At 32.4% G+C, this 288358-nt stretch overlaps 4 protein-coding genes, 1 long non-coding RNA gene and 3 pseudogenes across 5 annotated transcripts; 6 read left to right on the plus strand and 2 right to left on the minus strand.

The window, feature by feature from the left end:
- Positions 1-6465: 6465 nt before the first annotated feature.
- LOC128160989 (uncharacterized) lies at positions 6466-11701 on the minus strand (annotated as a pseudogene).
- Positions 11702-20826: 9125 nt separating this feature from the next.
- LOC128159017 (uncharacterized) lies at positions 20827-22713 on the plus strand. Its single transcript, XM_052822048.1, has one exon. It carries the CDS (start codon positions 20827-20829, stop codon positions 22426-22428), a length of 1602 nt encoding a protein of 533 aa, XP_052678008.1. The 3' UTR covers positions 22429-22713.
- A 10076-nt stretch (positions 22714-32789) lies between these two features.
- Positions 32790-34974, plus strand: LOC128159023 (coadhesin-like). The gene is made up of 5 exons (XM_052822055.1): positions 32790-33198; positions 33299-33345; positions 33455-33646; positions 34111-34302; positions 34695-34974. Exons 1-5 carry the CDS (start codon positions 33050-33052, stop codon positions 34955-34957), a joined length of 843 nt encoding a protein of 280 aa, XP_052678015.1. The 5' UTR covers positions 32790-33049; the 3' UTR covers positions 34958-34974.
- A 3140-nt stretch (positions 34975-38114) lies between these two features.
- On the plus strand, positions 38115-171840 carry LOC128160990 (coadhesin-like; annotated as a pseudogene).
- LOC128159015 (uncharacterized) lies at positions 160584-162549 on the plus strand. Its single transcript, XM_052822045.1, has one exon. The coding sequence runs from the start codon at positions 160584-160586 to the stop codon at positions 162306-162308; it is 1725 nt and encodes a 574-aa protein (XP_052678005.1). The 3' UTR covers positions 162309-162549.
- A 9341-nt stretch (positions 171841-181181) lies between the features above and the next one.
- On the plus strand, positions 181182-183557 carry LOC128160991 (coadhesin-like; the record flags this gene model as incomplete). Its single annotated transcript, XM_052824265.1, has 3 exons — positions 181182-181380; positions 181835-182026; positions 182640-183557. Coding segments are annotated over 3 exons (654 nt in total), but the record flags the coding sequence as incomplete, so codon positions are not given.
- A 20666-nt stretch (positions 183558-204223) lies between these two features.
- LOC128159031 (uncharacterized) lies at positions 204224-205487 on the minus strand. The gene is made up of 3 exons (XR_008240083.1): positions 205372-205487; positions 204582-204651; positions 204224-204316 (listed from the first exon to the last, which is right to left on the minus strand). It is a non-coding gene; the product is annotated as an uncharacterized LOC128159031 (long non-coding RNA).
- A 67989-nt stretch (positions 205488-273476) lies between these two features.
- LOC128160992 (ephrin type-B receptor 5-like) lies at positions 273477-286455 on the plus strand (annotated as a pseudogene).
- Positions 286456-288358: the final 1903 nt, after the last annotated feature.

Genomic DNA, 288358 nt, shown 5'->3' on the forward strand with positions numbered 1-288358 from the left:
TGTCCGTGACGTCAAATAATGAGGATTCCTCAAGAACCATCTTGAAATATTGAATAATTATAAGATTCAATGGATAAACACGGCGTGGTTCTTAGTGTGTATCGTATATTACTTGCGCATTATCAATTAATCTCCTGCGGAGATATATCTTTCTATGTATAGCTACACTCTCGCCCCCGGCATCGATCCAATAAAATGAATATTCAACAAGTTGAACCACTGCTATGTGAACTTGAGTATTCCCCCAATTAAGTACAGACAACCGTGATCGTAGCATGGCACATTTTAGTTTAGCTTTACTTGGCATGCATATTAAACCTACTATAAGGATAGTGAAACAAATAAATTAAACTTAAATTATCCAGATTACACCCTTTAATGCAACCCCCCCCCCCCCCCCACACACACACACTTTCAGTGTGTGCATAGGTAGAGTACCCAGGCCACGTGCTGTGAAGCTTGATTAATCCTGCATAGTCTGGCCAGCCCTGTCGATTTCAAAGTAAGTTTGGAAGTCAGTGTGTTTTTGCAAGCTGATAAGAGAATTTCGCGTGAAAAAAGTGTAAAAACATTTTACAAAATGTACATATTTTCTTTTAAAAGTGAAATACGGGGTATTACAAGACCTACCGCGGTATATTATTTTAAATTTAGCTTTAAAGAGATATTACAGCGAATTCTCTTCATCTTGGATGTTTCCCTTTTTAAACATAGTTAGATAAAAGAATAGAAGTCGTGCATATACTGAAAGATTGAATCTTTTTACAGCAAAAAAAAAGCTCGCAATTGCGTGTTAAATATTTTCCGAAATTCTGAATTTATATCTCTAAAATTTTGTTTACATCACAAGTAAAAACTGTATAAATTCGTAATATTTTCATCCCTTGCAGAAAGTCACGATGAAATGTTTACAGTTAATGCGCTTAGCTGTTGATCAAAAGGCTGAGCTAGCAATATTTACTTTTTGACTGCCTGAAATGATGAAATCAACGGTAATTTTGAGCAAAATTGAGCAAAATGAGCTGTAGCGTCTCTTATATATAAATATTTCATCTCCATAACTTTTTGAAACGCTTAGAAATATATCACTCTACAATCGAATCGTACATTCTGCAAAAGAAAAAGAACAACTATGCGAGATTGAGATCATGCATGTATTACCTACATGTAACATTAGGGGTTTTTAAGCATGAACGATTCAGAAGTTTTTATTGATTATATAACATAAATTTTAGTATATATTGTGAATCATTAGGTATAGTACTAACCAACAAAATATTTTTTGTTTGTAATTTGTTTTTGCATATTCTATAAAAGAGCATGAATATATTAGCAAAGTAGTTTCTGTACTGTAGTATTTAATATTGCAAACTCTTAATTGATACTCTAATATGGAGGGTAATCGTGTTCAAAAATCCAGACATGTAAACTTGTAAATTCGAATATGCAATCGTGTCGATGTGTGAGCCTGAGTATGAATATGTGTAATTCTGATCGTGTAACCTATAAAACTCGGGTAAAACACGTGTAAGATTTGACTCAGTTCCTTCGCATGATGCACATTTTGCAACTTTATTGTTTACATTAGTTAATTAAACCTTCAACTTTGCACACTTTCAATCCGTAGTTTCTGCATTTGTAACTTCAGGCTCGGCAATAGCACATCTAACATGATACAAATAGACAAATGTAAAGTCTACAAGTTTGTCGAATTTTGACATGACCTTCTATGGCAACTGCCTTGCTGCGGGAAAAGGCATGCCGTAATCGCCGGAACGGACGAAAAATAAACATAATATTCAGCTAAACTGTTGCAATAAGCTTATAATGAACGACACCTTTTCCGTCGAAAATACCGGTATTTTTTTTCTTTTAAATTGAAGTATGATTGAAACTGGACCAAACAGGAAGAGGTTCATGTATAAAAAAAACCGTTGCTGATGTGACGAATGCGCTAATTTCCGTAATATAATTCTCATGGTATTATAAAAGGAAATGCCTAATATCTTATTTCTTAAAAAAAAATTGATATGTTATTTGAACTAGAATATAAATTAATGCGTACTCTTTTCTAGAAATGAGACGGATCAAGAAATTTTCTAAAGGGGTAAATTTTATTATTCTGAGCGGCATGGGGTTCGAAGACCGCCGTGAGGTCCCGTGTAACTCCATTGCTTCTGAATTCTAAGAATTTTGAGAGAGAATTTTTAACCGGGTTTCCGATTATTGATAAAATAAAAATGGCGGGCGGGCGAGTGGCTGCCAAAAAGGTACCGTTATTGTACGGATAACTCCTCGAACAGTTTTCAAGATAGGAAGTTGTTCTTTTGCAAATCAATTATACATATATCAGAGGTATGCAAATTACTAGGGTTTTGATTTTTGATGATTTATGAAAAAATATCAGCTTTTGAACTTAGTCATTTTTTGGCAAAAACATTGCTTATAGAGTACCCCATTTCTTTGGATAGGTAGTATTTATCAATTCAGGATTGACAAATGGATTAAGGACTGTTCACACAAAAAAAAAGCGGTTTGCTGTCACATTGACAGCTTTACTCTTGTTATTTTTATGAATTAGTAAAGTAATAAATTAATAAACGACCTGCAAAGATCTGGTAATTTGTCGCGGAAAAATTTATGTTACTTTACATGTATTTATACTTTTATTTTGTTGTGCAAGTGAAAGATAAACAATAACACAGTCTTCAATAATAATGAAAATAAAAACAGCGCATATTTTTGAATTGAATTTTTAAATTGAAGTTTTTTATAATGGGAGGCACTGTAGCTCCCAGGTCGTCCATCCGAATTTTTCAGACCGGGAGCTATAGACCTGCAGCTAGTTCACAAGTGGCTGTAAAGCTGTATTATAATATCTCTATAGAAAATTTTTATCAACCAACTTCACAAAGTGAGTCTGTATTGAACCGACATTCAGGACGTCATACTCATATCCCGTAATAATTGCTTGAAATAAAAAAATGCCAATTTTTACCTGCGTGATAGGCTTTTTTCCCTATATATTGCCGACAATGCAATGAAACATTTCTTTAAAATAATTTATACACATTTTAATTTCACGACAGTTAACCTTATTTTTGGAATTTTTTTTTTTAAAGAGGGTGTCGCTTCTTATGTGTCATATTAATCACAATCTAAAAACCAATGCCTTTAAGGTGCTTACTACACCTTGAAATAGTTTCTCAAATCAGCAGAAAATTACTTGATTATGATAGAAAGCATGATGGATAAGAAGTACATATATCAAATAGGCGAAAAAATGAGCAATTTTAGATAAAAAATGATATTTTCAAAAATTTCATTCAGTAAACAAACAAAAGCCCCAGGTGGATTCGAACTCATGACCTGCGGTTCACAAGCCCGATACTTTAACCACTGAGCTATGCATCTGAATCGATTGATACAAACAGTTTAACAAACATTTATTAAATCGCCATCTTGTGACGTAGTGTCTTAAAAAGTATACGTATCGGTGTATTGAAGTACCTTAAATAGTTTGATTTTCTTATCGATAACTTTGCAACTCAGCTGACCGACCCCCAGTAATTTTTCGTGGGGGGGGGGGGGGGGGGGTCTTATCCCCACTTTATGGTTGCGATAAGGATGCTTTTGGAGATATTTTCTTAATTCAGCCGAGGCCTATACTTTAACAATTTGTTTCATGTACTCTAATAAAAATGCGTATATATATCTTTATACATGTGTATTCAAACATAGTCATTAAATGTATTTTTTTTCAGTTCTAAAAAGATATCTGAAGCCGATCAAATTCTTCACTCGCATCTTTTACACATTCTCTTGATAAAATGTACACCAATCTCATAATTTAATTTTCCGAAAAATAATTCTTTCTAAGAAATGTTGTTATTCAGAGATAATATGATTATATGCCTACCTAATATTTTTTTTTAATTTACTCCGTCCCTATTCCGGCGATTACGGCATGCCTTTACCTGCAGTTAGCCTTTTTCTAACAGTGACGTCACTGTTTCCATATATGGTCATGTCAAAATTCGACAAACTTGTAGGCTTTACATTTGTCAATTTGTAACATGTCAGCCGTGATATTTCAGAAAACGGAAATACAAATGCAGGGATTACAGATGGAAAGTGTGTATTATAGTAGCATGTTAAATGTAAATAACAAACAGCATTTTACAGCTGCAATTAAGCATCTGTAGGAAAAATTAGATTGACGGCCTGTGGGGTCAACTCTAAAGTGTTTATCCCTGAGTTTTTTAGGTTATACGATCAAAATTACACTCATTCATACCCAGGCTCACACATCAACACGATTGCAAATTCGGATATACAAGTTTACATGTTTCGATTTTTGAACACGATTACCCTCCATACTCTAAACCTTCTATACCTTAAAATTTGAAGAAGAAAAAACCATTACTATTTTTGGTAGTTGATTTTTATCAACTCTCCTATGCATTTACTCTGGCAAACCGGAAGTAAAATTATTTTTAAATGTGTTTGGACCTAACCACAGATCATCGCCGCTGACAAGACCTTGTTCTCGAAAATAATCGATAGATTCAATGTAATGCATTCTGAAGCATTAAATATTATTATAGTTAAATATTGCTTGGATCCATATAATTTTCCAGAAATATTTATATTACTGAAACATAGTTTGATGAATTTCATTCTATCTTAAAATATTACGCAACATGATTCATATGATTTTTTTCTTGGAATTCTAAAAATTGTCGGAAAAGCCCAAAAATTCATATTATGAAAATATGCGTTATTCAGTTACGGATAAGAAACTACTTGGTATGCGAAATTACATATCGGTGATTTTAAGATAAGTATCAATCGATGAAATCAACTCCCGTCGGTACTTCAATACTTGGAATTATTAGATTAATCTCCTCCGCAATGATGCCTCCGTCTTTCAGTACTTTCAGTACTTTGATTTGTGACGCCTATTACTTAAACACTTTGACAATTACAAATTCCTGAAACAATAAAGTCTTTTTTTAATGTTTTAAATACAGGATATAAGACTGAATCATGAAACATGAGTTCTATACAAATAAACAAAAAGAAACGATTGTTTAATCATTTATTCATTTCTTCAAGAAATTTCTCATTTCTCTTCATCTGTCACAAACCTGAAATTATATATTATAAAAAGTTTTAAAACTGCAACCTTTAATAAACAGATGAATTTTCATAACGTATTAGTCAATTTACTTACCATTAAACACGTAATAAATCCTTGACCCACGAACTCTAATGTCAGGTGGGTCAATTGTCCCTTTGACATCACTCTCCAGCACTGTGTGCGCAATGTCTCCTTCGGCCCACAATTTTCCCTTTTTGGTAAAAAAAAAGGACAAATGGCCACTCTTGAACCTGAAATATCATCCATTCCAACATTACGTGTTAATATAATACATCAAAAATTAAATAAAAAGCATCTCTGTAGATCTCTGTAGATTGATACATAAAAATAGCAAAATTATTTAGTATTAGTTTTTCTATATTTTACATCTGTTAAGCATTATTTTCCTGTGGAATTGAGATACACCTTATGGGAATTTTTGCAAAGCAACAAAAAAAAAACAAGTGAAGAAAAAAAAATGTCTGAAACAGCAAAGAAATTGTTAATAAATAAAGTTTAAGAGAATGTTAATTCTAACAAGTTTTAGAACAGGACTCCATTTACCACAGCAGGAAACAAACTTAAACCATGCTCAACCAGAATATATTGCCCAGGATGATAACTAGAATAAATGGATTAATATTAATTTGCATTGCAGGTGATATATTTTATTTCTGAGCAAGGTCTATTAATACCAAACAAGTTATATAATTACCTTCTCTTTGATTCAAAGAGCATATGACGTGTTGATTTTTCTACCAAAGGGAGGACAGGTTCCTCTACCATATGACGTGTTGGTTTTTCTACCAAAGGGAGGACAGGTTCCTCTACCATATGACGTGTTGGTTTTTCTACCAAAGGGAGGACAGGTTCCTCTACCATATGACATATTAGTTTTTCTACCAAAGGGAGGACAGGTTCCTCTACCATATGACGTGTTGGTTTTTCTACCAAAGGGAGGACAGGTTCCTCTACAATATGACGTGTTGGTTTTTCTACCAAAGGGAGGACAGGTTCCTCTACCATATGACGTGTTGGTTTTTCTACCAAAGGGAGGACAGGTTCCTCTACCATATGACGTGTTAGTTTTTCTACCAACGGGAGGACAGGTTCCTCTACCATATGACGTGTTGGTTTTTCTACCAAAGGGAATACAGGTTCCTCTACCATATGACGTGTTGGTTTTTCTACCAAAGGGAATACAGGTTCCTCTACCATATGACATGTTGGTTTTTCTACCAAAGGGAGGACAGGTTCCTCTACCATATGACATGTGGGTTTTTCTACCAAAGGGAATACAGGTTCCTCTACCATATGACGTGTTAGTTTTTCTATCAAAGGGAGGACAGGTTCCTCTACCATATGACATGTTGGTTTTTCTACCAAAGGGAATACAGGTTCCTCTACCATATGACATGTTGGTTTTTCTACCAAAGGGAGGACAGGTTCCTCTATGAAAGGGAGGACAGGTTCCTCTACCACAATTTCATGGAAGAAGACAGGGGATAAAGAGCCATCATCCTGAAAACAAAACAAAAGGTTTTATATCATCACAAAATATAAATCTATGGTTTGACTGATTTGGCATAAATGGAACTATTGGTCTTAATATAAATTTGCAATATTTAATTAGTTAGTCAACACACTTCTGTGTACCTTGTCAAGAGAAGCAATTATGGCAGAGAGTCCCGAGATGTTCGGTAAAATATCATCACTCTCATCACTATAAAACAGAAAAAAAATTATAGTCAACATGTATATATAAATATATATATATATATATATATTATTGTCAAGCAAGAGCTGAGAAATATTCAAAAAATATTAATATAAGGTCAGAAAAAAGTCAGAGGCTGCTAAAAAATTTAACTATACCTGTCTTGTTGCACAGACGCACTTTCGCTGAAAGGACTTGACTGCATGGAATAATGATCTGAAACCTCAGAATCTATAATAAATATAGAATGCAATTATTAAAGACAATTCTCAGTTAAGCTCTATGTTTGCATTTGTTTTTAAAACACACACACTCATATATATATGTTAACAATTAACATATTAACTCACCTTCTACAAAGGACTCTTCACTTTCTGAACTGTATCTTGTCTCTGGTCTAGTTCTCACTCCTCTACTTTTTCCTCCTCTAGTCCTTACTCCTCTCTCTACTCCTCTAGTCCTTACTCCTCTTCCTCCTCTAGTCCTTATTCCTCTTCCTTCTCCAATTCTTACATCTCTTCCTTCCCCTCTTGTCCCTGCTCCTCTTTCTTCTCCTCTAGTCCTTACTCCTCTTCCTCCTTCTCCAATTCTTAGATCTCTATCTTCCCCTCTTGTCCTTGCTCCTCTTTCTTCTCCTCTAGTCCTTACTCCTCTTCCTCCTTCTCCAATTCTTAGATCTCTATCTTCCCCTCTTGTCCTTGCTCCTCTTTCTTCTCCTCTAGTCCTTACTCCTCTTCCTCCTTCTCCAATTCTTAGATCTCTATCTTCCCCTCTTGTCCTTGCTCCTCTTTCTTCTCCTCTAGTTCTTACTCCTCTTCCTCCTTCTCCAATTCTTAGATCTCTATCTTTCTCTCTTGTCCTTCCTCCTCCTCTATTTCTTAAACCTCTATCACCCCTTCTAGCCCTTGCTCCTCTTGTTCCTGCATTTCTACCCCTCCCTCTGGTTTGACGAACATCATTTCCCACAGCAGTATGGTGTAATTCCTGAGAAGTCCACTGATCCACAAGATCAGAATTTTCACACTGAATTTCATCTGCTGTGTTATCTACACATACTTGACAAAAACAAGACAGGTTTCTTGTCAGGAGAGAATACTTTTCTTCTGTCGACTTAATACATTGCAATTTTCGAGTCCAGGAACAGTCTTTGTTTTGCTTCTGTCTGGGCGGTTTCTGTCGATATTTTCAATGAGGAAGAAAGTCCTTTTGTGATGTAAATGGTCAGTTTTCTCTTCTGTGCTTTCAAGCTTTTCCTTCCCAAAGTTATAAAGATCCTCTGCATTGTTAATAACAACATTCATGCCCATTACTGCTCTTCTTGCTCCTGACTTTACAACTGCTCCGGCACCATCCGAGGGCCCTTTCCCATGGCGTGAACCGTAGAAGTGTCTTTCAACCACAAACCCATAGTCCTCTTTGCTGTATGAAATATCTGTAAAGGGAGTTTTGGATTTATACTGCGCAGAACATCCATCAGTAAACTGAATTTGTTTTTCAATTATCAATCCTCTTTTGTTCTGCAAATGTTCATTTGCTTTAGCAACAAATGTTGCTACTGCATGCGCATCATGTACTAGATCGTCTGACACAAATAACAGAGACTCCTGTATTGTGTCGTTACAGTTTTCATTTGGACATCTATAATAAGATACAGCTGGGTGTATCGTTATATTGTTATGGCCCCAGTGGGCACTCTGGACCTCGTTTTGGTTCACACATGAATAATTCTCGGAGAAGTCCATGTTAAGAATGACCCAGTGGGAAGGCACACTCTTTAGAAGCTGCGAGAACTGATTTTGTTGCCAAGCAGCAACAAATAAATGGGCTGCTAGTTTGTCCAGCTCTTTAGCAAGATCCAAAACAACCTCAGTGGCACTTTTTTCGTAAGTTTTTGGCATGATCTGTGTTACTTGTTTTCCATTCTTTTCTTTGGTCATTCGTTCCCACTTAATGTATTTAATTTTTTGGTTTGATGTTTCTCGCATGAGTGGAGTAAAGAAAGATACAACCCCATCAGTACCACAAGCAACATATTCCCTCTGGATGCAATTTTTTTTTTGTGCCACTTCTCATTGCCCCTTTCACACAGGGTCTTTTCTACTGCTTCATATTTGCTATCAATTTTTACATTACTTTTAAATTTTGCTGCCAGCTGTGATAAGGCATAGATTTTCAGGTCAACATTAGTACACATCTCGCACAAACATGCATTCCATTTTCTCTTACAAGTGGTCTCTACATTGCAGGGTTTCAACCGGGCAAATGTGGAAAAACCTACCACATCTAAGTTACTTTCTCTATATTCTCTATAGGTTTCTTTCAAAGTCTTGTTGAGCACCCTTCTTTCCTCAAGATTGGATTTAATTCTTTTTGAATCTGGTAGGTTTGTTGAAATATCTCCTTGTCTAAAGAAGTTAACTATGGTTCCTGTAGTCTCAGCTGAGGTTTTGTCTTTTCTTGTTTTTCTTTTGGGGCTATCTTCCTGCGAGTGTCTTGAGAGTTTGCTCATGTACGACTGGCTTATTCCTAGAAATGTTGTTGCATATTTGTTTAAGCGCATTTTTTTCAAAGAGGCAAGTTTTTTAGCAGCTATTTTTCTCGCTTTTGCATTATCTTTAATGCTGTTGATAATTGCTTGTTTAATTTTGATTTTACATGTATTTGGGGTAGTCTTCTCAATTTTTTTCTCCATGGCTTTAAGTTTGATGTTAAATCTTTTTTTCCTTTGCCTCTCTCTGTCTTTTTCTTTCTTTCTTCTAATTTTTTGTGGATGCCTTCTTTCCCGTGATTCTTTTTGTTTAACTCTCCAATACTGTCTTTGCTTTTCTCTTTCATTTCTTGTCAGTACCTTAGAACATTTCTGTTTCGATTCAATCCCCTTCTCCCTCTTTCGTTCACGGTATCTACAATTTTCAAAATAACCCAAAATACCATTATAAACCATTTAAATACTCAAAAATCAATATTTAATCCTACACCAGTTGTAGATGCAGTCAAAACGCTGAATTTACAGAATAATTTACCATTAAGTTGGCTTTTTTAAAATTTACCTTTGCTGATTCTCTCTATTCTGTTTTCTATTTCTTTCCTTTTGCTCGTCCGTCCTCTGGGCCCAAGCAATTTTTTTTCTAAGTTTTTCTTTTTCTTTGAAGTATGGATCATTTTTTTTCTGATCTCGATACCTAATGATTTTATTTTAGATTTATAATTTATGTACCGGTAATGTAGATTTAATAAATTCAGATGAAATATAATAGTCAAAATTTAGAGATAAATTATAATTACCATCTTAATTCTTAAAGAGATTAGAGATGTAGATTATCCACATTATCATTATCACACATATTACATTGTAAATTATCAATCAATTAAATGTTAAAGTCTAAGCAATTCTTTGAAAATACCTTTTAGCTCTCTCAGCTGCAGTGAGTGCAGTCAGTCGACTTGTTGATGGTGATATGATCGGTTCTTTTGCTTTGCGCTTTCGGAGGCAATGAGACTATAAAATAAACCAAATTTATTACTGTTCAGTCACTAATTGTTCTATCTATCTATCTATCTATCTATCTATCTATCTATCTATATATATATATATATATATATATATATATATATATATATATATATATATATATATATATATTTAAAAATTTTCCAAAACGATTTAGTTGCAATGAAGTATATTGTGTTAAATGTCAAACATAATTTCCAGCATGAAAAAGTTGTCAATTTTTTTTATTTTTTATACTTTGTATCCAAATGTTTACTTCTCATGATTCAAAACATTTCAATTTTAAAAAAAAATCAAAATTTTATGCATAAAAAATAACATTCAATTAAACTCCTTCATGAATTTGGAAATTACATTTGACGTGTCAAAATAATTTCCAAACAAAAAAGATTTACTCTGGCTGAATTAACAATTATTTTTAAAAAATAGTTGTATGTACACATACATATTTTTATTTCTAAAAACTCTGTAAATTTGGCTTAATTCTGTTAGCAAAAATTTTAAAGAAAAAATACAGTATGCATGACGGTAATTATGATTGACTATTTCACTCGGGAAGGAAATTATCTTTGACATTAAAGTAGAATAATTTTTGTCAATATAACAACCGAACATTATATCATATAATTTTATAATTGTTTACAGAAACATAATATGATTTGACAATTTGTATTCAGCAAGTAAACAACTGTAAATCTAAAATATAGTTTTTAATCGTAACATAACTTATATCTGTTATAAAGTATTAACGTTTGCCCATTATATTTGATGCACTTTTGCTGCCATTCTTTCTTCGTCAAAACATAACTTCCGAAATTTATTTTACCGTGCATATTTTGGGTTCTTGCTGCACATGAAATAACATAACAAACTAGATTCCATTGATAAAATAACTTGTTTCACTGAGAACATTACATCTTAAATCTTTCGAATATAAAGGTAGAAATAAATCATAAACGGACATTACGTTCTGGAGTATTTCGTGTCAACAACTAATTGCCATAAACATCTTTTTTGTCAAACCGTAATTGCCGATTTGATCGCAATGGCCATACACGGAACTGTGACAAGGAAAGTGTGTTTAATTTTCCCCATTTCATTTCATCAATCAATCCATTCGTTATCTGTACTTCAAAAGTAGCACACATAAATTCTATTAACTTAAATAGATAAAGTTTTATTTCCTGTGACGGAAGTCACTTCAATGAAAAATTGACCGACATCAAACTTACCTCCATAACCGCATGGTGTTCCCAATATAAACAAGTTTCGATGACGTAGCACGCATAAAACTGGACTCGGGTAAATATGACAGGGGATAAAAACGTTCTCCGGATAGTTTTTGAATAGTTATGATCATATATACGCCTATTACGGAATTGACCGACATTGGAGTTTATCATTAAAAAATATTTTTTTTTAAATTCAGTGTACATTCTTCGTCATTTTAGTACTGGTAATTGTTTTATATATTGATATCCTCAATTTTGGTCACAGAATTTTGTTAGTTCAATGATCATTTTAACAGATATATTTCATGCATGTAAGATAGTCATTTTGACAGACTTTGTAATAGGCGTATGCATCATATTTGATCAAAATTTGTATAGTATCTGTAATAGATTTGTTTATATTTTTACCACACAAATTTCAAGAAACTAATGATAAATCAAATTTTCATAACTTAAATCTTTCAAAAAGCCTAAAGTCTTAATAACCATGTCTAGATATTAAGTGTGTTTACTTGCAACCCAAAATGGCTGCACATTTTTCTTGACAATTGACTTTTCAATTGTATCAGTTTGATACTTTTTTTTATGTATAAAGTGAAAAACTGTGTTTTCTGTCTGAATTAATAGGAGTAAACATGTTGAAATAATTTATTACATTTCATATGCATTCTTAAAAAAAAAAAATAATTAAAAAGTGATGGTAATTATTATTTACATATATCTGAGAAGGACCCATATACATGCAAATTATGGTACAAAATGTAAATAATGTTATGCTGACTATGTACTTGTTATGTTTATTCCATGTTTTTATTCATTTTAAAATATTCATTCATGGTATCTTTTGTACTGAGTACAACCTTTTATTATATAATCCGCAATGTGCCTGTTTTTTTTAATTTATTAATAAATTTAAGAAAATTAAATTATGAGAGAAAAAATTGATTGTAAGAACATTAGAACAAAAAAGTGTAAACTGCCCTAACCCAGTTTTAATTCCCATGAATGCGATAACTATATTATATTCCATTTAGCCTCTTTATCTTTAATTCTCAAATATCTTGAAGCTTTTCACTGTCATGACAAATTTGAGATAACAAGCTTTGACTGTAAATGTATAATTGTTTATAATGTTGCATGTGTTATGACATAAAATGTATTTGGAATCAGATACTCATTGCTATTGTTATATATATACATGTAGTTGGGGTCAATTCAAAGAGAGATATTAATTAACATATAGTTTAAGTGAAAATATCACTGACATCTTCTTGCCTTTTTCATCACGTTTAGAAGTTACCGTTTTCCACACAAAGCAGCTGATAATCAATGTCAGTCAAAAGCTTCATATACGAATATAATTGTGACATATTTTCAAGCGTTTAGTGATTTAAAGGGGCATGGTCATGATTTTGGTCAAATTTTATTTTTCCTTTTTTATTATTTACAATGCTTTAGGAATGCATTTCTAATGATCAAATGAATTTTGAGAGTCATTTGTAGAGTTGTAGGCAAGATACAGGACTCACAATTCTATTTCATGTAAATAGCCCGAGGGATCGTCCATCTTTTTGTTTACATAGGTCCAATATACCAGTAAAAATCATTTTCAAACTGAGTCGTTTATCTTCTTATTCATTTTAAGAAAAAATAAACAGTTCCTAACGTTTAACAAATTATTTTTGGTCACGGTCTGAAGTTGGAATTTACTTTTTAACATTCAAAATGTAAACAAAAGCTTTGCTTACATAGCAAAGAACTGTCAGCTCTGTAACTCGCTTTAAACTCAACGCATGTCTCCAAAAAATTTGCTGCTTATTAAAAATACCCCACTGAAGCATTGTAAAAATTAAAATAAGAAAAATAATTGTTGACCATTATCGTGACCATGCCCCTTTAATTCATATCCCATCTCCTCAGTCAAGCATTTTTTAGCTACTTTGAATCACAACAAAATGTTATCAATCCGAAACAAAATGTCGTCTCAAACGGATGTCCGACATGTTGTGACGATGCATGTAGCAATCCACTTAAAAACGAGGACCAGATTTTCTTAACTTTGCTGTAATATGCGAAATGAATTTGAATTGACGTCATAATGCATATATATATACATCTTTGTACTTTTATGCATATTTATCAAGGATCTTCTTTTTATGCCACCCTTCTTCGAAGAAAGGAGGGCATATTGCTTTGCTGCTGTCCGTCTATCTGTCTGTCTGTCGGTCGGTCCACCAATAGTTTCCGTTCAATTTCTTCGCAGAGGTTGCTCGTATTGAAATGAAATTTGGTATACAGATTTATCATATTGATATAATGTCTAGGTCAAGTTCGAATTTAGGTACGATCGTGCAATTTTCGACAAGAGTTATGCCCCTTGGACTTAAAAATGCAGTTCCCGATCATTTTCTTCGCAGAAGTTTCCAAGGGAGGGGACAGAAGTGTTTCACAAGCATCTCTTGTTTTGAATTGAGATATGGTGTTTTGCCAGACACCAACTCTTTTAAAATGTGTTTCAGCAAAACGATTTGTATAATTCGATACTGATCGAATACCTGTCAAATTTAGACATTTGCGAAGGTATGTAACGATGTCAGATAAATGTGATTTACGATAGTTTTATAGAACCAGTTTTTTAAAAATTTGATCCATTTATGAAATATATTTTTAAATAAAATTGCAATGTAAAGAATTAATTTCAAACAACACAGTTTTACAATTTTACAGTTAATTATACATGTACCTATCGTAAAATTTCTGAGTAATGAAGATACATTATAAAAATGTCAAGGATAACTCCATAAAATACACTGACAAAGCAATCAAGCATAAAGTGGTGCATATTAAAATATGGAACATATTCAAATTCACACAATCTACTTTAACAACCGTACGAAAATGTACACTGTATTAAGATATTAGGTAAACGTAATATAAATTAACATGTATGTGTGTGTGTGCAAGGTAATCTAGACAACAACATGCTCACGAAAGAATGTACATTTTGCAATGTGCTTAATTTACATATACGAAAATGAAAGAAATAAAAATAGAAAAGATGAAAAAAATAGAATAAAGAGAAGATGAAAAAGCTCCGATACTTTTAAGTCACGGAAAAATTTGTCTAAAGAAAAAAGTACAAGTCATTGATTTTTGCTTCGTCTCTGTGTAAAATCTTTGAAACATGCATTCCGAAAACTGCCCCCAAGTCCATAGTATTCCCACGTAACGTCGCACTATAGTCTCCTAATGATTATACAAGTCATTGATTTTTGCTTAGTCTGTAGGTATAAATCTTGGAATGCCGCATTCCGAAAACTACCCCTTAAATCCACAGTATCTCCACGTACCTTCGTACTATAGCCTCCTAATGATTGCTCAGTGTGTGCTCTTAAAGACGACGTCCCAACATGTGATATAAAAATGCAAGAGCTTTACAACAGACGTGGAAAATTTTTGATGTAAATCCAATTAGAGTAAAAACACGCTATCAGACATTAACAGTAACGATCTTGTCTTACTGATCAAAAGAACACCTGCATATGTGTATACGTAATGAAAAATACACCGAAATATAAGGATATTTGCTCGTGAAATTCGGCAGCACAATTTCACGGGATTTTCTTTGAGTTGGTATTTTTGGATATTGAAAAGGAGGGACTATAATTTTTCTTGCTCCATAGCGAAACAAAGTTATATGCTAAATAACAAAGGACAGCTTTTCATATGGCCACTCTTTATCAAGGGTGATCAGAATCTTACATATGTGTGGTAGATGGGTAGTAAGTGCAGTGGCAGTGGTATAATAAAACAACTGGTTCATCATCATCGCAGCTCCCGCTAGGAGAGGGTTGTATAATTATATACATGACAAAACTACAGCAAGAGTTACTAAACGAGGTTCGGATTCAAATAGTTTAGGAATCATTTTTCTTTAAAAATAGCTTTTCTATTGAATACCAAACAGAAAAGAGCAATAAATGCAACAAAAATTGCGCAATTTTAATTCGTCACCAATGAGTGTACATTGTTATTGACTAAAATGTCAAATATTACTAAATTAACTTTTTTTTTTCAAATTTGTAAAAATATTATTCATGTGTCCTAAAAGAAACTTAATATTATGCCCAAATAATATCCCCTTTATATCCGAATGGTCGCTGATGCTATTTAAAACCTTTTTATTGATACTCATATGAACCCCACCCATATTGTGGTATTCCCAAATACACTCTTGTTCCTTGTTATAAATTTCAAAATTAATTTTAGTTTGGAAATTGATAAATCACAATGCTAAATAGTAAAAAAATACTAAATTACAGCATAATGAGCCCCACTCTTTAGCATGATTTACTAATAAAATAGAAATAGAAAAGGAATCATCTATCTGTAAGTTTCAAATGGAAAAAAAAAATTATGTGAGCCTCAGGCAAATTATATTTTACTTTTTGTCTCAATGGTAATAAAAGTTAATATCATTGTCTTTTTGTGATAAAAAAAAAAATTACGATAAGTTTCTGATTAAATAAATAAATAAAAAAATACCAGTGCCAAATCAATTCATCAATAAAAAAATAAATCTCTACAGGGATCTGTTATTGTGATAAGTCACCCCCCCCCCAACACACTTTCAAAACGATGCTACGTGCCTACTTGTCACGTTATGTCTCTGAGGTGCATGTCCTTTGCAAATTTGAAGGTCAGATCTATAATATATAAGATTCAAATATATCTCCTGAATTCACACAGGAATATGTTGAAAGGCAACGACGAAGAGCAAAGACCAGCAGTCGTCATGACAAAGTAATAGAAGGTCGGTTATTTTTTTATCTCTTTAGTTGCAACAATTTTTTTTTTAAAATTTCAATACATAGTATGAATAATATATTGTTTTATTTAATGTTTATTTGACTCCCTATGCAAAAGATGTATATCTTTTTTAAAGCCGTGCTTACAATCAACGTTTTAAAGATACAGACTAGGGCGTGAAATTAATTTGCGCTAGTGTCAATGTAACGAATAATTTTGAGTGGGTTTGAAAATTTACACCATTGTCAGTTTTCAACGTTGAATTTTGAGACTAAAGGTGTTGAATTTAGAACATTGTCATTTTAGAATTGAACAGCGTTGTGGAAGTCGATCATAAAATCGGCTCAAAATTTTACAGCGAATAAACACAAATTAATGATTTGATATACATTCTAAATTAAGTAAAGGACCACGCGTAAGGGGCCCTCGCTGTAGGATTTTTTTTAGCGTCCATGAAATTGTCAATTCCAAACAAAAGACGGAATCATTGTAATCTTTCATAATTGGCTGATGTTTTGAAATTATTAGCTAACCCCTATAAACTCGTTCCTTCTATTGCTGGCATAGTTCATGTGTTTTGTAAACTGTGATTTGATATTTTTCTGAGTTTTTTTCTTTTTTGTTGTTATGATTTTGCTACTGGTCATTAGTTATATACTATTGCTGAGGGATATACAGACTGTATATTCTGACTTCTCTGAAAAATTATTTTATTGTTGGATTGATGTCGGCTTATCAGATTTTGTTAGAAGTTTAAATCGGTGAAGTCACAATCATTTATTGTATTCAGATTCTGATCGGAGAAAGAAGTGCAGCTTTTGACATTGTACTTCTTGATCCAAACATTAAAAATATAAACAATCTAATATGAAGTATTCATTGAAGATACAGACTGTATATTCTGACTTCTCTGAAAAATTATTTTATTGTTGGATTGATGTCGGCTTATCAGATTTTGTTAGAAGTTTAAATCGGTGAAGTCACAATCATTTATTGTATTCAGATTCTGATCGGAGAAAGAAGTGCAGCTTTTGACATTGTACTTCTTGATCCAAACATTAAAAATATAAACAATCTAATATGAAGTATTCATTGAAGATACACCATCATCTTATAATACAAAGTAACCTTAATGGTCTGAAATAATAACCATTGGTTTTAAAATTTTGAAACTGTACTATTAAAAGACGGCCACATAGTTTGTTAATGATAAAATCATCCTTTTTATTATCAGATTCTAACCGGTAATGCACTAAAGTTTATTGTTAATGGATACTTTATCATTATTTAAGGATTCTGTCACAACACAGGACCTTATAATGTGTTTTCTTTCTTTCTTTCTTATTAATTTTCAACGTAGGGATGCCAAGGATGCATATGGAATCCAAGTTACATATTATAATTCCGCCAAATAACAAATCTAAGTTTTATGTTCTTATTTAAATATTAAAACAGCGAAATGTTGACCCAGAAACTAATTTAAAAAGTACAAAAGTGTTGTCATAAATTATATTGTTTTACGTTTATTCACATTCCGTCGTGACTAAAAAATTAAATTTCATGATATTTGATCGGAAAGCACTGTTAACAAACTAAACAATCAAGAAATCTAAAAACCCTGATAAAATATTTTGGGGTTATTTGCTGAGAATTAAACAAGAAAATAATGGAAAAGATGTCAGCTTCATCAAAATATTCGCTATAAAAGGTACATACATGTATGTACTTAGGCTCAATTCCTCGGCCAGTCTTTCCACTGTCCTTGTAAACGATTCATTTATAAAATCCGACTAGTACAGCACTACACAATATACTTTAACCTCTACATTTAGGACTTATTAATAGTTTTATCAATGCTGCCAGAATCATGTATTGTGAGTTTTATTTTATGCAACATGCTGTTTTCCGTGCAAACATTTTCAAAATATTTTTGAAATAAGGAGAATTTAGGATTCTAACAGTATTTTATATAAAACTGAGATGTTTTGCCTTTACATAATATGCTTATTAAAATTGTTTTGTGAAAAGCACAGGTTAGTTTACGTTGTTCTATGTCATTTTTGTGTTAAGGAGCAGACGTATTTTAAGTTCCTTAAAGCTATGACGTGATAATGCACTAATGTGGTAGTTACACACTACCCAATATTTCATTGCATATACATCTTTTAAAATGGAAGGGTTTTGGTTTAATTCTAAACAGTTATTTAATATTAATATTTTGTATATTGCAGTCAAAATAGGATGCTAAATGCACGTGAATGCTTTCTTAACCTACACGCATCATTTATGATCTGGAGAAGCATCAAAGATAGCTGATATATTTTCTTGAAATTTTCAGAAATGATATTGAATTAAGTTAATGACTTTGTCTAAAAGAGATCCTATTACCAGAAAAGACTTGAATATCCAAACATTGTGAGATGTTAGACCTATGTATGTAGTTGTATGTAAATTGTTTTGTATGAATCGGCGTTACTCCAAAATTTAAATTTTTCACCAGTGGCATTATACATATTAAACTAATATTTCTTTATAAAGTATACATATGTCATCTTGGTAATTAAAACAAATAAATTCCTTTAAATATCTCAGATTTCTAAGCTAGTTGTTCTTTTCAAATTTTGTCATGGCGAAATCTGAGAAACTGTAAGTGATAAAGAACCCTATCTTTATGGATGATAGAAATTAGCTTGAAAATGGGTTTAACGGGTGTCAATTTGTCAATTGGCATTTCCGGTTATCACTAGAATGATTTTAATGACTGTCAAAACACATTAATTTTACTGTTAACTAAGCTTGATAAACAATAATATACAGTAGGTAAACTAATTGATATCCCACGCAAGCGCAGAAGAAAAAAACCTTCTTAATTTTTTTTTTGTGTAAAATGTGTAAAAAAAAAAATTCTTAACCTTTTTTTGAAATGATTTTAAAAAAGCAACTGCCTTGACATTTAGAAGAGCGGGCAAAGATAAAAATCAACACTGACATTGAACATACAATCCTGTTTGTGACCAGCATCCGCGTGGAAAAAAGTTTCGGCTTTTTAACAGTTGTTCCTAATGCAGTATATTGTTGCAACTGGAAAAAATTGATATTCAGTTATATAAATGTCAATAGGATATACATAGAGTTTGTTTTTCAAAACAAGGAAGGGGTGAATAGCGAATCGTATCTCTTTTCTGAATGTTGTTTTTAATGTTAACTTTCACTAAAGTTTGATTCTTTGTTCTAAATAAGAATTTCAGAAAATAGCTTGCTTTGAAAAAATAAATAGAAGGTGGTTCACCCCTTTTTCAAATGCAGAATCTCCGTTTAATGCGTGCATCATTTATTCATGAAACAGGGACGTTGCATTGGGGAATGGTTAACCCCTCCCTCATACTAGTTTTTTTTTAAACAAGCTTTTATATCAAGAACACATTTAATACAGTGTATCAAACTATAGTGAAATCATTGAAATAAACACAGGCCAGAACCGTCCCCTATTCAGTAAAAAAGTTGTCGTTCTCTCTTCCTTATTTACAGATAAGAAATAGACATTTTAAACTGACATTGATCAACATATTAAATATACATGTACACGTACATTGCACACAGAGCAGATATCAGTTCAAAGACGGTTCAGAACTCTGTAATTTAAATCAATTTTCAAAAGGTCAATTTTAGCGTGTTAAGGTAATCCAGGATTTAAAAAACCGTATCAACTGTAGAAAAATTACCTTTGAAAAAAATGTCACCACTTTTGATGTCACTTTTAACAAGCAAATACGATAAGTTTTTTTTCCTTCATAAAATGGAAGGCAAAATTTCCTTTAATCTATAAGATTTGCGTTATGTTTCTTTGCAGGTCTTTGTAAAAATTTAAATTTACTTTATCCTAGAAATAGATGTTTGGCCATTAATGTGACTCCAAGAAGCTGAGAATTTTTAAAGATATGTTAATCAATTAATAAAAAAAGGTTAATCAATTTAAAGTCTATATAAATTTCGTTACCCAATCCTTCTTATCCTGGAGCTAGGTTCAAAGAATGTTCAAGGCGAAGGCATACACACAGTTGTGGAATATTAGATAGATAATAACTTGTAACAATAAGTTGACATTGATGCACAAAACAAATAATGCTGTTTATTGTCGTCTTGAGATGCACACTTTTCAATTTGTTTCTTTTTAACGGGATACCATTAATGTATTTCATGAAAATAATACAGTATTTTTGGATTTTGTGTGTCTATAACTTAAAAACAATTAAAAATCTAGAATGTGATTTTTTCCTTAACTACGAAGACTGGTGTCTAGTAATAGGATTGAAGCCACAGTGATCAATAATCAATTACGTATGTCTATGTCAATCTCTCTTTTAGGAGGTATGGAAAACCTATAATCTGTAGAAAAGCGTCAAAGCGACCAACCATGAACCGGTCTGCAGCAGGACGTCACAACAGTGAAGGGGAACAACGGTTACTATATCAACGTGAAGTCCCAATTGAGCAATTGATACCGGGTTCGTCTCTAATTTATCCACAATGTATTAAGCATTCATTAAAATATTGTGAGCTTCATTGTGAACAGTGTGATACTCAAATATGCTCGGAATGCTGTACTTCTGCAGAACATGATACCCATAAACGAGTCAATATTTTGGATTGGCTTCAAAACAAAAAAGAAATTATAAAAAATGACATGCAAGAACTAGAAGATTCTATTATACTTAAACACCAAACGATCATAGCTAAAATCCCATATCAAAGAGATGTCATAAGTCAAAACGCTGTACAAATTGCCACAGCTCTCCATACACAGGAGGAACACTTACACAGAGAAATAGTCAATGTGAGTTTGCACCTTAAAGCTGTTCTTTATGAGATGGACTCCAAACACCTGGCATTTCTTCAAAATCAGGAAGAAAAACATAGGCAATGTATTTCGGAAATCCAACAACTCATTTCTGATTTAAATGACTTGCTTCTTTCAGATGATATTTGTCGTTTTACTAAATACAAATCCAAGAATGCCAATTTCCGAAACCCCATTCAACCAACAGTGTCTTTTCCAAACTTTCTGCCTACAAAGTTTAAACGAAAGCATATTTATCAGCAATTGGGTTGTCTGTCAAAGTTATCAATCAAAAAAGAAGAAGAGTACGTTTTAAATTTCCCAGATGCTGAGTCCTCTCTTGATGGCATATCTGTTTCCGAGGAGCCAAAGGTTGTAACATATATTCATACTAATTATGGAGACGCTAATAAATTACGAAGCGTTACGGCTCTAACAGACACCGAAATATGGACCTGTGGGGAAGACAAAACGATGAAACTCTACAATCTACAAGGAGAGCTGATAAAATCTATCCAAACGAAGTCAAAGAAAACGCCATCAGATATTGAGGTTACCAGAAGTGGCGATATTGTATATGCTGATTACAATGACCTTTCTATCAACATAGTTAGAAATTCTCAGATAAGTGAAGTTATCAAATTAGAGGGATGGCGACCTCGTAATGTCTGTAGTGCTCTTTACGATGATTTTTTGGTATTTATGGACAGTGACACCGACAGGCAATCAAAAATTGTGCGTTATTGTGGCAACATCCCAAAACAAAGCATCAGCTTAAATGACGAAGGACAGCCTCTCTATTCATATGGCCCCTCTTTCAAATACATGAGCGAGAACAGAAACTTGGACATATGTGTGGCAGACTGGGGAGCCAGTGCAGTAGTAGTAGTCAATCACGCTGGAAAACACCGATTTACTTACATGGGTCCTCCTTCTTCTTCCTCTTCTACAAAGGCTTTTGATCCGTACGGCATCACCACAGATAGTCAAAGTCGAATCCTTATAGCAGATTGTTTTAACCACCGTATTCATATCTTACACCAGGATGGACAGTTTCTTTGCTTCATTTGTAGCTGTGGTCTAGAACGACCAGTTGATTTATGCGTTGACTCTAAGGACAACCTTTTTGTTGCCGAGAGGTTCACTGGTAATGTGAAGAAAATCCGATATAAGAGATAAATGTTCACCAAGCACATAATGTATTTGAATGACAATTTTCTAAGGAGGAGCTTTGTTGATCCGGGAATCTTTAGGATAATTTTAAGACTAAAATGTTACATGGTAGCCAGACATAGCCAGATGTTGATATAAAAACTGTTTGAATCGCGAATTCCTATTCATATTTCATAATAGTTTGGTTTCTTTTGTTGCCGAGTTGTTCAATCGTATTGTGAAGAAACGTAAACGTCACGTTTTAACCGGGTTTTCCAACGAAACAATCTGGTTATTGAAATGGTGACAATGGCGGACAGGCGGCTACAAAAAGGGTACCCTCTTTGTACGGATAACTCCTACAGTTTTGAAGATAGGAAGTTGTTCTTTTGTAGATTAATTGTACATATATCAGAGGTGTGCATATTGTTAAGATTTTGATTTCTGATTATTTATGAAAAAAATACCAGCGTTTAAACTTAGTCATTTTTGGCAAAATATTGGATATAGGGTACCCTAAAGTTGTTCTTTTGCAGATCAATTGTACATATATTAGAGATGTGCATATTGCCAGGATTTCGATTTCTAGTAACTAATGAAAAAAATACCATCTTTTGAACATAGTCATTTTTTGGCAAATATTGCATATAGGGTACTCCATTTCACTTGATACGGTAGGTAGTGATTATCAATTCAGGGTTGACATGGATTATTGATACAGTTCACATAAAAGAAAACCTGGTTTGTTGTCATATTGACAGCTTTTCATTTGCTATAAATATTACATATTTAATATATAAGGTGTCGAAACATTATACGTTTCAAGCGATTATTCATACAGTTATGATACAATTAACATATTTATAGGTGTTTCTGATGTCACGAAAACCTTCTCTTGAACCAAATTGTCCGCATCAATAAGTACATGTAGCGATTAACAAGAATCCCGCTAATGGATTATAATGTCCGATGTAAAGCACCTAATTTTTTGAAATGGCGAGGTCTGAAAGTGTGTAGGAATGCATATGTTTTGTAATACGTGTTTATAATTTTAATATATAGCTATACATGCTTTACATATTTTATATATTTTAATATTTTATTTTTTACAAGCTTTCTTAATTGTATCATGTTGGTTTTCTTTTTGAAAATCTGTAGATTGTTTTTTATCTGAACCTAGTGTTTGGATTTAATATTTAAATGTTATCGATCTACCAATAGTTTGAAACCTGTAAAAATGTTTTCTTCTAAAACGATGGTTTTTTTTATTTATCTATTTTTTTTTATTTTTTTTTATTTATTTATTTATTTTTTTTTTCATTCTAAAACGATGTTAACTGTTAATCATAATGCTTTATACTAATATGTCACTTTTTCTTCCCGATAATCGACGTCTTCTGAAACGATACCGAAAGATATGATGATTGCACTTGTATAAGAATTATTCAAAGTAATGATATGTACAAGGGGCGAATTGTTCGATTTCTACTGGTACACCCCTGTGAATGTTATTGTCTTCTAATTTTAGACCATGTAGTTTTATTTGACTCTTTCAGTTTTGCAGTAAAAATCGCATTTCGTGTTTATAGGCTATTTCCTAGAATCTAAGTCCTTGTAGTCAAATAAAAAATCTAGACGTTTATTGATTTTAAACTGTATCTCAATTAATTGATGTATGGATATAATGAGTTATGGAGATAGAGACAGTAGAAAATATGTTTTTTTCTGTTCTTGCAACAATTAACATGCTATGTAGCGACCCCCCCCACCCCCACCCCAAATGATTTTCGATCCGCGCCTGACCTAGCAATAGCATCAATAGTGAAACAGACTGTACTATTTTATGCAGAATGTTCCTTGAAAATGGCTCGATAAACGAAGTTTTAATACAAAACAGACACCATTCTCCTTTTAAAAAGCATGGTATTTTAAAACAAAAGCATCAAACATGGCTATGATTTTATTAAGCAACCCAATGTTTATATTTTCAACCACGTGTAGAGTGGTTGAACACGAACGATAATCATCGTACAACTTTCGGGGAAGTCTCATTTACTTTCATTCGAGCACCTCTGAATTTATTACATACTTAGCAACCAGAAAGGAAACATTCCGAACACATTCACAGTGATGTAGTTATGAAATACTACCTTACAGGCACAAATATTGCTAGTTTTCATTTGGCCCATTTTTTCATGTACAAATTAGTATCATAGAATGCCATTAACAATGATTTATTTCGAAATAAGGTATGTGCATCTTGTTTTGAACATAAACTTATGCATCAAAAACGTCTACTTCACAAGTGTGAAGATTTCCTTTTGCTATAGACTAATATGATAAGTTTACTATGAATAGCAATTTAATTATCTATGTTGTGTTAGCTTTTTGCTTTTTTCCAATTCAATCAAAATGTCGAAATAAATCACGTCACGTGTTGAAGTTTAATTAAAGTTATCGGAAGGTCGTTAAATTACAATTGCATGTTAACAGGACACACGAATTTGTCAGGATGCCATAGCACACATTAATTGCTTTCAATGCGTCTGCAACCCAAAGGCGGAAGTGATGATTAATCAAATTCTTCGGGTTTGAAAAATGAGTGCAATATTCTTACATAATACATGTATATTGTTTTCTCAATGAATAGAAGAAAGAGAGGGATTTTTTTTTTTTACCAACAATTAAGACTTAAGTTTTGAAGACTTTTAACAATATTTTAAACGCAAACACACCCTGGTGATTTGTTTAGAAACCTACATAGTTTCTATGATTATGATAATATATACTGTTGCTTTCAGTGTGCTTAGTTAGTCTGTTAAGATGCTTGAATTTAGTTCAGATGAAATTTGTTATGTGAAAAGATAAATATATTCTACAAAACTCCTCTCTGTTTATTTTATTTTAAAACACTAACTTCATAATATTTGTTACTTGTACAAAACATAGTTAACATGTGCTGTTAAAAAGACAAAATAACGATGTGCCTGGAAAATTTTGCATTTTATTCTCGTTTTGTGTTATCTATACGGTTTCCTTTTTAATAGCCAAATAAGAAAGATACAGAGTCCACAAGTCTGAATAGAAAATGCAATCAAGGTTTCAGACAAATTTTATTCTTGTAAACACTGGAAATTGTTTATTTGTGTTCCAAATGAACTAGCAAAGACAAACGTAAGGTGTGATAGATTTTTTTTAAAGAAACGCAAACAAGAACATGACACGATCCTTAGCAGGTAATTGTGAACTCTGTACTTTGCATAAGCTCTTCACGACATACATTCAAATTATGACTTTACATTTTATTGAAATAATTATCAAATTCAAAGTGAGTACAATCTGTAATAGATACAAGACAGACACCAGTATTCCAACGGCTCGGTCTGGTTTCTGAATGATCATTTTGGCCATGTTAAGTGTTTGTCTTTTTAAACTATTATCAAAAACTACTATCAGTCACAAAGTTGCCAATAATTGAGAACGCACAGAAAATGCAAATTTACTTGTTAAGGCACTTACTTTACTGAACGTATAAACATATGAATGTGATACAAAGGAACAAAGTAGATGAAAATGTAATTGCTTATTCAAGTATATTTATGATGGGCATTCACAATACCGTTTTGATATCTATATAGCTGGAATTTCGTAAGATTTCATTTCACATGATATTTTGTTGATATTTTATTTTTTTGAGAAAGAAAAGAGTCAATATAAGATTTTTAAAGTTAAGTTATGTCTCAGATAGCTTTGGTTTACAACTTAAAATATATCTAAAAGGGCTTATGATATATCCTAGGATATGTCTTAAGATGGATCTTAAGATAATTTCATCAACAGGATCCCTTGAAATAAGAAATCATTTAACAAGACGTTTCCTTTTCAAATCGTGATTTATTGTCACAAAATTCCCAGTTGTCAAATCCTCAAGTGAAGAAAACTGTTTAAATAATTAACTAATTATTGATTAACTTTAACAAACAGTTAAGATAGTATTTGGGTCTATTACCTTTTCACCCCACCCACCCCCAAAAGAAAATAAAACAAAACAAAACATGATGGCTTTGGAATATCATTATGATACTTTTTCAGACGGGTGGGACAGGTACATGTAGCGACCTGTTTCGATCCGTTGTTCATTATATCGGCGATCTGGACTCTATCCAGATGACGTCAGCGGTCAGCGACGAGACACCAGCACAGGTCACGCTCCAGATACAAATACATGTATAGTGTGCGTAAACCAAGGATGGGGTGATCATAATCAGTAATCGTAATCAGCTGTAATCGATTACAGGTTGCTGAGTAATCATGAGTAATCAGTAATCATCCATTTTTCTGATTACAAGTAATCGTAATTTAATCGATTACTCTGTGAAAAAGTCCTGTAATCATGATTAATTTTTGATTACTTTTATGATTACAACGGCAATATTCAATAGGTTGACATCATTATTCATTGGATCTTATATTTAGTGAATACCGGTAAGGTTCAGTCTTAAAGTTGGCCAGTATTCCTTTATTGCCCTTGGGCATGTTTATATTCATCTCCAGTCACGATACAATGAGTTTGCTATTCAACAGTCCTTGCTTTTAGACGCATTAGAAAACAGTTCACATACTGTGCTTATTTAATTTGGAAAATTATTTAAAGGGTCGGACTTTGTTTAGAGAAAAATGTCTGCTGTACACGGTTTGAGTTTTCTGATGATCAACCATAATCAGGTATTGTGAAAGCCAAATGTATATACTGTTCTGCATGCATATCAGGGAATGCAAAAACTACTTCAAATAGTAAATAATGCAACAAATTACATTAATACCAGAATAAAGAGTCCTGTCAAAAATGTTTTTTTTTAAATGAAACATTTAAACTATGAAAAAACTGAAAAACAAATAATGTAATCTAAAGTAATCAGAAGTAATCATTATTACAATGAGGAAAAGTAATCTAATGTAATCGATTACTTTTAAAAATGGATGTAATTAGCCTGTAATCGATTACTTTTAAAACTCAAAGTAATTGTAATTTAATCGATTACTTTTGAAAGTAATCGACCCCATCCCTGGCGTAAACAAACACATACAACGAAGAAACAAATTAACTCAGCAAAACCAACACCAAATAAACATACGAACAAATGACAAACAAACTGTATTGTAGAATAAAGTTAATTTAAAAAAATATATATCAAACAACTTACCGCATCTCATCACAATATAAGTGGATGAAAAGTATTTATTGTAGGCAGAGACAAAATATAATATGTTAACGTTCAAAAGTTCTCATTATGTGAACTATTGATGAAATAAATGTGTTGTTTTGTGTCAATTGGAGCTAGTATATATCGATGAATAGCTATGCCAACGGGATATCTTAGTACCGACAAAATCTTTTGCTACAACAGGTCGAATCTAAAGTTCTCATTTTTGATTGCAAACAAAGGAAAAGGCACTAAATGTAGCTAAGTCCAATAATTATTGCTTAAAACATGATCTTTTTTTGGATATATTTTTTTTGACATTCTATTGGAGGTACAATATCATTAAGGATTTTATAAAAACTTCCTTTGCTATTATATGCACGTTATACCCACGATTATGTTAACTATTAATTCCGGAAAAATTTGACAAATCATTATAATAAGACATGTAATAGAAATGAAGGTGATCTAACGAGCATGGAAAAAGTCAATCAAATTAACATTAAATTATTTCATTATGAACGATTTAATCATAAATAAACTGACATATGTCAAATAAGCGAACAATTTCCAGCTTGGGGATAAAAATGAAAATGTAAAAAATTCAAATCAGTAAGTAACAACAAAAGCCTCTTCGGGATTCGAACTCGGAATGTACGGATCATAAGCCTGACACTTTATCCACTCGGCTATGGAGTAAGTGACATGTTATCGTCGATAAAATCCTTTTAATAAAACGAAATGTCGCTTTCATCAGCAATTTGGTGATGATGTGTTATTCAACCTTAAGTATTTTTTTCTTTTTAATAGATAGAGAGTTTAAAATGATATGTTTATCAAATTAATGTCATATGTAGAGTAAGTTTGCTTATACATGTGCGTATATTCAGGTACCGAAATTTGTTCTTCATTCCGACGGACGGTTTTAACCCTAAGCCATATTCACCGTCTGATGATCATTCGCCTCGGCCCTAATCCGCAGAAGATATCCTTAAAGGGGATAATCCAGTTTCACACATCCACAACTAAATCTTCATCATTTTCACTTTCATATCATATGTTGCTTATCAGAACATAGAAAACTTTACTCTGGCTTCCCTATTTTTATTTATTTCGTATATCCTTTTGGTTCAGATTGAAGATTAAATCTGAACAAAAAATGTCACCCACTTTCACCAAGTCTACAACCAAATCGATAAAATGATTAATGCCAACATTGTTGTTTGGTGGTGCAGTGGTTTTTTTATGTTTCATAAGTAATGTATCGAATACAGTGGTGATATATTAGTAATCGCCTACTTGATATATGTGACCATTTAGCTTTAAATAAAGTAGCTGCACATATATTATACCACATATGTCAATTCGAAGTAGATGCACGTATACCCCCTCATCGGTTACAATCGAATAAGAAGCATATATCTGAAAGTGATTTTTTTTTTTACATTTGAGCTACATGTAAATGACAATATCAATAACAATAACCCTCCAACCATTTATAAACATTTTAAAAGGCATAACATATGTTAAACTTCACAATACAAACCAGACAAACAACTCGGGTAAATTTTTAGTTTTTCTCTTTATCAAACATATATTTAAATGTAAGATTCCTCGTGATCCTGCAACCTCATGGTTTATGTATGCGAGATGGGGGATGATGTATTCCCTTAAATTTACAACAGAGTGTTTCCCATAGAGAGTCTGGATTTCTCTTAGTATGTACATACATGACGACGTGACACCCGCATCCACCGAAATTATTTAGCATGAGAGTCGAAGACGGTTCGAAATATAAAAATGTAAAGGGATTATAATAACGTCGCATCTCTATATGCACAACCTGTAAACACGATAGTACAAGACTTGAGACATCATAGGACAAATCATTCACATGATTAATAACACAATCATGGATCGATGAAATATCGAAACCCTTTTGGCACTTGGAGGCTCCGCCCCTCGTGCCAAAAGTTTTTGCGATACATTTTCTCTATACTTTCGAATCATCATGACTGTATAAATAGATTTATTAAATGATTTTAGTGATTATTTGTGAAGTCGCATCATGATTGTTTCGATCATTATGTTGAAGAAACATTGCAGCCTCTTGCTGACCTTTCTTCAGTATCATATTATTACATGTAGATTAATCATTGATTTTAACTGGAGTTGTGCAAGCATGAACAACATAAAATATCAATGTACAGCAAAAATGCACAAATACCATAAAAAACTGCACATTGTTTTTGTGTAAATAATATTTATTTTTCTAAAAAAAAAATGAACAAAATTGATGACTTTGCTTAAATAATTCAGAGCACCATGTGTATTACCTAGTTTGATATAGGATGATAAATCCGTCAAGTAAATTTAAATCAATAATTGCTAATAAACATTGCAAAAAAGAAAAGAAAACAAGAATGCAAATACAATTCCAACAGGTAGAAAATACAAATACTCGTACAAAGATAGAAGAAAACTAGACATGATCTCGTTGCGAGCAACGAGGAGGTCTTCCGTGCGATCTTTTGAAGGTTATATGACCTTGACTTTGACATTTGACCCTTTATCTCCTTATCGGGGCAACAAAAAAAATTATGGTTGAATTTTGTTAGGAACATCATTCTTAGCATTTTATTTAATATTGATTTTCATACTTTTTAAAATATTTGTTCTGTTTGAGGTATGTTATCAACGTTTTGTACTTCTGGCCCCTTAGAACCCATTAAAAATCCCTTAATACGGAACACATGATAAAATATTTATAATATATTGTTAAATAAATGTGAGATGAACATTATTGCTTCCTAAACATATTACAAAATAATTTTCAGTAAATTGCTATGGAAGAAAGACTTTAGAGCCCTTTTGGTCCCTAAATTGAAGGGCCAGCCCCTTTTTCTTGGCATCATACAAAAGTTCTTTTGATATTAAACATATTTTGTTCAACAAGTGTTTAGAAATTCTTTGCCGTTTTTGAGCTATCTGGGATATGACGTTTTAGGGGCCGACCCCTAATCTCCTTATCGGGGCCAGATAACAAATTTTTTATGATTGAATATTGTTTAAAACATTATTCTAAGCATCTTTTGTTCTATATTGCTTTTCAAAATATTTGTCCTTTTTGAGATATATTCGATCAAAGTTTTGGACTTCTGGCCCCTTGAAACCCCTAATTACGTAACGCATTATAAAAATTTTATAATGTATAGTTTTATTAGTGAAAGATGAACATGTTTGCTTCTTAAACATATTACAAAATATTTCTCAGTAAAGTGCTATAGAAGAAAGACTTTAGAGCCTTTTTGGCCCCTAAATTGAAGGCCCAGCCCCATTTTCTTGGCATCATACGAAAGTTCTTTTGATATTAAACATATTTTGTTCAACAAGTGTTTAGAAATTCTTTGCCGTTTTTGAGCTATCTGGGATATGACGTTTTAGGGGCCGACCCCTAATCTCCTTATTGGGGCCAGATAACAAATCTTTTATGATTGAATATTGTTTAAAACATTATTCTTAGTATCTTTTACTCTATATTGCTTTTCAAAATATTTGTCCTTTTTGAGATATATTCGATCGAAGTTTTGGACTTCTGGCCCCTTGAAACCCCTAATTACGTAACGCATAATAACATTTTTATAATGTATAGTTTTATTAGTGAAAGATGAACATTTTTGCTTCTTAAACATATTACAAAATATTTCTCAGTAAAGTGCTATGGAAAAAAGACTTTAGAGCCCTTTTAGCCCTTAATTTGAGGGACCAGCCCCTTTTTCTTGTTATCAAACGAAAGCTCTTGTAAATATTAATTTTATTTGCTCTACATGTTATGGTAAAATATTTTCAGGAAAGGAGATAAAGAACGAAAACACTTAAAAATTACGTTGTTTTTTAAACTCGATTTTCGGGTCCAGGCGAGCTTCAACGCCTTTGAAGTCAGACAACCATAAATGCCTATAAACACATCTACAATCTTTTGTCTACAATCCCTGAAAATTTAAATTCAATATCTTTTTTCGTTTAGGAGGAGATAGCCGGACAAAATGACCCTCTAAAAATCACTAAAACGTCGATATCTCCCGAACGGAAATGACGTCATTAAAATAAAAAAAATATATATAAGGTTTTTATCAATATCTACAAGATCTGAAATTTTCACGAAAATCGGTCGAGTCGTTTTCAAGAAATCGCTTGTACAAAAAAGCGTAAGAAAAAAAAAATAAAAGGGAAAAAGAAACAAAGCAATAACAATAAGGTCTTCCGTTGGAAACGGAAGACCTTAATAACTTAATACCTCAATGATATCAATAGAAAAATGTTTAGCATACCAATGACATTGATAAGAATGCTTAACATTCTACATATAAATGAATCACTTACCAAAATGACAAGTACATTAAAACGGAGATACTGACCAAAACTATTTACAGAGGAAATATCAATTATTATCAAAAATCATTATCAACAATACTTACGCTGGATTGTTTAGAAAGTAAACAACTAATAATTTAAGTAGCAAATATTTGAATAGAGCATTTTATCTTCAGGTGAAAAATTATATTTCATATTAGACTGTGAAATTACGCATGCTGAACATTGGCAGTTTATATTATTCTTAGGTCACTTGCATCTGATCATATCGTATTCTTACATGTACATCTGATATTGCAAATTGCACTACTGACATAATGTCTTATGAATGAAAAAGGAATACATATGATCAATAAACAAAATAAGAAGGAGCGAATGACATGTGCCAAGAAAAAAAATGCTTGGCAACATGCATCAGTCTTATTTTTAAACTGTTAAGACAGGTCTAGCAACACATAGAACTACCAATTACTATATAAGGAAAACAAAAGTTATCAATATTTTAAACCTGTTTTTAGAAATTTGCTAGTTTTGCAATAGTTCAAACTAAAAAAACAAACACCAGCTGCGACAATCACTCAGAATTGAAAAAGACGTATAAATTTGACGGCAGTTGTTGATAAGAGTAACACAGAACGAAAATATTTGATAGTATTAGCATTACACAATATTTTATAAGCATTCAATGAACAGGTTTCTACATCAGTTTTGGACAGGTAAAAAATTTATGCAGGTTGAATTGCAAATACAGAGAAAGTTAACAATGTCAACATTGATTATTATTCGTGACGTTTTTATAATTACAAGTCTCACGGGGTATATATTAAGACCTTCCATGTTATCAAATCAAACGTTTTCGCAGGATGGCTGATGTAAGGCTGAATCTATTGGTGGTTACTCTGTGCTTTGTAGGGCTCTGCAGCGTTGGTGCAGGGTAGGATTTTTTTCAATAATACCCAAACACATCTCTCTTTGGTCATTATTCATTTATTTTCCTGTCGGGGAAAATCTATTAAAAATAATAAAACTATTATTTTTAGTTTTAAGTTTGTCATTTCTTCCTGCGTTCGATGGTGTCTGTAATAATCTTTTACTACTTTAGCACATGCAATGTCCACAGTGGAATCCAGCACTATACGTGCACCAAATATTCCCAAGTGAAATACAGCCAAGCTTACCAATGCGGATTCTGGCATTGGAATCGATGCTACAGAACAAAGTATATATCGATACTTAATGGTAAATTTCTGTTATAATTGGTGAATCTAAAACAAAATACAAAAAAAAATATTTTCTTTAAAAACCTTCGTTTTCTACAGGTACTCACATACAGCACATCAGTCCACTTGTACAAGAAAATGTAAAGGTACATGTAACATTCCTTCCTTTCTTTGTGTTAGTCCATAATGTTCTCTCTCCCCTTCCTTCTCTCTCTTTCTCTCTCTCTTTTACACAGTTTTACAATTGACATCCAGTCAATGGTGCCTGGACGTCATGGCAAGCTTGGGGAGGATGGTCGACTTGTGACAAGACCTGTGGGGATGGGCAAAGAATCCGGTACAGTGTACGACAGTGTAGTAACCCAACGCCTAAAAATGGTGGCGAATACTGCAACGGAACTAACGTGCAAAAGGAGACAGAAGAGTGTTTGTTAAAGGTTTGCATTGGTAAGTAAAATGTTTACAATGATGTTTATTAATAAATTTTTTCAGTTCTTATATGTAACCATTTTAATCGTTTTTAAGCTTATATTGATTTTCATCCGTAATTTTTTTTTAAATTTTCATGGCATTCTATTGTAATAATAGATAACAGAGCTTTTCGATTTGTACATACCAGTGTATACTGATTTCACATACCAGTGATTTTAACTGTGTAATACACCTTTAATAAGGCTAAACGCGCTCACATAACTAATAACACGTTAAATAGTATTAATTTAACATGTATCAAAAGAGTGGGTCAGATATGCTGAAAGTGTACATGTGTGTTTTTTTCAAGCCTTAACATTAGCATGTAGGGTTTGGTTGATGGAGGGTTTTTCCATTCATAAACAGAATATCATATTAATATATTAACATGGAATTATGACTTTAGTGTGTAAATACCAACGTTCTCTCCTTGCAATCAGTTGATGGCGGTTGGAGTGAGTTTGGTCCTTGGAGTAAGTTCTCACAGTGTGCCAAAACGTGCGGAGGGGGAGCAAAAACTAGATACAGATACAGAAAATGCAACAACCCCAAACCGCAAAATGGTGGGCGCTTCTGTCCGGGAGATTCAATCCACTCAGAAACAGCTCCCTGCAACACCAATTCGTGTGAAGGTATGCCATATTTTTTAATCCACCTATCAATAAGTAGATAATATCGAAAGCTCGCGATTTAAATGTACGCTTAGCTGAATGGGTTGTATTCACACACAATTTTTCGAAGAAAGTCATTTTGGGCTTTAAAGTATGATTAAATATTTTACTTTACTGCCTTTCTTGCCATGCATCATTTGCTTGTGTTTATACTCAATGATTTATACAAAATATGGAACTACTTTTGTTTGTGAAAAAGGGTTTTTGAACGTATACGTATTTTCCTTTTATTGTATATATTTACCTTGCATGATTCATGCACTCTGAATCAAAATCATGTCCAGCTATGTACATCTCTTAAAGTGGTCAATCTCATGCTGTTTATATTAATTAAACCACCATAATTTTCACAGATTACGGTTTGAATTATCCTAACCAAATAGCAGATACTGGAAACAACTCCGAGAATACAACCAATGACACACCTCCGGAAGTAAATGGGTTTGATAACTCGTCTATGGAGGGAAAAAATAGTTCCGATTATCTTCATGATGGAATTCAATCACCCATTAAATCTGTAAAGGACTTTTCCATTAATGGTACGGCAACACCAAATCATAACAAAGTCGCCACTACAGCAAGTTCGTCTATAACGACATCCCAAAATAAGACATGAAACCTTATTAACACGCAATCATGTATCATCTGCACAAAATACCGAATAAAAAAGTGCATAGTAGCATGGTCACCTTTTTTTTTTTTTTTTTTTTTTTAATTATGCTTGATTATTTCATAACTAATTTCCAATATCGTATTTATATACAAGAAGCGATCACCACATTTATTAAACATTTGATTTTTTTCTTGCAACTGAAAACCTGGTTTAAACCATTAGTCATAAATAAGATAACAAAAAGATTTGTTTCTGAATTATAATATTTATCATTTTAGGCATTGCTTCAATTTCTGATCTTGTAATTTAAAATTGTCAGATAAAAGTACAACGTATGAAGATAATTGATAAATATAATGTGCATCTTTAAAGTTTACAAAACTTCAAGTGTAATATGTAGAAGAAAACAGCTTCATGTGCATGTATATAAAGGGTTACAAAACATATTGCTGGAATGATATGGCCAGTGTAAACAACTTAAACATGTTTTCAAAGATACGTAAACTTAGTGTGTATAATAATTAAGATTAGCTCAAACGATTTTTTTTTCATCCTCTGTGCAGAGATTTGCAAGCAGTTTGATTACAAGGTAAAACGCATTTTAAATGAACCAGAGTTTTGATACCGGTATAGCTCAGTTAGCAAAATACAACCGCTGCGGTAATTTGTTATCGCTTTTAAAACAAAGCAACAGTGAATGACACAGATTAACGGTGGAGGGAACATATGTAAACGGTTTTAATAAATTATATAGATTACACGTATATAGAGTCTGTTGCTTGTTAATTTTTTCTTGTAAAATATGAAAAAACATATTACGTTGGGAAATAATTGCACTCTTGTATACTCTCTAAAAATTACCATAACATGCGCATGCATTCCTGATTAAAGCTGCTTGTTCCAATTTTTTTTGGCTAATTCAGTATGACATTATTTACCTTACACACCAATGGTCTTATATCAGTTAAAAGCGTTCATTTATTTACACCAGCAGCATCAGTCTTTTTCAAAACAATAAATATTTGACGTGAATTAAAAAAATAGATATATGGGAACAGAAACTATCTTAACAACCAACAAAGCTGAAACGTCATGAGTCTGGAAACAAAAAGTAACCGTTTGATATAATTTGGTTCCCGATTGCATTTAGTTTGTGGTGATTGTAAACAAAACAATATTTAGCTAGATTATGCATACAGGTATGGTTTTGATTTGCCAATTTTTTTTGTTTTTTCGAGAACTTATTTACTTAATTCTAAGCTAATGCCAAAGTCGGAATGAAATCATATCCGCCTCGACTTTGTGAGTAAATCTTTATCATAATTTGACACTTGGAGCGTTAGCCTTTTATGTAAAGTTTTACAGTGCTAGTGGAATTCAATTTGTTAATATTCAAGAAATTATTGTTAATATATGACACTAAGTTTTCTATGTTGTTTTCATATACTATTTTCATAATTCATTGCAGTGTCAAATTTGTTGATACACTCTGCATAAATTGATAATAATGCGGAAGTTTCAATTGTACCACTAACGAAGCATAAAATGCCTCCTTTTTATCGTCAATCCATCGTCAATTACCAGTAATCCAAAACGAACCTGAATATTTGAAAGCAACTTTGTTATATCCATACATGTATAAACTCCAGTGATACATCAATGAACTCAAAAGTACACAATGATTACCTTGATCTACAAGTGGCTTTTTTCTGTCGTTGTTTACTTTATAAATAACTGGCTAGATTAACACAACCCCGTATATTTTGAAGTTCACATTAATCAATGCTTAATTACTTTAAAACGCAATACAAAATCCCCGTTGACATTACGTTTTGTAGCCGTGTTTTGAAACTTAACAAGCTAGAGGGGACTCACCTAGTTTGATAAAGGATGATAAATCCGTCAAGTAAATTTAAATCAATAAGTGCTAATAAACACTGGAAAAACGAAAACAAGAATTCAATACAAATACAAGGTAGAAAATACAAATACTCACACAAAGATAGAAGAAAATAACTTAATACCTCAATGCTATAAAAAAAAATGTTTAATTTAGCATACCAATGACACTGATAAGAATGCTTAACATTCCACATATAAATGAATCACTTACCAAAATGACAAGTACATTAAAACAGAGATACTGACCAAAACTATTTACAGAGGAAATATCAATTATTATCAAAATTCATTTTCAACAATACTTACGCTGGATTGTTTAGAAAGTAAACAACTAATAATTTAAGTAGCAAGTATTTGAATAGAGCATTTTATCTTCAGGTGAAAAATTATATTTCATATTAGACTGTGAAATTACGCTGAATATTAGCAGTTTATATTATTCTTAGTTCACTTGCGTCTGATCATATCGTATGCAATACAATATTGCAAATTGTACTACCGGCATAATGTCTTATGAATGAAAAAGATATACATATGATCAATAAACAAAACAAGCATTATAAGAGTATTGCATAAGCAGTACACGTCTCCTACCGGTTTGTGGAAATTGTGAAAACAATGCACTGAATTGCAGAATATCGAACCCGAACATTAAAAAATTGGAATATAAAAAATTAATTTTCTCGAAAATATGTCAACCAGACGCTAGAAAATTGTAAATTTGATCTGTAGTTTGACATTTTGAAGCTGTTCAGCAAATTTCATATTATTCCTCAAACGCATCAAGAAAAAAAGTGTGGAAAACTGAAGTGGGACAGACAGACGGCCGGCCGGACGGACGGACAGACAGACAGACGGACAGACGGACGCAGAGGAAAGCTATAGTCCCCTCCGGTGAAAACCGGTAGGGGACTAATAAGAAGGAGTGATTATTTAGAATGACCTGTGCAAACTAAAAATTGCTTGGCAACACGCATCAGTCTTATTTGTAAACTGTTAAGACAGGTCTAGCAACAGATAGAACTACCAATTACTATATAAGGGGAAAAAGGTTATCGATATTTTAAACCTGTTTTTAGAAATTTGCTAGTTTTGCAATATTTCAAACTAAAAAAACAAACACCAGCTGCGACAATCACTCAGAATTGAAAAAGACTCGTAAATTTGACGGCAGTCACTGATAAGAGGAACACAGAACGAAAATGTTTGATACACAATATTTAATCAGCATTTCAACGAACAGGTTTCTACATCAATTTTTGACAGATAAAAAATTTATGCAGGTTGAATTGCAAATACAGAGAAAGTGAACAATGTTTAAGCCTGACTGTGATGTGCATGGGATTAATAATCGTGACGTTTTTATAATTACAAATCAAAGTCTCACCGGATATATATTAAGACCTTCCATGTTTTCAAATTAAGCGTTTTCGCACGATGGCTGATGTAAGGCTGAATCTATTGGTGGTTGCTCTGTGCTTTGTAGAGCTCTACAGCGTTGATGCAAGGTATGTTTTATATCCAAACATCTCCCGTTGGTTATTTTTCAAGTTCTGTTCATCTCGGTGAAAATCTATTTATAATAATGATAATAACAACCAGACACGATTTCGTTGCGAGCAACGAGCAGGTCTTCCGGCTGAGTTTTAGAAGGAAATATGACATCATCGAATTTGATTGTCGACAGCAAAACATTGTTGTGGAAAAAAGGAGTGAAGTACTACTGCTTAATTGTATCGCTGTTTATAAGTTCTCTGACATTGGTTTTTTAAATACTTGTATTTCTTCCAATTAAGATTGAAAAGATTAAAGTTGTTTACCTCTGGTCCCTAAAAACCCTAATTGGGTAACGCAAGAGAAAATCATTATATTGTTACGATATATAAACGTATTATACCTAATTTAGCTTTAATAACCTTTGAAAAAATGGCTCTCATTCAAGGGCTATAAATAAATTATATTTGAGCTCTTTGATCCCCTAATTTAAGGGGCCAGCCCCTTTTTCTTGATATCAAATGAAAGGACATTTAATTCTTAACACATTTTGTCAACAAGTGTTTAGAAATGCATTTCCGTTCTAAAGATATATGAGAAAGATGGTTTTAGGGGCCGATCCCTTATCTCCTTATAGGGGCTGTTTGACAAAATTTTGAAGGTTGCATATTGCTAAGAACATTATTTTGAACAACTGTTCTTCTGTACTGCATTTTAAATTTTTTTTCTTGTCTGATATATGGGTGATCAAAATTTTGGACTTTTGGCCCCTAAAAACTCCTAATTACAAAACACATCATAAAATCATAACATTGGTTGAATAGATAACTGTAAGATAAACACATATGCTTCTATAACCTTTCACAAAATATCTCTCAGTAAAGAGTTATAGATAAAAGATTTTAGAGCCATTTGGTCCCCTCATTTGAGGGGCCAGCCCCTTTTTCTTGATATCAAATGAAAGGTCATTTATTTGTAAACAAATTTTCTTCAGCACGTGTTTAAAAATTTGTTACCGTTCTGGAGATATATGAGAAAGAAGGTTAAGGGGCCGATCCCTTATCTGCCTATAGGGGCCGTTTGACAAAATTTTGAAGATTGCATTTTGTTGAGAACATCATTTTAAACAATTTTTCTTCTGTACTGCATTACAAAAAAGATTTCCTTTCTGAGATATGGGTGATCAAAATTTTGGACTTTTGGCCCCTAAAAACCCTTAATTACGTAACACATGATAAAATCATTATGTAACTTGGATACGTAACTGCAAGATAAACATGTTTGCTTCTATAACATTTCACAAAAATCTCTCAGTAAAGGGCTACAGATTGAAGACTTAAGAGCCCTTTGGTCCCCTTATTTGAGGGGCCAGCCCCTTTTTCCTGATATCAAATGAAAGGTCATTTATTTCTAAACAAATTTTGTTCAACAAGTGTTTAAAAATTCGTTACCGTTCTGGAGATACATGAGAAAGAAGGTTTTAGGGGCCAATCCCTTATCTCCTTATAGGAGCCGTTTGACAAAAATTAAAAGGTTACATTTTGTTAAAGCTGCTTGGTCCGATTTTTTTGTAATTACAGTATCAAAATATTCTTCATACAAATCATTTATCTTAGAAAGTTATGGACTTTCTCCTATTTAAACCAGCAGAATCAGTCTTCTTTCAAAGTTAGAAATATTCAAAGTAAATAAAAATAATTTCTCTTTGGGCAAACGAAAAAACAAACCAAAATGCATCACGGGAATGTTTAGAAAAGGAAACCGCTTGGTTTCGTCCCCCGAATGATTGGGGTTATTCAATCCGCATGCTATGCATCGATTGTAAAGAAAACAGACTTTAGAAATATTAGCGAACAAAACGTACACATGTTTATTTGTAATTTGTCTGATCATTTCGACCTTTATTTAAAGCGATGTCAAATTCGTAATACAACTATACCCGTCTCGTCGTCAGGGGTGAAATTTAACATGAGGCGAAATAACGAGGTACCTTTTAATGACGTTTGTTTTGTTAGCAAATTTTGGACGTATTTTTCTTCATTGAAATTTGGCATATTTGACGGGTAAAACTACTGCAATGTCTATTATTATACATATACTAAGCATAGCCATCGTTTAAAAGTGTGCATAAAATTTGATATAAAATCGGACCAGGCAGCTTTAAGAACATCATTTTGATCAACTTTTCTTCTATACTGCATTACAAAATATTTTTCCTTTCTGAGATATGGGTGATCAAGTTTTGGACTTTTGGCCCCTAAAAACCCTTAATTACGTAACACATGATAAAATCATTACATAGCTTGGATACATAACTGCAAGATAAACATATTTATTTCTATAACCTTTCACAAAATATCTCTCAGTAAAGAGTTATAGATAAACGAATTTAGAGCCCTTTTGTCCCCTTATTTGAGGGGCCAGCCCCTTTTTCTTGATATCAAATGAAAGGTCCTGTAAATATAAACATTTTTTACATTACATGTCTTCACAAAATATTTTTCAGAAAAGAAATAAACAAAGAAAACCAGAAAAAAATACGACATTTTTTAAAACTAAATTTTCGGGTCAGGCGAGCTTCGGCGCCTTTCAAGCCAGATCAAACTGAAAATAAAATTGCAAATCTACAATCTTTTATCTACTATCCCTGAAAGTTTGAACTCAATATCTTTTATAGTTTAGGAGAAGTTAGAGTAACAAGCCACCTCTCTAAAAATCGTTAAAACGTCAAGATCTCAAAAACGGAAGTGACGTCATCAATATTATAAAAAACCTATAAGGTTTGGATCATTATCTATCAGATCTGAAAGTTTCATGAAAATCGGTCGAGCCGTTTCTGAGAAATCGCGTGCACAAAATTTGTAAGAAAAAAAAATAATAACTAGAGATATATGAGAAAGAAGGTTTTAGGGGCCGATCCCTTATCTATTTATAGGGGCCGTTTGACGAAATGTTGAAGGTTGTATATTGTTAAGAACATCATTTTAAACAATTTTTCTTCTGTACTGCATTACAAAATATTTTTCCTTTCTGAGATATAGGTGATCAAAATTTGGGTTTTTTGGTCCCTAAAAACCCCTAATTACAAAACACATGACAAAACCATTACATTGCTTGGATACAAAACTGTAGGATAAACACATTTGCTTCTATAGCATTTCACAAAATATCCCTCAATAAAGGGTTATAGATAAAACACTTTAGAGCCTTTGATCCCCTAATTAAAGGGGCCAGCCCCTTTTTCTTGATTTCAAATGAAATGTTATTTAATTCTAAACAATTATGTTCAACAAGTGTTTAGAAATTCAATTCGTTACCGTTCTGGAGATATATGACAAAGAAGATTTTAGGGGCCGATCCTTTGCCTCCTTATAGGGGTCGTTTAACGAAATTTTGAAGGTTACATATTGTTACATGTAGGAACATCATTTTAAACAACTTTTCTTCTGTTCTGCATTACAAAATATTTTTCCTTTCTGAGATATAGATGATCAAAATTTTGGACTTTCGGCCCCTAAAAACCCTTAATTACGTAACACATGATAAAATCATTACATTGCTTGAATACATAACTGTAAGATAAACACATTTGCTTCTATAACATTTCACAAAATATCTCTCAGTAAAGGGCTACAGATTAAAGATTTCAGAGCCCTTTGGTCCCCTATATTGAGGATTCAGCCCCTTTTTCTTGATATCAAATAAAAGGTTATTTAATTATGAACACATTTTGTTCAACAAGTGTTTAGAAATTCGTTGCCGTTCTGGAGATATATGAGAAAGAAGGTTTTAGGGGCCGGTCCATTATCTCCCTCCTTTTAGGGGCCGTTTAACGAAATTTTGACGGTTGCATTTTGTTGAGAACATCATTTTAAACAACTTTTCTTCCGTACTGCATTACAAAATATTATTCCTTTCAGAGATATGGGTGATCAAAATTTTGGACTTTTGGCCCCTAAAAACCCTCAATTACGTAACACATGATAAAATCATTACATTGCTTGAATACATAACTGTAAGATAAACACATTTGCTTCTATAACATTTCACAAAATATCTCTCAGTAAAGGGCTACAGATTAGACTTTTGAGCCCTTTGGTTCCCTAATTTGAGGGGCCAGCCCCTTTTTCTTGATATCAAATAAAAGGTCATTTAATTATGAACACATTTTGTTCAACAAGTGTTTAGAAATTCGTTACCGTTTTGGAGATATATGAGAAAGTAGGTTTTAGAGGCCGCTCCCTTATCTTCATTTAGGGGCCGTTTACCGAAATTTTGTCGGTTGCATATTGTTAAGAACATCATTTTGAACAGCTTTTCGTCTGTACTGCATTACAAAATGTTTTCCTTTCTGAGATATGGGTGATCGAAATTTTGGACTTTTGGCCCCTAAAAACCCTTAAGTACGTAATACATAACAACATCAATACATTGCCTTGATACATAACTGTGAGATAAACATATTTGCTTCTATAACATTTCACAAAATATCTCTCAGTAAAGAGCTACAGATTAAAGACTTTAGAGCCTTTTTTTCCCCTTATTTGAGGGGCCAGCCCCTTTTTCTTGATTTTAAACAAAAGGTCCTGTAAATAGAAACTTTTTTTACATTACATGTCTTAACAAAATATTTTTCAGAAAAAAAATAATCAAAGAAAACAAGAAAAAATTACGACGTTTTTTCCATCTCAATTTTCGGGTCCAGGCGAGCTTCGGCGCCTTTCAAGCCAGATCAAAATGAAAATAAAATTACAAATCTACAATCTTTCGTCTACTATCCCTGAAAGTTTGAACTCAATATCTTTTATAGTTTAGGAGAACATAGAGGGACAAGCCACCCTTATGAAAATCGCTAAAACGTCAATTTCTCAAAAACGTAAGTGACGTCATCAATATTATAAAAAACCTATAAGGTTTAGATCATTATCTATTAGATCTGAAAGTTTCATGAAAGTCGGTCGAGCCAGTTCTGAGAAATCGCGTGCACAAAATTTGTAAGAAAAAAAAGAAAAATAATAATAATAACTAGAGCAAAGCTCGTTGCAAAGCAACGAGTGGGTCTTCCGTTAATGTCGAAGGTAAAGCTTGAAGTTCCTGTAAGAAGCAGAGCTCTTAAACCAATAACAAGAGTAACTAAAATAAAAAGATGAAAAAAATCGAATATTCCTGGTACGACTTGACAAAATACGAATGATTTTAAGTACGACTTAACAAAAACCTTTCCGATTTTAAGAACGACTGAACAAAAAAAATCCGAATGTGTTCAGGTACGACTTAACAATTATTTTTGGTACGAGTTAATTTTACTTTCAACATTACGCTATTTTTCAAACCAAAGACGCGGAATCAAAATTTCCGGAAAAATCAATTTTTAAACCCCGATATCTCTGTAATGCATCGTCCGATTTTCAAACGGATTTCAGTTTTGTATTCAGCAAGACCAACTCTACAAACCTCATAAACATTAGAAATTAAAACGAAAAATTCGAAAATTCGAAAATTTTAAAACACTTCCGGTTTGGACCGGAAGTGACGGAAACTAAATTCCAGCCTTATGTCCAAATAAAAACGATCAATGCTTCAACACAGAAAATTCCAAGTCTCTATCTTAAAGCGTTTTTGAAAAACGCCCTGGACAAAATCACTTTTTTAAAATTTAAAAATTGACGTAACGTAAAAACGGAAGTGACGTTGTAGTTAAAAATTTAACATCATTGAGGGACGATGATGCTACATAATCCCTGAAAGTTTCATGTAAATCCGTTGAAAACTTTTTGAGATATTAAGCTTTAAAAAAGTCAGAAAAATAAAGAAAAAGAATAATAATAATAACTAGAGCAAAGCTCGTTGCAAAGCAACGAGTGGGTCTTCCGTTAATGTCGAAAGTAAAGCTTGAACTTCCTGTAAGAAGCAGAGCTCTTAAACCAATAACAAGAGTAACAAAAATTAAAAAAAATGAAAAAAATCGAATTATTCCTGGTACGACTTGACAAAATACGAATGATTTTAAGTTCGACTTAACAAAAACCTTTCCGATTTTAAGAACGACTGAACAAATAAAATCCGAATGTGTTCAGGTACGACTTAGCAATTATTTTTGGTACGAGTTAAATTTACTTTGAACATTACACTATTTTTTAAACCCAGGACGCGGAATCAAAATTTCCGGACATGCCTGCTTTTCCGTTATTAGAATATTTTTTTTTAAAATCAGAATACAACGTATATTCGGACGAAAGATTTAACAGAGAATATGACAAAATGTTTGAAAAACATGAACTGTTTTCATTAAAATTTGTGATATACAAAATGTACAGAATTTGCTAAACATTATGCATACCTTGTTTCTTCGATTGCGAAAAACCATGGTTATAATCTTTTCAATAATAATCGTTGTTCAGTTTTTTTTAGCTAAATCTTATTGTACAGTCTCAGCTTTGAAATATTAAAAAATACTACGTTTTTAATTTCGTATTTAGCTAGATATGTTGTACAAATATTTCTTATTTATTTGGAAAATCTACATTGACTTTTTCTTTAATATTGGTTATAAAACCGCTGTTTTACAGAGTCCATTAAATATATTACATTAATCAAAACCGCATTTTTAGGACATATTGATTTATAGACTGTGTTTTTTCAAAGCGTCTTGTTTGAATTGGTTGTACCTTATTTGAATAATAACAAATGGTAATTTCTAGTATATAAACATTCACGAAACTTGAGCTTAATATTGCTGTACTGGCTACCATCAATGAAGAGGCAACTTGTTGCTAATGCACATCTTTATTCAGTCATTGAAAAACTAGTATGATGATTTGTGACAATGGCATGATGGGACAACACGTTATGTGACTAGATGTGATTAACTGGAAAAACAAAGAAAAGTTTTGATGCTATGAATAAACAAACAAAACACACTCAACATATGGCAAATATCACTCTAGTAAATATATATGCCCCGTGTTCTTGAAATGAATACTTTCACTTATGCTCTAGCAAATTAGCAAATATAACGAAACTCGTACTACTAGCAAATTACACAATTCAAAATGAATGACTATATATGTACGCCTATGGTAGAGTGCACAAAACATTGCATGCAAACAATGAAACCTTAAATTCCGATATATCATATAATAAAAACATGCTATGATACTTTAGCTTTAAATTTATATACACATTCTAGATATATCCCTTGTGCCAACATTCGAACATGTTATTTAAAATGCATCTTCACAGTTGAACACTTTTGTTTACACATTTATACCTATCGTTTATACATAACTTTTTGCACAACACTATACACAAGCAGATTCATGTAAAACTTACCAACTTAGAAGTTTTATCTCGTAGAAACAAACATAGTAAACATTGTAAATCTAAATGGTATTGAGCACAGGAACTAGAGAGAATCTAAACTGCTCGTGTCCCGCGAAAAATCCTAATAACAAAACAGAATCCATAATTCCGGAATATTCTAAAATTCAAACTCAATCCGGAAAGATGTATATAATGTTAATGCTATAACAATTGCCTTGACAAAAATTGAAAATTGTCCAAATTTGACAAGAATCTTAAGAATATGGTAAAAGTTTGTAAAATCGTGTTTTTATCAAAGTATTCTACTGTAATCATGCCAACTCATGCCAGTATGGATTTTCAAAGAAATAGAAATACACCCTCATGATAACTATAAAAGGTAGAAAATCTTTTTGTGTGCGCTTCAATTGAATCAGAGATATAAACATGGTCTAAAGTTGTTCCACCCTCTGTTGTGAAAAAATTCACTATCTGCTTAAACCCGTTGTGCTCCATAAAAGTTTGTATAGGGCCAGAAAACTTTGTATCTTCGTTGAAATCTCCTACGAAAATGCACATTTCGCATTGTAATCTTACGGTGTCTATTAAAGATTTCAGAGATTGTAAAAATATGGTAACGTTCAATGTAGGTGGCCGATAAACATTCACTATGGCTATGTTTTTTTTCAACAACTTGACAGCAATGCCTTCAATGTTTTCGATTGAATGATGAATTATCTGACTCTCATTGTTTTCTTTGATATAGAAAGCGACCCCACCTCCTTTTGAATTACGTAATGACCTCGTGTGTTCATCGTTGTTGCTATAAGCTTCTATTCTTGCAAGATGGCGAAATTGAAACCCATTCAAATGTAGATGAGCAGTTTCTTGATCAGATCTTAACCATGTTTCAGTTAAACAAACAATGTCCGCATGTGTGAATCTCCTGTCACATTTCATGTGGCAAAAGTTTTTATTCAGGCTTTGAATGTTATGAAGTACAACTATGGTGCTGTTGGAGTGAACTTCAAATGGTCTGTCAAGTTCCAGTTTTTTCATGTCTTTCATGGCTGATTTCACATCTGGATCAGCGTACAACTTTTTGGCTAACTTTGCTCTGTCGTTTGTTTCTATGAATAATCCATCTTTTGAAGTTACTCTCGTTAATGCAACATAGGCTTGGCCAGGAGCAAATGTTTTGTCAAGGTTGACAACAACTTTTTCAACAGTCATCCCTTGAACCTTGTGAGCTGTACAGGCCCATGATAGCTTTAATGGAAACTGCTGTCTAACAATAGCATTTGATTTCCTTACAAGAATTTCTTCTTGAATTCTTTCAATCAATACCATGTTTCCATTTTTAGTTCGCTTTCCCGTTTTTATACCGACGTTTTGACTGTCAAATATAACAGCTATAGCTGTAACGTTTGTTTTTTCTGCATCTCCGTATTGAAAGTGGGAAATGTATCCCATAACTCCATTGACTAAACCATCTTTGACATCGCAATTTCTCGTCAACATGACACGAGCATTAACTGCGAAGAGTAACGAGCTTGATAAACTGTCAGTTTTGGTTATACACGGTTTATCTCTAAGGCAGAGTTTTCCTGAGGTTTTATCTTTTTGATAATCTTTTGCATCAATCTGTTTGAAATCTTTGCATTTCTTTTCTAGCATATTCAAATTGTAATTGTTTACCTCATCGTTAGTGGAGTATACGTGAAGAACATCTTCCGGACCATCTCTGATACAATCATTCACTGTGTCAAGTGTTTCATTTGCTAAAGGATCTTCTAAGGTTCTTGTGCGCAGCAAATTCAAAGCTCTTGCAAATGGAACATCATTGCGTTGACGCATAATTTCAGTCAATTCAACTTCTTGAAATAAATCTTGCCAATGGTCAATTGGATATGATGCATTGTCTTTATATAGTCTCTCATCTTTTCTTTGTTTTACTGGTGGTAGTTGGAAGAAATCACCGACTGCAAGCACACTAACGCCTCCAAATGGGTCTTTGCATTTTTTGATTTGCACTAGTCTTTCATGGATGTAGTATAAAAGTCTTTTGTACACCATCGATACTTCATCTATTACAAGAATTTGCAAGTCTGAGAGCTTCATTCTGATTTCACTTAAAGTTTGTTCTTTTAATGGTTCATATGGCAGTGGCAAGAACTTTGTCAAAGAAAAAACACTGTGAATTGTACTGCCACCAATGTTAAATGCAGCTGTGCCGGTAAAAGCTGTCAGCAACACTGATAAAGCCTCTGGTGACGACAATCTTTTAGAGAAAAGGCGTGATGCTTCGAAATTGATAGCTTTCACAATTTGGCTTTTTCCTGTTCCTGCACCTCCTGTTAAAAATATATGGAACGGAGCTGGGTTTTCATTTACTATTTTTCTGACACACCAGTCTCGCACAAAGTAGAACACGTTTTGTTGGATTTGATTCAAGTTTTGTACAATATTCAACATTTCTTCATTAGAGACGCAAAGTTGTTGTACTTGATACAACACATCAGCTTTGTTGAAATCACTGTCAATATCTGGTATATTTTCTACAAGATCTTCGGGGGTTTTCTGTGTTGACTTCATCATGGCACATTCATTTCTATTTTTTTCTGTCTCGGGGCATAGATTTGCCCATGCATCTTCCGGTTCTCCTATGTTTTCATACAACTCTTGAGCTTCATCTATAACACTTTCATTCTGAGCAAAGCGAGCATGATTTGTTTCCACAATTATTTTTACTGCTGTTACAGATCTCGAGCCATGTAACTTCACAAATCCTTTTTCATAAAATGTTTCGTACAAATCAAAAGTTTCCGGTTTTAATTGTGTTTCATGCCGATAGGGAAGAAACAGCTGTAGTCGAGATTGATAAAATTTTTCAGATGTTTTTTCAGCGCTAAATCTTGGATACCTAACAACTGCCTGTTTTGTTCTCGTTCTCTTTTGAACATATCCCTTAGAATTTTGAAGTTCAAAGACATTTTCATTAACCCCTTTTGGAACTTGGGATTTGGCAAGGACGCGATAATCAGAGCAGAACTCGGCTAGACACATGTTGTTAAATATCTTGTTGTCTGGTCGGTTTTCGTACCTTTCGACAATGTTTGTCATGAAAATTTCGTCATCCTCGTCATTTTCGTCGTGTAAATCATCGTTAGCATCCTTTTGTTTTCGCTTCATTTGTGAAAGGGGTTTTGTCATTCGAGTAGGGTTTTCTCCAACTGGTATGAAGATCACTTTCCTTGAAGCTTCTTTCATTCTTAGATTGCAAACTCTGTAGACGGCTTCTTGCGCAGTAACTTCTCTGTGCGTCAAATATGCAGATCCTATTTTTTTTAATGTTTGTTTGGCATCCAGATTTCCTTCTTGGGCTTCAACGTTTGTTTGTTTTAATAACATTCCCATTTCCCTTTCAGATTTAGAGATGTACGAGACGATGTATACGATGCAACTAAAAGGATCCAAAACATATTGTATATCCATATTTGCATCCCAACATTTAAGAAGACATGGGTTGTACTGATTTGTCCACAATTCATTTGGATGCCTTTTGAGGACAACTGTCAATTTTTCTGACAAAACATTCATTGCATTTTGGTATGTGTCTTGATTCAGAGAAAGATCCTCGAATATATCTTCTGTTGTCTCATACCCATCACAATCAGTTTGAATCTTATTCCAAACACTCAATAAAATTTCTTTTGCTTGAGACTTGGTAAGATTTGAAGTAGAATTACGTTGGTGCACATCTTGAATTTCTGCAGTTTCATCTTCATCGTCATCATCATGCTTTTCTGTTATGAATGTACGCTGTGAGGGAGGTCTCGGGAAGTTAAATCTACATTCTTTTCCATTTTTCTTGCACGACTTTGAGTGCTTCTTACTGTGTTGTTGAACATCCAGTACAATTTTTCTTAGTTCAGAGTCTTCATTTTCAGTTGGCACAGCACATGTCACGTATCTGTCGATAAATTCTGTCACAGCTTCCTTACCATCAACATCTATTTTTGGTGCGTTTTCCACCCAAAATAAACAATGCATGTGTGGCGAACCTCTTTGTTGAAATTCAACTCTTTGAAAGAAATCGGCTATTTTCCCAATAGGTTCTGACGGTGAATGAATAACATCCCGCTGAAAGATACGAAATCTATGTTCAAACATTCTTGCCACTGTAACGGGATTGCTCCGCAAAATTTCATTTTTTTCTGTCCAGTCTAACAAATCCGGATTTCTTTCATCATTGAGTTGTTTGAGTAAAGAACTGATGGCATCATTCCATCTATATTCTGCTGAAGAAAACGAGCAAAACCATGTTGGAATTCCAAGCTGTCTAAGCATAGCAAATAGATCTTTCTGAGTTGCTGACCAGTATGCTGGTGTACCTCTTATCGGTTGCATAAATCTAATTGCTTCATCGTTCCTCAACAGTTTTGACAGAGTTTCTGGATTTCTAAGCATATCTGAATTGATAACGCTCCCCTTTTCATTTTTGGTGACCGTCTTCCGAACAGAAATCTGCGTTTTTTCAATTACTTGATTTAGTTCTGACATATACTGACTAAAGAAGATGTAGTTTGTATCTTTTGCAAATCTGTTATCTGCATTCATCAGCCTGTTATTGAAATATCGAGCAAGTGTCAATCTTTTATCTCTTTGTTGATCAAATGAGAATTGTCCTGATGGAAAATGGCAAGGGAATGTCTTTGCTTCGTTTCCTTGTTCTTGAAGCATCCGTACTGGATTATTTCCTTCTGCAGGGGCAATATTGAAGACATCATCAAAATAATGGTCCAAAACTTCTTGTGCAATATCTACAGGTTGGAGACAGCTGTCTACAGCTATTTGTATCTGTTCGGAATCTTCATTCGGTGTTTCTCCTTGAACTTGTTCAGTATCTTCATTTGATGTTTGAATTTCATCTCGTTCAGAATTTTCATTTGAAGTTTGAACTTCATCTTGTTCAGAACCTTCTACATTTTCATTACTCTCAATGTCTCTATTGATAGAGATTCCAGCATACCATTTGTTGTTTTGTTTTAAGTAGTCTAGTGCAGTGAGAACATGAGTTGGGTTTATGAATTGATATTCATAATAACTTTTGTAGCTCAGTTTCCTCTTTAATTTTACTCGAAGCAAAAGGTTTTCATCCTCTTTTAGAGGTAAACATGTTGCTTTCTTCAAATTAGATGGTACACAAACAACAGGACCATGAATATTCTTCTGCCCACCCTTTGGAAGAGCCATGACTTTCATGAAAGGTATATGTAACGAAATCAAATGCTGTTCCAAATTGTTTAAGCGAGAAAGTTCCTCAGGGACTGGCTCAAGGAACATGTTATTAGCTGATGCTTCTGGAGGGATTTCACCACTCATTATCTTTCGGTGACATGTATAACATATCCACATTGATGAGTTCGCACAATTTTCTGAGCACGACGTTTTACATTGATGCAAAAACGTATCTTTGATACAAGCACCAGCCACTCCTCTCGATTTTTCACTCTTGGAATACACGTCTCTATTGCACATTTGTACTTGATTTTGGAACAACAATCGATGACAACAACAGCATGCAAAATCTGGACCCCGAGCAGTATTTTTTTTGAACAGATTTATAACTTCTTCAAAGTTTTCAAGTTTGATTTTTTTGTTCAACCTACTTTGCTTGGACTTTTGTATCTTCTTTTTCTGAATACCTGGACTAGAGTGATAATAACGCTTGCTGTTTTCTAGGGACTTCGATCTGAAAGTTTCATCCGTTTCGTATTTCAATGAACTACTGCGAAGGAGTTTTTCTCTGAATTTTTCATCGCATCTATATTTCTGAATACTCGCTTTTTTAACCCTCTCTTTGTGAGCATCATCCAAACGATACTTATTGATACTTCTTTGTTTCACATTTTCTTTGTGTTTTTCATTCAATTCATACTTTTTTGAGCTTCTCATTTTCATTTGTTGTCTATGTTTATCATCGGTATTGTATTTCTGAGTACTTCTAGTTTTGACGTTTTGTCTATGTTCGTCATCAGTTTTGTACTTCAGCCTACTTTTTGTTTTGACATTCTGCCTATGAACACTGTCAATTTTGTACTTTTGCTTGCTCTTCTCCACACAGGTCGATCTATATACACTATCTTTCTTGTACTTTAAAACCGCCTTTTGCTTAATTTTCTCTCTGTATGTCGGATCAGTTCGATAGTTAGAGTTTGCTTTGTTCAATACCTTTTTTCTGTGATCAGGGTCATTGTATTGTGCTCGACTTTTGTTCTTACTCATGAGCCTAGCTTTGTCCCGAAATGTCTGATCATTCTGATATTTTGTTTTATTGCTTTCTTTTAATGAGATTCTGAATTTTTCATTCTCTTTGTATTTCAGTGAGGCTTTCCAAAGCTTTTGATTTTTGAAGTCTAAATTTTCGTTGTACTTTTTTCGATACATTTCCCTTTTGTATTGATTTTTTTTATTTCCTTTTTCAATTCTTGATTTTCGACAACTTTTATCTACGTACATGGAGTCAAGTTTGCTTTCGCTTATAACATCAACCATTAACTCACCAACATCAAGGACAACTTCATAATGGTTTTGATTTTGGTGGTTTAAATATAAACCATTTCGTTTTGTTCTAAGAGATGCACAGACATTTTGTCCTGAGAACTTGAGCCAATTGCCATTTGAAAATGTGAAAATATCGACCGATAGCATATGAGCTAATGCAAAAATTTCGATTTCCGTTGCCCAATTCCCTTCTTTCTCCATTGAAGACACGTGGTTTTTGACTGACGCTTCATTAGATCTCAAAAATGATTGAAATTTGTTTTCATTCTTTAGAATGTGATTGCATATTGCGCTGCGAACAACATGATGGTGATTTTCTGTACTCGTTAGACAATATGAGACTGCTCTGAAAAAACAGTTTCCATCTCCAGTGATAGGTATGGTTAAATTAGGGATTCCTAATTCTTTATTTGGTGTTTCAACTGAGGTAACTTCTATCTGAGCATATTGTATTCCTAGCTCAATGCAGAACTCTTCCTTTAAAGCATTTGATAGGGGACAAAATCGAAATCGGTTTTCTTCATTACGAATAAATACAATTGCATCATCATCACTATCACCATCGCAATCTGTTGTATTCTCACATTCATTTTCACCACTTTGCTCTGTAGAAGTACAACAAACTTTCTTTTCTTCTTCCAACTTTTTTGCACGGCATATTGCCCCCGTTATATTGCATTCAACAATGCTCGAAAACCCCATGGAAATGGCAAGCTTCTGAATATGTTCTAATAATTGCTCTACATTTTGGAACAAAAGTCTTGTACTTTTCCCACTACAACTAAATAAGCCTTGTGGTGATCTTGAATGGGAGTCAAATGTAAAATAAAATCCATTTGTTTTTCCAATAAGAAATGTATTTTCCCCAAAGCACACAAAACACCCATTTGATTCTAGCAAAGCAATTTGTAACGCCTCATATAGATGGTATGCATTGAAGTCAGCATAGCATGGTTCATGACCCGACAAATTTATAATACTTGCTAACGTTGAATTCGTTGTGAATTCAAATGCCCTGTTGAAACACTCAAAGTACTGGGGTAATTCATCTACCAATAAATATCTACTATGCATCGAAGAACTTCTCTGCAAAAATGTGTACAACTCATCACCTGTTGCTAGTATCTTGTTCATATCCTGTGTAGTCCAAAGTTTGCTGCTTTTAAATTGTTCAAAAGCTAGACCAGCTAAACTGTTTGCAACACATTGAGTACCTGCATTGTCACCAAACATGGGATGTGCCTGATGGAATGAACCTTGAACAGATGTCTGAAAATTTGTGTCATTTACATTACAGTCAATTTCCTGCATTTGAGTACATTCACTATTTTGAACAAAGTATCTCTGATGATTGTCAACATTCTCATATACAGTTTCATGTGCATGTCTCATAACGTTTTCATTCATGTAACTATTTTCAGCTATGTCAATCTCATTCTCATTCAAAATTTCATCTGCATGTTTTAGTTCCTTTTTTTCCATGTCACAAGACAAGTTTACATTGACCAAGTCAGTACTATTTTTACGTTCAGAAGCCGTTTTTAACACTGTCTTTATTTCCTCATCTTTTGATATACTGCTAGACCCTCTTAGCACAGAAGAGTCCAGCTGCGCCTGACCTGCTGGGCAAGGCTTAAAGCCTTCATCATGCCCAGGTACCCTCGTTGGAGTACAAACCCACGCTGGGGAGTCAGTGGACGGTGCCTTTGTCACGTTTTTGACAAACAGACGACTTCCCCGAGGAGATGGCAACCTCGGGGCAGGTGGATGCATTTTCACTCGAGGCGAGGCCTGCATCCTGGCCAGGGGTTTTTCCTCTTTAGGTGGAAACCCCATCAAACCAAACCCTGGAAGATTACCAGGGGGAGCTGACACAGCTCCGTCCATTGACCAGCAAGGGACAACAGACTCTGTGGTCTCATTTGGTGGTGTGACGGCAGAGGAGCAAGCATTCTGTTGTCTTTTCAGTCTCTTTCTCAGCTTGTCTTTCTGGCGACTACGCTTATCATCAATCCTTGCTCTCTTTGGCATCTAAAATTATATTTAAAAAAAATCAAAATTTCTATTATTGTCTCCCCTTATGAGATGATTGGAAAATGGAATAAATTTAATTAAAGCTAGAGCAATTACCATAAGAGAATATCTCAACATTTGGGATTGCCATTTGTTTCATATTGAAATACAGTTAAACCTCATTATCTTGACCTAGATAGGATTGGTTAATATCTTCGAGATATCTGAGTATTCGAGATATTAAGGGTAAAATACTTAAAGTTTAAGTGTTTGGGACTAAAACATCACTTCGAAATATCCATTGTATTGGAGATATTGGTGTTCGAGATACCGAAGTTCGACTTAATGCCTTGTACGTAATGTCCACAGGTTTTTGCTTTTTTCTTCTTTCTCATGTACTTAACATATAGGGCCTACATATGAATATCAATTTCAACAAGAGACATCACTTGATAATCATTAAAAACAAGATATGTGTGAGCAAATGCTCACTAGTGATAACCCCACTCTGATGTGAATATGCAAAATAAGCAAAGTTGACATTTAACAGTGGTTGTCATCCGATTTGTACTTAAATACCGATATATCCTATGATATAAACAAATGGTGTGCTAAAATTTATCTTAAACATCAACAATAAATAGTTGCTGAGAAATCTTTGATGAAAAAATACATCTCACAATATGGCATGCCTAAACAAATAGTGTGTTAAAATTTCAAACACCTGCAATAAATAATAGCCAAGATATCTTTGATAAAAATTTACACGGTAGACTAAAATTAACAGTGGTTATTTAACAGGATGTTGACGTCCAATTGCAACAAATATATATCCCACCGTATGGCATGCCTAAACAAATAGTGTATTCAAATTTCAAGCATCTGCGATAATTGCTGAGAAAAATGCGACATAAATTTTTGTTACGGATGGACAGACACAGACAGAAACAGAAGGGTATAACAGTATACCCTCTTCTCTGTTGGAGAGAGGGTATAATTATTTCATGAATTTTAACAATAACAACCTTCAAGTACAGCAACTCTCAATTTTACAAAAATATTGACAGGTACTTTATCTCAAACTGCCCCTTGCTACCTTTATATTACAGTAACATTCTCTGAAAAGTCATCTTGTCTTAAATTTAAAAAGCTTATGCTATTCTGAGAAAAAGTGTACCCCATTTTGCCTATTCCATTGATATTTAAGAAAAATATGGTTATTTATGTGAACCCACTATTTCCAATTCTACATACATATACATGATATTATCATGATAAAAGCATCACATCACTTTGAAATAACCTTACAATTTTACCCACCTCCATCTTTTGATTTTCATAAGCATTAGTTTGAACACTTAAATCTAATTAAGGTAGCTCCATACTCGTAAAATTCTCTGAGGAAAGTTGAAAAACTGAACTGATTTCGACTTAACAGACTTAAATGTCATCAATTGTTAGAAAAAATTTACATGTCATCACACTTTTTGAGATGCCACATAAACATAAACTAATAAAAGCATATTTTAGCATCAGAAAACTGTAAAAATTTTTTGTTAAAAGTAAAATCTTGTAGGCAGAAATTTGTTTTTCTTGTTTAATTTTAATATCAACGTTATCAGAAAACAAAAATTACAAAAATATTTTAAAATTAATCATTGGAATAAGAAAAACTATAGCATTTAGACATACAACTGAGAGAAAAGTCAGAAAAGGAGTTATTTCCCCTTTGCATAGATAAAATATATAAAAATTTGGAAATTTAGTATAAAATTAAGTGCGAAAATATCTTGAACCTACCAATAATTCTAATTACATCCATGTGATTATATTCACATAAAATAAATAAAACTATTACTAGTTAATTTTAAACAAACTTCTAAGGAAATCTACCTTTACAACTTTTAAAACAATAATTCTTGAACAATTTAGCAGCAAATAAACACTAACTTTATGGCACGAGAGTGAAAATCGAGTACAGGCATTTCCACCTCCGTGGAAGTACGTAATTTGGCAAAAGAAAATCAAGTTACCTCGTATTTTTACAAAAGTGGAAAAATAATGCGTTTTACACGGTTTTTTTAATCTCATTAAAAATAGAGCTCCTGTCACTGGCGGAAAACCCCTAAAAAGGAGAAATCTTAAATTATTTTGCCTCAACCATGTTAAACTTACAGAAAATAGTGTTGTGAGACCCAATGACAATTAGCTGTTAAAACGAATAAATTATTTTTTACCACATTTAATATCTGTTGTTTTATTTTAATCCCTTTCAATATTTGACATCATTTTTGTCACTTTGTAATCTTAAAAAATGTATTGAAAGTTCATGATTATGACAATCTTAGCGGGCTTCTAAAAGAGGGTTTATAATTATACACAAACAGATGAACAGTTATATTTTTTAAGCATGTTAAACTTAATGATAAGCATTATTTGTGTTATATTTAGATATGGTTTCAAATACTCGTAAAAGCTAAAGATTTTGAGAGAGAGGCCTGTGTTGCAGATGTAAATATTCAGCTTTATGTATAGTTCATTCATAATAATAAACATTTTTATCAGGACTGGCAGATTTTGGGCAGGGCTGGTAACTTTTAAAAGTAGCCAGCCCTGTGGCTGGCTGCTATTTTTGGCGAATTTCCAACCCTGAAACTATCTTGCACAATATTTAAAGAATTCAAAGTTTTACAAAAAAGTGTGACATCACAGAACACTTGATCTACTTTAATACAATGAAACTAGCGTTGCAATTTCCTTGAGTCATGTCTCATATATATTTGAAAACAACCATCACTGATATTGAAAATTGATCTTTTTTGGTAAATGGATAATTTGTTGCATTTTTATTTACAAAAAAACATGCTGCCCTACATGCGATTTCTTGTTTTCATGAAAAAGTAAGCTTATGATCATATTTAGTGGATATCTTATCTATTTTGGTTTCTAGTTTGCTTTTAACTTTGCTAAAATAGTAAGACCTACAAGTGTGACATCAAAACTCCTGTCCCAGTGGCCATGAAATTCATAATTTTGGAGAGGGCTTTAGTGAAAAGATAATTTTAGATAATAAGTGTGCATGACCAGATACATTGAAAAACTAGAAGACTCTTATGATACAAAACAAAATATTTGTGAGCCAATGCTCACTAGTAATACCTGTGCTTTGATGTTATTATACAAATAAGCAAAGAAGACATTTTTAAAACAAGAAGTTAATCAATTTGTTGAATCCCACCATATGGCATGCCTAAACAAACTAGATGTGTCGAAACTCCACAAATGCCACCGTAAACAACCAAAATTTCAACTGCCAAATTTAGTATAACGTTTGATTACAGAAAAACTAAAAAAATCCCTTAAAATTACTCATTCTGTTTTAAGTTCACTAAGCATAAATCTTTCATAAATCATTGGCCTGAAAGTAAATTAGAACTAGACCTGTAATTTCTATAAAAAAAAAAATTAACCTTTAACATATAAATATCAACTGTAAAAGTTGCATCACTTCAAAAGTTAGAGAGCACACACTAAGAATATTCCATATACCGGTAGTTCAAGAGGCATAAATCTATCAAAAATCAACGGACCAAAACAAAATCTACTCAAGCTGTGTTTTTGCCAATCATAAATCTACATATATATATATATATTAACTTTACATGTGCATTCCTTCAAAAGTTTGAGAGCGGAAACTGGGAATTTCTCTTTTTTTTCAAAGAGGCACAACTCTGTTTAAAAATCATCCAAGCACCCAAATTTGAACTGAACCTGTAAATTCAATCACATATTAAAAATTTCAATTATTCACGATGTGTAATAGAACAGGTGGCATGAGCTGGCTCCAACCTAGGACCTTTCAATTTTAAAACCGACATTCCAGCAACTGAGCTAAAGGGTTAACCCACTAGATAATAATAGTAGTGAGCCTATTATATATACTTAATTTAATTTTAAACACTTTAACATTCTTCCCCCTTTTCTTAATAAAAATCTATCATTTAGAAATGTCACACAAGAAACTCTCAACAACTCTACATCAGTTTTTTTGTTGAGTGCTACAAATGTAATAGAAAAAAGGCTCAAAACCAGAACCCTTCAGTTTAAAAACCAATGTAGCAGAAGGCTAAACCTCTAGCTCAAGTGCTAATAGGAGTGTAGAAGTTCTGAGCCAATTATATGAAAATATACAGACTAGTACAGATGAATTAATGCTAAGAAATTTATCTAAGAATTATATTTTGGGGGGTAAATTTAGGTGTATAATAATATAAAACAAAAGAAAAGGTGTCAATGTGACAGGAAACCTTTCTTTTGTGTGATCAATATCCATAATAATCAATTACTCAACCCTTAATTAATTAACACCACAGAACCCACAATTTTATTTATTACAATTCAATCCTTTCCCTTTGTGTATTATTCCTTTTGTATTGTGCGAGTACGCTGTTCTATCTCTGCCTCAGAGCTATCCAATTGAGTGTGAATCCTATCAGGTTTATCATTCTATTTATCAGATTTTTCCATTTATCCTATCGTGTTTATTGTATCATGCCTTTTCATTGAATATAATTTTATTTTGAAGTTACAAGAGACTCATTGTGCTGTTTAGTATAATTTATAGAACACATAATGTACATTTCGATCACAGTTTTATTCAAATCTATACACCATAATATATAAAAAAAATTACATGTAAATCATATCTATAAGCAATGTAAATGACAATGAATGTAAACTATTGTATTCTTAGGGACAAGTATTTACCTGAATGTTGAATGTATTAAATCGTACATCGAGTGTACTGCGTAAGGTATTCGATGTATAACGACCACATTTTGTACCTAATAAATGAATGGTCCGATATTCTTAATCATGATATCATTTTGAAGGTGTTATCAAATATAAATACTCCACCAAAGGAATTTTCAAAATTTTTATTATGGCCCAACAAATTACACCTTGAATTCTGCATTGAAGTCTATAGGCAATGTATGTTTTATTAAGATATTGTAAAAAGTAACTTAAAATTAGTAAAATTCTTTTGGTTAATACATGCATAAACTTTCTCTTTATTTAAATATGAAATAAAATGAATCATTTACCGCAGATATTTTGACGAAACAAAATTTTTCTTTTTTTCATCAAAGGGAAATAACTCTTTAAAAAAATTCAAAGTGCAAAATGACCGGCTCCTTATATGTTGTCTGTCATGTGAATTTGGTTCATTTCACTTTCATAGTTATCAAGCAACACATATCTAACTAGTTTAAAATGCTTCAAAATTGTTTAATATTCCTTCATTATACATTGAATACCTTAAGCATTAACTTGCATGTAATTCAAATTGTTAATTTATGAATTTGTTTTTGATAGAAAGAAAATTACTTAAGCCAAATAAAAAAATATCACTCGACCGTCCCTATTTTTCTGTTAGAAAGTGAAGTCTCCTTAAAACAGACAAAATGGTCATTGAAAACAGGCACGTTGAGTGCACAAGACCTAAAAACACTGGTTGCTGGCCACCTTAGAAAGGTGGCCTCTTAACTGAGTTAAAAATATTCATAATAGTGAAAAACGAAACGAACAACATTGAAACTTCCCAATTATGGGCAGTGGCTGCTGATTAAAGGTGGCTGTAACAGCAAGTGCCACTGATGTAGAACATTAGAACAAATGCATTGAAAAAAATGAATTTCTTTAATTTCTCTACCCAGTAAGGGTGCAACAATAAACCGTGAGAGGGTATATCACTGTAAAAGTATGTCATGATACAGTAGGCTATACCGCGGTTCTGTAATTCGATCCGGAATATATTTATCCGTCCGATTCGGTTTGAAAATTATATTTTTAAAATGATTTCGGTGTTGAAAAACGTGCTTCGCATTATTTAATTTTGCCCCCAGCTACAGTGCATCCCATAAATCTTTGATATAGTTACATTTAGGGTTTTGTAGAATAAACGAAATTGGTTAACGAAGTTCCCAAATTGAGTGTTTCTACATGCAAGAACTATTTTGCAGACCTTTTCCTAAAAACAAACGACATGTGTATTGCACCTCGTATAAAACGGCAATTATCCATGCATTTGTCTGTTGTCGCAAGAAATTAATGCCACATTCCTAGATGTGCAAAAATGTAATCAAAATTAAAGGTTACCATAGTCATTAAATATTTTGCCTTCAGAAAATTCATTACAACTATAATAAGAGCATAAGTAATTTAATGTTGTCAGTGTTAAAATAACGATATTGATGCCAACATTACATTTTTACCTTATGCAAATCATGTTTACATTCTAATATTTACATAGCTGATTAAGAAAAATATGTGGAAAAAATTATGTAACAAAGAGTTGGAGATTAAACAATATGCGTAATTGTTCAAATGTTGATTTGTTATTCTTAAAAGCACATCAAAAGTATCAGAATATGTATCATGTCACATTGTCTGTATCGTGATATGTATCGTAACGTGAGGCAAGTGTATCATTGCACCTGTACTACCCAGTCATAAATTTATTTAATTAACAAACAATAATTTAAAATAACAACTAAAACCTCAAGTAATGATAAAGGTTTGGCTATTCCAGTGTATTCATATCAAATAGTATTAGGGTTGGTCGGGAAATACCAGTGCTGGGTAAATACCGGTATTTCCCGTTCTGGTAAATACTATTGATTTTCACTAAACTGGTAAAATACTGAGAAATACAAATTTGTATTCCTTATTTCTTTAATTTGCTCAATGTCAATTGTATGTTTGAGATATAAGATATTAACTATCAATAAGCATCAAAACACAATTTAGCATACTTTGCCATTTCACTGTCAGTTTATGAATCTTAAATTCACCAGATCACCTATTCCCAAAGACTTCAATAGTTGCTAGAGTACAAATTTTAGTCCAGCTTTTTGAACCCCTAGTTTAGTGATTTACATATTGATAATTCAAAGCACAAAATAAACTGTTATAATTACTGCAGGTGTTAAAAGAAACAATTTAATAATCACACATGTTGTTTTAATAAATAATTGACTCTTGACAGTTTAGAGCTCCTGTTTTGGGGAGATATATACTATGAGTGGGGTTAATTGGCTTCTCAAATGTGTTGCATACTAAGGTAGATTTGCAAATGTTTCCTTATATGAACCTATAGAATATACAGTGAAAACATTTAATTCTGAGTAAAATGATTACCCACAGGCTCATCATTAAAAGTTGCATCAATATTGTAAACATAAAAGCATGGTTATATTTATAATTTTGAACAATCTAACCATTCTTAGCTGTAAATATAAGTAACAAACAGCAATGTTAAAAAGTTCACCAAGACATGAAATTGGTTGGTAAATGAAAAAATGTTCTGACAGGATGTAGTCAGGTGACCAATGAAGTTCAGACAAGTGATATTTGTAATGTGTTGTTTATCTTTTAAATTGTTTTCAAAGAATCATTGTTTGGCATTAATCAAAATGAAGTAAGATGGTATGTTGACGGCAACATTTTCTACTTGAACTTCAATGTGGATACTCACTAATATCCATTTCAATTGGACATTAATTTGAGAGAAAAATATGTACCTGCATGTTGTGGAACAGCGGTTTTCAAATATTGACTTAGGTTAACCCTTAATTAACATATGCACAATGTAAAAGTGACCTTCGTGTCTTTTATGCACATCAACTATGGTGTATCTGACAATATACTTTGACGTGACATGTTGGCTTTTGGTATATACAACCGATATTAACTTTGGATAATAGGAGGCCTATCATTTGATATATCACTAGTCCTATAGGACTGTATGTCTCCCTTACTAACCTGAGTTTAATGTAGAGGCAAGAGTTTATATGGATTTATTATGAGTCTTGGTAAAATGGGTAGGCAAACCCCGCCTGGGGCAAAAGAAAAGCCGGGGCAGACCGAGATTTATTATTTATCTTCATTATTAATCTGTGAATCTCATTGAAATTTTCAGGGTAGGTTACTGACCGGTATATTTGTATTCGCTGAAAATAGTGCTGCACAACAATGTGTATTTAAAAAAAAATAGAATTAATCTACGATTGTTGATTTCCAAGTTGGTAAAATGGGTAGTCAAACCCAGGTCGATATTTTACAAGTTTGTTGACTTATTTAAGAAGAAACTTGTTTGTTGACTTATTTAAGAAGAAACTTAATAATTCATGGTTAATTCCTTTAGAACATATGAAATACTTTTGAAAAATAATAATTTCTTTAATGGAAATTGCGATTTCTGCGATTAATAACATGTTTTAAGAAAAACCAGGTCATTACAACCAGATCCGATCACCCGGGACAAAATCCAAATTTCCGTAATAGTTGCGTGTCTGTGTTATCCCACATGGATATTTATTTTTTGTTATATGAAATGGTATCAGAAATGTGCATGTGTAACAAATTCAGGTGACATTTTCCTATTCAACTTTCATTATATATATAATATATCAGCCTCTTAATAACTCCTATGGATAATCAATATGTTTAATATAATTTCACAATTATTTTATTTCTATCAGTTGATTGTAAGATACTGGCTTTTTTAATGGGCAAACTGAAAATCAACAATCGTCGATAAATTCCAAAATACGCATTGTTGTGAAACAATATTTGCAGCGAATACAAATATACCGCTCCGTAACATATCCTGAAAATTTAATTCACATTAGTTAATTATTATCGACGGAAATTGAAAAATCTCGATCTGCCGCGGCTTTTATTTTGCCCTGACCCGCGTTTGCCTACCCATTTTACCATGAACAGGAACGATAACTCTTGTTTTTAAAACTAAAAAATTATTAAAGCTAAATTGCGACCGATTCTATAGATTTCGTAGGCTTAACGCCTGCCTTAAAAATTCCTGTTTTACAAACAAAGCACGACAATCTTAGGGAAACAATAATTTTGGTCTTACAAAACAATGGCCGTTGTACGACGAACACGTGACCTGTTACAAAACAAAAACAAAACTTACGACTTTCAAGTAAACTGCGCTGGTAAACAACAAAGCGGCATCCAAATGTTATGGTGCAAAATTTTACTTTCTGTTTTTTAACTTCTCTCCCCGTCACATTACATTCTTTCGTAAATGGTGGATCAGCTACATAAGTACATTCGATCTAACAAGTAAACAACAGCAAGAAAACTTCTCTTTTGACCTTCCCCTTTGCATCATTTGTTAACTCGTACGATAAACATGTCGATTTAATGTTCAGTCTCCCAGATTTTCAAAAGTAACGTTTGTACAGACACGTATATGTAGCATCGTTGTTTTTTTAAAATGTGTAGTTGTGTGTGTGTGTGTGTGGGGGGGGGGGGGCAGACTAATAAAAAAAAAGAGGGGGGAGGGGGGTACAACTACAACTTTTCATAAAACGTGAAAATTCTAATTTCCATTTTTTTTAAATTTAGACAATTATAGAAAAATGTTTGCTGAGAGAAAAAAAGGGGGCACCCCCCCCCCATGATGTTACGTGCCTGGGTTTTAATTCAACAATTAAATATAGTTCTAATTTTCAATACCATTTAAAAATTCTGTATGTTAATATTTACAATAACAATAAAATCAATTTTAATTATCGACAACTGTCAATTTGTATGCGAGATAACATAATAGTACACTGTAAAAAACATTTCTTTGTAATGTGGCTAACGTACATGCAGCAATTTTGAAAGTTTCATTGAAATCTGTCTCGTAAATATAAACACATTTTGTTCTACAAGTGTTCAAGACCATTGTTCACTGTTCTAGACATATCTGAACAACTGTGTATTAGGGACTGACTCATAAACTCATTAACGTGGCCACTAACAAAAAAAGGTAGCATTTAGTTTAAAATATTATTTTGAGCAACTTTTCCTCTACACTAGCTGCTTTTTAAAGTGTTCAGACCTTCTGTACTGTGTGCTTGTTGCACAGGCATCACATGTCTGAGACTTACTGACCCCCTCCCCCCTCGAACCGTTCATGCCACTAACTAATGTTAATCATTAAAATTCATTTCATGAATCTTAGCAACACTCATAAGCCTTCAAGTACAACAACTCTCAATTTTACAAAAATATTCACAGGTAGTTTATCTGAAACTGTTCCTTGCTACCTTTAACTTAGTACATTTTGTACAACAACATTATATAAAAATATGTTTTGGCTTACAATAAGAAAGCTAATGCAATTCTTAGAAAAAGTATACCACATATTGCAAATTCCATTGAGGTTTAAGAAAAATATGGCCATTTAAGTGAACCCGTGCACCATTTTCGCTTTCCTCATTTTATAACACAGACTCATTGGGTTCTCCATAGTAAAAAATCTTTACCCAACATTTTAGAGGTCAGTTGTTGTTCAACCTATTTTAATAAGTAATCTATTCAGTACTACATACATCTACAAGATATTATCATGAAAAAAGCATTATATCACTTAGAAATGCCCTTACATGTATACCCTCCCCCATCTTTTGATTTTAATAAAAAATCATGGTTTGAAATCTTTTACCTAATTTTATAAAACTTGTGGCAATTTCTTTGAGTTATTTCTCACACATATTTGAAAACAATCAATTGCAATGATACTAAGAATTGATCTTTTTTTGTTTACTGGATGATTATTGTGCTGCATGTCATTTCTTGTTTCCATGAAAAAAAGTAAGCTAACAGTCATATTTTGAGAATATCTAATCAATTCTGGTTTCTAGTCTCCTTTTAATCATGCTGAACAGTAAGACCTTAGGTATACAAGTTTGACAATTTCTTACATTAAAATTAAATTTAAACAAACCTGGGTAGCTGGAGACGGATGAAAACTCCATGATAAATGTTCAAATTTGACATGTTTTTCTGCATTTGCATAATTATATACATTTAAAATGTAAAAATATGCTATTTCTTGTTCATTTCAAAAGTAATTATCATAGCAGATATTATATCCTGGTCAAATGTACATTTACATATCCTACATGTAATCTTAAAGGAGAAAATTAGAAACAGAGATGATATTTGAATTAAACACATCTAAATATCATTATAAAATACAAAATAAAGGAAACATAATTGCATACTTTTATTGAGAAACCAATTTTCACAACTAACAAATACAAATTGTAAATTTCTTTAAACAGCCTTAATCTTGTTTGTCATAATTTCTTTTCAAACACAACAAGCATGATGCTATCTTAAAGTTCCATTATTGTTCACGCTTTATCGTATTGAATTTGAATTACCGGTAAAAAGTCTGTAAAACACAAGGAATCATGCATGTGGGTAAAGTTGAACGGGTAACCTCATGAGCTGAATCCACAAGAATGAACAAGTAAAAGCCATGTAGTCGCCATGTGGGAACAAGAGTCTGTTTTGGGCTGAAATTTTAAAAAATCAATTAGCTGTGTTAACATACTAATAAAAGCTGTGTTTACATTAACATATGCAGAGACAGAGAGAGAAGTGAGGAGACAGACAGAGACACAAAGAGAGAGAGATTTACTCATTGTACGACTGCGACAGTCAATATTTCAATTCGAAAACTACAAATAAATATCACCCATCCAAACAGCATCAGATTATAAGCTTCTGCTCTACCAAGTTTTGTCAATTCTACTGTTTTTTGGGGGGAATGAATTTAGCGAGAAATCAATTCTATGCATAATGCACATAAAATTTCATGAACTTTTTTACAAAGCTTTGTTATTCCGCTGAACATAGGGGGAAAAAATGAGCAATTGATATTATACGCTTATTTCAAAATTCAATGAACTGTTCATTTTTTTTCTACCTGACAGAGATATTTCTGTTACAAAATTAAATTGCTCTCTGACACTTTGCCAAGATTCAAAGCACAAGAGAGAGAGAGAGAGAGAGAGAGAGAGAGAGAGAGAGAGAGAGAGAGAGATCTGGGCACAGTATCAATTATATCTGTCTTAATTTAAATTGTTTACATACAATGTAGATGTAATATGCATTAAAAATTACTCAAGAATGAAACAATATGTATAAGAGATAAACTACACTAATTACAGCATTCTTCGTTTGTGTACCTTGGGGCCCCTAACCCTTTCAAAAGCACTGTTTTACAGGTTATGGTATGTAATTCAATACACATAGACATACCGGTATACATATATATAGTGAAATAACAAATAAAAATTCCAATCAGCGATGTGTAAAACAAAAACGTGCAAGTACACTTAACTAGATGAGATTTCACTGACTCTAATCCCCGCTTTTATATCGTGACGCACGTCACAACATAAAAGCAGAGGTTACGAGACTGGCAGTCAGAGGAATCTCGGGTTAGACTAAAAAGTGCAATTATTTTGAAAAGAAAAAGTCAACAGGACATAACCAATATTAAAACATACCTTTATAATCTCCCAAAGGAAAGTTGAGATGCATTTTCCACTATCGAAGTTTTGCAAGCCATGTTTCATATGAAAATGTGGACACTTTACTGTCAGCTGTTCGCAATCAAAACAAGGCGCGTGGACGTGGTGATCGTACGATATTTATTTCGATCAAAACAAACATGTTTGTGTTTGATATGCAGAGAACAAATTAACTTGTATAACTTGCATTTATGCAATTATTTTGTGAGTAAAATTATAATAAATAGGTGAATTGAAATATTTACAAACTCTTCATTCAATTATACATGTGTACGTGTTGTTCTCAACAACTGTCTGACGAGCATGGCTTATATTGCACTTACGCTTATTTCAAGTCTCAGCAAAGTCTTTCTTAACTACCGTAATGACTTTCAATAGCTTTTCGCTGTTTAAATCGGGAACAGTGTGTTACTCCTGCTTCTTTTTTATTATGATTCAGATAAAAAAAAAGTCGCTATTTTCTAAACTGGTATCACATATTCAACGTACTTATCAATCAAATTAACGATATCATTTCAATGCCCACGCTGATTAACTTTAATTTTTTTCAAATTAGATTTCTGTTTTATGACCAGCAGGCAATTTTCGAATTCGTTTGGAACGAGTTATTTTGACGTTGAGCTTAAGACTATTTTCTGAACCAAAAAACGCGGAATCAAAATTTCCGGAAAAATCAATTTTTGAACCCTGATATCTCTGCAATGCGTCATCCGAGTTTAAAACGGATTTCAGTTTAGTATTAAGCATGAAAAACACTATAAATAGCATCAACTTTTTAAGTTAACACAAAAAATTGAAAATTTCGAAAATTTTGAAATACTCCCAGTTTGGACCGGAAGTGACGGAAGGTGAATTCCAGCCTTATGTCCCAATAAAAATGATCAATGTATGAACACAGAAAATTTTAAGTCTCTATCTTAAAGCGTTTTTGAAAAACGCCCTGGACAAAATCACTTTTTAAAAGTTTTAAAATTGACGTAACGTAAAAACGGAAGTGAGGCTGTAATGGAAACTTACACATCTTTAAGGGACGATCATGTCACGTAACCTCTGAAAGTTTCATTGAAATCGGTTGAAAACTTTTTAAGATATGAAGCTTCAAAAAAGTCAGAAAAATAAAGAAAAAGAATAATAATAATAATAATAAAAAGAAACAATAGAATAACAAGAGGGTCTTCCGTTGGAAACGGAAGACCCTAATAATAAAAAGAAACAATAGAATAACAAGAGGGTCTTCCGTTGGAAACGGAAGACCCTAACTAGACACGCGAGCAACGAGGAGGTCTTCCGTACGATTATTATAAGGAAATGTGACGTCATTGACTTTGATTTTCGACAACAAATCATGATATGAAAAAAGGAGTGGAGTACTAATGTTTTTTTTTGTATCTCTTTTTATAAGTTCTCTGACATTGCTTTTTTAAATACTTGCACTCTTCCAATTAAGATAGAAAAGATGAGAAAATCATTATGTTGTTAGAATATAATAACGTATTATACCTAATCTAGCTTTAATAACCTTTAACAAAATGGCTCTGAGTAAAAGGATATAGGTAAAAGACTTTAGAGCCCGTTGGTTCCTTAATTTAAGGGACCAGCCCCTTTTTCTTGATATCATATGAAAGGTCATCTAATTCTAAACACATTTTGTTCAACAAGTGTTTAGAAATTCATTATTGTTCTGGAGATATATGAGAAAGAAGTTTTTAGGGGCCGATCCCTTATCCCCTTATAGGAGCCGTTTGACGAAATTTTGAAGGTTGCATTTCGTTAAGAACATTATTTTGAACAACTTTTCTTCTATACTGCATCTCAAAATATTTTTCGTTTCTGAGATATGTGGGTTCAAATTTTCGGCTTTTTGGCCCCTAAAAACCCCTAATTACATAACACATGATAAAATCGTTACATTACTTAGATACATAACTGTAAGATAAACATATTTGCTTCTATAACATTTAACAAAATATCCCCGAGTAAAAGGATATATGTAAAAGACTTTAGAGCCCTTTGGTTCCCTTATTTACGGGGCCAGCCCCTTTTTCTTGATATCATATCAAAGGTCATCTAATTCTAAACACATTTTGTTCAACAAGTGTTTAGAAATTCGTTATCGTTCTGGAGATATATGAGAAAGAAGGTTTAAGGGGCCGACACTCATCCCCTTATAGGAGCTGTTTGACGAAATTTTGAAGGTTGCAATTCGTTAAGAACATTATTTTGAACAACTTTTCTTCTATACTGCATTTCAAAATATTTTTCGTTTCTGAGATATGTGTGATCAAATTTTCGGACTTTTGGCCCCTTAAAACCCCTAATTACATAACACATGATAAAATCCTTACATTGCTTAGATACGTAACTGTAAGATAAACATATTTGCTTCTATAACATTTAACAAAATATCCTGAGTAAAAGGATATATGTAAAAGACTTTAGAGCCCCTTAATTACGTAACACATGGAAAAATCATTACATTGTTTGGATACATATCTGTAAGATGAACATATTTGCTTCTATAACATTTCACAAAATATCGTTCAGTAAAGGGCTACGGATTAAAGACTTTCGAGCCCTTTGGTCCCCTTATTTGAGGGGCCACCCTCTTTTTCTTGATTTTAAAAGAAAGGTCATGTAAGTAGAAACTATTTTTACATGACATGTCTTAACAAAATATTTTTCAGAAAAGAGATAATTAAAAAAAACCACGAAAAATTACGACGTTTTTTCCATCTCAATTTTTGGGTCCAGGCGAGCTTCGGCGCCTTTAAAGCAAGATCAAAATGAAAATAAAATTGCAAATCTACAATCTTTCGTCTACTATCCCTGAAAGTTTGAACTCAATATCTTTTATAGTTTAGGAGAACTTAGAGGGACAAGCCACCCCTCTGAAAATCGCTAAAACGTCAGTTTCTCAAAAACGGAAGTGACGTCATCAATAAAATCAAAAACCTATAAGGTTCAGATCAGTATCTATCAGATCGGAATGTTTCATGAAAATCGGTCAAGCTGTTTCTGAGAAATCGCATGCACAAAATTTGTAAGAAAAAAAAAGAAAAATAATAATAACTAGAGCAAAGCTCGTTGCAAAGCAACGAGTGGGTCTTCCGTTAATGTCGGAAGTAAAGCTAGAAGTTCCTGTAAGAAGCAGAGCTCTTAAATCAATAACAATAGTAACTAAAATAAAAATAAATATGAAAAAATCGAATCATTATTGGTACAACTTAAGAAAATCCGAATTATTTTTAGTACGAATTAACAAAAACCTTTCCGATTATAAGAACGACTTAACAAAAAAAATCCGAATGTGTGTTCAAGTACGACTTAAAAATTATTTTTGGTACGAGTTCATTTACTTTGAACATTTTGCTATTTTTTAACCAAGGACGCGGAAACAAAATTTCCGGAAAAATTTAATTTTTAAAATTGAAAAACATGAATATTAAGAAAATTGGTTTAGCTTCCGGTTTTGACAGGAAATGTCCGAATTTATCCTAGCCTTATGTCACAAGCTACATGCTAGATTTCTTGTTTACATCTCATTCTGGATTTCATTCACCATTGCAATAGCTATCAAGGTATATTCAATGAAAGACATAACAAATCAGGCTGAAACTAGGCACACATATAATTTTTGCTGTCCTTAATCAGGTCGGGTACACTACCTTACATTGAAAGCAAATTAAATGTGACAATATTTACATAAAAGAGGCTCTCTAATCTATTGAATGAGTCGCAAAGCATGACGTTCTACAATGTGTTTACTTTTCAACACATTCACTTGGTTTGTGGCTGTTTTATACACAATATTTAATAGCTTGCCTGAAAATTCGTACAAGTTGATTTTTACTTTAAAAGGTAAAAAGGGAAATATTACGTACTGTAGACTTTTCCCATGCATCCCATTAAAAAATAATGTTTTAATTTCTCAATTTTTGCTTCAAAAATCGATAAGTATCAATACACTGGCATACAAACGAATACAAGTACAAGCAATTTTTAATAAGAAAAATTGCATAATTGTTTATTGATGACTTAATTATTATTAATAAATGAATCACGTGAAAAACGTACCCGCTTTTTATTATATAATGGGTCGTACCTGTCTTTTAAATTTTGACAATGGGGTATCTAAATGGGTTGACATTTTTCAAATGTAAGCATAGAAATGAAAAGTCAGACATGATTTTCTATATTGATTTCTTAATTCTGATAAAAAATTGAGAATGAGTTTCCAAAGACCAATTCAATTGGTATATATTTCAATACGTTTTGTATACACCGAAACTGGTAGTGGCCGACAATGCCTTGCAACTCATTCATTCGATTGGTTTGTCAATAAAAGTAAACAGATAGCTAATTTTGTATGCAAATTTATGCCAACGTCACAGAATCTAGTGGTCTCGACCTGTACATGTGTGGATGACGTTTCTGTGTGTTTAGCTTATGTTATTGTGATGCTTAGAGTATTTCACTCCTCACGTTTTTATTTCATTGCGCAGATGATCACTATATTTCAAATGAATATGATTTTATTTGTTTGATCATCAAAGAAAGATCATCATCTCATAATTACACAACATTTCTATAGGAAAATCATTTGATTTCAAGAGACAAACAAGTTTTTGGGGGAATTATTATTTTGTGCGGAAGGTTTTTTAAACGAAAATGAAAGAAACAAGCAATTTTTTGATTTTTCACTTACTTTTCTTTTATTTGAGTTTTCCAATTATTATTGACAAACCATTAGCTATTTTTACTATATTATGGAATTAGGCTCAAACAAAGTTTGACTTTTAACAAAACAGAGGAAAGTCGGACCAACATTTTCAGTTTTTTGTTTTTCACTTAAATATATTTGGTGATACTGTTTTCATCAGATTTAAAATTTCATTATTAAGTCAACATGATTCTGTATATTGTCTGTTGGTTTTATCTAACTTTTTCGTTTACATATTCGAATGGCACACACTACAAAAATTTTGGAAAATGCTTAAAAACGATAAAAGACACCATATCTCAAAATTTTGATCATTGACCTCATAAAACTGTTATGCCTGCAGAGTAAGGTCAATACACCTAGTTTAATACTATAAATGTTAAGCATAATCATCAATCAGTTTTTTTGTAAAATTGAATCAAAAAAGGGTTGGAATTTGAAAACTGAAAAATTCGGACTGGATTGTTCATAAAAATTTTGAATGAAAACTTAATGTTTTGTGTCTGTTTAGTGTCACTGTCATTTATAAACTGTATTTCATTTTTAAAAAGTGTTCAGCAATTTGTCTTATTTTCACAATTAAGAAAACGTCAAACATACGGTAAATAATTTTGGGATTTTTTTTAAAATTTTCAAAAAATATTCATTAACCATTATCTCACAAAGTAATCATTGATCTTATTTTTTTGAAAGTGAAAAATAGACTACCATGATAGGTCTTCAACACACAATGCATGGTTTTTCATTATCATCAGTGGATTTTTTTTATTCTGAGTAAATGTATACCTTAATCATAAACTGTTGTAGATCTTGCGATCAGAGCATATCATTAAGATGTAGACTTGATTGCGTTTAAAATACGTTGGATATATTTCCGGGATCCACAATATAATGCAGACATTTTGAACTCTGTATAAACGACAGGCGTGTTTTTATATACACTCTATACATATATAAGTATGGTATACCTATCTGTGCAAAATGATTCCGATATTATTATATTATTCCACACACAAGTGTATTTCCATATCATATGGTGATTATAGACTTTGATTTTTCAATTCAGTTATAAGTTATGCACATGCCTGCTTTTCCGATATTAAAAAAAAATTTTTTTTAAAAACACATGCTATTGAAAAAAAAAATCAAAAGAACATACAATACATCGTATATTCGGACGAAAGATATTACAGAGAATATGACGAAATGTTTGAGAAACATGAACTGTTTTCATTAAAATTTGTTATATACAAAATATACAGATTTTGCAAAAAATTATGCATGACTTGTTTCAAATTTGATTGTGTAACAACCTTTAATATAAGCTTTTTGATAATAAATACTCTTCAGTATTTCCGCTAAATCTTATTGTACAGTCTCTGCATTAGAATATTAAAAATACTATATTTTTAATTTCGTATTTAGCTACATATGTTGTACAAATATTTCTTATTCCTTTGGAAAATCTATAGCATTGACTTTTTCCTTTATAACCGCTGTTTTACAGCGTCCATATATTACAAAAAATCAAAACCGCATTTTGATGACATATTGATTTATAGACTGTGTTCTTTCAAAGCGTCTTGTTTGAATTGTCTGTACTTCCTTTAAATAAGTACAAGTAGTAATTACTATTATATAAACATCCACGAGACTTGAGCTTATTATTGCTAACAAGCATCGTAAGAATATGGTGCAAGTTTGAAAAATTGTGGTTTAAATAAAGTATTTTACTATAATCATGGCAACTCTTATCAGAACGGTGGGTATACAACCGCTGATTTTACAGCGTCCTTAAAAAATATTACATAAAATCAAAACTGCATTTTTATGACATATTGATTTATAAACTATGTTTTTTCAAACCGTCTTGTTTGAATTGGTTGCACTCTTTTGAATAATAACAAGTGAAAATTATCCAAATTTGACAAGCATCATAAGAATATGGTGCAAGTTTGAAAAATTGTGTTTTAAATAAAAGTATTCTACTATGATCATGGCAACTCATACCAGTATGGATTTTCAAAGAAATAGAAATACACCCTCATGATAACTGTAAAAGGTTGAAAATCTTTTTGTGTGCGCTTCTATGGAATCAGAGATATAAACATGGTCTAAAGTTGTTCCACCCTCTGTTGTGAAAAAATTCACTATCTGCTTAAACCCGTTGTACTCCATAAAAGTTTGTATAGGGCCGGATAACTTTGTATCTTCGTTGAAATCTCCTACGAAAATGCACGTATCGCATTGTAATCTTACGGTGTCTATGAGTGATTTAAGAGATCGCAAGAACATGGTAACGTTCAATGTAGGTGGCCGATAAACATTCACTACGGCTATGTTTTTTTTCAACAACTTGACAGCAATGCCTTCAATGTTTTTGATTGAATGATGAATAATCTGACTTTCATTGTTTTCTTTGATATACAAAGCGACCCCACCTCCTTTTGAATTGCGTAATGACATCGTGTGTTCATCGTTGTTGCTATAAGATTCTATTCTTGCAAGATGGCAAAATTGAAACCCATCTAAATGTAGATGAGCAGTTTCTTGATCAGATCTTAACCATGTTTCTGTTAAACAAACAACGTCCGCATTTGTGAATCTCCTGTCACATTTCATGTGGCAAAAGTTTTTATTCAAGCTTTGAATGTTATGAAGTACAACTATGGTGCTGTTGGGGTGAACTTCAAATGGTCTGTCAAGTTCTAGTTTTTGCATGTCTTTCATGGCTGATTTCACATCTGGATCAGCGTACAACTTTTTGACTAACTTTGCTCTGTCGTTTGTTTCTATGAATAATCCCTCTTTCGAAGTTACTCTCGTTAATGCAACATAGGCTTGGCCGGGAGCAAATGTTCTGTCAAGGTTGACAACAACTTTTTCTACAGTCATCCCTTGAACCTTGTGAGCTGTACAGGCCCATGATAGCTTTAATGGAAACTGTTGTCTAACAATAGCATTTGATTTCCTTACAAGAATTTCTTCTTGAATTCTTTCAATCAATACCATGTTTCCATTTTTAGTTCGCTTTCCTGTTTTTATTCCGACGTTTTGACTGTCAAATATAACGGCTATAGCAGTAACATTTGTTTTTTCTGCATTTCCGTATTCAAAGTGGGAAATGTATCCCATAACTCCATTGACTAAACCATCTTTGACATCGCAATTTCTTGTCAACATGACACGAGCATTAACTGCAAATAGTAACGAGCTTGATAAACTGTCAGTTTTGGTTAGGCATGGTTTATCTCTAAGGCAGAGTTTTCCTGAGGTTTTATCTTTTTGATAGTCTTTTGCATCAATCTGTTTGAAATCTTTGCATTTCTTTTCTAACATATTCAAATTGTAATCATTTACCTCATCGTTAGTGGAGTATACGTGAAGAACATCTTCGGGACCATCTCTGATACAATCATTCACTGTGTCAAGTGTTTCATTTGCTAAGGGTTCTTCTAAGGTTCTTGTACGCAGCAAATTCAAAGCTCTTGCAAATGGAACATCATTGCGTTGACGCATAATTTCAGTCAATTCAACTTCGTGAAATAAATCTTGCCAATGGTCAATTGGATATGATGCATTGTCTTTGTATAGCCTCTCATCTTTTCTTTGTTTCACTGGTGGTAGTTGGAAGAAATCACCGACTGCAAGCACACTAACGCCTCCAAATGGGTCTTTGCATTTTTTTATTTGCACTAGTCTTTCATGGATGTAGTATAAAAGTCTTTTGTACACCATCGATACTTCGTCTATTACAAGAATCTGCAAGTCTGAGAGTTTCACTCTGATTTCACTTAAAGTTTGTTCTTTTAATGGTACGTATGGCAGTGGCAAGAACTTTGTCAAAGAAAAAACACTGTGAATTGTACTGCCACCAATGTTAAATGCAGCTGTTCCTGTAAAAGCTGTCAGCAACACTGATAAAGCCTCTGGTGACGACAACCTTTTAGAGAAAAGGCGTGATGCTTCGAAATTGATAGCTTTAACAATTTGGCTTTTTCCTGTTCCTGCACCTCCTGTTAGAAATATGTGAAAGGGAGCTGGATTTTCATTTATTATTTTTCTGACACACCAGTCTCTCACAAAGTAGAACACGTTTTGTTGGATTTCATTCAAGTTTTGCACAATATTCAACATTTCTTCATTAGAGACGCAAAGTTGTTGTACTTGGTACAGAACATCAGCTTTGTTAAAATTACTGTCAATATCTGGTATATTTTCTACAAGACCTTCGGAATTTTTCTGTGTTGTCTTCATCATGGCACATTCATCTCTATTTTTTTCCGTCTCGGGGCATAGGTTTGCCCATGCATCTTCTGGTTCTCCGATGTTTTCATACATCTCTTGGGCTTCATCTATGTTATTTTCATTCTGAGCAAAGCGAGCATGATTTGTTTCCACAATTACTTTTACTGCTTTTACAGATCTCGAGCCATGTAATTTCACAAATCCTTTCTCATGAAATGCCTCGTACAAATCAAAAGTTTCCGGTTTTAATTGTGTTTCATGCCGATAGGGAAGAAACAACTGTAGTCGAGATTGATAAAATTTCTCAGATGCTTTTTCTAGGCTAAATCTTGGATATCTAACAACTGCCTGTTTTGTTCTCGTTCTCTTTTGAACATATCCCTTGGAATTTTGAAGTTCAAAGACATTTTCATTACCTCCTTTGGGAACTTGGGATTTGGCAAGGACGCGATAATCAGAGCAAAACTCGGCTAGGCACATGTTGTTAAACATTTTGTTGTCTGGTCGGTTTTCGTACCTTTCGACGATGTTTGTCATGAAAATTTCGTCATCCTCGTCATTTTCGTCGTGTAAATCATCGTTATCATCCGTTTGTTTTCGCCTCATTTGTGAAAGGGGTTTTGTCATACGAGTAGGGTTTTCTCCAACTGGTATAAAGATTACTTTCCTTGAAGCTTCTTTCATTCTTAGATTGCAAACTCTGTAGACTGCTTCTTGCGCAGTAACTTCTCTGTGCGTCAAATATGCAGATCCTATTTTTTTTAATGTTTGTTTGGCATCCAGATTTCCTTCTTGGGCTTCAACGTTTGTTTGCTTCAATAACATTCCCATTTCCCTTTCTGATTTAGAGATGTACGAGACGATGTATACGATGCAACTAAAAGGATCCAAAACATATTGTATATCCATATTTGCATCCCAACATTTAAGAAGACATGGGTTGTACTGATTTGTCCATAATTCATTTGGATGCCTTTTGAGGACAACTGTCAATTTTTTTGACAAAACATTCATTGCATTTTGGTATATGTCTTGATTCAGAGAAAGATCCTCGAAAATATCTTCTGTTGTCTCATATCCATCACAATCACTTTGAATCTTATTCCAAACACTCAATAAAGTTTCTTTTGCTTGGGACTTGGTAAGGTTTGATGTAGAATTACGTTGGTGTACATCTTGAGTTTCTGAAGTTTCATCGTCATCGTCGTCATCATGCTTTTCTGTTATGAATGTACGCTGTGATGGGGGTCTGGGGAAGTTAAATCTACATTCTGTTCCATTTTTCTTGCACGACTTTGAGTGCTTCTTACTGTGTTGTTGAACATCCAGTACAATTTTTCTTAGTTCAGAATCTTCATTTTCAGTTGGCACAGCACATGTCACATATCTATCGATAAATTCAGCCACAGCTTCTTTACCATCAACATCTATTTTTGGTGCGTTTTCCACCCAAAATAAACAGTGCATATGTGGCGAACCTCTTTGTTGAAATTCAACCCTTTGAAAGAAATCGGCTATTTTCCCAATAGGTTCTGACGGTGAATGGATAACATCCCGCTGAAAGATACGAAATCTATGTTCAAACATTCTGGCCACTGTAACGGGATTGCTCCGCAAAATTTCATTTTTTTCTGTCCAGTCTAACAAATCCGGATTTCTTTCATCATTGAGTTGTTTTAGTAAAGAACTGATGGCATCATTCCATCTATATTCTGCTGAAGAGAACGAGCAAAACCATGTTGGAATTCCAAGCTGTCTAAGCATAGCAAAAAGATCTTTCTGAGTTGCTGACCAGTATGCTGGTGTACCTCTTATCGGTTGCATAAATCTAATTGCTTCATCGTTCCTCAACAATTTAGACAGAGTTTCGGGATTTCTTAGCATATCTGAATTGATTAATCTCCCTTTTTCATTTTTGGTGACCGTCTTCCGAACAGAAATCTGCGTTTTTTCAATTACTTGATTTAGTTCAGACATATACTGACTAAAGAAGATGTAGTTTGTATCTTTTGCAAATCTGTTATCTGCATTCATCAGCCTGTTATTGAAATATCTAGCAAGTGTCAATCTTTTATCTCTTTGTTGATCAAATGAGAACTGTCCTGAAGGAAAATGGCAAGGAAATGTCTTTGCTTCGTTCCCTTGTTCTTGAAGCATCCGTACTGGATTATTTCCTTCTGCAGGAGCAATATTGAAGACATCATCGAAAAAATGGTCCAAAACTTCTTGTGCAATATCTACAGGTTGGAGACAGCTGTCTACAGCTATTTGTATCTGTTCGGAGTCTTCATTCGGTGTTTGATCTTCAACTTGTTCAGTATCTTCATTTGATGTTTGAATTGCATCTCGTTCAGAATCTTCTACAGTTTCATTACTCTCGATGTCTCTATTGATAGAGATTCCGGCATACCATTTGTTGTTTTGTTTCAAGTAGTCAAGTGCAGTGAGAACATGAGTTGGGTTTATGAATTGATATTCATAATAACTTTTGTAGCTCAGTTTCCTCTTTAATTTTACTCGAAGCAAAAGGTTTTCATCCTCTTTTAGAGGTAAAAATGTTGCTTTCTTCAAATTAGATGGTACACAAACAACTGGACCATGAATATTCTTCTGCCCACCCTTTGGAAGAGCCATGACTTTCATGAAAGGTATATGTAAGGAAATCAAATGTTGTTCCAAATTGTTTAAGCGGGAAAGTTCCTCAGGGACTGGCTCAAGAAACATGTTATTAGCTGCTGCTTCGGGAGGGATTTCACCGCTCATTATCTTTCGGTGACATGTGTAACATATCCAAAGCGATGAGTTTGCACAATTTTCTGAGCACGACGTTTTACATTGATGCAAAAACGTATCTTTGATACAAGCACCAGCCACTTCTCTCGATTTTTCACCCTTGGAATACACGTCTCTATTGCAAATTTGTACTTGATTTTGAAACAACAATCGATGACAACAACAGCATGCAAAATCTGGACCCCGAGCTGTATTTTTTTTGAACAGATTTAAAACCTCTTTAAAGTTTTCAAGTTTGATTTTTTTGTTCAACCTACTTTGCTTGGACTTTTGTATTTTCTTTTTCTGAATACCTGGACTAGAGTGGTAATAACGCTTGCTGTTTTCTAGGGACTTTGATCTGAAAGTTTCATCCGTTTCGTATTTTAATGAACTACTGCAAAGGATTTTTTCTCTGAATTGTTCATCGCATCTATATTTCTGAATACTAGCTTTTTTAACCCTCTCTTTGTGAGCATCATCCAAACGATACTTATTGATACTTCTTTGTTTCACATTTTCTTTGTGTTTTTCATTCAATTGATATTTTTTTGAGCTTCTCATTTTCATTTGTTCTCTATGTTTATGATCGGTATTGTATTTCCGAGAACTTCTAGTTTTGACGTTTTGTCTATGAACATTGTCAGTTTTGTACTTTTGCTTGTTCTTCTCCACACAGGTCGATCTATATACACTATCTTTCTTGTACTTTAAAACCGCCTTTTGCTTAATTTTCTCTCTGTATGTCGTATCATTTCGATACTTAGAGTTTGCTTTGTTCAATACATTTTTCCTGTGATCAGGGTCATTGTATTGTACTCGACTTTTGTTCTTACTCATGAGCCTAGCTTTGTCCCGAAATGTCTGATCATTCTGATATTTAGTTTTATTGCTTTCTTTTATTGAGATTCTGAATTTTTCATTCTCTTTGTACTTCAGTGAGGCATTCCAAAGCTTTTTATTTTTGAAGTCCAAATTTTCGTTGTACTTTTTTCGATACATTTCCCTTTTGTATTGATTTTTTTCTTTTCCTTTGTCAATTCTTGATCTTCGACAACAATTGTTATCAGTTTCTACGTACATGGAGCCAAGTTTGCTTTTGCTTATAACATCAACCGATAACTCACCAACATCAAGGACAACTTCATAATGGTTTTGATTTTGGTGGTTTAAATATAAACCATTCTGTTTTGTTCTGAGAGATGCACAGATATTTTGTCCTGAGAATTTGAGCCAATTGCCATTTGAAAATGTGAAAATATCGACCGATAGCATATGAGCTAATGCTAAAATTTCGATTTCCGTTGCCCAATTCCCGTCTTTCTCCATTGAAGACACGTGATTTTTGACTGATGCTTCATTAGATCTCAAACATGATTGAAATTTGTTTTCATTCTTTAGAATGTGATTGCATATTGCGCTGCGAACAACATGATGGTGATTTTCTGTCTCGATAGACAATATGAAACTGCTCTGAAAAAACAGTTTCCATCTCCCGTGATAGGTTTGGTTAAATTAGGTATTCCTAATTCTTTATTTGGCGTTCCAACTGAGTTACCTTCTTTCTGAGCATAGTGTATTCCGAGCTCATTGCAAAACTCTTCCTTCAAAGCATTTGATAGGGGAGAAAATCGAAATCGGTTTTCTTCATTACGAATAAATACAATTGCATCATCGTCATCATCTACATCATCACTATCGTAATCTGTTGATTTCTCACATTCAATTTTTCCACTTTGTTCTGTAGAAGTACAACAATATTTGCTTTGTTCTTCCAACTTTTTTGCATGGCATTTTGCCCCCGTTATATTGCATTCAACAATGCCCGAGAACCCCATGGAAATGGCAAGCTTCTGAATATGTTCTAATAATTGCTCTACGTTTTGGAACAAAAGTCTTGTACTTTTCCCACTACAACTAAATAAGCCTTGTGGTGATCTTGAATGGGAATCAAATGTAAAATAAAATCCATTTGTTTTTCCAATAAGAAATGTATTTCCCCCAAAGCACACAAAACACCCATTTGATTCTAGCAAAGCTAATTGTAACGCCTCATACAAATGGTATGCGTTGAAGTCAGCATAGCATGGTTCATGACCAGACAAATTTATAATACTTGCTAACGTTGAATTTGTTGTGAATTCAAAAGCCCTGTTGAAACACTCAAAGAACTGGGGTAATTCATCTACCAGTAAATATCTACTATGCATTGAAGAACTTCTCTGCAAAAATGTGTACAACTCATCACCTGTTGCTAGTATCTTGTTCATATCCTGTGTAGTCCAAAGTTTGCTGCTTTTAAATTGTTCAAAAGCTAGACTTGCTAAACAGTTAGCAACACATTGAGTACCTGCATTGTCACCAAACATGGGATGTGCCTGATGAAATGAACCTTGAACAGATGTCTGAAAATTTGTGTCACTTACATTACACTCAATCTCATGCATTTGAGTACGTTCACTATTTTGGACAAGGTATCTCTGATTATTGTCAATATTCTCATATACAGTTTCATGTGCATGTCTCACAACGTTTTCATTAATGTGACTATTTTCAGCTATGTCAATCTCAATCTCATTCAAAATTTCATCTGCATATTTTACTTCATTTTTTTCCATGTAACTATACTTTCTTTGTTCACAAGACAAGTTTACATTGACCAAGTCAGTACTGTTTTTACGTTCAGAAGCTGTTTTTGATACTGTCTTTATTTCCTCATCTTTTGATAAACTGCTGGACTCTCTTAGCACAGAGGAGTCCAGCTGCGCCTGACCTGCTGGACAAGGCTTAAAGCCTTCATCATGCCCAGGTACCCTCGCTGGAGTACAAACCCACGCTGGGGAGTCAGTGGACGGTGCCTTTGTCACGTTTTTGACAAACAGACGACTTCCCCGAGGAGATGGCAACCTCGGGGCAGGTGGATGCATTTTCACTCGAGGCAAGGCCTGCATCCTGGCCAGGGGTTTTTCCTCTTTAGGTGGCAACCCCATCAAACCAAACCCTGGAAGATTACCAGGGGGAGCTGACACAGCTCCGTCCATTGACCCGCAAGGGACAACAGACTCTGTGGTCTCATCTGGTGGTGTGACGGCAGAGGAGCAAGTCTTCTGTTGTCTTTTCTGTCTCTTTCTCAACTTGTCTTTCTGGCGACTACGCTTATCATCAATCCTAGCTCTCTTTGGCATCTAAAATTATAAAAAGGAGAATCACAATTTTACACTTGTAGATTCTGTTGTTTTTTCCCCTTTTGAGATGGTTGGAAAATGGAACAAATTTAATTAAAGCTGAAGCAATTACCAAAGAAAATATTTGAATATTTGGGATTGCTAATTGTTTCATATTGAAATGTAATGTGGACATTATGCCTGTTTACTAACTTAAAGTCTTTAGATTGTTTCATGACATCATCAGTGGGATTTTGGACTATATCTCTGTAATGAGCTTTTTTCTCTTATTTTCTTATTATCTCTTAAATATATCTTCCTTTAAGTTCATTTCAAGATATCTGAAGTTATTGAAAGTGAAATGACAATTACATAACTATTCAGATTAAACGCCACTCCAATTAAAAAAACTGATGTGGCAGTCGTATACATTAACCAAATTTCATAAAAAAATTTTACCCACATGGCAATCACATGTATTTTTTGGGGCATATTTTGATAGGATATATAATGATTTACAAAAGTAATAATATACAGTAAGGTTGAAGAATTATTTACTACAATTTTAGAAATATAAAGATTCTAAACAGTATTAAGTGAAGTTGAAAATTTTATCAAAGTGCACTGTAATTTTCATTATATATACATATTTGCAAGTTTGAATTGACATAAGTGGCACGGGACAGTTGGTGTTATACAATTCATTGTAGCCAGGGGATAAATGTCTTCGCAACTCTGTAACTAGAATTTCCTTAGTTCCCATTTTGCACAAATAGATTTAATTCACTCTTTATTGGGTCAATCACCAATTATTGAAGAATTTACTAGTCAAAACCTGTAAAATTTTCTACATACTGGTTTTTATGATATTTTGACCCTTTCATACTTTGCTAATTTTTCATGATTTTTCAGCTTTTCAGACCTTCCCCAACTATTACCCTGCAAAGGGTTGACCTTTCGTTCTGTGTGCATGTTGTACCATCACATCAGAAACTCGTCGGTGTATGTTTACAATGTCCCATCCACCTACTTTTCGTTTTATTTTAACACCCCTCTGTAACTATCAATTTCACTGTGTAAAGTCAACACAACAGTCATAGTCACAGGTTAAGCATTTTCCTTCTTTCTCATGTACTTAACATATGGGGCCTACATATTGCATATTAATTTCAACAAGAGACATCACTCGAACTTATGATAATCATTAAGAACAAGATATATGGGAGCAAATGCTCACTAATGATACCCCCACTCTGATGTGAATATGCAAATTAAGCAAAGTTGACATTTAACAGAGGTTGGCATCTGATTTGTACATAAATACATCTCAAGAGATAAACAAATAGTGTGTTAAAATTAATTTCAAGCATCAACGATAAATAGTTGCTGAGAAATCTTTTATGAAAATTTGTTTGAAAATTTAGGCTAAAAATAAACAAAGTCCTCATTTAACAGGAAGTTGACGTCCGTTTGGTACAGAAATATATTGCACAATATGGCATGCCTAAACAAATAGTGTGTTAAAATTTCAATCACCTGCGATAAATAATTGCTGAGATATCTTTGATAAAAATTTACCTGGTAGGCTAAAATTAACAGTAGTTATTTAACAGGAAGTTGTCAGCTGATTTCAACAAATATATATCCCACTATGTGGCATGCCTAAACAAATAGTTAAAATGTCAAGCATCTGCAATAAATAGTTGCTGAGAAAAATGTGACATAAATTTTTGCTATGGATGGACAGAAAGACACAGAGGGGTAAAATAGTATACCCCCTTCTCTGTCAGAGCAAGGGTATAATTATTTCATGAAATTTAACAATACTAATAAACCTTCAAGTATAGCAACTCTCATTTTTACAGAAATATTGACGGGTACTTTATGCCAAACTGTCCCTTGCTACCTTTAAGTAACATTCTCTGAAAAGTCATCTGGTCTTAAAATTAAAAAGCTAGTGCTATTGTGAGAAAAAGTGTACGACATTTTGCCAATTCCATTGAAATTTAAGAAAAATATGGCCATTTAAGTGAACCCACCATTTCCACTTCCCTCTATTTAAAACAGATTCATAGGGTTCTCCATAAATTTAATTAAAGCATCTATTTCCAATCTTTAAGAGGTTAATTGTTCAACCTCCTTAAATAAAAAATCTTATTCGTTTTTCAATTCTACATACTTCTACATGATATTATCATGATAAAATCATCACATCACTTTAAAATAACCTTACATTTATACCCTCCCTCATCTTTTGATTTTCATATGAATCATTAGTTTGAACACTTAAATCTAATATAATGAAACTAACATTGCAATTTCCTGAGTCAGGTCTCACACATATTTGAAAACAACCATCATTGATATTGAAAATTGATCATTTTTGGTAAATGGATGATATGTAGCATTTTTATTCACAAAAAGACATGCCGTCCAACATGTGATTTCTTGTTTTCATTAAAACGTAAGCTTATACTCATATTTAGTGAATATCTTATCTATTTTGGTTTGTAGTTTTCTTTTAACTTTGCTAAAATAGTAAGACCTACATGTGTGACTCCAAAACCCTTGTCCAATTGGCCATGAAATTCATAATTTTGGAGAGGGCTTTAGTGAAAAGATAATGTAAGGTAATAAGTGTGCATGACCAGATATATTGAAAAATAAGAAGACTCTAATGATAAAAAATAAAATATTTGTGAGCCAATGCTCACTAGTAATGCCTGTGCTTTGACGTAAATATACAAAATAAGCAAAGAAGACATTTTTAAAACAGGATGTTAATCAATTTGTTGAATCCCCCCATATGGCATGCCTAAATAAACTTGATGTGTCGAAACTCCACAAATGCCACCGTAAATAATCAAAATTTCAAACGCCAAATCTAGAAAAACATTTGTTTGATTACAGAAAAAGTAATCAAAGGTTGAAACAGCCACAAAGGCGTCGAGCTGACATTTTTTTATAATATAGAATGAGTATCAATAATTTGAATTTGTGTACTAATAGTTCACCAGTTCATCTTGTATATCAAATAATATTAGAATAAAAAAGTAAATGAATTATGTTTTGTGTTGCTTTAAAAACAAAAATCAGTATATTTCCTTACAAAATAGGTAGTGATGCGTTTATAATATAATAACTCATCATGGTTACAAAAATTCAAGAAATTTCAAAGTTCAAAAATAAATCATTTTCTTTCTGCTTTAAACAGTCTTTGAACAATTTTCACAAGTTCATAATTTGAATATATCAACAGTGTGTTCCTAATAATAATAATAAAACATACTTTAATTTAATTCAATTCCCGCTTGAAACAAGATTACCTATGGTATGGTTGTTTTCAAAGAAATCCACAACACGTGCTATCCAAAATGCTCGACCAAACTAACTGCATTATCGTGATTATTTATTGCAACGAAATCAGTTGATACGTTAATCCCTTACATTTATTTTGGAGACCATGCCAAATAACAAATAAATTTACATATCAAATTTTATTTCTATCCGGTGCGGTCTCCAATTAAAATGTAAGCGATAAACTCAAATAATATTTAGTGAATTTTTACACCTTATTTTATTCATTCGCCATTGCTTGATTAAGCAAATTTATACTCATGCAATGAGTTGTCAATAACCAGGGAGGCAAAGTTGAATTTCTGTACACAATTTAGTTGCATTAATGCATTAATTAACTTAGCATTCACTCTTTTCAAAAATCATTGGACTGGAAGTAAATTAAATTAGATCTTGACCAGTATTTTCTAAAAAAAAAAAATGAACCTTTAATATATAAATATCAACTTTAAAAGTTGCATCACTTCAAAAGTTAGAGAGCACAAACTAAGAATATCCTGTATAGTTTAAGAGGCATAAATCTATCAAAAATCATTAGACCAAAACCAAATTTAATCAACCTGTATTTTTTTGTCAATCATAAATCTACATACATGTATATATCAACTTTACATGTGCATTCCTTCAAAAGTTGGAGAGCGGAAACTGGGAAATTCTCATTTTTTTTTTTCAAAGTAAAGGAGGCACAATTCTGTTTAAAAATCATCAGAGCAGCCAAATTTGAACTTAACCTGTACCGGTATATTCAAATGACACATCTACCAGTACTCATCAAATTTGAGTTGAATGTGTGCAACAATTTTTTGGATTATAATTGGAAAGTGATGATTTATCATTTTCATCTAATTTCAAGAGGAATAACACTGTCAAATCCATTTGAATGATGACAAAATGACAGAATGACAGAGGTAACAAAATGACGAAACAAGATAACACTATATGTCCCAGCCATTTTATCTGAGGAAGGTAGGGGGGAGAAAATTTTTAAATTTCAACCATTAACGATGTGTAATAGAACAGGTGGAATGAGCTTGGCTTCAACCCAGGACCTTTCAATTTTAAAAACCAACATTCCACCAACTTAGCTAAAGGGTTAATCCACTAGCTAATGATAGTAGTGAGCTATTATATACCTAATTTAATTTTAAACATTCTTCCTCCTTTTCTTGATTAATATCTATCATTTAGAAATGTCACACAAGACACTCTCAACAACTCCATCTCAGTTATTTTGTTGAGCGCTACAAATGTAATAGAAGAGAAGGCTCAAAACCAGAACCCTTCAGTTTAAAAACCAATGGAGCAAAAGGTTAAATCTCTAGCTCAAGTGCTAATGGGAGTGCAGCTGTTCTGAGCCTATTAAATATGAAAATATACAGACTAACACAGACTAATTAATGCTAAGAATTTAATTTTAGAGTTATTTTTCTTTTCTTTTCTTTTTTTGAAATTTAGGTGTATAAATAATATAAAACAAAAGGTGTCAATTTGACAGCAAATTTTTCTTTTGTGTGATCAATATCCATAATAATCAGTCAACTCTGAATTAATGTTTGTGAAACATTTATGCCCCCCTCCCTTGGAAACATCCACAAAGAAAATGAACGTAAACTGCAAATAACTGGTATTTTCCTAAGTTAAAGGGCCATAACTCTGTCGAAAATTGCTCTATCATACCCGAAATCAAACTTGACCGAGATATTATTTAGACAGATAAATCTGTTTATCAAATTTCATATCCATATGTGCACCCTCTGCGAAGAAAATGAGCAGAAACTGCAAATAACTGGAGTTTTTCTATGTCGAAGAGGCATAACTCTGTCGAAAATTGCTCGATCGTACCCAATATCAAACTTGACCTAGATATTATCTCATAAACCTGTATACCAAATTTAATTTCTATATGTTCATCCTCTGCTAAGAACATGAGCGGAAACTGCAAATAACTGGAATTTTTCTACATCCAAACGCCATAACTCTGTCGAAAATTGCTCGATCGTACCCAATATCAAACTTGACCTAGATATTATCATGATAAACCTGTATACCAAATTTCATTTCAATATGTTCATCCTCTGCGCAGAAAATGAGCGGAAACTGCAAAAAACTAGAATTTTTGCTAAGTCCAAGGGCCATAACTCTGTTGAAAATTGCTCGATTGTACCCAATATCGAACTTGACTTAGACATAATCATGATAAACCTGTATACCAAATTTCATTTCAATATGTTCATCCTCAGCGAAGAAAATGAACGGAAACTGTTGGTGGACTGACCGACCGACAGTCCGACTGACCGATAGACCGACCGACCGACAGAAGCAGCAAAGCAATATGCTCTCCCTTCTTCGAAGGCGGGCATAATAAACACTACATAACCCACAATTTTACTTAATATTACAATTCAATCCTTTCCCCTTGTGTACTAATCCTATCGTATTATGCGTGTACGCTGTTCTATCGTGCCTCAGAACTAGCCTATTGAGTGTTGATCCTATCAGGTTTATCCTTCTATTTATCACATTTTCCGTTTATCCTATCGTGTTTATTGTATCGTGCCTTTTCACTGAATAATAATCTTATTTTGAAGTTACAAGACACTCATTGTGCTGTATAGTATAATTTATATAGTACTACCGGTATTTATTGAACACATAATCATACATGTTAACCTCCAGTGATAAACAATGGGTAGATTTTGAACTCAAAAGCAGTAGCATTGCGCGCGACGGTTTCAATTTTCATGTGAAGCTAATGGCTACAATAAGGAATATGAAAGAATGTAATAAATGAAACAATAACACTATTATCACATGCATAAAAAGATTTATTTGTGTTCATTGGTGTAGGATTTTGTAGCTTGCTTTGCTTTTCTTAGAGTGGTCTTTTCTGGAATTGATTCAAAACAACTTTTGTTATTATTTAACTTGGTGGCCAAAATTGAAGAAATAGTGTCATTTGATAGTTCAGATCTGAAACTTGTCTGTATTTTTTTCAAATGCTTGTATGAGTCCCTGTGTTTCTCTGTGTCTCTGTGTTTTTCAATGTCGTCCCCCCTCCCCATGGCTTATTGAGAAATCGTTATGACAAAACGCATACTGTTCCCCTTTTTTGATCTATGAAGAAAAATCAAATACTTTCAGCCAGTCAGCGTTAAACTTTGAATAATATCTTTTCCTTTTTCGAGAAGGTAATGTCGATGACATTTTTGTAACTATAAATGTAATCAATGAGAAGTGTTCACAACTCATTGTCAAATGCATGCTTGAAACCCACATTATTATCGCTATGTAAAAAACGCCTGAATGTTCCTGACTCAAGTAACGCGATATCTAAAGAACTAACGAGATTTTATAGCTAGAATGGCTTCCAAGCGAGACAAAATTGAATTTTTGAAAAATCGGTAGATTTTCTATTAAAAGCGTAGACACGAAATGGGATCAAAAAGCAGTAGACTTACGCGAAAATCGGTAGAGTTAACATGTATGACATAATGTACAATTCTATTACATTTTATTCAAATCTATAGACCAAAATCAAAAAATAAACTACATGTAAATCATATCTATAAGCAATGTAAATGACAATGAATGTAAACTATTGTAAATCAAAAAGTTTGTATTTTGTGTACATTACATTGAAATAGAGCAATAAACAAGGAGCAACCTAGGGGGTGACATGGGCGAAAAACCTGCTTATTGATCAGTAACTTTGCTGGATTTTCCTTAGAAAGAGATGTTATATAAAGTCGCTCTGTATTCCAAGTTCACAATTTTGTAAATTAAACCCAAAGGCAATAGAATGATAATTATCAATTTCAAAAGACATTTTCACAGCCACAGTTAAACCCTTTTATGATTAATAACTTGCAGCTTTCTAATCTTTATTTGTTATAAATATGGGCAATGCAACTAGATACTTGTGCAATGAAAATTACAACTGCTGTTTATTTCTAGTGTTTATATTATAATTAATTAGTAACTTGAAATTAGTTAATGACACTGTCAAATGAATGGTGAAATAATCATAAAACAGTTTGCTTACAGTTTCTTTAAAAAATGAAAGATCCTCTGCATAATGGTTGTAATTGGGTCCAAAAATTGGACTTCTACCATCAAAATACACCAAAGTACAAAGACTTTATTTGTTATTATTGAAGGTTGAATCTGTGTATATCATCATTAGTGTTATGCCATTGTCAAGTAATGGAAGTCTCCCTGATTTCTCAAACTTCTCTCTATTTTTCTGTTAGAGAGAATTGAAGTCTCCCAAAAATTTTGCTCTAGGTTGGTCCCTGCATTGAAATTACACTTACAAACCAATTCATCCAATGCAAAACAAGAGACCCTCAGACTTAGTGTCTGCATGCAATGCGCACGATTGGAGTCCTCACAATTGGAGGTGGTAGTGATATATGGCAGCAAGAGTTGCCTCAAAGTACCCGGGCCAGCAGCTGACATGCCTTTTTTTTTTTTTTTTTTTTTTTTTGTCCTCCGACTTGACTTTTCTTGGAAAAAAATCCGTAAAACTAAAAATCAAATTATGATCGCCTAAGCTTACATAGTTGCATAACAGCTAGTTCATATATAAAATGTATGAATACCATAAATAAATTAAATTCAACAAATTAGAATTTTTTTTTTTTAAATTTGAGAAGTTGTTTTAATTTTTATTGACTTGTTTCTAATCCGATCTAAATTCTTTAAGACTGTATATAATCATTAGCATTATACTATTGTCAAGAAATGAATGTCTCCCTGATTTCTAAAGCTTCTCCCTATTTTTCTGTTAGGAAGTGAAGTCTCCTTAAAACAGACAAGATGGTCATTGAAAACAGGCATGTTGAATGCACAAGACCTTAAAAACACTGGTTGCTGGCCACGTTAGAAAGGTGGCCTCTTAACTGAGTTAAAAATATTCATAATAGTGAAAAACTAAACGAACAACATTGAAACTTGGAAATTATGGGCAGTGGCTGCTGATTAAAGGTGGCTGTAACAGCAAGTGCCACTGATGTAGAACAATAGTACAAATACATTGATAAAAATCAATTTCTTTCATTTCTCTACCCAGTCATAAATTTATTTAATTAACAATTGATAACTTTAAAAACAAGCATTCTGAGAGTATTGCATAAGCAATACACGTCCTCTACCGGTTTGTAGAAATTTGTGAAAACAATGCACTGTTATGCAGAATATCTTTCTTTCCGTCTCAACAGACCAACCCGATAGCAAACCTGATTGTAATAATACATAAAACCTTGTAAATTAAATTTACAACACAATGCTTGACACTATTTTACAGAACTTATTTGTTTGTTAGAAACAATAAAAGGAATGGTCCAAAAAATGAATGATATTATTACTGACAACATACTTTCCTCGTTTATTTGATAAACACCGAGCCATATAACGAACTCGAAGATTAAAAATTTAGAATATAAAAAATTGATCTTCTCGAAAATATGTCAACCAGACGCTACAAAAGTGTAAACTTAATCTGTAGTTTGACATTTTAAAGCTGTTCAGCAAATTTCATGTTATTCCTCAAACGCATGAAGAAAAAAAGTGTGGAAAACTGAAGTGGGACAGACAATACAATTGCAAATATGTTTCCTTATATTAACCAATACAGGGGTTTCCTTGCTTAATTTTGGGTCTGTTTAGTATAGAATAGTGAAAACATTTAATTCTGAGTAAAAATGATTCCCACCAGGCTCATCATTTATTGTAAACATAAAAAAATAGTTATATTAATAATTTTGAACAATTTATCCCTTTTTAACCGTAAATATAAGTACCGTAATGAACAGCGCTGTTAAAAAGTTCACAAGACATGAAACTGGTTGGTAAATGGAAAAATATCCTGACAGGATGTAGTCAATGAAGTTAAGATCCAAGTGATATTTGTAATTTGTTGTTTATTCTTTAAATTGTTCTCATTAAGAAAGAATCTGTTTCACATTCACCAAAATGAAGTTAGATGGTATGTTGACAGCAACATTTTCTACCTGAACTTCAATGTGGGTACTCACTAAAATCTAATTTGGACATTAATTTGCGAGATAACTATGCCTGCATGTTGTGGAACAGCGGTGTTCAAATATTGAATAAGGTTAACCCTTAATTAACATATATACACCTAAAAAATGACCTTTGGTCTTTTATGCCAATTAACATTGGTGTACCAACAGGTTGGGACCAATCGCCCAAATGGTATATAATAACTTGTTTGGGATATAATAGCCCATTTTTAATTGCAAAAAATAAAAAAAAATGATTTTGAATTTTTTTTATATAAATCCGCATTATAATAGATGAAATGCAACAACTTTTGCTAAACAACTTTTTCTGGAACCGTGATGTTACGGAGATTGATCCCTAGGGCTGGGACGATACTGTACTGAGCCGATTCGGTACATATCACGATACATGAGATGCGATACGATACATATCACGATACATTGCAACTAAATGAAAACATGAATAAAGGTTTAAAATTTATTCAATCTGACGATGTATTACCGCATGTCCAAAGTTATTGTGTTATATTTATAATGAGCCTTGCACAATTTACAAATTACTTTAGTCTCATATACACTACTTTTTCATAAATTAGTAATCCAAAAGTTTTACACACTTGATATTTAGCTTCCTAACTGTTTTGACAACTTTACGAGGTTTTCCGCCATCTTTGTACTTTCATATTAGAGGCGCGGACTAAAAATAGCCGATATAAGAAGCTCGGATATTTTTGAAAAATAAAAAAAAGTTCGGTAAGGTATCGTTGTATTAATGGTAAATGTATCGATCCAAATATCGTCAAAATAAATACCGCGATGCACCGGTGCATCGGTGGATCGTCCCATCCCTATTGATCCCTCAGTATATCCAAAACTTCTTTGGGATCAATCTTACAAACCATTGACATATAGACTTCTTAACCAAAAGTTTTTGCATTTGATACACATTAATGTGGATTTATATCAAAAACTTCAAAATCAATTTTTTTTAAATTTTTTGCACTTAAAACTTATATCCCATTTGGGCTATTATATCCCATACGGGTTATTATATCCCATTTTTGCGATTGGTCCCAACCAGATCAATATACTATATATACTTTGACGTGACATGTTGGCTATAGGTATATATCGCATAGCCCCCTAACTCCGTCACTACCCTAACTCCGTCACTTTCGGGAAACTCCTCGCCGTTTGAAATCAAGTACGATTATGACGTCATTTTTTACATGTCAAAAATCTTTAATCAAATGTCAACAATTTGCAACGGTTAAATTTAAGAATATGTCAAAAAATAACAGAATTAAACCTTGTTCATTTTATGCACCATTAATTGTGTGAAATCAGCTAAAACTTTTTCACAGGTGCACTAAAATATCGATATTTCTGACATGCGGACCCATTCGATCATTTACGGTGGTCAGCCATTTTTAGAGAGGTCAAGATGAAACATTTCACATGTAATACATTTTTGATTAAGGTAATTAATACATTTTTTTCAGACCGCAATAGCCTTTATGCACTACTCTTGATGATAACGTCAAATCGCTCATGCCGATACTTTTGCCTTATACAGGGTATAGACATATCCGGTATATCGCTATTTAGAATATGCTACATTTCTAAAAATGTAATAAATAAATAATTTAATAAGTAATATATTAATTAATGATATAAGATATTTGAAATATATAAGGACATAAATCAAACGGCATCCATAAATTCTGAAAGGCCATTGTGATTGTTGTTACATGGACCCATTTTATATTCTGGCGATCATTTCATTTCGATGAAATTAAATACAATTTAAATTGTATGCACCATTTTTACTTATTATAACTTGGCCTAGATACAAATTGAGTTTTAACTAAATTGTTAATGTGTCTTCATTCCCTGCCATATCATAGAGCATGTGGGTGACGGAGTTAGGTTCATAAGTTATGATAGCACGTGTGATAAACGTCGTATTCAGAGGGCTTATTTGAATAAAAATAAAAATATTTTTGTTAATAATTTTATAATTTATATTGTTTCAGATTATATTTAGTGATTGCAAATGATAAAAACCACAAAAACAATTTACAGAGAAACGCGGGAGGTTTTCTGCTTATGGTGACGGAGTTTGGGTACTCGGGGATATATATACAACTGATGGTAATTTTGGATAATGGGAGGCATATCATTTGATACATCGCAGACACTAGTCCTACAGGACTGTATGTCTCCCTGACTAACCTGAGGTTAATGTTAAGACAAGAGATTATATCGATTTATTATTACAAGAACGATTCCTCGTTTTTAAAAATAGAAAATTTCTAAAAAAAAAAAAAAAAACCAAAACAAATAAAACAACAAAAATGCGACCGATTCTATAGAATTCATAGCCTTAACGATTGCCTTATAGAATTCCTGTTTTACAAAGAAAGCAGAACAACCTAAGGGAAATAATCATTTCGGTCTTACAAAAACGATGGCCGTTATTCAACGAACACGTGACCTGTTACAAAACAAAAACAAAACTTACGACTTTGAAGTAAATTGCGCTGGTAAACAACAACGCATCCAAATGTTATGGTGCAAAATATACTTTCTGTTTTTTATCTTTTCTCTCCGTCACATTACATTCTTTCTTAAATGTTGGATCAGCTATATTAGTACATTCAATCCGACAACATCCAGAAAACTTTTCTAATGACCTTCACCTTTGCATCAGTTGTTAAGTCGTACGATAAACATGTCGATTTCATGTTCAGTGTCCCAGAATTTCAAAACACGTTGCATCGTTCTTTTAAATGTGTATTTGTCGACGAGGGACAGACTAATCCTAAAAAAGAATAATGACAAGCAAAAAAAAAAAAAAAAGGAGGGGGGGGGGATAGTTTACAACTACAACTTTCCATAAAACGTGAAAATTCTAATTCGTGTCGGGGAGGGGGGGGGGGGGGTACTGCACCTGTACATATATCTTCCATTTACAATTTCACTATAGATTTTACATGCTCACCAAAATGTGCGAGTCCAACTCCATTTTCATTCACTTTTTTATATAGTCAATAATATAGAAAAATTTGCTGCGTAAAAAAACGAGGGGCAGCACGTAACAAGGGGGGGGGGGGAGCACCAACCCCCCCCCCCCCCACCCCAACCCCCCGATGTTACGTGTCTGGTTTAAATTGGACAATTAAATGTAGTTCTAAATTTCAATATCAAATTGTCATTTAAAGATTCTGTATATTTGTTAATATTAACAATAACAACAAGTGAAAATTAAGCTGCCGATGTGACGTTCCCATCTTGAAAACTGTAGGAGGAGTTATCCGTACAATGAGGGTACCTTATTTACAATATTTTGCCCCCAAGAAGACTAAGTTCAAAAGCAGGTATTTTTTTCATATATTGTCAGAAATAAAAAAAAAACTAGCATTATGCACACCTCTGATATATGTACAATTGATTTGCAAAAGAACAACTTCCTATCTTGAAAACTGTAGGAGCACTTATCTGTACAATGAGGGTGCCTTTTTGGCAGCCGCCCACCCACCCGCCATTTAAATAACTGGATTTTTCCGTTGGAAAACCCGGTTAATAATTAAAATAAATTTTAATTATCGACAACTGTTCAAAAGCCACCCAGAAAACGATAAGATACTAGTACACTGTAGAACACATTTCTTTGTTATGTGACTAACGTGCAACAATCTTTGAAAGCTAGTTTCATTGAAATCGGTCTCGTAAATATAAACACATTTTGTTCAAGAAATGTTCAAGAATTGTTGACCGTTCTAGATATATCTGAACTGTGTTTCAGGGGGCCGACCCTTAAACTCCTTAATGGGGCCACCAACAAAAAACTTTAAGGTAGCATTTTGTTTAAAATATTATTCTGAGCAACTTTTCCTCTACACTGCTTTTGAAAGGGTTGACCCTCCATACTGTGTACTTGTTGAACCATCAACATGTCTGAAACTTACTGAACCCCGACTCCCCTCCCCCCCTCCCCCTAGATCTTTTCATGCCACTAACTAATGTCTATCATTAAAATTTATTTCATGAATCTTATCAACACTCATAAGCCTTCAAGTACAGCAACTCTTAATTTTACAAAAATATTAACGGGTACTTTATCCAAAACTGTTCCTTGCTACCTTTAACTTAGTACACCAACATTTCATAAAAATATGTTTTGTCTTAGAATAAGAAAGGTAATGCAATTCTGAGAAAAAGTATACCACATATAGCCAATTCCATTGAGGTTTAAGAAAAATATGGCAATTTAAGTGAACCCACCATTTTTGCTTTCCTCATTTAACACAGATTCATAGGGTTCTACATAGTAAAACATCTTTACCCAACAATTTAGAGGTCAATTGTTGTTTAACCTATTTTAATAAGAAACCTTATTCAGTACTACATACATCTACATGATATAATCATTATAAAAGCATTACATCACTTAGAAATGCCCTAGCTTACATGTATACCCTCCCCCATCTTTTGATTTTAATAAAAAGTCATGGTTTGAAATCTATTAGCTAATTTTATGAAACTTGTGGCAATTTCTTTGAGTTATTTCTCACACATATTTGAAAACAATCATCAATGATACTAAGAATTGATCTTTGTTTGTTTATTGGATGATTTGCAGCAATTTCCTTAACAAATAGACATGCTGTCTTGCATGTCATTTCTTATTTCCATGAAAAAAAGTAAGCTAACAATCATATTTAGTGAATATCTAATCTATTCTGGTTTCTAGTCTCCTTTTAACCATACTTAACAGTAAGACCTTAGGTATACAAGTTTGACAACTGTGTTAAATTAAAATTAAATTTAAACACACCCGGGTAGCTGGAGACAGATGAGAACTCCATGAAAAATGTTCAAATTTAATTTGACATGTTTTTCTGCATTTGCACATAGACATTTAAAATGTAAAAATATGTTATTTCATGTTCATTTCAAAAGTAATTATCATAGTAGATGTTATATGATGGTCAAATGTACATTTACATATCCTACATGTAATATCTTAATCAAGAAAATTGGAAAGAGAGATGATTTTTGAATTATGTATCTAAATATCTAAATGTATCTAAATATCATTATAAAGTACAAAATAAAGGAAACATAATTGCATACTTTTATTGAAAAACAAATTTTCACAACTAACAAATAAACAATTGTAAACTTCTTTAAACAGCCTTAATTTTGTTTGTCATAATTCCTTATCAAACACAAACCACAACAAGGCATGATGCTTTCTTAAAGCTCCATCACAGTAACTGTTCATGAATTATCCGATTTAATTTGAATTACCAGTAAATAGTCTGTAGAACACAAGGAATATGCGTGTGGGTAGAGGTGACAGGTTAACCTCAAAATGCTGAAACCACAAGGATAAACAGGTAAAAACCATGTGGCCGCCATTAGCTGAAATAAAAAAAAATCACTAAGCTGTGTTAACATACATGCATGTACTAATAATAGCTGTGTTTACATTAAAATATGCATAGTATTTCTGGAAAAAAATAAACTGACCATGCAGTGTAATTAGTATCACATATCCCAATACATGACATTAACATTTAGTCACTACAAAAACAAAAATGTTCATATTAAGTCATAATATATATAGCATTTAAAATTTTTCTTAGGCAGACACATATCAAATTGAGAGAGAGAGAGAGAGAGAGAGATTTTGTTTTACTCATAGTGCAACAGTCAATATTTCAATTTGTAAACTACAAAGGAATATTAGCCATTTGAACAGCGTCAAAGTAAAATCTTCTGCAATACCATTTCTTATCAAATGAATTTTACTGGATATGTTTGCAAATAAATTTAGTAAGGTTTTTTTTCTTTTCTTATGAATAACATGTTTTAAAAACAATACTCTTGATAGTGTGCATAAAATTCTATGAAAAAGAAAGTGAGTGCACAAGATTGTAAGTTTGCCGGAATCCTCGACACGAATCAATTGGGATTTAAATGTCTTTAACCTTGAAAGGCTATGTACAGGTTTCAACAAAAATATATTATGTTGAGAGTCGAAGTACATGGCTATTCAGGTTATTAAAAAACTCACAAAGCTTTAAAAAAAATGGCAATGAGAGGTAAACCGATAACTAGTTGGAAATGTTAATGCAAACATATTTTAATGAAGTTATATTGTGTATATCATAAAAACTAGTTCTTGTAATAAGAAAAGAATTTTGTTTATAGTGTTCATACAGCAGATCTAGAAATCAATAACAATAAATTAAAATATACTGGTATATTATAATTCAACATCATGTTATAATAACAAACATTTAAAACAAAAAAGTTAATTTTTTTTTTAAAAGACCACCAGTTGGATTTGAACCCCAAACACTGAATGTATGTATTCACTAATCCAGGACGAAACCACTGAGCCATGCGAGACTTGTCAATATATGCTCTATAAAGTACTGTTTGAAACAACACTATCATATCAATGGACTTAGCTTTTCATCCTTCAAAAAATAATTTGAAAAAGTACATAATTAGTCATCTTTGGGTCATCTCTCCATCTTTTTTTAAAAAGCGACATTTTTAATGTTGAAATATGTTATCTTTACACGTTTCAAATTTGTGGAGAGAAGACCCAGAGACAAAAAAATCATTTTAAAAAAGCTGTAAATAAGTAGGATTTTGAATGAATTGCATCATGCTGCTATATTTAGACCCATATTATAATAAAACCTTTTGCATTTCAAATACTTTTCCACTCATTCCACATCAACCAGAAACCAAATAACGGTTATAATTCGAAAAATATTCAAAATTAATTTATAAAACTTTCCCTCTCCTTGTGCGCCCAGATTCCTGCCGAATCTACATCTGAAGCGCCGACATTCTTTGACAAAGCTTTGGATTTTGGTTGCACATTGAAAAAATGAGGGATTGATAATACATGCTCATTTTGAAATTGAATATATTGTTGCATTTGTTGGTTTCTTTTACTAGACAGTGATTATTACAAAATGACGTTGCTCTGTGACGCTTTTTCAAGATTAAAAGCATATGAGAGAGAAAGAGAGAGAGAGAGAGAGAGAGAGAGAGATCTGAGGCACATGCAGTAAAAATTATTACATACATTTGTCTTACTGTAAAAATTGTTTACAATGTAGATATGATTTGCGTGTAAAGTTTATCTAAAATGAATCAATATATATAAAAGATAAACTAATCTCAAAAACATAACAACGTTTCTGTGAAATAATTAAATCTTGAGAAGAATGTTTTATAGATATCAGGGAACATTAACCTAAAATCTGAGCTTGATTTAATATAAAGTTCGTCTCATCTCGCACTCTGTTTTACATGCTCTTTCACGGACGATAACCATATATAACAGAGAACCAAACGAAATGTCTACTTTTAACTATAGATTGAATATTTACAATGTCAAATATATTTATTTTATTAAGGACAAGCCTGTCTGAGTTTTTTACTTATAAATTAAGTGAAGGCGATATGGTAATGATCTGCTATATTCAAATAATTAAGGTAATGTTATCATCATGCAAACATGCACTGTAATTAAAACATTCTAATGTACTGTACCTTAGGACCCCCACCCCTTTTTAATTGCACTGTTTTACCTTGTTCAATACAAAATAAGACATAATGTTACAGATGCATAATAATAAATAGAAATTCAAAAGACTGATGTGCAAAACATACACGTGAAAATACACCGGACAGATAATATTCCGAGATTCCTCTGACTATAACGCCCGCTTTTATATTGTGACGCACGTCAAAAGCGGAGGTCCGAGTCAGAGGAATCTCGGATTAGAATGAAATGTGCAAATACTTTGAAAAGAAAAAGTCAATACGACATATCCTTTATTGAAACATACCTTTATAATCTGTCATACGTTAGTTGAGCTGAATTTTCCACTATCGACGTCTTGCATGCCATGCTTCTTTTAAAAATGTTGATCGACACACCGCTATCAGCTGTTGTTCGCAGTCAAAACATGGCGAGTTGACATGGTGAATCTTACGATAAATATTTCGGTAAAATATTAATAAGTTTGTGTTTAATATGCAGAACACATATTCACATGCATTACATTATGCATTTCTTTTCAAGTAAATAATCACAATCAATATTTGTAATCTTTACAAACTCCAATTTACACTGTACGGGTTGTTCTATTATTCAACAACTGAAAGATCCGCGACAATTAGGTTAGGCTTATATATATATCGCGATTAACCAAATTTCAGAAAGGACTTTCGATCGCTTTTCGATGATCATGATGATCGGGATCTGTGTCTTCAATTCCAGTGAGTGAAACGGTCGCCAGCTGCTTTGTTTTTTGTTATGATTCCTGTTGACAAAATTTTCTCTTTTTTTCAAACGAAGTATACATATTCAAATTAATTATCAATCGAATTAACGAAATCCTTCAATAAACACTCTGATTAACTATTTAAAAAACAAAGATCGGTTTTAGGACCTGTACGAATTGTTTTCAGCAGGAGTTATACTTTCTGTGTGAAATTTGCACTATTTTTTAAACCAAGAACACGGAGTCAAAAGTTCCGGAAAAATCAATTTTTAAACCCCGATATCTCTGTAATGCATCGTCCGATTTTCAAACGGATTTCAGTTTCATATTGAACATGACCAACTCTACAAACCTCGTAAACATTTGAAATTGAAACGAAAAATTCGAAAATTCGAAAATTTTAAAACACTTCCGGTTTAGACCGGTAGTGACGGAAACTAATTTCCAGTCTTATGTCCAAATAAAAACGATCAATGCTTCAACATAGAAAATTCCAAGTCTCTATCTTGAAGCGTTTTTGAAAAACGCCCTGGACAAAATCACTTTTTTAAAATTTAAAAATTGACGTAACGTAAAAACGGAAGTGACGTTGTAGTTTAAAATTTAACATCTTTGAGGCACAATAATGCTACATAATCCCTGAAAGTTTCATGTAAATCTGTTGAAAACTTTTTGAGATATTAAGCTTTGAAAAAGTCAGAAAAATAAAGAAAAAGAAAAATAATAACTAGAGCAAAGCTCGTTGCAAAGCAACGAGTGGGTCTCCCGTTAATGTCGGAAGTAAAGCTGGAAGTTCCTGTAAGAAGCATAGCTCTTAAACCAATAACAAGAGAAAATAAAATAAAAAGATGAAAAAATCGAATTATTCCTGGTACGACTTAACAAAATCCGAATGATTTTAAGTACGACTTAACAAAAACCTTCTTGATTTTAAGAACAACTTAACCAAAAAAATCCAAATGTGTTTAAGTACGACTTAACAAATATTTTTGGTACGAGTTAATTTTACTATTAACATTACGCTATTTTTTAAACCAAGGACGCGGAATCAAAATTTCCGGAAAAATCAATTTTTAAACCCCGATATCTCTGTAATGCATCGTCCGATTTTCAAACGGATTTCAGTTTCGTATTCAGCATGACCAATTCTACAAACCTCGTAAACATTTGAAATTAAAACGAAAAATTCGAAAAATCGAAAATTTTAAAACACTTCCGGTTTGGATCGGAAGTGACGGAAACTAAATTCCAGCCTTATGTCCAAATAAAAACGATCAATGCTTCAACACAGAAAATTCCAAGTCTCTATCTTGAAGCGTTTTTGTAAAACGCCCTGGACAAAATCACTTTTTTAAAATTTAAAAATTGACGTAACGTTGAAAAGGAAGTGACGTTGTAGTTGAAAATTTAACATCCTTTAGGGACGATGATGCTTCATAATCCCTGAAAGTTTCATGTAAATCTGTTGAAAACTTTTTGAGATATTAAGCTTTAAAAAAGTCAGAAAAATAAAGAAAAAGAATAATAATAATAATAATAATAAAAAGAAACAATAGAATAACAAGAGGGTCTTCCGTTGGAAACGGAAGACCCTAATAACTAGAGCAAAGCTCGTTGCAAAGCAACGAGTGGGTTTTCCGCTAATGTCGAAAGCAACGCTAGAAGTACGTCTAAGAAGCAGAGTTCTTAATCTAGTAACAAAGAAACGTAAGAACAAAAAGATAAAAAAAATCGAATGATTCTTGGTACAACTTAACATGGTCCGAATTTTTTTAAGTACGACTTAACCAAAAACCTTTAACCATTTAAAGAACGACTTAACAAAAAAAAACAATGTGTTTAAGTACGACTTAACACATTTGACTTCATTTTAGGTACAAGTTTACTTTACCTTGAACTAACATCTTTTTTCTTAACCCAGAATGCAAAATTAAAATTTATGTAAAAAATCAATTTTGTTTAAAACATAATTCTGAGCAAATTTTCCTCTTCACTGCTTTTCAAAAGGTTGACCTTTCGTACTTTGTGCTCGTTGCGTTATTAATTGTCAGAAACTTATCGATGTAAAGTTTACTTTACTGTACTTCTGTGAATATTTTCTATGTAAAATTACTATGAACCAGACAACATTGAAATGGTGAACATTTCAAAGGGCCCCGCTTATGTTATTTCAGAGAATTCTGCTTTGACCTAACCTATAACTTGAAATTTTTCCAGCTGGCATAGAACTTTTAATTCAATTTCATTCCCCCTAACATACATGCATTTTTGTTCAATCTGACCAAGATTAAGAATATTTGGAAAATAATCTACTATCTAAAACTAATTTTAAAAAGATCTGCTATGACCTTCACATTGACAGACTTGGTTCAAGGTCACTGCACGCCATTAAGCGATAAACTCTGTAAAGGTAAAATATTAGCCAAATAAGGGCTAAAAGGAGAGTATATCTATGCTCTTAAAATATGGATTTTTGTGTGATCTGATATGACCTTGACTCTTCATCTACAAATATCATTCGAGGTCATTGCATATATTTTGATCAAAGGCATCATGTGGGTGAAGTATGAGGCTGAATGGAGCAAAGGGAGAGAAGATATACTCCGGACAAGGATTTTTAAAAATATAATTCTGGTATGACCTTCACAGTTTCTTTTCACTGAAAATAGGTTCAAGGTCACTACACACCCTTTCACCCTTTACTCAAAAGCTCTGCTTATGTGCAGTCTGAGCCAAATAGGGGTTAGTAGAAATTATATATGCTCTCAAAAAAGGATTTTTGCATGATCCGATATGATCTTCACCCGTTACCTAGAAATTTCATGCAAGGTCACTGCACATCGTTTAACCATAGAGACACTCTGTGAGTATTAGCCAGATTGGACCAAAGGGAAAAAAGATATGCCCCAGACAAGGATTTTATATATATAATTCTGCTATGACCTTAACCTTATACCTAAAAACATGGTTCAAGGTCACTGCACATCCTTCAACCAAAGGAACCCTGTGGATGAGGTATGAGCCAGATTGGGCCAAGGGGAGAGAAGCTATGCTCCTGTCAAGCCATCTCGGATGGACAGACGGACAAATTGATCACTAGAAGGCGCCCGCATAAACATGCCTTTTTATCTAATTTAAAATAGTATCCATGCTATCTGCCCATGGTGAATAGTCATCAATATTTACAATATTTAACCAAAAAATAGCTTTTAAAAATATTTAAAAAGGTAAAAATTGTAAAAACCCCAGCGGGATTCGAACTCATGACTTACAGGTTCCTAGTAACCCTCTAACCCACTGTGCTAAGGAGTTATGTGACCATTTTTGAAAAGAAACTACATGTACTTATATAATTACACTTTATTTTATTGTTTATTTCGATAAACAATACGTCACAACATGGAAGTGTCCCATATCACCTTAAACTCGGAACACCTCTGACCTAATAAGATCGCATCATTAAATACAAAGTTTGATTTAACTCTAATTTGTTTATCATCAAGAAATTGTGCATCGCTGACAAATAAAGTTTTCTTCTGTATAATGAAATACCAATTAACTGACTATTCGGACAATAGCAAGTTTATTGTCCCACTCCACAGCAACTATTTCCCTTGGCTTTGCCTCATTAAATAGTTGCTGTCTTTGGGGACAATAAACTTGCTATTGTCCTCATACCCAGTAAATACTAAATAGGCATATAATATCCCATCCACCTACATTTCATGTTATATAACCTCCCGTTTGTAACCTTCAATTTCACTGTAAAGTCAACATATCTGTCATAGCCGCAAGTTTCACAATTTATTTCTGCTTCTCATGTACTTAAAATCAGGGGCCTTAATATTGCTTACCAATTCCAACAAGAGACATCCCTCTAACTATTGATAATCATTAAAATTCATTTCATGAATCTACGCAACAATGATAAACCTCCAAGTACAGTCACTCTCAATTTTACAAAAATATTGACGGTACTTTATCCGAAACTGTTCCTTGTACCTTTAACATTTAAGTGAACCCACCATTTCCAATTTCCTTTAGTAAACACAGATTTACAGGGTTCTCCATAGTAAAACATCTTTACCTGACCTTTTAGAGGTCAACTTTTGTTCAACCACCTTTAAAAAGAAACCTTATTCAATACAACATACCCCTACATGATATAATCATGATAAAAGCTTCACATCACTTAGAAATACCCTTACATGTATACCCCCCACCCCCCAATCTTTTGATTTTCATAAAAAGTCATGGTTTGAAATGTTTTACCTAATTTTATGAGACGTGTGGCAATTTCCTTGAGTAATTTCTCACATATATGAAAACAATCATCAATGATTCTAAAATTTGATCTTTATTTGTTTATTGTATGATTTGTACCATTTTAATTAACAAATAGACAGCTGTCCTGCTTGTGATTTCTTGTTTTCATGAAAAAAGTAAGCTAACAATCATATTTAGTGAATATCTAATCTATTCTGATTTCTAGTCTCCTTCTAACCATGCTAAAACAGTAAGTTACAACCTACAAGTTAGACATCTGCCTTAAATTAAAATTAAATTCAAACACACCCAGGTAGCTGGAGACAGATCGAGTTGATTTCAATGAAAAATTTTCAAATTTGACATGTTTTTCTACTTTTTTTTATGCATATATACCTTAGAAAGGTAGAAATAGGTTGTTTCTTGTTCATTTCAAAAGTAATTATCATAGCAGATGTTATTTCAAAGTCAAATGTACATTTACATATCCTACATGTAATCTTAATGCAGACAATTAAATAGAGAGGGGGGGGGGATTTTTCAATTATGTAAACACATCTAAATATCTTTATGAAATAAAAAATAAAGGAAACATAATTGCATACTTTTATTGAAAAACAAATTTTCACAGCAATTATGAATTTCTTTATAAACAGCCTTAATTTTGTTTTCATAATTTCTTATCAAACACAAACCACAACATGGCATGATGCTTTCTTCAAGTTCCATTATTGTTTATGCATTATCGGATTTAATTTGCATTACCGGTAAATAGTCTGTAGAACACAAGGAATATGCATGTGGATAGAGGTGACAGGTTAATCTCAGGAGCTGACCCACAAGAATCAACAGGTACCGGTAAAAGCCATGTGGTAACAAGAGTCTGTTTTGAGCTGAAATAAAAAAAAAAAATAATTAGCTGTGTTTACATACATGTACTAGTAATAGCTGTGTTTACATTAACATATGCATAGTATTTCTGGAAAAAATACACTGACCATGCAGTGTAATAGGTATGACATATCCCAATACATGACATAACATTTAGGCAGTACAAGATCAAAAATTTGCATATCAAGTCATAATATAATATTAAAAAATTTTCATAGGTATAAACACTTATCAAATTGAGAGAGAGAGAGTTTGAGAGAGAGAGAGAGAGAGTTTATTACCGTACTTGTAGTGCAACAGTCAATATTTCAATTCGTAAATTACAAATGAATATTACCCACCGAACAGCGTCAAAGTACATGTACTGGTATTAGCTTCTGGTATACCATTTCTTATCAATTCTACTGTGTTTTTTCTTTTTTGCAAATAAATTTAGCAAGGGTTTTTGCTTATTTTCTTATAAATTACATGTTTTAAAAACAATACTATGTGTAATAAGCATAAAACATGTATGAGTAAACTTAATGAAGAATTTTTAATAAATTTTTTTTCACAGAATGTGGTACATTACATGTATGTCAATCTTTATAAAACTAGCGTATATTTCGTGCGCCATAAATTGCAAGTTTTTTGTAAATATCATTTACTTGCATGATAGGTATATATGGTCTAACCAAAATTTTCTTCACAAAGCTACAGCTGTATGTACCACATATATGTTTTGTCACAAGTATACATTTAAAAAAAAACAACCCCAAATTCCAACAGTTTAAATAAACTCAACTCATTCTCTGATAAGTTCATTGTGTTTTGTGCGTGCATATCTTATTTGTCTGCTGCAACAGCAGCCAATCAGCGGTAAGCTGAATCCACAAAAAGAAAGTTTGTGTTTTAGGAGCGGGTAAATTGTTTATGCGACACTGTCAAGAAAACCACACCAAATAATAACAGGAAACATAAATATTCACTTATATGTATTGTGTTGTAAAGTAAAGGTTTTTAACACTTATTGCATCTTGCAAAACATGTGATGACCCTTAATCATCTGTCATATATCTGATATACATGTATATGTAAAAGATGGGAGAAATAACGACGGAACAAACTGGGATTCGAACCTGGCCCTCTGAATCTCTAGTCAAGTGCTCTACCAACTGAGCTATCTGGCACTGGTATTCAAACCGGTCTGATCATCACATATATAAAGAATTATTTTAAACAATGTTGTTCAATAAAAAATAACACGCGCAACCTTCAGTTTTTGTCTGTAATTAATCAATATTGGCGTTCGATCAGTTCTCGCTGAGTACCATTTCTCACCAGTGCATTGTTACGTCATTTTATCAACACATAAAATTATATACGAAAATATGATGTTACAGTGCACCAGCGAGAAATGGTCCTCGAAGAGAACTGCTCGCAGGCCAGTACTGCCAGTAGTCAGATTAAAAAAAGAGAATAAAAAATTACATTTAAAACATTAACAAGGACAATTTAAGTACACATCATAACTGCTAAACAAGAAAAATTATGTGAACTGGTAGAATGGTAGGCATAGTTCTAACTTGTAACCTACATGTACAAGTACATGTACCGGGTACCCGTTGGTCTGCTATACCTCTTTAATGATACAATGATTGGCATCATAAAGATATTAAAGTCATGTTTTAACTCTGAAGTCTGAAGTATACAATTTTATTTACTTGAAGTTATGTCTACAGGATATTCATGACTACATTTGGAGTCTTCTGCACAAGAATATATGATATGTTTCTAATTAGACCGCATAGTTCTAACTTGTAACCTACATGTACAAGTACATGTACCGGGTACCCGTTGGTCTGCTAAACCTTTCTAATGATACAATGATTGGCATCATAAAGATATTAAAGTCATGTTTTAACTCTGAAGTCTGAAGTATACAATTTTATTTACTTGAAGTTATGTCTACAGGATATTCATGACTACATTTGGAGTCTTCTGCACAAGAATATATGATATGTTTCTAATTAGACCCTGCTTTGAATTTTGAGTTGAAAATTTACAATCTGTTAATTTTTTAAATAGATAAATTCAGTTACCCTTTCCAGTCCCCCATGAACCTCGAGCGAGTCTAAACATCCATGAAACATGTAAAAATTACACGTTAGCCTAGTAAACAAACACCCACACCATAACAAAAACAAACAGTGTGCACGTACTTACATGTACATCTATACTATATACTAAATTTTAACTTTAACTTTTTTAAACTTTAAAAGGAGTAAAAGCCTCACCTTCTTCAGTAACATCCACATAAATCACACACTTTAATGTCCATCTTTTCCCCTTTATTACTCGTAGCTTATCAACGGCTGATCGTCGACAGAAGTGTGGCTGTCAGAATTTCCTCGTAAACGATTCACACGAGAAAAATATCCTCCTTAAACAAATATGTAGTATTGTTCCCTGTGCATGTTCATATGTTTCACAGTAAATTGAAAATGCATTTGTACGTCGAAAGAATACACAACTTCTCTTCTGCATTACGGCTCTCTCGTTTCTACAATGCCGTTCGTTACTGTTTACATTCGGCGCGCGCGCGGGGGTTACAAACAGGGGCGCCCCGACAAATAGTTGCACATAGAACGTTAAAATAATGTGTGTTCATTGAATTCATAAATGATATAAATGAAAAAAATGAAATTGAATCACAACTATTTATCTAAGACGCAACACAACGTAATGCAGTATATGCCTGGGCCTTATAGTGGCATTTGTTCGCTTGTGTGTCTATATAGACAAATTAACTCGTTCATGTAACGTTACGATTCACACATATTTGTTTTATGAAATTTGAAAAAAATAGGGCACAGAACTTTTTAAATTTGATACCAAATGACATTATTTAATATATTAACAATAACTGAATTAATTTTTTTTCATAAAATGATAACGATTTTTGCTATCAGAAAAATACGTGTATGAGCTGCTGACCCCTAATTATAGGGGCCAGCCCTTTTTTCTTAATTTTAAATGAAAGCTATCGTTATTCTAAACAACTTTTGTTCTATATGTATTAACAAAATATTTTTAGTTTAAAGGTTATAATACAAAAAGCAACAAAATTTCAGCCCCGAAAAAACCTTAAACTTTGGCGACAAATAGCTCAAAAACTAACAAAGATATGACCAAAATTTTCATGCCAGCAAAACTATAAAATGTTACCAACAATTTCGCCAAATTTCATGCATCTACCATCTGTAGTTCCCGAGATCAACTCTGGACAAAAGACCCCCAAATTTTCAATTAAAGGGCAATAACTCATAACCGGAAGTAAATTTTAAAAATTTGAAAAAAACGTCTAGAGATATTAATATCATCTACATACCCTGAAAGTTTCATAGCAATCAGACAAAAAATGTTCGAGAAATCTCGTGCACAAAATTTGCGGGAAAAAAAAAAAATAATAATAAGAAACAGTAGAATAACAGAAGGGTTTTCCGTTGAAAAACGGAAAACCCTAATGAAAAAGAAACAATAGAATAACAAGAGGGTCTTCCGTTGAAAACGGAAGACCCTAATAATAGGGAAAAAGAAACCGAACGAAAACAATAAGGTCTTCCGTTGGAAACGGAAGACCTTAACTAGACACGATCTCGTTGCGAGCAACGAGGAGGTCTTCCGTCTGATTTTTAGAAGGAAATATGACATCATCGACTTTGATTTTTGACAACAAAACATGATATGGAAAAAGGAGTGAAGTACTAATGCTTTATTGTATCGCTTTTTATAAGTTCTCTTACATTGCTGTTTTAAATACTTGCATTTCTACCAATTAAGATGAAAAAGATTAATCATGTTCACCTCTGGTCCCTAAAAACCCTTATTGGGTAACACAAGAGGATATCATTATATTGTTAGGATATATAAACGTATTATACCTAATCTAGCTTTAATAGCCATTCACAAAATGACTCCCATTAAAGGGCTATAGATAAAAGATTTTAAAGCCCTTTGATCCCCTAATTTAAGGGGCCAGCCCCTTTTTCTTGATATCAAATGAAAGGTCATTTAATTCTGAACACATTTTGTAAACAAGTATTTAAAAATGTGCTACTGTTCTAGAGATATATGAGAAAGAAGGTTTTAGGAGCCGATCCCTTATCTCCTTATATGGGCCGTTTGACGAAATTTTGAAGGTTGCATAGTGTTAAAAACATCATTTTGTACAACTTATCATCCGTAATGCATTTCAAAATATTTTTCCTTTCTGAGATATGGGTAATTAAATTTTTGGACTTTTGGCCCCTAAAAACCCTTAATTACGAAACACATGATAAAACCATTACATTGCTTAGATACATAACTGTGAGATAAACACATTTGCTTTTATAACATTTCACAAAATATCTCTCAGTAAAGGGCTACAGATTAAGGATTTTAGAGCCCTTTGGTTCCCTTATTTGAGAGGCCAGCCCCTTTTTCTTGATATCAAATGAAAGGCCATTTAATTCTAAACAAATTTTGTTCAACAAGTGTTTAGAAATTCGTTACCGTTCTAGAGATATATGAGAAAGAAGGTTTTAGGGGCCGATCCCTTATCCCCTTATAGGGGCCGTTTAACGAAATTTTCAAGGTTGCATAGTGTTAAAAACATCATTTTGAACAACTTTTCTTCTGTACTGCATTACAAAATATTTTTCCTTTCTAAGATATGGGTGATTAAAAGTTTGGACTTTTGGCCCCTAAAAACCCCTAATTACATAACACATGATAAAATCATTGCAATGCTTAGATACATAACTGTGAGATAAACACATTTGCTTCTATAACATTTCACAAAATATCTCTCAGTAAAGGGCTACAGATTAAAGACTTTAGAGCCCTTTGGTCCCCTTATTTGAGGGGCCAGCCCCTTTTTATTGATATTAAATGAAAGGTAACTTAATTCTTAGCAAATTTTGTTCAACAAGTGTTTAGAAATGCGTTACCGTTCTGGAGATATATGAGAATGAAGATTTTAGGGGCCGTTCCCTAATCTCCTTATAGGGGCCGTTTAACGAAATTTTGAAGGTTCCATTTTGTTGAGAACATCTTTTAGAACAACTTTTCGTCTGTACTGCATTTCAAAATATTTTTCCTTTCTGAGATATGGGTGATCGAAATTTTTAACTTTTGGCCCCTAAAAAACCCTAATTACATAACACATGATAAAATCATTGCAATGCTTAGATACATAACTGTGAGATAAAAATATTTGCTTCTATAACATTTCACAAAATATCCCTCAGTAAAGGGCTATATATAGAATACTTTAGAGCCCTTTGGTTCCCTAATTTAAGGGGCCAGCCCCTTTTTCATGGTATCAAATAAAAGGTCACTTAATTCTAAACACATTTTGTTCAACAACTTTTTAGAAATTTGTTACCGTTCTGGAGATATATGAGAAAGAATATTTAAGGGGCCGATCCCTTATCTCCTTATAGGGGCCGTTTAACGAAATTGTGAAGGTTGCATATCGTTGAGAACATCATTTTGAACAACTTTTCTTCTGTACTGCATTTCAAAATATTTTTCCTTTCTGAGATATGGGTGATCAAAATTTTGGACTTTCGGCCCCTAAAAACCCTTAATTACGTAACACATGGAAAAATCATTACATTGCTTGGATACATAACTGTAGGATGAACATATTTGCTTCTGTAACATTTCACAAAATATCGTTCAGTAAAGGGCTACAGATTAAAGACTTTAGAGCCCTTTGGTCCCCTTATTTGAGGGGCCAGCCCCTTTTTCTTGATTTTAAAAGAAAGGTCTGGTAAATAGAAACTATTTTTACGTTACATGTCTTAACAAAATATTTTTCAGAAAAGAGATAATTAAAGAAAACCACAAAAAATTACGACGTTTTTTTAATACCAATTTTCAGGTCCAGGCGAGCTTCGGCGCCTTTAAAGCTAGATCAAAATGAAAATAAAATTGCAAATCTACAATCTTTTGTCTACAATCCCTGAAAGTTTGAACTCAATATCTCAAATAGTTTAGGAGTTAATCCCCGGACAATCCGACCCTCTGAAAATCGTTAAATTGTAAATATCTCAAAATCGGAAGTGACGTCATCATTAAAAAAAAATTCCAACAATGTTCAGATCAATACCTATCAGATCTGTAAGTTTGACGCAAATCAGTTCAGTCGTTTCTGAGAAATTCGTTGGAAACGGAAGACCTTAACAAGATATTAAGGATCAAAATTTTGGACTTCTGGCCCCCTAAAATCCCTAATTACGTAATAAAGGAGCAATTGATTGCCATGTATAGGTAAATAACCTTATAGTGAACATAATTGCTTCTATTATGTATTGCAAAATATTTCACAGTAAAAAGTTTTCTTTAAATTTTTTTAAAGCCCCCTCAGCCCCTTTTTTGAAGGGTCAGCCCCTTTTTTTTGGTATCATTAGAATGTTCTTGTCATTTCAAACACCTTTTGTTCAACAAGTGTTTAGAAACTCTGTACCTTTCTCGAGATATCTGGAGAAAGTCTTTTTAGGGGCCGACCCTGTAACTCCTTTTAGGGACCACAAAACAAAGAAATGATGGTTGCAAATTGTTAAGCTCAAATTTTTGAGCATCTTCTGTTCAATATTGCTTTTCAGAATTTTCCTCCATTTTGAGATATTGAGGATCAAAGTTTTGAACTTCTGACCCCTTGAAATCCCTAATTAGGTAATATAGGCGTAAACGATTGTCATGTATAGGTGAACAACCTTATAATGAACATAATTGTTTCTATAATATATCACAAAATATTTCACCGTAAAAAGATATAATTAAAAGACTTTAGAGCCCTTTCAGCCCCTTATTTGAAGGGCCAGCCCCTTTTCCTTGATGTCATAATAATGTTCTTGTCATTTAAAACACATTTTGTTCAACAAGTGTTTAGAAATTCTGTACCGTTCTCGAGATATCTGGAGAAGGTCGTTTTAGGGGCCGACCCTTTAACTCCTTTTAGGGACCGCATAACAAAGAAATAAAGGTGGCATATTGTTGAGCTCAATATTTTGAGCATCTTCTGTTCAATATTGCTTTCCAGAATTTTCCTCCATTTTGAGATATTGAAGAACAAAGTTTTGAACTTATGGCCCCTTGAAATCCCTAATTAGGTAAAATAGGAGTAAACAATTGTCATGTATAGGTAAATAACCTTATAATAAACATTATTGTTTCTATAATATATCACAAAATATTTCACCGTAAAAAGATATAATTAAAAGACTTTAGAGCCCTTTCAGCCCCTTATTTGAAGGGCCAGCCCCTTTTCCTTGATGTCATAATAATGTTCTTGTCATTTAAAACACATTTTGTTCAACAAGTGTTTAGAAATTCTGTACCGTTCTCGAGATATCTGGAGAAGGTCGTTTTAGGGGCCGACCCTTTAACTCCTTTTAGGGACCGCATAACAAAGAAATAAAGGTGGCATATTGTTGAGCTCAATATTTTGAGCATCTTCTGTTCAATATTGCTTTCCAGAATTTTCCTCCATTTTGAGATATTGAAGAACAAAGTTTTGAACTTATGGCCCCTTGAAATCCCTAATTAGGTAAAATAGGAGTAAACAATTGTCATGTATAGGTAAATAACCTTATAATAAACATTATTGTTTCTATAATATATCACAAAATATTTCACCGTAAAAAGATATAATTAAAAGACTTTAGAGCCCTTTCAGCCCCTTATTTGAAGGACCAGCCCCTTTTCCTTGATGTCATAATAATGTTCTTGTCATTTAAAACACATTTTGTTCAACAAGTGTTTAGAAATTCTGTACCGTTCTCGAGATATCTGGAGAAGGTCGTTTTAGGGGCCGACCCTTTAACTCCTTTTAGGGACCGCATAACAAAGAAATAAAGGTGGCATATTGTTGAGCTCAATATTTTGAGCATCTTCTGTTCAATATTGCTTTCCAGAATTTTCCTCCATTTTGAGATATTGAAGAACAAAGTTTTGAACTTATGGCCCCTTGAAATCCCTAATTAGGTAAAATAGGAGTAAACAATTGTCATGTATAGGTAAATAACCTTATAATAAACATTATTGTTTCTATAATATATCACAAAATATTTCACCGTAAAAAGATATAATTAAAAGACTTTAGAGCCCTTTCAGCCCCTTATTTGAAGGACCAGCCCCATTTTATTGATGTCAAATGAAAGCTCTTGACGTTATAAAGTTTTTTTGTTCTACATGCATAATCAAAATACTAAGGAGAAAAGAGATATTGAAAGAAAATCACGAAAAATCATGACGCTTTTTCAACCGTAATTTTCGAGCTCGGGCGAGCTTTGGCGCTCTTGGTCACAAAAAATATATGTACCATATTTCAGATCTACAACCTTTTGTCTACAATCCCTGAAAGTTTGAACTCAATATCTTAAATAGTTTAGGAGTTTATCCCCGGACAAGCCGACCCTCTGAAAATCGTTAAATTGTAAATATCTCAAAACCGGAAGTTACGTCATCATTCAAAAAAATTTCCAACAAGGTTCAGATCAATACCTATCAGATCTGAATGTTTGACGTAAATCGGTTTAGCCGTTTCTGAGAAATCGCGTGCACAAAATCGGTAAGAAAAAAAAGAATAATAACTAGAGCAAAGCTCGTTGCAAAGTAACGAGTGGGTCTTCTGTTAATGTCGGAAGTAAAGCCGGAAGTTCCTGTAAGAAGCAGAGCTCTTAAACCAACCAACAACAAGAGTGACTTTAATTAAAAGATGAAAAATCGAATTATTCCTGGTTCGACTTAACAAAATCCGAATGATTTTAAGTACGACTTAACAAAAACCTTTCCGATTTTAAGAACGATTGAACAAAAAAAAATCCGAATGTGTTCAGGTACGACTTAGCAATTATTTTTGGTACGAGTTAATTTTACTTTGAACATTACGCTATTTTTTAAACCAAGGCCGCGGAATCAAAATTTCCGGAAAAATCAATTTTTTAAACCCCGATATCTCTGTAATGCATCGTCTGATTTGAAAACGGCTTTCAGTGTTAGATTCAGCTTAATAAGCTCTACAAAACACATATTCTTTTTCGATTTGATCAGAAAATTCATTTTTTCGAAAAATTTGTTTCACTTCCGGTTTCGACCGGAAGTGACAAAATACATTTTTTTGGTCAAATGCCATAAGTAAATCCGCAAATTTACAATCACAGAAAATTTCAAGTCCTTATAAACAACCGTTTACTAGAAAAGTCCTGGACAAAATCACTTTTTGAAAACTTTTAAAATGACGTAACTAGAAAACGGAAGTGATTTAATGACTGAAACTGTAAAAGCTTCAAGGGACAAGAATTTAACATAATCTCTGAAAATTTCTTGCAAATCGGTTGAATAGTTTTTGAGATATAAAGCAAAAAAGAAGTCAGAAGGAAAAACAAGAAGATTAATAATAATAAAAACTAGAGCAAAGCTCGTTGCAAAGCAACGAGTGGGTCTTCCTTTAATGTCGGAAGTAAAGCTGGAAGTTCCTGTAAGATGCAGAGCTCTTAAACCAATTACAAGAGTAACTAAAATAAAAAAATTAAAAAAATCGAATATTCCTGGTACGACTTAACAAAATACGAATGATTTTAAGTACGACTTAACAACAACCTTTCCGATTTTAAGAACGACTTAACAAAAAAATCCGAATGTGTTCAAGTACGACTTAGCAATTATTGTTGGTACGAGTTAATTTTACTTTGAACATTACGCTATTTTTTAAACCAAGGACGCGGAATCAAATTTTCCGGAAAAATCAATTTTTAAACCCCGATATCTCTGTAATGCATCGTCTGATTTTCAAACGGATTTCAGTTTCGTATTCAGCATGACCAACTTTACAAACCTCGTAATTATTTGAAATTCAAATGAAAAATTCGAAAATTCAAAATTTTTAAAACACTTTCGGTTTGGACCGGAAGTAACGGAAACTAAATTCCAGCCTTATGTCCAAATAAAAACGATCAATGCTTCAACACAGAAAATTTCAAGTCTCTATCTTTAAGCGTTTTTGAAAAACGCCCTGGACAAAATCACTTTTTTAAAATTTAAAAATTGACGTAACGTAAAAACGGAAGTGACGTTGTAATTCAAAATTTAACATCTTTAAGGGACAGTGACGTTCCATAATCCCTGAAAGTTTCATGTAAATCCGTTGAAAACTTTTTGAGATATTAAGCTTTAAAAAAGTCAGAAAAATAAAGAAAAAGAATAATAACTAGAGCAAAGCTCGTTGCAAAGCAACGAGTGGGTCTTCCGTTAATGTCGGAAGTAAAGCTGGAAGTTCCTGTTAGAAGCAGAGCTCTTAAACCAACAACAAGACTACGCAAATAAAAAGATGAAAAAATCGAATTATTCTTGGTACGACTTAACAAAATACGAATGATTTTAAGTACGACTTAACAAAAACATTTCCGATTTCAAGAACGACTTAACAAAAAAATCCGAATGTGTTCAAGTACGACTTAACAATTATTTTTGGTACGAGTTAATTTTACTTTGAACATTACGCTATTTTTTAAACCAAGGAAGCGGAATCAAAATTTCCGGAAAAATCAATTTTTAAACCCCAATATCTCTGTTATGCATTGTCCGATTTTAAAACGGATTTCAGTGTTAGATTCAGCTTAATAAGCTCTACAAAACGCATATTCGTTTTTGATTTGATCAGAAAATTCATTTTTTCGAAAAATTTGTTTCACTTCCGGTTTCGACCGGAAGTGACAGATTTTCATTTCGAGCCTTATTACAGAGGTAAATCGACCAAATCATAACCATTGAAAATTTCAAGCCTCTATCTTAAAGCGTTTTTGAGAAAAGTCCGGGACAAAATGACTTTTTGAAATTTTCAAAATTGACGTCACGTCAAAACGGAGGTGACGTTCTCTTTAAAACTTTTACATTTTTGAGGGACGCCAATTTGCAAAACTCTCTGAAAATTACATCAAAATCGGTAAAAAACCTTTTGAGTTATGAAGCAAAAAAGGAGTCAGAAGAAAAGAAAAAAAATAATAATAATAATAATAAAAAGAAACAATAGAATAACAAGAGGGTCTTCCGTTGGAAACGGAAGACCCTAATAATAACTAGAGCAAAGCTCGTTGCAAAGCAATGAGTGGGTCTTCCGTTAATGTCGAAAGTAAAGCTTGAAGTTCCTGTAAGAAGCAGAGCTCTTAAAACAATAACAAGAGTAACTAAAATGAAAAGATGAAAAAAATCGAATATTCCTGGTACGACTTGACAAAATACGAATGATTTTAAGTTCGACTTAACAAAAACCTTTCCGTTTTTAAGAACGACTGAACAAAAAAAATCCGAATGTGTTCAGGTACGACTTAACAATTATTTTTGGTACGAGTTAATTTTACTTTGAACATTACGCTATTTTTCAAACCAAGGACGCGGAATCAAAATTTCCGGAAAAATCAATTTTTAAACCCCGATATCTCTGTAATGCATCGTCCGATTTTCAAACTGATTTCAGTTTCGTATTCAGCATGACCAACTCTACAAACCTCATAAACATTTAAAATTGAAACGAAAAATTCGAAAATTCGAAAATTTTAAAATACTTCTGGTTCGGACCGGAAGTGACGGAAACTAAATTCCAGCCTTATGTCCAAATAAAAACGATCAATGCTTCAACACAGAAAATTCCAAGTCTCTATCTTAAAGCGTTTTTGAAAAACGCCCTGGACAAAATCACTTTTTTTTAATTTAAAAATTGACGTAACGTAAAAACGGAAGTGACGTTGTAGTTAAAAATTTAAAATCTTTAAGGGACGATGGTGTTTCATAATCCCTGAAAGTTTCATGTAAATCCGTTGAAAACTTTTTGAGATATTAAGCTTTAAAAAAGTCAGAAAAATAAAGAAAAAGAATAATAATAATAACTAGAGCAAAGCTCGTTGCAAAGCAACGAGTGGGTCTTCCGTTAATGTCGGAAGTAAAGCTGGAAGTTCCTGTAAGAAGCACAGCTCTTAAACTAATAACAAGAGTAACTAAAATAAAAAGATGAAAAAATCGAATATTCTTGGTACGACTTAACAAAATACGAATGATTTTAAGTACGACTTAACAAAAACCTTTGCGATTTTAAGAACGACTTAACAAAAAAAATTCGAATGTGTTCAAGTACGACTTAACAATTATTTTTGGTACGAGTTAATTTTACATTGAACATTACGCTATTTTTTAAACCAAGGACGCGGAATTAAAATTTCCGGAAAAATCAATTTTTAAACCCCGATATCTCAGTAATGCATCAACCGATTTTTAATCGGATTTCAGTTTCGTATTTAGCGTAACCAACTCTACAAAACTCGTGAACATTTGAAATTAAAACGAAAAATTCGAAAAATCGAAAATTTTAAAACGCTTCCGGTTTGGTCCGGAAGTGACGGAAACTAAATTCCAGCCTTATGTCCAAATAAAAACGATCAATGCTTCAACACAGAAAATTCCCAGTCTTTATCTTAAAGCGTTTTTGAAAAACGCCCTGGACAATATCACTTTTTTAAAATTTAAAATTTGACGTAACGTAAAAACGGATGTGACGTTGTGAATAAAAATTTAACATCTTTAAGGCACAATAATGCTACATCATCCCTGAAAGTTTCATGTAAATCCGTTGAAAACTGTTGGAGATATTAAGGTTTAAAAAAGTCAGAAAAATAAAGAAAAAGAAAAAAAACTAGAGCAAAGCTCGTTGCAAAGCAACGAGTGGGTCTCCCGTTAATGTCGGAAGTAAAGCTGGAAGTTCCTGTAAGAAGCAGAGCTCTTAAACCAATAACAAGAGAAAATAAAATAAAAAGATGAAAAAATCGAATTATTCCTGGTACGACTTAACAAAATCCGAATGATTTTTAGTACGACTTAACAAAAACCTTCTTGATTTTAAGAACAACTTAACAAAAAAATCCGAATGTGTTTAAGTACGACTTAACAATTATTTTTGGTACGAGTTAATTTTACTATTAACATTACGCTATTTTTTAAACCAAGGACGCGGAAACAAAATTTCCGGAAAAATCAATTTTTAAACCCCGATATCTGTGTAATGCATCGTCCGATTTTCAAACGGATTTCAGTTTCGTATTCAGCATGACCAACTCTACAAACCTCGTAATCATTTTAAATTAAAACGAAAAATTCGAAAAATCGAAAATTTTAAAACACTTCCGGTTTGGACCGGAAGTGACGGAAACTAAATTCCAGCCTTATGTCCAAATGAAAACGATCAATGCTTCAACACAGAAAATTCCAAGTCTCTATCTTGAACCGTTTTTGAAAAACGCCCTGGACAAAATTACTTTTTTAAAATTTAAAAATTGACGTAACGTAAAAACGGAAGTGACGTTGTAGTTGAAAATTTTAAAACTTTGAGGCACAATAATGCTTCATAATCCCTGAAAGTTTCATGTAAATCTGTTGAAAACTTTTTGAGATATTAAGCTTTGAAAAAGTCAGAAAAATAAAGAAAAAGAAAAATAATAATAACTAGAGCAAAGCTCGTTGCAAAGCAACGAGTGGGTCTTCCGTTAATGTCGGAAGTAAAGCTAGAAGTTCCTGTAAGAAGCAGAGCTCTTAAATCAATAACAATAGTAACTAAAATAAAAATAAATATGAAAAAATCGAATCATTATTGGTACAACTTAAGAAAATCCGAATTATTTTTAGTACGAATTAACAAAAACCTTTCCGATTATAAGAACGACTTAACAAAAAAAATCCGAATGTGTGTTCAAGTACGACTTAAAAATTATTTTTGGTACGAGTTCATTTACTTTGAACATTTTGCTATATTTTAATCAAGGACGCGGAAACAAAATTTCCGGAAAAATTTAATTTTTAAAATTGAAAAACATGAATATTAAGAAAATTGGTTTAGCTTCCGGTTTTGACAGGAAATGTCCGAATTTATCCTAGCCTTATGTCACAAGCTACATGCTAGATTTCTTGTTTACATCTCATTCTGGATTTCATTCACCATTGCAATAGCTATCAAGGTATATTCAATGAAAGACATAACAAATCAGGCTGAAACTAGGCACACATATAATTTTTGCTGTCCTTAATCAGGTCGGGTACACTACCTTACATTGAAAGCAAATTAAATGTGACAATATTTACATAAAAGAGGCTCTCTAATCTATTGAATGAGTCGCAAAGCATGACGTTCTACAATGTGTTTACTTTTCAACACATTCACTTGGTTTGTGGCTGTTTTATACACAATATTTAATAGCTTGCCTGAAAATTCGTACAAGTTGATTTTTACTTTAAAAGGTAAAAAGGGAAATATTACGTACTGTAGACTTTTCCCATGCATCCCATTAAAAGATAATGTTTTAATTTCTCAATTTTTGCTTCAAAAATCGATAAGTATCAATACACTGGCATACAAACGAATACAAGTACAAGCAATTTTTAATAAGAAAAATTGCATAATTGTTTATTGATGACTTAATTTTTATTAATAAATGAATCACGTGAAAAACGTACCCGCTTTTTATTATATAATGGGTCGTACCTGTCTTTTAAATTTTGACAATGGGGTATCTAAATGGGTTGACATTTTTCAAATGTAAGCATAGAAATGAAAAGTCAGACATGATTTTCTATATTGATTTCTTAATTCTGATAAAAAATTGAAAATCAGTTTCCAAAGACCAATTCAATTGGTATATATTTCAATACGTTTTGTATACACCGAAACTGGTAGTGGCCGACAATGCCTTGCAACTCATTCATTCGATTGGTTTGTCAATAAAAGTAAACAGATAGCTAATTTTGTATGCAAATTTATGCCAACGTCACAGAATCTAGTGGTCTCGACCTGTACATGTGTGGATGACGTTTCTGTGTGTTTAGCTTATGTTATTGTGATGCTTAGAGTATTTCACTCCTCACGTTTTTATTTCATTGCGCAGATGATCACTATATTTCAAATGAATATGATTTTATTTATTTGATCATCAAAGAAAGATCATCATCTCATAATTACACAACATTTCTATTGGAAAATCATTTGATTTCAAGAGACAAACAAGTTTTTGGGGGAATTATTATTTTGTGCGGAAGGTTTTTTAAACGAAAATGAAAGAAACAAGCAATTTTTTTATTTTTCACTTACTTTTCTTTTATTTGAGTTTTCCAATTATTATTGACAAACCATTAGCTATTTTTACTATATTATGGAATTAGGCTCAAACAAAGTTTGACTTTTAACAAAACAGAGGAAAGTCGGACCAACATTTTCAGTTTTTTGTTTTTCACTTAAATATATTTGGTGATACTGTTTTCATCAGATTTAAAATTTCATTATTAAGTCAACATGATTCTGTATATTGTCTGTTGGTTTTATCTAACTTTTTCGATAAAAGACACCATATCTCAAAATTTTGATCATTGACCTCATAAAACTGTTATGCCTGCAGAGTAAGGTCAATACACCTAGTTTAATACTATAAATGTTAAGCATAATCATCAATCAGTTTTTTTGTAAAATTGAATCAAAAAAGGGTTGGAATTTGAAAACTGAAAAATTCGGACTGGATTGTTCATAAAAATTTTGAATGAAAACTTAATGTTTTGTGTCTGTTTAGTGTCACTGTCATTTATAAACTGTATTTCATTTTTAAAAAGTGTTCAGCAATTTGTCTTATTTTCACAATTAAGAAAACGTCAAACATACGGTAAATAATTTTGGGATTTTTTTTAAAATTTTCAAAAAATATTCATTAACCATTATCTCAAAAAGTAATCATTGACCTTTTTTTTTTTGAAAGTGAAAAATAGACTACCATGATAGGTCTTCAACACACAATGCATGGTTTTTCATTATCATCAGTGGATTTTTTTTATTCTGAGTAAATGTATACCTTAATCATAAACTGTTGTAGATCTTGCGATCAGAGCATATCATTAAGATGTTGACTTGATTGCGTTTAAAATACGTTGGATATATTTCCGGGATCCACAATATAATGCAGACATTTTGAACTCTGTATAAACGACAGGCGTGTTTTTATATACACTCTATACATATATAAGTATGGTATACCTATCTGTGCAAAATGATTCCGATATTATTATATTATTCCACACACAAGTGTATTTCCATATCATATGGTGATTATAGACTTTGATTTTTCAATTCAGTTATAAGTTATGCACATGCCTGCTTTTCCGATATTAAAATATTTTTTTTTTTAAAAACACATGCTATTGAAAAAAAAAATCAAAAGAACATACAATACATCGTATATTCGGACGAAAGATATTACAGAGAATATGACGAAATGTTTGAGAAACATGAACTGTTTTCATTAAAATTTGTTATATACAAAATATACAGATTTTGCAAAAAATTATGCATGACTTGTTTCAAATTTGATTGTGTAACAACCTTTAATATAAGCTTTTTGATAATAAATACTCTTCAGTATTTCCGCTAAATCTTATTGTACAGTCTCTGCATTAGAATATTAAAAATACTATATTTTTAATTTCGTATTTAGCTACATATGTTGTACAAATATTTCTTATTCCTTTGGAAAATCTATAGCATTGACTTTTTCCTTTATAACCGCTGTTTTACAGCGTCCATATATTACAAAAAATCAAAACCGCATTTTGATGACATATTGATTTATAGACTGTGTTCTTTCAAAGCGTCTTGTTTGAATTGTCTGTACTTCCTTTAAATAAGTACAAGTAGTAATTACTATTATATAAACATCCACGAGACTTGAGCTTATTATTGCTAACAAGCATCGTAAGAATATGGTGCAAGTTTGAAAAATTGTGGTTTAAATAAAGTATTTTACTATAATCATGGCAACTCTTATCAGAACGGTGGGTATACAACCGCTGATTTTACAGCGTCCTTAAAAATATTACATAAAATCAAAACTGCATTTTTATGACATATTGATTTATAAACTATGTTTTTTCAAACCGTCTTGTTTGAATTGGTTGCACTCTTTTGAATAATAACAAGTGAAAATTATCCAAATTTGACAAGCATCATAAGAATATGGTGCAAGTTTGAAAAATTGTGTTTTAAATAAAAGTATTCTACTATAATCATGGCAACTCATACCAGTATGGATTTTCAAAGAAATAGAAATACACCCTCATGATAACTGTAAAAGGTTGAAAATCTTTTTGTGTGCGCTTCTATGGAATCAGAGATATAAACATGGTCTAAAGTTGTTCCACCCTCTGTTGTGAAAAAATTCACTATCTGCTTAAACCCGTTGTACTCCATAAAAGTTTGTATAGGGCCGGATAACTTTGTATCTTCGTTGAAATCTCCTACGAAAATGCACGTATCGCATTGTAATCTTACGGTGTCTATGAGTGATTTAAGAGATCGCAAGAACATGGTAACGTTCAATGTAGGTGGCCGATAAACATTCACTACGGCTATGTTTTTTTTCAACAACTTGACAGCAATGCCTTCAATGTTTTTGATTGAATGATGAATAATCTGACTTTCATTGTTTTCTTTGATATACAAAGCGACCCCACCTCCTTTTGAATTGCGTAATGACATCGTGTGTTCATCGTTGTTGCTATAAGATTCTATTCTTGCAAGATGGCAAAATTGAAACCCATCTAAATGTAGATGAGCAGTTTCTTGATCAGATCTTAACCATGTTTCTGTTAAACAAACAACGTCCGCATTTGTGAATCTCCTGTCACATTTCATGTGGCAAAAGTTTTTATTCAAGCTTTGAATGTTATGAAGTACAACTATGGTGCTGTTGGGGTGAACTTCAAATGGTCTGTCAAGTTCTAGTTTTTGCATGTCTTTCATGGCTGATTTCACATCTGGATCAGCGTACAACTTTTTGACTAACTTTGCTATGTCGTTTGTTTCTATGAATAATCCCTCTTTCGAAGTTACTCTCGTTAATGCAACATAGGCTTGGCCGGGAGCAAATGTTCTGTCAAGGTTGACAACAACTTTTTCTACAGTCATCCCTTGAACCTTGTGAGCTGTACAGGCCCATGAAAGCTTTAATGGAAACTGTTGTCTAACAATAGCATTTGATTTCCTTACAAGAATTTCTTCTTGAATTCTTTCAATCAATACCATGTTTCCATTTTTAGTTCGCTTTCCTGTTTTTATTCCGACGTTTTGACTGTCAAATATAACGGCTATAGCAGTAACATTTGTTTTTTCTGCATTTCCGTATTCAAAGTGGGAAATGTATCCCATAACTCCATTGACTAAACCATCTTTGACATCGCAATTTCTTGTCAACATGACACGAGCATTAACTGCAAATAGTAACGAGCTTGATAAACTGTCAGTTTTGGTTAGGCATGGTTTATCTCTAAGGCAGAGTTTTCCTGAGGTTTTATCTTTTTGATAGTCTTTTGCATCAATCTGTTTGAAATCTTTGCATTTCTTTTCTAACATATTCAAATTGTAATCATTTACCTCATCGTTAGTGGAGTATACGTGAAGAACATCTTCGGGACCATCTCTGATACAATCATTCACTGTGTCAAGTGTTTCATTTGCTAAGGGTTCTTCTAAGGTTCTTGTACGCAGCAAATTCAAAGCTCTTGCAAATGGAACATCATTGCGTTGACGCATAATTTCAGTCAATTCAACTTCGTGAAATAAATCTTGCCAATGGTCAATTGGATATGATGCATTGTCTTTGTATAGCCTCTCATCTTTTCTTTGTTTCACTGGTGGTAGTTGGAAGAAATCACCGACTGCAAGCACACTAACGCCTCCAAATGGGTCTTTGCATTTTTTTATTTGCACTAGTCTTTCATGGATGTAGTATAAAAGTCTTTTGTACACCATCGATACTTCGTCTATTACAAGAATCTGCAAGTCTGAGAGTTTCACTCTGATTTCACTTAAAGTTTGTTCTTTTAATGGTACGTATGGCAGTGGCAAGAACTTTGTCAAAGAAAAAACACTGTGAATTGTACTGCCACCAATGTTAAATGCAGCTGTTCCTGTAAAAGCTGTCAGCAACACTGATAAAGCCTCTGGTGACGACAACCTTTTAGAGAAAAGGCGTGATGCTTCGAAATTGATAGCTTTAACAATTTGGCTTTTTCCTGTTCCTGCACCTCCTGTTAGAAATATGTGAAAGGGAGCTGGATTTTCATTTATTATTTTTCTGACACACCAGTCTCTCACAAAGTAGAACACGTTTTGTTGGATTTCATTCAAGTTTTGCACAATATTCAACATTTCTTCATTAGAGACGCAAAGTTGTTGTACTTGGTACAGAACATCAGCTTTGTTAAAATTACTGTCAATATCTGGTATATTTTCTACAAGACCTTCGGAATTTTTCTGTGTTGTCTTCATCATGGCACATTCATCTCTATTTTTTTCCGTCTCGGGGCATAGGTTTGCCCATGCATCTTCTGGTTCTCCGATGTTTTCATACATCTCTTGGGCTTCATCTATGTTATTTTCATTCTGAGCAAAGCGAGCATGATTTGTTTCCACAATTACTTTTACTGCTTTTACAGATCTCGAGCCATGTAATTTCACAAATCCTTTCTCATGAAATGCCTCGTACAAATCAAAAGTTTCCGGTTTTAATTGTGTTTCATGCCGATAGGGAAGAAACAACTGTAGTCGAGATTGATAAAATTTCTCAGATGCTTTTTCTAGGCTAAATCTTGGATATCTAACAACTGCCTGTTTTGTTCTCGTTCTCTTTTGAACATATCCCTTGGAATTTTGAAGTTCAAAGACATTTTCATTATCTCCTTTGGGAACTTGGGATTTGGCAAGGACGCGATAATCAGAGCAAAACTCGGCTAGGCACATGTTGTTAAACATTTTGTTGTCTGGTCGGTTTTCGTACCTTTCGACGATGTTTGTCATGAAAATTTCGTCATCCTCGTCATTTTCGTCGTGTAAATCATCGTTATCATCCGTTTGTTTTCGCCTCATTTGTGAAAGGGGTTTTGTCATACGAGTAGGGTTTTCTCCAACTGGTATAAAGATTACTTTCCTTGAAGCTTCTTTCATTCTTAGATTGCAAACTCTGTAGACTGCTTCTTGCGCAGTAACTTCTCTGTGCGTCAAATATGCAGATCCTATTTTTTTTAATGTTTGTTTGGCATCCAGATTTCCTTCTTGGGCTTCAACGTTTGTTTGCTTCAATAACATTCCCATTTCCCTTTCTGATTTAGAGATGTACGAGACGATGTATACGATGCAACTAAAAGGATCCAAAACATATTGTATATCCATATTTGCATCCCAACATTTAAGAAGACATGGGTTGTACTGATTTGTCCATAATTCATTTGGATGCCTTTTGAGGACAACTGTCAATTTTTTTGACAAAACATTCATTGCATTTTGGTATATGTCTTGATTCAGAGAAAGATCCTCGAAAATATCTTCTGTTGTCTCATATCCATCACAATCACTTTGAATCTTATTCCAAACACTCAATAAAGTTTCTTTTGCTTGGGACTTGGTAAGGTTTGATGTAGAATTACGTTGGTGTACATCTTGAGTTTCTGAAGTTTCATCGTCATCGTCGTCATCATGCTTTTCTGTTATGAATGTACGCTGTGATGGGGGTCTGGGGAAGTTAAATCTACATTCTGTTCCATTTTTCTTGCACGACTTTGAGTGCTTCTTACTGTGTTGTTGAACATCCAGTACAATTTTTCTTAGTTCAGAATCTTGATTTTCAGTTGGCACAGCACATGTCACATATCTATCGATAAATTCAGCCACAGCTTCTTTACCATCAACATCTATTTTTGGTGCGTTTTCCACCCAAAATAAACAGTGCATATGTGGCGAACCTCTTTGTTGAAATTCAACCCTTTGAAAGAAATCGGCTATTTTCCCAATAGGTTCTGACGGTGAATGGATAACATCCCGCTGAAAGATACGAAATCTATGTTCAAACATTCTGGCCACTGTAACGGGATTGCTCCGCAAAATTTCATTTTTTTCTGTCCAGTCTAACAAATCCGGATTTCTTTCATCATTGAGTTGTTTTAGTAAAGAACTGATGGCATCATTCCATCTATATTCTGCTGAAGAGAACGAGCAAAACCATGTTGGAATTCCAAGCTGTCTAAGCATAGCAAAAAGATCTTTCTGAGTTGCTGACCAGTATGCTGGTGTACCTCTTATCGGTTGCATAAATCTAATTGCTTCATCGTTCCTCAACAATTTAGACAGAGTTTCGGGATTTCTTAGCATATCTGAATTGATTAATCTCCCTTTTTCATTTTTGGTGACCGTCTTCCGCACAGAAATCTGCGTTTTTTCAATTACTTGATTTAGTTCAGACATATACTGACTAAAGAAGATGTAGTTTGTATCTTTTGCAAATCTGTTATCTGCATTCATCAGCCTGTTATTGAAATATCTAGCAAGTGTCAATCTTTTATCTCTTTGTTGATCAAATGAGAACTGTCCTGAAGGAAAATGGCAAGGAAATGTCTTTGCTTCGTTCCCTTGTTCTTGAAGCATCCGTACTGGATTATTTCCTTCTGCAGGAGCAATATTGAAGACATCATCGAAAAAATGGTCCAAAACTTCTTGTGCAATATCTACAGGTTGGAGACAGCTGTCTACAGCTATTTGTATCTGTTCGGAGTCTTCATTCGGTGTTTGATCTTCAACTTGTTCAGTATCTTCATTTGATGTTTGAATTGCATCTCGTTCAGAATCTTCTACAGTTTCATTACTCTCGATGTCTCTATTGATAGAAATTCCGGCATACCATTTGTTGTTTTGTTTCAAGTAGTCAAGTGCAGTGAGAACATGAGTTGGGTTTATGAATTGATATTCATAATAACTTTTGTAGCTCAGTTTCCTCTTTAATTTTACTCGAAGCAAAAGGTTTTCATCCTCTTTTAGAGGTAAAAATGTTGCTTTCTTCAAATTAGATGGTACACAAACAACTGGACCATGAATATTCTTCTGCCCACCCTTTGGAAGAGCCATGACTTTCATGAAAGGTATATGTAAGGAAATCAAATGTTGTTCCAAATTGTTTAAGCGGGAAAGTTCCTCAGGGACTGGCTCAAGAAACATGTTATTAGCTGCTGCTTCGGGAGGGATTTCACCGCTCATTATCTTTCGGTGACATGTGTAACATATCCAAAGCGATGAGTTTGCACAATTTTCTGAGCACGACGTTTTACATTGATGCAAAAACGTATCTTTGATACAAGCACCAGCCACTTCTCTCGATTTTTCACCCTTGGAATACACGTCTCTATTGCAAATTTGTACTTGATTTTGAAACAACAATCGATGACAACAACAGCATGCAAAATCTGGACCCCGAGCTGTATTTTTTTTGAACAGATTTAAAACCTCTTTAAAGTTTTCAAGTTTGATTTTTTTGTTCAACCTACTTTGCTTGGACTTTTGTATTTTCTTTTTCTGAATACCTGGACTAGAGTGGTAATAACGCTTGCTGTTTTCTAGGGACTTTGATCTGAAAGTTTCATCCGTTTCGTATTTTAATGAACTACTGCAAAGGATTTTTTCTCTGAATTGTTCATCGCATCTATATTTCTGAATACTAGCTTTTTTAACCCTCTCTTTGTGAGCATCATCCAAACGATACTTATTGATACTTCTTTGTTTCACATTTTCTTTGTGTTTTTCATTCAATTGATATTTTTTTGAGCTTCTCATTTTCATTTGTTCTCTATGTTTATGATCGGTATTGTATTTCCGAGAACTTCTAGTTTTGACGTTTTGTCTATGAACATTGTCAGTTTTGTACTTTTGCTTGTTCTTCTCCACACAGGTCGATCTATATACACTATCTTTCTTGTACTTTAAAACCGCCTTTTGCTTAATTTTCTCTCTGTATGTCGTATCATTTCGATACTTAGAGTTTGCTTTGTTCAATACATTTTTTCTGTGATCAGGGTCATTGTATTGTACTCGACTTTTGTTCTTACTCATGAGCTTAGCTTTGTCCCGAAATGTCTGATCATTCTGATATTTAGTTTTATTGCTTTCTTTTATTGAGATTCTGAATTTTTCATTCTCTTTGTACTTCAGTGAGGCATTCCAAAGCTTTTTATTTTTGAAGTCCAAATTTTCGTTGTACTTTTTTCGATACATTTCCCTTTTGTATTGATTTTTTTCTTTTCCTTTGTCAATTCTTGATCTTCGACAACAATTGTTATCAGTTTCTACGTACATGGAGCCAAGTTTGCTTTTGCTTATAACATCAACCGATAACTCACCAACATCAAGGACAACTTCATAATGGTTTTGATTTTGGTGGTTTAAATATAAACCATTCTGTTTTGTTCTGAGAGATGCACAGATATTTTGTCCTGAGAATTTGAGCCAATTGCCATTTGAAAATGTGAAAATATCGACCGATAGCATATGAGCTAATGCTAAAATTTCGATTTCCGTTGCCCAATTCCCGTCTTTCTCCATTGAAGACACGTGATTTTTGACTGATGCTTCATTAGATCTCAAACATGATTGAAATTTGTTTTCATTCTTTAGAATGTGATTGCATATTGCGCTGCGAACAACATGATGGTGATTTTCTGTACTCGATAGACAATATGAAACTGCTCTGAAAAAACAGTTTCCATCTCCCGTGATAGGTTTGGTTAAATTAGGTATTCCTAATTCTTTATTTGGCGTTCCAACTGAGTTACCTTCTTTCTGAGCATAGTGTATTCCGAGCTCATTGCAAAACTCTTCCTTCAAAGCATTTGATAGGGGAGAAAATCGAAATCGGTTTTCTTCATTACGAATAAATACAATTGCATCATCGTCATCATCTACATCATCACTATCGTAATCTGTTGATTTCTCACATTCAATTTTTCCACTTTGTTCTGTAGAAGTACAACAATATTTGCTTTGTTCTTCCAACTTTTTGGCATGGCATTTTGCCCCCGTTATATTGCATTCAACAATGCCCGAGAACCCCATGGAAATGGCAAGCTTCTGAATATGTTCTAATAATTGCTCTACGTTTTGGAACAAAAGTCTTGTACTTTTCCCACTACAACTAAATAAGCCTTGTGGTGATCTTGAATGGGAATCAAATGTAAAATAAAATCCATTTGTTTTTCCAATAAGAAATGTATTTCCCCCAAAGCACACAAAACACCCATTTGATTCTAGCAAAGCTAATTGTAACGCCTCATACAAATGGTATGCGTTGAAGTCAGCATAGCATGGTTCATGACCAGACAAATTTATAATACTTGCTAACGTTGAATTTGTTGTGAATTCAAAAGCCCTGTTGAAACACTCAAAGAACTGGGGTAATTCATCTACCAGTAAATATCTACTATGCATTGAAGAACTTCTCTGCAAAAATGTGTACAACTCATCACCTGTTGCTAGTATCTTGTTCATATCCTGTGTAGTCCAAAGTTTGCTGCTTTTAAATTGTTCAAAAGCTAGACTTGCTAAACAGTTAGCAACACATTGAGTACCTGCATTGTCACCAAACATGGGATGTGCCTGATGAAATGAACCTTGAACAGATGTCTGAAAATTTGTGTCACTTACATTACACTCAATCTCATGCATTTGAGTACGTTCACTATTTTGGACAAGGTATCTCTGATGATTGTCAATATTCTCATATACAGTTTCATGTGCATGTCTCACAACGTTTTCATTAATGTGACTATTTTCAGCTATGTCAATCTCAATCTCATTCAAAATTTCATCTGCATATTTTACTTCATTTTTTTCCATGTAACTATACTTTCTTTGTTCACAAGACAAGTTTACATTGACCAAGTCAGTACTGTTTTTACGTTCAGAAGCTGTTTTTGATACTGTCTTTATTTCCTCATCTTTTGATAAACTGCTGGACTCTCTTAGCACAGAGGAGTCCAGCTGCGCCTGACCTGCTGGACAAGGCTTAAAGCCTTCATCATGCCCAGGTACCCTCGCTGGAGTACAAACCCACGCTGGGGAGTCAGTGGACGGTGCCTTTGTCACGTTTTTGACAAACAGACGACTTCCCCGAGGAGATGGCAACCTCGGGGCAGGTGGATGCATTTTCACTCGAGGCGAGGCCTGCATCCTGGCCAGGGGTTTTTCCTCTTTAGGTGGCAACCCCATCAAACCAAACCCTGGAAGATTACCAGGGGGAGCTGACACAGCTCCGTCCATTGACCCGCAAGGGACAACAGACTCTGTGGTCTCATCTGGTGGTGTGACGGCAGAGGAGCAAGCCTTCTGTTGTCTTTTCTGTCTCTTTCTCAACTTGTCTTTCTGGCGACTACGCTTATCATCAATCCTAGCTCTCTTTGGCATCTAAAATTATAAAAAGGAGAATCACAATTTTACACTTGTAGATTCTATTGTTTTTCCCCTTTTGAGATGGTTGGAAAATGGAACAAATTTAATTAAAGCTGAAGCAATTACCAAAGAAAATATTTGAATATTTGGGATTGCTAATTGTTTCATATTGAAATGTAATGTGGACATTATGCCTGTTTACTAACTTAAAGTCTTTAGATTGTTTCATGACATCATCAGTGGGATTTTGGACTATATCTCTGTAATGAGCTTTATTCTCTTATTTTCTTATTATCTCTTAAATATATCTTCCTTTAAGTTCATTTCAAGATATCTGAAGTTATTGAAAGTGAAATGACAATTACATAACTATTCAGATTAAACGCCACTCCAATTAAAAAAACTGATGTGGCAGTCGTATACATTAACCAAATTTCATAAAAAATTTTTACCCACATGGCAATCACATGTATTTTTTGGGGCATATTTTGATAGGATATATAATGATTTACAAAAGTAATAATATACAGTAAGGTTGAAGAATTATTTACTACAATTTTAGAAATATAAAGATTCTAAACAGTATTAAGTGAAGTTGAAAATTTTATCAAAGTGCACTGTAATTTTCATTATATATACATATTTGCAAGTTTGAATTGACATAAGTGGCACGGGACAGTTGGTGTTATACAATTCATTGTAGCCAGGGGATAAATGTCTTCGCAACTCTGTAACTAGAATTTCCTTAGTTCCCATTTTGCACAAATAGATTTAATTCACTCTTTATTGGGTCAATCACCAATTATTGAAGAATTTACTAGTCAAAACCTGTAAAATTTTCTACATACTGGTTTTTATGATATTTTGACCCTTTCATACTTTGCTAATTTTTCATGATTTTTCAGCTTTTCAGACCTTCCCCAACTATTACCCTGCAAAGGGTTGACCTTTCGTTCTGTGTGCATGTTGTACCATCACATCAGAAACTCGTCGGTGTATGTTTACAATGTCCCATCCACCTACTTTTCGTTTTATTTTAACACCCCTCTGTAACTATCAATTTCACTGTGTAAAGTCAACACAACAGTCATAGTCACAGGTTAAGCATTTTCCTTCTTTCTCATGTACTTAACATATGGGGCTTACATATTGCATATTAATTTCAACAAGAGACATCACTCGAACTTATGATAATCATTAAGAACAAGATATATGGGAGCAAATGCTCACTAATGATACCCCCACTCTGATGTGAATATGCAAATTAAGCAAAGTTGACATTTAACAGAGGTTGGCATCTGATTTGTACATAAATACATCTCAAGAGATAAACAAATAGTGTGTTAAAATTAATTTCAAGCATCAACGATAAATAGTTGCTGAGAAATCTTTTATGAAAATTTGTTTGAAAATTTAGGCTAAAAATAAACAAAGTCCTCATTTAACAGGAAGTTGACGTCCGTTTGGTACAGAAATATATTGCACAATATGGCATGCCTAAACAAATAGTGTGTTAAAATTTCAATCACCTGCGATAAATAATTGCTGAGATATCTTTGATAAAAATTTACCTGGTAGGCTAAAATTAACAGTAGTTATTTAACAGGAAGTTGTCAGCTGATTTCAACAAATATATATCCCACTATGTGGCATGCCTAAACAAATAGTGTGTTAAAATGTCAAGCATCTGCAATAAATAGTTGCTGAGAAAAATGTGACATAAATTTTTGCTATGGATGGACAGAAAGACACAGAGGGGTAAAATAGTATACCCCCTTCTCTGTCAGAGCAAGGGTATAATTATTTCATGAAATTTAACAATACTAATAAACCTTCAAGTATAGCAACTCTCATTTTTACAGAAATATTGACGGGTACTTTATGCCAAACTGTCCCTTGCTACCTTTAAGTAACATTCTCTGAAAAGTCATCTGGTCTTAAAATTAAAAAGCTAGTGCTATTGTGAGAAAAAGTGTACGACATTTTGCCAATTCCATTGAAATTTAAGAAAAATATGGCCATTTAAGTGAACCCACCATTTCCACTTCCCTCTATTTAAAACAGATTCATAGGGTTCTCCATAAATTTAATTAAAGCATCTATTTCCAATCTTTAAGAGGTTAATTGTTCAACCTCCTTAAATAAAAAATCTTATTCGTTTTTCAATTCTACATACTTCTACATGATATTATCATGATAAAATCATCACATCACTTTAAAATAACCTTACATTTATACCCTCCCTCATCTTTTGATTTTCATATGAATCATTAGTTTGAACACTTAAATCTAATATAATGAAACTAACATTGCAATTTCCTGAGTCAGGTCTCACACATATTTGAAAACAACCATCATTGATATTGAAAATTGATCATTTTTGGTAAATGGATGATATGTAGCATTTTTATTCACAAAAAGACATGCCGTCCAACATGTGATTTCTTGTTTTCATTAAAACGTAAGCTTATACTCATATTTAGTGAATATCTTATCTATTTTGGTTTGTAGTTTTCTTTTAACTTTGCTAAAATAGTAAGACCTACATGTGTGACTCCAAAACCCTTGTCCAATTGGCCATGAAATTCATAATTTTGGAGAGGGCTTTAGTGAAAAGATAATGTAAGGTAATAAGTGTGCATGACCAGATATATTGAAAAATAAGAAGACTCTAATGATAAAAAATAAAATATTTGTGAGCCAATGCTCACTAGTAATGCCTGTGCTTTGACGTAAATATACAAAATAAGCAAAGAAGACATTTTTAAAACAGGATGTTAATCAATTTGTTGAATCTCCCCATATGGCATGCCTAAATAAACTTGATGTGTCGAAACTCCACAAATGCCACCGTAAATAATCAAAATTTCAAACGCCAAATCTAGAAAAACATTTGTTTGATTACAGAAAAAGTAATCAAAGGTTGGAACAGCCACAAAGGCGTCGAGCTGACATTTTTTTATAATATAGAATGAGTATCAATAATTTGAATTTGTGTACTAATAGTTCACTAGTTCATCTTGTATATCAAATAATATTAGAATAAAAAAGTAAATGAATTATGTTTTGTGTTGCTTTAAAAACAAAAATCAGTATATTTCCTTACAAAATAGGTAGTGATGCGTTTATAATATAATAACTCATCATGGTTACAAAAATTCAAGAAATTTCAAAGTTCAAAAATAAATCATTTTCTTTCTGCTTTAAACAGTCTTTGAACAATTTTCACAAGTTCATAATTTGAATATATCAACAGTGTGTTCCTAATAATAATAATAAAACATACTTTAATTTAATTCAATTCTCGCTTGAAACAAGATTACCTATGGTATGGTTGTTTTCAAAGAAATCCACAACACGTGCTATCCAAAATGCTCGACCAAACTAACTGCATTATCGTGATTATTTATTGCAACGAAATCAGTTGATACGTTAATCCCTTACATTTATTTTGGAGACCATGCCAAATAACAAATAAATTTACATATCAAATTTTATTTCTATCCGGTGCGGTCTCCAATTAAAATGTAAGCGATAAACTCAAATAATATTTAGTGAATTTTTACACCTTATTTTATTCATTCGCCATTGCTTGATTAAGCAAATTTATACTCATGCAATGAGTTGTCAATAACCAGGGAGGCAAAGTTGAATTTCTGTACACAATTTAGTTGCATTAATGCATTAATTAACTTAGCATTCACTCTTTTCAAAAATCATTGGACTGGAAGTAAATTAAATTAGATCTTGACCAGTATTTTCTAAAAAAAAAAAATGAACCTTTAATATATAAATATCAACTTTAAAAGTTGCATCACTTCAAAAGTTAGAGAGCACAAACTAAGAATATCCTGTATAGTTTAAGAGGCATAAATCTATCAAAAATCATTAGACCAAAACCAAATTTAATCAACCTGTATTTTTTTGTCAATCATAAATCTACATACATGTATATATCAACTTTACATGTGCATTCCTTCAAAAGTTGGAGAGCGGAAACTGGGAAATTCTCATTTTTTTTTTTCAAAGTAAAGGAGGCACAATTCTGTTTAAAAATCATCAGAGCAGCCAAATTTGAACTTAACCTGTACCGGTATATTCAAATGACACATCTACCAGTACTCATCAAATTTGAGTTGAATGTGTGCAACAATTTTTTGGATTATAATTGGAAAGTGATGATTTATCATTTTCATCTAATTTCAAGAGGAATAACACTGTCAAATCCATTTGAATGATGACAAAATGACAGAATGACAGAGGTAACAAAATGACGAAACAAGATAACACTATATGTCCCAGCCATTTTATCTGAGGAAGGTAGGGGGGAGAAAATTTTTAAATTTCAACCATTAACGATGTGTAATAGAACAGGTGGAATGAGCTTGGCTTCAACCCAGGACCTTTCAATTTTAAAAACCAACATTCCACCAACTTAGCTAAAGGGTTAATCCACTAGCTAATGATAGTAGTGAGCTATTATATCAATGTGTCAATTTGACAGCAAATTTTTCTTTTGTGTGATCAATATCCATAATAATCAGTCAACTCTGAATTAATGTTTGTGAAACATTTATGCCCCCCTCCCTTGGAAACATCCACAAAGAAAATGAACGTAAACTGCAAATAACTGGTATTTTCCTAAGTTAAAGGGCCATAACTCTGTCGAAAATTGCTCTATCATACCCGAAATCAAACTTGACCGAGATATTATTTAGACAGATAAATCTGTTTATCAAATTTCATATCCATATGTGCACCCTCTGCGAAGAAAATGAGCAGAAACTGCAAATAACTGGAGTTTTTCTATGTCGAAGAGGCATAACTCTGTCGAAAATTGCTCGATCGTACCCAATATCAAACTTGACCTAGATATTATCTCATAAACCTGTATACCAAATTTAATTTCTATATGTTCATCCTCTGCTAAGAACATGAGCGGAAACTGCAAATAACTGGAATTTTTCTACGTCCAAACGCCATAACTCTGTCGAAAATTGCTCGATCGTACCCAATATCAAACTTGACCTAGATATTATCATGATAAACCTGTATACCAAATTTCATTTCAATATGTTCATCCTCTGCGCAGAAAATGAGCGGAAACTGCAAAAAACTAGAATTTTTGCTAAGTCCAAGGGCCATAACTCTGTTGAAAATTGCTCGATTGTACCCAATATCGAACTTGACTTAGACATAATCATGATAAACCTGTATACCAAATTTCATTTCAATATGTTCATCCTCAGCGAAGAAAATGAACGGAAACTGTTGGTGGACTGACCGACCGACAGTCCGACCGACCGATAGACCGACCGACCGACAGAAGCAGCAAAGCAATATGCTCTCCCTTCTTCGAAGGCGGGCATAATAAACACTACATAACCCACAATTTTACTTAATATTACAATTCAATCCTTTCCCCTTGTGTACTAATCCTATCGTATTATGCGTGTACGCTGTTCTATCGTGCCTCAGAACTAGCCTATTGAGTGTTGATCCTATCAGGTTTATCCTTCTATTTATCACATTTTCCGTTTATCTTATCGTGTTTATTGTATCGTGCCTTTTCACTGAATAATAATCTTATTTTGAATTTACAAGACACTCATTGTGCTGTATAGTATAATTTATATAGTACTACCGGTATTTATTGAACACATAATCATACATGTTAACCTCCAGTGATAAACAATGGGTAGATTTTGAACTCAAAAGCAGTAGCATTGCGCGCGACGGTTTCAATTTTCATGTGAAGCTAATGGCTACAATAAGGAATATGAAAGAATGTAATAAATGAAACAATAACACTATTATCACATGCATAAAAAGATTTATTTGTGTTCATTGGTGTAGGATTTTGTAGCTTGCTTTGCTTTTCTTAGAGTGGTCTTTTCTGGAATTGATTCAAAACAACTTTTGTTATTATTTAACTTGGTGGCCAAAATTGAAGAAATAGTGTCATTTGATAGTTCAGATCTGAAACTTGTCTATTTTTTTCAAATGCTTGTATGAGTCCCTGTGTTTCTCTGTGTCTCTGTGTTTTTCAATGTCGTCCCCCCTCCCCATGGCTTATTGAGAAATCGTTATGACAAAACGCATACTGTTCCCCTTTTTTGATCTATGAAGAAAAATCAAATACTTTCAGCCAGTCAGCGTTAAACTTTGAATAATATCTTTTCCTTTTTCGAGAAGGTAATGTCGATGACATTTTTGTAACTATAAATGTAATCAATGAGAAGTGTTCACAACTCATTGTCAAATGCATGCTTGAAACCCACATTATTATCGCTATGTAAAAAACGCCTGAATGTTCCTGACTCAAGTAACGCGATATCTAAAGAACTAACGAGATTTTATAGCTAGAATGGCTTCCAAGCGAGACAAAATTGAATTTTTGAAAAATCGGTAGATTTTCTATTAAAAGCGTAGACACGAAATGGGATCAAAAAGCAGTAGACTTACGCGAAAATCGGTAGAGTTAACATGTATGACATAATGTACAATTCTATTACATTTTATTCAAATCTATAGACCAAAATCAAAAAATAAACTACATGTAAATCATATCTATAAGCAATGTAAATGACAATGAATGTAAACTATTGTAAATCAAAAAGTTTGTATTTTGTGTACATTACATTGAAATAGAGCAATAAACAAGGAGCAACCTAGGGGGTGACATGGGCGAAAAACCTGCTTATTGATCAGTAACTTCGCTGGATTTTCCTTAGAAAGAGATGTTATATAAAGTCGCCCTGTATTCCAAGTTCACAATTTTGTAAATTAAACCCAAAGGCAATAGAATGATAATTATCAATTTCAAAAGACATTTTCACAGCCACAGTTAAACCCTTTTATGATTAATAACTTGCAGCTTTCTAATCTTTATTTGTTATAAATATGGGCAATGCAACTAGATACTTGTGCAATGAAAATTACAACTGCTGTTTATTTCTAGTGTTTATATTATAATTAATTAGTAACTTGAAATTAGTTAATGACACTGTCAAATGAATGGTGAAATAATCATAAAACAGTTTGCTTACAGTTTCTTTAAAAAATGAAAGATCCTCTGCATAATGGTTGTAATTGGGTCCAAAAATTGGACTTCTACCATCAAAATACACCCAAGTACAAAGACTTTATTTGTCATTATTGAAGGTTGAATCTGTGTATATCATCATTAGTGTTATGCCATTGTCAAGTAATGGAAGTCTCCCTGATTTCTCAAACTTCTCTCTATTTTTCTGTTAGAGAGAATTGAAGTCTCCCAAAAATTTTGCTCTAGGTTGGTCCCTGCATTGAAATTACACTTACAAACCAATTCATCCAATGCAAAACAAGAGACCCTCAGACCTAGTGTCTGCATGCAATGCGCACGGTTGGAGTCCTCACAATCGGAGGTGGTAGTGATATATGGCAGCAAGAGTTGCCTCAAAGTACCCGGGCCAGCAGCTGACATGCCTTTTTTTTTTTTTTTTTTTTTTTTTGTCCTCCGACTTGACTTTTCTTGGAAAAAAATCCGTAAAACTAAAAATCAAATTATGATCGCCTAAGCTTACATAGTTGCATAACAGCTAGTTCATATATAAAATGTATGAATACCATAAATAAATTAAATTCAACAAATTAGAATTTTTTTTTTTTAAATTTGAGAAGTTGTTTTAATTTTTATTGACTTGTTTCTAATCCGATCTAAATTCTTTAAGACTGTATATAATCATTAGCATTATACTATTGTCAAGAAATGAATGTCTCCCTGATTTCTAAAGCTTCTCCCTATTTTTCTGTTAGGAAGTGAAGTCTCCTTAAAACAGACAAGATGGTCATTGAAAACAGGCATGTTGAATGCACAAGACCTTAAAAACACTGGTTGCTGGCCACGTTAGAAAGGTGGCCTCTTAACTGAGTTAAAAATATTCATAATAGTGAAAAACTAAACGAACAACATTGAAACTTGCAAATTATGGGCAGTGGCTGCTGATTAAAGGTGGCTGTAACAGCAAGTGCCACTGATGTAGAACAATAGTACAAATACATTGATAAAAATCAATTTCTTTCATTTCTCTACCCAGTCATAAATTTATTTAATTAACAATTGATAACTTTAAAAACAAGCATTCTGAGAGTATTGCATAAGCAATACACGTCCCCTACCGGTTTGTAGAAATTTGTGAAAACAATGCACTGTTATGCAGAATATCTTTCTTTCCGTCTCAACAGACCAACCCGATAGCAAACCTGATTGTAATAATACATAAAACCTTGTAAATTAAATTTACAACACAATGCTTGACACTATTTTACAGAACTTATTTGTTTGTTAGAAACAATAAAAGGAATGGTCCAAAAAATGAATGATATTATTACTGACAACATACTTTCCTCGTTTATTTGATAAACACCGAGCCATATAACGAACTCGAAGATTAAAAATTTAGAATATAAAAAATTGATCTTCTCGAAAATATGTCAACCAGACGCTACAAAAGTGTAAACTTAATCTGTAGTTTGACATTTTAAAGCTGTTCAGCAAATTTCATGTTATTCCTCAAACGCATGAAGAAAAAAAGTGTGGAAAACTGAAGTGGGACAGACAATACAATTGCAAATATGTTTCCTTATATTAACCTATACAGGGGTTTCCTTGCTTAATTTTGGGTCTGTTTAGTATAGAATAGTGAAAACATTTAATTCTGAGTAAAAATGATTCCCACCAGGCTCATCATTTATTGTAAACATAAAAAAATAGTTATATTAATAATTTTGAACAATTTATCCCTTTTTAACCGTAAATATAAGTACCGTAATGAACAGCGCTGTTAAAAAGTTCACAAGACATGAAATTGGTTGGTAAATGGAAAAATATCCTGACAGGATGTAGTCAATGAAGTTAAGATCCAAGTGATATTTGTAATTTGTTGTTTATTCTTTAAATTGTTCTCATTAAGAAAGAATCTGTTTCACATTCACCAAAATGAAGTTAGATGGTATGTTGACAGCAACATTTTCTACCTGAACTTCAATGTGGGTACTCACTAAAATCTAATTTGGACATTAATTTGCGAGATAACTATGCCTGCATGTTGTGGAACAGCGGTGTTCAAATATTGAATAAGGTTAACCCTTAATTAACATATATACACCTAAAAAATGACCTTTGGTCTTTTATGCCAATTAACATTGGTGTACCAACAGGTTGGGACCAATCGCCCAAATGGTATATAATAACTTGTTTGGGATATAATAGCCCATTTTTAATTGCAAAAAATAAAAAAAAATGATTTTGAATTTTTTTTATATAAATCCGCATTATAATAGATGAAATGCAACAACTTTTGCTAAACAACTTTTTCTGGAACCGTGATGTTACGGATATTGATCCCTCAGTATATCCAAAACTTCTTTGGGATCAATCTTACAAACCATTGACATATAGACTTCTTAACCAAAAGTTTTTGCATTTGATACACATTAATGTGGATTTATATCAAAAACTTCAAAATCAATTTTTTTTAAATTTTTTGCACTTAAAACTTATATCCCATTTGGGCTATTATATCCCATACGGGTTATTATATCCCATTTTGGCAATTGGTCCCAACCAGATCAATATACTATATATACTTTGACGTGACATGTTGGCTATAGGTATATATATATACAACTGATGGTAATTTTGGATAATGGGAGGCATATCATTTGATACATCGCAGACACTAGTCCTACAGGACTGTATGTCTCCCTGACTAACCTGAGATTAATGTTAAGACAAGAGATTATATCGATTTATTATTACAAGAACGATTCCTCGTTTTTAAAAATAGAAAATTTCTAAAAAAAAAAAACAAAAAACAAAACAAATAAAACAACAAAAATGCGACCGATTCTATAGAATTCATAGCCTTAACGATTGCCTTATAGAATTCCTGTTTTACAAAGAAAGCAGAACAACCTAAGGGAAATAATCATTTCGGTCTTACAAAAACGATGGCCGTTATTCAACGAACACGTGACCTGTTACAAAACAAAAACAAAACTTACGACTTTGAAGTAAATTGCGCTGGTAAACAACAACGCATCCAAATGTTATGGTGCAAAATATACTTTCTGTTTTTTATCTTTTCTCTCCGTCACATTACATTCTTTCTTAAATGTTGGATCAGCTATATTAGTACATTCAATCCGACAACATCCAGAAACCTTTTCTAATGACCTTCACCTTTGCATCAGTTGTTAAGTCGTACGATAAACATGTCGATTTCATGTTCAGTGTCCCAGAATTTCAAAACACGTTGCATCGTTCTTTTAAATGTGTATTTGTCGACGAGGGACAGACTAATCCTAAAAAAGAATAATGACAAGCAAAAAAAAAAAAAAAAGGAGGGGGGGGGGATAGTTTACAACTACAACTTTCCATAAAACGTGAAAATTCTAATTCGTGTCGGGGAGGGGGGGGGGGGGGGGTACTGCACCTGTACATATATCTTCCATTTACAATTTCACTATAGATTTTACATGCTCACCAAAATGTGCGAGTCCAACTCCATTTTCATTCACTTTTTTATATAGTCTATAATATAGAAAAATTTGCTGCGTAAAAAAACGAGGGGCAGCACGTAACAAGGGGGGGGGGGGGGAGCACCAACCCCCCCCCCCCCCCCCACCCCAACCCCCCGATGTTACGTGTCTGGTTTAAATTGGACAATTAAATGTAGTTCTAAATTTCAATATCAAATTGTCATTTAAAGATTCTGTATATTTGTTAATATTAACAATAACAACAAGTGAAAATTAAGCTGCCGATGTGACGTTCCCATCTTGAAAACTGTAGGAGGAGTTATCCGTACAATGAGGGTACCTTATTTACAATATTTTGCCCCAAAAAAGACTAAGTTCAAAAGCAGGTATTTTTTTCATATATTGTCAGAAATAAAAAAAAAACTAGCATTATGCACACCTCTGATATATGTACAATTGATTTGCAAAAGAACAACTTCCTATCTTGAAAACTGTAGGAGCACTTATCTGTACAATGAGGGTGCCTTTTTGGCAGCCGCCCACCCACCCGCCATTTAAATAACTGGATTTTTCCGTTGGAAAACCCGGTTAATAATTAAAATAAATTTTAATTATCAACAACTGTACAAAAGCCACCCAGAAAACGATAAGATACTAGTACACTGTAGAACACATTTCTTTGTTATGTGACTAACGTGCAACAATCTTTGAAAGCTAGTTTCATTGAAATCGGTCTCGTAAATATAAACACATTTTGTTCAAGAAATGTTCAAGAATTGTTGACCGTTCTAGATATATCTGAACTGTGTTTCAGGGGGCCGACCCTTAAACTCCTTAATGGGGCCACCAACAAAAAACTTTAAGGTAGCATTTTGTTTAAAATATTATTCTGAGCAACTTTTCCTCTACACTGCTTTTGAAAGGGTTGACCCTCCATACTGTGTACTTGTTGAACCATCAACATGTCTGAAACTTACTGAACCCCGACTCCCCTCCCCCCCTCCCCCTAGATCTTTTCATGCCACTAACTAATGTCTATCATTAAAATTTATTTCATGAATCTTATCAACACTCATAAGCCTTCAAGTACAGCAACTCTTAATTTTACAAAAATATTAACGGGTACTTTATCCAAAACTGTTCCTTGCTACCTTTAACTTAGTACACCAACATTTCATAAAAATATGTTTTGTCTTAGAATAAGAAAGGTAATGCAATTCTGAGAAAAAGTATACCACATATAGCCAATTCCATTGAGGTTTAAGAAAAATATGGCAATTTAAGTGAACCCACCATTTTTGCTTTCCTCATTTAACACAGATTCATAGGGTTCTACATAGTAAAACATCTTTACCCAACAATTTAGAGGTCAATTGTTGTTTAACCTATTTTAATAAGAAACCTTATTCAGTACTACATACATCTACATGATATAATCATTATAAAAGCATTACATCACTTAGAAATGCCCTAGCTTACATGTATACCCTCCCCCATCTTTTGATTTTAATAAAAAGTCATGGTTTGAAATCTATTAGCTAATTTTATGAAACTTGTGGCAATTTCTTTGAGTTATTTCTCACACATATTTGAAAACAATCATCAATGATACTAAGAATTGATCTTTGTTTGTTTATTGGATGATTTGCAGCAATTTCCTTAACAAATAGACATGCTGTCTTGCATGTCATTTCTTATTTCCATGAAAAAAAGTAAGCTAACAATCATATTTAGTGAATATCTAATCTATTCTGGTTTCTAGTCTCCTTTTAACCATACTTAACAGTAAGACCTTAGGTATACAATTTTGACAACTGTGTTCAATTAAAATTAAATTTAAACACACCCGGGTAGCTGGAGACAGATGAGAACTCCATGAAAAATGTTCAAATTTAATTTGACATGTTTTTCTGCATTTGCACATAGACATTTAAAATGTAAAAATATGTTATTTCATGTTCATTTCAAAAGTAATTATCATAGTAGATGTTATATGATGGTCAAATGTACATTTACATATCCTACATGTAATATCTTAATCAAGAAAATTGGAAAGAGAGATGATTTTTGAATTATGTATCTAAATATCTAAATGTATCTAAATATCATTATAAAGTACAAAATAAAGGAAACATAATTGCATACTTTTATTGAAAAACAAATTTTCACAACTAACAAATAAACAATTGTAAACTTCTTTAAACACCTTAATTTTGTTTGTCATAATTCCTTATCAAACACAAACCACAACAAGGCATGATGCTTTCTTAAAGCTCCATCACAGTAACTGTTCATGAATTATCCGATTTAATTTGAATTACCAGTAAATAGTCTGTAGAACACAAGGAATATGCGTGTGGGTAGAGGTGACAGGTTAACCTCAAAATGCTGAAACCACAAGGATAAACAGGTAAAAACCATGTGGCCGCCATTAGCTGAAATAAAAAAAAATCACTAAGCTGTGTTAACATACATGCATGTACTAATAATAGCTGTGTTTACATTAAAATATGCATAGTATTTCTGGAAAAAAATAAACTGACCATGCAGTGTAATTAGTATCACATATCCCAATACATGACATTAACATTTAGTCACTACAAAAACAAAAATGTTCATATTAAGTCATAATATATATAGCATTTAAAATTTTTCTTAGGCAGACACATATCAAATTGAGAGAGAGAGAGAGAGAGAGAGAGAGAGAGATTTTGTTTTACTCATAGTGCAACAGTCAATATTTCAATTTGTAAACTACAAAGGAATATTAGCCATTTGAACAGCGTCAAAGTAAAATCTTCTGCAATACCATTTCTTATCAAATGAATTTTACTGGATATGTTTGCAAATAAATTTAGTAAGGTTTTTTTTCTTTTCTTATGAATAACATGTTTTAAAAACAATACTCTTGATAGTGTGCATAAAATTCTATGAAAAAGAAAGTGAGTGCACAAGATTGTAAGTTTGCCGGAATCCTCGACACGAATCAATTGGGATTTAAATGTCTTTAACCTTGAAAGGCTATGTACAGGTTTCAACAAAAATATATTATGTTGAGAGTCGAAGTACATGGCTATTCAGGTTATTAAAAAACTCACAAAGCTTTAAAAAAAATGGCAATGAGAGGTAAACCGATAACTAGTTGGAAATGTTAATGCAAACATATTTTAATGAAGTTATATTGTGTATATCATAAAAACTAGTTCTTGTAATAAGAAAAGAATTTTGTTTATAGTGTTCATACAGCAGATCTAGAAATCAATAACAATAAATTAAAATATACTGGTATATTATAATTCAACATCATGTTATAATAACAAACATTTAAAACAAAAAAGTTAATTTTTTTTTTAAAAGACCACCAGTTGGATTTGAACCCCAAACACTGAATGTATGTATTCACTAATCCAGGACGAAACCACTGAGCCATGCGAGACTTGTCAATATATGCTCTATAAAGTACTGTTTGAAACAACACTATCATATCAATGGACTTAGCTTTTCATCCTTCAAAAAATAATTTGAAAAAGTACATAATTAGTCATCTTTGGGTCATCTCTCCATCTTTTTTTAAAAAGCGACATTTTTAATGTTGAAATATGTTATCTTTACACGTTTCAAATTTGTGGAGAGAAGACCCAGAGACAAAAAAATCATTTTAAAAAAGCTGTAAATAAGTAGGATTTTGCATGAATTGCATCATGCTGCTATATTTAGACCCATATTATAATAAAACCTTTTGCATTTCAAATACTTTTCCACTCATTCCACATCAACCAGAAACCAAATAACGGTTATAATTCGAAAAATATTCAAAATTAATTTATAAAACTTTCCCTCTCCTTGTGCGCCCAGATTCCTGCCGAATCTACATCTGAAGCGCTGACATTCTTTGACAAAGCTTTGGATTTTGGTTGCACATTGAAAAAATGAGGGATTGATAATACATGCTCATTTTGAAATTGAATATATTGTTGCATTTGTTGGTTTCTTTTACTAGACAGTGATTATTACAAAATGACGTTGCTCTGTGACGCTTTTTCAAGATTAAAAGCATATGAGAGAGAAAGAGAGAGAGAGAGAGAGAGAGAGAGAGAGAGAGAGAGAGATCTGAGGCACATGCAGTAAAAATTATTACATACATTTGTCTTACTGTAAAAATTGTTTACAATGTAGATATGATTTGCGTGTAAAGTTTATCTAAAATGAATCAATATATATAAAAGATAAACTAATCTCAAAAACATAACAACGTTTCTGTGAAATAATTAAATCTTGAGAAGAATGTTTTATAGATATCAGGGAACATTAACCTAAAATCTGAGCTTGATTTAATATAAAGTTCGTCTCATCTCGCACTCTGTTTTACATGCTCTTTCACGGACGATAACCATATATAACAGAGAACCAAACGAAATGTCTACTTTTAACTATAGATTGAATATTTACAATGTCAAATATATTTATTTTATTAAGGACAAGCCTGTCTGAGTTTTTTACTTATAAATTAAGTGAAGGCGATATGGTAATGATCTGCTATATTCAAATAATTAAGGTAATGTTATCATCATGCAAACATGCACTGTAATTAAAACATTCTAATGTACTGTACCTTAGGACCCCCACCCCTTTTTAATTGCACTGTTTTACCTTGTTCAATACAAAATAAGACATAATGTTACAGATGCATAATAATAAATAGAAATTCAAAAGACTGATGTGCAAAACATACACGTGAAAATACACCGGACAGATAATATTCCGAGATTCCTCTGACTATAACGCCCGCTTTTATATTGTGACGCACGTCAAAAGCGGAGGTCCGAGTCAGAGGAATCTCGGATTAGAATGAAATGTGCAAATACTTAGAAAAGAAAAAGTCAATACGACATATCCTTTATTGAAACATACCTTTATAATCTGTCATACGTTAGTTGAGCTGAATTTTCCACTATCGACGTCTTGCATGCCATGCTTCTTTTAAAAATGTTGATCGACACACCGCTATCAGCTGTTGTTCGCAGTCAAAACATGGCGAGTTGACATGGTGAATCTTACGATAAATATTTCGGTAAAATATTAATAAGTTTGTGTTTAATATGCAGAACACATATTCACATGCATTACATTATGCATTTCTTTTCAAGTAAATAATCACAATCAATATTTGTAATCTTTACAAACTCCAATTTACACTGTACGGGTTGTTCTATTATTCAACAACTGAAAGATCCGCGACAATTAGGTTAGGCTTATATATATATCGCGATTAACCAAATTTCAGAAAGGACTTTCGATCGCTTTTCGATGATCATGATGATCGGGATCTGTGTCTTCAATTCCAGTGAGTGAAACGGTCGCCAGCTGCTTTGTTTTTTGTTATGATTCCTGTTGACAAAATTTTCTCTTTTTTTCAAACGAAGTATACATATTCAAATTAATTATCAATCGAATTAACGAAATCCTTCAATAAACACTCTGATTAACTATTTAAAAAACAAAGATCGGTTTTAGGACCTGTACGAATTGTTTTCAGCAGGAGTTATACTTTCTGTGTGAAATTTGCACTATTTTTTAAACCAAGAACACGGAGTCAAAAGTTCCGGAAAAATCAATTTTTAAACCCCGATATCTCTGTAATGCATCGTCCGATTTTCAAACGGATTTCAGTTTCATATTGAACATGACCAACTCTACAAACCTCGTAAACATTTGAAATTGAAACGAAAAATTCGAAAATTCGAAAATTTTAAAACACTTCCGGTTTAGACCGGTAGTGACGGAAACTAATTTCCAGTCTTATGTCCAAATAAAAACGATCAATGCTTCAACATAGAAAATTCCAAGTCTCTATCTTGAAGCGTTTTTGAAAAACGCCCTGGACAAAATCACTTTTTTAAAATTTAAAAATTGACGTAACGTAAAAACGGAAGTGACGTTGTAGTTTAAAATTTAACATCTTTGAGGCACAATAATGCTACATAATCCCTGAAAGTTTCATGTAAATCTGTTGAAAACTTTTTGAGATATTAAGCTTTGAAAAAGTCAGAAAAATAAAGAAAAAGAAAAATAATAATAACTAGAGCAAAGCTCGTTGCAAAGCAACGAGTGGGTCTTCCGTTAATATCGGAAGTAAAGCTGGAAGTTCCTGTATGAAGCAGAGCCCTTAAACCAATAACAAGAGTAACTAAAATAAAAAGATGAAAAAAATCGAATTATTCCTGGTACGACTTAACAAAATACGAATGATTTTACGTACGACTTAACAAAAACCTTTCTGATTTCAAGAACGACTTAACAAAAAAATCCGAATGTGTTCAAGTACGACTTAGCGATTATTTTTGGTACGAGTTAATTTTACTTTGAACATTACGCTATTTTTTAAACCAAGGACGCGGAATCAAAATTTCCGGAAAAATCAATTTTTAACCCCCGATATCTCTGTAATGCATCGTCTGATTTTCAAACGGATTTCAGATTCGTGTTCAGCATAACAAATTCTACAAACCTCGTAAACATTTTAAATTAAAACGAAAAATTCGAAAATTCGAAAATTTTAAAACACTTCCGGTTTAGACCGGAAGTGACGGAAACTAATTTCCAGTCTTATGTCCAAATAAAAAAGATCATTGCTTCAACACAGAAAATTCCAAGTCTTTATCTTGAACCGTTTTTGAAAAACGCCCTGGACAAAATTACTTTTTTAAAATTTAAAAATTGACGTAACGTAAAAAGGAAAGTGACGTTGTAGTTGAAAATTTAAAAACTTTGAGGCACAATAATGCTTCATAATCCCTGAAAGTTTCATGTAAATCTGTTGAAAACTTTTTGAGATATTAAGCTTTGAAAAAGTCAGAAAAATAAAGAAAAAGAAAAATAATAATAATGAAAAAGAAACAATAGAATAACAAGAGGGTCTTCCGTTGAAAACGGAAGACCCTAATGAAAAAGAAACAATAGAATAACAAGAGGGTCTTCCGTTGAAAACGGAAGACCCTAATGAAAAAGAAACAATAGAATAACAAGAGGGTCTTCCGTTGAAAACGGAAGACCCTAAATAATAATAAAAAGAAACAATAGAATAACAAGAGGGTCTTCCGTTCAAAAACGGAAGACCCTAATAATAAAAAGAAACAATAGAATAACAAGAGGGTCTTCCGTTGGAAACGGAAGACCCTAACTAGATTCGATCTCGTTGCGAGCAACGAGTGGGTCTTCCGTCCAATAATTTATTTTCACATGATTTAAAAAAAAATAAAAAAAAATTCAAAATATTTAAAATTCATCCAATCATTTCGACAAAGATGTCATTAGACGCAGAATTGTAAGTGCAACTTAGATATCATGTTTGGAAATTATTCTGATGTCATTTAAACACGATTTAATTAAATTTAAATTTTTTAAAAAAATTTAAATTCATCCAATCAATTCGAGAAAGATGTCATTGGACGCAGAATTCAAAGCGCAACTTAGATATTATGTTTAAAAATTAGTCTGATGTCATTAAAACACGATTTGATTAAATTTAAAATTTTCAAAAAATTTAAAATCATCCAATCAATTCGACAAAGATATCATTAGACACAGAATTCAAAACGCAACTTAAATATCATGTTCAAAAATTTTTATGATCTCATTTAAACACGATTTAATTAAATTAAAATTATTTAAATTTTTTTAAATTCATCCCATCAATTCGAGAAAGATGTCATTGGACGCAGAATTCAAAGCGCAACTTAGATATTATGTTTAAGAACTAGTCTGATGTCATTTAAACACGATTTGATTAAATTTAAAATTTTCAAAAAATTTAAAAATCATCCAATCAATTCGACAAAGATGTCATTAGACGCAGAATTCTAAGCACAACTTAGATATCATGTTTTAAAATTAGTCTGAGGTCATTTTAACGCGATTTAAATGAGTTTAAAATTTTTAAAAAATTTAAAAATCATTCAATTTATTCGAGAAAGATGTCATCAGACGCAGATTTGTAAGCGCAACTTAGATATTAAGTTTTAAAATTAGTCTGAGGTCATTTTAATGCAATTTAAATGAGTTTAAATTTTTTTAAAAATTTAAAACTCATCCAATCATTTCGACAAAAATGTCATTAGACGCGAAATTCTAAGCACATCTTAGATATCATGTTTTAAAATTAGGCTGAGGTCATTTTAACGCGATTTAAGTGAGTTTAAAATTTTTTAAAAATTTAAAATTCATTCAATTTATTCGAGAAAGATGTCATCAGACGCAGAATTGTAAGCGCAACTTAGATATTATGTTTTAAAATTAGTCTGAGGTCATTTTAATGCAATTTAAATGAGTTTAAAATTTTTAAAAAATTTAAAATTCATCCAATCAATTCGAGAAAGATGTCATCACACTTAAAATTGTAAGCGTAACCTAAATATTATGTTTTGAAATTAGTCTGAAGTCATTTAAACACGATTTAATTAAATTTAAAATTTTCAAAAATTTTAAAAATCATCCAATCAATTCGAGAAAGATGTCATTAGAGGCAGAATTGTCAGCACAACTTCAATATTACATTTAAAAATTAGTCTCAGGTCAATTTATTAAGATTTAATTAAATTTAAAAATTTTTAAAAATTTATAATTTATCCAATCAATTCGAAAAAGATGTCATCAGACGCAGAATTGTAAGTGCAACTTGGATATTATGTTTTAAAATTAGTCTGAGATCATTTTAACACGATTTAATTAAATTTTAAATTTTTAAAAAAGTTAAATTTCATACAATTAATTCGATAAAAATTTCATTGGACAAAAAATTGTAAGCGCAACTTAGATATTATGTTTTAAAATTAGTCTGAGGTCATTTTATAACGATTTAATTAAATTTAAAATTTTCAAAAAAATTTAAATTTCATCCCATCAATTGGAAAAAGATTTTATTAGACGTAGAATTATAATGCAACTTAGATATTATGTTTTAAAATTAGTCTGAGGTCATTATAACACATTTAATATGAGTTTTAAAATTTAGCTTCCCTACTCGGAATTTCCAGACAATGATTTTTCTCGTGATGCTAGTCTATCATGTCCTCTATCATTCCTGAAATTTTCAGCTTTCTATCTTTTATCGCTTTAAAATAGATGTGTGGACAATGAAAACTGATCGAAAGTGTGTTCTATATCTTGACCCCGGCTAGCTTCCGTACTCGGAATTTCCGGACAATGATTTTCCTCGGGAGGCTATACGATCATGTCCTCTATCATTCCTGAAAATGTCAGCTTTTTATCTTTGGACGTTTTTGAGGAGATGCGTGGACAAGACGTTTTCGTCAAAAACATGTCCTATATTTTGACCCCAGCTACCTTCCGTACTCGGAATTTCCGGACAATGATTTTCCTCGTGCGGCTAGACGTTCATGTCCTCTATCATTCCTAAAAATTTCAGCTTTCTATCTTTGGACGTTTTTGAGGAGATGCGTGGACAAGACGTTTTCGTCAAAAACGTGTCCTATATTTTGACCCCAGCTAGCTTCCGTACTCGGAATTTCCGGACAATGATTTTCCTCGTGAGGCTAGACGTTCATGTCCTCTATCATTCCTGAAAATTTCAGCTTTCTATCTTTGCTCGTTTTTGAGGAGATACGTGGACAAGAACTTTTTAAAAAAGACAAAATGGCGGATAAGTCCGAACCGGAAGTGATTTTTACAAAATAAAAAAAAGCGTATCAAGTTTATATAATAATAGATCGATGCTGAAAATTTGACAAAAATCGGACCACCCATCTCAGAGAAATCTTCTGCACAAAAATTGTAAAGAAAAGAAAAAGAAAAAAAACTAGAGCAAAGCTCGTTGCAAAGCAACGAGTGGGTCTTCCGTTAATGTCGGAAGTAAAGCTGGATGTTCCTGTAAGAAGCAGAGCTCATAAACCGATAACAAGAGTAACTAAAATAAAAAGATGAAAAAATCGAATATTCCTGGTACGACTTAACAAAATCCGAATGATTTTAAGTACGACTTAACAAAACCCTTCCTGATTTCAAGAACGACTTAACAAAAAAAATCCGAATGTGTTCAAGTACGACTTAACAATTATTTTTGGTACGAGTTAACTTTAATTCGAACATTACGCTATTTTTAAAACCAAGGACGCGGAAACAAAATTTCCGGAAAAATCAATTTTTAATACCCCGATATCTCTGTAATGCATTGTCCGATTTTAAAACGGATTTCAGTGTTAGATTCAGCTTGATAAGCTCTATTAAACACATATTCATTTTTAATTTGATCAGAAAATTCATTTTTTCGAAAAATTTGTTTCACTTCCGATTTCTACCGGAAGTGACGGATTTTTATTTCCAGCCTTATTGCACATGTAAATTGCCAAATTCATAACCACAGAAAATTTCAAGACTCTATCTTAAAGCGTTTTTGAGAAATGTCGCGGACAAAATGACTTTTTTTTAAGTTTAAAAATGACGTAACGTCAAAACGGAATCGACGTTGTTATGAAAACTTTAACATCTTTGAGGCATCATAATTGCACATAATCCCTGAAAGTTTCGTTCAAATAATTTGAAAACTGTTTGAGTTATGAAGCCGAAAAGGAGTCAGAAAAAAAAGAAAAAGAAAAAAAATAATAATAACTAGATACGATCTCGTTACGAGTAACGAGTAGGTCTTCCTTGCGATTTCTGTTTTTAATCATACCATGAATAATCGATATAATTTTAGAATTACCCCCCCCCCCCCACACACACACACACTTTCAGATAATGTATACAAATCCCTAATTACGTAATAAATGGGCATGGCAATATTTTTCTCTAATAGATATTGGTACGATCAACAACTTTGCTTCTATAATGCATTACAAAATCTTTATCGTTTTTTAGGTATTTGTAATAGAGTTTAAGAGTGCCCTTGCCCCTAATTTAAGGGGCCAGTCCCTTTTTCTTGATTTCTTTTAAAAGGTCTTAAGAATACTAACAATTTTTGTTCTTACACCTATTTAAAATTGTTGATCATTTTTGAGATACAAATGTTTGAATATTTTAGGGGCCAGCCCTCTAGATCCTTAATGGGGACAGAAATTCGTGTTTTGATAAGTGGAATCGATTTAAATCATTAATTCAAACATTTTCTCTTCTATGATGTCTAACAAAATATGTCTACTTCTCTAGTTATATTGCGTCAAAGTTTAAGTACTTTGACCCCTAAAAATCCCTAATTACGTAATAAATGGGCATGGCAATAATTTGTTCTAATAGATATAGGTACGATCAACAACTTTGCTTCTATAATGCATTACAAAATCTTTATCGTTTTTAAGTTATTCGTGACAGAGTTTAAGAGTGCCTTGGCCCCTAATTTAAGGGGCCAGCCCTTTTTTCTTGATTTCTTTGAAAAGGTCTTAAGAATACTAACAATTTTTGTTCTTACACCTATTTAAAATTGTTGATCATTTTTGAGATACAAATGTTTGAATATTTTAGGGGCCAGCCCTCTAGATCCTTAATGGGGACAGAAATTCATGTTTTAATATGTGGAATCACTTTAAATCATTAATTCAAACATCTTCTCTTCTATGATGTCTAACAAAATATTTCTACTTCTCTAGTTATATTGCGTCAAAGTTTAAGTACGTTGGCCCCTAAAAATCCCTAATTACGTAATAAATGGGCGTGGCAGTAATTTTTTTCTAATAGATATTGGTACGATCAACAACTTTGCTTCTATAATGCATTACAAAATCTTTATCGTTTTTAAGTTATTTGTAATAGAATTTACGAGTGTTTTGGCCCCTAAATAAAGGGGCCAGCCCCTTTTTCTTGATTTTGTTGGAAAGAACTTTTGATTCTCTACCACTTTTGTCATATATGTCTTAACAAAATATCAACTGATGAAAATATATAAATCAAAACGTGTGAAATTTTTGAATGAAAATTCGTACCCAATTTTTGTGCCCAGGCGAGCTCCAAGAATCGGCGCAACATGCATAAAACAACTATATGCTGCACAACTCCAGACTATCGTCTACCTATCCTGAAAATTTGATATTAATATCTCTTATGGTTTCCGAGTTTATAGCTGCACGAAATGGGTCGTCAAAAATTACAAAATGGCCGACAATTCGGTACCGGAAGTGACTACGAAAAAATTAAGAAAAACGTATAAAGTTTAGATCACGCCCTAACATCTGTGAAAAAATGGTTGAGATCGGTCGAATAGATTCCGAGAAATCGCGTGCACAAAATTTGGAAAATAATAATAACTAGAGCAAAGCTCGTTGCAAAGCAACGAGTGGGTCTTCCGTTAATGTCGGAAGTAAAGCTGGAAGGTCCTGTAAGAAGCAGAGCTCTTAAACCAATAGCAAAAGGACCATAAATAAAAAGATGAAAAAATCGAATTATTCCTGGTACGACTTAACAAAATCCGAATGATTTTACGTACGACTTAACAAAAACCTTTCCAATTTCAAGAACGACTTAACAAAAAAAATCCGAATGTGTTACAGTACGACTTAACAATTAATTTTTAGGTACAAGTTAATTTAACCAAGAACTTGATACTAATTTCTTAACCAAAAACGCGGAATCAAAATTTCCGGAAAAATCATTTTTTGATCTCGTATATCTCTGTAATGCATCGTCCGATTTTAAAACGGCTTTCAGTGTTAGATTCAGCTTAATAAGCTCTATAAAACACATATTCATTTTTTATTTTATCAGAAAATTCATTTTTTCGAAAAATTTGATTCCCTTCCGGTTTCGACCGGAAGTGACAGATTTTCATTTCCAGCCTTATTACAGAGGTAAATCGATTAAATCATAACCATAGAAAATTTCAAGCCTCTATCTTAAAGTGTTTTTGAGAAACGCCGCGGACAAAATGACTTTTTGAAAATTTTAAAAATGACGTAACGTAAAAAAGGAAGTGACGTTTTCAAAGAAACTTCACAAACTTTGAGGTATTATAGTTGCACACAACCTCTGAAAATTTCATCAAAATCGGTTGTAAACTTTTTGAGTTATAAAGCCGAAAAGGAGTCAGAAAAAAAAATAAAAAGAATAATAATAATAATAGAAAGAAACAATAGAATAACAAGAGGGTCTTCCATTGGAAACGGAAGACCCTAAAAAGAAACCGAAGAATAACAAGAGGGTCTTCCGTTGGAAACGGAAGACCCTAAAAAACCTGAAAAAGAAACATTACAATAATAGAAGGGTCTTCCGCTGAAGACGGAAGACCCTAATAATAATAATAATAATAACTAGAGCAAAGCTCGTTGCAAAGCAACGAGTAGGTCTTCCGTTAATATCGGAAGTAAAGCTGGAAGTTCCTGTATGAAGCAGAGCCCTTAAACCAATAACAAGAGTAACTAAAATAAAAAGATGAAAAAAATCGAATTATTCCTGGTACGACTTAACAAAATACGAATGATTTTACGTACAACTTAACAAAAACCTTTCTGATTTCAAGAACGACTTAACAAAAAAATCCGAATGTGTTCAAGTACGACTTAGCGATTATTTTTGGTACGAGTTAATTTTACTTTGAACATTACGCTATTTTTTAAACCAAGGACGCGGAATCAAAATTTCCAGAAAAATCAATTTTTAACCGCTGATATCTCTGTAATGCATCGTCCGATTTTCAAACGGATTTCAGATTCGTGTTCAGCATAACAAACTCTACAAACCTCGTAAACATTTTAAATTAAAACGAAAAATTCGAAAATTCGAAAATTTTAAAACACTTCCAGTTTAGACCGGAATTGACGGAAACTAATTTCCAGTCTTATGTCCAAATAAAAACGATCATTGCTTCAACACAGAAAATTCCAAGTCTTTATCTTGAACCGTTTTTGAAAAACGCTCTGGACAAAATTAATTTTTTAAAATTTAAAAATTGACGTAACGTTAAAACGGAAGTGAGGTTGTAGTTGAAAATTTTAAAACTTTGAGGCACAATAATGCTTCATAATCCCTGAAAGTTTCATGTAAATCTGTTGAAAACTTTTTGAGATATTAAGCTTTGAAAAAGTCAGAAAAATAAAGAAAAAGAAAAATAATAATAATGAAAAAGAAACAATAGAATAACAAGAGGGTCTTCCGTTGAAAACGGAAGATCCTAAAAAGAAACAATAGAATAACAAGAGGGTCTTCCGTTGGAAACAGAAGACCCTAAAAAACAATAGAATAACAAGAGGGTCTTCCGTTGAAAACGGAAGACCCTAATAATAGGGAAAAAGAAACTAAAGAAAAACAATAAGGTCTTCCGTTGGAAACGGAAGACCTTAATAATAATAGGGAAAAAGAAACCGAACGAAAACAATAAAGTCTTCCGTTGGAAACGGAAGACCTTAATAATAATAGGGAAAAAGAAACCGAACGAAAACAATAAGGTCTTCCGTTGGAAACGGAAGACCTCAATAACGTTTTTATTATAATTATTCTTTAGTTTGTTATTTCTTGCGCTCTTCGGTATCTGTTATAACTTTTGTTATTTCAGCACCTGCTATTTCCACAGTGGAATCGAGTATTATACGTGCACCAAATATTCCCGGGTGAAATACAGCCAAGCTTACCAATGTGGATTCTGGCATTGGAATCGATGCTACAGAACAAAGTAAATATAGATGCTTAATGGTAAGTTTCTGTTATTATCGATGAAACTAAAAAAATACATAAAAAGATTTCCTTTAAAATCTTTTGTTTTTCTTATCAAACAAATCAAATGAATATTTCAAGGATTTTGAAAAAGTTAACTGGTCTCAGGAACCATTTACAGTTTTAGGCATTACTTATTGTGTAAACTTAGATAATACATATATGTACGAGTTAAACTTTAAACCAAAAATCAATGAGATGAAACTATCAATAAGCGCATGGTCTAGAAGAATGCTATCTACAGCAGGACGTATCACAGTGATTAAAAATTTGATTCTTCCAAAAATTACACATCTCTTAATAAGTCTTCCTAATCCTCCAAGAAAACATATAAAGGAAATTGAAACATTTTTTTATAATTACATATGGAATTCAAAAACATCAAGAGTAGCCAAAAGTAGCATTATTCAAAGTTATGAAAAGGGTGGGCTAAGAATGATATGTCTTGATTCTTCTTGCAAAAGCTTGAAGATCACCTGGATACGTAGATTTTTTAATGATGCTTGTCAGTCAAGTTGGAAAGACTTGATAATAAGTACTTTTTCAAATATTTTAAATATGACAATTGTTGGAAGACAAATACTATATCAACTGTCAAAAACTTGTAAAAATCTATTTTGGAAAGATGTTTTTTTGTCATTTTTTGAACTTAGAAAATATACTGACAGTGAATTATCTATTTTAAGCCCGATATGGTTCTATATGAGTCTATATGTATTAATAACAAATATGTCTTTTATAAGCAATGGTTTTTAAGAGGTGTACATCAAATACTACATTTTTTCAACAATGATGGTACAATAATGAAATACGAACAATTCTGTAACCAATATGATATGACACCTCCGTTTACACATTTTTTTAGGAATTGTAGATTGTATTAAAAAGTTACGGTTAAACTATGATACAGAAATTATTCTTCAAAATATTCCATATTATCCAGAATTTTTACGGATAATTAGGAAAAATAAACAAGGCTCAAGAGACTTTTATGACATTTTTATTGATGAGAAATGGAAAAAACCAAAATCAGAATTGAAATGGGAAAAGGAACTAGACATGAATGTAAATAACATATGGTGGAAAAGACAACACTTATTATTTTTCAAAATAACTAACGACGTACAATTAAGATGGTTTCAATACAGGATTGTACATCGAATTATTGCGACTAATACTTATTTACGTAAGATGGGAATAGTTGAATCAGAGTTATGTACATTTTGTAGATGTAATGCAGAAACTATTTGTCATCTTTTTGGGAATGTGAATATGTGAGTGAAATCTGGGATAATTTACTAGTTTGGATGAAGGACGAATTTGAATTAGATATACCATTGAACAAAATAGATGTTATATTTGGTAGATGCTACAAATATTATAACATTTTCAATATAATAATATGTATTGTAAAGAGACATATATATAGAAAAAGGAGTAGAAAAGAATTACCCTCCTTTACTGGAATCAAACGTGAAATACTTTATTATTACAAATGTGAAAAATTTATTTACACGAAAAATTGTGAATTAGAGAAATTTCATGTAAGATGGGGGAGGTTGTCCTTTAATAATGATTGTTGATTTTAAGCCTTTTGCCCCAATGATCTTAGATATTACAAAGTACTTTATTTTTGTTTACTGTAAAATGCTGATTTTTTGTACTTGATTATGATGCAGAGTAATGTGCATATACATGCAACTGAATGAGTGGGTGTATGAATGATGCTATTTGTAAAAACACCCTGTTTCAAAATTTTTTCAGTATATATAATGTTAACTTATAGACTCCAAGGCTCCCCAACCTCGGCTATAAGAATACTTCTACATGTTCTGGGGTAATAAAAACAGTTATAAAAAAAAACCTTCGTTTTCTACAGGTACTCACATACAGCAAATCAGTCCACTTGTACAAGAAAATGTAAAGGTACATGTAACATTCCTTTCTTCCTTTATGTTATTCTTTTATGTTTTTTCTCCCCTTTCTTCCTCCCTCCTCTCTCTTTTACACAGTTACACAATTAACATCCAGTGAATGGTGCCTGGACGTCTTGACAAGCTTGGGGAGGATGGTCGACTTGTGACAAGACCTATGGGAACGGACAAAGAATCCGGTACAGTGTTCGACAGTGTAGTAACCCAACGCCTAACAATGGTGGCGAAAACTATAATGGAATTCACGTACAAAAGGAGGCAGAAGAGTGTTTGTTAAAGGTCTCATTGGTAAGTAAAATGTTTACAATGATGTTTATTAGTATTTTTTTTTCAGTTCTTATATGTAACTAATATTTAATTATTTTAAGCTTATATTGATTTTCATCCGTAATTTGTTTTATTTTCATGGCATTCTATTGTAATAATAGATAACAGAGCTTTTCGATTTGTACACTCTGATTTCAAATACCAGTGAAGTTAACTGTGAAATACCCCTTTTGTAAGGCTAAACGCGCAAACATAACTTATAACTCGTTGAATATTATTGATTTAACAGGTATTAAAAGAGTAGGTCAGATATACTTAAAGTGTACATGTGTGTTTTTCTCAAGCCGTAACATTAGCATGTAGGGCTTGGATGATGGACGGGTTGTCCATTTATAAACATAATAATTAGTTGTCCATTCATAAACATAATTATTAATATTAATTGATTAACACGGAATTATGACTTTAGTGTGTAAATACCAACGTTCTCTCCTTGCAATCAGTTGATGGCGGTTGGAGTGAGTTTGGTCCTTGGAGTAAGTTCTCACAGTGTGCCAAACCGTGCGGCGGGGAGCACACACTAGATACAGGTACAGATAATGCAACAACCCCTTACCGCAAAATGGCGGGCGCTTCTGTCCGGGAGATTCCATCCACTCAGAAACAGCTCCCTGCAACACCAATTCGTGTGAAGGTATTCCTCATTTGTTAATCCACCTATCAATAAGTAGACAATATTGAAAACTCGCGGTTAAAATGCACACTGAACTGAATGGATTATATTCACACGCAATTTTTTAAAGAAAGTTACACTTTGGGTTTTACAGTATGAAAAAAGATCTTTTACTTTACTGCCTTTCTTGCCAGGCATAATTTGCATGTGTTTATACTTAATGATTTATACAAAATAGGGAACTACTTTTGTATGTAAAAAAGCTTTTTTTAACTCATACGTATTTTCCTTTGATTGTATTTATTTAAATAAATTGTACGAGATGGCAGAATCGTTACAAAAAATTGTGGTTTTTTTTTATAGACCTGAAACAAATACACCCCCCCCCCAATTTCAAGCATGGACATCTACAAGTATCGGTTTAAGTTTAGAAATAATGTAATATTGATCATGTAAGGTGACAAATCCCGTAAGAAAGGCAGAATCAACGTATGATGAAATATTGTGCAAAGAAACTTAAAAATAGCATTCCAATAAATATAAGTACATGTAATAATATACAAGTCTATAATATATATCACTTAAGTTTGATATCGCTCAAAATCACGTGTTACCACACCATTATCACAAGATAGCCGAAGGCCACTGCATTCAGTTAGCATGCAACATTTAATGTCTGAATAATACATATTCAATATTTTAAAAGTTTTAAATATCGCCATGCACAAGATTTCATGTCCGTTAAAACCTGTGCACACATGCGTATTGAATACACTATATATACATTATGTGTGAAATTATTTGAAGAAAAATGAAAGAAATAAAAAATTAGGAACAATTCTTATTTGATGAAATAAAGGAATTTGATGGAAGGAAAAAGGAATCAGTTGAAATATCGTGTTCATTCAATTACGAACTACATGGAGTATCATTCCAATCTACTCACGGAAATGAACGCTGGTATTTTATTGATCAAAACCAGGGTCACTTCATAAAGTTGCTGCATACAGCCTTTTGTGTATTACATAATATACACTACGTACTATGCACATGTATTTCATGCATGCTCACATGCGCAATACTCTTCATATGAACATGCAATAAGCGCCGCTCGCTCGCTTCTTAACAAACAGTTACCTCTTATTGACATGTAATTCAGCTATTTTTTTTATATTTATTGGACAAGAGAGAAATGCATGTAATTCATACATATAGACATGTAGATGTATCTTAGTATGCAATGACTATATAATCATTTTACATTCTTGCACTATCGGATGGCCTCGAGAACAACATGTATGAACTCTAATAATTAAAGAAATTCCAACACGAACCATTTATGTGCGGTATAAACGGGGGTCTTGGAACGCTTCATTTGAAAAAAAATCAAACAGTTTTAAATTACATAGTAAAAGTATCAAAAGTATACTGCAGCCCCCTACCCTATCAAACATATTTATCTCATCAGATAAAAATGGATCCGCGCATAGCATTCCTCACTCTTTTGCATTTCAGATGATTCAATATCGTTCTACCTTCTCACATTTAATTCTAGTTGAAAGTGCACTTAAATATGTACATGAATAAAAATATATATATACGTACATCTTATCTAATTATCATGTATTTACAATTTACCGGACCTTATTTTATGGATACTTACTTACATCCCCCGTTGGGAATTTCTGTATTGCAAAACTTATAATGATTATTTATGATATATTTTATTTGCATGATCTACACACTTTGTTTACAAATATCATTTTGCTTTAGTTTTACGGATTTCTTCTATTATGCAATGTATAATGCCCCTCTATAAAAAAAGTAATAATCCTCAATGCAAATAAATTGTTTTGTTTATTCAAGGTATGTAGCCAGGAGATTTAAACCCTTATCTCTACAACAAGGAAGTAGGATACACAAGTCTCGTATTCTCTCAGGGATCATTGACGTCATGTACCTAATGGAATAATTTTAAGGTTTTATCGATGGTAAGTAAGAATAATTGTATCTACATGTATATGTGATGATGGCAAATATTTCCTATGCGTGATTTTGATTAAGTCCAGATTATTAGGCGCTCAATGTTGGGCAATTCTATATGGACGTTCTTATTTCTAAACCGAAAGTAGTGGCCATTTTGAACAAATTGACTTGCGTTTTAAAATTTCCAACCGTCGGCTCATACATTCACTAATGTGTTTGTTGTTAAATTGTACGTGTTCTTATATAATTGTATATTGTTAATCAAATGATCTGGTTAACAAACAAATGAGACTCGCACTGTTTCATTCTGATCATAAGCCTACAACTAATTAGTAAGGAAAGCTACCATGCTTGGATCTGGACGGGGATAGGGGTGGGTCCTTAGAAACTTAAAGCTTATTACATTCACATCTTAAAATTATCACCCCACCGGTTAACCCCCTGAACACCCCCATTGGACAAAATGTATGGATCAACGCATAAGTGTGTATCTTAATGTAATTATTGTTATTAGAGATGCCTATATTATGCATGCATGATTATGTATCTAAATGTGATTAATGTTATTAGAGATGCCTAGCTAAAAAAAGAAAAGTTGGTATAGAAATTTAAAAAAAAATGGTGATAAGGAATGGACAAAATCAAATACCTCTATCTCATAATTTATCCTAGATGTCAAAATGCATACTCATTTTCTTGCATATTGTTAAAAACTTGTGTGTGTGGAAGGGGGGGGGGATGGTGGCGGGGTTGGTAGAAATGATTGAATTCTTGCTGATTTTTGATGGCAAAATACATGTAACAGATTTCTTTAAATTACTTGAACATTTCTAATTTCAGATGGCACTATTTGAAACCAAAATACCACCCGACGCCCAGCATTATTTAGTGTGTGGCACTGAAGACTGTGGGAGGAACTGCCAGTTTTACTGCAATGACTGTCACCAACCAATGTGTGAACAATGCCGAGATGAACATCAGAAAAATGAGAAAACGAAGAACCATGAAGTGGTTCCTTATAAACAACGCAAACGACAACTTCCTGTAGAGAAATGCAAGATCCACCCCACAAAAGAAATGGTTCTTCTCTGCGAGGAATGCCAAATTCCCATTTGTTACAAATGCACAGCCACAAAAGAACATCGCGGTCATGCGTTTACTGACCTAGAAATAGACTTTGATGAAAAAGTTTCCCTATGTCATGAAGAAATTGCAAAGATTAGAAATTATTTTGAGCCAACTTCTCAAGATTTAAAAAAAGAAATTGCTGATGATGTCACAGAAATAATGAAGATTATGGACGGCATAAGAACAGCCATGAAGGCTGAAGCTGAGGCTGTGAAAAAGCTGGTAAACACAGTCACATCAAAAAATATAAAACAAGTCGACAAAATTGAAAAGTCATTATTAGAAACGTTAAACGGTCAAAACCAAGAAATAGATGACTACATAAACTATCTTAATGATTTAATTAAGACGTTTTATGGTTACCTATCTCCTTCAAACATAGATCAAATAAGACTTAACCTCCAATCAGAAAGCATTCGACCCATACCGATAACATCAAAACCAGTCCCACCCGTATTTACTGCTGGTCAATACAGCAGGGAAGATGTCGCCAAACTGCTGGGTAGAATAACTGATCCCAATACTAAACCAGAGAACAGAAAAATAAAACCCATGGAGACTGACTCTACACAGTTGAAACCTACAGGGAAACAGAGAAAACAAAACAGAGAGAAATCTGACGTGAAACAAACACTGTCTCTGTCTTCCTCTGTCACCAAGGTCAGGGAGTACAAAGTACCAGGTGTTGGTCGTGTATACCATATATCAGTGGGTAAATCAGGCAGACTCTGGGCCAGTGATAATATTGGTAATCTTGTCCAAACAGATCAACAGGGGAATCAGCTACAGAAGATAAAAACCAGTGGTGAAGATGAAAGCTACCACACATTCACACAGGACGGAGACCTGATTTATAAAGACAAACACGAAAAATTCATCAATAGGATAACACCGGGAAATACAATCACACAATTCATTAAAACAGGGGACTGGTTACCACTCAGTTTATACTCCTCCCATATCAATGGAGACCTACTGATTGGGATGGTGAAAAATAGAGAAGCTAAAGTCACCAGGTATAACAAGACAGGGACAGAAATACAGAACATACAAAGAGACAACAAAGGACAGCCACTGTACAAGTATCCATACTACATCACAGAAAACATAAATGGTGATGTCTGTGTATCAGACTGGAGCAAACCTGCTGTAGTGGTGGTGGATACATCAGGACAACACATGTTCTCTTACACAGGTCAGGGTTCAGAGTTTGCTCCCTATGGAATATGTACTGATGTACTCGGTCACATTCTGGTGTGTGATTCATTCAGTGCCACAGTCCATCTCCTGGATCAGGACGGTCAGTTCTTGTCTCTACTACTCGCAGAACAACAAGGGGTATATGGTCCCCGTATTGTGTGTGTCGATGATGAGAACAATCTCTGGGTGGGACAGAGTAACACCAACACAGTGAAAGTGTACAAGTATCTACAGTGATCATTATATGTCCATAAATCAATTATATACTGTGTGTATGTTGTGAGACAATGTAACAACAACATTGTGATAGCTTACAATTACCAGTATCTACAGTGTATATTGAAATACATATACATCATTCATGTAAACCTGTGTATGTTTTTTAATACATTGTATCGGTTTTTATTAATGACTATTTTCCATTGCTGACGAATTGATAATAAATTTGTAACAATATATTAACAATACCAAATTGTTGTTAGTTATAAGTTATATAAGAAACTGCTAGTTTGAAACTTGTCCATTATAGCTAGCAAAAAGACTTAATTTACAAACGGCTCAATATGTCTAGTATGGTCGACGGAATATGATATAAAAAAAACCCAGGGGCCCGTTTCTCAAAAAGGCGTAAATCTGTGCCTAAGTTAGTCCGACTAACAAAGTTACGCCAATATTTAGTCGGGTCTAAGTTGCGTTTCTGAAAGTGGCGTAAGTTAGGGTTTAAATGTCGAAAAACTTAGACATCTCCGCTGAGGACTAAGCATGCGCATATCGTATTTTGTTTTGCTTTGAGGCTATGATTATATGTGATGGATCAATTTTCCAATTCATAGTACATGTAGTACCCGAAAGTACGCATGTCATACTTTACCACTGAATCTGCATAGTTCAAGCTGTTCATGACATTTTATATTAATAAAAGTAGAACAAATGCCTATACACTTCTTATCATAATGAAATTTTTGAGAAAAACAGTTGATATGAAAGCGGCATATATAAGAGGTTTCAGAAACCAAATATGTGACAATTAAATGCATTGTAGATGATATTGAGGCACAATCTTACATATTAATTTAATTATATTTATAGAATACAGGGAAAAGGTACAGTGGATATGCCCAAATACGTCTGCAGAATGAGAAGTATGCTTCATAGACACTGTAGTTCTTTAGACATTTTCAGATGCTGGGATAAGGCTTGATTCTTTTTTATCAATTCACTATATTATTATTTATAGAAAATAATATGACCATGAGTATAACAGCAACCAACTGAAATCGAAAATATCTTACTGTATAAATAATATTACATGAACCTTGTCCATCCTCTGTTCCAATATTGAAAGAATGTAGACAATGACATGGAAACGATTCTTGATTTTCTGCGATTCAAATGATAATAGTTTTGAAAGATATTAATAGTCAACAATTAACAAGACAGGAATTATCAACATTTGAGGCCGAGGTCTCCCCAACTCCCTTTCCTGTATTTTAATCGATCGATTGTTTTGTTCTGGTTTCTTCGGGGGGGGGGGGGGGGGGGTTGAAAGTAATATACACCATAAACAGCTGGGAATAATTCGCCCTATTTAATTTTCAATCATTTCACCCTTGTTGTCAGCGGACAAATTTCTGTTGATTTTCAATATCTAATATTAAGTAACTTAAGTAACAGCTGTGACTGGGCGAAGTCACGGCAGAGTGAAACTGTCTGCAAGTGTAGAAGGACGGAAATTGCACGGGACGAAAATAACCCTCTAAGCAGTATCTTGATTAAGATAAAGATATAAAAGCAGTTATCTAAGAACATCCTTCCTATTTAAAGAAAGTTTTATAAATAAAAGGTTTTTACAAGTTTAATGGAAAAGGCATCTAAAAAAATCCCCTTTCCCCTTCCGGATAAGACATTTTGCATCTTTGCGATTTTAACAAGTGCATTTGAGTTTTACTTTTTTCCCTATCTGCTTTGGGTTATTGGGGTGGGGGTGTGTACAATTGTTTATATAATAAGTATGATAAATGCAAGATAGTTAAATTTGTAAATAATGCACACTGTTGTAAAATTGCTAAAACAATGCTTTTGTATTGCAAGTCGACAACTTCGAAATAAAAAAAATACCTTAATATACGTACATCTTAAATATGATGAAACAAAACTATTATGCATATGAATTCAAGTAATTTAAGATCAATTCAATTAAATGAGTACAAATAAACAATGCATATGAATATGCACGAAGATCATTGATAGTACATGTGCCCCATACCTATTTTAAAAGAATTACGATCGATGTTAAATATGAACGCAATTAATCACTTTATCCTAGAATTAATAAGATTAATGAATTTGATTTCCAAAAATTCAAGATGTGCATGTGAAATTTTATAATATTCGATAACCTTGACAAACGCTTGTCAACAGATCTAAAATTGATGCACACTTTGCACGCTTCTTAAACATATTTTTAAGTAATAATTTAACAAACAAAAATTGATTGTATCTAAATACGAGTTCATAAACATTCCAAAATACATGTAGCTTTCATACGGTTTTGTAAAGATACTAGGAGTAAAAATATGAAAATGAGAATGCATACGTGTTGTAAAGTTTTCAGTAATACATGTATAGGTAAAGAACAAACAACCACACACAAGGACAAATTACACATGTAAACGTTTTGATTCGCTCCTATTGATAATTTTGATATCAGTTTCGTTTCATATGTTCAAATTTGATTAGAAACATTAAATTCTAGTTCATGCTTACTGCGTATTGATTAAAAAAATCAATAATCTATTCGTACTTATATACATCTATCTTATTGGGGAATACATGTTTAATTAAGAATAAAGCATCTTTTTAATTATTGTGTTTATATCATTTATCGGGGTATACCCATTCTTCACACTTTAGGTAAATTTCATTACGAGTAGTAATGTATATTACATACGTTTAATAAGGTGAGCCCATTATTTATCCAATTGATTTAATCTTAATTTATTTAGAAATAGAAACAGTTATTGAACAATAGGTATTTTTTAAAGTTTTACGGACATGTACAAATATTTAAATAAATGTGAATGTTTTCTTTAATAACACATAAAACAAACCAAAAAATAAAATTCTCTGTATATTTTGCCTTAGAAACAAAACACTCGCCATTTTTTGTGCACAGACTAAGGACTTACGCCTACCCATTAGCAGGCGTAGATTTAGACCGGAATTTAGTCCCGATTAAGTTTCCGCCTTTTTGTGAAACGCAACTTAGTCTTGTTTTGAGGTTTAGTCCCTGATATAGACCGGACTAAGCTTACGCCTGGACGTAGGCCTTTTTGAGAAACGGGCCCCAGATGCATTAATTAAAACGTTGTCCTAAATAAAGCATCACATATGAGATGAATACGATCAGAGAGAGAGAGAGAGAGAGAGAGAGAGAGAGAGAGAGAAAGAGAGAGAGAGAGAGGGAGAGAGAGAGAGAGAGAGAGAGAGAGAGAGAGAGAGAGAGAGAGAGCGTGCTAGGCGGACTTGTTCTGTAAGCAAAAGAACTGCATGTAGCTACGTATACCTTATATGATTATATGATTAAGTAAATACTTAGTTCTCTGATTGGCTCTTGAATTTTTTTTTTTACACTTTCTCGTGTCCTAGGAGGTCACTTACTAATATTGTTATCACAGAAGCAACGCAATACCGGTAGTTATTATGGACACATGTCAGTATACCTCAGTGTGTATCGCCAACTGCAACCAAAACATTACTTGCAAATTGAAACTCCAAACGTACATCATTTTCGTAAAACATCCAAAATAATGGTATATGTCACTTTTTCTGCGATAACAAACGCTCGTCAAAATTCAGAATTGAATTTAATGAAAGAAACTACAAACACATTTTACAGTGTTGTATGCTGTAGCATGGTGGGATACCATCACCTGAAAAGTCAGATACATGTACTTAAGTATTGAATCCTTATTTTTTGAAAACTGCAACGGTGTGTGCATACAAATTGAATAACGCGCGTTAGCGCGTTATGAAAATTTGTTTGCACACACCGTTGCAGTTATGAGACTATATCTTTCAAAAAATAAGGATTTAATGCTTATATTTACATTTTTTTTTACCTTCTTGTCTTGTACGCAAATGCGAATTATACCTCAAAATTATTGTATTATCCTATGGGTAAGTTCAGATTAATGGAAGAGCCACAGTAACAGCCACAAGCGTGATCTTTGATTTTCGCTTGTGACGTTGTATTTAGCAGCGTTAAACGTTTGTGACGTCACAATTAAAACTCGTGATTTAACCTATTAGTACCTTGTCTGTGTTATGGTGCTATATCTGCGGTAGCTTTACATGCAAAATATATGTGGAATGTAAATATAAGAATGTATCAAATATAATGGATCCATTTATCTTTAAATCAACAATTCAAGCAATCTTTAAAGGACTGATCTCGTGTGTTTTTTTTTAAATCGAGATTTGTTTTAAAATCATATCTCTAAAGTAGAGTATATAATCTAACGTTATGGAAAGAAACCCCAAGTTCGGCGATATGCATAGTTTAGTTCCGATACGATCCAAGAGAGGTAACTCTGATAAGGAAGTAGACCAAATTATTAATGGAATATGCAAAACAAAAGGTAATACGTAGAAATTTAGTCTTAAAAAGCAAACGACGTCAACCAAATGCTACGATTACTAAAACAGCCAGAATATAAATTTTTTTTAATTAAAAAAACCCTTACATTTTCAAACACTGGAACAGTTTGGAAACATACACTGTTTGCAGATAGATATTCATCAACGAACCAGTCATTTGCTATAGTAAATGCAAAAAATATGAGCGAAATGATAATTAAGTCACGCTTAATAATATAAAACCTAATTAATGGGGGGGGGGGGCTCTGATAATGTAATGGTTGCCCTTCAGAACAAAAACAAAATCACATTTCCCTTTTAAAAAAACGCAAAAAGACTCTGCTTTCATTGTTACATTTTTCTTCTTTATAACTTACAATAAATGATAAGAAAAATAATAAATGGTTAACGTTTTGCTAGTGAAATAATCATGTTAGTTGATTTGTTATGAAATTATGTAGCATTTTGAAATACATTACATCGATTGTTAAGATATTAAAATAGGTAAAGCAAGTTGTCTAGACTGTCGGGTCCAATTGAATTTACACAAGTGTGGTTGATTGATGTCCTTTTTTTAAAAATTCTGTTTTGTTAAACGGGTATATACAACGTAAAGCCCTTAATAAGACTGCCTAATCTATCAATATATTTCTAAAAACAAAAAAATAAACAGAAACCCTTCCTCGCCACACGCTTAAAAATACAAAAATAACGTTAACAAAACAAGACAACAAATCATAGATAAACATTAATGATGAAAAACTTCCAATACAAATATCATAAATATTATAACACTTCATATAACCCCAAGTGGACTTTCATAAAATAGTACTGGGGTCGTTATGATACAAACGGGCGAAAAAATCGAATCTTTAAAATAGGACGCTATTTTTGCTACAGTGTAATCCACCTCTACAGGTTAGTATTTACCTCTCTCGGTCATTTACGTAAACACGATAATGTAAAAGACGTGGTGATCCGAATGACTGCATGCTCACTGCACAGATTACAACATTATGGTGTTTTTCACACAGATCAGCGTGAATGGAATTGTGGGGAAATTCTCAGAGGAAGTGGCATGTGCTTTGATGATGTACGATGACTGGAATTTCTCGGGTCTTGGTGACGGTTTCGTTTCCATCACACCTACTCTCAGTAAGAACATTTCCTTTAATTTTTATCTCTTGTGAATTGAGAATTGTCTCCATTTTTTGACGGATACTGAGGACATCATTTTAAATTTTTTCCCAAATGAATCAAAGCCAATAAAAAATATTGGGAAAATATTTCTTTCTGTTAATTTGATTTTTTAATTCTTCTGTTAAAGTGCATAATCGTTGTTTAAAGATGAATGTTTCAGATCAACATTAATGAAACTATTTGCAATTTCGTTTCGTGTTTTCCACAGGAAATCAAAAACAGTTGTTTAGCGGAATTGACAAGTTAAGTCTAAACTTTCTTTATTCAAAATGCATGTTACCTTTCAAAATTATGTTAATTTCATAACCGTTATTTGCTAGCAACAACAAATGTTTGTTTGTGTCAATTACCAAATTATATGAGTTACAGTCAGAAGTCTATTTTAAAATGGCCAATGTTATGCGCAAGTTTTAAAACCAGTTTTGTTTAACGAAAAAAAAATGTTTGATAATATCCAGACGGGCTTGAAATATCATTACCCTAAAGATTTCAAAATTATAGATTTAATTCCCAATGTATATATTAGACCATACATATCTGGCCATTTTAGCTCAAGTGTGTGGCACTCCCTGCTTGCGTTAGGTTGCATTGTTGGCGCGTTAACTTTGGTAACTGTTGAGTGTGCGGTCATCCCTGCTTGCGTAACGTTGAGTCCCTATATATGTGCAGGCGCGGTGATTGGAGTCTGCACTTGCAAATATTGGCAGCAATCAGGGCTATCCGATGCTATCTCGGTTACGGGCCAGCAGGGATCACAGGCAGTGACCTTCATGCACGTTACAAAACGTCTAAAATAATAGATTGAGAATGAACCTTACCAAAAAGATGAGGGGGAGATAATAAGACGGACACATACAATCAATTACAAAGTACAATGTACTGTATTCTTTTTTTCTTATTCGCTGTCATCTCCTTAAAAGTTAAAGAAACCCATAACTTTTCCCCTACATCAGGCAGGACAAACATTGTGTTACAAAGTTGGGCACTTCCTTCTCCTTCCCAGCCCTAGTTTCAACGCGCTAATTAATAACAATGCTGAAATTACATGTATACTTGTAAAAATACAGATCATACATGTACATCTGTATACACCGAAGGTGTATGTACTAACAATATGCTCAAGTTTAAATAGTTATCCTTCTTTCGAGAAAGCAACAAAAAAAAAATTATGTTAGGAAGACATTTTTGGGTTAGACCAATTTTTAGAAGCGCTAAATCATGTTTTATTGTAACAGTACAAACTCAATGTCTGGCCATGGTCCCATGGAAAGTTCCGGTCATCGAATATCACACATAGTCTGTCTATAATCTGAGGACAGCAATTATCGAATTTCAGGTCAAAAGTTCAAAGATCACCTGCATCTATTCTACAGTCAAAGAACCAAAGGCATCTAGGGGAGAAGAAGGGAGAATACATTTCACAGACATGTCGTGTTTGATTAAGGATCTTCTCAATACCTTGATTTATAAATCGGTTCTGCTGGTATCAAATTAATGTTCACCATGTTTACATTATCTTCTGGTAGTTTTGCATCGAGTTTTTTTTCCTCCCGTGAATTACTGGGTTAAAAAATGTCACCAAACGCAGCATTAATAATTAACAGCATTAAATGTCAGGTAAAATAAAGTGAACAAATATTACGATCAGATTAAACATAATACAAATGGTCCATTCTCGGTGATGTTTTAGACGCACCAGGGACGCAAACTTTTATCGATAAACTACATGGATTTTAGCAGTATACATTTATGAACAACGATCATATTTAAAGATTGCTGTATATCGTATCTAGCCTAGTACATGTAATTTCTCTATGGAGTAATGTATCTCAATAAAGCTATGGAACAAAGGGTGGGGGGGGGGGGTCCTGCCCCTGCTTTTTTTAGTCATCCTTTCACTTAAATCAGTATTTTGAACAACCCCCCCCCACCCCCGCTTATCTGAAAAAGGGAAACACAATGTTAAGATATTACCCCACCCACTCTATCCACAAATAAAGGATACATTTAGAAGATATTTTGTATTTATATGTTTGCCAAGATTTTCAGGTAGTTCTGACACAAACCCCAACTAGTTACCTAACGGTGCTACGTGTCTAGTTATGGCATGTTCTCATGTTCCTGCACTCCATTCATGTTCCATCCAAGTCTGTGGCATTCTAAGTGGATAATAAAACGGAAAGAAAGCGCTTCTATGTCACGCAATAAAAGCTAAACACTTAGCCTACAATAAAAGAGATATCTCTTACGGGGATAGTTTAATTCCATTTAAAAAAAAAAATCAAGAGTATTTTGTTTTCCTTATCTTTTACATTCCTGTGGGAGTGATCTTTCTTCTCCAGGGGATATTGAACCTAGTTTTAAACTGTTAAAGGGGCATGTTCACGATTTTGGTCAAACATTATTTTTCCGATTTTAATGTTTACAATGCTTTAGTAAGGCATTTTTAAAAGGCAACCAAAATTTGAGTGTCATTCGTTTAGTTATAAGCGATTTACATAGCTCACAATTCTTAACTATGTAAACAATTTTAAGCTTTTGATTACATTTTGAATGTTGAAATTGAAAATTCCAGTTATATACTTAAAATGAATGTGTTAAACGTTAGGAGCTGTTTATCTATGCTTAAAATGAATAAGGAAAAAGACAAATCAGATTCAAAAGATTTTTTTTTACTTGTATATTGAACCCATGTAAACAAAACCAGGGCACGAGCCTTGTTTACGTGACACAGAATTGTGAGCCCAGTATTTTCCTTTTAACTCTACGACTGACTCTCGAATTTCATTTGACCATTAGAAAATAATGCATTCCTAAAGCATTTAAAATAATAAAAACAGAAAATAAAATTTGACCAAAATCGTGACCATGCCCCTTTAACCACAGGAGTTCAGCACTATCATATATACGTATGTCTTGTTGTAATTTCGGAATTACCGGATAGCATTAAATATAAAATTTACATTAGATTTTTCAGGTTTCGCTTCAATAGGGGATTTTGTAAGAATTTTCAACTCAAAGTTTTGATATTGACTTTATTTTGCCCCCCCCCCCCCCCCCCCGACAGTCAGTAAAATACATACTATTTGTAGTGTAGTGTTTTGTTTTTCTTAGTGGAAAGAGACATAGAATTCCTCCAATAAGAAGCACATTTTATTTTAAATAATGAAGCAACATATAAACACATTTAATATTCTTTATTGAGCAACTATAGATATATAAACAGGTATGCAGAGTTATCCGTCGATATAATCTTCGAACATCATAGAAGATTGGATAGAAAGAAATAGTTGATATGTTTCAAATTTTCAGTACAATATTGTTCCTATAAAAGTTCATTTTCCAACCCACTCCCCCTGTCTTTTCTCTGACCAGATATTTCGTTTTCCCATAAGGAAATCGCTGTAACGTTTTCCCATTAGGAAATCGCTATAACGTTTTTTAAGATAACAATTTTTTCCAAGAAATTCTGAATAACGTTTTTGGACATGATTTCTTTTTCCTAGAAATTCTGAAATGATATATATATAAACAGGTATGCAGATGAATCCCAAAATATTTAATTTATCGATCGAAAATATGCATTCTGAATCAAAATTATGTCCAGCTATGTACATTTCTTTAAGTTGTTAATCTCATGCTGTATATTTTAGTTAAACCATCATTATTTTCACAGATTAGGTTTGACTTTTGCTAACCCAAAAGCAGATACTGAAAACAACTCCGAGAATACAACCAATGATACACGCCGGAAGTAAATGGGTTCGATTACTCGTCTGTGGAAGGAAAGAATAATGTCGAGAACCATAAAAACCAATCAACCACCAAACCTGCAAACGACTTTACCATTAATGGAACGGCAACACCAATTAATAACAAAGTCGCCACTACACCAAGTTCGTCTATAACGACATCCAAAAATGAGACATGAAACCTTATTAACACGCAATTATAATTCACCTGCACAAAATACCGGATAAAAATGTGCATAGGAGCATGGTCGCCTTCTTGTTTCTTTTTTATTATGCTTGATTATTTCTAAACTAATTTCAAATATCACATTTATATACAAGAAGCGATCACCACATTTATTAAACATTTGACTTTTTTCTTGCAACTGAAAACTGGATTTAAACCATTAGCCTTAAAAAAGATAAAGATTTTTGCTGATTTATAATGTTCATCAATTTAGGCATTGCTTCCATTTCTGATCTTGTAATTTAAAATTGTCAGATAAAAGTACATCTTATGAAGAAAATTGATAAAATTGATGTACACCTTTAAAATTGACAAAAAATTAAGTGTAATATGTAAAAGAAAACAGCTTTCTCTATATAAAGGTTACAAAACTCCATCTCTGGAATGATTTGGCCAATGTAAACAACTTTTACATTTCCTCTATGATACGTAAACTTAGTGTGTATAGTAATTACGATTAGCTCAAACGATGTTTTTTTCATCCTTTGTGCAGAGGTTCGCAAGCAGTTTGATTACAAGGTAAAACGATGTTTTGATACCGGTATAGCTCAGTTTGCAAAATACAGCCGCTGCTGTAAGTTGTTATCGCTTTTAAAACAAAGCAACAGTGAGTGACACAGAATATGGGTGGAGGGAACATATGCACACGGTTCTAATAAAACATAAAGATTACATATATATAGAGTCTGTTGTTTATGAATTTTTTCGTGTAAAATATGAAAAAAACATATTACGTTGGGAAAGTAATTGCACTCTTGTTTACTTTCTTAAAATGTTCATAACATGCGCATGCATTCCTGATTAAAGCTGCGTGTTCCAAGTTTTATTGGCTAATTCAGCATGAAATTATTTACCTTACAAACCAATGGTCTTATATCAGTTAAAAACGTTCATTTATTTACACCAGCAGCAACGGTTTTTTTTCAAAAAAATAAATATTTGAAGTGAATTAAAAAAAATAGATATATGGGAACAGAAACAATCTTAACCAAGGAAGCTGATACGTCATGAGTCTGGTAACAAAAAGTAACCGTTTGATATAATATCGTCCCCGATTGCATTTGGTTTGTGGTGATTGTAAACAAAGCAATATTTAGCAAGATAATGCATACAGGTACGTTTTTGATTTGCCATTTTTTTTGTTTTTTCGAGAACCAAATTTTACTTAATTCTTAGCTAATCCAATGTCGGAATGAAATCACACCCCCGCCTCGACTTTGTGAGTAAATCCTTATAATAATTTGCCAATTGGAGCGATAGCCTTTTATGTAAAGTTTTACAGTGCTAGTGGAATTCAATTTGATATAAATCAAAAAATTATTATTAATATATGACACTGAACCCAAAAGTACACAATGAGTCTCTTGATTTTGCAAGGAGGCTTTATTCTGTCGTTGTTTACTTTATAAATAACTGGCTAGAACAACAATATCCCGTATATTTTGAAGTTCACATTAGTTAATGCTTAATTACTTTAAAATACAATACAAAATCCCCGTTCACGTCACGTTTTGTAGCCGTGTTTTGAAACTTTACAAGCTAAAGGGGGAGTTTCAAAAGAGAAATCTTCGAATATGTTCTTACCTTTGAATGAACCTCGTTTAAACTCTGAGGTTATTACAAATACCGAGTAATTAAGCAAAATATGAATGAATGGTATCTTGTGACGGAATATAAAAATAAAAATGTATTGCAATGACTGTGAACATTTGGTCAGATAGTCAGATGAAGATAATGCTAATTCTGAATAAATGAAGCTTCAAGTAAGCCGATAGTAGGTGCAAATACTTGTATGCAACGGTTAGAAAATTATTATTTCTTACTTTGGTCTTGAGATTTATATGAACCCCTTGCAGGATCAATGTAATCATGTTTTAAAGATTAATGGTAACCTAAGAAATCCTGGATCTGTGAGGTTGAAACTATTGCTGTGTAAGAACAACAATACTTTTCTAAGGCATGAAGGTTATCTTGCACACATTCTAGGAAAACATCAAACAGCAAGAACACAACAGAAATTAAAACTGAAATATTGATATAGATATGGAGGCATATGTCAATTATGTTTGATAGATCAATAGTAAAAAAAAATCTAAAACGGCTATTTTAAATATTGGATCAAAATAGATTGTATTTATATCAAAACCTAGATCTTTATTCAATTAAGCTATACCGTTGTAAAAAAAAATAATTTGCATTATAAATATGACCTTACGTTGGCTGTTAGTTTTAGATTTTATGAACACGATATCAGCTAATGATCTAGAATAGAATAAAATTTAAAATATCACTTTAGGTTGTAAATAGCGAATCATAGTTTTACATAACCTATTGAAAATTGAAGATTTACCTACTGAATATGATATAATGTTTAGAAAACGTTGAGTGTTTTAAAATCTTATTATAAAGATATGATACAAATATAGTCTGCGTTAACAAACACATACAACGAACAAACAAATAAACTCAGCAAAACCAACACCAAATAAGCATACGAACAAATGAAAAACAAACGGTATTGTCGAATAAAGTTAATTGAAAAAAATATGTATCAAACAACTTACCGCATTTCATCACAATATAAGTGGAAGAAAAGTATTTATTGTAAGCAGAGACAAAATATGATATGTAAACGTTAAAAAGTTCTCATTATGTAAACTATTGATGACATACGTGTGTTGTTTTGTTTCAATTGGAGCTGGTATATATCGATACATAGTTGGCAATTGCTATGCCAACGGGATATCTTAGTAGCGACAAAATCGTTTGCTAAAACAGGTTGAATCTAAAGTTCTCATGTTTGAGTGCAAACAAAGGAAAAGGCACTAAATGTAGCTAAGTCAAATAATTATTGCTTAAAACATGGTCTTTTATTGGATAAACATTTTTTGACCTTCTATTGGAGGTACAATATCATTAAGGATTTTTTTAAAAAACTTTTTTTGCTATTGTATACACGTTCTACCCACGATTATGTTAAGGTGGAATAACACACATGGAAAAGGTCAACCAAATTAACATTAAATTATTTGATTATGAAAGATTTAATCATAAATAAACTGTACATATGTCAAATAAGCAAAACATTTCCAGTTTAGGGATAAACAAATGGATATCTAAAAATTCAATTCAGTAAGTAACAACAAAAGCCCCTTCGGGATTCGAACTCGGGATGTACGGATCATAAGCCTGACACTTTATCCACTCGGCTATGGAGTAAGTGACATGTTATCGTCGATAAAATCCTTCGAATAAAATGTCGTTTCGATCAGCAATTTGGTGATGATGTGTTATTCCACCTTAAGTATTTTTCTTTTTAATAGTTAGAGAGTGTAAAATGATATGTTTATCAAATTATTATCACATGGAGAGTAAGTTTGGTTATACATGTGCGTATATTCAGGTACCGAAATTTGTTCTTCATTCCGACGGACGGTTTTAAGCCTAAGGTGGCAGGGGACAGTTTTTTTGATACGGTTCATTGTAGCCAAGGGATGCATGTCTTCGGAACTCTGTAACTAGAATTTCCTTAGTTCCCATTCAGCACAAATACCTTCAATTCACTCTTTATAAGGCCAGTCACCAATTTCTGAAGAAAATTACTAGTCAAAACCTGTAAAATTCTCCACATACTGGTTTTTATGAGATTTTGACCCTTTCATATTTTGCTAATTTTTCATGATTTTTCAGCTTTTTAGACCTCCCCCAGCTAATTCCCTGCAGAGGGTTGACCTTCCGTAACGCGTTCATGTTGCACTATCACATGTCAGAAACTTACCGGTGTATAGTTTACAATGTCCCATCCACCTACTTTTCGTGTTATTTTACCTCCCGTCTGTAACTTGCAATTTCACTGTGTAAAGTCAGCACAACAGTCATAGCCGCAGGTTTCGCATTTTACTTCTGATTCTCATGTACCTAACATAAGGGGCCTACATATTGCATATCAATTTCAACAAGAGACACCCCTCTAACTAATGATAATCATTAAAAATCATTTCATGAATTTTAGCAACACTCATAAGCCTTCAAGTACAGCAATTCTCAATTTTACAAAAATATTGACGGGTACTTTATTCGAAACTGTCCCTTGCTACCTTTAACATACACTAACATTCTCTGAAAAGTCATCTTGTCTTAAAATTAAAAAGCTTATGCTATTCTGAAAAAAAGTACACCACATTTTGCCAATTCCATTGAGGTTTAAGAAAAATATGGCCATTTAAGTGAACCCACCATTTCCACTTTCCTCTATTTAACACAGATTCACAGGGCTCTCCATAAATAAAGCATCTTTACCTAATCTTTTAGAGGTCAACTGTTGTTCAACCTCCTTAAATAAGAAACCTTATTCAATACTACATACATCTGCTTGATATTATCATGATAAAAGCATCACATCACTTAGAAATACCCTTACATGTATACCCTCCCCCTATCTTTTGATTTTCACAAGAAGTATTAGTTTGAACACTTTAACCTAATATTATGAAACTTGTGGCAGTTTCCTTGAGTCATTTCTTACACATATTTGAAAACAACCATCACTGATAATTAAAATTGATCTTTTTTTGGTAAATGGATAATTTGTAGCATTTTCATTCACAAAAAGTCATGTCGCCCTACATGTGATTTCTTGTTTTCATGAAAAACTAAGCCTATAATCATATTTAGTGGATATCTTATATATTCTGGTTTTTAGTCTCCTTTTAACTTTGCTAAATTAGTAAGACTTACGAGTGTGATGTGTGCGTTTAATTAAAATGAAATTCAAAGACATCCGGGTACCTGGGGACGGTTGAGAATTCCATGAAAAATGTTCAAATTTTTCATGTTTTTCTACATTTTTGATGCATTTATACAATAAAAGGGTAAAAATATGTTGTTTTTTGTTCATTTTAAGAGTAATTATCATAGCAGATGTTATTTCCAGGTCAAATGTACATTTACATATCCTACATGTAATGGTAATGGAGTCCATTGGAACGAGGGGGTGTCTTTCTCAATTCTGTAAATACATCTAAAATACCATTTTTTTATTGGTAGGAGCAAAAACTTGAGTTTTTTGACATATTGTATACTTTGATAACTGCATTTGTCTACATGTAAAGTTCATTTGAAATAAAAATATGCTGTTTTAAAAATATTGGGTGATATAAGTCAGGTGGCTTAATGTTATTTCATAAAATCAGACAGCAAAATGGCTGCAAATTCATAAATTTAATGATTTAATCGATAACAACTGTTTTAAAGTATTTATTCTTATCTCAGTAATTAACTTAAGCCTATTAATTGTCATCAGGATAGGAAATACCTACTCTCTTAGCCAATTTACTCTAGTGGTGGTCATTCTACACATTTAAGAGGGAGTTACTCCCCTTGAATATTTTAGCTAATAAATCATGTAATGACATCTATAGCAAAGAAAATCATCCATTTTCACAAAATGTATTACTTATGGTACAAAATCCACTCAAAATTACACTTAAAGGAGAAATATGAAAATACCATGTAGTCTTGAAGGTGGCAGGGGACAGTTTTTTTGATACGGTTCATTGTAGCCAAGGGATGCATGTCTTCGGAACTCTGTAACTAGAATTTCCTTAGTTCCCATTCAGCACAAATACCTTCAATTCACTCTTTATAAGGCCAGTCACCAATTTCTGAAGAAAATTACTAGTCAAAACCTGTAAAATTCTCCACATACTGGTTTTTATGAGATTTTGACCCTTTCATATTTTGCTAATTTTTCATGATTTTTCAGCTTTTTAGACCTCCCCCAGCTTATTCCCTGCAGAGGGTTGACCTTCCGTAACGCGTGCATGTTGCACTATCACATGTCAGAAACTTACCGGTGTATAGTTTACAATGTCCCATCCACCTACTTTTCGTGTTATTTTACCTCCCGTCTGTAACTTGCAATTTCACTGTGTAAAGTCAGCACAACAGTCATAGCCGCAGGTTTCGCATTTTACTTCTGATTCTCATGTACCTAACATAAGGGGCCTACATATTGCATATCAATTTCAACAAGAGACACCCCTCTAACTAATGATAATCATTAAAAATCATTTCATGAATTTTAGCAACACTCATAAGCCTTCAAGTACAGCAATTCTCAATTTTACAAAAATATTGACGGGTACTTTATTCGAAACTGTCCCTTGCTACCTAAGCCATATTCCCCGTCTGATGATCATTCGCCTCGGCCCTAATCCGAAGAAGATATCCTTAAAGGGGATAATCCAGTTTCACACATCCATAACTAAATCTTCATCATTTTCACTTTCATATCATACATGTATGTTGCTTATTATAACATAGAAAACTTTACTCTGGCTTCCCTATTTTTATTTATTTCGTATATCCTTTTGGTTCAGATTGAAGATTAAATCTAAAAAAAAAATGTCACCCTCTTTAAACAAGTCTACAACCAAATCGATAAAATGATTAATGCCAAAATTGTTGTTTGGTGGTGCAGTGTTTTTTTATGTTTCATAAGTAATGTATCGAATACAGTGGTGATATATTAGTAATCGCCTATTTGATATTTGTGATCGTTTAGCTTTAAATAAAGTAGCTGCACATATATTATACCACATATGTCAATTTGAAGTAGATGCACTTATACCCCTCATCGGTTACAATCGAATAAGAAGCATATATCAGAATGTGATTTTTTTTTTTACATTTGAGCTACACGTAAATGACAATATCAATAACAACAACCCTCCAACCATTTATAAACATTTTAAAAGGCATGTCATATGTTAAACTTCACAATACAAACCAGACACACAACTTGGGTCAATTTTAAGTTTTCCTCTTTATCAAACATTTATTTAAATGTAAGATTCCTCGTGATCTTGCAACCTCATGGTTTGCGTATGCGAGATGGGGGATGATGTATTCCCTAAACTGTACAACAGAGTGATTCACACAGAGAGTCTGGATTTCTCTTAGTTTGTACATTCATGAAGACGTGACACCCGCATCCACCGAAATTATTCAGCATTAGAGTCGAAGACGGTTCAAAATAGAAAAAGTAAACGGATTATAATAACGTCGCATCTCCACATGCACAAACTCAGTCCTGCAAACACGACAGTGGGAAATTTGAGACACCATAGGACAAATCATTTACATGATTAATACCACAATCATGGATCGATGAAATATCGAAACCCTTTTGGCGCTTGGAGGCTCCGCCCCTCGTGCCAAAAGTTTTAGCGATGCATTTACTCTATACTTTCGAATCATCATGTATAAATAGATTTATTAAATGATTTTAGTGATTATTTGTGAAGTCGCATCATGATTATTTCGATCATTATATTTGTAGAGGAAACATTGCAGCCTCTTGCTGACCTTTTTTCAGTATCATATTATTACATGTAGATTAATCATTGATTTTAACTGAAGTTGTGCAAGCGTGAACGACATAAAATATCAACGTACAGCAAAAATGCACAAATAACATAAAAAGCTGCACTTAGTACAGTTAATTTTTTGTGTTTTTTTTGTGGAAATAATATTTATTTTTCTAAAAAAAAAAGACCAAAATTGATGATTTTGTGCACCATGTGTATCACCTAGTTTGATATAGGATGATAAATCCGTCAAGTAAATTTAAATCAATAATTGCTAATAAACATTGGAAAAAAGAAAAGAAAACAAGAATTCAATACAAATACAATTCCAACAGGTAGACAATACAAATACTCGTACAGATAGAAGAAATAACTTAATACCTCAATGATATCAATAGGAAAATGTTTAGCATACCAATGACATTGATAAGAATGCTTGACATTCCACATATAAATGAATCACTTACCAAAATGACAAGTACATTAAACAGAGATACTGACCAAAACTATTTACAGAGGAAATATCAATTATTATTAAATATCATTATCAACAATACTTACGCTGGATTGCATAGAACGTGAACGACTAATAATTTAAATAGCAAGTACTCGAATAGAACATTTTATCTTCTGGTGAAAAGTTATATATCATATTAAATATGTGAAATTACGCATGCTGAACATTAGCAGTTCATATTATTCTTAGTTCACTTGCGTCTGATCATATCGTATTCTTACATCTGACATTGCAAATTGTACAACTGACATAATGTCTTATGAATGAAAACGGAATACATATGATCAACAAACAAAATAAAAAGAAAGAGAATGACCTGTGCAAAAATAAATTGCTTTGCAACACGCATCCGACTAATTTTTAAACTGATAGACAGTACTATCAATAAATAGAGCTTTTTACTACTCTATAAGGAAACAAAGTTATCGATATTTTAAACCTATTTTTAGAAATTTGCTAGTTTTGCAATATTTCAAACTAAAAAAACAAACACCAGCTGCGATAATCACTCAGAATTGAAAAAGACGTAAAATTTGACAGCAGTTGCTGATAAGAGTAACACAAAACGAAACTGTTTGATAGACAATATTTTATAAGCATTCAATAAACAGGTTTCTACACCAATTTTGGACAGATAAAAAATTTATGCAGGTTGAATTGCAAATACAGAGAAAGTGAACAATGTATAAGCCTGACTGTGATGTGTATGGGATCATTAATCGTGACGTTTTTATGATTACAAATCAAAGTCTCACTGGAAATATATTTAAACCTTCCATGTTATCAAATTAAGCGTTTTCGGAGAATGGCTGATTTAAGGCTGAATCTATTGGTGGTTGCTCTGTTCTTTGTAGAGCTCTGCAGCGTTGGTGCAAGGTAGGTTTTTTTCAATAATACCAAAACACATCTCTCGTTGGTCATTTTTCAGGGGTTTTTCCCCTCTCGATGGAAATCAATGTACAATAATAACGTTATTATTATTTATATTTAGTCTCTAATGTCTTGTGCTTCTAGGTATCTGTTATCATATTTTGTTATTTTAGCACTCGTAATGTCCACAGTGGAATCGGGTACTCTACGTGCACCAAATATTCCCAAGTGAAATACAGCCAAGCTTACCAATGTGGATTCTGGCATTGGAATCGATGCTACAGAACAAAGTAAATATAGATGCTTAATGGTAAATTTCTGTTTTCATCGGTGAAACTAAAACAAAATACAAAAAAAAAATTTTCACTTTAAAAACCTTCGTTTTCTACAGGTACTCACATACAGCACATCAGTCCACTTGTACAAGAAATTGTAAAGGTACATATTACATTCCTTCCTTGCTTTATGTTATTCGTTTATGCTTCGTTCTCCCCTTTCTTCCTCCCTCCTCTCTCTTTTACTCAGTTTTACAATTGACATCCAGTAAATGGTGCCTGGACGTCATGGCAAGCTTGGGGAGGATGGTCGACTTGTGACAAGACCTGTGGGGATGGGCAAAGAATCCGATACAGTGTACGACAGTGTAGTAACCCAACGCCTAAAAATGGTGGCGAATACTGCAACGGAACTAACGTGCAAAAGGAGACAGAAGAGTGTTTGTTAAAGGTTTGCATTGGTAAGTAAAATGTTTACAATGATGTTTATTAATAGTTTTTTTTCAGTTCTTATATGTAACCATTTTAATCGTTTTTAAGCTTATATTGATTTTCATCCGTAATTTTTTCTAAATTTTCATGGCATTCTATTGTAATAATAGATAACAGAGCTTTTCGATTTGTACACTCTGATTTCACATACCAGTGATTTTAACTGTGTAATACACCTTTGATAAGGCTAAACGCGCACACATAACTAATAACACGTTAAATAGTATTAATTTAACATGTATCAAAAGAGTGGGTCAGATATGCTGAAAGTGTACATGTGTGTTTTTTTCAAGCCTTAACATTAGCATGTATGGTTTGGTTGATGGAGGGTTTTTCCATTCATAAACATAATATCATATTAATATATTAACATGGAATTATGACTTTAGTGTGTAAATACCAACTTTCTCTCCTTGCAATCAGTTGATGGCGGTTGGAGTGAGTTTGGTCCTTGGAGTAAGTTCTCACCGTGTGCAAAAACGTGCGGATGGGGAGCAAAAACTAGATACAGATACAGAGAATGCAACAACCCCAAACCGCAAAATGGTGGGCGCTTCTGTCCGGGAGATTCCATCCACTCAGAAACAGCTCCCTGCAACACCAATTCGTGTGAAGGTATGCCATATTTTTTAATCCACCTATCAGTAAGTAGATAATATCGAAAACTCGCGATTTAAATGCACGCTTAGCTGAATGGGTTGTATTCACACACAATTTTTCGAAGAAAGTCACTTTGGGCTTTAAAGTATGATAAAAGATTTTACTTTACTGCCTTTCTTGCCATGCATCATTTGCTTGTGTTTATACTCAATGATTTATACAAAATAGGGAACTACTTTTGTTTGTGAAAAAGGGTTTTTGAACGTATACGTATTTTCCTTTTATTGTATATATTTACCTTGCATGATTCATGCACACTGAATCAAAATCATGTCCAGCTATGTACATCTCTTGCAGTTGTCAATCTCATGCTGTTTACTGTGGAATCATTAAAATTCGTGGGGGCCAATTTTCGTGGATTGCTTCAATTTTACAGGTTCACGGGGACGTAATTTCGTGTAGTCTATTACACCTACAAAGGAAGATATGACTTTTTAAACCTAATTTGTATCTTCGCGGAGGATGTTAATTCGTGGATGATAGATACCAACGAATTCCACGAAAATTGAGCCACCACGAAATCTGATGATTCCACAGTATATTAATTAAACCACCATAATTTTCACAGATTACGGTTTGAATTATCCTAACCAAATAACAGATACTGGAAACAACTCCGAGAATACAACCAATGACACACCTCCGGAAGTAAATGGGTTTGATAACTCGTCTATGGAGGAAAAAAATAGTTCCGATTATCTTCATAATGGAATTCAATCACCCATTAAATCTGTAAAGGACTTTTCCATTAATGGTACGGCAACACCAAATCATAACAAAGTCGCCACTACAGCAAGTTCGTCTATAACGACATCCCAAAATAAGACATGAAACCTTATTAACACGCAATCATGTATCATCTGCACAAAATACCGAATACAAAAGTGCATAGTAGCATGGTCGCCTTTTTGTTTGTTTTTATTATGCTTGATTATTTCATAACTAATTTCCAATATCGTATTTACATACAAGAAGCGATCACCACATTTATTAAACATTTGATTTTTTTCTTGCAACTGAAAACCTGGTTTAAACCATTAGTCATAAATTAGATAACAAAAAGATTTGTTGCTGAATTATAATATTTATCATTTTAGGCATTGCTTCAATTTCTGATCTTGTAATTTAAAATTGTCAGATAAAAGTACAACGTATGAAGATAATTGATAAATATAATGTGCATCTTTAAAGTTTACAAAACATCAAGTGTAATATGTAGAAGAAAACAGCTTCCTGTGCATGTATATAAAGGGTTACAAAACTCCATTTCTTGAATGATATGGCCAGTGTAAACAACTTTAACATTTTTTCCAAGATACGTAAACTTAGTGTGTATAATAATTAAGATTAGCTCAAACGATTTTTTTTCATCCTCTGTGCAGAGATTTGCAAGCAGTTTTATTACAAGGTAAAACACATTTTAAATGAACCAGAGTTTTGATACCGGTATAGCTCAGTTAGCAAAATAAAGCCACTGCAGCAATTTGTTATCGCTTTTAAAACAAAGCAACAATGAATGACACAGATTAAGGGTGGAGGGAACATATATAAACGGTTCTAATAAATCATATACAAGTATAAAGAGTCTGTTGTTTGTGAATTTTTTCCTGTAAAATATGACAAAAACACATTACGTTGGGATATTAATAATCTATTGCACTCTTGTTTACTTTCTAAAAATATCCAAACAATGCGCATGCATTCCTGATTAAAGCTTTTTCCATTTCTTTTTTTTTTTTGCTAATTCATTATGAAATAATTTACCATACACATCAATGGTCTTATATCAGTTAAAAACGTTCATATATTTACACCAGCAACATTGGTCTTTTTCAAAAAATTTATTTGAAGTGAATTAAAAAAATAGATATATGGGAACAGAAACAATCTTAACAACCAAGGAAGCTGATAGTCATGAGTCTGGAAACAAAAAGTAACCGGTTGATATAATTTGGTCCCCGATTGCATTTGGTTTGTGGTGATTGTAAACAAAACAATATTTAGCAAGATAATGCATACAGGTATGGTTTTGATTTGCCAATTTTTTTGTTTTTTCGAGAACCAAATTTTACTTAATTCTTAGCTAATCCAATGTCGGAATGAAATCATACCCGCCTCGACTTTGTGAGTAAATCCTTATCATAATTTGCCACTTGGAGCGTTAGCCTTTTATGTAAAGTTTTACAGTGCTAGTGGTATTAATTTTCTTATAAATCAAGAAATTATTATTAATATATGACACTTAGTTTTCTATGTTGTTTTGATATACTATTTTCATAATTTATTGCAGTGTCAAATTTGTTGATACACTCTGCATAAATTGATAATAATGCGGAAGTTTCAATTGTAGCACTAACGAAGCATAAAATGCCTCCTTTGTATCGTCAATTCATCGTCAATTACCAGTAATGCAAAACGAACCTGAATATTTGAAAGCAACTTTATTATATCCATACATGTATAAACTCCAGTGATACATCAATGAACCCAAAAGTACACAATGATTACCTTGATCTACAAGTGGCTTTTCTCTGTCGTTGTTTACTTTATAAATAACTGGCTAGATTAACACTACCCCGTATATTTTGAAGTTCACATTAACCATTGCTTAATAACTTTAAAATGCAATACAAAATCCCCGTTGACATTACGTTTTGTAGCCGTGTTTTGAAACTTTACAAGCTAGAGGGGACTCAGTTTCAAAAGAGACATCTTTGAAAATGTTTATACTTTTGAATGAACATCGTTTGATCCCTGAGGTTATTACAAATTTGGGTAATTAAGCAAAATATGAATCGATGATATCTTGAGACGGGGTATAAAGATAAAAATGTATTGCAATGACTGTGAACATTTGGTCAGATGTGCAGATGAAGTGTCAAAGTACTGAAGTACTGTCGGGAAGTGATTTTATTGATTATTATAAATTTTAAAATCAACGATGTTATGCAATTTTTTTATAATATGAATTCTCGGATTTTTCAGACAAGAATTTCGAGAAAACCCCATATGAATCATGTTATGTCATATTTAAAGATAGAATTAATTCCATCAAACTGTGTATCAGTAATCGAAATGTTTCTAAAAATTGTACACGTCTGGATCCAAGCAATATTGAACTCTTGTCTCGTTCAACCACACGCTCGGCTGTCTCCGTTAATCTCCGACTACCAAGAGAGACTCTCTGCTTGTCGGAGATTAACGGAGACAGCCGAGCGTCTGGTTGAACGAGACTATATTGAAGTCTAGCGTAGGTATACATGCAACTACAAAAACAATTGAATTGTTCGTACTATATAAAGTCTGACTATTTTCAAGGTATTTATATATACTTTTCTTTTGAAAAACAATGGAACAGCATACAGTACACCGAACTTATCTATTATTTTCAAGATCTTCGTCTTGTCAGCGGTAAAGATTTGTGCTGTCCAAACACTGTTTCACTTTCGGTTTGCCAGAGTAACGGCATAGTAGAGTTGATTAAAATCAACTCCCAAAAATGTAAATTCTGAATAAAAGAAGCTTCAAGTATGCCGATAGTAGGTGCATATACTTGTATGCACCGGTAAAAAAAATGATTGTTACTTACTTGGTCTTGAGATTTACATGTACCCCTTGCAGGATCAATGTAACCATGTTTTAAAGATTATGGTAATATAAGAATCCGTGGATCTGTGAGGTTGAAAGTATTGTTGTGTAACAACAACAATAATTTTGTTGGGCATGATGTTTATCTTGCACACATTATAGGAATGCATCAAACCACAAGAACACAAGAGAAATTTAAACTGAAATATTGATATAGATATGAAGAAATGTGTCAATAATGTTTGTTAAATCAATAATAAAAAAAATTCTGAAACGGCTACGTTAAAGATTTTCAGATTGTAGATCAGGTTTTCACTGATCAATTTTCCACGAGAAATAGTGTAAATTGATAGGTTGGCTATAAAACAGTTTACCTGGTTTGAACTTCTTTAAATCTGCTGTCTACAACGTATTCATTGTAAGCCCAGCACTGACAGACACTATAACCCACACATTTAAACATTAAGTGAACAAATTTACAAAGAAGAAAAAATAATGCAAAAGTCTTTTTTTTATTTTGATTTGAAATGTTATAATTATAGATCAAATATTCCAATCCAGTTCGAATATCTTTTTTTTCGAATTTACAAAAAAGGAGAGAATAAAAGAACTGAAATGTTCGGTTTTCAATGACGTTTTACATGTTTATCTTGTAAACATAAAGAAGATTCATAATGCGCTCCCAGCTCTCAATCCACTTCACCAACTTTCACCAACAGCAGCATCAAAAAACCAGCCACTCCCTTCATATTTTACAAAATATCCGCCGTTTGTCTTCACCCTAAAATAACCATCTTCTTCAAACAATTCTACTCGTTCTTCTTCGCTGAGTAGAACAAAAGGTATCGTTGTTTCCTGCTGGTTCTTACTTTCATTGTTTTCTTGATATAAGTTGTCCCCTTTGAGCATTAAAACAGAAACTTCTGATGAATCAGTAGATGGCGAAAATGATGACGATGTCGAAAGTTCATTCGACAGAAATGTTATTCGTTTCGACAAATAAATTTAACAAAAATGCATGCAAAATATACCTTTATTTCCATCTAATCATAGTTAAGGAATATGACAATCTTGAAATCCTTATATAACAACTCTTACAATTCATACAACTGTTCTGTTATAAATGTTGCGCATTATTTAGATAAATTTCATTTTTCACACCTCATTTTTAAAACATGATAGTTTTCATGAGTAATATTAAGACTTTACTATTGATTTACTTTATTCTTTAGCTTTTACTATGTGCGCTTCGTCTGTAAATTAACCACTAAAACTCACACTCTTCTCTAAAAAAAAAAAAAAAAAAAGGAAGAAAAAAAAGAAAAGCCAATTTTTTTTTTTTTTTTTTTTTTTTTTTTACATTTTTTGGTTTGGCTATATTTAATCTATCCTGTGCATCATGACTCATACTTGAAATAATTCGGTTTATCCAATAAGTTGATTTATTTATTTTAAGTTTAAATTAAGTCGAAACAATTACATGCAATTCTTCTCGTTTTAGTAAAATTGAATTCATAATTAGACTTCAACAAAAAAACTAATATAAAGCAAAATATAATGTCAAACAACAAATCAGCATATAACAGGAAGTGGTTTACCGAAATAATGCGACCAGCTAATACATGTAAAAATTGAATATACTGCATAAGTTCTTGTATTCAGAGCAAGTTCATGTACTTAAAATTGATAGATGACGATAATCATAACGATGTTGGGACAAGGGAAAAAATAAAACCTTGTTGAATTCTTTGAAATCAAGAGCCTCCTTTTCATTGTTTGCTTCAGCGTTTGCATCTCCAGAGTCTGTAGAACCTAAACATGTCAATAGTATCTTAATTTAATTTTTTGGTTGAACTGTTACATCATTAAAATATGCCCCCTATACATAAATCTTTCAGCAATGTATTGCGTTATACATTCATCAATTATATAAAAAAGTTAATCATAAAACATGTAAGTTTCAACGAAAATGGCTGATGATTTAAAAAGGGTCTTTTGAGGACATGTGCGTCATTTATACACACAACTAGCTTAGAATGAAAATGTTTATTTACTATGTATTGCCGACGAGGAACATCGAATGAGACAATCCAAAAGAACGAAACTGAAACAAAGATAACCATACATCCTGTATATCCTCTTTTTTTTTGCTTCGAATTCAGTATTAGCAATACTGCATTATTTATACACTTTCGGAAATGTGACGTTTTGCCTAGGGTGTGTCCTGACAACAAAATATAATTCAGAAGACTCAATGAATAATTCTAATTTGTTAAGAGGGTTAGATGGTCGTGACCAGTTTCAGACTTCATTGGTATCCAAGGGAGGACGAACTCTATATAGAAATGGCATATTAAAAGCTAAATCTATGGATACTGTTTTTACAATGCATTTCTGTGATTGTGTGTTGCTGATCGCTCGTATCAAATTTCTGTTGCATATTCCTCAGCAACTTTCAGTTGCAGATGTTTGAAATTTTTACACACTATTTGCTTAGATATGCTTTATAATTATTTCTTGAGTCACTTTTCAAACATTCAGACTTTACCTTTCCTTTTAATGGCGAATTTGTTTCTTTTTTTGCTCAAAATTTTGAACAATGTTAATAGTTTTTTTCGGCAATTATTTCATTCCAGATTGTTGGAACTTTAAATTGTTCTTTGTCTAGGTTTCGATGTTGTGATATTCACTTTAATTTGTACTAATTGGACGCCAGCCTCTTTTTAAATGACGACTTGGTTTATTATTGACCTAGATTTTGAAACAAATTTTAGTCAAGCATACGTAAACAAAATTCAATGAGATGGTTTGAGATTAAACATACTGTTTGTTAAGACATGTCTTATTTTGTTATATCTTACCTTCTGCTATATTGTAAGGAAATCATTGGTTAACAGCAGTCTTGTGGATACCATGTATATCCCATACACAGTCGGTACGAAATATATCTCACTTTGAGCATTATGACGTCAGGTTTCGTATTCAAATTAAAACTTGTAATATTGTTATAAAAACTTGATTTTCATTGTTTTATTCGCTTTTTATTACTAAAAGAAAGGCAGTCTATAAGACATAATCGTTACATGGTCTATAGTTGAGCTAATATGGTTTATACATGGTCAGCAAATTCCATATGGAATTTACTGACCATGTATAAACCATATTAAGTCAAGAACAAACCATGCATCTAATAATACACATTTTTTTTATATTAACTTTCTTCAAAATGTAGGCTTTGCTTATTAATTTGTTCATTCATATCAAAGCAGGGGAACATGTATCACTAGTGAGCACTGACCGAGAAATACAATGTTTCTTTGGTGGAAAATAGTATAAAAGTTAAAAAAAATCATACATTAAATCTAAATATTTATGATATATATCTGATGGATAATTTGTCGATCCCCATCTTATTTCATAAACAAGAAGACGTGGACAGAGAAATTCTTGTAGTTACATTCATTTTCAAAGAATTCTCGTCGATAAAACAAGTATTTGATTATTCAGTTCATTAAAGATATAAAACAGAAACTATTTGTCAAAACAAAGAATAAAAACGATTTTTCTTTTAATCACTTTTTTATCGAGTTGTAATTAAAATGAAGTCTTTGGTAGACTTAAACTACACAATTGAGAATATTTCAATATGTCCGTAATGTGGAACAACCGTCTATCAAGCAGCTGTGTTTACAAATATATAATGAACAATTTATATGCGTAATACTACAAAATGAAAGTATTTTATATGTTAATGACGAAAACGTTTTTAATTTTTAATTTTTTAAGTATGAGTACGCGTACTAATGAAATGCATGATATTATTTCCGAAAACATGGTTGAAATACTTGATAGCTGTTAAGATAATCATTACTTCTTTTTGATGTTTGTGTTATTTTCATTAAGAGTGTTTGAGCAACATAACATAGTGTTATCGGACATCTAACTTTTAGATATTTCCTATTGAGATGAAAGAAAAGACATTCTTTTATCATAATCTTATCATAGTGTATCTTGTTCAATACTGGAATATAAGATGTTGTTAACGGATCAACGGCTGTTGTATATTTTTGAAATAAGGTAATGCGTTAGACTCTCAATCATGGTTAAAACAAACTTTTGTCGCAAAAATAAGTTTAAGTTTAGTTAAAGTAATTAATTTTCTAATTACAGGACAAAGAAGTGATGGTTGCTAATTATAGTAACTAAAGTCTCAAAATAGTAAATGCAACAATAAGAAAAACCTGTAAACACACGAAGATAGTAGTTGACCGACAAATTTCTTAATTTTAAGTCTTTTCACAGCTAATATAATAGTTCATTTAAAAAAAAAAAAACATTGGCGACGATTTTTTTTAATAAAAAAAATAAACATGCATTTAACAATTTTGTTTTTGTAAAGATGACATCAAATGTCATGTATATTTTTATTATATTTCAATATTAATTACAGCTGTATTGCTTAAGAAAATATATGTATATTTTCATTTTAACAACGATTTATCCAAATAGATGACAATTTTGTTGAAAATTATAAATAAAACACAATTTCAAGCTTCGTTTTTCAATTATTTATATAATAAGATTAATTAACAGTTCTCCGCATGAATATACATAATGACAGACCACTCCTAGTCTAGTCTTTAAAATCATTATTTCTTTTTTTCAGTTGTGCCTTTCTTTGTCTATCTCTGTAAAGTTTTATTTAAATTGCGTTGTTTTTAAAGTTTTGTTCTGTATAAAAGGGATACAAAGTTATTTTCGCCCTTGTAATTTTCACCCTTTCACCCTTCCAAACAGTAGCGCTTTGTCTTGAATTCCCATAGATACAATTGCGTTTATAGTGAGCTAATTTGCTACACTGGAATTAGTCCATTTTTAACTTCGATCACTGACAACCAGGGTGGGAGGGGCAAAAATGAAACGCGAATTTTTCTTTGTAAACGTGCCTATACACCCAGACCAACTTGCATAAAATTGGACGTACAATATGTTTCTTGGTTACTACTCATTGATTTATTATCATGTTGGATGGATTATCTTGATATAATTTCGATAAAATAAATTACTTGGCTAATGTACAAATATATCAATAACACAAAACACAATTTAACAGAAAACATTTTGCAATTTATATGATAATTGAGTATTAATGGGAATGAATTTAAAAGAACATATTGCGCCAATCAGTCAATTATAAAACAGTTAATGAAAAGAGAGGTATAACATATGGTTACATTCAACAGTTCAACTGTTTTCTATGCTCTATGGAAATATGTTTGCTCGCTAAATGTTTTTACACTCTTCTACAGAATTGGTATATCAAAATATCAACACACTAAAATATCATCATAAACCTGGATAGCTTAATAGTAAAGGGCTCTGAAAAGAGAGATTTAGGTGAATTCCTTAATCTGGGTTATAACTTGGTGTTTTTGGTAAATTTTGCCAGTTTACTTTACTATGGGATATAATTCAGTTTTTTTTTCAAGTGATAGATACTTTGGTTTCTTTATAAATTGTGTCTCATTCCCAATAATGTTGTTTGGTACGTTTATAGTTTAAATGTTTGCACGATCATTTTTAAACATGTTTTATTTATTCATTTGTTGTGTTTCCGTTGTGTGCATTATGTTCATTTTACTGAAATACATGTCATTTGACGAAGATTTTGGCATGCACGATGCTTAATGAAATGGTCTATTCAATTAATCCTTTTGAATAATATCTTATTACCACCCCACTTAAAAAAACAAAATTAAAAAAAAACAAAAAAAAAATAGATGCTGACATATGACAGTACTTCTTGCGCTAAGAGTTTGCTCATAAATAACACCTACTTGTACTTGTTTTAGTACAAAATAAAGTAATAGGCAATTCCCGGAACTTTTGAAACATATGATTTTCACAACGGATGAGATCCCAAGATCCCATTCCATAGTAATCATGAGCGATTTGTACAATTAAGGCTTAGACTGTGAATGGTTGTCAAAATTTTTGAATTTTTCTGTTCTTAAGCTCAGTGTTTTACAGAGTTATCTCTCTTATTGAAATAGTTGTCCTTTTTTATATTTTTTAAGCAAGAGTTATTTCCCCTGATTATTCACTTCTTGTTGATTCCTTATGTGACCCACACAAGGACGTCTGGACCGTTAGTCAATTAAAGTTTATTTGCTGCCACACACTGTAAGTAAACATGTTTTTTGATGTATTTTGTGCCCGAACAATAATTGTAAATGTATTCGTTTTGTTAAAAATGTCTAAATTTGCATATTTAGATAATAACCCATTCTCTAAAAGGTATGAAACTCTGTTACTATCATATTTAATATATTGAAAGAAACGTACTCTTGTAAAAAAATTGATGTAAACCTATTTGTGTCAAACCTTTATATTATTTTATATTATGGATCTTACTTTTGATTGTTTTATGAATGATTATCATAATAAGTATCTATTAATTTCGTTTCTGATGTTAATAGTTTGTAGAATGTATTACTAGTAGTCATTTTGTTTAAAGATGTTATTGTTTTAGCTTTTTACCACTATCATACAATAAACGATGCAACTTATGCGCATGTAAACAGTTCAAACTAAGTTGCATATTGTGCAATGCTTAACACTGCAGAACGACCAGGACAGAATATATAATTGTTTTATGTGGAATGTAACATGTCGATATTAATATGGATAAAAGTACTTTTTAACCAATATACTTTCTAGAATTTGGAAACTTTACATTATTCGGCCAACAGAATTATCTAATTTTTTGGAAACTTAAGGTCACCGTGGAGATTTGAAAAGGCCCAGCAGGATTCAAACGTTTTACATATAGACGCTTTAGCCCATTGCGCTACCCTGTAAGGTAACATTATTCTGGAGGGAAATTTTATTTATATACTTTATTGTTTATATCAATAGAGAGTACATCCCTATGTGCAGGTGTCCCATACCATCTTAATGCTAAAATTTTAGTTGAACATGATAAATTGAATTAATAAAATAGTGAAATGGCTTTTAAAGAATAAAATTGGGAAAACCATGCATGTAATAAGCATATTATCTTTGCCCTAAGTTGCGTACACAACACAGGTCTGCAGAATGCCTAAGAGAGTACATGTACTAATTTTACCTAGCTCTTTGGTTAGATGGGTTTCATGTGGTGTACATGTGTTTCCGATATGCAGAATTGGAAAAACCAGGAGTTATCTAAAACTCAAAATTAAATGCTGGAGTCGGACTGCAAAATGGTGGAACATGGTGAAATGGTGAGATCATTGTTGACAGGTAAGTTAAAAGAAGATGGGTGGATAAGGCGTGTAATATGCCCATACGCGGTCGGACAGGCTACTGAAAAATTAAAGTATCTATAAATCTGATGGTTTTTTTTTTTTAAATCATTTAAAACAATATGTATTTAACAAATCTTTAGATTTTTAACCTAAATTAATGTTCAATACTTGGAATATGTTGACTCAAACAGGCGTGTACGTATCAAAACCTGCAAATACTGTCATTTTTTAGAACTTCATGGCATTTTCTTTTATAGAGTGGGTCTGTGATCCATATTTTTCTCATAGTCTAATTAAGGTCTTGAAAACAAACCGATTTCAATCAACAAAAACGTGGAGAGATGACCCACTATACATAAAAAATATCATTTTGTATCCCAACAATTGAACGTTTTGAAAAAATAATACAAGTCCGGTAGTTCGTGGCCTTAGTCACACATAATATTTAAAAAGCCCATTTTGTGATTATAGCACCTAGCATAAGCTAACCTTATATATCTAGGGTTTTTATGTTACGGGTTCGATATCACCAAAATTTCCGACAATATTTTTTTTTCTTATTTTTTTTTAAATATATCAAAAACTGACTATAGTTAGAAATTTTGCTTTCGCAAAGTTTTATTTTAATATATTTGAATAGATTTAATTGGGGAAAAATAATTTCAAAATTGTATTTCACTACTAAACGGAATGGGCATTTGCGCCATCTTATTCCCCCATCTTCTTTACAGAACTATAAGAAACGATTTTAAGATACTGTGAGTCTTGGTAGGAAATTCCATGCGATTCTTATCATAGATCATTTTCTTGACACTTGCAGCGGTTACAGCATGTGAATTTCTTTCCGGAAGGAAGTTAACATATGGTCGCTTTTTCATATTGTCGTCAGTGTACCATAATTTTCAGTCCTTTATACAAAAAATAACATCTTCAGCACATTTATTAAAAAGATGAAACGCGTTTGTGTTTATTTTAGAAAAGAACTTCAACATCTTCAGCAGACGATTTCTGTTTGTCGTTTTTTATTTCGTATAGTGTTTTAATTTTGTGAATGTTACCTTCATAGTTTTTTTTTGTTCTATGCTTCGTAAAGGCAAATATCGAATCATTAATATGCCAATCTGTAATAGAAAACGCACAATAATGTCCATATTTTGACAGTTATTTAAAAAAAAATGTTGGCATTTTTTTGCGTTTACATGCTGTATATTCATTTTTAAGAGGAACAAACCGTGCGTAAAAGAATATTTAACCCCACCCCTTTGGTGCTTTATTTTGTAACCTTTTTATTGCGCGGCTATGTTAAGGCTGCCCGATTAATTTCACAGCGATATGTAGAAAGTCACTTGTCTGTACTTCATAAGATATGACGTCGATCGTTGTTAGGGAATGTGTCGTAACGTAAAAAGTGATATTCATTGTGCATAATAAAACCGCTTTATTCCTTTACATAGACACTGTTGTATAAACTAGTGATACTAAATTCAATATCACCGATATGGAGTATAAAAAATCAACAGTTTTAAAGCTTCGTGATAGGTAAATAAGTATTCATAAACTAATGGTTTTGAGACTCCCCCTGCTACGTTTAATCTAATGAATGGTGATATGTATTTGCATATAAAAAACGGCTTGGCGCAAGTGAAAGATAAAAACAATCTTTGTAAATTTTACGTGAAATCGGGAGAGAAAATAAGTACCAATGTGAATCTTGCTGGGGGAAACCTACCGATTGACCCGATTTTGTGTAAATGGAGCTTAAAAGGTAAAAATGTGCCTAATTTCGATCGCGGTGCGAAATGTTTGGACAATATTTCAAATGAACGAAATATTTATATGAACCCCTAGCAAGAACTGCAAAATAAATTACTCATCGAAGGATTTTTCATGAAAATATTTTTGATTTAATGTCATTATTCACTTGCGCCAATGCGATTTTTATCGATTATTTACCGTGTTAGAATACACCCGTCACGTGCTTAAGAAAAATATATGACGTCACAAAAATGTATCAAATATAGTGTTGGATGTTACTGTTAATTTATGTAATAAAAGTTTAAAGAAACTCGCTCGGTTAAAGTATTTTTCGATAATTAAAATAGTATCATTTTTCGATATATATTTAGCTCCGGACAGCCTTAACATAGCCACGTGTGTGATTTCCCGAATTCTCTTAATTTCATCTCCGGAAATTAAGGCAAAACGGAGACTTGTTGGCATTCCTGGGGTTGGCAATCAGGAATCATCATTTTTTTTTTCAAATCGGCAAATGCCTGTTTGGTTGAAGTTCTATCAATGTCCGAAACGACTATTTTTAATAACGATAAAAGTCAGAATTACACGCTTCTAATGTAAAGTCTGACAAAAGGGTTTCATAATCATTTCCACTAAATTCTTCAAAATCGGTATAATTAATCGCATCGCCATTCAGTGTGGCTGCTTTCGATCGTTATTAGAAATGAACATCATCATAAACAGATTGTTTTCGTTTTTTCTCGGTGGAATGTCATCATTAATATTGGCTGACGTGAATACCAACAAGCTAAAGAGAGGTTGGAATAAAGCTTTTATATATATATATATATATATATATATATATATATATATATATATATATATATATATATATATATATATATATATATATATATATATATATATATATATGCAATGTTGGTCAGCAAGGATGATGCAGAATAAAGGGAAAGAAACACTACCTGAACCCAACAGACAAAAATAAACCGTACAAGAGATGGAGTTTTAGTGGGGTTTTTTTATAACGTAAACCATGTCTATTTTAGAAAATGGTCACAAAATTTGAAAAAAAGAATTGCCAAATACTAGAATCGGGTTTATTCTTCTTTATCGTACTACTCTTTGACTTAAAACATATTGAAGACCTGCTTCAAGTCTCTTTGTTGAACCAATTAAATTTGAAACAGTGAAACTTGATCCAAATTCCTTTTGAGGAAAAACAAGTTTGAGGTTTATTACAAAATTCTTAGAATATATAGTGGCCAACATTTAATAATTCTATAATAGGTCAGCCAGGTTTGGAAGACTAAAAATTGAATAATGTCAGCATTCTTGTTTCGTTCGTGCATCACAAGAAAATTAAAACTATCATAAAAGTGGTTAGATGGGCCATCATGCATCTTTACTGTGAACTTTGTGAGGTTTTTAGTGTGAAACTAAGAGCGAAATGATTGTCTTAATTTTTCAAAAACCCTTTTTTTTAAAACACAAACATTGTTGTTCATGTGAATGATTAATTTTTAATCAATGCTATGGTAAACAAGTTTCGATATTACAAACATGTATCTCATCACATAGCTGTAATGAATAATCTACAGCTAGATCATATGCCTACAGTCACTTCCTGTGTAAGCAAAGCATTAGTAATCTCCGCCTCCAATGTCAATCACAGGTTTTAGAATTCACAATTCGACGCTGCCTCATAATTTTGTAACATGAATACTATTATAATGAATTTTTGTTGGTAAAAATTGTACAGTCAATTGATACATTCCTTGCAAGCTGATTCCACACTAGAAATTAGAATACAAAAATGAATACTGCAATTAATTTGAAATCATTCTCTTTGAACTGAAAGCTGCTGAAAAAAGTTGATTTTCCCTTTCATATTGTAGTTGGCTGCTATCTACTTTAGGCTGTAAAGATCTCAAATATCTGTTCTAAATATGTTTTCCAGATTATTTCATAGAAAACAAGTAATGTATTTATTATTTTGCATAAATTTCTTCCATATTTCGTGCCCTAGCGAGCTTGACTGCTTTAAGTCTTCGGGATATAAAAACAAATATTTGTTCAAATTAAACCTATCGTCAATCAATCCTGAAAAATTCAAACAAACTGGTATCATAAATAGTTTATATAACTTCTCTGCACAAAAAGAGTCATTAGAATTTAGAACATCGACAATAAATAAAAATCAGGACCGTAAGTGACGACATCAATATTTCTAAAAAACATAATAATCAGACAACTTCCAATCCTCTTTGAAATTTATTGAGATTGGTACAATAATTCTTGAAACATGTGCATCGCATGCACAGAAATCCACTGCTTTTTCCAAAAATGCCATAGCGACTTCGTTATATAACCCAACATATATTATTCAGTTTTCAATCAAACTCTTATTCTACAATTAGAAAACATTTCTGTCAAACATTAAGATAATAGAAAAATATTAAAATAAAACAAAAGAGTTAAAAAAAAGCATTTGTTTTCAATTTGCTTCTGACAGCGACTGGATGAACTGACCACTGAAAATCTGACTACGTCAACATTCATGTCAAGTTCTATCATTTGCAAAAAGCCTCCAGTTAATATCTTAAGCCGTTCATAGGGTTATTAATAGACAACATTTCATTTTAAATCCGGAAGTTGTCAAGACTCTTATCTTAACCAATACGAATATCAAAAGGTCTTCTGATGGAAATGAAAGACCTTAGTTAAGAGCGTTGAAAACAAAAAGGACTTATGCTGGAAACGGATGACCTTAAAACAATTAAATCTTCCGTAGGAAACAAAATACCTAAACAAATAACTTCCCAAGTTGATTTCTTACTATGTAAAAGGAAATAGCAATATTTTGTTACGGCAAACATTATGAATGTTAAGGTTTCATCGTCAACCCAATTTATTTCCTATCAGAAACAAACCTTTTTCGATGTAAGTTATACACATTATACATTATGATATCAAGAAGTTATACACTTTCCTTGTTATATATTATATTCTTATTTTTAAAAAAGAAATTTAATGTGTAATCCTGCAAAGTGATATAGAATAATTAATACTTTTTTTGTATTTAGATGGATCTTAATCAAGGCTCAATCCCTGGCAATTACCATTACAATTAGTCTAAGAATATATAACTTATATTTCGACCTTTTTTTAATATGAATATAAATGATATAAATTAAGATACATCCTTAAAATCTTGTACAAATTTTTTTATTTTTATCGTGTATTTCATAGTCTGAAAAATCGACTTTGTTTTGATGTAATATAAGACAAGGCTGCCCTTCGTAATGATTAGAGATTACATGTAAAAATTCATCAAGCGTTTAAAATACCAGTGGGTATCCTTGTATAGATTTATGTAATTTCTAAACTTTACGCAGAAATACCTGTTTACTTACAGTGTTGTTGCAGCATAACAATTTTCAATGACGTATAGCGGCCAGGATTTCTTTGTGTGGGTCACACAAGAAAGAATAAACAATTGACTAATCAGGGAAAAGAACTCTAAATATACTAATGAAAAGGATAACTCTTGATTCTAAAAAAGGACAACTATTTGATTAATTAAGGAGTTAACTCTTTGAATACACTGCACTGAAAATGAATATATAAATCTGTTGACAAACATTTTACAGTTTAAGCCCAAATTGCACATTGAAATCGCTTTCCTGTACTATTGGACGGGATCTCATTCGTTATGAAAAATGTATTTGCGGGTATTACTGGCTAATGCAGCATCTAGAGGTTTTTTGAAATAAGATATATTTTTTTTATTCAGTTTTTCACTTTCACAACATATGTATGTTCATACATGACTTATCTTGTACACATGTTTATATAATCATCTTGAAAAGCTTCTAAGTATATGATTATTCTCTAATATTCAGTTCTTATGTAGTGAAAGTAAATTTTGGGAGAGAGAGAGAGCGAGAGAGAGAGAGAGAGAGAGAGAGAGAAAGAGAGAGAGTAAATAAAGGGGAGAGAGCAAGGGAAAGGATTTGGGCATTGTTCACATATGGATATAAAATGTAAACCATAATCATGTGATAGATCCCTGTTCTACAGGGATATGATACTTGAGGGAGGAAAAAAGGATAAGACACAAAAAAGGACATCACTGTTCAAAACAAGATTGAGATGTGACACAATAGAGACAATTTAACTATATATAAAACAGTGCTACAGCTTATCACATATTTTTTACCAATGGCTTTCATACTCCTTATATATACAATTTTTCATTAGCATATATTTTTCAGTCAAGAGCCTTTCTATTATAACATTTTTTAATCCATGTATATTTGGATTTTTATTACTTTTGTATTTACAAGAAAAAATAGATTGCTTTACTATAAGAACCAACAAGTAAAGGTGTAATATCCCTCTGCTATTAATTTTGCCATATATTTTAAAAAAAATTTCCTATTGATTTTCATCAAAGTAAAAATCAATCGATTCATATGAAACAAAGTTTAAATGATGAAGCGCTGCTAGATTTTTCAAAAATTGATAAAAAGTAAACTAGACATAGTGATTAGAAAAAACAAAATTTTACCATCGCAGCATAAAATGAAAAATCTAAAATGTATATGAAAATAATATATAGTTATATACATTTTCAATTCATATTACAAAACATATTGAAGCGCTGTATTTTAGTTCAGAATAGCAGTTTGTTGTATAGGTTTGCAACAAAAATTGCTTCAATCAGCAAGAGTTATCTTTCTTTATCATAGACTATTGAAGGTTTTACATACATGTTTTACATACATAGATTGCCACAGTTTCTAACTTTTCAGAAACGGTTTTCTGTTTTAAAAGATAAGATAATAGTAAATGGATATATATTTAAGAAATCCTAAAAATGTAAACCAGAGCATTTTGTTATGTAACACAAAAACGGGGATCAAGTAAATAATCTTTCAGTAATTTGTATGATATCAATATAGGGATATATTGTCTTGAATCAAATGAGATATTAGGTGGGTTTTTTTTTCAATTTGTGTTCCCATATCTGCTCCCTCAGAATATAAAAGCTTTATTCAATTTAATACATTTGAAATTTTATAAGTTTTAAACGATTATAACTGAGTTTAGAATTTGTAATTGTCTTGGTCACATTTTCCACAATTATAATTCATTCAGCTCTGTGAACGAGCTATAGATAGAGAAATAAAAATATTCCATCAAAATATTCTCTGGCCTAAAACATCAAACATGTACTGTACATGTACTGAACAAGTACATAAAATTTAGTTATATTTGAAAAAAGAATTAATCCTTCTGAGGGGGGGGGGGGTGAGAGGTGAAGGAATAGTCATGTAGATATTGCCTTATAAATACTTTATCATTATGCTACATTTCTTGTAATATTTTGTACAAGTTTTCTTTACTTTTTAGCCCCCTGCTTCAAAAGAGCCCTGGGGTTCAGTTCGTTCCGTTCAAATTTTCCTTTTCTATATTTGAATTTAAATAAGTGTATCGCCTTCCAACATAAATTGGGACCCAGCACCACCTCCCTTGTTGTTACATGCCTCAATAATTGTGAGTTAACAGAAACAAAGTGATATTATTTTCTACAGAAGTTATCTCTCTTATCAGAGGGACATTCCACCTTAAAAAATCTATAAATATCTCTATTTTTATATTTTCCAAAGAGAACTGATTGTTTATTAAATGTTATTAACAAATCAAACTGTCGCAAAATCCAGTCTTCAACAGAAGACCATAATTCTTTTACAATAGTACATTCATAGAATAAATACCCAATACTCTCTTCATCTCTTTTACAGGAAGTACATACAGGAGACTCTGCTTTTTTTATTTTGAAAATATATTTTTTTGTCGGAACAATCCTATGAAGAATTTGGAACTGTAACCAATGTAGTTTTGATTCTTGTGTAGATTTAAAGGGAAGTTCAAAAATTTTGTGCCAGGTTTCTTGTACATAGTTATGACCCTTTTCTCTCCATTTTGGTATAGATGTACATGTTTCTCTCTTTTTATCTAATATTAAGTAGTACATAAGTTTGCAGACTTTACGATTATTATTAAACAATAGGATATGATTAGGGATAACAGGTCCATATTCTTTTATTATTTGTAAGTTTGGTATGTTTAAATCTTGTGTATGCAATCTGGTCCTTACAGCAGTTCTTAAACTTGCATATTCAATAAAGTTTGTCATTGGATTTATTTGTTTCAATTTTTCAAAGCTTATAAATGTTCCATTAATATTAAGTAAATCACCAACAAAAATAAATCTTGTATTAGCAAAGCTTTTAAGAAATTCTGATTTATTGTCTACTGTGATTTTCGGATTGTACCATATATTATCATTTATAACCTGAGGTTTACTTAACACATTTTGCTCCTGTATTTTTAACCAGCTAACGAACACCTCTTTCCAGAACGAATTTCCCAAAGTTTTACATAAACTATATAAATAATCTGTGCCATTCCTCCATAATTTTCATAATGGATTCTAGAAGCTTTACCCATTTTGTATCAGCCCTAATAAGTCTTTTTATCCAAGTAGATTTAAGTGCAGTAATAAAATCCCCATTATCAATCATTTTGAGACCCCCATGGCAGTAATCATGTACAATTATACTCTTCTTTATGCACTTTAACCACCCCATACAAATTGAAAAATATCATTTTTGAGGTTTTCAAGTAATCAGTACTTGGGTTGGGTAATGTTTAGTATTAAATGATTTAATTTTGGTATTATTAATGTCTTAATGACTGTGATTCGTCCAATAGGGGTTATTTTTCTTGATTTCCATTGATTTATTAATTTTCTTATTTCTGAGAGTTTTGGTAAATAGTTTAGGTCTTCCATTTCATCTAGTGTTACTGAGAATTGAATACCTAGGAGATCAAAGTTAAATTGTCCCAACTAGGTTTCCATCGTGAGTGGTGAAATACATCTCTTGAAATTTTTTTTACTACCGATCCAAACCATTTTTATTTTTGTGGAATTTTTTGTAAGCCTGAAACCTGTGCGAAAGAGTCGAACACCCTGAGGATGCATCATATGATTGTGATGTACCATCCATTATTGGAGTGTAGTCTGCGTATTGAGATATTTTGTATTCTTCCCCGTCTATGATTATGCTTTTAATATCTTTATCGTTTCTTATTAATATTATAAGAATAAATATTATTTATTAATCTTAGCACAAAGTAAAAATAGGTGTGGCGATATTGGGTTGCCTTGTCTACAGCCACTTTCTGGGTAAAAATATTCTGAAATTACACCGTTTTGAATTACACAAGCTTTTATTCCATTATAAAAGGTTTTAATCCAATTTTTAAAGGAGGATCCAAAATTAAAAAGATCTAGTGCTTTCGAGATAAAACTCCGTGATATAGTGTCAAAAGCTTTTTCAAAGTCAATTAACATTAATAGGCCTGGTTTATCATTTTGTTCTGTATAGTACATGAGGTAATAAATAAGTCTTATCTTTTCCCCAATAAATCTTCCTTTTAGAAATCCAGTCTGGTCCTTATTTATCAATTTATCTAGAACTGTTTTCATACGTTCAGCTATACATCCTGATGCTAACTTATAAATTACATTTAATAAGGTTATAGGGTGCCAATTTTTCAAAAACCTTTTAGGTTTTCCTGCTTTAGGAATGCATGTAATTACACCAAGTTTATTAATTTCTGAAAAACTTCCTATTTCAAAGGATTGATTTATTGCTCTTGTAATGAATAAACCTAAGTATTTCCAATTTTTTTTAAAAAACTCACTTGTGAAACCATCAGGGCCAGGACTTTTGTCATTTTTTGTTTTTTTTGAAGGAAATTCAGTACCTCTGTATTCGTTGAAAGACCTTCAAGGGTGTTTAATTCTTCATTACTAAGTTTAGGGCTATTTATTTTTTTCAACTTATCATAAAAACTATATTCCTCTATGATTTCTCTTTTCTTATACAGCTTTTCATAAAAGGACTTCGTTTCGATTAATATTTCTGTTTGATCAAGAATGAATGACCCATCTTCTTTTTCTATATTTGGAATTTGTTTGTTAATAAAGTTCCGAGTCTCAAGATTAATAAAACATCTAGAAGGCTTTTCCCCCTCATCAATCTATTTAGACTTTGACCTTATACAATGACCTTTTAATATATTTTTTCTTATGTTAAGTAACTCATCTTGTTTGTCTGAAAATGAATTTAAAGAGTTTTCTGTTAGATTCTGCTCCAAAGAAACAATATCTTTTTCTAGTTTTTTTTTTCTCTTTCATTTATTTTTTTTTTCTTATAAGCAGAATGTCCAAAAGAAAGTTGATCATCAATAATGAATTGTATCTCGTCATTTGTAATATTATCTAAGTTTTTTAAGTTGTATATGGGGCAAACATATTGACTTTTCACTTCCCTAAAAAAATTTTTTATATAATTAATATATGTCATATCAACTTAAAGGGAATTATTAAATTTCAAGAAACCTTTCCCGTTTATAAATTCATTTATTTTATATTCTAAAATCACAGGAGAATGGTCTGATCGATAACTATTTTCATATTGAATTTGTGGTACTCGATTTGTAAGTGTTTCAGATATTAAAAAAAAAAATCTAGTGTAGCTTTTTTTATACGGTTTTTTCTCCTCGAAGTATATTTCTTTAGATTTGGGTTAGTTTCCCTAAATATGTCTACCAGATTAAATGTCTCTATTGATTTCAATAATTCCATTCTAGCTTTTGGGTTGTTCAAGTGCTTATAGTTCATAGAATCTGAATCATTATTCATTACTAGATTAAAATCACCCCTATTATAATATGCTGGGTATTTAGACAAGAGTCAATTTTACCTATTATTTCCGAAAAAAAATTGGGTTTATCTAAATTTGGACCATATATATTTACCAGTAAAAGGTTCATATTTTCAATAGTGGTATCTAGTATCAGATAATTACCACTGTTGTCTTTATGTACATTGCGTATACTCACAATATACTTAATATGTACATTGTGTATATTCAAAATTATTATATAAAAAAATTGCTACATACCTCTCTTGGATTTGTTTTCTAACTATTAAAAAAAAAAGCTTTAGATCCCCATTGTGATTGTATTAATATTTCCTCTTTTTCATTAAAATCTGTATCTTGTTAAAAATAAATATTATAGTTTTTCATTCTTAGATTTTTGAACTCATCTTTTCTTTTATTAAAATCAGTGAGCCCTTGGCAGTTCAAAGTTAATACTTTTAACTTATTTTCCTCAAGATAAGATATAATTGATATGGATTTTTTAAACAGAGCATTCTATTTGACATCGTCAATGTCAATATGATTGTCAAATTTAAATACTCCAATAACATTAACAAAATACACACACCAGAACTACAACAAACGAATTAATTCAAATGTTTAAAATAATAATGCAAACATCTAAACTACATGTACCATACTGCATTTATTTCTCATAAAGCATGATACAGGATCATTAGAGAAAAAATTCAAAAGTATTTTTCACATGATATTATTTTCCCTTTTTTGGTTCTTTTCCATTAAGTTTCTCCCTTTGTCACCAAAGCGACACGCATCACACGTCTGTGCGTTTCTCTTTTTCAAATATACACCTACATCAAATATTCATAGTTGATAAAGGCAAGCAATTACACATTGAATAATCAAAACCGGGTCACATTTGTCTGCGTTCACTTAAAGAAAGTTTGAGCATATATTTTACAACATACACCATAGCAATGCATTGAAATCCCTTGGCATAGCATTACAATCTCATAGCATAGCATTGGAATCTCATACCATCACTGTTATGGTATCTACTTATATAAAGAAAACTATCGAAATTCATGTTGCTTACAAAAAACATATCAAACAAACCATTTCGACTGGCCCAAATTCCAGACGCGATATGACATGTCATTAGTCCGCAGATGAGAAGAACAGTGATCTAATAATAGAACAAATACATTGTAAACAGATGCACACACTATCTTAACAAAAAATCTAAATGAGAAGACGGACTTTTTTTTTACTCAATATGCTTTTACCTCTTTTGCTACTTGTCAGTTATTTAAAAGTAAAAGTAGTTATGTAAATAAAGCTTTTAGTCAGAAGAAGATGCACACTTTTTTCGTTCGTTTCTTCTGATTAAACTGTCCCATTTCCAAACGTTTTCATCTTTTTTTATTCATCGCAGGAATTTTCAAACATTGAAACTTACTTAATTATTTACTATTAATATCATGTTTCAAATTACTGGCTCCGGTAAGGTTATTTTTTTTCATGTTAAGATTTATATGTAAATGATGTTACTGTAAAATAACCTTAGCACAAGGTAACCTAATCACGTATTTCCTGACCCTTTTCACCAAACCCGAACACCCAAAGTAGTGTAGTTTTAAAAACGAACATTTATTTCATTAAAAAAATATAAAAATATCAATGACTACATTCAGTAACAAGTAATTAAGCTAAAAAAAAATATTTAACCAAAAAGAATTCATCTGTACAAGATAGAGAGTGATGAGTCTATAAGTCTTCATTATATATCCAGATCTATAAATACGTGTATCATTTTTTTGAAATTCACTAATGTTGAATACGTGTAGTATATTGTTTTCAAAGACAAAAAATTGTTAAATGAAATTGAGATACAAGTAAGACTTACCAGGACTTTGAAATTGGCTACCTCCATCGTACCTTATGACTCTCTTCTTGATGCAGCAATAGATTATGTGCACTGTGTGAAACTCACCCGCTATTTTTATAATCACATTATCTAAAACAAAAATGGTATGCATTTCTGGGGTCAGTCATGATTTTGAAATTCATCTATAATGATATCAAAACAAACAAGCACAGCTTGAAATGAAATCATCCCAAAAACTGTCATTATTCAAAATAATGTAGAAGGTCTTTCAAAGCAGACTTTTAAGAATTTTGTTAATTGCATGTTGTTTTAACTTAAACAAAAAAATCAGAATATCTAACATCTTGATTAATCTAAAAAAAAAATTGGAATGTTATTATGCAAAATTTAGTCATGTTGTAGATTTTTTATCAAAATGGAAATTCACTCTTAAATGCAATATAGTTGACCATATTATTATATTTATATATAATTATGTAATGATAATCAAAATTCTACAACTATTTATTATACAATAAAATACCTTAAGAAATGGACATCAGGCAATGATTTTGTAAGTCTAATCTTTAATGATAATTGTCCTTGATATTAAGAAAATGTACTGCATATCAGATTCCAAAACGCATCACACTATAGTTACATGTTTGATGTTCCAGTGTTTAGTTATTCCGATTTCAAATTAATATTTGATACAGGGGATATCGTTATATCAGTGTCTTATTTTAAGATAAAAAAAAACGCATACAGCTTGCAAACAACAAAACCAAAGCATATAGAATTCAAGGTTGTTTTTTTTTTCAACTTGAGCATAACGGAAAACATCCATTGTGATTTGAAACTTTGCGTAATCTACAGTTAAAAAAGTATGAACTGTCATTAATATGCATTGCGATACTGCTCTGGGCTGACCCTCGTGCATATATGATGTATCGTAATTCATACATTTAATACATCGCATACAATTTATTATATAATGATAAAAATTAGACAATAATATGAACTGCTGTTTTAATTTAATTATAGAACAATTACGCAGGTTTCTTCTTATACCAGGTTTTTCTGTTTTATGAAAACAACCTTGTAAATTGGTCGTTTAATGCAGTTTGATGTATGCATATGGGTATAGCTGCTGCATATATAGCTGTTCTAAGTTTCCAAAGACTGCATTCTAGTGTTAGAGTTTTAAAATTATATTTAATTTTACTGTCTTTACGCTATTGCTGATTGTTATTTGATAATAACAGTGAATATGGTGATTACAAAGCCTATTACTTCCTAGATATTTTTGGTATATCAGTATTCCTTACTAATTTTGGTTTTTGTGTTGCGTTTTTTTTTCATGAGATGTTAACAGAGCGCCAAATACGTTTCAAAGCTTTCTAATTAGATACTAAAAGTTAACACGATAAACAAGGGAAATCATTACCAATTGAAATTAGCTGTTAGACATACCTATTAATCTGCGGATTTTTCTTAGTTTTGACAACCAAAACTTATTAAAAAAATTATATGACATAAGACTGTCAATGAGTATTTCGGTTTGGGATGAAGTTAAGAATTAAACCACATTAATGTTTCTGTGACAAAATACAAGATAAATAATATGATTGAATTTATATAAAACAAATTAGCATTTGACATACGTCGTCAACAGACCGAAATGAAACGTTGTACAGTGTCAAATCATGTTTTTGTTTTCTTATTCCTTAGACTGACATTTCTGAGTTCTGAACTACTTGTTTTTTTTTTTCTGGAATAGCAAGATTTTTCCTCATTTTTCGTTAAAGTTTAACCAAACGGACTTCTGCTACCAAAAAATTGAAAAAAAGTGCAGTATGTATCTTTAAAGATAACTTTGATATTTACATAAATTGCTGCGGGGAATAGACGAATTCAGTGGTTATAACAAAAGCAGCGTCAGTAACTTGATTCACGAGTTTATGTCTTAATGTATACTGCTACCTGAAAAAAAATTAAATAATCATTAACTACTCATGACATAATTTTGTAAAGACGGGAATAGAAATGCGTCATAACATCTCAACGGGTCACATTAATTTTACAACCGATTACTTGCATTATAAAGAATATGTTCTCGTTTTGATGACATACCGGTTTCTGCCTTCAGCAGGGATGTTCTGTTGGCTATTTCGATAGCTTGTAATTCCTTGGTATTCTTTTTTTTATTTTACTGATTATGAGCATCAACAATTTTTATTTAGATAATGCATAATGACTTTACATAAATTGTGTCCTGGTTTCAGTCCTTCGAGTCCAACGAGTTATGGTATGGGGGAATATATGTTGTATTGTACCAATGGGTATTCATAAACTATTATTAAATCTTGCTTTTATAATCTGTCATTAAGCAAAAGAGCAAGTGCACGATTTAGAGAAATTAGAGATTTTGTTTTAAACAAATTGTGAATTTCGTGAGTTTTTAAAAAGACAGAGCTCTACTGTAAATGTAATGTAATGCTAAGATATATAGAATTATATAGTTTTACTCCCAGTGTCACCATTTAAACCCTCACTTTCAAAAATGCAAAACCAACAAAACAATACTTAAGATGTTTACGTATAGTGTATATGCCGCGCATTTCAGTGTGATCAATCAAGAAAGGTTATCAAATTTCCAAACAAAATGTCCAGGAAAGACATATTCATGTAACATTATTCTTCATGCTATAGAATTCGTACACTGGTGAACTTCTCATTTTCTTCAAAATACGAATTCACCCGATGCCTCTCATATTCGCAAGACAAGTGTCCGAGTCCTTATTCTAATCTTCGCTAGCCATGTATTTGCTTCTCATTTCATCATATGAAAATATATAACGAATCGGACACTTGGATAGCTAAGATGAAAACTCCTTAGATTGTCCCTTTTTAGTTTGTTTTATCTATATATGCTCATCTTCTTACTTTACAACTGAAAAAAATAGAGATAGAAAGTAAGTTAAATAAAATAAGACGAGACTACCCTTCGTAATGATAAAAGGTATCAAGAAAAAATTTCATCAATTATTTAAGATAACAGTGGCTATCGTTATACATGTATAGATTGCAAGCTGCTGCTTCCATTCATATGACTCCCCTTTATTTAATCTTTAAAATGTAACACAGACCGTTTATTGCATAATGAAACGTCAGTTTCAAATTCAGATTACATGACTTATACACAGTATTGTAAAAGTTTTCAACTATGTCGACTAAGCGTTAGCAAATGCATAAATCAAAATGAATTATTTTAAGATTTTTTTCCCAAATTATTAGCTTTAGTTACATGTATTGGTTAGGCATATGTAAGTGTGCCTCTGCTAAATGTTGCTGGCCGTTGTACATGTACATATGCATATACCTTAACCAATTAAACAAAACGGAGAATCCAACAGCCATTGTAGGTACCTACATGTACCAATACGAAATTAAATGTGATATTATATAAATAATGCCTGTTTTGGAGAGACAGTTGAAATTGACATCCCGAGAAAACCATTGTCAACCGACGCGAAGCGGAGGTTGACAATGGTTTTCGAAGGGTGTCAATTTCAACTGTTATACTCCCAAACAGGCGCTAATTATTTTATTATACTGAATGTCTTAATTTTAGAGAAATTTTAGAGAAATTTTTACTACTTTTGAATAGAAATGACGTGAATTCTACGGCGAACTGTTTAGCATAACTTAACTGTGTACCAGTTAATTGAAACATATCACAATATTGTAAAAAGTATTGATGACGGGAAATCATGTTGTATTGTTTTTTGTGACTTATCAAAAGCGTTTGATATAGTATGGCACAAAGGTCTACTTTTTAAATTAGAAACCTACGGAATATCCGGCAACATTTTACAATGGTTTACAAGTTATTTATGTAATAGAAGTCAAAAAGTAATGTACAAAGATGTTTTATCATCTAATACTTGTATAAAATCGGGTGTACCGCAAGGTTCTGTGTTAGGACCCTTGCTTTTTTGATATATGTTAATGATGTCTCACAAAATATGTTATCATTTTGTCGACTTTTCGCAGATGACAATTGTATCCAAAATGCATCGCATGATTTATCTATCATTGAACACAATATCAATAATGATTTATACATTTTGGAACAGTGGTCTAGTCGATGGTTACTTAAATTCAATCCAAACAAAACTAATGCTGTCTTTTTTACTTCAAAATCTAGCTATGAACTACCCGACATATTTTTTCAGCATTGTAAGTTAGAATATATCACAACACACAAACACTTAGGTTTACATCTATCAAGCGATCTTAAATGGTCAGAGCACATTAATATTATAGTAAACAATGCACTAAAAAAATTAGGTCTCTAAATCTGGATGCGTGTTGCTTATTCCAGAACAGAAAAAAAATGTTTCAATTATATCAGTTCTCAAATGTTCAGTGTTCCTGCATTGTTTTTACTAAGCGCAGATTAATTGTTGTAACATTACGTCAGATAGCCTTGCATAAGCATATGTTGTTTATAAATAACCCTGCATAAAGAAAACAAACCTTCTCAAATGAACAAATTATGTCTGAGCTTGCTTTTATTACATAATTTTAAACGCACAATTAGATACCGAATACATATTGCATAATTTCTTCAGCAACACTAACCAATTACATATGAACACATGTTTCTTAATATTTAAAAACACAAAAAGGTTTAAATCATGTATGTTCTAAATTTAAATGCTTTCAGCATAAGTTATATATTGCATGCATTGGATTCTATTTTAACATCAAATTCCACAGTCCTTAGAGGTTGCAGTTAATGGTCGTATAACTGGCAAAAGAGAACGGTAAATAATTATTTTCTTTTTAATTTTTCATCAAGATCATGCTTAGGTAATGATAATATTGCTTTTGATTTATAGTTGTTTTTTTTAAATCTATGAAATCGTCGATTGTGATATATATATATATATATATATATATATATATATATATATATATATATATATATATATATATATATATATATATATATATATATATATATATATATATATATATATATATATATATATAAATTAAATTTTCAGGAACAACACAAACTATATTACATGTAATATTAGCAACTTTACTCTGCTGTCAACCTGAAAACTTATATTGGCATAAACCGCTTCGCGGATATTCTAACATAGTGAGCGGTGTGCGCGCTTTTTTGCAGACCCGAGTGTTATATCACTAGTCAAAGAAGCCTAGCCAATGTACCAGTTAATTAAGAACTTAAAATAAGAATATAATTAAAATAGCACATGTATCTATGCAATTTCTGTTTTCTATTATACGATTTCAAACTCGGTGAATGTATGTTGAAATCGATCGCACAGACACATATCGACATTTTTTTATTTTTCAAAGCAAAATCATTAATTTGATTTTCTCGGTTTATAGTTTACATAAAAAGAACAAAAAAAATCAGTACTTCTCAATTTAATAGGATTTAATATGAAAGTCAAAGTACTGAAGTACGACAGAGTGGATTTTATTGATTATTCTATTTATTTGAAGATCAACCATAGGTAATTTCGCATGGCAAGTAGTTTCTTAAGTGTATTTGAAGAATTGCACCCATTTTATGTTTATATGATTCATTTAGGCTTTTCGACAATAATTCTGAGCTTTGAACGGAAACGCCCATTGATTCATCTTGTTAAATTCAAATTTTAAGATAGTATTAAGGCCATCAAACTTTACGATGCATTATGTATCAGTAATCAAGTTTCTGAAAAAGTGTATCCAAATTTTTTTAAACAAAAAATAATAAATCCTTGTCTACGCCAGTACTGTTTGTTTGCCCTTGATTCCAAATGCTGTCGCTGTAGAAATCAGTATTATTGAACTCTGGCGTAGAAACACATACGACTAAAAAAATATCTTAAGTATTTTTATATATTAAAATCCTATTATTTTCAAGGTATTTATAGATAAGTTTCCATAAGAAAGCAACGCATCCAAATACATTTCATTGATTGATTGTTTCAACTACTTAGTTTTGTCAGCGGTGATCATGGTATTGAGTTGAGCTTAAGCCCAAACAATGTTTCACTTCCGCTTTGCCTGAGTAGCTGCATAGGAGAGTTGGTTAAAATCAATTCCAAAATAGAGATAAAAATCAGTCTGCATAACTAAGTATTAATTTTGGAAAATGCTACGGAAATATTGTCAAGTAACTAAATAAAAAACACGCTATCAATGAAAAGAAATGTTATTCTAAGTACATTTTCATTCTGTTTTCTATTATACGATAGCAAACTCGGGGAACGTTTGGTCAAGTCGATCGCAAAGACATAGATCGGCAGATTTTTCAGCGAGAAAAAGAAATACTTATTCTCAATTTAATAAGATTGAAGAAGAAGAAAACAGATATAATATTCTTACTAACCAGTTCAACCGTAAAAAAATTATTTGTAAAATAATTTGTAAAATAAAAAACAAACACATAATGTATAAAATAAGCTAGCATGCGCAAATGCAAGAATTATAGATATATATATATATATATATATATATATATATATATATATATATATATATATATATATATATATATATATATATATATATATATATATATATATATATATATAAAGCTAAATCCATAGGTACAAGATCCAGGCTGTATGTGGGGCCGGGGTGCTGCATGAGCTAATAAAGGTCTTCCGTTTCCAACGGAAGACCTTATTGTTGTTGCTTTGTTTCGTTTTAGGGTCTTCCGTTTCTAACGGAAGACCCTCTTGTTATTCTACGGTTTCTTTCTCTTTATTAGGGTTTTCCGTTTTCAACGGAAAAACCCTTATGTTATTCTACGGGTTCTTTTTCTTTATTAGGGTCTTCCGTTTTCAACGGAAGACCCTCTTGTTATTCTTCGGTTTCTTTTTATTAGGGTCTTCCGTTTCCAACGGAAGACCCTCTTGTTTTTCTTCGGTTTCTTTCTATTATTATTTTATTTTTTATTTTTTTTTCTGACTCCTTCTCGGCTTTATATCTCAAACAGTTTTCATCCGATTTCAATGAAATTTTCAGAGCTTTTGTAAAATTACCGTGCCTCAAAGATGTTAAAGTTTCAGCATTTACGTCACTTCCGTTCAAATTTGGCGGCCATTTTTAAATTAAAAAAAAGTGATTTTGTCCGGAAGGAATCTCTGTAAAATTTAAAGATATTGCTTTGAAATTTTTACTGATGATAGAGTCATCGATTCTATTATGTACTGGGGGGTTTAAAATTTTGTTCATCAATTTTGCTCAAAATCGGAAGCAGTTCGAATTTTTGGAAATTTTCATTTTTTTTAACAAAATAAGACAATACCACAGTCTTATAGAACTTGCCATGGTGAATTCAAATCTGAAATCCGTTTGAAAATCGGACGATGCATTACAGAGATATCGGGGTTTAAAAATTGATTTTTCCGGAAATTTTGATTCCGCGTCCTTGGTTTAAAAAATAGCGTAATGTTCAATGTAAAATTAATTCGTACCAAAAATAATTGTTAAGTCGTGCTTGAACACATTCAGATTTTTTTGGTCAAGTCGTTCTTGAAATTAGAAAGGTTTTTGTTAATTCGTACTTAAAATCATTCGGATTTTGTTAAGTCGTACCAGGAATAATTCGATTTTTTCATCTTTTTATTTTAGTTACTCTTGTTGTTGGTTTAAGAGCTCTGCTTCTTACAGGAAGTTCCGGCTTTACTTCCGACATTAACGGAAGACCCACTCGTTGCTTTGCAACGAGCTTTGCTCTAGTTATTATACTTTTTCTTTTTTTTTTCTGACTCCTTTTCGGCTTCATAACTCAAAAAGTTTTTAACCGATTTTTATGAAACTTTCAGATATTATGTGCAATTATAATGCCTCAAAGATGTTAAAGTTTCTATAGCAACGTCACCTCCGTTTGTACGTTTCGTCATTTTTAAAAATTTCAAAAAGTCATTTTGTCCGCGGGTTTTTTCAAAAACTCTTCAAGATAGAAAGTTGAAATTTTTCAAGCTTATATATTGATCGTTTTGCCTCTGTAATAAGGCTGGAAATGAAAATCCGTCACTTCCTGTCGAAACTGGAAGTAAATCAAATTTTTTGAAAATTAGAATTTTTTGATCAAATAAAAAACACACAAGAGACTAAGCGTGATATAGAGATGGGGTTTATCTATAAACTGTGTGTGTTTAATATTGACGTCATGTTTTGAACGTTACCGTGCGCCGTGGTGACAAAACATGTTGTTTTTAAAAAGGGGTAACAAAAATACCGTTTCATCAAATGGACTAAAACTTCGCACATCAATAACATAAGTGTTGGTGCACAGATAAATCTGATAGTGTTGACTTTAATGAAAAATATATGATGGACAGCCACATTGTCTTCGTATTTTTTGATTGACCCTCGTACATGTTAACATGTACCTGCTTTCATTTGGCAAGTTAATGAAAGTCTTTGCGCGTAAAACTGGCAAAAAGTTACCACAGAAAGTATGATGGTTTATACAGGAGGCTTTAATTCATGAGAAAAAAATTAGAACACATGCTTTTTTTTTTATAGAAGTTAAAGTCATTGTTGTTTTGTTCTTATTGTGCACGATCCTTAAAGACGAGAATCGAAAAACAAAACATTCTTTTTCTTTTCTAGTAAAACACAAAATACTTATTGAAAAAAAATTCTGTGCATTACATTTTAGTTATCATACTGCGTGCATTTAAAATCCATCTTGAATCAGAGATGTGTATTATTACGTAAGCTATCCCTCGCCCACGGCCGAGAAAATCGGTCACCATGGTCGCGGCTGGACTACCTAGCGGTCAGCGGTTATCTAATACACGAGAGTTGCGTCTCTCATATATGAGTTAATCTAGCTGCGAACTGAAGAATTATTTCAGTTCTGATTACACATAAAGGTTTATTCTTCAATTGGATTAAACGATAGGGTGTCAATTAAAAAATCGTTCAGTTAATTAATAAAAGCAATGCCATTCTCAATCTAATGCAATATCAGACATATATATCAATTGTGGGTTTTAAGTAAAAAAAAAAGAATTTCTATTTGATAGAATTTAGTCATTAAATTGCAAACTTTTCAAATCTTCCTAGGTTCTGAGCTGTGCGTGTGTATGCGTTAAATCTTTATGTAATCTATCCTTCGCCCGCGGCCGAGGAAATCATCCACGGCTGCACTACCTAGCGGTAAACGGTTATCTAATACACAAGATTCGCACCCGCACACTTACATGAATATGAACGTGTTTGAGTTTATATAGCCGTTAATACACTGTACACTGTTTTAATTTTATGTTATAAAAGTTTGTTCATTTTGTATGTAGTTAAATTAAACATTGGAGAGTAAATTAAAAAGTCGTTCTGAAAATTAATAAAAGCGATATTACTCCAAATCGGAAATACTCGTGAGACATATTTGAATGGTTGGTTTGTAAGTCTTAAATGTTTTAAAAACTGTACAAACAATGTTTTCAATCAACAACAAAAAACCAACAACACAAATATTAAAACCTTTAAATGATCATCCCTCGCACATGGCCGAGGAGATCCCGCGCAAGTGACCTCTACATGTACCTTATCACGCATGCATGTTTGGTATTTTGTACGAACGCAACTATTTTTATTATGTTTTAAACTAAACGCACGCCCCCCCCCCCCTAAAATTTTCAAAGTATGCATGGCTGTAGATGATTTGATAAATTTTACATAGAAAAGTTAGCATTTTGTGTTTCACTTTATTTATAATTATGCCTGACTCAATATTACACCTCATTGATACATTAGCTGTGCTATGCTGACTGTAATTCTGCTGCTCTATAAACATCTATAAACATCTAATCCTAATGCATGTTGACAGGTTCTGTTAACAAACCAATTAAACTGTGTTTAAAACAAGCAGTGTTGGTCATTTCATTATGGTGGCTGCAACAAATTCCCCAGGGCCCTGAACTTGGGGCTTCGACCAAGAATCGACTGGAAATCCCAGCAGTTTTGTTTCAAGTGTAGACTGCGCTGTCATTTCCATTATGCGACGCAAGCAGAAATTTCTGAATAACTGTATATTTTTGGAATTTTTTTCTAGGTAAATAGACTATTTTAATATAAGAATATTGAAAATTTGATGCATCAGATATTTCTAACAGCTAATAGGGGGTCGGATACCGTAACGTCATTACAATGTTGTAACTTTGATAACCTAGTTAATTTTGGGAGTTCATAAATGCCCAAACTTTTTTGTTTTTAATCCAATACATGTATTAGGTATAAGTAACAATATGTGTCAAATTGTTATATATATATGTAATAGGCTTTTGTGTAAAGTGTACATAACTGAAAAAATACCACTATTTTGAGCCTGGTTTTACCTTCAAAATACACGAAAACTCAGGAGCTTCCGGGGGCTTCGCCCCCTGGGCTCCCACCAAGGCTATGCCCGTGACCCACGGGGGGCCTCAAGGCGGTCCCCAGACCCCCTGCCTCAATAATTTTATCAACGCCCCCCCCCCTAACTACAAATCCTGTATCCGCCCCTGACAATGATTACCCAATCTATTAAAATACAAGATAAATAGAGAAGGCAAATATTGCTTGTGACATATACGTAGTTTTTTATATATATATCTTTATGATAAAGCAGAGAAAAGCAAAAAAAAAAAAAAAAAAAAAAAAAAAACCACAAAAAACAAACATGGAACTTGCATCAAATTTACTTCATGTACATGTTACCAAAAATCTGACCGAATATGCGCCTTTGTCACATTTAATTAAATTAACTGAAAATAAAAACCGTAACAACATTATTTTCCGCTTATTTTTATTAAAGTTTCTCCTTTTAAAAAAAAAATACGTAAACTTTCTCCGAGAGAATAACTGTTGATCCGATAAAGGAGAAAAAACTGACTTAAAAATAGGGATTTTGAATATTATTGCATCGTAGGGAGAAGTCATATTCATTTCTGTAAATAATGTTATTAAATATTACGTTACATAGCGGTGTCTGTATATCAGGAGTAAAATTTAGACGCTCACTTATGCATAAATTCCCCCGATGATCTTAGATAGCTGATTATTATTTTAAATGTTCAAGTCTACTCGTATTATCAAATAATATCAGCCCTGAATAAATTTTCATAGATGCCATCAATTTTGGCTATTTACCAAATTTTGACAGCACGAAACAAATTCAAACTTGCATATAGTCTTAAAAAAATTAGAAAGATTTATTTACAGAAGTTACGTGTTTTTTTTGCACGTTTTTACTTACATTTCCTTACATGAATCATGAGTACGTGTAATATATAACAATCCATGCTACCCTGAAAAATTTCTTCTCATTGTTTAAACCCCTGTCACACTGGAGCTGCGTCCTCACAGCGATCCCGCTGCGTAATTGAATAATGTAAAACGCCATGGTAAACGAACTAGAGTCTTCTACAGCGCCGTAGCAACTCAACAGCATCTTCGTTCGCCGCGGTGGGATATCCTAGCCTAGAACATTTTAGAACGCCATGCGACGGCGCGCACTTTGAACATGCACAAAGTACGCGCCGTGGCTCTGCGTTCCGATAAACACGCCGTAGAAGTGGAGTAAGGTCGCCATGACAGTGCCGTCAAGTCTCAAACAGCGCATGTGCACGCAGTCAGCGCGCAGAGCACGCTCTGGATGCGCGGTAAAAATTCCTAGCACGTCATGAGCGCTCGGCGGATACCCAGCTAGAGGGCAGTCAATCGCCAAGTAGAACTCTGTGGAAACGTAGTTGGGAGCTCTGTAAGAACGCCTTTCTGAATTTTCCTTGCGATCCTACAGCGATTCCATTAATTTTACAACGCCGTGAACACGCACTGGGAACGCAACTTTGTGTGACAGGGCCTTAAAGAGTTTTCAAAACAATTACACAAACTGTGTTCGACAAATAGTTTTCCTAAAACATTTTCTTCCTGTCTTTATACAGACTTTCAATCACAGCACGTTTTTATAACAAAATCAGAAGTGAAATTTTAGTCATTAGTCATTATAATCGTTTGACACCAAATCACATAAATTTTCATCTCGCAGCAACAACGGAAGACCTACTCGTGGCTTTGCCACGAGCTCTGCTCTAGTTTGTTATTAATTATAGAAGCAGAAATGTTCATTGTACAGCTGTTTATCTATACAGTATCATACCTAAGTCATATATTACGTAATTAGGGGTTTCAAGGGGCCAGAATTCAAAACTTTGATCATTAATCACTGAAAAAGGAGAAATATTTTTAAAAACAATGTAGAACAAAGGTTGTTCAAAATAATGTTCTGAACAATATGATACCATAAATTTTGTTGTTAGTGGCCCCGGTAAAGAGTTAAAGGGTCGGCCCCTAAAATACAGTTGTTTAGATATCTCGATAACGGTTAAACCATTCGTGAACATTTGTAGAATTAAATATGTTTATATTAGCAAGACCTTTTAGTTGATATCAAGAAAAAGGGGCTAACCCCTCAAATTAGGGGCCAGAAGGGCTATTAAGTCTTTTTATACTAACTCTTTTCTGACCAATAAATTGATATAAATCATAAAGCAACAAAGGAGCTTTTATTAAGCTTAATTTAAAACTGAAATCCGTTTTAAAATCGGACGATGCATTACAAAAATTTTGGGATTTTAAAGTTGAGTTTTCCAGAAATTTTGATTCCACGCTCTTGGTTAAGAAAATAGTGTTATGTTCAAAGTTAAATTAACTCGTACCTGAAATAATTCGGAAATTGTTAATTCGTACTTCAAGACATTCGGGACTTTTTTCATTAAGTCGTTCTAGAAATTGTAAAGGTTTTTGTTAATTCGTTCTTGAAATCATTCAGACATTGTTAAGTCGTATTAAGAATTATTCGATTTTTTAAAAAAAAATTTTTTAGTTTGTAGTTGGTTTTAGAACTCTGCTTCTTACAGGAACTTCTATCTTTACTCTCGACACCACCGGAAGACCCACTCGATGCTTTGCAACGAGCTTTGCTCTAGTTCCCTTTTATTTTATTTTTCTTACGCTTTTTTGTACAAGCGATTTCTTGAAAATGACTTGACCGATTTCCGTGGAAATCTCAGATCTTGTAGAATTTTTTTTAATGACGTCATTTCTGTTCGGAAGATATTGACGTTTTAGTGATTTTTAGAGGGTCATTTTGTCCTGATATCTCCTCCTAAACGAAAAAAGATATTGGATTTAAATATTCATGGATTGTAGACAAAAAATTGTAGATGTGTTTAAAGGCATTTATGCTTGTCTGGCTTCAAAGGCGTTGAAGCTCGCCTGGAACCGAAAATCGAGTTTGAAAAAACGACGTGGTTTTTAATGGTTTTCGTTCTTGATCTCCTTTCCTGAAAATATTTTAACATTATATATAGAGCAAATAAAATTTATTTTTACAAGAGCTTTCGTTTGATGACAAGAAAAAGGGGCTGGTTCCTCAAATTAGGGACCAAAAGGGCTCAAAAGTCTTTCTTTCATAGCAATTTACTGAGAAATATTTTGTAATATGTTTAAGAAGCAAAAATGTTCATCTTTCACTAATAAAACTATACATTATAAAATTTTAATTATGCGTTACGTAATTAGGGGTTTTAAGGGGCCAGAAGTCAAAAACTTCCATCGAATATACTTCAAAAAGGACAAATATTTTGAAAAACAATATTGAATAAAAGATTGTTAGAATAATGTTTTAAACAATATTCAATCATAAAATTTTCGTAATCTGGCCCCAATAAGGAGATTAGGGGTTTGCCCTTAAAACGTCATATCCCAGATAGCTCAAAAACGGCAAAGAATTCCTAAACACTTGTTGAACAAAATAGGTTTAATATCAAAATAACTTTCGTATGATGCCAAGAAAAAGGGGCTGGCCCTTCAATTTAGGGGCCAAAAGGGCTCAAAAGTCTTTCTTTCATAGCAATTTACTGAGAAATATTTTGTAATATGTTTAAGAAGCAAAAATGTTCATCTTTCACCAATAAAACTATACATTATAAAATTTCTATTATGTGTTACGTAATTAGGGGTTTTAAGGGGCCAAAAGTCAAAAACTTCGATCGAATATATCTCAAAAAGGACAAATATTTTGAAAAGCAATATAGAATAAAAGATTGTTAGAATGATGTTTTAAACAATATTCAATCATAAAAGAATCGTTACCTGGCCCCAATAAGGAGATTAGGGGTCGGCCCCTAAAACGTCATATCCCAGATAGCTCGAAAAAGGCAAAGAATTTCTTAACACTTGTTGAACAAAATATGTTTAATATCAAAAGAACTTTCGTATGATGCCAAGAAAAAGGGGCTAGTCCTTCAATCTAGTGTCCAAAAGGGCTCTAAAGTCTTTCTTTCATAGCAATTTACTGAGAAATGTTTGGAATATGTTTAAGAAGCAAAAATGTTCATCTTTCACTAATAAAACTATACATTATAAAATTTTCATGATGCGTTACGTAATAAGGGGTTTTAAGGGGCCAAAAGTCAAAAACTTCGATCGAATATATCTCAAAAAGGACAAATATTTTGAAAAGCAATATAGAATAAAAGATTGTTAGAATGATGTTTTAAACAATATTCAATCATAAAAGAATCGTTACCTGGCCCCAATAAGGAGATTAGGGGTCGGCCCCTAAAACGTCATATCCCAGATAGCTAAAAAACGGCAAAGAATTCCTAAATACTCGTTGAACAAAATATGTTTAATATCAAAAGAACTTTCGTATGATGCCAAGAAAAAGGGGCTGGCCCTTCAATTTAGGGGTCAAAAGGGTTCTAAAGTCTTTATTCCATAGCACTTTACTGAGAAATATTTCGTAATATGTTTAAGAAGCAAAAATGTTCATCTTTCACTAGTAAAACTATACATTATAAAAAATTTTATTAGGCGTTACGTAATTAGGGGTTTTAAGGGGCCAGAGTTCCAAAACTTCGATCAAAATTTATCTCAAAAAGGACAAATATTTTGAAAAGCAATATAGAATAAAAGATGCTTAGAATGATGTTTTAAACAATATTCAATCATAAAAGAATAGTTACCTGGCCCCAATAAGGAAACAGCTTGAAACAGAATAGAATTATAACCTGAAAAATCTCATTCAATTAAAAACGATAATTCTTAAATAGAAATATGCAATATGCCTAATGATTCAATATAAAGCCTAAATGCCTATATTCAAGTCTGACAGCGTACTGAGAAAGTCTTGAAAAATGCTAAATTGAAAGTAAAAAGGAACCGACAAGACTTTTAAAATTTGAGTCAAGATTTTTGACACAACTAGTTTGCAATGCAAACTTTGTAAATATATGAGGAACTACTTTACCTATGTATGGCAAGTATTTTAAAGATAATTCCAAAATCCCTTCATGACGCCTTTCATCACTAAAACACACTTTATTCCTACAACGCCCCGCTTCGATTTTTCAGATTCAAAAGTAACCGCCATCTCAATATCTAATGTAAACAAAACAAGCACATTCCGATCCCGGATGTTGTAAATGAGAGAACCAAATGAGGAGAAAATATCTCCGAAATACTTATCTTTTAAATTTTGTGATTTTTCTCATTCCTTTCTATATATTCTATTGTATTAAAAATCGCCATTATGATAACAATATGGTCGCTATGCAAATAAGTAAAATGTACACCATTTCTCCATATGCATTTTGTAAACAAAGATTATATTTTAGTTTTTGTATAAGGTTTCTTTCTGACATAATTTCATTATCAAATCTACATTTCATTTTATATTTGTAGATTGTAAAACATACAAACGATATAAGATTGTTCAACATAACTGTATGAATATTATTATCTTTATAAAAACCTAGGACTATAGTTTTCCATGTTATTGTGAGATGCAAAAAAGTCCCTACTCGTTTCCATATTTTGTTTACCATTTCGCAACTAAATAACAAATGTTGTGCATCTTCGACTAATTTACATACGTGACATAGTGGAGATACATTTTCATTCCACTTGCTTACTGCCAAATTATTGTTTACAATACAATGCAGTAACTTATAGTTAAATTCTGCAATATTATTTTCATACATTTGTTTAATTTTAGAAAAATAAATATTTTCCCAGTTGATATCTGTTGTTTCAAGATCAAAAAGCTTTTCCCACATAGATTCATACAATGGGTACAGAAATTTTAAATTTACTAGTATAGAATAACAAAAACTGCTTTTCAAAGAATGAATTGACAATTGTACACAAAAAATAATAATTACAAGTATTTTTTACATGTTTTGCATTTGAAAAGTTAAATAGTTTTATACATTCCTTCATTGCTTGCTTAAGCATTACATATTCACAAAGAATGTTATTTCTCTTTCTCAATAAATTCATAAAATAATAAATATCATAGATCTCTCCATTCTCATCAAAAATGTCTTTAACATAAAGAATGCCATCTTTTATCCAATTTACAAAACAAATAGTTTGTCCTTTATATTTGAACAATGAATTACACCATATAAATTCTGTCAGAATTTCATCTCTTTTTAAATTACAATATTTCTTCTCTTTTTTACATAAATAATAAGTAGAGAAGACTTCACAATAAAAAAATAGGCAAACGTTGTATTTTACAAATTTTGGTATCTGTCATTTTGATAATTTCAAATACGGATATATTCATTTCGTGTAACATGTTATTCAAGCTATCATATGTTATACTACATTTATTTGTTATTCTTTTAATCCATGACGCTTTAGCCGCTAAAAATTTACTTTCGATATTCACAATATTGATCCCTCCTTTTTCAATTTTCCCAATCAGTGTATTTCTTTTTATTCTATCTCTTTTTTTCCAAAAAAAGTTAAATATCATCTTTGAAACATTTTTAAAATATTCTGGCTTTGGGTTTTGAAGAATAAATGCATTATATACCAATTTTGAAATTGCTAGTGTATTTATGATCGTACATTTTCCGAAGATTGTTTAATTTCGTTTTTTCCACACACTTAAGATTCTAGATAATTTTTCTAGTTTACATTCATCTTTATCATGACCAAGATAGATTCCAAGGGATTTAATACTCTTGTGATTTATTTTGACGCCTTCAATAATAGTTTCGGTTTCATATGTTTTAATAAATTTGCCGGTTAATATACATTCAGTTTTTTCAATATTTAAATTTGGACCAGCTACTTTACTGAATTGTTGTTTAGTCTCTAAGGCATTTTTTAAAGAATTTGGTTCTTTTACCATATTTGTGCAATCATCCGCATGTTGTACACAGGACAACCTTGTCTTATTCTCTTTCCATTTCACAAGATTTTGAAATCCACCCATTATTTTTTATTTCAAAGATAGGTTTATTGTATAGTAGTTTAATCATATCAATGAATTTATCACCAAATTTGAATTTTTCTAATGTTTTAAACATAGAGTCAAACGCTTTCTCAAAATCAAGGAAGAGCAAAATGCCATCTAAATTGTTATCCATGTAATACTCAAATATGTCTAATATAAAGCGCACATTTTCGCCAATATATCTTCCCTTTATATATGCACTTTGTTCACGGCCGATAACTCTGTTTGCAACTTTTTGTAAACGATTAGCCAAAACTTGTATAAATATTTTGAAGTCAACTTTTGTTAGACTTATAGGTCTATAATTTTTCAAACGATCTTTATCATTCTTTTTATGTATTAACGAGATAATAGCATTCCTTTGTGAAAATGGCAGTTTGCCTTTCTCAATACTTTTTATTAGAGAGGCATAGTATGTATGTTTTATTTCTTCCCAAAAATATTTATAAAATTCTACTGGTAGACCATCTTGTCCAGGAGATTTATTTTCTTTCATATTATTTAAAGCTCTTTGACATTCTTCTATAGACGGAGTTTTATCACAATTTTCCTGTTCTTCGATTGTTAACGTTTGACATTGAATATCGGACAGATAGGTATCAATATCATTATCAGGAATATGTTTACTAGCATATAACAAATTGTTAAAAGTATATAGGCATTTCATTATATTATCATTATCTGTATGAACTGAGTCATTCTCATCACGAATCTGATTAATATTATTATTAGACTGATGCTTCTTTTCTAGATTATAAAAGTACGATGTGCTTTTTTCTATCCACGTAGCCCTTGACCTAATATATGCCCCTTTGCATTTTTCTGTATAATACATATCAATTTCTCTCTCTAGAAGACGTTTATAATTCATATTTATTTCATTGGAAGGTTTTAATTCAATCAACTTAATCTGTGCTTCAATAAAATTTACACGTTTTTTTCTAAGCCTAGCAATCCTTTTCGAATAATTTAAAATGAAATCTTTTATCAACATTTTAAGATACTTCCATTTTGTAAGTGGGTCCTGCATATCATTCATATTTTGGAGTTCGTCTTTTATGTAAGACTTTAATAATGTGCAAAAATTATCATCGGTCAGTAAGGAAGTATTAAATTTCCAGTATCCACTTCCTCTAGTATTTTCAATTGTATTTAGTTCAAAGATAATTCCTAAATGATCACTAAAACGTGTATTGTCTAATTTGGGCGCTTGACGTAGATAGATACTATTTAACGGATAACATAGATTGGCTATTTATAGTTGTCACGTGATAATGCACCAATGTAGCAGTAATGCACATCCCGATCTTATTGCAGTGACATCTATTTTAAAGGATAATACTAAGTTTTTGATTTTATTCAAAATAATTATTTAATTTCACGATTTTGAATATAACAGTCAAAATAAGACGCTAATTTGCCCATATGCTTCCTTAACACCCCTGCGTAGTCGATTATTTGAGTAACAGAAAGGCATAAACCAGCGTTAATTAAATTAAGAGCACTGTGTACATTTATTTGTATACTGTGGTTTCATCAATATTCGTTGAATACCAATTTTCGTGGATTTCGTTGTTTAGTTGATCCACGAAATTAAATGTTCATCGAAGTGCAATTTTTATTAACATTTTGTATTGATAGGGTCATTGGCCACGAATTTACGTATCCTTGAAACTGTGATTTTCACTTTATCCACGAAAATTGATGCCCTTGAAAATTAATGAAACCACAGTATGTAAACCAAACCGGAATAGATGGCGTGACGTCAAAATAAATGATATTTTTGGTTTTTAATACAAAAGAGTTCTACATCATGTCAGCCTCCAGTAAATACGATTTCTCCAACTTCAAACGTTCATTAAAGCTTAATTACGTATTTTATTTTCAAAACAGCATGACCACATGTGATAATTTACACCACTTTATTGAAATAAATAAATTATGTTTTTGACTTTCCTTCCCCTTTAAGTCTTTCTTCCATAGCACTTTACTGAAAAATATTTTGTTATATGTTTAGGAAGCAATAATGTTCATCTCACATTTATTTAACAATATATTATTATTATTTTATCATGTGTTCCGTATTTAAGGATTTTTAATGGGTTTTAAGGGGCCAAAAGTACAAAACTTTGATATCATACCTCAAACAGAACAAATATTTCAAAAAGCATTATTTTGGAAATCAATTTAGAATAAAATGCTGAGAATTATGTTCCAAACAAAATTCAATCATCAATTTTTTGGTTGTTGCCCCGATAAGGAGATAAAGGGTCAAATATCAAAGTCAAGGTCATATAACCTTCAAAAAATCGCACGGAAGACCTCCTCGTTGCTCGCAACGAGTCCGTGTCTAGTTTTATCAGTATTTTCATTTTCAAACCTTCAATTCCAATTATGTTTCTAATTGTAAACCTTTGGTCTATAAAAATACTAGCATCTAAGAATTTTTTGGTCTCCATCGGAGATTTTTCTGCGTGCACACAGAATTTAATGACGAGCCGGTGCTCCAAGGTATCCATTGACGCTAATGTGTTTGACTCATTTTTCTAGCGTTTGTCGTCAATATTTGGAAATTCTTAAATTTAATTGAAATTTTCACCAAATGACGTTCATAACTTACATGTATTGTGATATCATATGAAATATCGTTTATTTGTATGTGTTCAAACTGTACATTTTCTAAATAAGGAAAAATGCGTGCAAAATATAACACAAATAAAACCTGACATGCTCCGTGAAGCATATCTTATCAAAATAATCAATCTGTATATTTTTAAGGTGCATTTAAAATAAAAAAATCTTTACATATTTCTTAAAAAATACGTCAAGGGTAAATATGAAAAGTTTCCCTGGTATCATGCAACAAGTCCGCTCACAATCGAACTTTTCGCGAACTTCTCTATCAACCCTCTTTACTTTCACATACTCATTCTACAGTAATGTAAACAAAAATCATGTAAAATCAAAACTGACAAAAGTTTAAAAAATGTTATAAATTGGGAGGGTTGGTGGGAATAGTCTGCTGCAAAGTGGCTTCTAACTTCGAATAACTTTTAAAAACCCGTATCATACTTCATACCTGTCCACGGATTAAATCACGGTGACCCTATTAACCCATAAACAGTCAATCGATATGCAATGTCGACACGTCCACATAATTTCATAACAAACACACATATTTTCTGTAACTTTGATAAATATATAAAATATCACTGCATAACTTATTATCAAGTTTTGAATAGGCTATGAAAATTTTAATGGATTTTACAGATACATCGTCAAGAAAAAAAAAATACGATATAAGCTAAAAATAAATTTGACAAATTCCGTTTGTAGTTAATTACAACTAAACGCTACTTATCATTTAAAACACTGCCAACTTACTTTTACAAATAACATTTTTTGCGTTTTTTAATTTACTCGATCATAAATCTGTCTTAAATTTGCACGGGCTTAAAGTCAAATGAAATGTCAATTCCTTTAATTGTGTTTAAAATATTATGCATTCTTGTCATAGAAATGATTTTCTTTGACATTGTCTAGGAAAAATCTTGTATAATAAATGAAAATATTTTTTTTAGATGAAGCTCATCTTTTTGCTTCTTGTTTCTGTTGTTCTTATCGCCGTCCATATTATAGGTGCATACGGGATGTTTCAGGTACGTATTATTGCAGCATATATCAAGGTATACATGTAAAGTGTTAGAAAATTAACATTCCACCACCCTATTGATTGTTATGTTGCAACGATTTTTTTTATTATCACCAAATTAATCTTAAAATTAAGTAAGGTCAAAGGAATAAAAGGAACAATTTTCTGTTGTCGATTACACAAGCACTTGAAATCAACGCGTAGAGTTTAATTATTTTGATTTTTGTTTTGAGAGACTATACTTGTTTATTTGCTTAAATTTTGCAGAGCATGTCATTGAGTGATAATGGTAAACGGAAGAGAAACCTCTTACCAGGAGTAGAATTTGGAAGATTTGGAGGATTTGGGGGATTTGGGGGATTTTAAGGAGGTAGATGAATTGGATGGTAGGGATGATATGGATGAAAAGGTGGTGGAGGAGGACGTGCATGGAAAAAAAGACGATGTTTGTATTAATATTAATGTTGATCAATTTCATTGTAATAATATTACTATTTATTGATATAATGTCAAATTAAAATGTGATATCTAAATAAAAGAGTAATCACCTGAAAGCCGTCTTTCTGCCTCCTCTTTTTATTCAAACTAGGACACAGGCTACTCCCAAATGTAGAAGAGGGGACTTTTCAATAACACCTTAGCTATGACACCCGCCAGCTGTGGGCATGTTGAAAATAAGATCTCGGGGATCTACATTAGCACCAAACATTTTGAAATTTTTTTGTGTATGTAAGAACGACAGACCATATTTGCCTTGCGTAGATTTATTGCACACCTAGAAGGAGTGATTGTTACGAACATTGAATTCTCAATATTATGTCACAATCACAAAAACCCAATGAAAAAATTCCTTATGATACAACATATAGCTGCTCAACGCCAACAATACACACTTAAGTATTGCATGTAGGGGACGATCTTGCTTTTTATTACACATGCTGAAATACGCTTTTCAAAATGTTTTAACATAAACAAATTTTGTCCGGGCGTGTCAAAAGTTTGTAATGATTTTAGAATTAGCTTACAATATTTATAAGCATCTTCATCGATTATTTGACAGATTTTTAGCCAACTCATTAAAACATTTACTTTTGTAAACAGATAGCCATAATATGACCTTGAACTGCTAGTATTACGTATTGGTCACCATGATACTTATGTATACCTAGATACTACACAATGAATTGTGGTAATGATAACAAACAGAATGGTATCTGCGACTCTTGTAGCACTGCGTAGTATTCTTAAATAATGTTATGAAACCAGGTGCATAATATAGGCATAATAATATCCAAATTGAGAGTTTATAGATAAGTGTCATATTTGGCGATTCTCCAGGAGATAACTAAGGTGGAAGGCTTACACGAACATTCTTGGTGCCCGTGACCAGAACTAAGCGAAGTTGAAAACAAAATAAACAACTTGTCTAAGCAACCAATATGGCGACAGGTGATTGGTTTGATAAAAAGAATTTTAAAATCAAATGGAGCAATTAGAGAAACAATTCGCGGGGTTTGGTCAGAGTAAAGAAAATAAAGGTCAAAAATCCTCAGAAAAAGAACAAATTTAACGAAACACTTTTAAACATATTATGATACTACGTTGTATGAAACTCGTGATCTTCGACGCCGAGTCCCAAATCAGGATTATGGATCAGGATTATGATTTTTTTTCATTGGTCAAGTTTAAGCTATAACAACCGCACTCTCAGTGTCCATATCTTCTGTGATAGCTGCTTTTGATGGAGAATGCTCAACAATTTAAACAATGGATAAAAGAAGTTGAAATTGTGGTTCACCTTGTTCCTGTCTTTATCCATGTTCTACACATGTCTTTGTTACAAGTGTTCATGAAACTCTCAAACATGGTTACATCACAAGGACTTTATACTGCCATAAATATATAGATTTATTTGGTGTCATATCACCATACATATAAATAGAGAGAGAGAGAGAGAGAGAGAGAGAGAGAGAGAGAGAGAGAGAGAGAGAAAGAGAGAGAGAGAGAGACTGGCTTAACGGACTAAACGTGACAAGAACATTCTAGATCACGATATCCGATAATAAATTGAATACCGATAATCGATAGGGAAACTTTCTGTCTAAATAAAATATGTGTAAGAAATATCCTACATAAAAATATCCCTGCATGCTTTTTTTTCTAGAAAATCATACCGGATATTCTAAATATATAAAAACACTATTGAAATAACATTTCTTTCGATTTTTTCGATGGAATATTAATTTGGTATAAAAATTCAAATCTTATATCTTTCTGATAAAGCACACTAAAAGCAAAACTTTATACTAGTACTCTTTAGGCAACTGATTTTCATGTGCCACACCTGTACAAATGAAATGACTGCTTGTGGTATTATACAATTTTCACCCAGGGAAAAGAACTCTAAATATATTAATGAAAAGGATAACTCTTGATTCTAGAAAAGGACAACTATTTGATTAATTAAAGAGTTAACACTTTGAATACACTGAACTGAAAATAAATATATAAATCTGGTGACAAACATTTAACAGCTTAAGCCCAAATTGCACATTAAAATTGCTTACGTGTACTATTGGATGGGAGTTCATCCTTTATGAAAAATGTATTTGCGGGTATTACTGTCTAATGACAGCATCTAGGAATTTTTTGTAATAAGATGTAATTTATACGGATTTTTAAACAAAACATTATATTTAACACCGTGTATGTCAATATGAGTGTCAAATTACATATACACCTGTAACATCAACAAAATACACACACCAGAATCGCAACAAAAGAATTATTTCATACGTGTTAAATGATGATGCAAAGATCTAAATTACATGTACCATAATGCATGATGGGGCATGATACAGGATCAATAAAGAAAACAATTTGAAAATATTTTTCAGATGCTTTTATTTTCCCTTTCTTTGTTATTTTTCATATAGTTTCTCCATTTGTCTTCAAAGCGGCAGGCATTACACTTTTGTACGTTTTTCTTTATCCACGACATGCCTTCATCAAGTTAATAAATGCAAAAACAATAACACAAATTAAATTAAACATTGAATATTCAAAACCAGGCTAAATTTTTCTGTAGTTACTTAACGGTTTCTACTAATATAAAAAAAAACCAATCGAAATTCATCTTGCTTTCAAAAAAGTATCAAACAAACAAACCTGATCGATCGGCCGTCATTTCCAGACACGATATTGATTAGTTTGCAAAGGAGAAGAACAATGATCTAAAAATAGAACAAACTATATACGAACTCGTTACGAGTAATGAGTAGGTCTTCCGTTTAATTTTTAAACGATAGCATTAAAATATCAATGAAATTTCAGAATTCCCCTCAACCACTCCCTTTCAGAAAAAGTATACGATTGTCATTATCCTTTAAAATGCTTAACAAAAAGTTTTGGTTTTTTTCATACAGCACATTAAAAATGTAAGATTTTAGTCCCCTTAAGGTAACTCCATATCTATAAAATTATGGGTTCAAAGTTAAAAACTAAACTTTTTTTTAACTTATTGGACTTGAATTTCATCAATAAGTAAATAAAATATATATGTATCCATACTATTTACGATGTAAGGTAATAAAAACCAAAGACTGAAATTATCATCTGAAAATCACACTTTTTTTGTTTAAAAATTATATATAAGTGGATGGATACTTGTTTGTCTATTTAAATTTCATTGCTTACTATGCCAGAAAAATAAAATTAATTTTAAAAAAAGAAAAAAAATGTTTACATTAGAAAAATTATAGCATTTAGATGTATCACTTAGAGGAAAGTAGAAAAGAGTTATTTCCCTTTGTAATTTTTGAATTATGTCCAATATAAGGATAAAAAACGCTTATTAAATATCTCCAAGTAAACAATGATTTGAGTTTTTGATGTGCACCTATAATAACATAGAAATTACAAATCTACTTGCAAGAATTTTAATGAATTCATGGTTTATGTAAAATGTATGACGTCACAGGAGATGGATTTACTTTAAATCCCTAAATACATCATCAATGGGTTTGGAAATGAGTTTTACAAACTGATATTGTTACGATCAATAACTTTGTTTCTACACAAAATCTGTATCGTTTTTAAGTTATCTGTAATAGAATTTACGACAATCTTGGCCCCTAAATAAAGGGGCCAGCCCTTTTTCTTGAGTTCATTCGAAAGGTCTTACGAATGATAATTTTTTTTGTTCTTACACTTATCTAGAATTGTTGTTCATTTTTTAGATACAAATGATTGAATATTTTAGGGGCCAGCCCTCTAGACCCTTAATGGGGATATACATTGGTGTTATGATCAATGGAATCGATTAGAATCATCAATACAGATATTTTCTCTTCTACAATGCCTAACAAAATATGTCTCCTTCTCTAGATATATTGCAACAAAATTTTAGTACTTTGGCCCCTAAAAACTCCTAATTACGTAATAAATGGGCGTGGCAATGATTTTTTCTGATAGATATTGTAACGATTAACAACTTTGTTTCTATATTGCATTACAAAATCTTTATCGTTTTTTAAGTTATCTGTATCAGAGTTTACGAGTGTCTTGGCCCCTAAAAAAAAGGGGCCAGTCCTTTTTTCTTGATTTTGTTGGAAAGAACATTATCATTGGATTACATGTATCTACTTCTTTTGTTATATATGTCTTAACAAATTATCAACTGATAAAAAGATACAGATCAAAACGCTTGAAAAAATTGATTCAAAATTCGTACCCAATGTTCGTGCCCAGGCGAGCTCCAAGAAATGGGACCACTGGAGTAAAGCAATATCATAGTGCACAGCTTCAAACTATAGACTACCAATCCTGAACGTTTCATAGTCATATCTCTGATAGTTTCTGAGATCAACTCTGCACAAAATAGGTCGTAAAAATGTACAAAATGGCTGATAAATCGGTACCGGAAGTGACGACAACAAAAATTTCAAAAACATATAAAATTCAGATCACATCTCATCACCTGTGAAAAAATGGTTGAAATCATTCCAATAGTTTCTGAGAAATCGCGTGCACAAAATTTGGAAAAAAAATATAATAATAACTAGATACGATCTCGTTACGAGTAACGAGTAGGTCTTCCGTTCAATTTGTTAAACGATACGATTAAAATATTAATGAAATTTCAAAATTCACCCTCAACCCCTTTCTTTCAGATAATGGATACGATTGTCAATATCCTTTACAATGTTTAACAAAGTGTTTTGCTTTTTCACCTACAGCACATTAAAGATTTAAGATTTTGGTTCTTTAAAATCTCTAATTATGTCATCAAATGGTTTGGCAATGTGTTTTACAAACTGATATTGTTACGATCAACATCTTTTCATCTATAGTGCATTACAAAAACCTTATCGTTTTTAAGTTATATGTAATAGAGTTTACGAGAGTCTTGGCCCCTAATTTAAGGGGCCAGCCCCTATTTTTAAGTTTATTCAAAAGTTCTCAAGAATACTTACATTTTTTGCTCTTACACTTATCTAAAATTGTTGTTCATGTTTTAGATACAAATGATTGAATATTTTAGAGGCCAGCCCTCTAGATCCTTCATGGGGACAAACATTAGTGTATTGGTTTATGGAATCGATTTGAATCATCAATGCAAACATTTTCTCTTCTACAATGCCTAACAAAATATGTTTCCTTCTCTAGACATATTGCGTCAAAGTTTAAGTACTTTGGCCCTTAAAAATCCCTAATTACATAATAAATGGGCGTGGCAATGATTTTTTCTAATAAATATTGGTACGATCAACAACTTTGTTTCTATAATGCATTTCAAATTCTTTATCGTTTTTAAGTTATTTGTAATAGAGTTTATGAGTGCGTTGGTCCCTTATTTAGGGGCCAGCCCATTTTTCTTGATTTCTTTGAAAAGGTCTTAAGAATACCAACATTTTTAGTTCTTACACCAATCTAAAATTGTTGATCATTTTTGAGATACAAATGATTGAATATTTTAGGGGCCAGCCCTCTTGATCCTTAATGGGGACAGAAATTCGTGTTTTGATAAAGGGAATCAATTTAAATCATTAATTCAAACATTTTTTCTTCTATGATGTCTTACAAAATATGTCTACTTCTTTAGTTATATTGCGTCAAAGTTTAAGTACTTTGGCCCCTAAAAATCCCTAATTACGTAATAAATGGGCGTGGCAATGGTTTTTTCTAATAGATATTGGTACGATCAACTACTTTGCTTCTATTATGCATTACAAAATCTTTATCGTTTTTAAGTTATTTGTAATAGAGTTTACGAGTGTCTTAGCCCCTAAATAAAGGGCCAGCCCCTTTTTCTTGATTTTGGTGGAAAGAACTTTTCATTATCTAATACTTTTGTTATATATGTCTTAACAAAATACCAACTGATAAAAAGATACAGATCAAAACGTATGGAAATTTTGAATGAAAATTCGTACCCAAATTTCGTGCCTCAGTGAGCTCCAAAGAATATAGCCACTGGCATTAAATTTAATAGGGCCTAACTTCAAGCTATACTCTACATATCCTGAAAGTTTCAAACTCATATCTCTGAAAGTTTCTGAGATCATCTCTGCACAAAATAGGTCGTAAAAATTACAAAATCGGCCGTAAATCGGTACCGGAAGTGACGACGTCAAAAATTTCAAAAACATATAAAATTCAAGTCACGTTCCATCATCTGTGAAAAAATGATTGAAATCGGTTGACTGGTTTGCGAGAAATCGCGTGCACAAAATTTGGAAAAAAATAATAATAATAATAATAAGAAACAGTACGAAAACAATAAGGTCTTCCGTTGGAAACGGAAGACCTTAACTAGATACGATCTCGCTACAAGTAACGATAAGTCTTTCGTTCCATTTTTTTAAACGATACGATTAAGATATCAATGAAATTTCAGAATTCCCCCCTCAACCACTCCCTTTCAAATAATGCATACGATTGTCAATATTCCTTGAAATGTTTAACAAAGAGTTTTGCTTTTTCACGTACAGCACATTAAAGATTTAAGATTTTAGTCCCCTAAAATCCCTAATAACGTCATCAATTGGTTTGACAATGAGTTTTACAAACTGATATTGTTACGAACAACACCTTTGTTTCTGTAATGCATTACAAAATCTTGATCGTTTTTAAGGTATGTGTAATACACTTTAAGGGTGTGTTGGCCCCTAATTTAAGGGGCCAGTCCCTTTTTTAGCTCACCTGAGCCAAAGGCTCAAGTGAGCTTTTCTGATCACAATTTGTCCGTTGTCTGTCGTCGTTGCCGTCGTCCTCGTCGTCGTTGTCGTCGTCGTTGTTGTAAACTTTTCACATTTTCATCTTCTTCTCAAGAACCACTGGGCAAATTTCAACCAAATTTGGTACAAAGCACCACTAGGTGAAGGGGATTCAAGTTTGTTCAAATGAAGTGCCACACCCTCTTTAAAGGGGAGATAATTGAGAATTATTGAAAATTTGTTGGTATTTTTCAAAAATCTTCTTCTCAAAAACTATTCGGCCTGAAAAGCTTAAACTTGTGTGGAGGTATCATCAGGTAGTGTAGATTCAAGTTTGTTCAAATCATGGTCCCCGGGGGTAGGGAGGGGCCACAAGAGGGGGATCAAGTTTTACATAGGAATATAGAGAGAACATCTTTAAAAATCTTCTCCTCAAAAACTATCGGGCCAGAAAAGCTAAAATTAAAATGGGAGCATCCTCAGGAAGTGTAGATTCAAATTTGTTCAAATCATAGTCCTCGGGGGTAGGGTGGGGCCACAATAGGGGGATCAAGTTTTACATAGGAATATATAGAGAAAATCTTTAAAAATCTTCTTCTCAAAAACTATAAGGCCAGGAAAGCTCAAATTTGAGTGGAAGCATCCTCAGATAGTGTAGATTCAAGTTTGTTCAAATCATGGTCCCTGGGGTAGGGTGGGGTCACAATTGGGGGATCAAGTTTTAAATAGAAATATATAGAGAAAATATTTAAAATCTTCTTCTCAAAAACTATCAGGCCAGAAAAGCTCAAATTAAAATGGAAGGATCCTCAGGTAGTGTAGATTCAAGTTTGTTCAAATCATGGTCCCCAGGGGTAGGACGGGGCCACAGTAGGGGGATCATGTTTTACATAGGAATATATAGAGAAAATCTTTAAAAATCTTCTTCTCAAAAACTATAAGGCCAGAAAGCTCTAATTAAAATGGAAGCATCCTCAGGTAGTTTAGATAAAAGTTTGTTCAAATCATAGTCCTCGGGTGTAGGATGGGGCCACAATTGGGGGATCAAGTTTCACATAGGAATACCTAGAGAAAATCTTTAAAAAATCTTCTCAAAAACTATTAGGCCAGAAAAGCTCAAATTAAAATGGAAGCATCCTCAGGTAGTGTAGATTCAAGTTTGTTCAAATCATAGTCCCAGGGGATAGGGTAAGGCCACAATGGGGGAAGAATTTTTACTTAGGAATATATAGAGAAAATCTTTAAAAATCTTCTTTTTAAAGATTGTTTGGCCAGAAAAGTTTAAACTTGTGTAGAGGCATCCTCGGGTAGTGTAAAATTCAAGTTTGCAAAATCACAGTCCCTAGTGGTTGAGTGGGACCTTGATGGTGGTTTGAATTTTTACATAGGAAAATATAGAGAAAATCTTTAAAAAATATTCTGGGAAAGTTTTCTGTCCAAAACTCAGTACTTAGTGTGAAGGTACAGGTTATGCAAATTTAAGTTTGATGAAACCAAGATTCCGTAGAGAAAAGTGGGGCCACGAAATCGGGGGGGGGGGGGGTATATAGGAATAGAGAAAAATCTTCTTACAGGTACAACAACAAAAGATGCTTGGTATTTACCAAAAAATAAGGGATGGATAAAAATTGGCAGATTTTCATTTTTTTTAGCAAGATATACTGTACTCAGTTGTCAAGATATTTTGATACTGTAATGCTAATTTGATCAGAATTAAGAAAATTGTTGCTCAGGTGAGCGATGTGGCCCCTGGGCCTCTTGTCTTGTGTTCATTCCAAAGATCTTACAAATACTAACATTTTTTGTTCTTACACTTATCTAGAATTGTTGTTAATTTGTAAGATACAAATGATTGAATATTATAGGGGCTAGCCCTCTACATCCCTAATGGGGACAGACATTGGTGCTTTGATCAATGGAATCGTTTGAATCATAAATGCAAACATTTTCTCTTCTACAATGTTTAACAAAATATGTCTCCTTCTCTAGATAAATTGCGTCAAAGTTTAAGTACTTTGGCCCCTAAAATCCCTAATTACATAATAGATGGGCGGGCAATGATTTTTTCTGATAGATATTGTTACGATCAACAATTTTCCTTCTGTAATGCATTACAACATTTTTATCGTTTTTAAGTTATTTGTAATAGAGTTTACAAGAGTCTTTGCCTCTAAAAAAGGGGCCAGCCCCTTTTTCTTGACTTTGTTGGAAAGAACTTTTGATTATCTCCTTCTTTTGTCATATATGTGTTAACAAAATGTCAACTGATAAAAAGATACAGATCAAAACGTATTAAAATTTTGAATAAAAAATCGTATCCAATTTTCGTGCCCAGGCGAGCTCCAAGAAATGGCGCCACTGGCGTAAAACAACATAATAGTGCACTACTTCAAACTATAGACTACCTATCCTGAAAATTTCATTGTCATATCTCTGATAGTTTCTGAGATCAGCTCTGCTCAAAATAGGTCGTAAAAATGTACAAAATGGCCGATAAATCGGTACCGGAAGTGACAACAGGAAAAATCTCAAAAATTAAGTTTACATCAAGTCTCATCTTCTTTGAAAAAATAGTTGAAATTGGTTGAACAGTTTTCGAGAAATCTCGTGCATAAAATTTGGAAAAGAAAATAAGAAGAAACAGTACGAAAACTATAAGGTCTTCCGTTGAAAACGGAAGACCTTAATAAGAAACAGTACGAAAACAATAAGGTCTTCCGTTGGAAACGGAGGACCTTAATAAAAGATAAACAGGTGCGTACACTATCTTAACAAAAACTTTGTATGAGAAGTCAAAGGATGTTTTATCAAAATATGCTTTTCACCTCTCTCGCTACTTGTCAGTTATTAAAAAGTAAAAGGATAATCATGTAAAAGAGCTTACAGTCAGTAATAGATGCATACTTTTTTCATTTGTTTCTTTTGATGAGACTGTCCCATTTGCCGACGTTTTCAGGCATTTTTATTCATCCGAGGAATTTTCAAACAGTTTAACTTACTTAAATATTTACCATTAATAATTAACTATTCTGATCATACTGCGGTCGGTCATGATTTCGAAATTCATCGATCATATATCAAAACAAGACAAACACAGCTTGTCCCCCAAAAAACTCTCATTATTTGAATTAATCTAGATGTGTCTTTTAAAGCCGGCTTTTAAAAAACAAATTAAAAAAATTTGTTAATTCCATGGTGTTCTAACTTAAGGAGGCCGACTTTAGTTTGCATTGCGCATGTTTTTGCGCATTTTGATATAATACAGTTGTTTTATACTTCTTATGAATTTTTTTTTCGATATTGTTTATAAAATTGAACACAATAAACAAAATACAGATAAAAATATTTAGATTTTTAAAGGAAATTTTTATTTTTAACACGATTTTTACGTTGTGCGGTAGGGGAGCATTGCCATTGCGTTTTTATGACGTTATGATAAAATGAAGCTTTGTAGGAGTACGGTATAAGAAATAACATAAAAGAAAAAGTAAAAATTGTACGCTGTTGAAATTTTATATACAGAATGATGCTATCCTCGAGGATATTTTCCTCATTTTTGGAATGAATCCATTATACCAATCATCATTCGTGATGATCCAAATATATAGCAAAATTTGGTGCATTTTAATATTTTGAGATGGCCCCCATTAAAAACCAGACGGTAGAATTTTGTGTTTTTTACATATAAGGTAGGAAATGATATTACTTATCATATATAACAATTTGAGAAAAAAAAACTATTGTAGTATTTTTTAAAACTGCTTTAATGTGCGGAAAATGACAGTTTCCTATACATTCCTATAGTAAATGTACTTCTACTTTGAGATGGTCCCTTAAAAGAACTAGATGGTCGATTTTCATGAACCTTCGCATATAAACTAGAGTTGGTTTAAATTACATATGGTTAAAAAATAAAGAGTTTTGCTATTGTAGTTTTTCCGCAAAAAAACCCAAATCGGCCCCCTTAAACAAAAAAGCAGAATATCTAACATATCTTGTTCAATCTAAAAAAAAACAACAAAAATTATTGTGTTATTATGTAAAATTTAATCAATTTGTAGATTTTTTATCAAAATTAAAATTCACATTTAAATGCAACATATTTGACCATATTAACTATAAAAATGTAATGATAATTTAAATTCTACTAATATTTAATTATGCAATAAAATACCTTAAAAGATTGCACATCAGGCTTTGCCTTTGTAAGTCCAATCTTCATTGATAATTGTCCTTGATATTACGACAATGTACTGCATATCTAATTCCAAAACGCATCACACTATAGCTACATGTTTAAAGGTAAACTGCTACCTGAAAAAAAATTAATAATCATTAACTACTCATGACACAATTTTGTAAAGACGGGAATAGAAATGCGTCATAACATCTCAACGGGTCACATATATTTTACAACCGATTACTTGCATTATAAAGAATATGTTCTCGTTTTGATGACATACCGGTTTCTGCCTTCCGCAGGGATGTTCTGTTGGTTATTTTGATAGCTTGTAATTCCTTGGTTTTTTTTTATTTTACTGATTATGAACATCAAACATTTTTATTTAAATGATGCATAATGACTTTACATAAATTGTGTCCTGTCTTCAGTCCTACGAGTCCTACAAGTTATAGTATGGGGAAATATATCGTCATAATTAATTGCTAAATGGAAACAAAATGTACTTGTTAGGAACATTAATTAATTCACGAAAAACTAGATTTTTTACGTAAAAAATACACGATAAAAATGTACATATAATTTTTTAGAGATCACAAATTTGAAAAGCCATAATATATCAAAAACTAATTAGGAAATTCAATATTGAAGGATCAGGAATATTTATTTGAACACAGTCTTTAAAAACTCTTGATTTGAACTATAAACTTCTTAAGGGTTACGTTCACTCAGAATGAAAAAAAAATCCACTGATGATAATGAAAACCCATCTATTGTGTGTTACAGTCAGTTTAAGCATATTTTTACAACATACACCATAGAATAGCATAGCATTCAAATAGTCTCTTGTTCATTATAAAAAAAAGACTTATTAAATGTGGAAATCATATCTGAGGTTGTTTTATTTATTTGCATACTAGCTACATGTACAAATCTAAAGCCACAAAAACAAAGTAAATCTGAATGCGTGTTGCTTATTCCAGAACAGAAAAAAATGTTTGAATTATATCGGTTCTCAAATGTTCAGTGTTCTTGCATTGTTTTTACTAAGCGCAGATTAATTGTTGTAACATTACGTCAGATAGCCTTGCATAAGCATATGTTGTTTATGAATAACCGTGCATAAAGAAAAAAAAACCTTCTCAAATGAATAAAATATGTCTGAGCTTGCTTTTATTACATAATTTAAAACGCACAATAAGATACCGAATACATATTGCATAGGCAGAATTTCTTCAGCAACACTAATCAATTACATATGAACACATGTTTCTTATTTAGAAACACAAAAAGGTTTAAATGATGTATGTTCTAAATTTAAATGCTTTCAGCATAAGTTATATTGCATGCATTGGATTCTATTATAACATTAACTTCCACAGTCCTTAAAGGTTACAGTTAATGGTCGTATAACTGGCAAAAGAGAACGGTAAATAATTATTTTCTTTTTAATTTTCCATCAAGATCATGCTTAGGTAATGATAACATTGCTTTTGATTTATAGTTTTTTTTTTATAAATCTATTGAAATCGTCGATTGTGATAATTATATATATATATTTTTTAGAATTAAAATTTCGTGAAACGTGAAAACTTATATTGCCATAAACCGCTTCGCGGATATTCTAACATAGTAAGCGGTATGCGCGCTTTATTGGCAGACCCGAGTATCATATCACTAGTCAAAGAAGCCTACCCAATGTACCTGTTGATTAAGAACTTAAAATACATACAGCATAAGAATATAATTAAAATGGCATCTATGCACTTTCAGTTTTCTATTATACGATTTCAAACTCGGTAAATGTATGTTGAAATCGATCGCACATACACAAATCGACAATTTTTTTATTTTTCAAAGCAATTCATTAATTGGATTTTCTCGGTTTGTAGTTTACATAAAAGAACAGGAAAAAAATCAGTACTTCTCAATTTAATAGGATTAATATGAAAGTCAAAGTACTGAAGTACGACAGGGTGGTCTTTATTAATTATTCCATTTATTTGAAAATCAACCATAGGTAATTCCGCATGGCAAGTAGTTTCTTAAGTGTATTTGAGGAATTGCACCCATTTTATTCTTATATGATTTAGGCTTTTCGACAATAATTCTGAGCTTTGAACATTGATTCATATTGTTTAATTCAAATTTAAAGATAGAATTAAGGCCATCGAACTTTACGATGCATTATGTATCAGTAATCAAGTTTCTGAAAAGTGTATCCAAACTTTTTTTTAACAAATAATAATAAATCCTTGTCTACGCCAGTACTGTTTGTTTGCCCTTGATTCCAAACGCTGTCGCTGTAGAAATCAGTATTATTGAACTCTGGCGTAGGAATACATACGATTTAAAATATCTTAAGTGTTCTTATATATTGAAATCCTATTATTTCCAAGGTATTTATAGATAAGTTTCCTTAAGAAAGCAACGCATCCAAATACATTTCATCTAATTTATCGACTGTTTCAACTACTAAGTTTTGTCAGCGGTGATCATTGTAATGAGTTGTGCTAAAGCGCCTGAGTAGCTGCATAGGAGAGTTGGTTAAAATCAATTTCAAAATAGAGATAAAAATCAGTCTGCATAACTAAGTATTAATTTTGGAAAATGCTACGGAAATATTGTCAAGTAACTAGATAAAAAACACGCTATCAATTAAAAGAAATAAAAATAGTCCGTCTGTTATTTCAAATACATGTTCATTCTGTTTTCTATTATACGATATCAAACTCGGGAAACGTTTGGTGAAATCGATTGCACAGACATAAATCGGCAAAGTTTTCAGCGAGAAGAAGAAATACTTATTCTCAATTTGATAAGATTGAAGAAAAAGAAAACAGATATAATGTTCTTACTAACCAGTTCAACCATAATTAATCATTTGTAAAATAAAACACAAACACATAATGTATAAAATAAGCTTGCATGCGCAAATGCAAGAACTATAGAGAGAGAGAGAGAGAGAGAGAGAGAGAGAGAGAGAGAGAGAGAGAGAGAGAGAGAGAGAGAGAGAGACAGAGAGAGAGAGAGAGAGAGAGAGAGAGAGAGAGAGAGAGAGAGAGTACAATGTACGAGGGTTGTTGTTGTTACAAAAGTTCGCGGGCAAAGTGATCTACGGCACAATCACTGTGTACTATGTAGGATGACGATTGTTTTATTAAATGACTACCGACTGAAAATAAGTATGCAAACAATCATATTTTTCTAAAGTTGTTTTTAAAAGATACAGCGAATTTTATTTTCAATTGCATAAATTGGATTACCGGAGCACCATTTCATATTCCACGACGTCAGGTGAAGTCAAACTACTGAAAGGCAATTTAAACCTGTCACTCTTTTTCGAAGTAAACACCTTTTTAGTTCTCATACTTTTCATGCCATTTAACTCATTTATAAAACGTATGTTCACACCATTATTTGTCAAATTATTGTATACTGTCTTATGTGTCATATCGTAGATCATTTAGGTAAATAAATATCTATCCACACAGTTTCGACTTCACATAAGAAAATTAAGCGAAATCCATAGGTACAAGATCCAGGCTGTATGTGGGGCCGGGATGCTGCAAGAGCTAATAATATCAGTATTTTCATTTTCAAACCTTCAATTCCAATTGCGTTTCTAATTGTAAACTTTGGTCTATAAAAATACCAGCATCTAAGAATGTTTTGGTCTCCATCGGAGATTTTTCTTTGTGCACACAAAATTTAATGACGACCCGGTTCTCCAAGGTATATATTGACGTTAATGTGTTTGACTCATTTTTCTAGCGTTTGTCGTCAATATTTAGAAATTCTTAAATTTAATTGAAACTTTCACCAAATGACCTTCATAACTTATTGTGATATCATATGAAATATCGTTTATTTGTGTGTTCAAACTGTACATTTTCTTAATAAGGAAAAATGCGTACAAAATATAACACAAATAAAACCTGACATGCTCCGTGAAGCATATCTTATCAAAATAATCAATCTGTATATTTTTTAAGGTGCATTTAAAATAAACAAATCTTTACATATTTCTTGAAAAATACGTCTAGATTATGTATGAGTTTCCCTGGTATCATGCAACAAGTCCGCTCACAATCGAACTTTCCGCGAACTTCTCTATCAACCCTCTTTACTTTCACATACTCATTCTACAGTAATGTAAACAAAAACCATGTAAAAACAAAACTTTAAACAAAAGTTCAAAAAATGTTATAAATTGGGAGGGTTGGTGGGAATAGTCTGCTGCAAAGTGGCTTCTAACTTCGTATAACTTTCATAAAAACCGTATTATACTTCATACCTGTCCACGGATTAAATCACCCTATTAACCCACAAACAGCCAATCGATATGCAATGTCGACACGTCCACAAACACACATATTTTCTGTAACTTGAATAAATATATAAAATGTCAAGTTTTGAATAGGCTATGAACATTTTAATTGATTTTACAGATACATCGTCAAGAAAAAAAAAAACAATACGATATATGCTAAAAATAAAATTGACATATTCCATTTGTAGTTAATTACAACTAAACGCTACTTATCATTTAAAACATTGTCAACTTACTTTTACAAATAACATTTTTGCGGTTTTTAATTTACTCGATCATAAATCTGTCTTAAATTTGCACGGGCCTAAAGTCAAATGAAATGTCAATTCCTTGAATTGTGTTTAAGATATTATGCATTCTTGTAATAGAAATGATTTTCTTTGACATTGTCTAGAAAAAATCTTATATAATAAATGAAAATATTTTTTTTAGATGAAGCTCATCTTTTTGCTTCTTGTTTCTGTTGTTCTTATCACCGTCCATGCTATAGGTGCATACGGGATGTTTCCGGTACGTATTATTGCAGCATATATCAAGGTATACATGTAAAGTGTTAGAAAATTAACATTCCACCCCCTATTGATTGTCATGTTGCAACGATTTTTTTACTATCACCAAATTAAGCTTAAAATTAAGTAAGGTCAAAGGAATAAAAGGAACAATTTTCTGTTGTCAAGCACTTGAAATCAACGCGTAGAGTTTAATTATGTTGATTTTTGAGAGTCTATACTTGTTTATTTGTTTAAATTTTGCAGAGCATGTCATTGAGTGATAATGGTAAACGGAAGAGAAACCTTTTACCAGGAGTAGGATTTGGAGGATTTGGTGGGGGATTTGGTGGAGATGGATGAATTGGATGGTAGGAATGATATGGATGAAAAGGTGGTGGAGGAGGAGGACGTGCATGGAAAAAAAGACGATGTTTGTATTAAGATTATTGTTGATAAATTTCATTGTAATAATATTACTATTTATTGATATAATGTCAAATTAAAATGTGATATCTAAATAAAAGAGTAATCACCTGAAAGCTGTCTTTCTGCCTCCTCTTTTTATTCAAACTAGGACACAGGCTACTCCCAATGTAGAAGAGGATACTTTTCAATAACACCTTAGCTATGGCATCCGCCAGGTGTGGGCATGTTGAAAATAAGATCTCGGGGATCTATATAAACTTAATATCATAAATCTCCGTATGACAAAGAAAATGCCTTTAAAATATAGTGGTGGAGTGTAATGATAATTGTTTTTGTTTGGTATACTTGTCTAAGCACAATATTGACCAGAGTAAAGTACTGAAAGTTCTGGAAAGCAATTAAAAATAGAAGTTTCACCATTGAAGTTTTAGCTTGGATTTCAATAGTGTAGCTGTTGTCAGCCCGTTAGAAACCAACTCGGCGTTCTACTGTATTACCAAACATTTTGAAACTTTTTTTGTATTAATTAAGGACGACAGACCATATCTGCCTTTGCGAAGATTTATTGCACACCTAAAAGGAGTGATTGTTACGAACATTGAATTCTCAATATTATGTCACAATCACAAAAACCCAACGAAAAATTCCTTATGATACAACATTTAGCTGATCAACACCAACAATACACACTTAAACGCATGTAGGGGACGATCTTGCTTTTTATTACACATGCTGAAATACCGCTTTTCAAAATGTTTTAACATAAACAAATTTTGTCCGGGCGTGTCAAAAGTTTGTACTGATTTTAGAATTAGCTTACAATATCTATAAGCATCCACATGGATTATTTGACAGAGTTTTAGCCAGTGAATAAAACATTTTCATTTGTAAACAGATAGCCATACTATGACCTTGAACTGCTAGTATTACGTATTGGTCACCATGATACTTATGTATACCTAGATACTACGCAATGAATTGTGGTAATGATAACTAACAGAATGGTATCTGCGACTCTTGTAGCACTGCGTAGTATTTCTAAATGATGTTATGAAACCAGGTGCATAATACGGGCATAATAATATCCAAATTGAGAGTTTATAAGTGTCATATTTGGCGATTCTATGTCTACAACGGTAGCTCTGGTACCCTACATTGAGTCATGTATTGCATATTCTATACTACCTTTGTAACCTTTTAGCCATGTATGAATAAATGTATTATGAGTAAGTGATGCCTTATACCTATGTGGAGGACTGAGAGACCTGGAACTCGGAGACTCAAAACCTGCATACATACTCTTTGATAGACAGTTTTGATAGTTTTGTTACTTTATTTAGAAATAAAATATAACTCTGGTAATTGAACACTAAAGATTCACTCATGATCATTGTATATGGGCTGAACTGGTCAGAACTGTCATTCAATAGTAAAAAGTTACATAAACTCCTGTAAAAAGATGTTAGACACACTTTTTTCAAACAGAATTGTATTTTGGGTTTTGATTTCGCCTATAGTGATCTTTGATTTGGGCTGCTTTTAATTGGTGTAATTTGACTATACAATCACGCTTATTAATAAACTATTGGTGAAATAAGTACTAGACTTCGTGGTTACTGAGCTTGAGATGTATCCCCAGGAGATCACTAAGGTGGAAGGCTTACACGAGCATTCTTGGTGCCCGTGATCAGAACTAAGCGAAGTTGAAAACAAAATAAACAACTTGTCTAAGCAACCAATATGGCGACAGGTGATGGGTTTGATCAAAAGAATTTAAAATCAAATGGAGCAATTAGAAAAACAATTCGCGGGGTTTGGTCAGAGTAAAGAATATAAAGGGCAAAAATCCTCAGAAAAAGAACAGATTTAACGAAACACTTTTAAACATATTATGATACTACGTTGTATGAAACTCGTGATCTTCGACGCCGAGTCCCAAATCAGGATGATGATAAAGATTTTTTTCATTGGTCAAGTTTAAGCTATAACAACCGCACTCTCAGTGTCCATATCTTCTGTGATAACTGCTTTTGGTGGAGAATGCTCAACAATTTAAACAATGGATAAAAGGAGTTGAAATTGTGGTTCACCTTGTTCCTGTCTTTATCCATGTTCTACATATGTTTTTGTTACAAGTGTTCATGAAACTCTCAAACATGGTTACATCACAAGGACTTTATACTGCCATAAATATAGATTTATTTGGTGTCATATCACCATACATTTAAAGAGAGAGAGAGAGAGAGAGAGAGAGAGAGAGAGAGAGAGAGAGAGAGAAACTAAACGGACTAAACGTGACAAGAACATTCTAGATCACGATATCCGATAATAAATTGAATACCGATAATCGATAGGGAAACTATCTGTCTAAATCAAATATGTGTAAGAAATATCCTACATGAAATTATCCCTGGATGCTTTTTTTCTAGAAAATCATACCTGATATTCTTAATATATAAAAACACTATTAAAATAACTTTTCTTTTGATTTTTTCGATGGAATATTAATTTGGTATAAAATTTATTCAAATTTTATCGTTCTTATGAAACACACTAAAAGCAAAACTTTATACTAGTACTCTTTAGGCAACTGATTTTCATGTGCCACACCTGTACAAATGAAATGACTGTTTGTGGTATTCTATAATTTTCACCCAGGGAAAAGAACTCTTAATATATTAATGAAAAGGATAACTCTTGATTCTAGAAAAGGACAACCATTTGATTAATTAAAGAGTTAACACTTTGAATACACTGAACTGAAAATAAATATATAAATCTGATGACAAACATTTAACAGCTTAAGCCCAAATTGCACATTAAAATTGCTTACGTGTACTATTGGATGGGATCTCATCCTTTATGAAAAATATATTTGCGGGTATTACTGCCTAATGACAACAGTTAGGGGTTTTTTGTAATAAGATGTAATTTATACGGATTTTTAAACAGAACATTCTATTTAATAGTGTATGTCAATATGATTGTCAAATTAAATATACACCTGTGACATCAACAAAATACACACACCAGAATTGCAACAAAAGAATTAATTCAAACGTGTTAAATGATGATGCAAAAATCTTAACTACATGTACCATAAAGCATGATGGGTCATGATACAGGATAAATAGAGAAAACAATATGAAAATATTTTACATGCTTTTATTTTCCATTTCTTGGTTATTTTTTCATATAGTTTCTCCATTTGTCTTCAAAGCGGCAGGAATTACACGTTTGTACTCTTTTCTTGATCAACGACATGCCTTCATCAAGTATTCATAGTTCATAAATGCAAAAACAATAACAAAAACTCAGTTAAACATTGACTATTCAAAACCAGGCTGAATTTTTCTGTAGTTACTTAAAGGTTTCTACTAATATAAAAAAAACAATCTTTTTTTTTTTCTTTTCATTTTAAGATTTATAACTAAATGATATGTCATGAGAAAAAATTACTTCAAAATAGCTATAACACAAGGTTACCTAATCACTTATTTCATGACCCTTTTCACCAAACAAAAACAACTAGAAACAGTCTAGTTTTAGTAACAAATATTTATTTCATTAACAAATATAAAAAAAAAATCAGTGACGAAATTCAGGAACTAGTAATTAAGCAAAAATACTCCGAGGTAATTCATTTGTAAAAGATAGAGATAGTGAGGAGTCTACAACTGTTGATCATAAATCCAGATCGATAAATACATGTAGGGGCCTATTATCATTTTGAAATTCACTAATTATGAATATAGGTAGTAGATTGTTTTCCAAGACAATACATTGTTAAATCAAATTAAGATATAAGGTCTTACCAGGACTTTGAAATATGCTACCTCCATCGTACCTGATGACTCTCTTCTTGATGCAGCAATTAGACTATGTGCACTGTATGAAACTAACCTGCTATCTTTATAATTACATTACCTAAAACAAACATTGTATGCATTTCTGATCAGACTGTGGTCGGTCTTGATTGCTAAATTAATCGATCATGATATCAAAACAAGACAAACACAGCTTGAAATGAAATCCCCACAAAAGCTTTCACTTTTTGAATTGATCTAGATGTGTCTTTTAAAGCAGACTTTTAAAAATTTTGTTAATTGCATGGTGTTTTAACTTAAACAAAAAAGAAGAATATCTACCATCTTGTTCAATCTAAAAAAAACAAAAAAATGTTGTGTTATTATGCACAAAATTTAGCCAAGTTGTAGATTTTTTGATCACAATTGAAATTCACTTTTAAATACAATATATTTGACCATATTAACTATAAATATGTAATGATAATTTAAATTCTACAATTATTTATTATGCAATAAAATATCTAAAAGGATTGGACATCAGGCTTTGCCTTTGTAAGTCTAATCTTCATTAATAATTGTCCTTTATATTACGACAATGTACTGCATATCAGATTCCAAAACACATTACACTATAACTACATGTTTAATTAGGAATTGTTCTTACGTACTGTGTTGTAAAATGTTCCAGCGTATACTTTTTCTGATTTCAAATTAATATTTGATACAAAGAATATCGTATTATCTAAGCATGTCTTTCAATGTCTTATTTTAAGACTTAAAAAAACGCATACGGCTTGCAAACAACAAAACCAAAGCATATAGAATTCAGGGTTGTTTATTTTCAACTTGAGCATGACGGAAAATATCCATTGTAATTTAAAACTTTGCGTAATTTACATTTTAAAAAGTATGAATTGTCATTTATATTCATTGCACTACTACTTAAGGCTGACCCTCGTGCATATATGATGTATCGTAATTCATACATTTAATACATCGCATACAATTTATTATATAATAATGAAAATTAGACAGTAATATGAACCGCTGTTTTGATTTAATTTTAGAACAATTACGCAGGTTCCTACCAGGTTTTTCCTTTTAATCAAAAAACCTTGTAAACTGACCGTTTTATGCAATTTGATGTATGCATGTGGGTAAATCTGCTGCATACAGCTGTTTTAAATTTCCAAAGACTGATTACTAGTATCAAAATTCTATTCATGTGTTCAGTCTTTAATCAGTATCGCTGACCGTTTATTTTATAATGACAATTGATTTTGTTAATTATTTATAAAGCCTATTACTTCATAAATATTTCTGGCATATTAGTATTCCATACTAATTTTGCTTTTTGTGTTGCATATAGTATTTTTTTTCATGAGATGTTGACAGAGCGCCAAATACGTCTATCAGCTAAATAATTAGATACAACAAAATCAAACAATAGACAAGGAAAATGATTATAAATTGGCTGATAGACATACCTATTAAACTTCAGAGTTTTTTTCGACACCAATAGATTAAAAAAAATGTTTATAACACGAAACTGGCAATGAGTATCGAAGCTCTGGGTGGAGTTAAAAGTTAAACCACATTAATTGTGCAGTGACGAAATACAAGTAAACTTTATGTTAGACAAAGTAGCTTTGGATATCGATCATATTCAGACAGTGAATAAAACGCCATACAGTGTAAAATCATCTACTGAAGATTCCTAATTAAAGGAGGAAGCAATATTCGCATAAAATCGCGAGAAGCACGTCTTGCGGATTTCAAGTTTCGCTTTTTATCAGACCGATGTGAACTTAATAAAACTATGAATATCATAAAACTTCGGCGTTTGCGAATCTATATTCGCGCAATTTGATGCACCACAGTTGAATCGCAGAATTGAATCTACCGTATCTGTTTCTTATTCAGTAGACTGACGTTTCTGAGATCGGATCTAAATTTACTTGGGTTTTTCCTTGTTGCTTAGAAAACTGTTCATAATATTTTGATAAATGATCCAGATAGACAGCAAGTTCCTTCCTACTTTATTCTTATTTTTCAACCAAATGGACTTCTGCTTCATAAAACCAGAAAAATAAAAAGTATAGGACATATGTTTTAAGATCCTTCTGGGATTTAAATAAATTGCTGGGAGGAATGAAAAAACTCAGTTATCAATTGAAAACAAAAGCAGCGACAATAACTTAAGTCGGGCGTTTATGTCACTATATATGTAAACCGATACCTGAAAACAAATGAAACAATCATTTACTTTGTATGGTACAATATTGTATATACATGTACGGAAATTGAGATGCGTTGTTCCATCTCAACAACTAATTGGAAATATATTGAAATGTACGTTGCACTACAAAGATTACTTATAACACCCTTATATATATATATAGTATTAGATTGATATCAAGATCAGTAAATTTCGACCATTGTTTGGCTTTAAAAGGGCTCATCCTCAAGAACTAAAAAATGCCTCTTTTTATATCAAATTTTGTGCTATCCATATTTTCTTGGGAGGGGGGGGGGGGGTGATGGTGGACTGTTAAGAAGAAAACATGACCACCAGTGTAACGACAAAAAGTGACCTCCATAGAATATTGACCCAGAAGTCAAATTTTTACGAGGAAAATACCCAGATTCAGTATTTTTTGACAAGTAGGGTCCTTTTTTTCACAGTAGAATACCTTTTCAGACCTGTAGATCTACAAATCACACACGTTGAAAACTGATTTCCAAAATAAATATTGGTAGAATTCTATTTTTATAAGAAATCTATAACTTGACAAAATTTTACATAATTACACAGTTAGTTTTTTTTAATTGAACAAGATGTAAATTATTCTGCTTGCTTGTTAAAGTTAAAATTCCATGCAGGTAACAAATTTATTAAAAGTCTGCTTTGAAAGACACGTGTAGATTTTTAAATAATGATGGTTTTTAAGAGTTCATTTCAAGCTGTGTCGATCGTGTTTTCATATCATGACAGTGAATTTGAAACTTAATACCGACTGCAGTTTGAGCAGTAATGCAATCTAATGCATGTTTTAGGTATTTCAATGATATATGAAATATCTGGTGAGTTTCTTGCACAGCAACACAGCCAACTTGCTGTATCTAGAAGAGAGGCGTCAATCATGATGAAGGTAGCCAATTTCAAAGTCCTGGTAAGACTTATTCAGTTTTATCTTCAATAACAATTTTTTTTTTCAAATCACCTTGTATATGTATAGATAATCAGTACAAATGATAATACCCGTATTTTTCAACCCCGATTTATAGTCAGCACTTGTTGACCCATCACTCTGCATATTTTGTACGATTAAATTTCTTTTTGGTGTATTTCTTTTGTATCTGAATTGCACAGGGGCCAAGCCCGTTTTAACATTAAGTTCAATGTAACCATAAATAAAGAAAGGGGTCGAACTGCTGTTGTCAGAGGCAAAATACCATCGTGAGCCCTGGACCGTTAAATGTCCGAGTAAAAATAAACTGGTGACTTCAAGAAAAAAAAATGACGTATATCCCCGCTATTTTAAGACCCATCAAACTTGAAAATCGGCATGAGTGTATCTCAAACATTACTTTTCCGAAAAAATACATGCATATTAAAATGTTTTTAAAATTAATTGATTTATTGGGCTTTTGAAGCGAGCTGGTAGTTTTTTATTTGGGTCAGAGTTCGACCCCTTTCTTTATTTATGCTTACATTGAAATTAATGTTAATTGCTAGGAACTGAATGAAATCACTGAGATTTCATTTATATTTGTAAAACGAAAAAATATTTATGATTTAAACTTGCTTGTTTCTGATTTTTCTCTGTCGGTAAAACTGGTCATTAAAAAACGATTAAGTTACAATGTACCAGAGATTATAGTTATTTTGAAGTATTCACAGGATGAATGACCATCTTTGAGCATCTTAACGTTTTAATTCTTACAGGACGCTAAAATATGCTCTAGGGTAGCTTAAACACAATCGTGCTTAAAGCTGACTTAAAACGTAAATATGGCTTAATGTAATTAAAAGCAGCTTAATGACAACCTTAAGTAACCTTTAATCCATCTTTAAGGACAACTTATAGGTCCTTAATGTCCAAACTTCTTTTTTTGTTTTAGAAAAAAACCTGGTTCAACATATGCATGCATTTTTCTACATCTGCCTAGCAGATTTATCATTATATCTAAAAATAATGAAAGTTGAGAAACAACAATGTTTATCAAATTCCTTGTTAGTAAACTAAATTAAATATCTTTAGCTTTTTTTTCTACTGTTAGATAAAAAAGATTCTTCTAGAAATAGTCGGGGGAACTTAGAAAACCAGCGGTAGTTAAGTAAAGAATGCATATTTTGTGGCTAGTAATATTCATTATGTGGTAGAAAAAGTATGCAAAACAATATTTGTCTTAGAAAAAAACTGAAAAATAAACGCCCGAGTTCAGTATCGATGCTAGGACCCGTATGTTATTTAAATCTGCATACAACCATGACAACCAGCGCGCCATATATAGGAACTAAAATGAAATGTGGTGTTTATATCTTAAATATCATTGGCTATTGAATCAATGTTATGTTTTTCAGATAAAATTTGGGAATTTAGTATCATTTTAAATTTATCTTAAATCAAATTACGAAGTTAGTTGCCAAAACGTGTACGATCCCGGTGTTTTACAACCCTCAATAATAACATTAACATAATATATAATCATACATTGACATTTGATTAAACACATCTTTGTTTTAATAAATTAAATGTGTATAATTTCTAAACAATCGATTTTATAACAACCACCTTCATCATTTACCGTATTTACTGCATGTGGCATATTCATATGGTGTGCACTTATAATACACCCAAGGTGTGAAGAATTACTATATGTACCAAATAAAATTATATACTGGTATAAATATAAATACAATACCATGCGCAAACATTCGAACACTTTATTGTTTTCGACTTAGTATTATTCCGTCAAATATTGAATGCAAATTCCTTATTAGTACTTAAGTTTTTACAGAGAGAGAGAGAGAGAGAGAGAGAGAGAGAGAGACAGACAGACAGACAGACAGACAGACAGACGGACAGACAGACAGGGAGAGAGAAGAGAGAGAGATTATGATAGGAAACACATGGTTTGATATAATTTCTTATGCAGATCAAGGGAGAGGATGACCCGGGGGCCTCAAGGCTTCGGAACAGCTGGGGTGGTAAAGAATGAAAACAAAGACCGCATTGAAATTATAACGGTGAGATGAGTTCATTTGAGAATAGCTGATAACAGCGATCTGTTTTCAATGGAGCGACATAGTGTAAACTCAAGTGTTTACACAATCAAAACTACCCAAACACACCCTTAAAAGAACCTTGCAAACATGTTTAACATGAAACTGTTTAGTTTGATCAAAGTTGACTTAAAGGCTACTTAAGGTGGCATGGGACAGTTTTTTGTTTTTGATACATTTCATTGAAGTCAGGGGATGTGTGTCTTCGAAACTCTGTAACTAGAATTTCCTCAGTTCCCTTTCAGCTCAAATACCTTTAATTCACCCTTTATAAGACCAATCACCAATTTCTGAAGAAAGTTACTTGTCAAAACCTGTAAAATTTTCTACATACTGGTTTTTATGAGATTTTGACCCTTTTATTTTTTGCTAATTTTTCATGATTTTTCAGCTTTTTAGACCTCCCCAGCTAATTCCCTGCAAAGGGTTGACTTTCCGTACCGTGTTCATGTTGCACCATCACATGTCAGAAACTTACCGGTGTATAGTTTACAATGTCCTATCCATCTACTTTTCGTGTTATTTACGCTCCAGTCTGTAACTTGCATTTTCACTGTGTAAAGTCAACACAACAGTCAAAGCCGCAGGTTTCGCATTTTACTTCTGATTCTCATGTACCTACCATATGGGGCCTACATATTGCATATTAATTTCAACAAGAGCATCCCTCTAACTAATGATAATTATTTAAAATCATTTCATGGATTTTAGCAACACTCATAAGCCCTCAAGTACAGCTTTTCTCAATTTTACAAAAATATTCACGGGTACTTTATCCGAAACTGTCCCTTGATACCTAAGGAGAGTTTAAAGCAACTTAAGGAAGTGTAAATGTCATTAAAAGATGCTTAAAGGCTACTTAAAAGTAGATTAGAGGTGGCTTAAGGTATTCAATGTATAATGAACGGATATTGAACAATTTTGAATCATTTTAAACTAGCTAAATATGTATTACTAGATAACTATGAAAGTGAAATGAACTAAATTCACATGACATACAACATATAAGGAGCTGGTCATCTCGCACTTTAATTTTTTTAAAGAATTATCTCCCCTTAATGAAAAAAAAAAAGAAAATTTTAATTTCGTCAAAATATTTGCGGTGAATGATTCATTTTATTCCATATTTTATTGAAAAGAAAGTTAATGCATATATTAACCAAGAGAGTTTAACGAATTTCAAGTTACTTTTTACAATATCTTAATAAAACATACGTTGCCCATAGACTTCAATGCAAAATTCCAGGTGTGATTAGTTGGACCATAATCAAAATTTTGAAAATTCCTTTGGTGGAGTATTTTTATTTGATAACACCTTCAAAATGATATCATGATTAAGAATATCGGACCATTCATATATAAGGTACAAAATGTGGTCGTTATACATCGAATACCTTAAATACTTTTAGACAGTAAGAACCTATAGCCTCTAGCTAAACGTAGGTTAATGGACTAAAAGATCGTATAATTATTCTTTACGCTCCTATAAGTCACCTTTAAGCAATCTAAAAGGACTTGCTTAAAGATGGTTTTTCACCCTGTGATTATTTTTTGTATCTTGTTTCATAAATTTTAACATGAAAAGAAATCAATTTCAAGAAATCAATCAACTTGTTACAGTAGATACCCAGTGATTTGAAACATGATATCACTTGTAAACATCCAAGTAAGTTAGAATGTTTCAGAATTCCACCAATGAATAAAAAAAACTGAGAAGGTTTGCAAATGAGACAGTCTCATCAAAATAAACGAACAGAAAATTGTATGCATCTATTATTGATTAGAAACTATTTTACAAAATTATCTTTTTACTATATAATAACTAGCAAGTAGAAAAAGAGGTGAAAAGCATATTGAGTAAAACGTCCTTTAACGTCCTTTTCTCAAAAAAAGTCTTTGTTAAGATGGTGTTTGCAACTGTTTACAATTTATTGTTCTTTATTAGATCACTGTTCTTCTCCTTTTCGGGATAATTGATATCGCGTCTGGATTGACTTGGGACAGAACAAATGGAAAAGGTTTGTTTGACACGTTTTCTGTAAGCAAGATGAATTTCAATAAATTTTCTTATACTGTAAATTCCTAATAAAACGCGAGTACTTAAAATCTGCGTAAAATCGCGAGAATCCCGTCTCGCGAATTCTAAAATCTCGCTTTTAATTTTGGGACACATGTAAACTACATGAAACTAAGATAAAATTTCGGCATTCTCGAGTTTATGTTCGAGTTATGTTCTCGCGATTTGATGGTTAATCGTCGAATCGCGGAATTAAGTACCCGCGTAAAATAAGGAATCTACAATATTAGTAGAAATCATAACGTGAATTTAGGAAAATGCAATTGAATTCTGGCCGAACGAGGGTATTTTTTAAATACTTTTTTCGTAAGCAAGATGAATTTCAATAATTTTCCCTACACTAGTAAATAACGTTACGTAAATTCAGGAAAATGCAATTTGGTTTTGGTTAACATTCAAAGTTAAATTAAGTTTGTGTTAGATTTTTCTTTCAATGTAGGCATACTGTGGAAAAAGGGATTCCATCAAGCCCAGAAACGTGATTACGTGTCGAAGTACAATGCTTGTATCTCTAGTAGTAAAGGGAGAGACTGTATGAAAAAGAAATGAAAATAAAATCATGTGAAAAATACTTTGATTTCTTTATTAATCGTGTATCATACCCCATAATGTGTTTGATGAGCTACAAATAATGCTTTAAATTTTTGTAAGGAATGCTTATATTAGGTTAACAAGTTAAGATTGTACAGTCCCTGAAACGTTCTACTTTCCCACTTGAACAGTGAGTGAACGGTGAGCGCACGCTTAGCGAACGATGAGCGTACGATGAGCGCACGCTGAACGGCATTTGGTGGGCGCTGGTGAACAGTGGGCGAACGCAGAGCGCCAACGCAGCGCTAGCGCAAAAACGAGCGCAAAGTGAACGGTGAACGCGCGGTGAACGATATGTGAACACTATTTGAACGCAAGAGGAATGATTCTTTCAGAATGCTTCGGGAATTATTCTTACATTGTGTTTCGTCGGTAATCTGTAAAAAATAGAAAAATAAACTACATGTATTTATTGTTACCAGCCTTGATATAATATTTTCTGACTGAACGATAAGTAAACGCTGAATGAACTGTTAGCGCATGGTGAGCGCTTTGTGAACGGTGAGCGCGATCGGACGGAGCGGAGAGCGCAAGTGTTCGCGCGGTGATTCCACGAAAAAAAGTAGAACGTTGCAGGGACTGTATACAATTATAATGCTTTAGGACTTTCCATTAACTGTCTTTGTGAAAACTGTCAAAAACTCGTTTCAAAGTCAATATATTTTTTTAATATGAAAGAATTAAACTGCATAATGAAATAAATAGAGATAACGAATGATTAACATATTAGGAGACCAGTGTTTGTAAATCATGATCATAGCATTTGCATAAATTGCAGTAAGGTATCTAAGTAAAATCCCCTTTTGTTTTGTATTGTGGTGCATTGATCTACTTTACTGTGACACACTGCTAATGTGTGCTATCAATTTACCTTTTATAACAAGTAATGCTTGGTTCATAGTCTTTGTCTGATGAATCTTTTCCTTGAGCATCAGTTTCAGACAGAGGTGTCAGTGGTGATTTTATTCATGGGTTTATTCACATATATTTACATCTAACGAGTATGATTTTCTCTATTCTTACCGAAACTTATAGTTAATCCATAGCTTTATAGAAATAGCCAGACTGAAATCTACACGCATCGTTTATTGATTGGTTGAAACCTACAGCGACTTTAAAAAATCACGGACTGCACGAAATAATCAGGATGTTGTCAAACTCAAATTCCCACAGGAGACGATGTGGCTGTTTCATTTAGTTAACGTTCTGATGTACATAAAGACTAATTTAGTTAATTCTACTTACTTTGAACAATCAATCATTGAATTTGCTAACAGAAAGATGTAAATATAAACCAAAAAAATGCTTTCTTTGATGATCCATGCGGGTTATGAAGGTAGCGATCATTGCAGAAACAAATTACATAACGAGCTAACTCGGGTTATGTATTTTTTCTGCAATGTCGCCACCTTCATATCCCGCATGAATCACCAAAGAAAGGATTTTATTTTTCAAATACATATTCAAAAGCACATATGACTTAAACCGATGTAACAGTAAGAATTCATGAAAAAAAACTTTCTGTTCCCTTTAAAGTGGCATGGTCATATTCTATTTTTTTTTTTATTAATTACAATGCTTTGGAAATGCATTAAATTTTTAATGATCAAATAAAATTTGAAAGTCATTAGTAGAGTTATAAGCAAAATACAGGGCTCACAATTCTTTGTCAAGTAAACAATGCTCGTGCCCTGTTTTGGTTTACATGGGTTCAATACTCCGGTAAAAAATCTTTTTCCAGCTTATTTGTCAATCGTTTTATTTATTTTAAGAATAGATAAACAGCTCCAACTTTAACGTTTTCGGGTTAAAACTGAATTGTTTACTTCAACGTTCAAAATGTAAACAAACGCTTTGTTTAAATAGCGAAGAAATTCAAGCTCTGTAACTCGCTTATAACTCAACAAATGACACTCAAATTTCGGTTTCCGATTAAAAATGCCTTTCTGAAGCATTGTAAATATTAAAATCTAAAAAAAATTTTTGACCAAAATCGTGACCATGGCACTTTAAACAGAGTGCGTTATTTTACAAATGCACTTGAGATAAATCACAGGATGAATGACCATCTTAAAGTTCTCCTTAAGGATAGCTTAAAGGTGCTTAAAGGTAATTTAAAGACGATCTTTCAGCCACTTTTAAGCTATATGTGTTGCTTGAAGGTGGCTTATAGAAAGCGTAAAGATGGCTTAAAGGCAGCTTAAAGACTGCATGCATGTATTTAGAATCAAATACGGAACTTGGTCTTCAGAGAAAAAAAATATATATATATTATACCGAAATGGAAATCGTTAGGCTTACTAGTAAGCCTATTTAGTTAATAAATTCAAACCGAGTTGGTATAAGTTCATCTAATTCATAGCTCATTGAAATGCAAGGAAATCATTTCTTTTATTAAATGCATTGAAACTATTAGGGTATTAGTTCTACGCGATTTCCCGTTTTTCATGATCACGGCGCCCTTCCAGTATGTTTAAATATTTCACTGTATACATGATTTTTAGACTATCAATTCTATAACAAACAATATTACCCATTATTATATCACTATTTTAGACTATACTATATAATATTACAGGTGACGTATTTACTGCATGTGGCAATTGCAAATGATGTATACATATACTTGTTCATACAATTATATGATGTACCAAGCCAGGTATGTGACATATTTACCCTTATATATATATTTAAGTAATTAACCCCTATTTATGATCACCGGTACAGTGTTACATGTATCTTTAATTTGAAGACGTAACATTTTTAAAACCCAGAGTTAGGAAATAATACTTTGAAAATGAATTACAAATGTAAATAAACGTTTACTCACTAGACTTATCGTTACATGTACATAATAAGATTTCAATGCCTTTAGAAACCCTGACGTACACCTGGGCACACGACACACCTGTTGTGTATATCTTGTATATTCTGTGTTAGTTCCAGGGGTTTTCTTAAATTAGACAAACCATAGACTCTAATTAGATATACACAAACGAACAAAACTAAACAAACAAAGCAGTAATATCCTGCCCGATATAACATAGGCAGTTCAGAGTCTTTTTCTTTATAATATATCTAGCAGATCTAGAATTAGACCTAGAAATAATTACAACTGAAAAAAAATACATACCTTAAACCAATTATTAAATTAAATCATGCATTTTTGGTTCATTATCTTATTTTTTTTTGTTTAATAACCGGATGAACTGAGAGAGAGAGAGAGAGAGAGAGAGAGAGAGAGAGAGACATGTATATATTTCACCGATTAATTAATAATAGTGTCTCAACCGTTATGTGTGTCTTGATTGTGTCTCGCTCGGTTATGGTATATATATATATATATATATATACTTTGTCCTATCTTTTCTGAGACAATACATACTTCGTCAGACAATCCTAAAGAAGTTGGATCAGTGAAGCTTGAAAAAAAGGCAGAGAGTGGGCAGTAAGTAAAGTTGTTTATTGAAAGAGCGCAATCGAGTACGTCCTGAAAACATTCATGTATGGTGAAAACAAGTGACCTGGTCTCGCTTAACAATATGAAATAAAAACCCGATCAATAAAATGAGGAGACCGTGGTTATGAACAATACTATTGTTAAATAAATTGATACTGTAACTAATTTGATCATAAACGTTTAGACTTGAAAAATACACAAGAATACAGATAATTTAAAAAAGAAAGAAAGTGAAAGTACAATTGTTTCCATTAGTGACTTAACGTCAGTCCTAATAAATCTATGATCGCACGATCTTAAACTGTATGATATAAATATGTATAAAAAATCATAAAGGAAATATTGGGAAACTCAAGTCAAACAAATTAAAACACTTACACAATATTAAGAAAAGGATTTTTGCGCGTCATTTTTGCTTCTTGAAAGATTAGCAAACGAATAAGAAAAAGCTTATCACCCTACATAAAAGAGTTCTAATTGTTTAGAACGCTCTCAGCAAACCTCGGCTTATTCCGTAAAGTACATCGAACGCCGAGATGTGCCGAGTTGCTCTTAAGGTAACCGAGTTAATAGAGAATTTTGCGGGTTAAAAAAGATTTTGAATTAAAAGAATAATAATATAAAAACAATGCATGCGACCATGAAAACAACAAAACAATATTGCTACCTATAAATACATACAATTCAATGAACACAATATAATTGGAAAAAAATATAAAGTTGCATTAATTCTAAAACATATTGCGTTTTCTGATAATAAAAACTTAGATTGAAATACTGTTAATGAGAAAAAAATAGTTTACGCAATATAAAAACGTACAATACATACTTTCACATACCTTTAAAAAGAGGCAGAGAGTGGGCAGCAAGTAAAGGTGTAAAGAGCGCAATCGAGTAAGCGATGCGCATAGCCCAACTCTCGCCTGTCGTAAATATTTAGTTTGTGAAAAACTGACCAATGAAATTAGTGACAATTGCGTATGTTTAGAAAAATGTAATTAAAAAGACGATTAACGCGTAATAATAATTCACACTAAGTAAGAACTACATTTTTGCTATAGGGGCTCAACTTGAGTAAATAAGAGTCTCATGTATGACACCTGGTGTATGGACAGTAAATTGCTTCACACAGAAATTAGTGACATCAAAGAATCAAAGTACTGATAGTGCTGAAAAGCGCTAACCCAGCTTCTGTATTTATATAACAGATATATTATTATGTATATAACATTTAAGCTTCTGTGTACGCACTATTTTTCCTCATCACTGCATGACAGTCCCTGCAATGGTGAATGTAAGCCCCGTACATTAAATTTGCATTAGCCCGTACATTAGATTCACAATAACCCGTGCAGTTATTTGCATAAACCCCTGAAACTGGTTCCCTAACCAGTTTAAATGACGTATACTTCTGCTCATCGGGGGCGGTTATTCTATGCATCGGAAGTTGAAGTCTAACGACAATAAAGCACTGAGCTATGCTTAGCGCTTTAAAAATGAGTTTAAGAAGACACAAAATGACTTATCCTAAATAAACAATGGCAAATGTTACAATAAAAAGAATTAGCTTATAGTACATGGGTCTTGGCCATTAAAAAAAATAGTTAAAGAATTTCACCCTTTTAAAACCATTGATTTTAGAAATAAACAGAATGATTGAAAAACATAACATATTCTTATATTCCACAATTTCACACAGCATGCTCAATTAGAGATTTAGAGTTATAAAATCCTTTTTCTGATCATTTGAATTATTGATATAAACGCTTTATATGAAACTGAATGAAAATTTGTAAAAAAAAAACATGTAAACAGGGAAAATATGCGTGTGACAAAAGGAAACAAGCATGTTTAATATAATTTCATGCATAGATTTAGATACAGAGACTGCGCTAAGCCCTACAATAATTTTGATACCAAAAAAAAATTTTAAGAATTTTATAACGGCAATCTGTGTCCATCGGAGCGGTGGTGATGATAGCGATCTGTGTTTAATGGAGCGACAATTAAAACCGCCTGGAACACCCCCCCCCCCCTTCCTTGGAAATTATATCATCACTCGGATAACCCCCTCCTTCCCTATAAAAGAGCTTTTGCATTTAATATATGTTTTTATTGTTCAGTTTGATCAAACTTGACTTAAAGGGAACTTGGGGAAGATGGTTTAAAGACAAATTAAAGGGAGCGTAAATGCCAATTAAAGATGCTTAAAGGTGGCTTAAAGATGGCTTAAATGTGACTTAAAGAAGTTTGGACATTAAGGACCTATAAGCTCAGCTTAATGGTGACTTAAAGGTGGCTTCAATATTGTATATCCTTTAAGCCACCTTTACACCACCTTTACGCCACCTTTAAGGACTTGCTTAAAGATTTTTTTTCGCCCTCTGGATATTAAAATAAAAAAAAAAATCTAATATGCTTTTTTTTTCCATACGCAGATTTTGTACAGGAATTACATGTTTCTACAAATGATGTATTTGAATATTATAATATTAAATAGATAAAAACAATTCTACTGCAATTCTAATTTACGAAAAGAGGTCCACAAAACTACTCCCAAGAATGATTTTCTTTGACGTACACGTCCTCAAAAAGTCTGAATTATGTTTCATTTCGAAATCTGATGGTTCCATAACTTCCGCCCCTGACATAGAGTCAAAAGACTCACTGTAAGAAATAAATTCATTATTAACTTGAATGTAATTATATCATCAAGAATTAAGCATGCATTTGGAATATATCATTGCCATTGTTCATCGTTGTTTTAGTTGTAGAAGTGATATATGCATGCTTTATATTAACATAAAGTGATTTTCTTTTCCAAATTAGGGAAAAATAATATTATTGCATTTATAGTAAACTGATTCTCCTCTGACAAACTTTTGAGACATTTTACATGTAGTAAACTTTAATAATGGCATGATGGTACTGAAAGAGGGAGAAAGAAAGAGAGAGAGCGAGAGAGAGAGAGAGAGAGAGAAGGAGAGAGTACTTAATAACAGTATGAAATATTTAGAGAACTGTTCACTTACTTGGTCACCTGTGTTATATAATTCCTTTCCCCCCAGCCATCTTTTCCATGGACAAAATTGCTATATAGCAGTTTCCCCCCACAGAAAGCTGACTATATAGTAGGATTTCCCCCTTTAAATAGCCACATTATCCCCAACTGAAAACCTACAAAATAGCAAACTTTCCCCCTGTTTTACAATCTGGTTATGTTTATGGTGGACCATCCGTCGCAATAATTTGCAACATTTGAGATGTTATTGAATACTCATAATAAAAGGTAATAAATGCTTTTATGAATACATAGTATAAAATACATTTGTACATACCACTGATATGAGCAATGTCACGTGCTTTCATCACATTGTTGTATCATCACCCTTTATTTCACCCTTTGTTGTACCTTTTAGGAAGACCTTGCACCTTTTTGTTCGGATTTCGGAACGCTTCGGATCTTTTCCTTTTCTTTTTTTTTTCTTAAAATCGATGCAGTTTAGACTATGACGTTATGATTTGGATTTTTTATCTTAAAGAGGCCGTCATAACACCTTTGAGCTTTAAAAATACGCCGGTTTGGAAATTGGAAAACTAGAATAAAGCTGTATACAGTTTTATACAAGATAATATAAACGAGTTATCTATAGAAAATATGAAACGATATAATATAGCATTGAATCATGATTTTTTGAAGTATACAGTCTCATAGCTGCAGCGGTGTGTGCATACAAATTGAGTAACGCGCGTTAGCGCTATTGAAAATTTGTATGCAAGCATCGCTGCAGTTATGAGACTGTATAGTTCAAAAGATCATGACTTAATGCTTGTATTTACATTATTTTAACTTCATGCCTTGTCTACAAATGTGATTTATACCTTTAAATTCCTATCTTATCCTAAGGGTAAGTTCATATTAATGGAAGAGCCACAGTAACAGCCGCAAGCGTGAACTTTGATTTTCGCTTGTGACATTGCAGTTAACAGCGTACAACGTTTGTGACGTCATAATGAAACTCGTCATTTTAACCTTTCAGTACCATGTGTGCAACACACTTTACAAGCAAAAAATATGTGGAATGTAAATATTATCTAATATTGCTAACAAGTTTGAGGCATTTAAAACTTAAGATTTTTTTTTAATTCTTTACTCAAAGCAATAAAACGTAAAGAAATGCAGATCAACAATTTTTATATAAATTTAAAGAGAAAACGAATTCAGCTTTCTACTGGGATTGGACGCAGGTCACCTAATGAAAAACCTTTAATCATGTTACCTGGACCAACACTGGAAAATTGACGGACAAAAATCTATCATCTGCAAATCAAATTTAATACAATATACACATTCTGCACCTTACAAATGTTACAGCTTAAAAAAGTATAATTGCTTCTGGTGACGCTAGGATGTAACGACGAACACTCTGATGTAAAAATCCTTCCGTAAAGATTACATTATTATTATATAATTCTAAAAAGTATCTTCAGGGGGTGAGTGAGAGTAAAGGGATCTCCCTCCTTATTTTTTGGCGCAGATCTCTTAAGGAAACAAACAATGTACATATAAAGCCCATGCAACCCCCCCCCCCCCCCCCGTCCATGGTTTAGGATATTTTGGATAATCTATTTTTTTTTTTGCTTGTCAAGATTTTTTGGATGAACCCCCCCCCCACCCCCCCACCCCCAATAAAGTTAAAAATAATGAAACGTTCTTGTTTGTTAATTCAATGTGAATTCATACGAAACTAGAATTTAAATAAAGTGACAATTTATTTGATTTCGAATTCGCACATATGCAAATCATAACATTTGTAAGTCCAAAATATTGAATGAATAATTCTTATCAAATCTTAGATAAATACAAAGAATAGTTTTGCCAACCCTGATAGTTGTAGGTGATACATACTTTAGAGGCGATTTCCAGCAATCTATCAGTTCTTCCAAATAGACAGACTTTTAGATTTATTTTTTTTTAAATTCTCAGACATTTTTTTTTATTCTACAAATCCAGAAGACATAGTTGTGCATATGAGAGTATATCATATAAATAATAAATCGGCAAAACAAAACTCAACCTGTACATGTATTCAGTCTTCCCATAAACTAGAGTTTTCGTAACTGAAAGAGTTATCTGTCCCGTACAGCAGGTATGCTTTACTTCCGGGTATTCAAAGAGTAAGCAGTGCGGGAGTTTACAAACAGGCACGTAGCATCGGGGGGGGGGGGGGGGGGGGCAGCCCGCCCCCCCCCCCCCACTTTTTCTCGCAGCAAGGTGGCCCTCCCACTTTTTTGGGAGTATGTAAAAAAGTGATATGAATATAAGGAAATGAGGACTGAAATAAATTGAAGTTATGTAGTACGCGAGTGCCCCCCCCCCCCCCTTCCCACGGATTAGGATTTTGAAGATTTTGGAAAACTAAAAATTTCCCTTTTTTTTTTTTTTTTTTTTTTTTTTGCTTGTCAAGATTTTTTGGATGAGTCTGGCCCCTCCCCCATTTTCAGAAACGATGCTACGTGCCTGACAAATACATGTACGTCTTTTCTTCCGACAAAAAAAGTTTGATAATGTTTGAAAACAGAAAACATCAACAGCTAATTAGAATTAAAATACAATTAAAATCAGCATATCATAAGAATACGTTTGATTACAATCAATAACATTAAAATGTGATGTACATATTTTTGATCAGTCGGAAAACATTGCAAATGAAAGACATTTTGATTCTTAATTATCGAACAATTACTGTTATTGTCGATTTCAGAGCTAACACGCTAATAGAGCTAACGGATGGATGGTGGTAATAGTGATATCTCTGTAAAACAACTTCAGCCCGATAGGCTGAAAGGTGTTACGAATATAAGAAAGGGCTGGAATTGAAAATCGAGGTTTTATCTCTAGAAATCAAATATAGAAATATAAATTCCGAATAAACTGTCCTTATTAATTTTTTTTTTTTGGGGGGGGGGGGGGCAACGCTAATATATAGGGAAATTACGCATATATATAATTCTGATTAAATTCAGATATACATGTACGAGACCCTAACTTAACGGGCTTGGATTTTGGTAATTTGCAAACTGATCGATTTTTATTTCTTAATTGTTTTTCGTCATGATTTTAGGTCGGTGTGCTCCCCCTCTCATGCACACACTTTTTCAAAATACAAAGTTTGCGCAAGCCTGTTTAGATGTATTCGTTCAAAATGCCATGCATTCATGAAACATATATAGACGCAGTAAGGCCTAAAAAAAAGTTGTGTGTAACCCGTCCCAACCTACAAAAATGGCCCGATCCTACCATTTTTAGTATATAGATGTCTGATTTTATCCGATTGTGAATTTTATCTTATTTCCAATAAAAAATACGTTTTTAAATATGAAACAAACAAACATTCTTAGGATTCATACAAAAGAATATGATAAAATAAAAAAAAATCCCTACCATCCTAACCTAATTTTTTCATCAGTGTTACCCTAAACACACAATTTTTTTTAGGCCTAAGTATTTGGTATCTAACCAGGCATCGACAGTCATCAATTCAGGCAGCTGTATCTGTCATGTACAATATTTAATCAATGACAATCATTTGAATTTCTCAACAAAACAGATTCATTGTATTAAATAGATATTACAGGGTTAAGAGGAATTAGAACTCAGTGCTATATTATTATAGATTTCATCGAAATAAGAATTTGCTTTCGGTTTAAAATAAGACCTACTTGTTTCCTTTGATGAGACTACTTAAACACACCTTTTAAAGTTTGTTTGTTTTTTTACTTTTAGTACCTTTATTACTTTTATCATTTATCACTGTGACCTTTATATAATTGAGTTGTACTTAATATACGTGCCATCTGTAGCAAACAAATTATGATAAAAAGCGAGAAAATATTTAAGCTGATTTTAAAAAGAAATGAACAAGAGCAAAATTAATATCAATTAGCCATACACATGAAAACCATGTTTTGGAATGAACTATTAATATAAATGTAAACGTGAATGTTGTCGATCAAAATCGTAACGCAACTTTAAATGAAAACATGATCGCAAGTTATATGCGAAAAATTACGCAAAAGCTAAGTTGTAAATGTTTTAATCCATTATCTCGTAAATTCGCATAATGAAATCGAAATTAGTCAATAATTAATCTAAATGAAATCGATCAAGTGGAAGTGTATAGTAACGACCGCCAAAGATCAGCGCAGATATGTGGGTAGAATGCCTATCTTTGTCCTTCGACCTACTGAAAGAATAAAAAATTCTCTTAATAGACACTGGATGAAAAATCAAGTTTCAACAAAACAGAAACTATATGGAAACCTTGCTGAAACTTGAAGTTGAAGTTTCATGTATAGTTTCCGCAATGCGGAAACCATTATATCGATTCAGCAAGTATCCGTTAGGTTTCAGTCAGCAGAAACTTTAGTCTAAGATTTCTGATGGTTTCCGCAATGCGGAAACTAAATTTGAATCGTGTGAATAGTTGTGTAAATTATTATGGAAATATCAATCAGTTTCAGAACATTTCCGCTAGGTTTCAGTATGCTGAAACTTTAAGTTAAGATTCCTGATGGTTTCCGCAATGTGGAAACTAAATTTGAATCATGTGAAAAGTTGTGTAAATTATTATGGAAATATCAATCAGTTTCAGAACATTTCCGCTAGGTTTCAGTATGCTGAAACTTTAAGTTAAGATTCCAAATGGTTTACGCATTGCTGAAACTATTACTAAAATTGATTTGAGTTCAATAGTGATATCATTTATTTTCAACAGGTTTAAATTTAATTCTAGCCTAATGATAATGAATCCGTACATACTAAAATGTATAATAAGGTTTCAGCGTGACTGAAACTATATGTATACATGTAACTATCTTCAAATGTGGCAAATAAGGCGATTAAGAACCTTACTAAGTAATTAATTAAATTTGAAAAGAAAAACTGATGTCTGATCTTGTTTAATGCATATGATGAAATCATTAATCTTAGGTACTCGGGCACGTGTATACATGTGTATACATTCTTTGTCCAGGTGACCTCCTCTGTGATTTTCCTGTATATTCTGTGTGGATTGCAGGGTTTTTTCTGTCAGGAGTGAACAAAAGACTGTTACATAACATATACACAGTACGAAGCGTGAGTTTATAACTGGAGCCCGGCGGGATTTTTTTTTCAATTTGTGTGTACCTGAGTTAGTAAAACTGATAAGTAAATTATAATTATTTAGTAAAATAAATTAATATACCTACTTTGTAAGACTCCTTCTTAAATCATTTAGTTATCATTTGAATGAACCTTGAGGTACAGTAACTAATTAAACAAACATATTAAGGTAAAGTCGTTGTAAATTTTTACAAATCGTACCAAATATTCGTACAACCTGAAGTTTAGAGCTAATTCATTTCTTTTTTAATACCACGCCAACACATGTACACAGGAATTTTTTTTTTAAAATTCTACAGTTGTTAATAACAAGTAAAACCCACTTGGAGTTTGAGTCTAATATAATAATTGTTTAATTATTTACATGCATTTCAGACTTTACTGCATGTATGATTGTATCATGATTCACTGGCGTCGGAAGCAAATTGAAAGTGGAGAGGGGGGGGGGGGTTGGCTAATCCTCAGAAATATTGAGGAAAACCCCTAAAAAACCCTAATTCCCAAAATCATGAAAATCCTAATCCGTGGGGGGGGGGGGGGGGTATACCTATACTACTATACTATATACTTCCGAAAATAAATTTCCCTACCCAAATTTTTTTTCCCAAAATCATGAAATTCCTAATCCGTGTCGGGGGGGGGGGGGGGCTATTACTCCAACTTCTCAATCTTTCAAGGTAAATTTAGGAACAATTACATTTCCGGCGAGAAAAAGTCGGGGGGTGGGGGGGGGATATATGCCTATTGGTTAACTTTGCACTAAGCCCCCCCCCCCCCGGTTCGACGCCTATGTGATTCGTCCATTTCTATACTTTGTATTTACTTTCTGTTCTGTAAACACAGATATTGATACATGTTTATGAATTATGCACATGTTTCTGTTATAAGATATAATAAGCATTATTTATAATTTTACTGAAGTTATACGTTATATTACAAAATCAGTTTAAAATCCAGCACTAGCCATGTGGTGCACGTGATTTTAATCCCATTTTTAAAATTTGATTATACATTCGTATACATTTGATGTAGAAAGTATACCAAATAATTAAAATTATATTTTGTTTATATATCAGTCCGACGTGTATGTCTTAGTTCCCGGCTTGTTTAACGCGTTTGTATTTTAATTTCATAAGTATTCTTAACGTACTGTTCATCGCATGACCAATCAGTGCACATGGGTAACTGTAAAATAATTGCCATCAATTCATCGTAGTTGTAAATTCACCGTACGGGTGAACGCTCCGTTAATTGATCGGCATCTAATTATATTTGTGATTTTTGTGTGTTCATGCAGAACCTGCTCTGTGATGAACATAATATTTTCACACCTCTATATTTTGAATAAGAATATGACCGTGTCAGAATCGCGGTGAAAATTGGACAAGTCAAGGCTAACCTGTCAGTAAACTATATATAGCTCTATCATATTTAGTTTGGCAAAATCATCAGTACATGTAAATAGAATATAGTTAAAGACAAAATCTGATACATATGTCTCATTAAAACTTGTTGAATTTCATTAGACATTTGTAAACAAACGGTCGGCCATTTTTTTGTTAATCACGTGTTACAAATACAATTGTAACAACACACGCCAATACTTTGTCGTATTTAACCAGGAAATACTGACTCCGACAGTTCTTATTTAAAATAAATATACATGTAAAAAGTATACTATTCGGTAAAAGATTATGATTTTGATTAAACATTTATATATTCATTTTAAACTATCCCAAGATGCACTTTTCCAAGATTTAGCGGGTTCTGATTGGTCAGTATTGGGGGTGCGTCGATTTACCCAAATGGACCCAAATGGAACGTAAAATGACCCAAATGGACCCAAATGGAGCACAAATGGAGCACAAATGGACCCAAATGGAAACCCAAATGGAAACAAATGGACCCAAATGGAATCACAAATGGAAATAGAATGGCATAATTGAAGATTTTATTTAATAATTTCAATCATTATTTTTAATAAATGAGTTTTTTTTTTTTTTTTTGAAAATTTAAAAAAACAACAACATTGAACAACATTTTTCTTATAATTCTACATCAAATATTTACAGCACTTGGTACCACTTAACTATTAATAAAATCATATATTAACATTGTAACTACATCGTTTTAGAAACAGAAATAAGACTGTATTTAGAAACTGTTCCTATCGTGTTAAACACGACGCCCTACCAGGGCCCGGACTCAGTTACCTCAAACAATCTTATTCTAAAACAATTTCATTAATAAGTTTTTATAGGTACCACTTTACTATTAATAAATCATATATTAACATTGTAACTACATCGTTGTACAAACAGAAATATCAGACTGTATTTAGAAACTGTTCCTATCGTGTTAAACACGACGCTCTACCAGGGCCCGGACTCAGTTACCTCAAACAATCTTACTCAAGAACAATTCTATTAATAAGTTCTTTTATGAAAAAAGTCATAAATTGGTGTTTTTATTATTATAATGATTTTTCACAAGTCACTATTTGGTTTGTCACATTCGGTGGTATTTGGTTTGTCACATTTGATGTCACATATGATGGTTGAATCAGATATTTCGATAGGATTATATATCAACAGTTGTATTAATAGTTATATATAAATTCATATATCAATAAAAAATCATTAACAACACAAGAAAATGTCGTTTTAGAATTTATATTTATTGACTATTCATCATGTAATTGAAATTATTAAATAAAATCTACGATTATGCCATTCAATTTCCATTTGTTTCCATTTGTGATTCCATTTGGGTCCATTTGTTTCCATTTGGGCTCCATTTGGGTCCATTTGGGTCATTTTACGTTCCATTTGGGTCCATTTGGGTCCATTTGGGTAAATCGACGCACCGAGTATTGGCGCACTTTATGATTCCGAGCGAAGGTTAAAATGGACAAGAAGGTGCTGTTGTAAAATGGAGAATTGAGAAGCATTTATAGCCTCTACAACAAGGAGATAATGCAGGAACGAAGAACTCATATAAAGGTAACTTAATTCACAATATAGATACTCCCAATAACATTTTCAAGGCTCTAATTTATCTCTCATTTGTAAACGAGATCTCGCGCCATCAAATCAAGATGGCGTCATTTTTTCAAACTTGGTTCGGCGTTTTAATTTTTATTACCGTATCTCTTTTAAATATACGTTTTGACCAAGTTAACCATTAACCAACTTTATATGCATGATAAGTAAGATTAACCAAGGTATACACATATATAATTATATAAACGTCCCTAATATATGAATGCTTGGTTGGTAAACAAGACGAACAATGAATCTTTCGCACATTATACAATTTACAAACTCTAAATGTAACGAAAAAAAATTATTAATTAAATCCGGAAAATGAAATCTTTCACGTTTTTCTTTTTCAGCATTGACAGCATACAAAGTCAATGTTTCCGGTGATTAGTTGCATCCTCTGTTCGGTGATTCGGGTGAATGTTTTGACCAGCTGGACGATGTGAACGCAAGGTATTGCTTTGAAACTGATTATTTTCACCATTAACTTATACATGTGTTGGATGTTTATAATTTACTGTAGTAATTTTTGGGAAATCCAGGTCTAAGTTCTTGAAAAGGAGGTTGGGGGGGGGTGGGGGTGGAAACACACTTATTGTTGATAAGTTTTTCCATTGTTCAACAAACAATAATTGAATCAAAATGAAAATAACATAGCTTCAAACATAAAATGAAACATTTTAGACCAGATACTACTGTAGTCATTATATGACATAGTTTAAACAGCAACTGGCAACTGCATAGTAGCTTCTGTATTCAGAATTTTATTCAGAATGCTTTTATTACATGTTAGGCTGAATGACTTATGTTTATTTTTTAAAAATCTAAATGAAACTTTATTATTCTTGTTTAAGATAAATAGAACAGACATAAAGTACAGCCCAGTGAAAGGAACAAGTTCATCGCAAGAAGAAGAATTTTAGTGCTACCACTGTCCAGAACTACTAAGTCTGCTGTAGCCATGATGTGATCATATGAGTGCTTCACCGGTCTGGACAATGCTCGAAAGTCCCCCAAAAAGGCCTATTTCCATAAACTACGACTCGGGTTACATCAACAACAGCCAAGGACACTCCTTATTGATTCGAATGGACACATCTCTACGACCCGACTAAACCTCTGCAGAACAAGACTTTTTAACTGTAAAGTATTCTCATTTCAAAAAACCTATGAACTATAAAAGTACTTTTTTTATATGATCAAATACCAGTATATTACAATGTCTGTATGTAAGCTAGAATCTTAGAAAATCACATGGTTTTGACTTATTAAATGATTGATTAGACCTTGCAGATATTAACTTTCATTTTCTTAAATAATTTGTTATATTTGCAAATATTGCATAAAATATTAGACTCCATGTAACATATATCCTCACACCTCCAAGTTGATAAGTGTTAACTACTTTTTTTCCATTTTCTTTGTTTAAACATTTATTGATAAATTAGGTTTTTTTTGCAGCAATATATGAAAAACTAAGAAACCAATCTTAAATGTAAAAACACTGCATTAGGAGATGAATGCATGGGTCATAGAAATGATAAAATACACCAAACAATATTCAATTATGTCGTACATGAAAATATATAAAGACAACAAATACCCCATGTATTACAATTTTTATATAACAAAATTACTTGGATGGAAAGTTGTTTCCATGTGGGTTTTATTTTAATCTGTGTTATGTAACTAACATATACAGTAAAACACGCTTATAACGAAGTCCCAGGGACGGGCAATTTAACTTCGTTATAAGCGTAATTCGTTATAACCGTCAAGTTTACAACATGAAATAGAGACTTGGGGAATGAAATTCACTTCGCTGTAAGCGTCAATTCATTTTAAGCGTGTTCGCTATAACCGTGTTTTACTGTAATTGGAATTAGCTTTTATATCATAAGTAATTGATGAGAATTGAAAGGTGAATGATCTGTGTGATACTTTGTATTTTATACATTCATGCTACAAAAAGCAAGTACATGTACATGTAGTAACACTTGTCATATATAAACAATGTATATTTTACTTCATGTCTTGGATTTAAAAATATTGATGTAAGTAAAGTAGTGAAATGTAGGAAGGTAAACCGTGTGTAAAGAAGAATATTCATCAGGAATGAATTCGAAGTGTGTTGCAATCAGCATAATTAATTAAATGTGTACATCATATTTTTGCACATGATTTGACAGACTGCTCCATTGTTAGCTTTTTATTGGCCAACAAGCTTTTCATATCTACCTCTGGGTCATCTATTAAATACTGACAGGCTTATGATATTAAAATCTGATCAGCTGGAACATCATGGGTGGAAATGAAAAGTTCACTTTGGACTTAATGGATTATCAAAAAAATGATATCAAATCCTGTTCTATTGTAAAACATTAGATTATATTACTAACAAAGAAAAGGTTTATCCCAACTTGTAAGTGGGTCACTTTGACCTCATTTTGGAATTTATTGACATATTCAAATCAAATCTGGGTCATACCTCTATAGTCAACTACTATCTTGTAGTGTATTTTTTTTTTTAAAGATGGATACTTTAGACTTTTCAAAAATATTTTATGGTGTACATATTCATTGTAGTTCAAAACAAATTGAGACAAGTGTATCATGTTCATGTAACAGTGAAGTTTTCTTTGAAACTTCAAGTTTCAGTAAGTTTCCGTTGCGGAAACCATTTGGATTCATGGACAGCCTAAGTTTCAGCACTGCGGAAACTTAATGAAACTTGAAGTTTCCGTGCTGAAACCTGTCGGAAACTTAAAGTAACTTTAAGTTTCCGCAGAGTTTCTAAAGGGTTTCCGCAGCGCTGAAACCAGATATTTCATCCAGTGAGAGGTGGACAGACGTGTTTTTCTGATTGTTTTGCATGTCCACTTCACTGAAAAATATAATGCACATGTATCAGCTGAAACCACATGTACGCACTTTATCGCGTAGCATAAAGGAGGGGGGGGGGGGGCAGGGAGCCCCCATCCCCCACTTCTTCTTGCAGCAGATAGTTTTCATGAGTTAACATAAAGTCCCTTTAACCACTTTTGGGGGAGCACCATCCATGTAAAAAAAAATTGAAATGAATCTGTGAAAAGAAGGAAATGAATAGTGAAATCGAAGTTATGATTAAAGGTACGCAGTACAGTTAGCTACATGTATATCCCCTCCCCCAACACACAAGAATTAGGGTTTTCATGGTTTGTCAAGATTTGTTGGATGCCCCCCCCACCCCTGCACTTTCAAAAACGACGCTTCAATTAAACGCGCTATTCAAATCTCCGAACTGTTTTGCATTATTACATCATCCTTTAATTGCACAATATTGTATTTTTACATTTACAATTTACACCAATAACCGATTAAACAAGACAAAAAACGTTTATTTTAAATTAGAAATTAAATTGATAAATTAGGAACCAAACATTACTATAGGGGAAAAACTACTATATAGCAGGTTTTCGGCGGGGAGAGGGGGTGTACTGTCTGTTGAGAAAAACACTGCTCTACAACACCGGACCTCTTATGTTACACAAGGAATCAGTTTCAGGGATTGGTATTAGTTTGTGTTTGGGTTTGTTTCTTATTTGTTGTTCACAGTACTAAAGGGGCATGGTCACGATTTTGGTCAAAAATTATTTTTCCGATTTTAATGTTTTCAATGCTTTAGTAAGGCATTTTTTATATGCAACCTAAATTTGAGTGTCATTTTTTGAGTTATAAGCAAATTACAGAGCTTACAATTCTTTACTATGTAAACAAAGCTTTTGTTTACGTTTTGAATTTTGACGTGAAAGCCCAATTTTAGACATTAAATAAACTGTTTTTATGCTTTAAATGATTAAGAAGATAGACAAATCAGCTAAAAAAAAATGTTTATTGGTATATTGAACCTATGTAAACAAAAACAGGGCACGAGTCTTGTTTACATAGCAAAGAATTGTGAGATCTGTATCTTGCTTATAACTTAATGAAAGATTCTAAAATTTCATTTAATCATTAGAAAAGCATTTCTAAAGTATTGTAAATAATTAAAATAGAAAAATAGAATTTGACCAAAATCGTGACCATGCCCCTGTAAGGTTGAATGTTATACCAGATTTGTATTTTATGATCGTTAAAAGTATCATTTCTAAAACATAATTTCGTCGTTTAAAGAAGTATATATGGCCTACAGATCTACAGAGATGAAAGAAAAGAATCCAGTCTTCCGTTCCCCGAGTTTACTCCACCTGATTCGAGTATTTACTCAGTTATTCTACAAGTCACAGATAAAGCAAACAATTCAGAATTTGCGAGACAGATCATCATATATGACCCAAACTCTACCATCACAACAGCTGAAGAAAACAACTTTTATGTACTTAGTGTGGAGAAAGAAAGCGAATGCAAATGGCAATCTCAATGTTCTTCCGTGCAAGTGACGTGGCAAAATTACTTTGAAAATTATTTTCATATCGACAACCATCTTCAGGAACTAGAAGACGAAATCGTGAAGAAAGTCAAAACTTTTTATGATGACCATGATGGAAAGAGAACCATATCTGTAGTGAATCACGTGCATGGAGTAACAGAATTAGAGTTCTACTATACTTACATATCGTATTCCAATCCTTACACAACAGTAGCATCAGCTGAAAATACTACCAACTACGAGAATTTTACTGAAAATTTAAATAAAACCAGAATGGATAGTAGCAGCAGCACTGTCACCACATACATGTATGCCGTTACCTTGGTAAAAACTAGTGCCATGAATACAGCTTCAGCCTGCTTGCCCACTTCAAACACAAGCAACAGAGAATACCAATGGATAAAGATTCAGAACATCTCTGACGTTACACATACTATTGTACAATAATGGAAGGATAGTGACAGTATAACCATTTCAGTCCGAGCCCGCGGCATTGTAAACAACACCTTGGTTTACTTCACAGGTTCAGTGATCACAAATTTGAAAGTGAGGAATTAGGGATTGGGATTAAGCTTACATGGGACACTGTCCCGTCCTGTTACAAAGTCTCCTACATTTCCATATTCGTGTATAAAGACTGTGATAAATCCAACCCCCCCCCCTCCCCGACGGAAATCACCCTCCCCACAGATAAGAACGAGTTTGATTTAAGCAATCTGGAGTCCGGAAAAGAATTCTGTATCGAGGTGATTACAAATAATACAGGAAACCCCAGTCCAGTTGTGAGCAAATTGACCTTTAAAAACGGCAAATAACATTCCAATAGCTATGATTGCAGCTGTTAGCGCAGGTACAAAGTTCAGTTAATTAAATTTTTGATAATGTTTAGTTACACAGGGCCGGATAGATTTGCCAGCACCAAAGAGTCATTGTTGCACCCGCTTAAGATGCAGTTTCTTAAAAGTCAATTAATAACGAGGGATATACCATTGACTAGAGAGTATAAAATCACTTCTGTTTTAAGCGTGTCTATCCTATCAGGTGTAATATTAACCTTCAAAAGTTAATATCCCATAGATAATAATAATTACCATAGACGAAATAATTTACCTTCAGCGAATACTAAACATTTTATATGATTTTCTTTAAATTCTATGGGGATTATAAGTCCTATAAGAAAAATGTACGTCCTGTAGGAGTTTGATTCAGACAGGTAGGTTTACTATAGAAGTTATAAATTTCCTATCGGATTTTAAAATCCTATAAGAGTTTTGTTGTTCAAATCTCATTGGAATTTAAAATTCCTACGGAAAGTTCTTTTATTCAGGTATGAAAATCAAAACATTTTATAGGAAATTTATCTTTGCCTATGGTATGTGAAAATTATTTTCCTATTTTCCTAAAGGTTAATATTTCACCTGATAGGTTAGATACATTTATAACAAAGATGATTATAAACTCTTTAAGCAATGTTCTATAATATTGTATTGATACATGCAGCTTTCGACTTGTGCAAAAATTGTCACCTTGGCACTGGCACAATTACCTGGCCCAGTGTTAAGTATATGGTATCTTTATCTTACAAACGTGCTTCTTTATATCCTTTGTGTAAAATTGAATTATAATGACAGAGAACCAGTGTTGCGCTTTTACAGTGATCGCCATTTTACTAGGGATTCTTGTTATCTTCGCCTATCTTTGGAGAAGTGGACGCGTAAAGCCGGAAACGAAGCGGAGACTAACCATGTACCTCACGAGACCGGTAACCTTGATGCAGGGGTTGAGAAGAGTAAGAACAAATCGTGTGTGTGCACATGCCTACATGCGGCTGTTCGTGTGTAACACAGCTAGAGATATAGGGGAGATATTTTTTTATGTCCCATAATGTAAATGACCTACCATGAATTCTGTGTACTTGTAAATAGAATCAAATCATTCATATACAGTTTCATTAATGTTGAGATTGCTTTGTACATATAACATGTAACACTTGTTGTGCAAGAAGTTAGTTCATTCTAAACCTATATTTATTTGATATTATACAAAACAAGAAAATGTGATGATTTGTCATCTGTAAACAATTGTTTTAGCAATAAAGATTGGTCAAAACAGCATTTGATGGTCAATTAAAGAGATCTCTAAAATTAACTGCAGCAGGAAAATAATTGAAATGTAAAAAAAAATTGTCAATTTAGAAAGAAGTAGCATTTAAACATTTTTTCGTACAGAAAAGATTGTTTTTGCATGCAAACTATATTGATCGACTGTTTGTTTTATTTTCAAGCAGACGGGGTTTTACAGTCCCAGGTTCAAGGATGAGGAAATCTACGACTTTGGTAAAATGGTGTTCTCCGAAAACGAAGGCTTGTTGTGTGAATTTGACGATATTGACCTGAAGGGTAAGTTAAAATCAGGAAACTTCGCCGATATCTATCTGGCAAAAATACGGCAGTGGCTAAAATTTTCAAAGGTTGATGTGATGTGTTCTTATTATTGTTTGTAGATGGATATGTCTAACTAAGTGATGGCAATCTATTGCCGAATTGCTAATCGAATAGTAGCAATTCGTTCCGATCGATGAACCAGTAACTCGTATGAAAATTTATGTAATTTCATTCTATTTAAAATAAATTTCATAATTGCCACGAAAACAACCATGGGAATATATATTCTATTTAAAGTATAACTTAATCAGATCTATTTAATTAAATAAATTATCATGAAACTTTTTAAAAATTCTTTTTGACCGAGTTAACAATTATGTGATCGACGAAGGTCGATTAAAATTGTCATATGACAAGCTCTAGATGTTCCGTTTGAAATAGTCATCTGTTCGGATTGTAATTGCATGTTTAGTCCGAAAAAAACCCACAAATACGATTTGATTCAAACTCTATCTTTCTGATTTGTTATTCTCAATGCTTTAGGAATGCATTTCTAATGATCAAACGAAATTTGAAATTTGAAATTCAGTCTTATAGTTATATGCAAGATACAGGGCTCACAATTTTGTTCCTGTAAACAAGGCTCGAACCGTGTTTTTGTTTACACAGGTTCAATATACCAGTAAAAATCTTTCTTATGCTGATTTGTCTTTATTCTAATTCATTTTAAGCATGAATAAACAAAAGCTTTGTTGACATAGTAAAGAATTGTTAACTCTGTTACCTGCTTATAACTCAACGAATGATACCTAAATATTGGTTGCATATTCAAAATGCCTTTCGTAAGCATTGCTAACATTAATTTATAAAACAAAAAAGCTTCTAAACCAAATGGTGACCATGCCCCTTCAAAATTTCCAGCCCCCCCCCCACAAAAAAAAAAACTTCAGGACATCGCTATCTTGTCATAATGATAAACAACTTGTGCTGGCTACTTTCTCTCACGATTGCTGCTTAGGACCCTAATGCCCTTTCACTATCTGATCATTAATGTATTTTTATTAAAAAAACAAAATATATTAAAATTGCGTAAAAATAAACAACCAGTTTTATTTTTATAGGAGCTTATAGAATACCAAATTCTGTCACCGTTCACCATCGTTTCAACTGAATAACCGGTTTACAGGTTAGAAGAATCCACCACTATTATTTAGTTTTAATCAGGGTTCTCTTGAAATACTGAACATCCAATCTAATTCTCTAAATGCAACAAAATAGTATGTCCAAAACCTAATGTGTGTTTTTTTTAAACGTTATCACTTTGAGTATTTAATAAATATTCTGAGCTTAAGCCGTGGAATAACTTGTATTTATGTACTAAAATAACAATGACTTGGTCAATTTAAGACTGTAAAGTGCGCAATAACACTAAACCTCAAGATTTTGAACTTTGTGTTGCAATTAGATTTCGTCAATTCTGATAACCGACCCAAATCAATGAAAAAAGTTAAAAGTTTTTAAATTCTATAAAATCTATGCACAACATTTTGTTCTCAAATTTTATCGTTGAAAAGTGGTTTACCATTTATGACGTCATAACACTTTGTCTTTCTATACAGAGGATTACACTGACGAGGATCGCCTGGCCCTGCAGGCTAAGATCAGCTTAATTGCCAAAGAGGTCCCGGCCCACGACAATATCATTCAGTTCCTCGTCTCTGTCCTTAATCACCCGGTCTGTAAGCACTTGGTCTGGTTCACATAATCCAACTATAAGTTAAGACATGCTAGCTGTGTAAATTGAATAAAAGGCATCTTGATTTTAGGCAAAAGGAAATCGGTATTAATGATAAAACCTTACTTTGTAACCTTGATTTCTACAGTTGGTCCCTATATGTTATTTGGGTACTGTAAGCTGGGAGAGATGAGGGATTGGCTGATTGAACAGAAAAATAAAGTAAACGATGATTTAATTTCTGATTTCTGTAAACTGATCCAAGGAATAGCGAAAGAAATGGAATGTTAAGCAATGAAAGGGGTAAGAACACTAGATTGACCCATCTCTTTATAAATTTGAGAATTTTTTATCCTTGAATTATTTTAATGAAGAGGTAAACTAAACCTAATTCGACCCATGTTTGCTATCAAATCGTGCTAGTTATTCTATTTATCTCAACAAAATGCAACACTGGAATGATTAGGGTTTCATTGATTAGATTATATTAATAGATTTATAAATCCATTTAAGCCCGAATGACTTTATAATAAACTCGAACAGGCCAGATATTTATATAATTTTCCACAATAGTACGATTAAATATCAAAATAGTCATGGATAAAATGTATTGGACTATCGATTCGTAGTGTTACCACAGACACAGACGTAGAAATATGTAAATAATTATAAATTTCTATGCAACATGTTTCATCTGTGATATCAATTACTTAACCTAGATTGTCCATAAAAACTTGCTACCAGAAATATTCTTTTGACCTCACGCCTAGTTCCAAAAATAGCAGGATTTGGACCAATGCCAGAAAAAGAGGAGAACAAGGTGGACAAGAAGAGTGACAAGGTTAGGAATATAGAAATATCAAAATATAAAAGTACTGACGGAAGTTGATTGCATTAGTTATTATCAATTTTAATCGTAATACTAAAATACTGACGGGAGTTGATCTTCTTGATTTCTATTTATTTTAAATTCAACGATATGTAATGTCCCTTGGCAAGTAGTTTATTAGCTGTATCTGAATAATTCAACGGATGTTTTTATTTCTAATATGAATTCTTCGAATTTTACGACAAGCATTCCGAGCTTTCTAGACGGAAGACCTGCACATGTCAATCATATCGTGTAATATTCAAAGATATAACATGCCATCAAACTACGATGTATTATGTATCCGTAATAAAAAAAAATCTGGAAAAATTGTATTCAAGCAATTTTTTTACGAACATATGATAAATAAGTCTCGTCAACGCCAGTATTAGCTTTATCTTAAGATTGGAAAGACTTCCCATGATTCCATACGCTCCTGCTGTAGTAATGAAGCTTTAATAATTAATTACAGCGAACCAATCTTGTTTAATTTTGGTGTAGGAAAACATACGACCACAAAATCTATCTCAATAGTGGGTACCATTTAAAATCTGGCCATTTTAAAGGAATTTCTAATAACGTTCCATAAAAAAAAATACTCCAAAGTGCATTATTCTGAATTTATCGATTATTTTCAAGTCCTAAGTCATGCCAGCGGTGATAAATTCTGCTTACTGTGTTGGTCCACACACTGTTGTACTCCCGGTTTTTTTTCCAGAGTAACAACATAGAATAGTTGGTAACAAGTAACTCTGAAAAAATATTGAGCATTTCATTGTCTTTTTCCAGCATTTACTCGTTGCAACTGCTTATTATGTTCCCAAGTGCAACTGTATATTTACAGAATCAAAAACCTGTGAAGTGGATGGCTCCGGAATGCTGCGAATTTATGCAGAACTGTAGCACAATGAGTGATCACTGGATGAAATATCTGGTTTCAGCGCTGCGGAAACCCTTTGGAAACTCTGCGGAAACTTAAGGTTACTTTAAGTTTCCGACAGGTTTCAGCACGGAAACTTCAAGTTTCATTAAGTTTCCGCAGTGCTGAAACTTAGGCTGTCCATGAATCCAAATGGTTTCCGCAACGGAAACTTACTGAAACTTGAAGTTTCTGCATAGTTTCAATCTCCATATACGTTTGGGATACATATTGTTTACAAATGGTTTCCGCGACGGAAACTTACTGAAACTTGAAGTTTCTGCATAGTTTCAACCTCCATATACAATTGGGAAACATATTGTTTACAAAGGGTTTCCGCAACTGAAACTTACTGAAACTTTTTATATTTTTGCTTTCACAAAAGCTGAGCAAGGTTTCTACTTTATGTAAAAACAAAACAATTTCAAACAGTTTCAAATTTATTTTGTTCAAAAATCTGAAATTGTGTCCAATAATAAATAAAATACAGCCAAGATACAATAATGGAGAAACATCCATATGGCAATTCCCTTATTAGGGACTTTTATTTAAAAAATGATAAAATTGCACAAGAAAAAAACCTCCCATAGAAATCTTTACTTTTGTATGTTTTTTCATCTCGATTAAATGCCTATCAAATCTCCCTTTAAAAATGAAACAAAGATCTTACTTTTTTAAAAATATGAATGCAATTTACAAAATAACTGCACGTACATGAATAAACAAAGAAAACTTCACTGTTACATGAACATGATACACTTGTCTCAATTTGTTTTGAACTACAATGAATATGTACACCATAAAATATTTTTGAAAAGTCTAAGGTATCCATCTTTAAAAAAAAAAAATACACTACAAGATAGTAGTTGACTATAGAGGTATGACCCAGATTTGATTTGAATATGTCAATATATTCCAAAATGAGGTCAAAGTGACCCACTTACAAGTTGGGGTAAACCTTTTCTTTGTTAGTAATATAATCTAATGTTTTACAATAGAACAGGATTTGATATCATTTTTTTGATAATCCATTAAGTCCAAAGTGAACTTTTCATTTCCACCCATGATGTACCAACTGATCAGATTTTAATATAATAAGCCTGTCAGTATTTAATAGATGACCCAGAGGGAGATATGAAAAGCTTGTTGGCCAATAAAAAGCTAACAATGGAGCAGTCTGTCAAATCATGTGCAAAAATATGATGTACACATTTAATTAATTATGCTGATTGCAACACACTTCATTCCTGATGAATATTCTTCTTTACACACGGTTTACCTTCCTACATTTCACTACTTTACCTACATTAATATTTTTAAATCCAAGACATGAAGTAAAATATACATTGTTTATATATGACAAGTATTACTACATGTAGCATAAATGTATAAAATACAAAGTATCACACAGATCATTCACCTTACAATTCTCATCAATACCAGCATTTTACTTATGATATAAAAGCTAATTCCAATTATATATTAGTTACACAATACAGATTAAAATAAAACCCACATGGAAACAACTTTCCATCCAAGTAATTTTGTTACATAAAAATTGTAATACATCGGGTATATGTTGTCTTTATATATTTTCATATACGACATAATTGAATATTGTTTGGTGTATTTTATCATTTCTATGACCCATGCATTCATCTCCTAATGCAGTGTTTTTACATTTAAGATTGGTTTCTTAATTTTTCATATATTGCTGCAAATAAAAACTAAGTTATCAATAAATGTTAAAACAAAGAAAATGAAAAAAAAAGTAGTTAACACTTATCAACTTGGAGGTGTGAGGGTATATGTTACATGGAGTCTAATATTTTATGCAATATTTGCAAATATAACAAATTATTTAAGAAAATGAAAGTTAATATCTGCAAGGTCTAATCAATCATTTAATAAGTCAAAACCATGTGATTTTCTAAGATTCTAGCTTACAGACAGACATTGTAATATACTGGTATTTGATCATATAAAAAAAGTACTTTTATAGTTTATAGGTTTTTTGAAATGAGAATACTTTACAGTTAAAAAGTCTTGTTCTGCAGAGGTTTAGTCGGGTCGTAGAGATGTGTCCATTCAAATCAATAAGGAGTGTCCTTGGCTGTTGTTGATGTAACCCGAGTCGTAGTTTATGGAAATAGGCCTTTTTGGGGACTTTCGAGCATTGTCCAGACCGGCGAAGCACTCATATGATCACATCATGGCTACAGCAGACTTAGTAGTTCTGGACAGTGGTAGCATTAAAATTCTTCTTCTTGCGATGAACTTGTTCGTTTCACTGGGCTGTACTTTATGTGTTCTATTTATCTTAAACATGAATAATAAAGTTTCATTTAGATTTTTAAACCATAAACATAAGTCATTCAGCCTAACATGTAATAAAAGCATTCTGAATAAAATTCTGAATACAGAAGCTACTATGCAGTTGCCAGTTGCTGTTTAAACTATGTCATATAATGACTACAGTAGTATCTGGTCTAAAATGTTTCATTTTATGTTTGAAGCTATGTTATTTTCATTTTGATTCAATTATTGTTTGTTGAACAATGGAAAAACTTATCAACAATAAGTGTGTTTTACCCCCCCCCCCCCATCATCAACCTCCTTTTCAAGAACTTAGACCTGGATTTCCCAAAAATTACTGCAGTAAATTATAAACATCCAACACATGTATAAGTTAATGGTGAAAATAATCAATTTCAAAGCAATACCTTGCGTTCACATCGTCCAGCTGGTCAAAACATTCACCCGAATCACCGAACAGAGGATGCAACTAATCACCGGAAACATTGACTTTGTATGCTGTCAATGCTGAAAAAGAAAAACGTGAAAAATTTCATTTTCCGGATTTTATTAATAAATTTGTTTCGTTACATTTAGAGTTTGTAAATTGTATAATGTGCGAAAGATTCATTGTTCGTCTTGTTTACCAACCAAGCATTCATATATTAGGGACGTTTATATAATTATATATGTGTATACCCTGGATAATCTTGATTATCATGCATATAAAGTTGGTTAATGGCTAACTTGGTCAAAACGTATATTTAAAAGAGATACGGTAATAAAAATTAAAACTCCGAACCAAGTTTGAAAACATGACGCCATCTTGATTTGATGGCGCAAGATCTCGTTTACAAATGAGAGATAAATTAGAGCCTTGAAAGTGTTATTGGGAGTATCTATATTGTGAATTAAGTTACCTTGACATGAGTTCTTCGTTCCTGCATTATCTCCTTGTTATAAGGGCTATTATGCTTCTCAATTCTCCATTTTACAACAGCACCTTCTTGTCCATTTTAACCTTCGCTCGGAATCATAAAGTGCGCCAATACTGACCAATCAGAACCCGCTAAATCTTGGAAAAGTGCATCTTGGGATAGTTTAAAATGAATGATGTTTAATCAAAATTATCATTTTTTACCGAATAGTATACTTTTTACATGTATATTTATTTTAAATAAGAACTGTCTGAGTCAGTATTTCCTGGTTAAATACGACAAAGTATTGGCGTGTGTTTGTTACAATTGTATTTGTAACACGTGATTAACCAAAAAAAAATTGCCGACCGTTTGTTTACAAATGTCTAATGAAATTAAACAAGTTTTAATGAGACATATGTTTCAGAATTTGTCTTTAACTATATTTTATTTACACGTACTGATGATTTTGCCAAACTAAATATGATAGAGCCATATATAGTTTACTGACAAGTTAGTCTTGACTTGTCCAATTTTCACCGCGATTCTTAGCACGGTCATATTCTTATTCAAAATAAAGAGGTGTGAAAATATTATGTTCATCACAGAGCAGGTTCTGCATGAACACACAGAAATCACAATCAAAAAATGGGATTGAAATCACGTGCACCACACGGCTAGTGCTGGATTTGAAACTGATTTTGTAATATAACGTATAACTTCAGTAAAATTATAAATAATGCTTATTATATCTTAGAACACAAACATGTGCATGTTTCATAAACATGTATCAATATCTGAGTTTACAGTACAGAAAGTAAATACAAAGTATAGAAATGCACGAATAACATAGGTGTCGAACCGGGGGGGGGGGGGGGGGGGCTAGAGGGGGGGGGGGGGGGCTTAGTGCAAAGTTAGACTTAACCAATAGGCATATAGAGCCCCCCCCCACTTTTTCTCGCCGGAAATGAAATTGTTCCTAAATTTACCTTCAAAGATTGAGAAGTTGGAGTAATAGGCATAGCCCCCCCCCTCCCCCCCCCCCCCCCCCGACACGGATTAGGAATTTCATGATTTTGGGGAAACAAAATTGGGTGGGGAAATTTATTTTCGGAAGTATATAGTATAGGTATATCCCCCCCCCCCCCCACGGATTAGGATTTTGGGAATTAGGGTTTTTCCTCAATATTTCTGAGGATTAGTCTAGCCCCCCCCTCCCCCCTCCCCCCCCCCCCCGACACGGATTAGGAATTTCATGATTTTGGGGGGGAAAAATTGGGTAGGGAAATTTATTTTCGGAAGTATATAGTATAGGTATCCCCCCCCCCCCCCCCACGGATTAGGATTTTGGGAATTAGGGTTTTTCCTCAATATTTCTGAGGATTAGTCTAGCCCCCCCCCCCCACTTTCAATTTCCTTCCGACGCCAGTGAATCATGATACAGTCATACATGCAGTAAAGTCTGAAATGCATGTAAATAATTAAACAATTATCATATTAGACTCAAACTCCATGTGGGATTTACTGTTATTATCAACTGTAGAATTTTTTTAAAACAAATTCCTGTGTACATGTGTTGGCGTGGTATTAAAAAAGAAATGAATTAGCTCTAAACTTCAGGTTGTACGAATATTTGGTACGATTTGTAAAAATTTACAACGACTTTACCTTAATTTGTTTGCTTAATTAGTTACTGTACCTCAAGGTTCATTCAAATGATAACTAAATGATTTAAAAAGGAGTCTTACAAAATAGGTATATTGATTTATTTTACTAAATAATTATAATTTACTTATCAGTTTTACTAACTCAGGTACACACAAATTGAAAAAAAATTCCCGCCGGGCTCCAGTTATAAACTCACGCTTCGTACTGTGTATATGTTATGTAACAGTCTTTTGTTCACTCCTGACAGAAAAAACCCTGCAATGTACACATAATATACAGGAAAATCACAGAGGAGTCACCTGGACAAAGAATGTATACACATGTATACACGTGCCCGAGTACCTAAGATTAATGATTTCATCATATGCATTAAACAAGATGAGACATCAGTTTTTCTTTTCAAATTCAATTAATTACTTAGTAAGGTTCTTCATCGCCTTATTTGCCATATTTGAAGATAGTTACATGTATACATATAGTTTCAGTCACGCTGAAACCTTACTATATACATTTTAGTATGTACGGATTCATTATCATTAGGCTATAATTAAACTTAATACCTGTTGAAAATAAATGATATCACTTTTAAACTCAAATCAATTTTAGTAATAGTTTCAGCAATGCGTAAACCATTTGGAATCTTAACTTAAAGTTTCAGCATACTGAAACCTAGCGGAAATGTTCTGAAACTGATTGATATTTCAGTAATAATTTACACAACTTTTCACATGATTCAAAGTTAGTTTCCGCATTGCGGAAACCATCAGGAATCTTAACTTAAAGTTTCAGCATACTGAAGCCTAGCGGAAATGTTCTGAAACTGATTGATATTTCCATAATAATTTACACAACTATTCACACGATTCAAATTTAGTTTCCGCATTGCGGAAACCATCAGGAATCTTAGACTAAAGTTTCTGCTGACTGAAACCTAACGGATACTTGCTGAATCGATATAATGGTCATGCGCGGATCTAGAGGGGGGGTCGGGGGGGGGGGGGTCCCGACCCCCCCCCCCTGGAAAATGAAAATTTATTAAATTTACATAGTAAAATTATCGCGAAAATATGCCTCGGACCCCCCCTGGCAAACACAATTATCCTTCGGACCCCCCCTGGAAAAATTTTCTGGATCCGCGCATGATGGTTTCCGCATTGCGGAAACTATACATGAAACTTCAACTTCAAGTTTCAGCAAGGTTTCCATATAGTTTCAGTTTTGCTGAAACTTGATTTTTCATCCAGTGGATGTTTGGTTCTTTGGGAGACGTTTAGAACTGGTTAGTGTTATTCTAAACACTTCCTACCAATTTATTTATGTTGAAAAAATCGAAAAAGCTTATGTTATTATTTCTTTATAGGACAGAATCCATATCCAGGGATTGATGCAAAAATAATTCCAATGAAAGTAAAGACCGGGTATAGGATGAAAGTGCCAGAATTTTGCCCAGAAACGTAAGTGTATAAAAAGTAAATTCTTGTAATATTTTTAAGTAGGAAAACCATATGTATATAATTATCATTTCCTTATTGACAGTCATGGGGCAATACTGGAAAAATGCTGGACATTTAACGCTAAGGATCGGCAGACGTTCACAAACATTGTAACACTGCTTGACAGCTATTATAATGCACGGTATCCATGTGAATACGACATTTCGGACACAGTATAATTATTGAATTAAAAAACAACAATATTTAACTTCTAGAACCTTTAAAAATGTTCACCGATGATATCACATTTAATAAGCTTGGCTCTTGACTTTAAGGTGAAGTATTACTTGTTTTGATTTTTATATAATAATTTTGTTTTATCAATTAACAATTTGTCAAAAGATGAAAATGTCATTATTCCCAGCATTTGGTTATGCACCTAATGTTTTTCACATTTTTTTTTTGGTTCATATTAATCAAATGGTAATGAAAAATAGAAACTCGTAAATATGACATGTGTTGATGCGATTAAAAATAATACACGTATTATACAGGGTGTCAAGGAATATTTTATACCATAACAAAAAGCAAAGGCATGTTCATAACTGTATATGATATAAATTTTCACTCAACAAATTTTCCAACTATTAATAAGTTTTTGACAAATTGAACATTGTTTTTAAAAACACAACAAAAAAAGAGAAAGTGTCAAAACGACGTCCTTTTAATCAATGCCAACGTCAATTAGATTAGTAAGACTCAAGACTCCCCGCAACAATCACTGTACGGATCCCATTTTCTTACATCCTCTTACTATTTAAAGAATCTTGTTCAGTTGTGTTCCCTCAGGGTATTCTTATTTCATAAATCGCACAACTATATCTAGGGCCTTTGTTTAAAAAATACAGTAACTGTTTTAAAATGGAAGATGCCTTCTCTTTGTCCGACGCATTCTGAGTAAAATTCAATTCAACCAAATAAATATGATGCAACTTCGTTACAACATAATTCAATGACAGGCATGAATTCCTCTTAAACTTTTTTGCCTGAAAAAATTAAACTGTTTTTATTTTTTATTTTCGTCAAAATTAACAAGTTTTGGCCAAATATTATTCAATTTATAGGAATTTCAAATGGTATCAGATATTCTGGAACCCCATGTGTATTAAAAAATTAATTTAGCTCTTTTTTTTTTTTTTTTTTTACTATTTTCTATATCTATATAGTCAAAGTATCATAAACATATTTTTATATAGGTATACTTACATTTGTTTTTTTGTTTGTTTGGTTTTTTTTTGGTATTTTTTTTTATTGGTGTTGTCGTGTATCAAAATAAACTCATTTCTGTGTTTTGGACAAAAACTATGATTGAGCAAGTTCAGCATCGTAAATCAGTGTTCTACACGCTGCAGGTTCAATTGACAATTGTGACTTCTTAATATGTATCTATAAATGCGGGTACATTTTGTATTCCTGTACTAATATTTACGTTTATTTGGCATAAAAAAATTAAAATCCCGGCAATAATTTCTTTTGTTGTGTGTTTGTTCCTATGGAACCATATTCATTTGACTCATATAAGCCATTTATTCTGAGACTCCTTTTGCACAGCACAAACATACTGCAAGCAAACATTACTTAATAAGCATATCCATGAAAATATAAATGCTGTCTTTTTTTGGCATGAAAATGAATGTTTTAAACAATAGTTTTGGTGTAATGGGGTGATCAACAAAAGTTGAAAAAAAAGTGTTAGTTTGCATTAATACTCTTGTTGTTAATCTATTTTTTTTTCTGTTTAAGAGTCCATCCATCGAAAAGAAATGCTAGCGTAAAATTTTGTTCTAGCATAGTATTTTTGCTAAAGATAAAATTAACAGACACGTGGCTATAACAATAACATATTTTTTACATTACTTTGGACTGATCTCGTGCATACATGTACAGGATGTATCTAAATTCGTATTATTAATATTCAGATTAGAAAATTTCCAAATATAAGTTTTATTTTAATCTGAATGGTAACTGCAAGGGATTGAGCCCGGATTAGGAAAATTAAAGTATTGTATTAATTATTCTATATCACATTAGGATTACACATGGAATTTCTTTTAAATAATAATAATATAATATTAAAACCACATATTAGATTAGTCTTCCAACATACGAAGATGGTTCCTCTATTTGAGTATGTTGTTTAGAAGTTTATAGTTTGAATCAAAAGTTTTGACGACTTTGTTCAAATAATTATATTTTTTTTTTATCTATTCTACTTCTTCAAAAATAAATTCCCTTAAAATACTAAAGTATTCTCTCGA

Source organism: Crassostrea angulata, chromosome 8, assembly GCF_025612915.1.
Source record: "Crassostrea angulata isolate pt1a10 chromosome 8, ASM2561291v2, whole genome shotgun sequence".
In the NCBI taxonomy this organism is placed as follows: Eukaryota; Metazoa; Mollusca; class Bivalvia; order Ostreida; family Ostreidae; genus Magallana; species Magallana angulata.

Coding starts and splice junctions, on each gene's coding strand:
- LOC128159023 (XM_052822055.1), top strand. CDS start 33,050: ATGGTGTCTGTAATAATCTTTTACTACTTTAGCACATGCAATGTCCAC. Junction 33,199..33,298: donor AATCGATGCTACAGAACAAA/GTATATATCGAT, acceptor CGTTTTCTACAG/GTACTCACATACAGCACATC. Junction 33,346..33,454: donor TTGTACAAGAAAATGTAAAG/GTACATGTAACA, acceptor ATTGACATCCAG/TCAATGGTGCCTGGACGTCA.
- LOC128159017 (XM_052822048.1), top strand. CDS start 20,827: ATGAACCGGTCTGCAGCAGGACGTCACAACAGTGAAGGGGAACAACGG.
- LOC128159015 (XM_052822045.1), top strand. CDS start 160,584: ATGGCACTATTTGAAACCAAAATACCACCCGACGCCCAGCATTATTTA.